Genomic DNA, 288,358 nt, shown 5'->3' with positions numbered 1-288,358 from the left:
GATGGTGCTTCGTTAGACCCTTTGACCTCCTTGGCCAGCATAGTTGTTATCCCTAAGCTGGGCAGAGATCCAGAATTAGTCTCTAATTATAGGCCTATCTCTTTACTAAACGTGGATATGAAACTCTATGCTAAAGTACTGACAAATGGACAAGGTCCTTTACTTTCCTTCCTGGTACACCCGGACCAGGTTGGTTTTATATCCGGTCGACAAACGTGTCATAATACCTGACGTACAGTTGATATCGTTCATGCAATCCACAAGCAAAAACTTCCAGCGCTGATCTTTGGATTTGATGCTGAAAAAGCTTTTGACTGGATTCAATGGCCCTATAGGGATTGGAGATCAGTTCCTTCAGGGTGTTCGAGCTTTATATGATAAACCTAGTGCAGCAGTGCTGGCCAATGGGGTTGCATCCTTTCCCTTTCTGATATCTAATGGGACCCGGCAGGGATGCCCTTTATCCCCTCTTATATTTGCCCTTTCTATTGAACCTCTAGCAGCACGTATTGGAGCTAACCCAAATATTAAAGGTATTGGAATAGGGCCTAAAGAATATAAGATTGCTCTCTACGCAGACGACGTCCTACTTACAATTTCTGACCCACTTTATTCTCTGCCCCATCTCTTTCAGGAAAATAATACTTATGGAGCCCTCTCGGGTTATAATCTGAGGTTCTTTATTTCTATGTTCCTCAAGCGACCAAGGACTCTTTAGAACGATCTTTAAATTTTCATTGGAATAGCCGACATCTTTCCTATCTAGGGATAGCCATCACCAAGACGTATTCGCAGCTATATCAAGCTAACTATCCAAAACTACTAGCTCAACACCAGAAGGATCTTGAGGAATGGGGAAGATACCACATTTCTTGGATAGGACGAATTAATACTGTTAAAATGAACCTATTACCAAGACTACTCTATTTCAAACATTGCCATTTCGAGTTTACCCCTGTATCTTTAAGGGACTCCAACACAGCATAATGTCATTCATATGGTCAAAAAAGAAACCCAGAGTAAAACGGTCAGTGATCCAAAGGCGTACTTCCGAGGGTGGACTCGGGGTCCCTAACATAAAATCTTCTTACCTAGCAGCCAGACTTTCCCAGTGCATTCTCTGAAATAGACCAGCATCTGAAAGAATTTGGGTTGAAATAGAAACAAATTACCTTAATCTCCATACTATATCCTCTCTTTTGTGGATACCCAGAAAGTCGTGTCCTAAAACAATTCTCCGTCATCCTGTAGTCTCACATACATTAGATGTGTGGGACATGGCAAACAAGAAGTTTGACCTAGCCCTGGCCCCCAGTCCTCTGATTCCATTGTTTGACTATCCTGGTTTCCGGCCAGGGTGCTGTGCTCCGTTCTTCAATTGCTGGTCGAATGGCGGAATCAGACTACTTAACGACATTACTAAAGATTCTTTTTCCCCACATTTGCGGACCTGCAAATTAAACATTCTATCCTGCATAAATCTTTTTATCAATATTTACAAATTAGACATTTTCACTCTGCGGTTTCTTCTCAATTATGTGCTAGACCTCTTTCCTCGGTGGAACACTTAGCATTTTTTAAAGCTACTAAAGGACTTATATCTACCCTATCCTCTTTACTATCCCCCTTAACTACAGGGGCTAAAGATTCTCATGAACAAGCATGGGAATCTGATCTAGGGGAAATGCTAGAGGCAGACGAATGGTCCTCAATTTATTATAGGGTGGCCTCTAGTTCTATGTGTGTGAGATTGAAGGAGAACACCTATAAACTTTTCTATAGATGGTATTACGTCCCAACTAGACTTAATAAAATGAATCCTGAGATTTCCCCACTGTGCTGGAGATGTAAAAATATGGACTGCACATTCCTTTATATATGGTGGACATGCCCAATTCTTGCTCCCTTGTGGAGGGAGGTGGCAACATTGGCCTCTGCAATCCTATCTGTTCCAATTCCTTTTAAGGCTGGCTGTTTCCTCCTGTCAATGGACATCCCCGAGATTACATGCCACCAGCACAAATTATTCACTCACATGGTCCTTGCAACCAGATTTTGTATAGCAGTGCAGTGGCAGTCCATGGGGGTCCCCAAGATAGATGAGATAATAGCTCAAATCTGGCATATTTACTCAATGGAACATATTACAAGTATCCTGAAGAACTTTTCAGCTTCATTTATAAAGGTTTGGAACCCATGGTCCTTATTTTTTAACTCCCCTCTCGCCTTTACTTAAAGTGATGGCATACTATTTAGAATATATTAGACCAGTTTAATGTATCCAATTCACTGAACTAATCGGTTGGAACTTTGGATGACATGTCGGATCGTTCCCTCCCATACCATTACCTCCCCTACTCTTTACCTTCTCCTCTCTTTGCTTTTTCTTTTTTCTTTCCTGTCTTCTTTTTCTTACTGTCATTGTCACCTTGCGTTTTAGTTTCTCTAGTGACTCCTTTTCTTTAACTGTTTTTTATAATATTAAAACAAAATGTGATAGTGATATTAATAAGTATTACCTACAAATCTTTAATTGGATCTGATATACTTTGAGTTTTGTGCCCAATTGGCTTACTAGATTATTCCATTTAGTCTTTGCCGTAAGCTGTTTGTTCACATTTTCAATGGCCTCTGTGTAGGTCATATGTGTTTTTCAGTTCTGCACATGTCCTCTCATGAATAAAACTTATATTTAAAAAAAAAAAACATTACACTGGTCCTGTATGTTGTAAAAATTTAGGGGTGCAGTGAAAATCAATGTACACTGGCCCTGTCTTGTATGCTGTAATTATTCTAGGGTGCAGTGAAACTCAATGTACACTGGCTCTGTCTTGTATGCTGTAATTATTCTAGGGTGCAGTGAAAATCAATGTACAGTACACTGGCCCTGTCTTGTATGCTGTAAAATTACAGGGGTGTTGTGGATATATAGGGGTGCTGGCATTGTCTGCAGTTGCAATGTCTAGGCCTGACCTTCACAACACTGCTGGTAGGAGCACCACCAGTCCAGTTGCTGATATTGAGATTAGGGATGTCACTGTAGAAGTACACCATGATGAGGAGGATATGGGTGTTGCTGGTGTGGCAGAGGAAGTTGATGATGAAGATTCTGATGGTGATGATGTTCGTTTGAATAAGGCACCAGTGGAGACAGTTGGCCATGGGATGTGTGTACTGTGCTAGATGCATTATGTTTTTGGTTATTACACTTTTATGATTCTGTTGTATTACCATGGCTTCCATGGCAACCGCCAACTGTATGATGTCACTTCCGGGTTCACAGTGGTTACATGACTGGAAGTGCCCTGCACAGGGAGTCTGGCATGCAGAGGTCATGGTAGAAACTCTGGAAGGGTAACAAGGATGGGGGGTAAGTTACACTTATGTTTGTTACTATAGATATGTGAATAAAAAAAATTATTGCGCTTGATGTACTGACATTATTAATTCAATTTACCCTTGGTTCATAAAATTGTGTTTGAATTCATGAATTAAAAAATGAGAAACTTGCTTAGAATAACAATAATTTACTGTGATTCAATTAAAATAATACACTTTATAGTAACAACAATTACTTTCACATATATTACTGTAACCCAGTTAAGTATTTATTGTTGTTATTAGTATACAGCGTGTATATATATATATATATATAAACAATGTATAAATAATTGTATATAGTAGCTTTATTGTCACTGCTATAAATCAGAAGAGGAGCGAGTAAAGATAAATTAACCAACCACGATGGATGGCTAAGAGAAATTTCTGGATCTGGAGCCCACGCGGAAGAGAAGGGAGCCACGGGCCGGGTAAGGAGAGCTGGTGAGCGAGGACAAGAGAAAAAAAAGGGGATTCACGAGCTGCAGGGGGAGAAGCTATAAGAGGCACCCACAGGCGGCGGTTAAAGTAGAGCCGTTGGACGCGAGTGGAGGGCAGGATCGAGAGAGCAGGGAGGAGCCGAAGTCCGTCACCGCTCAGCTGGCGGCATCCTGAGGGCTGTGAGGAAAGAGACAGCCCGTTAGAGACAGGGACGGAGATCGATCATCCCTCCTCTACGCAGCTACGCCAGAGCCGCCGGGGAGAGCAGAGATAGACGGAGCTGATCACAGTGCGGCACCGCTAAAACTGCCGGAGAGAGGGAGAGAGCTGCGGTGCTGGAGACTGGGAGGAGACGAGCAGTCACAGCGCTAAGGACGGAAAGAGGAGGACGGTATCGATGTGCTGGGGAATGAACAGTGACCCCGGGATACTGTGGTGCTGACAACGCGGCGTCTTGACGGTGCGGTAAGAGAAATAAATATTTACCGCTATAGAGAGGTGCCCAGTAATTACCACTATAAAGAGGCGTCCATATATCAAAGAAAAACCGGCTGGGGACATAGACTTTTAAAGGAGAGCTGCTATACTGCTCCAGAGGGACAAGTAGTTGTCTAACATATTATCAAAGGAGCAACTAACCTAGTAAATCCACTTATATACCTGTTAGACATCAGAGAGACAGAATGACGCATCATAATATTCCCCTCCTCCCACGTTGATGAGATCAAGAGTTGATAACTGAAAAGGAGGAGTGTCCCACAAACTGTTGCTGGAGGGTCGGGGGAGCATAGGGAGAGTATAGTATTCATCCAGTGTTAAGGAAAAAAAACACCCTAAAGCACACTCTACGCAGACTTTTGATAATATCAATATGCTACAATAAAGAAAGATATTAAGCGGCAACCTTTAAAAGATCCCTTGACTTATAAATAATCATATAAAGTTCGCTCCGCATTTAAAGGCATTTGAAGGGACTTGAGGAAGTGCTATTGGAAAGGAGAAATTATAAGAATTAATTGCTTTGCTATTTTTACTAAAGAACCTTATATTATTCAAGGACTCAGTCACTTCAGTCAAGTCAGCATAAGGAAGAACTATTAGACTCATAAAATAGACTATGGATAAATTTACATTATCTTCAGTCCAATTAAGTTCTACATGAACAAGGGGAAGATAAAGATATCCCTTGAAGTGTCAAATAAAGACCAGTTCCGAATTACAAAGAGGAGGGCTGATACTCCATTGTCCTATTTGTCCCACTGGTGGCTCAAAATCTTTAGTATATCTTACTACTATTAATACACTGATGCTGAAGTAGAGAAGAGCGACAAGTTTACCCTAAATTGCCCGGAAGGCTCCAGAAATAGTAATAGTGTAATTACAGTATAGTGATAACCGGGACTTTGTGTCACTCTCACTACACCCACCAAGAGGGAGTATTAATATTCCTGTTGAACTAAAATTGTATTGCATATGTATGAATCGAAAGTGCACTAATATATGTGGTATAGTATAATAAGAGTACCCGGGTCACTCTGGCACCTAGGGTGCCCTTTTTAGGAAGATTGTTTTTTGTATATTGCATGCAAGATATTGGTAAAGTAATGTTAAATATAGTAAATTATTTGATGCAACTGTTATGTTAACAATACATTAAAGTATTCTTTGTATTATACTTACCGTCTTTTGGGTCCTAATAAAGATAACAGTCCGGAAACTCTGGAAAACAGAAGAGACAGGTAATTAATTGCATATGTTTGTACATTTTATAATATCATAAAAGCGACAACACCAACTATATACAAGGTTTAGGCTTACTCAAGCGAGCCTTACCAAATACATACACACTAACTAATGACGAGAAGCTTGAGTGGAGGCACAGCTGTAGTATAATTACCCTTTGACATTTTAGGTGATCGAATCCAACAATCCGTCTGAAAGAAGGGTTACATTTGGAGGCACTGCTGAGATCCTGAGAGATCTCACTACTCGGGAAATAACAATGGAGAGATTTACTGGAGATGATATAAGCGCTTGGTGCTGTAGGAAAGGGAAAGATCCCAAGAAATGCTTGAGTGTAGGAGGAGATTTTACCGAATTCTCCGATGAAGAGATAATAGAAAAATTGGCAAGATTGTATGGTATAATTAAACCCCGGATAGTAGACAAGTGGATAGGAGCACTAGGGAGGATAGCAGCGGTATTAATAGAGACGGACAGAGAACTGGATGTTGAAGTGATACCTTTAGTGGTAGTGGCAAACAAAGAGATTGGAAGGAGGTGGAGTATTATGTGGCCCAATATCCAGGGTAAAGAAATGATTAGTGCACCTATAACAGTTTCTCCTCCCTGCAACCCCAATAGGGGCGAAGAGAGTGGTGAAGGAGGAGATATGGATACTCACAACATCAGTGCCAATGCAAGCAGCAATCAATTTGAAGCTGTCATGGACAGAGTGGTCACCCAACTAGAGAGGTGGCATTACGAAGGGAGTTACCGACGGTTACGGATATTCTCTGGAATCACTCCCGTACCATTGGGAGAGGAGACGTATGAGGCTTGGAAAGAAGCCGCGGTGCAACAAACCGAAGAATGGCAGTGTCCAGACCGCACTAAAAGACAAAGAGTAGTAGAAAGCCTGAGAGGGCCAGCTATGGGGATCATTCAGGCAGCCAGGCGCAGTAATCCCAATGCTAACTTGGAGACCTACTTTGAATCATTAGACTATGCTTACGGAACGCTTGAAGATGTAGGAGAGCTTACTTCTAGGTTACATCATACCCTTCAAGAATCCGGAGAAAAGTTAAGCACATTTCTAATCAGATTAGATAAACTGCTATATAAGATAGTAGATAAGGGAGGTATAGCTAAGGAAGACGTTGATAAAAACCTGATGAAACAATTACTGCGAGGCGCTTCCACTATGGATCTGGTTGCCCAGAAATTGAGATGTTCAGGGGCAAGAGAGCCTCCTCCCACCTTTAATGATTTATTGAAAGAAATAAAGCTGGATGAGGTATTGATAGATATGAGAGAGAAAGTTGTGAAAAAAGTCAAAGTGGTTCAGCCGGTAGTTGAAAGTAGCACCTTTGAAGATAAGATACTGAAGATGATGGATGAACAAAATAAAAAAAAGAACAATTTATCGCAGCACAAAACGCCTGTACTGATGTTTCCCCGCCAAGGTCTAGCGATAACACTCCAGTGAGAGGATTAGGTCGAGGGAACAGTAACTGGAACAGTAACTATGGACGAGGATGCTTTAGATGTGGGAGGACTGGACATCGGGCTTTCGAATGTAACGCAACTAGGAACACGAGCCGGAATAACCCCAGGATCCAGAGTAACAGTCAAGACAGAGAAAGTACAGGGCCGGGAAACGGTCAAGGGCGGTCTGTGGACCCCGCACAGGCCCCCTAGAAGTCGGTTATTGTGCCATGGGGAATTCTTGGTGGAGTGGGAAACTACCTGAGGGATTGATAGGACCTGCCCCGTTATTAACAGCAAATATAAATGGGTGTCCCTGTAAAATATTAGTAGACAGCGGTTCTCAAGTATCTATTATATTCGAGAATTGGTACAATAAAAACATCTCTAATGTACCCATCCAACCGTTAAGCGGTCTAGTGATATGGGGTTTAAGTGTGGAAAAATACCCATACTTAGGGTACGTACAAGTTACCCTTGAAGTTGATAAACATGCCCATAACGGAGCAAGAATGCAAGTGCCTCTCCTTGCTTTAGTGTGTCCTGAGATCCCCGAAGGAAGAGATGAGCCCCCTGTGATAATTGGGACAAACACCAGAATTTATCATATTCTCACGGAATGGCACAAGGAAGATGGCGAGGAGTGTGAAATTGCTGCAATTTATCAAGTATCATTTGATGAGAAAGAGAGTAGTAGTCCAGTTCCAGTTGGACCGACAAATAAATTTGATTCCTGTTTCCAGGGAAGTGATATTACCCGAGAAGAGAGGATTGCTCTCACAGCAGAGTTGGAAACTAGGAGCCAGGCTTTCTCCTGCGGAGAATGGGACCTTGGAATGGCAAAGGGGGTGGAACATAACATCAGATTGACAGATGAGACACCTTTCCGCGAGCGATCTCGGAGAATTGCTCCAGCTGACTTCGAGGATGTAAGACAGCACCTTAAGGGTTTACTTGAGAACCAAGTAATTATGGAGTCTAGAAGCCCTTATGCTTCACCTATAGTGGTTGCACGGAAAAAAAAATGGAACTATAAGAATGTGTATAGATTATCGGACGTTAAATCAGAGGACTGTGTCAGATCAGTACACAGTGCCAAAAGTGGATGAAGCGCTGGACTGTTTACAAGGGAGCTCGTGGTTTTCAGTACTAGATCTAAGGAGTGGCTTTTACCAAATACCTATGAGACCAGAGGATAGGGAAAAAACAGCGTTTATATGCCCTCTTGGATTTTTTGAATTTATACAGATGCCGCAGGGAGTAAAAGGAGCCCCTGCCACCTTCCAAAGGACAATGGAAAAAACTGTAGGAGACATGAATTATCGTGAGGTCATCGTGTACTTAGATGATATCATCGTTTTTGGGGCCACCTTACAAGAACACAATGATCGACTTCTCAAAGTTCAGGAAAGATTGATTGAAGCAGGATTAAAATTGTCTTTAGAGAAATGTCATCTATGCCAGTCTACAGTGAAATACCTTGGTCATATAGTTAGTAGGGAAGGCGTGGCTACGGATCCTGATAAAGTGGAGGCCGTTAAGAATTGGCCCCGTCCGGTTAAACTCAAGGATTTAAGATCTTTTCTGGGATTTTGCGGATACTACCGCCGTTTTGTTCCGAGTTATTCTAGTATTGCCAAGCCTTTGACAGATCTAACTAAGGGATATCCTCCTGCTAATAAAAAGAGAAATTCGGAACGGAGACTAGAAGGGCCAAAGTATAAACCTAGTGAACCCTTTGGAGAGCGATGGACCCCTGAGTGTGAGGCCGCTTTTGTGACACTGAAGCAGAAGCTAACTACTGCCCCTGTTTTAGCTTACATTAACCCAGAATTGCCTTATGTCCTACACATTGATGCTTCACTAGATGGGTTGGGTGCAGTTTTGTACCAGATGCATCAAGGAGAGTTGAAACCAGTGTCGTTTATTAGCCGAGGTCTTACCAGCAGTGAAAGTCGATATCCGACCCATAAATTAGAATTTCTTGCTTTGAAATGGAGCGTAGTTGATAAATTTCACGACTACCTATATGGGACAACTTTCGAAGTACATACGGATAATAATCCGTTGACGTATGTACGGACGACAGCTAAACTGGACGCAACCGGTCATCGCTGGCTAGCCGCTTTAGCATTGTATAATTTCTCCTTAAAGTACCGACCAGGTGTTAATAACATTGACGCCGATTCACTGTCTAGGATCCCAGGCCAACGGCAAGTAGGAGAGGGTGAAGGTGAAGATGCATGGGTTGAAGTGCCAGCTGGAGAAGTTAAAAGTATATGTCATAGCGTATTTGTGGATGTCATTACTGGGAGTAAACAGATAGGTGCATTGGGGATGACCCCCACAGCACTGCCCTTGTCCTACTGTTGGATCAGCCAGGTGTAATTAGAAGGTCTTCCCAAGATAAAACAGAGAGAACTTTTGCAAGAGCAACGACATGACCCTGGGATAAAGTGTTTGTTTCAGGAAGAAGTGAAGAAGACTATTTCGCCTGAATTGTGGGAGGAAGTTACCCTATTAAAAAGACAGGAGAGGAATTTGATTTTCAAGAAAGGAATCTTGTATCGCTGCATAAAGCAAAGAAATGGACAACAACGATATCAACTGGTGTTACCACGGAAGTACCGCTCTTCAGTACTACGTGCCCTGCAAGATGAACATGGTCACTTGGGATTCGAGAAAACCCTGAATTTAATAGTTGATAGATTTTATTGGCCCAACATGAGGAAAGAGATACGGAAATATTGCCAAACCTGTGGGAATTGCGTCATGCGGAAAACATTACCTGTCAGAACAGCGCCATTAGTGACATTTAAAAGCAATGGACCCATGGATCTAGTTTGTATGGATTACCTCACGTTGGAAGTAGAGCCGGGAAGAAAATGTAACATACTGATAGTAACGGACCACTTTACAAGATACGCCCAAGCGTATGTTACTCCGAATCAGAAGTCATCTACTATAGCAAACACCCTGTGGGATACATTTTTCATTCACTACGGGTTACCCAACAGGTTACATACCGATCAAGGGAGAGACTTTGAAAGCCGATTAATAAAAGAATTATGTCAAAGTTGTGGGATTGCTAAATCCAGGACTACTCCCTATCACCCGCAGGGTGATCCACAGCCTGAGAGGTTTAATCGGACTTTGTTGGACATGTTGGGGACCCTGAATCCATTGAGCAAACAACACTGGAAAAAACACATAAATCGTCTGGTCCATGCATACAATTGCACCCGTAACGAATCAACTGGGTTTTCACCATACTATCTGATGTTTGGGAGAGAGGCTAAACTCCCCATTGATGTGTGTATGGGAACCTCATCTGACGGGTGTCCTTTCAGATCACATATAAAATATGTAGAAAAATTGAGAAAGGAATTAGAGGAAGCTTACATCCTAGCTGAACAAGTTGCCAAGCGGTCAGGGGCAAAGAACAAAGTTTACTATGATCGGAAAGTTCGCGATCAAGTGCTATCTCCTGGTGATAGAGTACTATTGAAGCGATTGGGCACATCAAAGAAATTCAAAATAGCCACTCGTTGGAAAGAAGAACCATATGTAGTGATTGAAAAGTTCGAAAATTTACCTGTGTATAGGATACAGTTAGAAAATGGAACGGGTGGTGTTTTAACGCATCATAGACAAAATTTACTCCCTATAGGAAGAGAAGTACGTCTAGAGCGTCAAAATATACAGAGAAAGGAAATCAATCTAACAGGAAAAAAGACAAACAGTAGCATGCTTAAACAATTAGTACAAAATGGAGACATAGAAGACGACCAAGATACCGATAATGGAAGAAGTTGGGGATATTACTACACCGATCAAGATATTGAGCTCAAAGAAGTTGATGGAGTGAGGAATGATGAAGAGAAACCTGGGCCTTCAGGAGTTCGGGCAGAGTTCGATCAAGAAGTTGTCTATGCTTCTGACACGGATGATAGTATTTTGGGTAATGAAAACAGTAGTTTAAGGGGAGATTTGGATATTTATTCCCCCAATAGTGAGGAAGATAAAGAAAGCGAAACTATGAGTAGGCCTCAGAGACAGAGACGACCCCCGTTGATACTCACCTATGATCACCTGGGATCACCACAAACGGTTCCTAGGACCATACACCCCAATGCTATATTTACATGGCCCTATTTTGATAGTTATTATCAAGTAGTCAATGATACGCTAGAAAACAATATTTATTCGTGGTGATCAAGTTCAAATGAATTTATCATGATCACCAGGGGGAGAGTGTAACCCAGTTAAGTATTTATTGTTGTTATTAGTATACAGCGTGTATATATATATAAACAATGTATAAATAATTGTATATAGTAGCTTTATTGTCACTGCTATAAATCAGAAGAGGAGCGAGTAAAGATAAATTAACCAACCACGATGGATGGCTAAGAGAAATTTCTGGATCTGGAGCCCACGCGGAAGAGAAGGGAGCCACGGGCCGGGCAAGGAGAGCTGGTGAGCGAGGACAAGAGAAAAAAAAGGGGATTCACGAGCTGCAGGGGGAGAAGCTATAAGAGGCACCCACAGGCGGCGGTTAAAGGAGAGCCGTTGGACGCGAGTGGAGGGCAGGATTGAGAGAGCAGGGAGGAGCCGAAGTCCGTCACCGCTCAGTTGGCGGCATCCTGAGGGCTGTGAGGAAAGAGACAGCCCGTTAGAGACAGGGACGGAGATCGATCATCTCTCCTCTACGCAGCTACGCCAGAGCCGCCGGGGAGAGCAGAGATAGACGGAGCTGATCACAGTGCGGCACCGCTAAAACTGCCGGAGAGAGGGAGAGAGCTGCGGTGCTGGAGACTGGGAGGAGACGAGCAGTCACAGCGCTAAGGACGGAAAGAGGAGGACGGTATCGATGTGCTGGGGAATGAACAGTGACCCTGGGATACTGTGGTGCTGACAACGCGGCGTCTTGACGGTGCGGTAGGAGAAATAAATATTTACCGCTATAGAGAGGTGCCCAGTAATTACCACTATAAAGAGGCGTCCATATATCAAAGAAAAACTGGCTGGGGACATAGACTTTTAAAGGAGAGCTGCTATACTGCTCCAGAGGGACAAGTAGTTGTCTAACATATTATCAAAGGAGCAACTAACCTAGTAAATCCACTTAAATACCTGTTAGACATCAGAGAGACAGAATGACGCATCATAATATTCCCCTCCTCCCACGTTGATGAGATCAAGAGTTGATAACTGAAAAAGAGGAGTGTCCCACAAACTGTTGCTGGAGGGTCGGGGGAGCATAGGGAGAGTATAGTATTCATCCAGTGTTAAGGAAAAAAAACACCCTAAAGCACACTCTACGCAGACTTTTGATAATATCAATATGCTACAATAAAGAAAGATATTAAGCGGCAACCTTTAAAAGATCCCTTGACTTATAAATAATCATATAAAGTTCGCTCCGCATTTAAAGGCATTTGAAGGGACTTGAGGAAGTGCTATTGGAAAGGAGAAATTATAAGAATTAATTGCTTTGCTATTTTTACTAAAGAACCTTATATTATTCAAGGACTCAGTCACTTCAGTCAAGTCAGCATAAGGAAGAACTATTAGACTCATAAAATAGACTATAGATAAATTTACATTATCTTCAGTCCAATTAAGTTCTACATGAACAAGGGGAAGATAAAGATATCCCTTGAAGTGTCAAATAAAGACCAGTTCCGAATTACAAAGAGGAGGGCTGATACTCCATTGTCCTATTTGTCCCACTGGTGGCTCAAAATCTTTAGTATATCTTACTACTATTAATACACTGATGCTGAAGTAGAGAAGAGCGACAAGTTTACCCTAAATTGCCCGGAAGGCTCCAGAAATAGTAATAGTGTAATTACAGTATAGTGATAACCGGGACTTTGTGTCACTCTCACTACACCCACCAAGAGGGAGTATTAATATTCCTGTTGAACTAAAATTGTATTGCATATGTATGAATCGAAAGTGCACTAATATATGTGGTATAGTATAATAAGAGTACCCGGGTCACTCTGGCACCTAGGGTGCCCTTTTTAGGAAGATTGTTTTTTGTATATTGCATGCAAGATATTGGTAAAGTAATGTTAAATATAGTAAATTATTTGATGCAACTGTTATGTTAACAATACATTAAAGTATTCTTTGTATTATACTTACCGTCTTTTGGGTCCTAATAAAGATAACAGTCCGGAAACTCTGGAAAACAGAAGAGACAGGTAATTAATTGCATATGTTTGTACATTTTATAATATCATAAAAGCGACAACACCAACTATATACAAGGTTTAGGCTTACTCAAGCGAGCCTTACCAAATACATACACACTAACTAATGACGAGAAGCTTGAGTGGAGGCACAGCTGTAGTATAATTACCCTTTGACATTTTAGGTGATCGAATCCAACAATCCGTCTGAAAGAAGGGTTACATTACAAATAAATAAAAGATAAAAAATATGGCAAGATAGAGCTGGATAATAGCTGTTAGTCTTGGAACGCAGCCAGGTATATTACTATGGACTTTACACGCTAATTGCTAAATAGCAACACTGTATTTCCTTTTAGTAAAGGCAGACAAGTTCCAATAGTGGTAGTGCTACAGGTATATGCTACAGGTAGTGCTACAGGTATATGCACACGCAATGGAATGCTATAGTATATTATAGTAATTTTATGAAAAAAAGGGTAAATTGAATTCATAACGTCAGTACATCAAGCGCAATCATTTTTTTTTATTCTGTTTTTCTCTTTTTCCTTGGGGCTTTGCATAAGCTCTAAATTATCTGCAGCTGATGAATATCTGACTTTCGTATTTATGTATTGATTGTATTTTCGCCAGAATTTGATTTATTTGTGTAATGCGTATAGTCTCCAGAGTGCCCCATCCCTCCAAATACTGTATATATATATAAAACAGTACTGTGCAAAAGTTCAGGCAGGTGTGGAGGAAATGCTGCAAAGTAAGAATGCTTTCAAAAATAGAAGTGTTAATAATTTACTTTTATCAATTAACAAAATGCAAAGTGAATGAACAGAAGAGAAATCAAAATCAATTCAGTGTGTTTCCTCCTTTTGCCTTCAAAACAGCATAAATTCTAATAGGGGTACCTGTATAGTTTTTGAAGGAACTTGGCCAGGAGATTGTTCCAAACATCTAGAAGAACTGGAAACAAAAATTTGGCAGAGAGATAGAGGCGCTCCTGACGAGTGAAAACATAATACCACAGATCTTCTGCAGATGTAGGCATGCTCAAATCCTTCTGTCTTTTGATGTAATCCTAGACAGACTAGGTGAGATCTTCTTCTAACTACTGAAGATAGTTCTTAGTGATATAGGCTGTATGCTTGGAGTCAATCAGACGCCTCCCTGATGGTATTACATGATGGATAAGTACCTGCCTGCATTTCTCAGCATTGAAGCACAAATAAAGGGGCAATGTTGAGGGCCCTATACACAGTGGCCATCCAAGGACACTTAGTGCTGTAGATGAAAGACACATCATGCTTACAACCATTCAAAATGAGAAGATATTGAGTAGTAACATCAGCTCAGAACTGGCAGAAACCAGTGGTCTTAATGGAAGAAATGCTGCCAACAAGCCATACCTTTGTCTTGCAAACAAGGCCAAGTGACTCAACTATGCATGAAAACATAGGAACTAGGGTGTCGAAAAATGGCAGCAGGAGCTCTGTACTGATGAGTAAAAATTTTAAATATTTGGCTGTAACCAGGGCTGGAGAGCGGTACAATAATTAATGTCTGCAGGCAACAGTGAAGCATGGTGGAGGTTCCTTGCAAGGTTGGTGCTGCATTTTAGCAAATAGAGTAGGGCATTTGGTCAGGATTAATGGTGTCCTCAATGGTCAGAAATACAGGCAGGTACTTATCCATCATGCAGTACCATCAAGGAGGCGTCTGATTGGCTCCAAATGTATTCTGCAGCAGGACAATGACCCCAAACATACAGCCAATGTCATTAAGAACTATCTTCATCATAAAGAAGAACAAAGAGTCCTTAATGTGATGATTTGGCCCCTACAGAGATCTGATTTCAACAACACCGAGTCTGTCTGGGATTATATGAAGAGACAAAAAGCAAGCCTACATCCACAGAAGATCAGTGGTTAGTTCTCAAAGATGTTTGGAACAACCTCCTGGCCAAGTTCCTTCAAAAACTGTCGAAGTGCACCTTGAATAATTTATACTGTTTTGAAGGCAAAGGGTGGTCACACTAAATAATGATTTGATTTAGATTTCTCTTCTATTCATTCACTTTGCAATTTGTAAATTGATAAAATATATACAATTAATACTTCTCATTTTGAAAGCATTCTTACTTGGCAGCATTTTTTCAACGCATGACTAAAATGGTGAATATATTGTTAAGTGGAGCCGCTCTCTCAAATATAACTCACCAGTATAGGTTTCTTCAAATGCAATATGCAAACTATTTTATTAAACGGGGCGCTCTGATAGACACAAAGGGATGTCCATCTAAATTTAAAAACCTTGTGGTAATGTACTGTATTTTGATTATTTAGGGATTCTTTATATGAGTATATCAATTTATTTTATAGCGTTTATTTATAAGGTGGTACAATTGGTACATACATATCATGCAGGATAAATTAGGGAAATAGAACAGTCAACCAAGGAAAATAGTTACAACAAGTAATATTCTGGATGGTTTTAAAAAAAAGAGCCAGGTTAAACAGACACTCAAACCATTAAACAAATGGGGGTTGAACTCAAAAATATGAAGTCCAGGGGTCCCATGTTTTACAAAGAGACAGAAAGGTGTTATGCATAGTACTTGACATAAATTTTCATCCTGTACACATGCCAGATCCTGGAGAGGTTGGTCTGCAGAGAGGGGGCGGAGGGTTGTTTCTAGCTCACTGCAATCTGGCAAGTGGCTTCTGAAAAATATGATGGATCAAATTAATTTGCTAACAAGAGGCCCCAGGAATCTCAAGGGCAGAAAATAACATATAGGAAAAAAGGGACACCAGTACCCATAAGGGAGCTAATCAAGTTTACAATTTCCCCCAGAATGGGCAGAATTTAGGACAATCCACCATATATGATTAAATGTACCTTCCAAAGTAAATTTTCTATATCAGCCTGTGGGTATACTACTGTACAGTTTATTTTATGGATGGAAACATAGTATCTAAAGAGTAATTTGTATATATTCTCTTTAATACAAACACAAAAGTAGCCTACAAATCTCTTCCCAATCATCTGCCTCTTAACACCCCCCTTCCCTAGTTGTATTCGAAAGGCAGATTAGTGAGGGTCCTTGAGATTAGATGTAGTCTGTAGGTCAGTATAGATAATGGACGCAATAGATGCTTGTTGCAGGCAAAAAGATTCATAAGTGGAAAGGAGTCTAGCCAATAATTTGTGCTTAAGAACAGCATGGACATGTCAAAAATAGAGAAACTGGAATAAATATTTATGAGGGATGTTACATTTGTCATGTAATTCAGAGAACAAGGGGAAGGAAGGACCTTCAGTAATGTTATTTAAAACTCTAACACCCTTTAGTTTTCAGGGCTTGTAGGAAATAAAGGAGAGACTTGGAGGAAAGCCTGATTTATTATACAACAGGATAATGGGGCTAGGAGTGGAAGCTAAGCCATAAATGGGGTTAACAAAATTAAAAATTGCAAGAGTGTTAAATGACCAGATGTAGAATAGAAGAATTGGGTCTATGGCTTTGAGGAACCCATATGAGAGAGTACTATCCAAGAGAGTCAGCTTCAATCGCAGACCAGACCCTGTCCAAAGTAGGGCAGTTCCATAACAAGTAGTAGCATTTGAAATTAGGAATTCCAAGGCCCCTATCCTGACATGGTATCTGAAGAATCTGTAATTGGAAGCTAGGATGCTCCCCAGACCAAATATATTGTTGGGTAACAGTGTTTCAAACATTTCAACACATGGGGAGGGACATGGACTGGGATGGTTTGATGAGCATTTTCTTCCCCTTGAGCCTGAAGCATCTCCCGTTAGCACCATTCAGGTCTTTCGAGCAAATGAGATAAACGACCAAAGGGCCATTTATGAGAAAGTGGATAGTAGTGTGTGATAAAGGAATTTGTCAGAGGGAGGAATTGTCAGAGACATTTGGACCCCTTATATTGGGACTGAATGCTTATAGGGTAAAGCTTGGTGTATTAATGTACTTCTGGGTGCTGGAATCATATATTCTGAACAGTGTATAAAAGTGTTCATCTCTCCCTGCACCTGTTTCTTACTAATTATGCTTTCTGTACATGACTTGCCAAAAAGGACCTTGTTCCATCATTTGAGGGCTGAGAATGGTGGATAGTGCTTTATTACTAACCCGTGGCCCCTAAGTGACTGCCCAAGGGTCTTTCCATGCTCATAATTAAGAATAAGTATCGTATTTGGATGACAGTAATAAAGATGGATTGTGTTCTCTGTCATGGAGCCATTTCTGATACAATATGTATTGTATACGATATAAACTGTGAGCCCTGTAACCCAAATTGTCTCACTGAGCCTGCATGCTCCCTGGCATCCATCTGGGCCTAGATACGAATAAACCACATATGTTTATTTTTTATCTGATCCTGGCATATCTCATTTAATATATTGCTACATTTGTTTTTTCTTGCCCAGTTGGACACCACCACTGCCTGCACAAGACACCACGGCCACTGGGTCCTCCAGAAACTAAACAGCACTGTAAGGTGAGAACTTTTCTGCCTTCCCTTTCTGTGGCATAACGATACGGCATGCCTGTCCCATGTATGCAGTGCTTGCTACAAAAAGAACCTCGTACCTGAGGTAAGGAACAGACGACAAAGCATATCCTTCTGTGTTTTTTATTTATATATAAATAATACTTATTTTTCTAGGACTAACATCTAACACCATTCTTTCCAAAAATCACTGCTATTTTTTTATTATTGTAAAACTCAAATTTGTGCATATATTGCTTTATCCTTATTTTCAGGTTCTAACCTTGTGTTTTTTCCATCAATTAATAATATAAATGGTATAAATTGTATAACTTGCAGTGTAAACTTAACTCTGTTCCCGTACCAGGGACGAGAGAGTAAACTTTTCATATCAGTATTTATAAGAACCCAGGTGAAATAAATATATTGGTGTGACTTTTTCATGCCCAAGGTATGACGAAGGTGTGAAGAAAACTGTGAGGCTGTTACTAATGGCAGGTATTGTAAGGACTTGATAGTAAATAAATCTGTGTGAACTTTCTTGTCAAAGAAATTATAAAAGCTTGAGGGGAAAAAGGGTCCTGTACTCTGTCAGACGTGATGCTTGTGGGTATACTTAACTGTATTGAAATAATTGATTCATCTCCTTGCTGTGGCAGGAGACTCCGTTGCTTGTGAGAGACAGTTTTTGAGATTTGTGTACACAAGTGGTAAGGCAAATGAGGCACAATCAGTCCACAAAGAGGTAATCCCTCTGAGTACACTGGCTAGTGTTATGTGTTGTAAGCATGGTGAAAGTGCGGTCAGACATTTGAAAGAATGGAATAAGAAAACACAGAATTATCTAACATTGGGGCAGATGTTTTAACCTGGAGAAGGCATAAGGAAGTGATAAACCAGTGATATGTGCAAGGTGATAAACGCACCAGCCAATCAGCTCCAATATGTAAATTAACAGTTAGGATCTGATTGGCTGCTGCCTTTATCACCTTGCACATATCACTGGTTTATCATTTCCTTATGCCTTCTCCAGGGTAATACATCTGCCCCATTTTATCTTACAGGTACCTTTGATGCAAATGTTTTAAATAATTTAGGAAATAAGTTGAAAAGTTGTAATGAATGGAAATCTTATTATTTATGGGTAGCTGAAGCACTTTTTGTCACCTCCAAACACCCTTCGCCTTATGTAGCAAAATCTATTGTCTTGAAAACAGACAGATGAGGAAATTGGAGAAAGGGAGGAGGCATTATACCCCTACTTGCATCAGATTATCCAGAACCCACAGAGTTAAGAGACACTGGCAATAGACACTTTCTAGATTATTGCCTCTGCACCTTCCTCTATAAATAGAGCAGAGGGTGAAAGGTCCATAGAAACGCCCCCAAGTTGCTGCTGCCATTTTTTCCCTCTTTGATAACACTACACTACAGGAATCTTTAGTTCATTTTCAGTCACCAGATTCTTCTGGTGCATGGACACTGGACTACATTGTAACACCTTTAGGCAGAGGTAGAGGTCAACGCATGATACCGCAGACCTTTACCTCTGCAGATCCTGGTATGTTGCATCCAACCCTATACCCGGTCAGGCTTATTACAGCCCCTCCAGCTGGGCATGCAGGGCCGGCTGTTACATACTCAATGCATGTTTCCTGGATGGCATCAGACCTTAGAGCCCTGGCAGAAAAGATGCTGGATCCCAGGAAGGATCCCAAAGCTGCTTGGGATCATTTAATTCTAACTAAGAATATTCACAAGCCCACATATAGAGATGTTTTACAATTATTACTTGCCATGTTTAACCCCAATGATTACACATTCCTGATGCAGCAATTAAAATGGATGCTAATGCCGATGAGCTTAATAGTGATCAGCTAGTTGCCAAATGGTTAGAACTAGAAACAGCATTCAACAAAACATTCCCTGTCATAATTGATTGGGCAAAAATGATGGGAATTGCCCAGGAACCAAAAGAATAAGTTGCAGATTACACTGCCAAATTCTTTAAAACTGTACAGTGTCACAGTGACATTTCTGATATACAAGGAAAGCCAGATCTGGCACCGTTATTGATCACTTTATATGTAGAAGGATTGAAAAGACCCATACAATCCAGACTCAAAACCCTGTACCCCTGATTGGAAAACCAAAACCCTTGCTAATATCATCGAATGCTGTAGACATCACAAAAACAATTTAGTTGAAAAAGATACAAACAGGCAGCAGAAGTTAATGAATGTACAGATCAAAGCAGCTGAGCAGATGTCTCAGCCAGCTCACAGGACATTCTCCAGTGGGAGGGGGCAAGCTCCCCAGAGAACTGCAGTGTGTTACAACTGTCATGAAAAAAGAACACTTGTCATACGATTGCAAGAGACCCCCCATGCAAGGGAGACTAAACACCTCTGACAATCACAGGGATTTTAAACAGTGTCCCAGGACTAGAGATTGACATGAGGTCAATGCTCTGGTGTATCCAGTGTTAGCTGCAGATAAACATGATCCCATAGTTAGTCATGAAAAAAGCTAAATACCTTGCTTGATAGACACCTGAGCTTTTGTTTCATTAATAGCAGGTAGCCAAGATGTTCCTAACTCTGACAAAACTGTTACTGCAGTAGGAATATCAGACAGTCCCGTTGAAATGGTGCTGTCAGAGCCCTTAACTGTCAAGCTAAATCCTCTTACAAACACACACTCTTTTTTGTTGTCCACTAGTGCCCCTGTCAGTTTCCTTAGTCGTGATCTCCTCGCAAAACGTAGGTGTTCTATCAGCTGTTCGTCTGCTGGATTCTTTCTGCATGTCCCAGAACAACACGCCGATACTGTACAAGATGCCCTGTGGCAGTATGATGACAACAGGCTTATGCCTGTTTTACAGGCACTGCCAGGCTGCCTGGCTGTCAGAAATCCCTGAGCAATTGTGGACAAAACAGTCATTGATACTAGTGATGAGCGGATTCGGTTTTACTCGGTTTTACTCGGTTTTACTCGGTTCTCAAAACGGCATCTTATTGGCTCACGGATGTCACGTGTTTTGGATAGCCAATAAGATGCCGTTTTGAGAACCGAGTAAAACCGAGTAAAACCGAGTAAAACCGAACCTCGCTCATCACTAATTGATACCACCACCAGCGCTAGGCATTCCCCATTATAACAAGCTTTTTTTCCCTGTTTTTTTATAAAGTGATGGGACATTCTGCAGGTGTGTTAACTCAATGGCATGAAAATAAACAATGCCCTGTAGCATACTACAGTGCTATTTTGGACCCGGTCACCAGGGCCTTGCCGGTTTGTTTGCAGGCAGTAGCTGCTGCTGCTGCATTAGTTCACAAATCTGCAGATATTGTCCTGAATCAACCATTGTATCTGTATGTGCCTCATGCAGTAGCGACCCTACTTACATGTAAACAAACAAAGCATGTAACCACTTCAAGGCTTGCTAAGTGGGAATTAGCTTTGCCGTCGCCCAGTAATCTCATTATCCAGTGCTGCAATACATTGAATCCTGCCACCCTTCTGCCTGTAGGGATTAGTCTTTACAGACTCAGAGAGTGGAGGGGGAAGGTGGGGGCACGCAAGACATACACGATTGCCTTGCAATTGTAGCACAGAACTTTTCTCCACATCCTGTTCTTGCTGATGAACCTATCCCTCATGCAGATTTATCATTGTTTGTGGATGGAAGCTGCCTACGACGAGAGGACGGCAGCCTTTGGTTTGCATATGCTGTATACACACAGACTGATACATTGGAGACCAGACTCTTGCCAGCTCCTTACTCAGCTCAAAGTGGTGAGCTTTTAGCTTTAACCAGAGCTTGCAAACTAGCAAAGGACATAATTGTATGAGAAATTTCTTAACATCTAATGGTGCACCTATCCACACATAAGAAGCATGTAAAAACAAGTATATGTAATGTCTGAAATATGTATAACTGATACACAAACATTGATTTATATGCAATTAAATTCCAGACCAGAGGAAATCTCCACCTGGGAGTGGGAAGGCTGCCAACCAGATGCTGATGGTTTGTGAAGCAGCAAAGAAGGCAAGCCAGTGGCACCCAGATCACTTTTACCTGCATTGGCTCAGGTCACTCATGGTCTGACCCATGCATCTAAAACGGCAATGACTAATTTAGTCAGGACCTACTGGTATGCCCCTGGATTCTCTGCATTGGCTTCTAAATTTTGTCAAGGCTGTCTAATTTGTCTCCAAAACAATCCAGGTTGAAAAGTGCCTACAATATCATCACACCTTCCTGCCACAGAGGGGCCATTTCAGGTGGTGCAAATTGATTGCATTCAGCTCCCAAAGGTAAGACAATTACAGTATGTTCTGACTTTAACAGACCTGTTTAGCAGGTGGGTGGAGCGTGGCTTGTAGCCACTGCAACAGCTAGTATTACAGCCAAGAAGATAGTGCAGGAATTAGTCTGAAGGTATGGACTCCCCCAGGTTATCTCTTGTGACCAAGGTACACATTTTACAGGAAGGGTATTCAAAGAAATGTGTGAAATTATGGGCATTAAGCAACAACTACATGTGACCTATCACCCCCAGTCAAGTGCAAAAATTGAAAGATTAAATCAGGCTGTAAAAGAATAAATTGTAAAAGTGTACCAAGCAAACTGGACTCTTGTGGCCTGGGGCCTCTCCAATTATTTTGCATTCTATTCGAACCACGCCCACTGGACCATTACGCCTTTCCCCATATGAAATTCTATTTGGGAAGTTGCCTAATCTTATGATGGTCCCAGCCCCAGACCTCTCTACAGCCCAAGATGTGACTGAGAAATATCTGATTAATATGAGTAGACAGATCGAGACAATTCACAATGCTGTCATTTCCCAACAGCATAGCAGTCCTGCAGCCTGTCATGATTTGATGCCTGGTGACTTTGTGATGATAAAAAACTTTTTACATTTCAGTTCTCTGTTAGAATGGTGGGAAGGACCATTCCAGGTGCTGTTAATGACTCAGACAGTGGTGAGAGTTGGCAAAAGGTCCACCTGGGTACACGCATCGCACTGCTTAAAGGTCCATTCAGACCAGCTCCAGAGTGAACCCGAGGACATCCTGCAGACCACCTTACCTGTGTTGCTCACAGGACCGTGACCACCAGAAAGGATACAATAAAGCCCCTGGTGAGTTGCCACCTAAGTTGAAAAGAAGCAAAGCTTCTCTACCCATGAAGTTAATGAAGATACTTTGGATCCTGTTCTCTGTCTTAACTCTTGTCATGCTGGAGACTCACATCCCTGACTATGGACATGAGATAAAAGGAAAGAATGCTATACTTGCCATCCATAAGGCCATTGCAAGAGTTAACAGTGAGACTGACTGTTGGGTGTGTACACATTTGCCAATGACAGCTGAGTCAGGGATACCCTTAATAGTCATTCCAGTAACTTGCGAAGAAGCCATGAGATTTGACTGGGTATACTGGGAAGACAATTTCTCTGTAACCAATTTTAGCGCCAGAATTAGTCCTCAGAGGAGAATAAATTCACCCCCCCTTAGCAACAGTAGCCAGAGTGGGACAGCCTGCCATTTGTGTGGTTCATAATGATTTAGCTCAAGGAACATTAGATAATGGCAGGACAAAGTCCTTACGCATAGTCAACAGACAAAAGATGGGGGACACTGAGTGTCCCTGAGGAGTCCTGGTACTGAACGGAAAGAATGGGGGAATGGGGGAAGACATGCTCATCTATCCAATAATAGAGTCCAGCGAGACTTGAGCCGTTAAGTTTAATTTTGGAATCATCACAATAAGTGCTCATCCTGCTAATTCTACCCCTCCCTACCCTAACCCTAATCCTCCCTCCACTGCAGCCTAAAAATAAACCCTCCACCCTTAGCCTAACCCTAATCATACCAAACTTCCCCAAGCCCAGCCCTAACTGGCCCCACTCCACAGTCTAAACCTCCCCAGCATACTTATGTTTGGAACCACTGCAGTTGGGATGCTGGCGTCGGGATTCTGGCAGGTGTCGACATTCTGACATATGTCGGTATTCCAGCATTCTCACTGCTGGGATACCAAATGCCGGGAGCCCCGCTATGTCCCATAAAAAAAACAAAGAAAAGTATTAGCTGTATTTGGGTGAACACAAGTTGAAGGGTCTCATAGTAGGGCAGTAGGCAGGATAAAAACTCCACACTTATCTCACCACATTCAATATAATAGGTACAAATAAACTATACTACAGTATAATAAAGGGAAATTGGATCCCATACAGAGTTTTATCCCATGCAGAGTTGTATTGGCAATAATTAAACTTCCCCTATTCAGAGCTGTTTTGCCAGCTTTAGCTTTATTCTATCTGAATGTCACTAAATTTGGTAGGAAGACTAATTAGGACATGTAAATCAGGATTCTGTAAAATAAATAAATAAATAAATATGACCTTGGGGGTAATTCAGACCTGATCGTAGCAGCAAATTTGTTAGCAGTTGGTCAAAACCATGGGGGTTATTCAGACCAAATTGCACGCTGCATTTTTTTGCAGCCATGCCACCAGGTCTGATCAATACATGCATAAGGGCAGCAATGCGCAGGCCCTTACGGAAAGAACAAAAAAAGCGCTTGCAGCGGCGAACGCAAGAAGACTGACAGGAAGAGGCCATCTGGGGCTGTCAACTCGCCATTTTCTGGGAGTGTCCTGGAAAGCATATGCGGGCCCAGCCCTTTTCAGGGATGGATCCTGACATCAGCTATAGCAAGGATCTTTGCAGCGGTGCAAATTGGTGTTTGTGCAGCCCACTGCACAGCCCATTGCACCCCCACAAATCCCTTACCCCCTCCCCTTTAGGCGACGATTACCTGGTCACAGCAGTGCAAAATATAGCCTGCATGCGACCAGGTCTTAATTAGGCCCCATGTGCACTGCAGGTGGGGCAGATATAACATGTGCATAGAGAGTTAGATTTGGTTGGGGTGTGTTCAAGCTAAAATCTAAATTGCAGTGTAAAAATAAAGCAGGCAGTATTTACTCTGCAGAGAAATAAAATAACCCACCCAAATCTAACTTTCTCTGCAAATAACAAACAGTGGGATAGGAACCCGCTGGTGGCGCAAACACTGTGCGGTTACCGTGATGAGTTGCCGCAATGGTCAAATGTCCATGAGAGAACGTTGGGAAAGTCCAGAAACTTCTTATAAGTGGTTCTCATATAGATCCAAGTCCATAAGTAATATGTAAAAAAACACAGTGGTATACAGAGATTCAATTGAGATCCCAGAGTCAATGGATAATAAAGAGGTGACTTCTTCCAGGATTCCTTATTCTGTAGTGACTTTAGGGGTGTGTTTCTATCTGTAAAGGTTCACCCTGGTGATTGAGGGAAAAGGAGGCTCCTCACATGTGTGCTTTCTTTAAAGTACCCCAGAAAAAACCTATAAAGGTTTCTTTAAAGCCTCTGAAAGTGAAGTCTCTTCCACCCGGTACAAGTGTATCACGGATAATCTTGTGCAATCTTTATAGAAACAAATGCTCACATTCGTGCTTACTTTGAAAGACGCCGTTGTTCCATATAACGGCTTCTTTTTCAGTAGGCCATCCTTCCGTCTTCATACACTTCCTGGCTTCGTATCAGGCTCGGTATTAAGCATAAACACGAAGGGATGTGTGAAGATTCATATAAATTTATTGTAAAATTACTTAAAAAGCCAATTTTGGTAATAAACCACAAACAGGAAACCAGTAAAACAGATGGAATACAGCACAGTACGACAGTGACATAAGATGTTAACCCGGGATATCTCACCGCTAAACTGGCTGGAAGAACTGGTAACAGTGGTGTTCCAAAATCTCACATACTCCACCAACGAGTTTCAACTAGTTAGTCTTTGTCAAGGTGCATGTGAGCTGTTCCATACCCTCTATTTATACCTGGTATGGTGAAGATATCCGCCCCTTCCTGGGCGGGATAATATTAAAACAATCACAACTGTTTTCTAGATAAAATGTACTTATGCTGGAGAGAGAATAAGATTGTGGTGCATTAAATTACACTGTATATAAAAGACATGTGTTTCGACATTATAAAAGATCCTGGAAATACATTTATATCCTATTTTTCGCTGTGCGTTCCAACCGTGTGGAACGCACTGTATTTCCGCTGGATTTCCGGCGGAAGCATCCATGCCATACATGGATGTTATGCTCCGCCGGAAAAGGTTGTGCGGCTTCCGTTCTCCTAGTGGACGTGCACTGAGCGGCGTGACCGGTCACGTGAAGTACCGCGTCACGCAGGTCCGCACCGCCCTGGGCGTTTAACACAGTACTTCCTGTATCATGCGTTCCACAGTAGATGGAACGCAAAGTCCGGAAATGGCAATAGTAAAATCTATATCAGTGCTGGTAATTTTAAAAAAACAGATGCAGTAAATAAATGTGAAATTCTTTAGAAGTGTGGTAACACTAGGTTAAACTTATATCTTCTGGTAAGCGGATTCCGGAGTGAAATGGATAATACAGGGACCATACAAACGTTAAATGTTACCTAACGTATATTATTTAACTAAAATTCCTGGTGGATTTTTACACCACAGGTCTACAGACCAATATATCCTCCAGAGAATAGTGTGTTATGGCACCTGTAGTGCCGGGGTGAGCATGATATTACCATAATCTACCGAAAGGATTGTGACATTGGCTATGAATTAATGGATCATATACAGACTAAAATGTAGTACATGTCATGAATGAATTAGACTAGTGTAATACACTTGGCTTTATAAACCCCATTGTTGACAAATAAATCGCAGTATAGATAGGTTAAAAATAAGGAGACCATACTAAATGGTTCCCATATTAAGATGAAGGACTTTGTGCTATTGGAGTATATTTGACTTTATACTCCTGCAAAAAATTTGGGTTCTATTCCCTTATTTTTCCCAAGATACTTTAAGCAAGAGGTTTGAGGGAATGGTTAGCGAATCACAAAAACCACTTTGTCTCAAAATCTAGGTTGAGGCCTGCTGGATGTAGAGTACCCATCTCAAAAATGCTCCGCATTTCTCTCCTCGCAAGTTCCTCCTCCATATTATTTTTCCTCCAATTCCCCTTTATGATGTGGATCCCACAGAAGGAGATCAAATCCGCGAGTTGGCACTGATGCTGATCCTTATAGTGGGCTGAAAAAACCCATGTGTGGTAACACCTTTCTTTATGTTCCGAACGTGTTCGGCCATCCGTTCTCTCAGTTTTCTACTGGTCCTTCCAATATATTGCTTCTTACATGAACAAGTAATGAGATATACCACGTGATTGCTATTGCAAGTAATGAACTGTTGAATCTGTCCAATTCTTCCATTGGAGGTAGAGGTATACTCTGTGATTTTAGAAGTGGGACTTTTACAGTTTCTGCACATGCGTGGGACCATCTATGAAAGCCCTTGGTCATGATGGTACCTGGTTTCTTTTTATCTTGTATCACACTCTTAACTAGGTGGTTCTTAAGATTATCCGCCTTCCTATATATGAATCTTGGTTCTTCCCTCAGGATTTCTTTCAACACCGGATCTCGTAGGAGAATATTCCAATGTTTCTTGATTATGGATTCCATCTGTTTGTGCTGACTGTTGTATCTAGTGATGAACGGTATGCCCATATCTTCTGAAGGATTTCCCACTTTCTTCTTAGGTTCCAAGAGATCTTTTCTATTGCTGGTAAGGTATTCCTGAAAGGGGGTTTCCAATACCCCGGCCGTGTATCCCTTGGCTTTGAATTGCTCTTTCAGTTTAGTGCCCTGCTCGTGATAATCCTCTAGTCTTGAACAATTCTTCCTAATCCGATGAAATTGACCTTTGGGTGCCGATGTTAGCCAGTTCCTATGATGATTGCTATTGGAAGGTATGAATGAATTACAATCCGTGGGTTTCGTGTAGGTACGTGTATATAGCGTCCCTCCCTCTACAAAGATCTCGAGATCCAAGAAATGTACTGATGACATACTGGTGTCGAAGGTGAGTACAATTTTTTTATTATTATTATTTAGAGTTTGGCAAAACTCCTGTAGTGAAGAATCCGTGCCACGCCATACAAAGAAAATATCGTCTATATACCGAACCCAGGTAACCAGGTTCGCCCCTTCGCCACCCCAGGTGTCCACGACTTCCTGTTCCCATTTGGCCATGAACAAATTGGCGTAGCTTGGGGCGAACCTGGTACCCATAGCCATCCCATTTATTTGCAGGTAGTAGGATTGGTTATGAAAGAAAAAATTGTTCTTCAAGATCAGTTCTATTCCTTCTAAGATAAAATCTCGAACTGAGTTTAAATGGGTTTCCTTTGATGCAAAGTATGATACCGAGTCCAAATCGTCTGCATGGTTAATGATGGTATACAGTGATGAAACATCTGCAGTTACTAGATGGTAATCTGATCTCCACTCCAAGATTTCTAATTTTCTAATTAGGTCTGTGGAGTCTTTAAGGTAGGATGGTGTTTTTATGACCAACGGCTGTAATAGATGGTCTATGAACTGTGATAAGTTTGACATTAAGGATTCAGTTCCAGCTACTATGGGTTTTCCAGGTGGTTTTTCCATGTTCTAGTGTACCTTCGGTAGAATGTAAAACACCGTTATCGAAGGATTCTGAATAAGCATGTACTTGTAATTCTTCTCTGTAATCGTATCAAGATGTTTATACTTGTCCAAAAAGGTGGTGAGTTTCTTCCTTATCTGCTCGGAGGGGTTCCCTCTTAGCCTCTTATATGTCTGTTCATCTCCTAACTGCCTCATAACCTCTTCTTCATAATCCTTCAAATTCAAGATGACAATACCACCCCCCTTGTCAGCAGGCTTTATTATGATCGTGGATTGCTCTTTGAGGTTCTTCAACGCCTCCCTTTCCTTCTTATTTAAGTTTCTGAATCCGTTCTTCCAAGGAATCTACTGTTCCAGATCTTCTTTGACGGCTTTTTCGAAGGTCTCTACGAAGCAGCCTTTTTTGTGAGCTGGATAGAAGATGGACTACGGTTTGAAAATGTTGTGTTCTCCCTCTTCTTGTGTAGGTTGTTCTTCAAAAAATTTCTTGAGGGTTAGTTTACGTATGAACCTCTGCAGATGTACATACACCTCAAAACTGTCCATTCTTGATGATGGGGCAAATTTAAGACCTCTGGATAAAACCCTTTCCTCCTCTTCCGAAAGTTTGTAATTACTTAAGTTGAAAATCCTGACAAACCCTTGATCTTTTTTCTCATGATTCTCTACATCTGTCTGGAGATTACCATTATCCCCATTGTTTTTCTTCTTTTTCTTCTTTTACTTCTTCCTCCTCCTCAAAGGTGGGTCCCCCGCCTTCCCTTCTTTCTTCCCGCCACGTCTCCCTCTTTTGGTTTTCGGGGCGGATTTTATCCTAAAAAAACTTCCCCCTCGCCATGTTCTTTGTGGTGGTAAGTGGTCCTATTTTGGGGTCTTCACCCACCATACCTGGTATATTCCTTTGGATCACTTTTCTGATGGTGAATACTTCTCTCTCTTCTCCTGGTGTATTCCTTTGGATTCCATTCCTGATGATGAATACTTCTCTCTCCTCTCCTGGGTTGATATCTCTCCCTCCAAGATATTCTTCTTTCAGTTCGATATGAATTCCTTGATATACTGGGGGTTCTCTCTCTCCATGACCTTCTTCTTTCTCCTCTGTATGAATTTCTTTTAGGGGATGGGTATCCTCTCCCTTGTTCGGAGTTTCTCCTGGAGTTAACCCATGGTTTTCTTTTTTCTTCTTTCCTATTCCTTTATATTGATGTTTCTCATTAAACCTGACTCTATTGTCATTATTCCTTCCTGTAAATCCCTGGAGTCCAAAGAAATTTCTCTCCTTCCTGGTAATGAGGTGTTGTTTTCCCTCTTTAAAATCGGTAACATCACGTAGGTATTTCTTCTTCTTTTTCTGCATGAGTTCCTTTTCATTATATCTTACTTTCTCCACAATACCTAGTTCCATCTCTTTATAATCCGCAAGATTCTCTGGAGGATATATTGGTCTGTAGACCTGTGGGGTAAAAATCCACCAGGAATTTTAGTTAAATAATATACGTTAGGTAACATTTAACGTTTGTATGGTCCCTGTATTATCCATCTCACTCCGGAATCCGCTTACCAGAAGATATAAGTTTAACCTAGTGTTACCACACTTCTAAAGAATTTCACATTTATTTACTGCATCTGTTTTTTTTTAAATTACCAGTACTGATATAGATTTTACTATTGCCATTTCCGGACTTTGCGTTCCATCTACTGTGGAACGCATGATACAGGAAGTACTGTGTTAAACGCCCAGGGCGGTGCGGACCTGCGTGACGCGGTACTTCACGTGACCGGTCACGCCGCTCAGTGCACGTCCACGAGGAGAACGGAAGCCGCACAACCTTTTCCGGCGGGGCATAACATCCATGTATGGGATGGATGCTTCCGCCGGAAATCCGGCGGAAATACAGTGCGTTCCACACGGTTGGAAAGCACAGCGAAAAATAGGATATAAATGTATTTCCAGGATCTTTTATAATGTCGAAACACATGTCTTTTATATACAGTGTAATTTAATGCACCACAATCTTATTCTCTCTCCAGCATAAGTACATTTTATCTAGAAAACAGTTGTAATTGTTTTAATATTATCCCGCCCAGGAAGGGGCGGATATCTTCACCATACCAGGTATAAATAGAGGGTATGGAACAGCTCACATGCACCTTGACAAAGACTAACTAGTTGAAACTCGTTGGTGGAGTATGTGAGATTTTGGAACACCACTGTTACCAGTTCTTCCAGCCAGTTTAGCGGTGAGATATCCCGGGTTAACATCTTATGTCACTGTCGTACTGTGCTGTATTCCATCTGTTTTACTGGTTTACTGTTTGTGGTTTATTACCAAAATTGGCTTTTTAAGTAATTTTACAATAAATTTATATGAATCTTCACACATCCCTTCGTGTTTATGCTTAATACCGAGCCTAATACGAAGCCAGGAAGTGTATGAAGACGGAAGGATGGCCTACTGAAAAAGAAACCATTATATGGAAGAACGGCATCTTTCAAAGTAAGCACGAATGTGAGCATTTGTTTCTATAAAGATTGCACGAGATTATCCGTGATACACTTGTACCAGGTGGAAGAGACTTCACTTTCAGAGGCTTTAAAGAAACCGTTATAGTTTTTATCTGGGGTACTTTAAAGTAAGCACACATGTGAGGAGCCTCCTTTTCCCTCAATCACCAGGGTGAACCTTTACAGATAGAAACACACCCCTAAAGTCACTACAGAATAAGGAATCCTGGAAGAAGTCACCTCCTTATTATCCATTGACTCTGGGATCTCAATTGAATCTCTGTATACCACTTGTGTTTTTTTACATATTACCTTATGGACTTGGATCTATATGAGAACCACTTATAAGAAGTTTCTGGACTTTCCCAACGTTCTCTCATGGACATTTGACCATTGCGGCAACTCATCACGGTAACCGCACAGTGTTTGCGCCACCAGCGGGTTCCTATCCCACTGTTTGTTATTGTAAGTTTTCCCAGGTGTGTGTGGTGACACACTAGGGTAGAATCCCACTAAAGGCAGCAGCCAGAGTGCGCAGGAACATACCTTACATAAGTCATAGTTATTTCTCTGCAAATGTTATATCTGCTACAACTGCAGCTCACATGGGGGGTCATTCAGACCTGATTGCTGCTTGGCGTTTTTGCTCAGCAGCGATCGTGTCTGAACTACGTATGCGTATGCACCGCAATGCACAGGTGCGAGGTCCCCACAGCGACAGGGAGTGCAGGACAGAAACGGGATGGCCGAAGAAAGTGATCGCACTGGCGATCGCAAGAAGATTGACAAGAAGAGGCCATTTGTGGGTGTCAACTGACCGTTTCCTAGGAGTGTCCGGAGAAACACAGGCGTGTCCAGCCATTTGAAGGGAGGGTTCCTGATGTCAGCTCCAGGCTGGATCATAGCAGTGTAAGAGTAAGTCCTAAGCTGTGCAGAGACTACACAAACTTTTCTTGTGCAGCTCTCTGCACATGCATTTGCACCCCTGCACAGCAATTACCCCCTCCCCCTGTAGGTGGCGACTACCTGGTCGCAGCAGTGCAAAAACCACCTGCCTGCAACCAGGTCTGAATTAGGCCCATGGTTTTGCCCAACTGCTAACAAATTTGCTGCTACGATCAGGTCTGAATTACCCCTCATGTACGTTTTGTTTCATATTTCTTTTCAAGGCCCCAATCAGATGTTTGCTATTTACAAGTTTGTTATGGGTAACATCATCACTTCTAAAAACCTGCACTTCAGTAAATTTTACCTCCTACCCTCTATGTTTCTAATATTGAACGTATTAAGGGGGTAATTCCAAGTCGATCGCAGCAGGAAATCTTTTAGCAGTTGGGCAAAACCATGTGCACTGCAGGGGGGGGGGCAGATATAACATTTGCAGAGAGAGTTAGATTTGGGTGGGTTATTTTGTTTCTGTGCAGGGTAAATACTGGCTGCTTTATTTTTACACTGCAATTTAGATTGCAGATTGAACTCACCACACCCAAATCTAACTCTCTCTGTACATGTTATATCTGCCTCCCCTGCAGTGCACATGGTTTTGCCCAACTGCTAAAAAATTTCCTGCTGCGATCAACTTGGAATTACCCCCTAAAGGTAAGCGCTAATGTGTATAACCATATATTAATGCATGAAAATGAGACTATTTAAGAAGGTTGGATGAGAGTGTGTAAATGTATAAAAATATATGAAAATTATGTGTATATGTAAAATGTGTATAATAACGTATATGAAATGAATAAAAATGTATAAAATGTGTAAAATATGTATATCAGATATATTGCTATAGGACACAATTAACACAACAATGTTTAGGCTTTTTTATATGAAATTGGACTCCAGCCTGCTTGTGATTTACGACACTGTCCCTATTTTACCCTACAGTTAGCTTCTGATAATCCGGAGTAACAGTTCAGCGTTACAGGTCTTGCTGTGTAGTGCTTTTTTCGGTAAATGTATTATAGCGGCATGCATCATGCCGCTATAACACTATCTTCTTTGCCTCATTGCCGAGGTGAAGCAGGAAGGGACATAGACAAGATGTATTAACATCTTGTGTGCCGCAGCGGGGAAGCAAAAGCTCCCTCCTCCGGCGATGTCCTCCTGAGCACAGAGCGGACGCGCTGAGTCTCCTTACCGGCTGGCTCCTCTGTGCATGCGCGGAATCTTGTTACTCGTGTGAGATCCCCAGCGCAGTCTGGAGACAGCACCTGCCATAGGCAGGGACAGGTCTGTCCCTGCTGTGGTCTATGGGCATCGCCACCTGCAGCTGTCAAAATTGACAGCTGCAGGTGTCAGAACGGTCAGCGATGCTGACCGTTCATACAATGCCCTCACATATCGGCCTGATAACTTTTAGATAGCAGCGCCGATATGGACACTGTGCCCGCACCGCAGCCATCATACATGGGGAGAAGTGGTAAAGCACACATAACATGTGCCAATACCGATTCTCCCTCACATCGCCAGTTCAAACATCTACCCCTTTATATGATAGTCCGGCTGTAAGCAGGGAGATGATGCTGTCACTCCAGCTGCTTCTTCCAGCAAACCATTGGGGGAGAATACTCCATTTTCTCTCTGTAAACAGCGTGAGCTACACGCTGCAACCAAGAATCTTTCAAAGGGGTCAGCTGAATGCTGCCTCTCTCCCATTCTATTTGATAAGCATAGTCATGCAGAGTCCAACTGAGTCAGTGGTGCAGCTCTCTTATAAATCTAACCGGTTTGGTCATAACATGACTTTGTCAAAGTTTCCAAACCCGCTGTGTGCACAAATCTGGTTCTGATTGGTCCTTTAATTCCAATTATATGACTGGTTTTAGCATGCATCCATAAGGTTTTAAAAGTTAAACTTTATTTAAAAATATGTAAAATTAAATGCATAAACATGCATAAAACTTCCCAATTGGGTATACCATTATAAATATTCAAATTAGATAACATAATAAAAATGTTTTTAAAACACTCCAGTGCTTTATACTGGTTTGCATAAGCACTGAGATAATATGGAACACTGTAGGTAAATCGGTATTTTGCAGTACATCCATGCTGATAGGTCATTATGTGTACAAAATGGAACAGAAATGTAACTAGATACTAAAACATGATTATCAAACTTTAAGAAAAGAACCTAAATCAAAGTCCAAGTTAAAACCATTAGGATGTAAAACTCTTAACTAAGGGGGTAATTTAGACCTGATCTCTGGGCTGCTAACTTTGCTGTCCTGTGTTCAGATAGTCGCTGCCTCCAGGGGGAGTGTAAATTCGCCATACAAGTCTGCATTCGCATGTGTATGCCGAGCTGCAAAAATCTACTGTGTGCACTCTGTGCGCAGCCTAGGACTTACTCCTACAGTGTGATCAAAACAGGCTGATCTGGGCCGGAGCTGACGTCAGACACCCTCCCTGAAAACACTTGGGCATGCCTGCGTTTTTATGGACACTCCCTGTAAACAGTCAGTTACCACCCACAAATGGTCTCTTCCTGTCAATCACCTTGCAAATGCCCGTGCAATTGGATTTTTCACACCTTCCTGTCGCTGACATGCGATGCCCTCTGCTGTTGTCTGACGCGCGTGTGCATTGCGGTGCATACGCATGCGCAGTTTGGACCTGATCGCCCACTGTGCAAAAATGCACAGCAGCGATCAGGTCTGAATCACCCCCTAAATCCATTCAGTTTCTGCTCTAGGGATTTATTCCACAAATAATCTCCTGTCTTGTTCTACCTGATCGATTGCTACAAATTTGAACCCTTTTGGATTCTTATTATGATGAAGAGCAAAATGATCACAAACGCTGTGTGTTTTGAGACCTCTTTTTATATTATACACATGTTCATAGGTCCTTACTTTTAATTTCTTTTTTTGCAGCCTACATAGTCTTACTTTGAATTAGGTTATTTTCTTAAAGTTTTGTAATCCTGTTTTAGTATCCATTTATTTACATTTCTGTTACATTCTGTACATAATATGCCATATCAGTATAGATGTGCTGCAAAAGACAGACTTAACTACAGGGACTACCTGCTGACATTTCCTCCAATGGACAGATAAGCCATTTATCATCTTGAATTCTGTACGCATGCATTCCAGTTATTTATGGACAGATAAGCTAGATATAATCTTTTATCCTGTACGCATGATATACAGCCATTTCATGTTTTTATGTATTTTTATGTACTTTTATGTCATTTTTGTGTATTAAATATTTTATATTTTATATATACACTGCCTAGGCTATATATTGACTGCATACATGGGAATATGCTATTTCCCTAATTAAGCCTAACGCTACATAGCCAGTGATTTATCTTGATATTGTACAAAAAAAACAGTACACACTATGTCTGCTCTTCTTCTTTTTCAACATGTATTAAGCGTCAAATGAGCATCGCCTGAATTTAGCTTCTCTGGTTTTTCAGATAAGTTTTCTAACTGGTTTTAATATACCCACCATTGATACCTTCATTTATACTCACCTTGTTTTATAATTCACACTCTCGGGCGCTTATTTTCACCAATTCCTCCAAATCCTTATGTGTGCATGCCAAGCACATTTGTATGTATTATAAGCTGCCACTCATTTAATAGTTTGAGAAGTGTTTTTATTGTATATTTATATTTTATCTATACAAAAGGTTATTCTAAATTTAAGGTATAGAAAACACATAGCCGCACCTAAGCGCCGTAGACTTTACTTTTATATTAACTACAATGTTGTATACAATATTATCTCAGTTCTTATCCATACCAGTTTAAAGTGGGTTTCAATGTGTAGATAGACAGGGCCAAATATAATAGTCAGGGATGAACTGGCCCACAGGGGAAAGCCATGGTTGTCCCCACTGCCTGAATGTCACCTCCTTTTCTAGGGAACAGGTCCAAGACTGTGTACTTGAATTATACATTAAACATATGTTACATTATACTGCACATTGCTATGGTGTGAATCTACATTATATGATGGGTTAATACTGCCTGTGTATTCTCTGTAGGACAGTTGTATTGTCCTACTTGAAGCTGGGGAGTTGCTGTTAGTTATCCGGTACATTATCATGCATGGACTAGCAGTATTTACTATATATATTAATCAAGGGACCCAGACAGTGTACTCTAATGGTTGAACAAGCCTCTATGGTGACTGGCCACACCCCTAATCATGGGCCCCTATCACTGCATTTTCCCAGTGGGCACGTCAAGGCCAAGACACTAGTAATAGGGTCCAAGTTTAGTGTGCGGGACAAACACACCTTTTTTTTTTAAATGTTTTTATTGACAGGTAAGATCAAAAATAGTCACTACATGCATACAGTACAAATATACAGAGCAAAAACAAGATGTTCTTATAGTATATTACATCAGTTAAGGAAAATAACCTCCAATAAATAAGAGGCAGGAGCAAATACAGAAGAATATGCAAGAGCTGGAGAATACACAGTATATATAAATCACAGCTTTGGATATGTGATGTTGCATCCCATAGCCAAAGTGAATTCAGAACGGAGCACCAGAGTCTAGGACTTCCAAATTATACCATTTAGTAGAGGGGAAGCATTTCCCTAGGGCCTCTTTAAGTAGTGGGAATAAAGTGTGAACATATGGGATCCATGTGTCAAAATGTTTTCCTGTCAACTTTTCTTTGTGAAGCGTAGTATTAGTCCAATCTAAATTAAACAAATATGAGATTCTAGGGTGTAATAGTGAAATTGGAATGGATTCTGAGGAAATCCACTGGGAGACTATTGGGTTTTTTTTTTGCAGCCTAAGCCAACTTGACAAGTAGAGTGCCATTCCCTCTAGTTAATGTACTAAGATGAGATTTAGGGTAGATGCCCCAAAATGACAAGGTTTTCTCAATAGTGAACTGAATTTTCAAATCGTTTGTAATATAGAGTTGGAGTGGTCACCACAGGTCCTGCACCTTTGGGCAGGACTATAAGCAATGAACGATGTCAGCTTCCGGTGAACTACATTTAAAACAATTAGAATTAAGGGCATCCCCAATGAAGAACTTCAGTTTAGGTGTGAAATAGGCCCTATGCAATATTTTCTGGTGCATCTCTGTATATGAGGTCGATACCAGTATTTTATCCAAAGTCATATTAGCATCTAGAATGGACTTCAGCGTGAGATCTGGAAACTCCAGTTGCCATTAGAACAAACCTACAGCACCAGAGTCCATTTTAAGTAGAGATCATGAGTGGGTGTGCATGAAAGCAGTGTAGAGGTGACCATCCGAACCATGTCACAGTGTTCCATCTAAGGTCTTAGTCTTATCAGTCTCAGTCAGAGTAGACATAACTCTTTGTACATAACTACTCACTTGCAAGAAGGGGAATAGGGGGATCACCAAGGATGGAAATTGTTCCATTATTTGTGAATGTGTGAGCAGTACTAAATTCTCATTGCGCAAGAATTAGTGGACATACTTAAGGCCTCCTTTATACCAATTATGAAATACCTGAGAAGTATTATGCAGTTCAAAGTTGGGATTACCCCAAAGGGGTAAAAATAGAGAGGTCTGTCATGACAGATTCATTTTAGAATGCACCATCCTCCATGTCATACAGGTAGATGATAATAGGACATTATCATTTATAGAATCAGGTATGGAGTTTGGTGTAGTGTGCAATAGGGACACTAGGTTCCAGTTTGGTGCGAAAGTTTGATATAATTATAGATTAGCGTAAACATTGCGTCCATTAATCCAGTCCAAAGCAATTCTATAAATTGCTGCCAGTGTGTAAGTGTGCAGGCACGGTAAATTTAGGCCACCCAGGGTTCCGGGCTGTTGCATTTTAAATAATGAAACCCTTGGCCGTTTACCTACCCAAATAAATTTGGTCAATGCTTTATTTAGTTGGGCGAATGTACTGTTAGGCGGGATTATAAGGAGCATTTGCAACATATATAAAAAACGTGGAAAACTAATCATTTTATATAAATGGCAGCAGCCAGTGTACATCAAAGGAGATGAGCCCATTTAGAAAAATCTGTGTAGGTCCTGGTAAGTACAGTAGTGTGGAAAAATTTAAGGTATATAACTTGGAGGGATGATTAGGGATTTTAATACCTAGGTATGTGATAAAATCATCAAGTGCCCAGTGAAATGGAATTGAGGTCCCCCAACCCAATTTCGCAGAGGAAAAGAAGGCCCGGGCTTCAGTCTTGGAATGGTTCATTTTAAACCCAGACACTAATTCAAAGGAATCTAAAATGGAGATTAGATGTGACAGTGCAGCATGGGGGTTACTAAAATAGAGCAGGATATCATCAGCGAATGCAGAGAATTTAAGATCCAAATGGGCCAGTTTAATGCCATGCCATCTATATTCTTTCAGGAACTGCCGAAAGAGGGGGTCCAAAACCAAGTTGAACAGGAGCCGGGATATGGGGCAACCCTGTCTAGTGCCTCCATGTAGTTTAAATTAACAGGTGTTATGGGCATTAATTGTCAAAAAAGATGTTGCTATAAGGTGTGAAATACATGTAAGAAGTCAGGGCCAAATACCTGATGCTGAATGATTTTTACCTAGATGAGCCCAGGAGACCCTATGAAAGGCCTTATCAGCATCACAGCTGAGGACTATGTTTCCCGTATCCAGGGAACTGTGTGTTTTGATCATGGCTGCCAATATTGAGCGGATATTGTGAACTGAATGTCTCTTACATAGAAAACCTGTCTGGGCAGGATGTAGTAATTTAGGCAGAACCAACTAAAGTCAGGAAGCAATACATTTTGTAAAGATCTTGAAATCCTGGTTCAAAAGGGAGATTGGTCTATGTGAGGATACCAAAGTGGGGTCCTTATTTGGTTTGGGGAGGACAATTACACTAGCTGTATTAAAATCAGGTGGGGCCGGGTGACCTATAAGAATAAAATTATAGAGTTTGAAAAGGTGTTCTCTTATATGTGGGGACAGAATTTTATAGTACATTGCAGAGAGGCCATCTGGACCTGGGGTTGTCCCATTGGGTAAAGATCTAATAACTGCCTCCAGCTCTGCATCTGTGATGGGAGAGCTAAGAGCTTATCTGTCATCTGCAGAAAGGGTAGGAAGACCTGCATGAGCAAAAAAATCCAAACCCTTTGTGGGTCGATCAGGGGGTGCAGTATATAAAATTTCAAAAAATTCAAGAACAACATCACTAATTGCATCCTGAGTCAATGTCAATGTACCCTGGGTACACCTTCTTGCACATTTGAAAGTGTGAGTTTGTCACACAACTCAGCAAATGCAATAGGGTGTGAGTTTTCAGACAGAAACGTAACTTGTGTCCGACTTCTCATGAGAATTCACACCAGGGGGCATATGATTTCTTAGACCAAGGGAATGCAAGTTGGACAGTTTAATAGACAGTCACCCATTGGCACCCAAAAGTTGTATTATGTGTATGTCACAGCCCCGATAAAAGTCCCAGATTGGCCATTGTGACCTTTTAAGTTTGTGAAGGAGCCTGGGAAGTAGAGGATTGTTTAGTGTTAGTGAGAGTTGTTTGTGGTGATTTTTTGGATAGAGATGTCTTTCAGACAGAGCACCAGGGGATAGGAGAGCCATTAGGAGGAGGCAGACATGGATTGGGCATAAACTGTACCGGGAAGAGTCCCAGTAGGGTGCACTGTGGGACCACCTCTCAGCCAGGTGAGCACTTAATGAATGACAGGATGACATGCAGCTGGAGGGTGTGCTACAGGGCTGAACAGCATTATGTGATAGGAGGTCAGCGATAGTGAGAAGTGTTGGTACAGGCAGATATTGGCAGCAGTCAGCCAGCCGGAAGGGCTAAGGGACCAGGCTGACTGATAACCTGCTGCTGGTGGAGATGAGGAGGCTGCACAGTACAGTGTACTTACAGTCAGTCAGCAGCCAGCTGTGCTTAGAGGCCAGGCTTACTAGTGAGGTGTCTGGCAGGTGGAGCTGACTTAGTTGAGAGGGGCTGACATGGAAGCTACAGGGGCATAAGGTAGGAAGTACCTCTGATGCTTATGCTGGTGATCGTGGCTGCAGACTGCTGCTCACTGTCAGGCAGATGTCTGCCTGTGAAAGAGTGAGTAAGAAGCAGCTCCGGGCTGGGATCATTAACACCAGTGGTTCCTTCTGTCTTTGCTCATTACTTCCAGGTGTAGGATGGGGGAATAGGGCTGTGTGCCCCCTCACCAATGCTTGCAAGACACAGGGAATTCAGTTTGAGCCTGGACTAGTTCAGCTTCCTCTCTTTCAGCCCTGACTCCTCCACAAGATGCCCAGCCTGCCCCCAGATATTCTACAGCTCCTACCTTCTCACTTTCCGTGCTTGTGCTAGACAGAGGGGGGGATGTATTGTGTGACCGGTGGACAGGAGAATGCCAGTCAGCATACCAACACTGGAAATATGAAGTTCCTCAGCTGTGTCTCTGATACAATATATGGGGTTGGGGGTGTCTCTGCCAACTGCCAATCCAATGTGTCTCTACCCACCACTCCAACTGTGTCTCTGCCTCCCTAAACCCCATATATTTCTCTGCCCCCGTACCCCATGTGTGCCTTGGCACCTGAACCCCATGTATGTATCTGCCCCCACTTTATATGTGCCTCTGACCCCCCAACTATATATGTTTTTCTACCCCAACCCCATATTTATCTCTGCCTTCCCACCCCAAGTGTGCCTCTGCCACCTATGTCAGCTGTGTGTCTGTGACCTTGTTTGCATTTGCTCATCCCCTTCTATACTTCAGTCTTCTTTCCCATATGTGCCTCTGCTCAGTCTCCCATCTACAACTTTGCCACATTCTCCACCATGGTTTTTGTCCCCTCTTTTATGCACTTCTGATACTGCTCCCTTTGCCATCTGTAACTCTATTACTGTCTCCATTTACCCCTACCCAACTTTATTTGTGCCTTTGTCCTTTTACCCATCTGTAGCTCTTCTACCTTATATATAGCATATATATGAGAAAACCATAAAAATGTTTACTTAAAGGGTTTTTCTTATTATACTGTATGTTTTTCAATAGGAAAGATATGAATATGGGGGATATTCTTATCTTTCCTATTGAAATGCATATAATAAGAAAACACCCATTTTTTAATGCATAGCATTGCCTGGAACATGCCACTGTTGCCAAATATGGACTTCTGGTTCTGGGTACTTCCATTCTTTTTAATAAAGTTTTTACCTATAAAAGGAATAACCAAAGAAAAAAAGAACCATTCTTGAAAAAGAATCATATGTGAAGCGCGTTAGAGCATTGGAGCCCAACAGAAGTAAAACCAGGAGCAGAACAAACAGCGTCACTTACACGAAACACCGCCGGTGTCTGATGTCACAGGAAGTGAGTGCGTGGACTTTCGTCCATGTCCAAACCGCAACCAGGATTTTCCAGCAGCGGGAGGCAGGTAAAACGGACCCCTCTGAAAATTGTTAGGGCAAGTCAGGGACAGCACCCTTGCAGGGTAAACTGACTGAAATTACGTGCACTGTCATAGCTCTGTGGCATCACCAGCTCCAAAATTTAATCCAAAGAGGCTGTAAACATTTTTACGGTTTTCTCATATATATATATATATATATATAAAAATATATATGATTTTCACTTAATTTTTTCCCACTGCATCTTCCTCCCTCCGTTTATTTTATTTTGGTAGTTTTTTTTGTTTAATATTTAATATATTTATATTTTAAATACACACACCAGCACTTGGTTTCAGCCCCCGGGCTGCAATCCTTATAATCTGCAATTTACTACAAAGCAGCTCTGTCCATAACAGTAAGCGCAGTATGCTATCTCCCCCCCCCCCCATTCTCACATAACATTAATTACGTTAGCAATTGCAACCATTACATAACAGATTCATGACACAAACATTTCAGTGATTTTTACTGTCATACCTACAGTAAAACACACTGATGTGTAAAGTCATATTGTGTTTAAAAAAAGGTCACCTGAAAAATTACTTTAAAAAAACATGCTTACATTGTACTGTTTATATGGAATGCACCTGTCATAAAGCATGGATATCTTGAAGACATGCATTTTTAGGTGGCTTTAGTTACTAAGAACAGTATTTTTGTAGTGTACTGTACAAATATGTTTACCTTACTTCTTTTTTTCCCCTTTTTTGCTGTTCAGGTCCTTCTCGTGTTCATTTCCAAGTGTCGCTATCTACATCACCGACACCTGTGGTCCCACCCAGATATATTATTCTTCGGAGGAGGATGATGTCACATTCATCCTCACTCCTGAGGAGCCCCCAGCCCACCAACACAGCAGCAGTAACCACAGCAGCCACCACTCAGACCATCACTCCATGTATAAGAGCTAGCATCCTCTCTCCACATCTTTAGGTAACATCAGATATCATTCATGGACCGTCAAACATGGCAAATAAATGCCATCAGCCACCCGGATGGCCAGTGAAATGAACAAAGAGTCTGGTGCTTTGAGCTCACACAGGATGTCTGTGAGCAAACACAGGCCATACAGGAGAAGTCTTTTGCATTTATCAGCCTGCCAATGGAGCTGGTGGCCCAGAGGCCATTAGGGAAGCTCCTTCCATGTCAACGGGCAGCTCCCAAGCCACCAGTCCCCAAACAGTGTCACCAGTAACTCCCTGAGACAATTTGTATGTAGGCATTTCCACCTCACAGTATATATTTTTATGTTGTTTGTTGTTTTTATGTTTATGTTAATGATTGTTTAATTTCTTATATAGTAAACTGTTAAAAAATGTGTCTGTTTCTTTATAAGTAAGTTAAGTTCTTAGTGTAAATTACTATAACATTTTTGGTAATTTTTTTATTGTAGATGTAGGTACACTTTTTTGGGGGTACATTAATGTAAATGGGCTTTTTAACCCTTACATGTAAGTATACTATATAAGGGATACATTACAGTTAATGGTTTTGTTTAGAGATGTGCGACGGGCACTTTTCATGTTTTGGTTTTGGATCTGGATCCCCACTCATATTTTGGATCTAGATGGGTTTCGCCAAAACCACCCTTTCAGGTTTTGGTTTTGCTTTTGGATCTGGATGATTTTTGGAAAAAAAAACCCTCGTAAAAACAGCTAAAATCACAGAAATTGGGGGTAATTTTATTTATTTATTAACTGTTTCTTATATAGCGCAGTATATTCAGTTGCACTAATTTTGTGTATTTCCGTTGTGTAATTTTGCTCCTACGGTAATTCCGTTGTGTAATTTTGATCCTACGGTACTATTAACCTCAATAACATTAATTTCCACTCATTTCCAGTCTATTCTGAACACCTCACACCTCACAATATTGTTTTTAGGCCAAATGGTTGCACAGAGGTAGCTGGATGACTTTGCTAAGCGACACAAGTGTGCGGCACAAACACCTGGTCCATCTACGAGTGGCACTGCAGTGTCAGACAGGATGTCACTTTTAAAAGTGAACAAATAGGCCTAGCATTTTCTTGCCAGTTCATGTAGTGAATGGAATATTGCCAATTTTACGTTTCTCATCAGATAATTTCTTTTTTTTTTTATTATTAATTTTTGCTTCTTGGATTTTACACGCCTTCTATGACATTGGGCATCGGCCTTAGCAGACGACATTGATGGAATTGCATCGTCAATGTTATGACTGGTGGCAGCAGCAGCTTCAGCACTAGTACCAGGAACTGGAAGTGGTTCCTGATCTTCCACTATTTTTTCCTCCAAGTTGTTGTTCTCCATTTCCCAGGACAGCACCCCTTTATTATTACAGCACACAGAAGAGTGCCCCTTTATTTTCACAGTGCCCCTGTATTCTTACAGCATACAGGACCAGTGTAATATTATTTTAACAGCAGCAGCACACCTTAATATATACAACATACAGGGCCAGTGTAATGTTATTTAGACATCAGCACCCCTATTTTTCACAGCATACAGGAACAATGTGCTTCTAATTTTTAACTGCACCCAAACTTTTATAGCAGACAGGGCCAGTGTAATGTTATTAAGACATCAGAATCCCTATATTTCGCAGCATACAGGAACAGCGAGCCTTTAATTTTTTAACTGCACCCACATTTTTATAGCAGACAGGGCCAGTGTAATGTTATTAAGACATCAGCAGCACCTCTATATTTCACAGCATACAAGAACAGTGTGCTTTTAATTTGTAAGAATTGCACCCAGATTTTTTTTATAGCAGTACATGTGTGTTGCTGTCCTGGCTGTCACAGTGCACCTGCCCCCTGTACAACACAGTGACAGCCAGGACAGCAACACACATGTACTGCTGCTGCACCCGGCAGTAACACCAGTGACAGCCAGGACAGCAGAGACAGCCAGGACAGCCCCCCTAACACAGCACAGATACATCACAGTGAATGCAGAACACCCCAACAGAACACACACTAACTCCATGCCACCACTGACAGAGAGAGACAGAGGTCTGCCTCCCTCACTCTCCAAGTCTGGAATGAAAATGGCGGCGACTTGCGGCTGTTTATATGGGATCCAAAGCCTGCGAGAATCCGACAGTGGGATGGTGACATTTTGCCTCGTTCTGGTTTCCTAGTCTGGTGGGAAAATCCAAGCCAGACTCAGATCCAGGCTCGGGACGTGATGTTCGGTTGGGTTAGGTTCTCAGGGAACCGAACCTGCTCTTCCCTAGTTTTGTTTAATGGGTTTTTAACACCTGCATGATGTAGGTACACTAATTTTAGGGGTTAAATTATTATTATTATTATTATTATTTGGGCAGTACGGATGGTGTAATGGTTAGCATTACTGCCTCACAGCACTGAGGCCATGGGTTCGATTCCCACCATGGCCCAACTGTGTGAAGTTTGTATATTCTCCCCGTACTTGCATGGGTTTCCTCCCACTATCCAAAAATAAACTGGTAGGTTAATTGGAGCCCAACAAAAATGTGTGTGTGTGTGTACATGTGGTAGGGAATATAGAGTGCAAGCTCCACTGGGGCAGGGACTGATGTGAATGGCCAAATATTCTCTGGAAAGCGCTGAGGAATATATGTGTGCGCTTTATAAATAACTGGTAATAAATAAAATAAATAATAATAAATTATTGTAAATGGGTTTTTACACTTTTATATTTTGATATGTCTAGTTATTATATTTGGCCTTAAACAGTATATTAAAAATATCAAAGTGTCACATACAACGCAACTATCTGAACCAACTCTATTTTTAGCAATTTTTATTGTAAGTTTTTAGGTGCGGGTTTTAAACATTAAACACCCTATTACATTGGTTGAGTTGTTTGTACAAAATGGAAAAACATCTGGATGCAAGTTTGGTCTGTGCGTGTTGTGGAGTGTAAGAAATATGTGAGTTTGCTTGGTCTGGCACCCTATTACAATTTCTAAAAATGTAAACATTTTCTAAAAACGTTTTGCGGTTAACTCGTACAGTTCTTGAATTTAGACCCTGTTACATTTGGCCCACAGTGTCTACATAGACAGTCAATAGGTCAAGCCCAGATGGTTGACATGCATTAGGTCAACAGGGTCAAAAGGTCAACAGTGTTAAAAGGTCAAAAGGTAAAAGGTAGACAGTGCCTAAGGTTTTCAAGTTCAAAAGATCACCAGGTTCAAAAAGTCAACATGACAATGGTCAACGATAGTTTTTGTGGGTTTTCACATATTTTTAAACTTTTACTTGATTTACTGTACCACCCACGTGGACTATGATTGGAAAAGTAACCTGTGCTGAGCCAGCAATAGTGGAGCAAGGTACTTTGGTCAAAGTGTGGTGACTGAAGTGAGCCCGAGAGGGTATAAGTTTCCAATAAATGTGGTTACATATGATGAAACAGAGAAAATGACACTTGAAAAACTTTTGTCAACCTTTTTTGTGTTGACAATTCTTCTGTCTACCTTTTCTATGTTGACCTTTTGATCCTTTTTGACCCTATCAACATAATGCATGTCGACCATATGGGGTTCACCTACCAACTGTATGATTCCTGTAGATCTTCTGTACCACATATGTAGAAAGTACTGGGGTGTTTTAAAACCATTTTTAACATTATTTATTATTTTATCCAATTTGGATATTTACAGTATGATGGTAAAACCTTAGTGAAGTGTTCTAAACCCATCTATATTCTTGGGATTAAGGACTAATCAGAAAGAACCATAGCTTTGAATATTTGTGCAGCCAGAGGGTTTGGAGTCGTTGACAAAGTCATTCTATGACGAAACCAGTTGGACCTATTAGAGAGCTGCACCACTGACTTTGTTGAACCCTGTTTGACTCCACTTATCACACAGAATGGGAGATGGGCAGCACACAGCTTACACCCCTACAAGATTCTGGGCTGCAGTCTGAAGCTCATGCTGTTTACTGAGTATTCTCTACCGGGCACAATGTATGACTGAAAGGAGCCATTGGAGTTATGGCACCAGTTCTCTGCTTGCAGCCGGACCATCATGTGGAGAGCTCTACATAGTAAGACCTGTGAAGATGAACTGATTCTCCATATTTTCAGAAGCTGGCCAAAGGGTAATGTCCCACATCACAAGCAGGCTGGAGCCCAATTTTAATTTAAAAGGGCCTAAACAATGTTGTTTAATTGTGTTATATATAGAGATGAGCGGGTTCGGTTTCTCTGAATCCGAACCCGCCAGAACTTCATGTTTTTTTTCACGGGTCCGAGCGACTCGGATCTTCCCGCCTTGCTCGGTTAACCCGAGCGCGCCCGAACGTCATCATGACGTTGTCGGATTCTCGCGAGGCTCGGATTCTATCGCGAGACTCGGATTCTATATAAGGAGCCGCGCGTCGCCGCCATTTTCACACGTGCATTGAGATTGATAGGGAGAGGACGTGGCTGGCTTCCTCTCCGTTTAGAATTAGAATAGATTAGAGAGACACTTGATTTACTAATTTTGGGGAGCATTAGGAGTACTCAGTAGTGTACAGTGCAGAGTTTTGCTGATAGTGACCAGTGACCAGTGACCACCACTTTTATTTATAATCCGTTCTCTGCCTGAAAAAAGCGATACACAGCACACAGTGACTCAGTCACATACCATATCTGTGTGCACTGCTCAGGCTCAGGCCAGTGTGCTGCATCATCTATTATCTATATATAATATTATATATATCTGTCTGACTGCTCAGCTCACACAGCTTATAATTGTGGGGGAGACTGGGGAGCACTACTGCAGTGCCAGTTATAGGTTATAGCAGGAGCCAGGAGTACATAATATATTATATAGTGAGTGACCACCAGACACACAGTGCAGTTTATTTAATATATCCGTTCTCTGCCTGAAAAAAGCGATACACACAGTGACTCAGTCAGTCACATACCATATCTGTGTGCACTGCTCAGGCTCAGGCCAGTGTGCTGCATCATCTATATATATTATATATCTGTCTGACTGCTCAGCTCACACAGCTTAGAATTGTGGGGGAGACTGGGGAGCACTACTGCAGTGCCAGTTATAGGTTATAGCAGGAGCCAGGAGTACATAATATTATATTAAAATTAAACAGTGCACACTTTTGCTGCAGGAGTGCCACTGCCAGTGTGACTAGTGACCAGTGACCTGACCACCAGTATATAATATTAGTAGTATACTATCTCTTTATCAACCAGTCTATATTAGCAGCAGACACAGTACAGTGCGGTAGTTCACGGCTGTGGCTACCTCTGTGTCGGCACTCGGCAGCCCGTCCATAATTGTATATACCACCTAACCGTGTTTTTTTTTTCTTTTATACATACATACTAGTTACGAGTATACTATCTCTTTATCAACCAGTCTATATTAGCAGCAGACACAGTACAGTGCGGTAGTTCACGGCTGTGGCTACCTCTTTGTCGGCACTCGGCAGCCCGTCCATAATTGTATATACCACCTAACCGTGGTTTTTTTTCTTTCTTTATACATACATACTAGTTACGAGTATACTATCTCTTTATCAACCAGTCTATATATTAGCAGCAGACACAGTACAGTGCGGTAGTTCACGGCTGTGGCTACCTCTGTGTCGGCACTCGGCAGCCCGTCCATAATTGTATATACCACCTAACCGTGGTTTTTTTTTCTTTCTTTATACATACATACTAGTTACGAGTATACTATCTCTTTATCAACCAGTCTATATCTTAACAGCAGACACAGTACAGTGCGGTAGTTCACGGCTGTGGCTACCTCTGTGTCGGCACTCGGCAGCCCGTCCATAATTGTATATACCACCTAACCGTGGTTTTTTTTTCTTTCTTTATACATACATACATACTAGTTACGAGTATACTATCTCTTTATCAACCAGTCTATATATTAGCAGCAGACACAGTACAGTGCGGTAGTTCACGGCTGTGGCTACCTCTGTGTCGGCACTCGGCAGCCCGTCCATAATTGTATACTAGTATCCAATCCATCCATCTCCATTGTTTACCTGAGGTGCCTTTTAGTTGTGCCTATTAAAATATGGAGAACAAAAATGTTGAGGTTCCAAAATTAGGGAAAGATCAAGATCCACTTCCACCTCGTGCTGAAGCTGCTGCCACTAGTCATGGCCGAGACGATGAAATGCCAGCAACGTCGTCTGCCAAGGCCGATGCCCAATGGCATAGTACAGAGCATGTCAAAACCAAAACACCAAATATCAGTAAAAAAAGGACTCCAAAACCTAAAATAAAATTGTCGGAGGAGAAGCGTAAACTTGCCAATATGCCATTTACCACACGGAGTGGCAAGGAACGGCTGAGGCCCTGGCCTATGTTCATGGCTAGTGGTTCAGCTTCACATGAGGATGGAAGCACTCAGCCTCTCGCTAGAAAACTGAAAAGACTCAAGCTAGCAAAAGCACCGCAAAGAACTGTGCGTTCTTTGAAATCCCAAATCCACAAGGAGAGTCCAATTGTGTCGGTTGCGATGCCTGACCTTCCCAACACTGGACGTGAAGAGCATGCGCCTTCCACCATTTGCACGCCCCCTGCAAGTGCTGGAAGGAGCACCCGCAGTCCAGTTCCTGATAGTCAGATTGAAGATGTCAGTGTTGAAGTACACTAGGATGAGGAGGATATGGGTGTTGCTGGTGCTGGGGAGGAAATTGACCAGGAGGATTCTGATGGTGAGGTGGTTTGTTTAAGTCAGGCACCCGGGGAGACACCTGTTGTCCGTGGGAGGAATATGGCCGTTGACATGCCAGGTGAAAATACCAAAAAAAATCAGCTCTTCGGTGTGGAGGTATTTCACCAGAAATGCGGACAACAGGTGTCAAGCCGTGTGTTCCCTTTGTCAAGCTGTAATAAGTAGGGGTAAGGACGTTAACCACCTCGGAACATCCTCCCTTATACGTCACCTGCAGCGCATTCATAATAAGTCAGTGACAAGTTCAAAAACTTTGGGTGACAGCGGAAGCAGTCCACTGACCAGTAAATCCCTTCCTCTTGTAACCAAGCTCACGCAAACCACCCCACCAACTCCCTCAGTGTCAATTTCCTCCTTCCCCAGGAATGCCAATAGTCCTGCAGGCCATGTCACTGGCAATTCTGACGAGTCCTCTCCTGCCTGGGATTCCTCCGATGCATCCTTGCGTGTAACGCCTACTGCTGCTGGCGCTGCTGTTGTTGCCGCTGGGAGTCGATGGTCATCCCAGAGGGGAAGTCGTAAGCCCACTTGTACTACTTCCAGTAAGCAATTGACTGTTCAACAGTCCTTTGCGAGGAAGATGAAATATCACAGCAGTCATCCTACTGCAAAGCGGATAACTGAGGCCTTGGCATCCTGGGTGGTGAGAAATGTGTTTCCGGTATCCATCATTACTGCAGAGCCAACTAGAGACTTGTTGGAGGTACTGTGTCCCCGGTACCAAATACCATCTAGGTTCCATTTCTCTAGGCAGGCGATACCGAAAATGTACACAGACCTCAGAAAAAGAGTCACCAGTGTCCTAAAAAATGCAGCTGTACCCAATGTCCACTTAACCACGGACATGTGGACAAGTGGAGCAGGGCAGGGTCAGGACTATATGACTGTGACAGCCCACTGGGTAGATGTATGGACTCCCGCCGCAAGAACAGCAGCGGCGGCACCAGTAGCAGCATCTCGCAAACGCCAACTCTTTCCTAGGCAGGCTACGCTTTGTATCACCGCTTTCCAGAATACGCACACAGCTGAAAACCTCTTACGGCAACTGAGGAAGATCATCGCGGAATGGCTTACCCCAATTGGACTCTCCTGTGGATTTGTGGCATCGGACAACGCCAGCAATATTGTGTGTGCATTAAATCTGGGCCAATTCCAGCACGTCCCATGTTTTGCACATACCTTGAATTTGGTGGTGCAGAATTTTTTAAAAAACGACAGGGGCGTGCAAGAGATGCTGTCGGTGGCCAGAAGAATTGCGGGACACTTTCGGCGTACAGGCACCACGTACAGAAAACTGGAGCACCACCAAAAACTACTGAACCTGCCCTGCCATCATCTGAAGCAAGAAGTGGTAACGAGGTGGAATTCAACCCTCTATATGCTTCAGAGGTTGGAGGAGCAGCAAAAGGCCATTCAAGCCTATACAATTGAGCACGATATAGTAGGTGGAATGCACCTGTCTCAAGTGCAGTGGAGAATGATTTCAACGTTGTGCAAGGTTCTGATGCCCTTTGAACTTGCCACACGTGAAGTCAGTTCAGACACTGCCAGCCTGAGTCAGGTCATTCCCCTCATCAGGCTTTTGCAGAAGAAGCTGGAGGCATTGAAGAAGGAGCTAAAAGGGAGCGATTCCGCTAGGCATGTGGGACTTGTGGATGCAGCCCTTAATTCGCTTAACAAGGATTCACGGGTGGTCAATCTGTTGAAATCAGAGCACTACATTTTGGCCACCGTGCTCGATCCTAGATTTAAAGCCTACCTTGGATCTCTATTTCCGGCAGACACAGGTCTGCTGGGGTTGAAAGACCTGCTGGTGACAAAATTGTCAAGTCAAGCGGAACGCGACCTGTCAACATCTCCTCCTTCACATTCTCCCGCAACTGGGGGTGCGAGGAAAAGGCTCAGAATTCCGAGCCCACCCGCTGGCGGTGATGCAGGGCAGTCTGGAGCGACTGCTGATGCTGACATCTGGTCCAGACTGAAGGACCTGACAACGATTACGGACATGTCGTCTACTGTCACTGCATATGATTCTCTCAACATTGATAGAATGGTGGAGGATTATATGAGTGACCGCATCCAAGTAGGCACGTCACACAGTCCGTACTTATACTGGCAGGAAAAAGAGGCAATTTGGAGGCCCTTGCACAAACTGGCTTTATTCTACCTAAGTTGCCCTCCCACAAGTGTGTACTCCGAAAGAGTGTTTAGTGCCGCCGCTCACCTTGTCAGCAATCGGCGTACGAGGTTACATCCAGAAAATGTGGAGAAGATGATGTTCATTAAAATGAATTATAATCAATTCCTCCGGAGACATTGACCAGCAGCAATTGCCTCCACAAAGTACACAGGGAGCTGAGATGGTGGATTCCAGTGGGGACGAATTGATAATCTGTGAGGAGGGGGATGTACACGGTGATATATCGGAGGGTGAAGATGAGGTGGACATCTTGCCTCTGTAGAGCCAGTTTGTGCAAGGAGAGATTAATTGCTTCTTTTTTGGGGGGGGGTCCAAACCAACCCGTCATATCAGTCACAGTCGTGTGGCAGACCCTGTCACTGAAATGATGGGTTGGTTAAAGTGTGCATGTCCTGTTTTGTTTATACAACATAAGGGTGGGTGGGAGGGCCCAAGGACAATTCCATCTTGCACCTCTTTTTTCTTTTCTTTTTCTTTGCATCATGTGCTGATTGGGGAGGGTTTTTTGGAAGGGACATCCTGCGTGACACTGCAGTGCCACTCCTAGATGGGCCCGGTGTTTGTGTCGGCCACTAGGGTCGCTTATCTTACTCACACAGCGACCTCGGTGCAAATTTTAGGACTAAAAATAATATTGTGAGGTGTGAGGTATTCAGAATAGACTGAAAATGAGTGTAAATGATGGTTTTTGAGGTTAATAATACTTTGGGATCAAAATGACCCCCAAATTCTATGATTTAAGCTGTTTTTTAGTGTTTTTGGAAAAAAACACCCGAATCCAAAACACACCCGAATCCGACAAAAAAAATTCGGTGAGGTTTTGCCAAAACGCGTTCGAACCCAAAACACGGCCGCGGAACCGAACCCAAAACCAAAACACAAAACCCGAAAAATTTCAGGCGCTCATCTCTAGTTATATAGCAGTGCATCTATTTTACATATTTTGCACATTTTATACCTATCATATACATTATTATACACACTAGTTACCAGCACATCAAAATAACAGAGCTGCAAGAAGCTGGTGCTCTGCCATGTTGAGATAGACAGCTTAAATTAGTTAACAAAATAGTATGTAAATTAAGTTCTCACACTCTTTGAGCATTAGTTACTGTATCAGTGTCAATTACTGTTTTATGTGACTTTCGTTGTTCGCGGTAATACATATACACAGTAGCATGTGTGCAAGGAAAAAATTTTTCGCTTACCTTTTCCAGGAATCAAATCTGGGATCATGGGCATGGCGGCCAAACAAGTTACCGCTTTTCCACAGAAAATATACTTTTGTCAGGGCACAATTTCTCCACTGAATTCATACCATAGGCAGCCTACCCAACCATTTGGGATACTTTTAATTTCACAGGCAGCTTAAATAAGTTAACTAAACAGTATGTAATTGAAGGGCTTATACTTTATAAGCATCAATCACAGTATGAGCGCAAGGTTGGACTGGCCCACAGAGGTACAGGGGAAACTACCGGTGGGCCCCACTGCCTGGGGGCACATTGCCTGCTCTAAGGATCAGGTTCTAGACTGTGCACTTGAATTATACATTATACATATGTTACCTTATACTGGACTATGGTGTATTTTCTACAGTGCATTGCTGTTACAAATCTGGTACATTATCATGCACACAGCAGCTGAATTTACTGTATATATTTATGAAGGGGCCCAGACTTGCACTCTCTAATGGTTAGTCAAACCAATGAGATGGCAGGACACACCTCCGAAGCAGACTGGCCACACCCCTAAACATGGGCCCCTACCACTGCATTCCACTGGTGGGCCCTACATGCCCCAGCATCAATTATTGTGTTACTGTTAGTGACTTCACTATTCACAGTATTATACAGTAGATACACAGCAGGCAGTGTAACGTTCAGTGCAGTTAGGCAAAGGTATTCCTGCACATGTATTCCTGCGGAGGACAGCATAACAAAACACTACAGTATGTACTGTAAATGAAGAGTTCATGCCATTTTGGTTGGGGGAAGGGATCTAGAGAGAGGTGTCTTGCTTTTTCTTTTTAACTTTGCTGCGCACAGTAATGTAAGGGATTGTGACTCATACTGCATACAGTGTAACCAGTAACTGCTTATACACTACTGATGGTATGTCGATAATGCAAGCTAATCTTTTTCCGTGTTCATATTTCTAGTGAATGTTCTGGCCTTAAATATGTAAATGTGTAAAAAAATAAATAAACAATGTGTAAAGAACTAAAAAAAAAAAATCACTCTGTTTCGGGGAATTGAAAATGGGCATGGTGGCCTGTTAATCTACCACTCGCCCACAGCTTTTTCCCTTTTCTACATTATGCATTTGAACGGCTCATGCCAGCTTTGGTTGGGGTAAGAAACCCAGAGGTCCTTTGCAATTGGGTTTGTGAGTATCCAGCCTCCATATACAGTATAAGATATATGGCTTTGTACAGATTTGCACTAGTACTGAGGTTTTCTAATGTATGAAACATGTTTTGAATGTTTATCTTGTGACATCATTTTGGATGACATAGTGGTCTGAGGTTAATCCATGAGCCATCTGACCCTCCAAGTTTTTCACAGGGTCAGATCTTGCAATATGTAACTGAATGCTGACAGGTGACATTTTCAAGTGATCAAAGTTCCTTATCTGGGCCACCTCAACACATCTTACATGATTGACATGCATACACACACACACACACACACACACACACACACACACACACACACACACACACACACAATTTGTTATTACTCTTTTTGTTTCTTTTAAAAGAAGGAGGATGTTGATGTTAGGTTGTCAGGAACTGGTGCAGAATCCGGAATTCGGGATCTGGTACCAAGTGGTTGACGTTACCCAGAACAGAGGCGCGGAGTCTAACACGCCGGAAGGTTTTCACCAGGGAACCCCGCAAGGGGATATGGGCTTCGCGGCTACCGACGTGCAGGTCGCGGCCCCCTGTCTGGGTCACTTGATACCTGAACTTGACTAGAGTTATGGTAGAGGTGTTGTATATGATCAGCCGCAGGGATACACAGGAACAAACAGGAACTGGAGAAGGTGGCAGGGTGCACACGGCCTGATGGTACACTGGGGCTGTGGAGATGGAACAGCATCAGGCACTCCAGGGGTGACACAGGAGGTAGCGGCACACGGACGGACTGGGGTGCAGACACTTGGAGACAGGGTAACGGCAGTCGGCAGACTAAAGTCATCAGCAAGATGTTAAAGCTGGAATTCAATACTGGAACAAGGCAATACCCACTGGACAGATGAACAGAGAGCAGAACACCACATGGAGTAGCTGTAACTGGCAAAGCTTCTTGGGATTGAGAGGCTTAAAAGAACAGGCTGGACCAATCAGTTGTGAGCACCAGACATGCCCCCAGTAATTGATACAACATGCAGCTGCAGTGCAGACTGAGCAGGCTGACAAGCTGAATAGTAGTTTTCAGGTAACGAGCTGTAATTACAGAATCCAGACACCTGTGAAGTCAGTTGCTGAGTGCAGAAGCAAAGGCACTGGGAGACAACTATGCAGGAGCTAGCTGTGACCTGTAGTTCCACAAACTGAAGCAAAGGTAATTATAACAATAACAAAACATGAGTGCTCAGGATTGTAACATAGGTAAGTTATGCTGCTGGTTGATTGATACTTCCTGATGTCCCCTGCTTTTTTCTCCAGCAGAAGTCACCCCATGGACATTTTGTAAGTTGTCCTTTTGTTAGTATTTTCACAGTAAAGATGTGTTTTGCCGAGTTTCACATTCTGTAATTTTTTGGTGATCCAGTGTCATCTACAGATGCTTCCTTTGACTACTGATAACTTGTCTCCTTTCATGGACTACTGTATATTATTATTATTATTAAGCTGCAAGGACTTTACATTTTATTTTTCTTATCTAGTACTTTCTGTCCAATAAAGTATCTTACAAAAATAATACACCATGAAGATTTTCTTTTATCTACACTTGATCATTTTTAGAAGTCTATATCTCTTAATGTCATGGCAAAGACAACATCAAGACTCAATGACAGCTATGCATTAACATCCTTTATTTGACTACTACTACTTTAGTTCCATTCACTGTATCACCAGCGGCTTATTGCCTTACTACCATTATTAATAACTATTAGGATTCTGTTTTCATACTAATAGCCATGCACTATACAGTACCTACGCAGGCTGTGTGACAACATTACCTATATCTGCCAGAGAACCTCATCTAATTCCATATTGGGTGTAAAACACCGGATCTTGACATTTTTACAGACAAACATTAGGTACACATGCAGTCAGGATTGGAGTGGCCCACAGGGGTTACCACTGGTGGGCCCTGCTGCCTGGGGCCCCACCCCCTCCTCTAGTTATCATGTTCCAAACTGTACTGTTACTAATGTAGTACATTATCATTCATGCACTACAGTATTTACTGTACACAGTATATTTATCTAGGGGATCAACACTTGCAAAATGGTTATGCAAACCAATATGGTGGCTGGGCACCCCCCTCTAGAGACTGGCCACACCCCTAAACATGGCCCCTTACCACTGTATTCCCCTGGTGGGCCCTACATGCCCCAGTCTGACACTGCATGCAGTGTCTTATTTTAAATTCCTAAATTAAGTAATCTGAAAATATCACCTAATCAACATTCAGGAGGACAAACTGCAACCCTAATCCTAATGGGAAGTGTTTTAAAGGAAAAAAAAATCCTTTCATAATTTTTATATTTTTTTTTAATACCACCTGTTTTCTGTTTAGTTAATTTACTGTTATTTGGTATAAACTTTTTAATGTTGCATATACAGTAATGCTGTGTGCTTTTATCTTGTAAACTGTATATGAAGGTCAGTTCCCTAACCCTTTCAGCACTATTGATATGTATTTTAATGTATTATTGTTTGGGGACACAGCTGTTCAATAGTTGTTAGAATTCAATGTTAGGATTCACCAGTGCCATAACTGGGGGGGGGGGCTAGGGGGGCATGTGACCCGGGCGCGGGACTGGATAGGGTGCTGGGATCCATCTGCGTCTGATACAGCAGAGAAGGAAGTGGAGTCACATGGGATTTGTAGTCATGTCTGTTACTGGTTACACTTGGAGCTGTAACAAAGAGACTACAAATCCCATGATGCATTTCACACTGCAGAGAGATGGGTGCCGCTGGAGCTGCAGTAGTCAGCTATCCTGAGCGGCAAGCCGCCCGCCGTGTGACTTACTGCTGAGCTTTCTCCAGCCCCATGCAGCCCTACATTCAGCCCTAATGCTGAGTCGCTGACAACAGCAGTGATTGATCAAAGCAGACCAGCACCCTTCATCTCCGTCTGATTAGTGAGAGGACTGGAGAGGTAAAACACACAGGCACACACACTCCCTCACACTGACTGGTGTTAACCCCTGCAGCTCATTTAAAGTAGTTTATTTAAGCTTATATATATTGCCTAAATATATCATGCTGAGACTGTTTATTTATACCACTGTGACAGCTACAGATTTTATATATATATATATATATATATATATTTAAAATGTGTGCGTGTGTATGTATATATATATATATATATATATATATACATATACATACTGTGTGTGTGTGTGTATATATATATATATATATATATATATATATATATATATCACTGTGTGTGTTTTTTACTGGGGTCTGCCTGTCTGAGGGTTATTATGAAGCATATTCTCTCTCCCGCTCCTTTCTTCCATATCTCTCCCCCTATCCTCTGTTAATGAGTGGTATTGCTGTGCTTAGTAATGAGAACAAGGTTGCACTGGGTGGCATAGTTTTGAATTTTGTCGGTCTTTTTTATTCTATTTTATTGTATTTTTTATCTATTTTTTTATTATTTTATTTATTTATTCATTATTATTTATTATTTTTTTATTTAATTTTTTCATATATATTTTTTTGGAGGGAGGGTGGGGGGGCTAAATTGCTGCCCCGGACGCCATAAATCCTAGTTTCGGCTGTAGGAGTCACCTGTCATAATGGTTGGCAGGTGAATTGTAAGACAGGGTTAAATGCTGGAGTAATTACTGCAGGGTAGACAATCTAGCAAGGGAGTAGTTAACAGAATAATCACTGGATACATAGGGGGTCATTCCGAGTTGTTCGCTTGCTAGCAGATTTTAGCAGCATTGCACACACTAGGCCGCCGCTCTCGGGGAGTGTATCTTAGCTTAGCAGAATTGCGAATGAAAGATTAGCAGAATTGCGAATAGAAAATTCTTAGCAGTTTCTGAGTAGCTCGAGACTTACAGCTACACTGCGATCAGCTCAGCCCGTTTCATTCCTGGTTTGACATCACAAACATGCCCTGCGTTTGGCCAGCCACTCCCCTGTTTCTCCAGACACTCCCGCATTTTTCCTGGCACGCCTGCGTTTTTCCGCACTCTCCCAGAAAATGGTCAGTTTCCGCCCAGAAACACCCACTTCCTGTCAATCACATTCCGATCACGTCAACGATGAAAATTCTTTGTTTGGACGTGAGTAAATCTACTAAGTTTTGTGCTAAAATACTTAGCGCATGTGCACTGCGTACCATGCGCATGCGCATTTTTGCCTTAATCGCTCCGTTGCAAAAATCGGCAACGAGCGAACAACTCGGAATGACCGCCATAGTTTCCTGGCTCTGGAACAGAATAGCTGTACCAAAGACGTGATGAGAGTTCAATAATGCTGCACAGAACTAAAACACAGGTGACTGCAGCTGGGGAATTAGTGCCCAGATCTGAATTAGAATATGGATTAAAGACAATATCCCCTGCTCTGAATAATGACCCTCCACAGGAATGATTAAGTTTGTGATGACTTTATTAACTGCAGGATCTATTTCCAAGTAGTGATCCTTCATAACATGGCAAAAGCAAATAAAGCACAAAAGTCAAATGAACGCTTGCAGAGGTTTATAACTTGAGAATCCACAGAGCATAGTTTAAGTCCACAGTGACCAAATAAATGCAGTGTTCTCAGCATAAAGGGAGTACTTGAAAAAATCCACAAGAAATAGGTAAAGTTCGCAATACTTAACTAACATAGTCCTTGAAACATGATCAGGCAAAGACAGGAAGGCATTGACCGGCAACCAAGACTGTCAGTATAAACTAGAGCTTGGACTCAAAGAACCAGGCAATCCAGATAGTTCTTGGCAGGAAATAATTATAATCATACAACCAGCGTGGGAGATCTACACTGGCTTGTTTATTACAGCCACACTAACCAATGAAAAAAGCTAGGCTGGGAGTGTTAACTCTTATTACAAACCCTGTGCACCGCCAGAGCTGCATGTACACAGAGAGCCTAAAGAACAGAAAACACAGGAAGACACAGATGTATCAACTGACACGTGGTGCATACTGAACAGAATCATAACAGTACCCCCCTCCCCTTTAGGGTTGACTCCGGACACCCAAACAGGACTAAGGAGAACAAAAAATCAAATCAATCTCTCGCAAAAATAAAAACACATTCAAGATTTCCGACGATGCTTCTTCTTACGAGGACCAATTAGGTTTTACCACTGAAGCATAAGGACATTGGTGGTCATTCTGAGTTGATTGCTAGCTGCATTCATTCTCTGTGCATTGGTGAGGCAAAAAACATCACTTCTGCATATGCAGCGCAATGTGCACGCGCATCATACAAGTGCTACAAACGATATAGTTTCACACAAGGTCTAGCGAAGCTTTTCAGTCGCACTGCTGGCCGCAGAGTAATTGACAGGAATAGGGCATTTCTGGGTGTCAACTGACCATTTTCAGGGAGTGTTCGGAAAAATGCAGGCATGACTGGGCGAACGCAGGGCATGTTCGTGACGTCAAAACAGCAACTGAACAGTCTGAAGTGATCGCAAGTGCTGAGTAGGTATTGAGCTACTCTAAAACTGCACACAAAAAAAGTTTTCCGCCGCTCTGCGATCCTTTTGCTTGCACTTCTGCTAAGCTAAAATACACTCCCAGTGGGAGGTGGCATAGCGTTGCTCGGCTGCTAAAAACTGCTAGCAAGCGATCAACTTAGAATGAGGGCCATTGTCATAACTTATAGGTGACTCCAGTAAAAAAGCTTCTTCAGCTACTGAGTCAGAATACGAATTGGAGTCAAAGTCACAAGGCAAAATGACAGCTTTCTGAGCAGATGATGGGTTCCAATGACAAGAATGTACTTGGTTTGTTGTTTTGGAGAAGATTAAGAAAGGCTGTAGTTTTTGTGAGATGGAGAATTATTACTGCACTGGTTCCTCAAAGGTGTTCCAACTTCATTAATAGGTGGTTCTTTGGCAGACAAGGCAGGACTCCCAGCACACTCAGAAAAATCTATTTCAGGACCAATAAATCTTTTAATAACAGCATTGCTGAAGGCTTCCAAGTCTTGAAGAACAGGATTATTGGAAGATATGAGTTGTTTAAGCCATTCCAGAGCATTCCCCTTAAAGGCCATGCACAAGAATATAATTTTCTCAGCATCAGAGGAGAGAATTGGACCCATTTCCTGAGCTTAAAGCAACAGATCTAGAAATTGTTCCAACCGCCCATTAACGGTAATAAGGTCTAAGTCTTCGTCAGGATCAACAGACTGAGAGTCTTTAGCTGGACCAACAGATTGGACTTTCTTTTCAGGCTTGACAGAAGGAAGACCTTTCTTAGGACCAACATTACATGTAGCCCCTACATGGAACTGACAAACTTTAAGGTTCTTCCCAGGAACTGGTAGGGCAGGAGATTTCTCCTTAGAATCAGCAAGACATGAAGACTCATTAACAGGAACAATTAGATTACCTTTATGGACCAGTACAGGCAGACTTTGACTGGAAATCGATACAACAGATTCTGAATCTTCAGATGACTCTGAACAGTCTGATTTTGGGGTGAATCTTTGTTGTACTGCTTTAATGAAGGCAGGAAGATCAGTGAGTAATGGATCTTTGGATTTGATAAAGGGCTTGGCCCAGTCCAAAGCTTTCCCTGTGAAGGTTCTGAGGAAATAATTAACTGCATTGGCAGGAGTGATGCTGATTGATGAATCTGATTCAATGTAGAAGAGATACTGATGAGCCTGGCACGAAATTGAGCAAAATCTCCTTCAAAGACAATATTCCCTGGAGTATTAAAGTGGAGAACTTTCTTGGAACTGGAACTAACAGATGTGACAGGATAGTGTTTGGAGTAATTTTGGATAACGTCTGAGAAAGCTGTGTTCAAACTGGAAATCAACTCTGAGGCACAATATTTAATACTAGAACTTGAATCAGGCGCCCTTTCTAGGGCTGTAGAATCAGATTACCCTCCATCGGCTTCAAAACTGGACATGGAAACTGGAACCCCTCCTGGGGCTTCAGGGTTTGATGAGCCTTTTGCTGACATTCCATCAACTACCCCTTCTGGAATCTGTACATTGGTCTCCCCTCTTGGGCAAGAGCCATCAACTAAGACAGACATCGGCATGACTCTGGACAAGACAGGCATTGGCACAACTTCAGGCAAAGCAGACACCTCTCAGACCTCTGGCAAGGCAGACACCTCTCAGACCTCTGGCAAGGCAGCCACCTTTCGGACCTCTGGCAAGGCAGCCACTTTTCGGACCTTGGCAAGGCAGCCACCTCTAGGACCTCTGGCAAGGCAGGCTCCTCACAGACCTCTGATAAGGCAGACTCCTCACAGACCTCTGACAGACTTGGATGACTGGGAGACCCTGAAAGACAAAACAACATTTGGACTGACCATGTACATGGCGGTCCTCAATTGCCTGATAGTAGGGGTGACAATGTCCTCATGTCATGAGGCAAGGGCAGGCAGAACCTCAGGCCCACATGCCAGGGCTTACAGAACCTCAGGCCCAGATTCCAGGGCAGAAAGAACCTCAGGCCCGGAGGCCAGGGCAGAAAGAACCTCAGGCCTGGAGGCCAGGGCATAAAGAACCTCAGGCCTAGAGGCCAGGGCAGACAGAACCTCAGGCCCAGAGGCCAGGTCAGACAGAACCTCAGGCCCAGAGCGCAGGGCAGACAACCTCAGGCCCAGAGGCCAGGGCAGACAGAACCTCAGGCCCAGAGGCCAGGGCAGACAGAACCTCAGACCCAGAGGCCAGGGCAGACAGAACCTCAGGCCCAGAGGCCAGGGCAGACAGAACCCCAGGCCCAGAGGCCAGGGCAGACAGAACCCCAGGCCCAGAGGCCAGGGCAGACAGAACCCCAGGCCCAGAGGCCAGGGCAGACAGAACCCCAGGCCCAGAGGCCAGGGCAGACAGAACCCCAGGCCCAGAGGCCAGGGCAGACAGAACCCCAGGCCCAGAGGCCAGGGCAGACAGAACCCCAGGCCCAGAGGCCAGGGCAGACAGAACCCCAGGCCCAGAGGCCAGGGCAGACAGAACCCCAGGCCCAGAGGCCAGGGCAGACAGAACCCCAGGCCCAGAGGCCAGGGCAGACAGAACCCCAGGCCCAGAGGCCAGGGCAGACAGAACCCCAGGCCCAGAGGCCAGGGCAGACAGAATCCCAGGCTTAGAGGCCAGGGCAGACAGAACCCCAGGCCCAGAGGCCAGGGCAGACAGAACCCCAGGCCCAGAGGCCAGGGCAGACAGAACCCCAGGCCCAGAGGCCAGGGCAGACAGAACCCCAGGCCCAGAGGCCAGGGCAGACAGAACCCCAGGCCCAGAGGCCAGGGCAGACAGAACCCCAGGCCCAGAGGCCAGGGCAGACAGAACCCCAGGCCCAGAGGCCAGGGCAGACAGATCCCAAGGCCCAGAGGCCAGGGCAGACAGATCCCCAGGCCCAGAGGCCAGGGCAGACAGATCCCCAGGCCCAGAGGCCAGGGCAGACAGATCCCCAGGCCCAGAGGCCAGGGCAGACAGATCCCCAGGCCCAGAGGCCAGGGCAGACAGATCCCCAGGCCCAGAGGCCAGGGCAGACAGATCCCCAGGCCCAGAGGCCAGGGCAGACAGAACCTCAGGCCCAGAGGCCAGGGCAGACAGAACCTCAGGCCCAGAGGCCAGGGCAACCAGGACCCCTAATGGGGCTTCTATCACACAAGTCCCCTCCTGGGGCTTTGGCACACGAGTCCCCTCCTGGGGCTTTGGCACACGAGTCCCCTCCTGGGGCTTTGGCACACGAGTCCCCTCCTGGGGCTTTGGCGAGTCCCCTCTTGGAACACACTCACTCATAACTCCTCCTGGGGCACAGCCACCGGAAACCCCTCCTGGGGCACAGCCACCCGAGACCCCTCCTGGGGCACAGCTGCCTTAGACCCCTCCTGGGGCACAGCCACCCGAGACTCCTCCTGGGGCACAGCCACCCAATACCCCTCCTGGGGCACAGCCACCTGGGACCCCTCCTGGGGCACAGCCACCTGGGACCCCTCCTGGGGCACAGCCACCTGAGACCCCTCCTGGGGCACAGCCACCTGAGACCCCTCCTGGGCACAGGCAGTGAATACCCCACCATTGATGAGAGACTTAACCATCTCCTGTTGGTTCCCAAATTTCAATTTAGGGCCCCTCATCACAGAACAATCGTAAATACAAGTTTTCTTTTGGGCAACCTTATTAGAAGTAATAGAGTCTGGAAGAACATAGAGTGATTTATCAGTTTGAACCCTGGAATGCTGAAGTTTATCACTGTTTCTGGACTTGCATAATGAACAGTTTTTAATCAGGTGTTCAGCACTCCCACAATAGAGACAGAGGCCATTCTCCATACGCCGCTGGTGTTCGGCTTCAGAGAGTCTGGGTCGCAGGTAACACCAAAATCTCCCTTCACTCTAATCTGACCAGGAAAGTTCAGTAGTGGGAGAACAGGAGTCTGTAGTCACCGTGGTCTCTGAAACTTGAGAAAGCTTTAAAAATGTCCAGAAAACTCCCCAAAATTTCTGGTATCAATTGGGTTACACCAGTAAAAATTTTTTGTAACTGTTCAATTTTCATGAACAATATACTCAATCACTCATGATTCACTCCCCTGTGGGACTGAGAGGACCTGGAACAGTTGCAAGAAGATATAACAAGAAAATTGTCCTCACCCCGCTGATTATGGCAAGGATTAACTTAATCTAGGACACTTTGAGAGGTTGGAATACTCTGCTGCTGCAGCACATCCACACGAGAAGACATTCCTAGAAAGGTCTGTAACAGAAGTGTCTGTATACTCTCAAAGTTCTGCAGCTTTCTCAGTAGACCCGGAACTGGATCTGCAACTTGAGATCTGGACTGGACTTGAAAAGACAGGGTCCATTCTGAGCATACTACTACAGTAATGTGGGTCCAGTTCTAATGTTAGAATTCAATGTTAGGATTCACCAGCCATAATGGTTGGCAGGTAAATTGGCAGGTAAATTGTAAGACAGCATTAAATGCTGGAGTAATTACTGCAGGGTAGACAATCTAGCAAAGGATTAGTTAACAGAATAATCACTGGATACAGAGTGAACTGGTTCTGGAACAGAATAGCTGGGAAAAATCAGAATTATGATATGCAGGCTATGAATGTGTAGCTGTACCAAAGACGTAATGAGAGTTCAATAATGCTGCACAGAACTAAAACATAGATGACTGCAGCTGGGGAATTAGTGCCCAGATCTGAATTAGAATATGGATGAAGCAAAAAAGTAAAGACGATATCCACTGCTCTGAATAATGACTCTCCACAGGAATGATGAAGTTTGTGATGACTTTATTAACTGCAGGATCTATTTCCAAGTAGTGATCCTTCATAATATGGCAAAAGCAAATAAAGCACAAAAGTCAAATAAACGCATGCAGAGGTTAATAACTTGAGAATCCACAGAGCATAGTTTAAGTCCACAGTAACCAAATAATGCAGTGTTCTCAGCATAAAGGGAGTACTTGAAAAAATCCACAAGGCATAGGTAAAGTTCACAATACAAGTTGAGTATCCCTTATCCAAAATTCAAAATCCCACATTATTGGGTCCCCTAATGAGATAATGACATATATTTTATATATTATGTGTATATATATATATATATATATATATATATATATATATGTGTGTGTGTCATTATCTCAGTAGGGGAACCAAAAATGTGGGATTTTGAATTTTGGATAAGGGATACTCAACCTGTACTTAACTAATGTAGTCCTTGAAACATGATCAGGCAAAGACAGGAAGGCATTGACCAGCAATCTAGACTTTTAGTATGAACTAGAGCTTGGACTCAAAGAACCAGGCAATCCAGGTAGTTCTTGGCAGAAAGTAATTCTAATCATATAACTGGCATGGGAGATCTACACTGGCTGGTTTATAACAGCCACACTAACCAATGAAAAAAGCCAGGCTGTGAGTGTTAACTCTAATTACAAACCCTGTGCACCTGCAGAGCTGCATGTACACAGAGAGCCTAAGTAACAGAAAACACAGGAAGACACAGATGGAACAACTGACACCAGGTGCATACTGAACAGAATCATAACGATAGTATTAAAGAAGAGTCATTTATAAATACAACAATACCAAGTCATCAAAGATCAAGTAAAAAATGGCTACATATTGCAATTCCCAGGTTATGGCTAGGGAATTATTAGTAAAATATTCTCCACAGGTGGGAGTGAAGTTTTAATTGAAGTTTTTATTTGGAAACTGTATTAACCATTTCACTAGCACAGTTACAAGTAATGTGACTATAGCCAGATAGATTTCAATGACAAAGCATTCAATATGACTGTGACCTCCAGCTTCATCAACCCATTTTTGTAAGATTAAATCAATTCTTCACATGTTGGTAATGTTATAATGAGTATAAATGTTCATAGGGAAGGGGTACAAGACACCCACTAGGCATATTTTCTTTCACTAAAATATTAAATGCGTTTTAAGATGTACTTAAAATAAAAAAATTGCAAATTTGTTATAACATTTAAAAAATCATTCAGTTTAGTTTTTTGCAGCATAATTATGTGATGTTTTTATTATGATACTTTGAATAAAAATAATAAAATATTGATAATGTGTATGGTTTACAATAATTACAATAGCAAGAAAATAAAGATATAATATTTTATGAATATATCACAGAAAAATATTTTTCTAGAATATGTACATACAGTATAAATGTTTATTTACATTCTTGTTTCTTATAATTATTTCTCCAAGGAAACTGACTACACTAGAGAGCAATTCACTTGTGAATTAAGAATCTTCTTTAAATATGTGGAAACATAACAGGGTATTTTTCTTTTACCTGTTAAAGTAGGTAACGACAGAATTTTTATTTTGTTGCATGAGAGTTTAACAGTATTTACAGTAAGTATTCCAAGCACCATAAAACATCGTGAGGGTTTTATTCAAACTCTGACATACTTCAAGCACATACATACTGCACCCTTCTTCTTCTATTTGATGTTTATTTTTAATTGTAAAGCATATTGTTACTGTAGAATCGTTTATTTTATTGTTTCTTCAATTTACAGTATGCTGTTTAAGTTACACTTGTTAACATATTATAGGTGTCTGGTGCTGCTTTTCAAATGATGCATCTCTTGCCATTCATAATGGCATGGTTTGTATCAAACCCAAAGTTACCTGCTTATCTCATAATGTAACATCTGTATTTTCTAATGTGGCCTATGGTATAAATTGTTCTCTCATACCTGTTGTCTGTGTGGGGTTTGTGTATCCCTATCCTATACTCTTCCTCCTGCCTTTTGTCTAAAACATTAACTTATAATTATTGAACCTTGTAAAAAGTTTCAAGAATGTAAGATCTCTTACTAGAGTTAAATCTAACATTGTTCTTAAAAGTAATGATAAAAATGCAAACAGTTATACATCCAGTATTACTTTACCTTTTAAAGACATGAATCGACATACTGTACTTCTAAAGAATTAAAGAGTGGAAGTGAAAAGTACTATAAAAACATTGTAATAAAAGCTTAATAATGGTGATATGGACCATTACTAGGGGACTCCATAAATAAGGTTTTAAAATTAACTTTTAATTGTATTTATTAAAATATTCAACCAGGATAAACAACAAATAGATGTATACATGAAACAAATATTGAAATAATCTCAGGACAGATTTCCTGAGCAAATAGATGTAGGATGCACAGTATAGTCCCTTATATGGCTATAATAATTAGACAGAATGCTTAGTAGCATGTGTGAACTACTGTACTAGTACATCTATCCCTACCCAAAGGTAAGTGGTGAACTGGTGGAAAAGCAAAATATAGTTGGTATATAGAATGATTACCGCAGTACTGTAAATGAGAAATTATTATTATTATTATTATTATTATCCTTTATTTATATGGCACCACAAGGATTCCACAGCACCCAATTTCAGAGTAAATAAACAAATAATAAAAACAGGAAAACCGCAACGTACAGTTGAAGACAAAATAGGACAAATACAGGGTAAATAAACATAGCTACATCAGCAGATAACACTGGAATATGTATCAGTTGGCAGAAGACTGCTGGATTTGGTGCAGTTGAAGATTATTAAAGTAAGGGAAAAGGATAAGCACATGAGGGAAGTAGGCCCTACTTGTGAGAGCTTACATTCTAAAGGGGAGGGGTAGACAGACAGGGGTGACACAGACGGGGTACATAGAGAACATGGGACAGAGGGTTAGGATGAGATTTGGCTGGGTTTGGTGAAGAAGTGGGTCTTGAGAGCCCATTTCAAGTTTTGTAGAGAGGTGGAGAGTCTGAGGGGGATAGGTAGGGAATTCCAGAGAAATGGAGCAGCATGTGAAAAATCTTGGAGGTAGGAGTGGGAGGAAGTAATCAGTAGGCAGGAGAGTCAACGTGCATTAGCAGAGCGAAGAGGATGGGTGGGAGCGTAAAGGGAGATAAGGTCAGAGATGTAGATGGGAAAGGAGTGGGTGAGAGCTTTGTAAGTGTGTTAGACACTTGAAATGGATTCTGAAAGGGAAGGGGAGCCAGTGAAGGTCTTGTAAGAAAGGAGAGGTGGACGTAATACGTTTGGTGAGGAAAAGGAGCTGGGCAGCAGCATTGAGGATAGATTGGAGTGGAGAGAGGTATTTGTCAGGAATGCCAGTCAGGAGGAGATTACAGTAGTCCAGTCTGGAGATGACCAGTGAGTGGATAAGAGTCTTAGTAGCATCCTGGGTCAGAAAGGGTCTGATCCTCAAAATATTTTTAGATGAAAACAGCAGGTTTGTGAGAGGTGCTGAATGTGTGGTTTGAAGGAGAGAGAGGAGTCAAGGATTACTCCAATACATGTCTATGTACTGAGACAGAATTATATAAATCAACATTAATACAACTAAATTATGTCTACAGAAGTTGCAGACACAAAATTAAAATTCCAAATACAGTATAGCTATTTATTAGATACAAAAGGAGATCCTTTCTTAAATTCTTAATATTATTGATAGTATATATGGAAACAAAGATTGTCTGACTCTTAGCGCACCACATACAATATTATTAAGTTTAAAATGCAGAATCTTGGAATGAACTTCTGTATAGGGTGATTGTGTGCTGAAAAAAAGTAAAGCAAAATTGACTGTAGGTGTAAATATAAATACAATTCTATAAATAACACTTGTAAATATTAATGATGTCATGAGGAAGTGAATACTTGTAAAATGTCTAAGATAATAAAGAATTTTAATTTTATCGTAATATGTGTTACATGATAAGCATAAAGTAGGTATTTAAATTGTCTTAATTTGTGTAATGATGAAAGGGATACTAAATTTTAAAATAATAATGCACAATTCTGGAGTAGGAAAGATGGGATTTATGGTAGATTTTATTCACTAATGGTGCAAGGTTGGGGACTATTCTTAAAAACAACAAAATCTATGATTTGTTTGGCAAACTATTTTGTCACCTATTGTAATCTAAATTGAAACTTTCTTGATTGAGATTATGTGGTTAATCAATAATAGTAAAAACTTGTATATTTATTATAATCTTCAGAGGTATTCTTTATTTAAAATATTTAAAATAGATTTATAATTTACTCTGACATGCGGGGGGATGCCCAGCACGGGGCTAGTGCGCCCAGCATGTCAGGCCCTACCCACCCCGCACAAGTACGCAGGTAGTGAGTTACTTGTCAACTTGTCTACTTGCCGCTGTGCGATGCTTTTGTAGTTGACAAGTAGCTCTCTACCTGCGCAGCTCCTGCACACTGGCAGGGCACTACTTGTCGCATCCCAGGTTGCAGCGGCTGCGTGTGATGTCACACAGCCGCCGCAGCCCGCCCCCCACACAGTCCTGGCATGCTTGCATTGCACGGACCGCGCCCCCCAAAACGGAGGCCAAACATCAATGACACGCCCGCTCCCGCCTAGCGAAAGCCTCTGCCTGTCAATCAGGCAGAGGCGATCGCTGGGCAGAGATGCCGATCGTATCTCTGGCATGCACATGCGCACTGTGGCGCATGCGCAGTTCATACCTGATCGCCCGCTGTGCGAAAACGCACAGCAGCGATAAGGTCTGAATTAGCCCCTTTATCACTTCTGCATTTTAGTATTAAATTTATCCACCACTATTTATATTGTTTTTTATTTTATTTTCCATTATTCTTTTTATAGCTGATTAATGTGCATCTGTATTTTGCATGTAATTTTTACAATGAATATTAATGTTTAATTATCTATTGGATATTTGCTTATAGCTTTGCTGGGATCTTTAGAAACTGCATCGATAAACTGTAAAAAAGCAGCAAATAATGACAAGCTGCGTAAATTGAGCAGTAATTATGATTCAAGAGGTATAGTCTTTCAATGAAACTACAGATAAAAGATGGTTGCAAACTCCCCACAGTCTAAGCAAAACATGATTATGGAGCTTTGATCATCTTAGAATATTTTGAAGATTTCAGAAAATACAAAAATACAGGAGAATGGAAAGGTGACAATTTTAGTGCCATAGGTAGACACTATGCAAGTTTCATCTACAGTACCTGGAGCTTGAAGATCTTCGGTGATCACCAAGTTCATGTGAACATATGGTAAAGGTGGACTGCTATAGGTTGCAGATTATGGGGTCATTCCGAGTTGATCGCAGGCTGCAACTTTTTGTAGCCCGTGCAATCAGATAGTTGCTGCCTTTGGGGGAGTGTAATTAGCTGTGCAAGTGTGCGAACGCTTGTGCAGGGGAGCTGTACAAAAACATTTTGTGCTGTTTCTGAGTAGCTCTGAACTTACTCCACTGCAATCACTTCAGGTCCCAGAATTGACAACAGACACACAGTAACATACTGTAGTAACATAGTATCTAAGGTTGAAAAAAGACAATTTGTCCATCAAGTGCAACCTATTTGTGGTCTCCAATGCAGGATTATTTTGGTCTAAATTTTGTCTGATGCTGATGTCAGCCGTTGTATTTTATTCCCTTTTCATAGTAACTATAGTGCACGACTACGCACCATAACCCTGGATATCCTTATCCATTAGTAATTTATCTAACCCATTCTTAAAGGTGTTGACCAAGTTCACCATTACAACTCCCTCAGGCAGGGAATTCCAAACACGTATTGTCCTTACTGTGAAAAAAACCTTTACGCTGCATTGTGCAGAATCTCTTCTCCTCTAACCTAAGCAAGTGTCCACGTGTCCTTTGTGCTGATCTTACCGAAAACAGGTCCTGTGCAAGCTCTGTGTATTGTCCCCTTATATATTTGTAGATGTTGATCATATCCCCTCTTAGTCTCCTCTTTTCCAGTGTAAACATGCCTAGCCTTGCAAGCCTTTCCGCGTATTCCAGCATCTACATGCCCTTAATTAGTTTGGTCGCCCACCTCTGAATCTTTTCTAGCTCCAGAATATACTTTATGTAGTATGGTGCCCAAAACTGCACACAGTATTCAAGATGTGGCCTCACTAGTGATTTATATAATGGGAGTATAACACTCTCATCCCTTGCATCAATTCCACGTTTTATGCATGCTAATATCTTATTAGCCTTCTTTGCTGCAATCCTACTTTGTGTACTGCTGCTTAGTTTGCTATCTATGTGAACACCTAAGTCCTTTTTCAGTACAGAATCCCCTAATGTTACCCCATTTAGTATGTAGGTGTAATTTTTGTTCTTGCTAACACAGTGCATTACCTTACACTTGTCTGTATTGAAGCGCATTCTCCATTTGGCTGTCCATGCTTCTAATTTAACTAAGTCATTCTGAAGAGATTCAGCATCACCCTCCATATTTATAACTTTACACAATTTGGTATTGTCTGCAAAAATTGACACCATACTATCTAGACCCTCTGTTAGGTCGTTAATGAAAATGTTGAACAAAAGTGGTCCTAGTACAGACCCTTGTGGCACACCACTTAGCACTTCAGTCCAATTTGAAAATGATCCAAAATGCGCTGCTCCCTATTATCTAACCAATTTTTGACCCAAGTGCATATTGTGCTCCCTAGCCCTATTTCTTGTAGCTTATAGATAAGTCGCAGATAAGATACAGCAATGGCCTACTGTACTGTACAACTATATACTGTTGGTCACCAAAATTATGCACTGTACTACTGTATATACTGCTCACAAAAATGCAGCACAGATATGGAATGGATACTTGCAGTGACACAGAGCTACAAGATACAGCAATGGCCTACTGTACTGTACAACTATATACTGTTGGTCACCAAAATGCTGCACTGTACTACTATATATACTGCTCACAAAAATGCAGCACAGATATGGAATGGATACTTGCAGTGACATAGAGCTGCAAGATACAGCAATGGCCTGCTGTACTGTACAACTATGGGGGTAATTCCAAGTTGATCGCAGCCGGAATTCTGTTAGCAATTGGGCAAAACCATGTGCACTGCAGAGGAGGCAGATATAACATGTGCAGAGAGAGTTAGATTTGGGTGTGGTGTGTTCAATCTGCAATCTTATTTGCAGTGTAAAATAAAGCAGCCAGTATTTACCCTGCACAGAAATAAAATAACCCACCTAAATCTAACTCTCTTTGCACATTTTATATCTGCCACATCTGCAGTGGGTTTTCCCACCTGCTAAAAAATTTCCTGCTGCGATCTACTTGGAATTACCGCCTATATACTGTTGGTCACCAAAATGCTGCACTGTACTACTATATATATTGCTCAGAAAAAATGCAGCACAGATATGGAATGGATATTTGCAGTGATACGGAGCTGCAAGATACAGCAATGGCCTACTCTACTGTACAACTATATACTGTTGGTCACCAAAATACAGCACACTGAGTACAGATATTTGCAGCACACTGAACACAGATATGGAGCTTTTCAGGCAGAGAACGTAGATATTTGCAGCACACTGAGCACAGATATTTGCAGCACACTGAGCACAGATATTTGCAGCACACTGAGCACAGATATAGAGCTTTTCAGGCAGAGAACGTAGCCACGTCCTCTCTGTTCAATCTCCAATGCACGAGTGAAAACGGCAGAGACGCGCGGCTCTTTATATAGAATACGAATCTCGCAAGAATCTGACAGCGGGATGATGACGTTCGGCCGCGTTCGGGTTAACCGAGCAAGGTGGGAAGATCCGAGGCTGCCTCGGACCCGTGTAAAATAGGTGAAGTTCGGGGGGGTTCAGAACTCGACGAACCGAACCCGCTCATCTCTAGTCAAAAGCTTTGGCAAAGTCTAAAAAGATTACATCCACCTCCTTACCCTGATCAAGGTTCGCAGTTACTGTTTCATAAAAGCCAAGAAGGTTGGTTTGACATGATCTGTCCTTCAAAAATCCATGTTGATTCCTTTTAATGACCTTATTGACTTTAAGGAACTTCTTAATACTATCCCTTAGAATACCTTCCAATACTTTCCCCACTATTGATGTAAGACTAACTGGTCTATAGTCACCCGGTTCAGCTTTACTTTTTTTTTTGAATATTGGCACTACTTCCTCTATATGCCAGTCTTTGGGAACCATACCTGATATAACTGAATCTTTAAAGATCAGAAATAGCTCCAATAGAACACATGGGTGAATTCCATCGGGATTCGGTGACTTATTAATCTTTACATTTTTTAATTGGTCACAGACTACCTCTTCACTGAAATAAGCAATCAGTGGGACACCCACCCTGCAAATGCTTGGACACGCTTGCGTATTCCTCTCCACTCCCAGAAAATGGTCAGTTGCTACCCCTTCCTGCTGTCAGTCACCTTGCTGCAATCGAAATCTTTGTTAGAACAATCGCTGCATGGCGTTCCCCTTCACCGGGCAGCGACGCACCTGTGCATTGCGGCTGCAGTGCATGCGCATTCCAGACCCGATCACATGGCTGAGAAAAACTGCAGCATGCGACCGGGTTGGAGTGACCCCCATGTCATTCTCACAACCACCTGCCTAAAAGAAAAAACACCACAACATGACCCATTACAGATATATACATTAATATTGCACTACAAATGCCATACTACCAAAACTGCAACCTCACCCTTAAAATATTCAACTTCTAAGTTTGGATTGACAAAATTTCTGTTGGCTTCAAAGCTAGAACATATTAATATTTGGGAAAAACATTTGTGTGTTTCTCCTATAATTCTTTTTTCATTATTTTCATTTCTCTACATCTTTTTAAAAAAAACACAAAAAAACCTGCAAATTATCTCATTATGGACATTACCTTTTAGATGTCAGCAACTGTATTAAAATGAAAACACTACCAGCGGTGCAATTATGCGGGTACGCTTGGGTATGAAGTACCCTTAAGAATTTGGAAGTGGGTATGCAGTACCACCTGCCACACACTTTGCCATTACCACAATTATAATGTGTCACAAAGCAACAATACCATGGTGCTTGGCAGCATGACGGCTTCTCCCAATTTGTCAGGGTTACTGGGAGTGTGACAGTGGCTGTATTTTCCTGTTATAATGGAGACATTACTGCATATTGTTATTAAATTGGGGGCATTATATATTTTTGTTATACTGGAGGTATCACTATATACAATGCTCAAAAAAATAAAGGGAACACTTAAATAACACATCCTAGAACTGAATGAATGAAATATTCTTATTAAATACTTTGTTCTTTACATAGTTGAATGTGCTGATAACAAAATCACAAAAAAATATCAATGGAAATCAAATTTATTAACCCATGGAGGTCTGGATTTGGAGTCACACTCAAATTAAAGTGGAAAAACGCACTACAGGTTGATCCAACTTTGATGTAATGTCCTTAAAACAAGTCAAAATGAGGCTCAGTAGTGTGTGTGGCCTCCACGTGCCTGTACGACCTCCCTACAACGCCTTGGCATGCTACTGATGAAGTGGCAGATGGTCTCCTGAGGGATCTCCTCCCAGACCTGGACTAAAGCATCCGCCAACTCCTGGACAGTCTGTGGTGCAACGTGGCGTTGGTGGATGGAGCGAGACATGATGTCCCAGATGTGCTTAATTGGATTCAGGTCTGGAGAACGGGTGGGCTAGTCCATAGCATCAATGCCTTCGTCTTGCAGGAACTGCTGACACACTCCAGCCACATGAGGTCTAGCATTGTCTTGCATTAGGAGGAACCCAGGGCCAACCGCACCAGCATATGGTCTAACAAGGGGTCTGAGGATCTCATCTCGGTACCTAATGGCAGTCAGGCTACCCCTGGTGAGCAAATGGAGGGCTGTGTGGCCCCCCAAAGAAATGCCACCCCACACCATTACTGACCCACTGCCAAACCGGTCATGCTGGAGGATGTTGCAGGCAGCAGAACGTTCTCCTTGGTGTCTCTAGACTCTGTCACGTCTGTCACATGTGCTCAGTGAGAACCTGCTTTCATCTGTGAAGAGCACAGGGCGCCAGTGGCGAATTTGCCAATCTTGGTGTTCTCTGGCAAATGCCAAACATCCTGCATGTGTTACGTTCCTGATGCTCAGAACTAGAGAGATGTTGCTAAGAGAGTCCAGAGCACCAGGACGTGATGCTGAAATAAGGGATGGTACGGGAATAGCCCCTAGCACCCTACCTCCATTGTTTTACCCGTGTGGTCAGTTCACACCTGAGTGACTATGGTTTCTTGGGCCCACGGCAGCCGCGTTTGAAGGGCGGATTAGGTCTGCCCAACTCCGATGCCTCCAGGTCTTAGAGTGAGACAAGGCGTGAAGCGAGACAGGATAATAACAAGGGGACCTCTAACTAAAGCAGACAGAAAGCTAGGGGCTACTAACAACCCTAAAACTAAATATATGTGTGGCACGCCACCAAAGGAAAAGAACAACAAAAGATACCACTGTCCACACCCCCACACGGCACCGCCGCGTACTGGGGAGGACAGTGTAAAGCGGAAACCTCCGCAAAAACCACCAATACAAAATTAACACAAGGACTAAGCGGCCTAGGCCGCAACACACTGGGCAGAAGCCGCTACTCGCGAAACCGGGAGATGACTGCAACAGGTTCACTTGGACAGGAAGGATTCCCAGGACCGGCTTCAGAACTCCAGGACCCAGGAGCACAGGGAGCAGGATCGACCAGATACAGCTGACCAGGAACAGACGTTGCAAGGCAGGAACAGAATACAGGAAGCTATCACCGGCGAGGCTGCAGTGTGCTGGCTCCCATAAAAAGACCCTGCTGGCCAATGACAGGATGGCCAGCAAGACCAGCCCCCAGACCCTAATTACTAGTTGCCGTGCAGCTGCCCTGCTGCATGAGCAACTAATCATTCTTATCTGGCAATGGGGAACGCGGTCCGCCAATGGCGTCCCCGTTGCTATGGACCCAGCGGCTGAGGACGCCCGACATCCTAGCGTTGCCAGGGACCCGGCGGCTCCAGTACGCACGGCGTCCTGGCGTTGCTAGGTGCTGGGCGGGCAGGGAGGGAGGTGCGGCGGCTGTGAGCGGCGCTCGGAAGCAGACCGAGCGGCGCCGCGGACCGCGGCACCTAACAGTACCCCCCCCACTTGAGGAGGGGTTAAAGAACCCCTAAAGCCGGGTTTCTGAGGAAATTCCTGAAAGAATAATCTCTTAAGTTTAGGGGCATGTAAATTGTTATCCAGGACCCCAGACCTTTCTTCCGGGCCATAGCCTTTCCAGTGAACCAAAAAATAAAGCCGGCCCCGAGAGACTTTGGAATCTAAAACCTTCTCCACCAAGAACTCTTGTTGCCCCTGAATTCCACCGGAGGTCTACCCTGGGGAGTCTTCAGAGGGAATCTCCTGGAAGAAAAATACTGCTTCAGAAGGGAACAGTGAAAAGTATTGATTTAGGCAAGCGTAGCCGAAAAGCAACTGGGTTGACCTTCTTAACGATAAGGAACGGTCCAATAAATTTGGGTCCCAATCTAGCCGAGGGTTGTCGGAGCTTGATGTTGCGGGTTGACAACCACACCTTATCTCCCACCTTTAAAAGTGCATGGGCGTCAGAACCTATCAGAAATTTTTTTTTCTCGGAAGGCAGCCTTCTTAAGGGCAAGGTGCACCTTTTTCCAAATCACTCTGAGACGGGAAGTTAAGGTCAACGAGGAGACTGGAAAATGAGGGTAAAAAGAATTGGCACTAGGATGAAAGCCCAAGACCGAAAAGAATGGGGACTCCTTGGTGGAAGAATGACAAGAGTTATTATAGGCAAACTCGGCCAAAGGAAGAAATTCAGACCAATCATTCTGAAGTTTGACCGAATATAGCTGTAAATACTGTTTTAACGACTGATTAACACTTTTAGTTTGTCCGTTAGACTGTGGATGGTACTCAGATGTTAAAGAGAGTTTCATATTTAATGAGGCACAAAAACGTTTCCAGAAACGGGCGATGAATTGCGGTCCCCGATCAGATACAATATCCCTGGGTAAACCATGGAGCCTGAACACATGGCGGAGGAACAAAACTGCCAACCCTTGAGCAGAGGGTAATCGGGGGAGAGCAATAAAGTGGGCCATCTTACTAAAATGGTCTACTACCACCCAAATGACTCGAAATCCAGCTGAGAGAGGAAGGTCCACCACGAAATCCATGGATATATGTGACCATGGCCTGAGAGGAACGGCTAGAGGCATGAGTTGCCCGACTGGCAACGATCGAGATACCTTTTACTGAGCACAAACCTGACAGGAACGGACAAATTCCCTTACATCTTTAGAAATATTAGGCCACCACACTGAGCGAGAGATTAACTCCAAGGTCTTAGTGATACCCGGATGACCAGAAGCCTTATTATCATGAAACTCAGCTAGAACAGTGCCTCTCAGAAATTCAGGGATGAAGAGACGATCTGCAGGAGTGACTTTGGGAGCCTGCTGCTGAAGCTGGACTAGCTGTGTAAATAAATCCTGTGTGAGGCCAGCCCAGATGACAGACGCTGGGACTACGGGGGTAGTAGCCGGGTGGTTATTGTGAACCGGAAGAAAACAACGTGACAGGGCATCGGCTTTTGTATTCTTGGAACCGGGCCTGAAAGTGATAATAAACCTGAAACGAGTAAAAAACAGCGCCCAACGTGCCTGTCGAGCATTAAGCCGTTTAGCTGACTCAATATACTGCAGGTTCTTGTGGTCAGTAAACACCGTATTGGTATGCCTTGCTCCTTCCAGCCAGTGCCTCCACTCCTCGAAAGCCCATTTAACTGCCAACAATTCTCGATTACCAACATCATAGTTGGATTCTGCGGAGGAGAATTTTCTGGACATGAAGGCACATGGGTGTAATTCCTGAGACTCCGGGTCTTCCTGAGAAAGGATTGCCCCCACTCCAACCTCTGAGGCATCTACCTCGACAATAAAGGGGAGATCCGGGTTAGGGTGTCTGAGTACTGGAGCTGAGACAAAGGCGTGCTTTAAGGCCAGGAAGGCAGACTTGGCTTCAGGCGACCAATTGGAAGGGTCCGCTCCTTTTTTAGTCAATGCTACTATAGGAGCAACCAAATCTGAGAAGGTATGAATAAAATGCCTATAGTAATTTGCAAACCCTAAAAAGCGCTGAATTGCTTTTAAGTTCGTGGGTTGTGCCCAATTTAGGATGGCCTGGAGTTTTTTTGGTTCCATGAAAAACCCCTTAGGAGAAATAATATACCCCAGGAAGGACACTTCTGTGATGTGGAAATCACATTTCTCCAGTTTGGCGTACAAATGATTTTCCCGTGACTTCTGAAGGACCAGTCGCACATGGGTAATATGTTGTTCAAAAGACTCAGAGTAAATCAAAATGTCATCTAAATAAACGACCACGAACTTTCCTAGAAAGTCGCGAAGGACGTCGTTAATGAGATCTTGAAATACAGCAGGAGCATTAGACAGCCCAAACGGCATCACCAGGTATTCATAATGTCCCGACTGTGTGCTGAAAGCCGTCTTCCACTCATCCCCAGATTTTATTCGGATGAGATTGTAAGCCCCTCTAAGATCGATCTTGGAAAAGATAACGGCAGTCCGGAGCTGATCAAATAGTACTGAAATCAGTGGCAAAGGGTAGGTGTTTTTAACAGAAATTTTATTCAGAGCCCGATAATCAATACATGGTCTGAGCGACCCATTTTTTTTCTCAACAAAAAAGAACCCTGCACTCAATGAAGATTTCAAGGGCCTAATGAAGCCTTTTTTTAGGCTCTCCTGTACATAATCATTAATTGCCGTAGTTTCCGGCCCAGACAGGGCATATAGTCTCCCTTTAGGCAAAGAGGCACCGGGAACTAAGTCAATAGCGCAGTCGTAGGACCGATGAGGAGGCAGAATATCCGCATTATCCTTGGAGAAAACATCGGCAAAGTCCTGATATTCCAAAGGAATAAGTTCTGGGGTGACTGCAGCAACCCGGACTGGACGGGAAATCATGGCCGGATTAACAATGGGGCGGATGGAGCTGCAGCTCCAAGCCCCCCATTGAAAATAGGCCCACAGAGTGCAGTGCAGGCAGTGGCCAGTGCTGACAGAAAAAAAAAAAACATTTCCTGTCAGCACATACAGCAGCTCACTCACTCTCCTCCGGCTGCCCATTCACCCCCACCCCAAACTGGTCAGCCAGTGTTCCGACCGCTTCTTGTCACAAGGGGGCGGGGCTTCAGACGAGCAAGGGGCGGGGTTTCGGACGGGCAAGGGGGCGGGGCCACGCAAATAGTTCCGAGACAGCAGCCTCCTGTCAAGACTCTTGCATGAGGCATGTTAATGTTGGGAAGCTGCAGCAGGAGTGGTATGCTGCAGCAAAAGCAATTATGTTTTGATGTGCGAGGGGGCGGGGCTTCGGATGGGTATGGGGACGGAGCCTCTGAGATATCTCCGAGGCTCCGCCCCCGAACCGATCCGAAGCTCCGCCCACTTGTCCATCAAAACGGAAATGTTTTTGCTGCAGCATACCACTCCTGCTGCAGCTTCCCAACAATAACATGCCTCATGCAAGAGGGAAGGATCTGTGCAGGAGGCTGCTGCAGTGCTGTCTTTTAGGAGAGCTGGGTCCCTGGATGTCAGAGCTGAGGGGGCATGCAAAACCATGTGAGTAGCAGCCCACACCAGGCCCTGAGGTCTCCTATGTAAGTGGTGTCTATGTCAGTAAGTCTTGGGGGTGGGGGGGGATGATTTGTGTGTGTGTGTGTGTGTCGCTAAGTAAGTAGTGTCTGTCAGTAAGTAGTGTCTGTCAGTAAGTAGTGTCGGTGTCAGTGTGTGTTTCAGTAAGGGGTTCACTACGATATGCTGGCGGTCGGGCTCCCGGCGACCAGCATACCGGCGCCGGGAGCCCGACCGCCAGCTTACCGACAGTGTGGCGAGCGCAAATGAGCCCCTTGCGGGCTCGCTGCGCTCGCCACACTACGGGCACGGTGGCGCTTCGCGCGCCACACTATTTTATTCTCCCTCCAGGGGGGTCGTGGACCCCCACGAAGGAGAATAAGTGTCGGTATGCCGGCTGTCGGGATCCCGGCACCGGTATACTGTGCGCCGGGATCCCGTCAGTCGGCATACTGAAGACCACACGTCAGTAAGTAGTGTCAGTAAGTTTTGCATTGTGTCTGTGTCAGTAAGTTTTGCATTGTGTGTGTGTGTCTAAGTTTTGTGTTGTGTCGTGTGTGTCAATATGTTTTGCATTGTGTGTGTGTTAGTCAGTCCTGCAAGTGTGGCGTACCATTAAGAATGTGTCCGCCAGTACGCCATACCCTCGCCACACTGTAAAACACCACCACTAAGCTCCTAGATCTTACTCGGAGGCGCCGCCAGCACCTTCTTCCTTTTCCAGGAAAAGGACTGCTGGGAGCATGAAGGTGATGTCATCACCCTCCCGCACCTGGCAGACAGACAGAGAAAAAGTGACGATGGGGGCCGGGCCAGCGGTGTGTGGGTGGTATTCAGTATACCAGTTGTTGGGATCCTGGCGCACAGTATACCGGCGCCGGAATCCCGACAACCGGCATACCGACACATTTTCTCCCTCTTGGGGGTCCACGAACACCCTGGAGAGAGGATAGCGTGGCGCTTAGGCGCGCCACTGTGCCCGCAGTGAGCCCGCAAGGGGCTCATTTGTGCTCGCCCTGCTGTCGGGAAGCCAGCAGTCTGGATCCCGGCGCCGATATGCTGGCCGCCGGCAGCTCATACTACACCCCGGTGAGTAACTCTAATGGTCGGGACCCCTCCTCACAAGTACAATGAGGCGACACTCCCGAGTTTTGCTGATGCAGTAAGATTTATTGATCCAGAATCTTACTAAATAAATCTTACTGCACCAGCAAGACTCGGGAGTGCAGCCTCATTGTACTCTGTCCACAGCTTGAAAAACCGAAGGAGGGCACTGGAGCAAAAATTCACATTATAACAGGATGAGTGCTGGCTACACAGCTTACATATATTTTTTATTCTATAACAAGTGTCACATCCTGCTGTCCTTGTCTCTGTAGTCCGCAGGGACAGGCGGTGTCTGTGCCATGGATTCACATAATATATAACCACTCCACCTAGTGTCACATGGTCACATCCCTTAATGACATGTGACCACGCCCACAGCGCGCAGGCACTGTGTGCACCACTGGTGTCAGTAAGTAGTGTTTGTGTCAGTACATTTTGCATGGTGTCTGTGTCAGTAAGTTTTGTGTGTGTCAGTAAGTAGTGTCTGTCAGTAGGTTTTGTACTGTGTGTGTCAGTAAGTAGTGTCTGTCAGTAAGTGGTGGGTGTCTGTGTCAGTAATACCCCTTTCACATCGCAAAAATAACCTGGTGTAGACTGGGTATATTGCTGGGTCGACACGTTCCGATGTGTGTTGTGAAAGGGGTCATGGGCGAATTCTGGATTGCCTGACCTGGTAATTCAACCCGGGAATAAAGAAGGGTTATTCCCGGGTTAAATACCAGGTCCGGTGCAGTGTGAATGGGTCACCCAGGTCGATGCAACCCGGGACCCGTTCACTGCATAGGGATGATCTCATCTCCCAGCGCTGCTTCCGCACCTGGTGCCAACTCCATATCCGCCCACAGATGGCAACCCGAACCGGCAAATTGCCGGGTCAGGTTGGTGGTGTGTAGGGTCAAATGCCAGGTCCCACCCAGGAATGGACCCATTTCCAATTCTCGGGTGGTACCCGGCATTGTGATGTGAGAGCGGTGTAAGTATTGTGTTGTGTGTGTGTCAGTAAGTAGTGTCTGTGTCAGTAAGTTTATCTGTGTTGTGCGTGTGTGTCAGTCAGTAATATCTATCAGTAAGTGGTGTCTGATACGGTAAGTTTTGTGTTGTGAGTGTGTGTGTTAGTAAATATTGTCTGTCAGTAAGTGGTGATTGTGTTTTGTGTGTGTGTGTGTGTGTGTGTGTGTGTCAGTAAGTAGTGTCTGTCAGTAAGTGTTGATTGTGTCACTCACATGGCATAGGCCACACACCCTAATTAGACCACACCCACACTGATCACACCCCCACATCACTAGTCACACCACCGCAGCGCTTGACACATCTCCTGCCGAGGCACACAATAGGCCCTTCCTAAATTTCAGCTCCAGGCCCATATGGACCTTAATCTGGCACTGCGGGAAATACATTCCTTAACACAAAAGGGACCCCATCGGGAAATCTCCCCAGACCGCCAATCTATGGTGGGATTATGAAAGGCAAGCCAGGGGTGACCCAAAACTACGGGGACAGCCGGACAATGGGTAAGGTAAAATTTGATTTTCTCCGAATGTAGGGCCCCCACTGTCAGTTGTACTGGAGGTGTGCGGTGAGTGATTACCCCATTAGAAAGTGGACCACCATCCAAGCCGTCCATGGTGATACGTTTATCCAAAGGTATCTGTGGAACGCCCAAAGCCTGAGCCCAACCAAGATCCATGAAATTTCCCGCAGCTCCACTGTCGATGAAGGCCGACACCAATGAACTGAGACTACCAAAGGAAATTTTTACAGGAACTAATAAAGAATCAGTAGAGGAGATCAATTGCAGACCCAAGTGAACCCCCTCACAATTCACTTGGTCAGAGCGTTTCCCTGCTTATTCGGGCAATTACGCGCAATATGTCCCTTGCCACCACAATACAAGCAAAGACCAGAATTTAGCCTTCTGGTTCTTTCCTCTGGGGACAGCCGGGAGAGACCCATTTGCATGGGCTCCTCGACGTCCTCAGGGAAAGTATACACACATGGACTAGGCCTGAAACTAGCTCCTCTTTCAGCCCTCCGCTCCCGGAGACGACGATCAATTTTAATAGCAAGCTCCATGAGTTTGTCTAAAGTCTCTGGAGCGGGGTACTGAAGGAGACTGTCTTTAATAACTTCAGACAAACCGAGGCGAAACTGACTGCGCAGGGCCGGGTCATTCCAGCCAGTCGTTCGACCAACGGCGAAACTCGGTACAATACGCCTCTGCTGGATTTTTCCCTTGTTTAAGTGCATGCAGGTGGCTCTCAGCCGACGCTTCTCTATCAGGGTCATCGTACAAAAGGCCTAGAGACTTAAAAAAGGCATCTACAGATAGCAAGGCAACATCATCGGCTTTTAGCCCAAAAGCCCAGGTTTGCGGATCGCCTTGTAGTAAAGACATCACAATCCCGACCCGTTGAGACTCAGTACCAGAGGATCTGGGCCTTAAACGAAAATAAAACTTACAAGCTTCCTTGAAATTAAAAAAATCCTTACGGTTACCTGAAAAACGGTCAGGAAGGTGCATCTTTGGTTCTGGAATCATACTCGGGGAGGCTCGCAAAAGATCTTCCTGCGATCTCACCCGAAGAGTAAGATCCTGAACCATCTGAGTTAGTTCCTGAATCTGGTTGGCCAAAAGCTGGCTGGGATTCGGTCCTAATACTGCCGGATTCATGAGGCCGAATTTCAAGGCCCACCAAAAACAAATAACTCTTTATATTATTCTTTTTTTTTGGGGGGGGGGAGCGGTGATAATGTTACGTTCCTGATGCTCAGAACTAGAGAGATGTTGCGTAGAGAGTCCAGAGCACCAGGACGTGATGCTGAAATAAGGGATGGTACGGAAATAGCCCCTAGCACCCTACCTCCATTGTTTTACCCGTGTGGTCAGTTCACACCTGAGTGACTATGGTTTCTTGGGCCCACGGCAGCCGCGTTTGAAGGGCGGATTAGGTCTGCCCAACTCCGATGCCCCCAGGTCTTAGAGTGAGACAAGGCGTGAACCGAGACAGGATAATAACAAGGGGACCTCTAACTAAAGCAGACAGAAAGCTAGGGGCTACTAACTACCCTAAAACTAAATATATGTGTGGCACGCCGCCAAAGGAAAAGAACAACAAAAGATACCACTGTCCACACCCCCACACGGCACCGCCGCGTACCGGGGAGGACAGTGAAAAGCGGAAACCTCCGCAAAAACCACCAATACAAAATTAACACAAGGACTAAGCGGCCTAGGCCGCAACACGCGGCAGAAGCCGCTACTCACGAAACCGGGAGAGTATCCCAGCAAGCGAGAACCCCCAGATGACTGCAACAGGTTCACTTGGACAGGAAGTATTCCCAGGACCGGCTTCAGAACTCCAGGACTCAGGAGCACAGGGAGCAGGATCGACCAGATACAGCTGACCAGGAACAGACGTTGCAAGGCAGGAACAGCATACAGGAAGCTATCACCGGCGAGGCTGCAGTGTGCTGGCTCCCATAAAAAGACCCTGCTGGCCAATGACAGGAGGGCCAGCAAGACCAGCCCCCAGACCCTAATTACTAGTTGCCGTGCAGCTGCCCTGCTGCACGAGCAACTAATCATTCTTATCTGGCAACGGGGAACGCGGTCCGCCAATGGCGTCCCCGTTGCTATGGACCCAGCGGCTGAGGACGCCCGGCGTCCTAGCGTTGCCAGGGACCCGGCGGCTCCAGTACGTACGGCGTCCTGGTGTTGCTAGGCGCCGGGCCGGCAGGGAGGGAGGTGCGGCGGCCGTGAGCGTCGCTCGGAAGCAGACCGAGCGGCGCCGCGGCACCCAACAGCATGGTGTTGGGCTGTAAGCACAACTCTCACCTGTGGATGTAGGGACCTCATACCACCCTCATGGAGTCTGTTTCTGATCGTTTGAGTAGACACATGCACATTTCTGGCTTGCTGGAGGTCACTTTGCAGGGCTCTGGCAGTGCTCCTCCTGTTCCTTCTTGCACAAAGGCGGAGGTAGCGGTCCTGCTGCTGTATTGTTGCCATCCTACGGCCTCCCCCACGTCTCCTGATGTATTGGCCTGTATCCTGGTAGCGCCTACATGCTCTGGACACTATGCTGACAGTCACAGAAAACCTTCTTGCCACAGCTCGCATTGATGTGCCATCCTGGATGAGCTGCACTACCTGAGCCACTTGTGTGGGTTGTAGACTCCGTCTCATACTACCACTAGAGTGAAAGCACCACCAGCTTTCAAAAGTGACCAAAACATCAGCCAGAAAGCATAGGAGATGAGAAGTGGTCTGTGGTCACCACCTGCAGATCAACTCCTTTATTGGGGATGTCTTGCTAATTGCCTATAATTTCCACCTGTTGTCTATTCCATTTGCACAACAGCATGTGAAATTGATTGTCAATTAGTGTTGCTTCCTAAGTGGACAGTTTGATTTCACAGAAGTGTGATTGACTTGGAGTTACATTGTGTTGTTTAAGTGTTCCCTTTATTTTCTTGAGCAGTGTATTTCTATTATACTGGAGGAATCACTTTATATTTTTATTATACTGGAGGCATTACTATATATTTTTAGCCTTGCCTCCAGGTTTAAAAAAAAGGGTCTGTCGTGTGGCCACGCCGCTAGTGTCATGTAGCCACTCCCACTAGCATCATGGGGCCATGCCCCCTCACAACACAGTACAAAGAATGCTAAATCATTCAATGTAATTTAAAAAAAATAAACTCCCTAGAATAGGATTTTCCATTAGGAGACATTTTAGAGCCAAAGAAGGATTAGCAACTTTAGCTCAGAGCATAGCACACTGCTTTTATTTTAAAAGTACTATGGCCCTCATTCCGAGTTGATCGCTCGTTATTTTTCATCGCATCGCAGTGAAATTTCGCTTAGTGCGCATGCGCAATAGTCGCACTGCGACTGCGCCAAGTTACTTTGCTATGAAGATAGTTTTTTTACTCACGGCTTTTTCTTCGCTCCGGCGATCGTAGTGTGATTGACAGGAAATGGGTGTTACTGGGCGGAAACACGGCGTTTTAGGGGCGTGTGGATGAAAACGCTACCGTTTCCGGAAAAAACGCAGGAGTGGCCGGAGAAACGGGGGAGTGTCTGAGCGAACGCTGGGTGTGTTTCTGACGTCAATCCAGGAACGACAAGCACTGAACTGATCGCACAGGCAGAGTAAGTGTGGAGCTACTCTAAAACTGCTAAGTAGTTCGTGATCGCAATAATGCGAATACATCGGTCGCAATTTTAGGATGCTAAGATACACTCCCAGTAGGCGTAGGCTTAGCGTGTGTAACTCTGCTAAATTCGCCTTGCGACCGATCAACTCGGAATGAGGGCCTATATACTGTAGTATATCTCATGTTAATACCATAATAAATGAATTACTACTTTTCCAAAGTCAGCTAGATAAATAAAAGAAACACATTTTTTAAGACCCTGACTGTGAAGATGCAGATATTTATGTTGTTTTGCCATATACAGGATTAAAGACTTTAACCTCATCAAAGATCTAAAAATCAAAGTTTATGCTGCAACTTTACAATATATTTTATAGAAACTGTTGTCAGGTGTTAACGTGATAACTGTTGTATGTGAAAAAAGCATAAATGCTACTTTAATACAAAATATTGAAGAAAAAACTGAGGCCCTTTGGGTCACCATAGAAACTGGGGAGAAGGACACTATTTGCATTGGGGTGATCTATAGACCACCAGGCCAGGGGCTGGATTTGGACAGGAACCTATTGTTGAACATCACTAATATGACTTTAAAGGGAGAAGTCATAATCATGGGAGACTTTAATTTACCTGATGTAAATTTGGAGGGATCTTTTGCAAATTCAGCTACAAGTGGCAAATTTCTATATTCCTTACAGGGAGCATCTCTCAAGCAATTGGTGAGGGAGCCCACTCGCAAAGACTCAATATTAGATTTAATTCTACAAATGGTGACAGGATATCCAACATATATGTGGGTGAGCACCTGGGATCCAGTGATCATCAAGCAATATGGTTTAGTATAAAGGTGGTCATTCCGAGTTGATCGCAGCCAGTAACTTTTAGCTGCTGCTGCGATCAACAGTCCACGCCTATGGGGGAGTGTATTTTAGCTTAGCAGTGCTGCGATCGCTTGTGCAGCCCTGCTAAGCTAAAAAAAAATCAACCAGAAGAAGAGTAGCCCTGGACATACTTACCCTGTGCGATGGATCCAGCGCTGATGGGCCCGGCTTTGACATCACTCCTCCACCCTCCGTTGTCCTGGACACACCTGCGTTTCACTCACCACTCCACAAAAATGCTCTCCAACGGTCCGGTGACGCCCCTCCATGCCTCCTTCCTGTCAATCTTCTTAGTGGTCGCCACTGCGACCGCTCCCATCAGAAGCTGCGACGTAACCCACCAACCCCTGTCACTGGGCAATGTTGCACATGTCCCGTGCGCCCACCACGCATGCGCATTCCGCACCCATTCGCACAACAGCGAAAAAACGCAGCATGCGAATGGGTCAGAATGACCCCCAAAGACAGGGTCCAACTCCTGTCACACAAAAACAAAGGCGATGGATTTTAGAAAGGCTGACTTTGCAAAAATGGGGAGATGCTTAAGTGATTCATTGGCGGACTGGAGAAACTTGGAAGGAGTGCCGGAGAGGTGGGAAAAACTGAAAAGTGCAATACTAAGTGCAACAGACCTTTGTATCAAATTCTATGTTTCTATGTTGCCTATGTACATCATGTTAAAGAGACATTGAACCATAGAATAACAAAGTACATTATTAAATAAAATCATAGGCTCCAAGCATAAAATGAAAAAAATATATTGCAACAACGTTGTTAAGAATAAGAAGAAATTTATAAATTGTAGGTAATATGGTAAATAAATCTTACATTTACTGTAATTGTACACATAGAAGGGCCAAAATTCTAGGAATATAACAAAATATGTATAAAAACAATGGATTGACAAGATTGGGGATAAAAAATGTGGTGCAAGTTTTTTTTGTAACAAAGGTGATTATACAGTTATAGCTAAGCAAGATAAAAGTAGAATGTATCAAGCCTCGAAAGTAATAAAGTGAAGAGTGATAAACTGCCAGCCAACCAGCTCCTGTAATTTTTCAAACACAGCCTGTAACATGGCAGTTAAGAGATGATTGGCTGGTACTTTATCACTCTCCACTTTATCACTTTTCAAGGCTTAGTACATCTCCCGCCTAAGCCTGATAAAATAAAAGAAGAAGATGACATATACACATCTGTGATAGAGGACCTAAATTTCATGATGAAATGTTTCTGTTCAATTTTTGAGAAGATTTAACTTTCAAGCTGCATGTTTTTATTAAGATACCATTTTCTACACTATTCCATAATATGAAATGATTCAGAGAAAATTATATATAGGAGGGTATCCAGTTGATAGATAGACAGTGTCTAGTTAGACAGTCAATAGATAGGCACAATATGTTAAACAGACATTAGGTCGACAGGGTCAAAAGTTCAACATGGTCAAAAGATCGACATGAAAATGGTCGACATAAATAAAGATAGACACATTTTGTAAAAAAAATTTGCCTGTTTTTGGACTATTTCATACCTTCTCTATCCATGTCGGCATAGAGCTGGCTATAAACCTTGTGGTAAGTGCAGCGAGCCGAGCCCGAAGCGTGGTGAGCGAAGCGAGTCCTGCGAGGGTATGACTTAATACAATTTGGGTTCCCAAATGACAAAACTATCCACACAAACAAAAAAAATGCAAAAAACATGGTGTCTACCTTTTTTGTGTCAACCATTTTCATGTCGACCTTTTGACCCTGTCAATCTTTTGACTCTGTTGACCTTTTGTACTGTCTACCTTTTTTCATGTCGGCCTTTTGACCCTGTCGACCTAATGTCTGTCTAACATATGGTGTCTATCTATTGACTGTCTAGCTAGACACTGTCTATCTATCAACCCACACCCGTAAAGGAGTTGAAGATTAATGAAATAATAGAAGGCAAAATTCTTGAGCATTAAAGAAAATATGTATATACTGTATATATGGCCACTGCGCCATTTCCCCTGGAGATTTACGCATGTTCAATAGAGTCTGTGCTCCTCTAGTACTCAGACTCTATTGATCTGATGGGCACTGGCTACAGAAGGGAGGGGGGGCAGATGGATCAGGTTGCACACAGACCTCCTCTTCTGTCAATACACCCCTGAAATGAAGGTTGTTCTTCTAGGTCCTGATAATACCTATAGGTCCTGATAATAATACTACTTACACATTAAATACAATACAATAGATGAAAGCTAATTAAGAAAAGGTATAGTAGTTCACAGAAACCATACATTCTAGGCAGCAGCTGAGAATGTAAAGGCCCATACACACTGGGCGATTTTGAGCTGAAAGCAGCTCACTTTTGGCGTTTTGAGCTGAAAGCAGCTCCAAACCGCCCAGTGTGTATGCCCAAACGATGAGCGGTGAGCACTGATGCGCGCTCCCGTTTCATCGGCAGCGGCCACCGTTCATCTACTGGTACAGATGAACGGCGGGGGGGGGGGGGCGGCTTTCCATAGTGTCCTGCTATGGAAAGCCGCACACACCCGCTGACATCGCTGGGCAGTGGGGAAAAGCGCTCTGTGTGTATGCCCAAACGATGAGCGGTGAGCACTGATGCGCACTCCCGCTTCATCGCCAGTGGCCACCGTTCATCTACTGGTACAGATGAACGGAGGGGTGAGCGGCTTTCCATAGTGCCCTGCTATGGAAAGCCGCTCACACCCGCTGACATCGCTGGCAGTGGGGAAAAGCGCTAAGTGTGTATGCCCAAACGATGAGCGGTGAGCACTGATGCGCGCTCCCGCTTCATCGCCAGTGGCCACCGTTCATCTACTGGTACAGATGAATGCCGGGGTGAGCGGCTTTCCATAGTGTCCTGCTATAGAAAGCCGCTCACACCCGCTGACATCGCTGGGCAGTGGGGAAAAGCGCTCAATGTGTATGCACTGAGCGCTTTTCAGCCCAGCAATTCAGCCATCATCGCTGTGCATGCACGCTGGGCAAAAACACACAGTGTGTATGCACCTTTAATTACATTTTGGAATACATAAAACATGGATAATTGTATGTGATGACATACAGTATTACTATAGACTGTCATATAGTATTATTATTTTATAAATCAGTAACTAGACAACATATTGTATATGGAGTACAGACTTTGGAAATCTTATTTTAATAAAGTCATTATAAAATTATATTTACTTTTGAAAAGAGAAATATCAAGGTGACCTATTTAAATGTTTGTCTAATTAACTTTTTGTACTAAGGCTCCCACAGACAGACAGGAGTTATCAGTTGCCAATGAAGATTGAAGGTTTCATCATCAGCATAGGAGCTCATAGAGATAAGCAACATAGCAGAATTGAAGAATTTTCCAGAAATCTAATTTTGCAGCAGAACAGCCATTTAAAGAGGTACAATGTTTAGTTGATACAATCTTATAAATATTTTGCTTTTGTATTCCATTCAATGTCAGTCTGTTGTATATGTTGATAGTACAGATTCTGCGTGTCCCAAAATGTATATTTTATAAATAGAGCTGATGGTACTGATCTGTGGTGAGGTTAGGTTAGATTAGTATATATACGGCTAAATTCAACTGAAAAACATACAAAATTTAATGCCATGATACAGTTTGAGACAGTAAATATGTGAACAGTTTTGAAAAATTAAAGTAACACACCTCTTGAAAGAGATACTGGGCTAAGTTAACCTGGGAAATTGCAGTTTTTTGCGAGTAGAAAGGCGCCGCTCTGATGGAAAAAAATGCCCCCTGCAAATTTTTTAATACATCGCAGATCGCTATCCACTCGCAGATACTTACGTAAATCCTGGAACATTGAAGAATTTGCTGTCTGAGCAAATGTGAGTAGGTCTGAGGCTGCCATTAATCTGCGACTTAAACAGACTGGAAGTGGTCTGGAAGATACAGCCTGTTCATTGTGGCTGCAACTATTTGCACCAGCGACTAGTCAAGTCAGCGGATGCATTGAGTGTGTCCAGGTGTCAGGGTTGAATCAGATGATGCAGTTCCACTGACACTGTCGGACATTCTGAGCAACCACTCTGAATATTACATTTAAAATAAGGCAAGTTGGCTGATGCATTTGTATTACAAATGAATACAAATACTGTGCATATATTAAAATGTATCAAAATGAATAAAAGAATGCAGACCTGTTTGAAGGAAATATGTTTTACTCAAACACTTAATCTTTTTTTATAGATAATTTTAATCTGTTATCATTGATAATATGATATGGTATTAACAGAATAATGTGATCCAAATAGTTACAAAAGGCATTTCTGGACAGTGACAGGGGAGGGGCAGCAAGAGTCAGTGATCATTTTGGAGCATGCGAGTGTCAGGGATTTTGTCAGAAGATGCAGTTTCCTTTGACACAGGCAGCCAAATACCACTGAACATTCTGAGCAATGAAAGAGTTCCTCAGAAGATTGATGGTGCACCTTTGGCCCTCATTCCGAGTTGTTCGCTCGTTGCCGATTTTCGCTATATTGCGATTAGTCACTTACTGCGCATGCGCAAGGTTCGCAGAGCGCATGCACTTAGTTATATTACACAAAAGTTAGGTATTTTACTCACGGCATAACAAGGATTTTTCATCGTTCTGGTGATCGTACTGTGATTGACAGGAAGTGGGTGTTTCTGGGCGGAAACTTGCCGTTTTCTGGGCATGTGCGAAAAAACGCTGGCGTTTCTGGGAAAAACGCGGGAGTGTCTGAAGAAACGGGGGAGTGTCTGAGCGAACGCTGGGTGTGTTTGTGACGTCAAACCAGGAATGAAACTGACTGAACTGATCGCAATGGCTGAGTAAGTCTCGAGCTACTCAGAAACTGCTAAGAAATTTCTATTCGCAATTCTGCTAATCTTTCGATCGCAATTCTGCTAAGCTAAGATACACTCCCAGAGGGCGGCGGCTTAGCATGTTCAATGCTGCAAAAAGCAGCTAGCGAGCGAACAACTCGGAATGAGGGCCTTTGTGTGCAGCACAGTGCATTAGAGCTGCAGCTAATGGGTGTGTCAATAGACATCCCGATGGCTACAGCATTAGCATAACCTTGCAGCAGTGGCTGCAAGTAAGGTGGCAGCTGCTACTGCTCAGTGACCACCTCTGTATCAGGCCCGGTTATACGGGTGCCATCATCATGCACCTCTATTGTGTAATATTCCCTGTCAGGGGCCTGGAAGCAGCAGCTGCAGTCTGCACTGCAATGAATGAAGAAAGCAGAAATATGTGAGCCATGGCCAGGACTCAGGGGAGCTCTGGATTCAGAAAGACATGCAAAGTTGACAAAAATAATATAGGGCATCAAGAGAGCATGGACGCATAGAAGGGTTGGGATCAATATATTACAGAAAATATGGGGTGAAATTATTAACGAAATATGTGTCAAAACTAAGTAAGTAATGGTAGCACAGACTATATTGATAAATATACTAAAAGGAACATTATATGTATTATTATACTAATGGGAGACATTGATAGAGGAAGCAGACAGTGTACATCAAAAAGTATAAAGCTTTACCGGGGATACCTACATCCCAATTGTGCACTAACCCTTTTTTTCTTTTTGTCATAATTTTTCCCCCAGATTTCTTTTTCAATTTATAGCTTTTATAGCTATTTTTAATTAACACTTTACATGGTTGGGTTTCATTAAATGAATTTTCCTGAAAAAACAAACCCCCCCCCAAAAAAAAATAAGTTATAACAAATATTTGTTATATTTTTTGTTATTTAGGTAGTATACTTAATAAAAACCATTATTATTATTATTATTATTATTATTATTATTATTATTATCATCATTATCAACATATTTTACACTCATCTATGGTATAAACAGGCATTTCCTAAATTCTCTTTGTGCCAATTATTATAGAAAAAACCAATGGATGTTAGACTAAATAAATAAATGTCCAATGCATATATATCTAAATTTAACAAGAGAAGTGACATTTGTATATAAGTATTGAAACTTACCGTAATTCTTGCATCTGTGGTACAAACTATTTTAAATTGATCTACAGTAACCCTTCCTTCAGCACCTAGAACCTCCAAAGAACTGAAATACAGTACTATAAAATACACTGTAACCTTAGCATCCACCATCAGCGTATAAATTACTCAAGTGTATACAGTAAGTCAAGGAATTGGTGAGTGCTATTGCACTTTCATTTATTTTTATTATGCAGACAGTGTACACCATTGAGTCAGTCTCAGCACAAATTTGAACATTGGATCTTATACATTTGTACTGAGATTTATTTCAAAAAGATTGGAAGAGTACTAGAACCACCCCATTTTACCATTCTCCTGGTGTGCTCTTCTTTCCCCAATCTGACACTGTCTCCAGTATGAAGGCTTTTCAACTTTTAATAAAGCTGCCTCTTCAGTGAGACCTGACCTAGAATGTATTACAACCACAATATGTGTTATGGGCATCCTCTTTACTCAAAACACACCAAGTATAGTTAAAGAACTGGCGTATCTATAATGGATACAAGGTGTGTGGTGCACACGGGCCCCTGGGTCCTGGGGGGCTCAGACACCATACACCCTGCACCCATTTAATTATAGTCACCTCTCCGGGGCCCAGTGCTTGCTGGAGATTGGCAAAAATCATTCAGAAAAATGGCGTTGATTCATGCATGCGCAATAGAGATATCTCCTGGAACACAGCGCGGGCACCATGTCCCCAGAGACCTGTGCGGGCACAGTAGACTGCACATGTGCCCTCTCCTCTCTTAAAGCACCTGTGCGCTAAAGTAACAGTCTTTAATTACAGGCAATAAAACTCTACAGGTACAAGTGAGTGAAGGTAGGCTTATATCTAGCAGAAGAGTATTACCAATATAACTGCACTGCTATCCTGATTACAATGAATTAAAGTATGCCCCCACCTCAGTCCCAACATGATCATCTCTATTTAAAAACAGATAATGTGAAACAGATGGACTGGGGCCACAATTCGTCCCTGGCATCCGTGATGGCACGCAGGTGCTTGATATGGGGTTGCACGCACCTGGCAGAGGGGACACATGTGCGCAACAAGTAAGGGGCGTGGACTTTTCTTAAAAAACACACTATGGGTGGGGGCACGTGAACAAGGTGCATGGGGTGTGCCATGGTACAGGGAGACGGCCTAACCAGAGAGTTGGATCAGCCCACAAGGCCATTGGCCCTTCTAGCATATGCCAGATGTGCCAGATGGGCAGTCCGGTCCTTAGGTGAAATTATACCGACAGTATATATGCACTATCTTGTCATATTAAAATATTTGTAATCTTTAAACAAAATAAATAATATTTTATAACTAACAAAACCATATTAGTACTATTAGAATGTGTGTGTGTGTGTGTGTGTGTGTGTGTGTGTGTGTGTGTGTGTGTGTGTGTGTGTGTGCTTATAGAAGTGTGTGTGATGATAGCAAAATGTGCAGTGAGGTACCAGACCCAGATTTACACACAATAGATGAGCAAAAGAGTTCATGTGGGCATTATACACAGGTGTAGCTATATACTGCTTTAAATTGGTGAGTTTTAATTAGATATGTTCAGAAAATCTAGGCAGGGGAGGTGCTGCCCCACTTGCCATATACTTTTTACACCAGAGTTTTGACTATAAAAATTATTCAAATAATACAAAAAAGATATTTCTAATATATTCTTTGTATTTTTCCTATTCTTTATAAAGTCAAAACTCTGGCGTATACATTAGTATGACAGAAAAGGCTCTGCCTTACTTCACCGCACGTCACTGGTTGATACAGTAGGATTCTTAGCTTGGTGACTAGGACCCATAATGTATCAAAATCTTTAATTATGAACATTAGCAAAACTTAAAATGAAAAATTATGCCATCATCATGTTCACTTATGCGAATTGTGACTACGTTTACAAATAATAAACGCACACAAAGGGGGGGTGGTAAAGGGTACATATGGATAAGATGAAGTACATATATAAAATTGGAGACAGACACACACAAAGGCCCAGATTTATCAAGCCTTGAAGAGTGATAAATTGCAGTGATTAAGTACCAGACAACCAGCTCCTAACTGTCATTTTTCAAACACAGCCTGTAACATGGAAGTTAGAAGCTGATTGATTGGTTGGTACTTGATCACCGTGCAATTTATCACTCTCCAAGGCTTGATAAATCTGGGCTAAATTGAGAAACAGAGGTGATAGAGACAGTCAGACAGAAGGGGGGATGCAGACAGTAAAAAAATGAGACAATGAGGTTAGAAAGAGGATGAGGGAAGATGCCCAAAAACCGTAGACCCAGAGGTATGTGATGTCAAGATGGTTTTAGGAGCAGTGCAGGTGCAGTGTGCACATGAAGATGCTGTGCCTCCCATGTATACAGAGTGACTGCATACTGCTAGTTTTGAAGAGGAATGACAATGATGACTCCGGTGCCCCAAAACTAGTAATAGATGGGTGTGCTACTAGAATCTGCATCAGAGTCTGGCATCCTAATTTAACTGTAAGTATAAAGTATTCTAGAAAAGAGTGTTGTGGAAAACTGCTTTAATATCTATATATTAATAGCAGAAGGACAACTTTTGTGAGTGATATAATCCTATGATGTCGTTGTCTGAACAGGGCACACAATATACCAGATTAAAGGCATTGGTCTGTAGATTTGCAGAAAAACATTGGTGTTGTACTGTAATTGGTTGCTTAATTTTGGAGTTAGGTGGCAAAACGTCTGCCTGCCATTTACAATGCATCACCATTGTGCTCTGGAAAATGTGACAGTTGGTCAACTCTCCATGTGCACATGCTGGGTGACCTGGAGCATGTGACCTGCTGGTGGTCTGGAAAGTGTGACAGTTATTTGTAGCCACCCACTGCAGAAAGGGATAATGATTCAATTAGATAAGACATGTGATCCTATACCCCACTAAGGGAGAAGTTGTCAGGTTACAACAGACTTATTGCAACCACTCCATAGTGTTACTGAGCTACTTGTTTAGAGTTATACAATGAAATAAGACTAGCAATTGTGTTAGTCAAGCTCAATAGGCACATTTTTACATGTACTTCTGTGCACAAGAAATAGTGGTTATATTTCAGATGGATAATAAACAATTTTATTATTTAAAAGGTTCTGTAAATGTAGAATCCAAAATCTGCAACATACTGTCTGGCCGTTTGTGGTACTGTATTTAATGTTGACATTCAGAAAGTCAGAACCAGAATGTCGACATGGTTTGAATGTCGACATGGTCGTAATGTCAACACCGTGCATTTCAACAGTTGGCATATCATTTTAACAGTGTTAAAGCCCTAACCTTAAAACCTAAATCTAACTATACAATTACTGTCAGCTTTGTTACTGTTGACATTCAAAAAAGTCAACATACAGATGCAGTGGCATGTACGAGCCACACCTGGCTGTCACCCGCCGAGGGGGTGACACCAAAATGCCGGCTCCTGCTCACTGACAGGGGCTGGGTGCTGCACTTTAACCTTACATGCAGCACCTTGCTCCTGTCACCTTGTAGGAGCCGTCACTGCACCCATAGCACCCCCCGGGGCAGCCCGTATCTCCCAAACCCCTGGAATGCCAAAAACGGGAGTTTGGGTCACGAGGTCTTGCCCACTACAGCTAAGCCACACCTCTCCCATGAGGCCACACAACCCATTTTGCGGCTAAGCATACAGGGGTTCATAATGGGCAGTGATGCCCCTGTACAGATGTGTCCTGCTATAGTATATTCCTGTAGTGTATGCAGGCTTGGACTGGCCCACAGGGGTACAGGGAAAACCACCGGGGGGCCCTACTACCTGGGGGCCCACCTTCTGCTCTAAGAATCAGGTTCAGACTGTGCACTTGAATTATACATATGTTACCTTATACTGGACTACGGTGTATTTTCTACAGTGCATTGCTGTTATTAATCTGTTATTAATCTGGTACATTATCATGCATGCAGCAGCTGAATTTACTGTATTTATTTATGAAGGGGCCCAAAACGTTGCACTCTCTAATGGTTAGACCAATGAGGTGACAGGCCACACCCCCTCAGCAGACTGGCCACACCCCTAGCATGGGCCCATACCACTGCATTTCCCTGGTGGGCCCTACATGCCCCAGTCCGACACTGAGTGTATGCATCATTGCACGAGTCTCCAGACATTCACAGTTGTGTGCGTACACTTTCACCTTTTATTTCTTCACAGCTCTGGGAGAATATGGGTGCGAAGAAGCACTATCTGCCATGGCATGGAGTACCCAGGATGTGTATGCATTGCAGGTGTGAAACATCACAACTTTTAACTGGACACATCTGTAATAAACATGTTGACATTATGCCCATGTAGACATTGTGAATGTTGACATGCTCACTGCCTAAATTTCAACCATGTTGACATTGTGAATGTTGAAATTCAGACCATGTTGACTTTCAGGTGTCGACATAGTGACTGGAGTCATGTTATTGCAACAAACTTTGCACAAAGGGAACTTTTGAGAACAAAATGCAAGTCAGCCTATATTAATTTACATTGCGCACATAGAACTAAATGCACATATTCACCATATTCTGAATTCTACAACACACCCTTGCACCAGCCCTGGGCCTGGTACAAACATCTGAAAACAAGCATACAGATGGAGCCTCCCTTGTCTTTGCCTGCCTAGTCGCAGACGTGCACTCCCGACATGACTAGGTGATCCGTCCGCCTAGTCACACCGGGTGTGCACAGAGATGCTCCCATTCAGAGCATCTCTGTCCGGGCACGAGAGTCTCTGACCAGGCTCGCAGGCGGAGATGCTCTCCATTCAAGTGAATGGGGCATGTCTCTGTCACAGGCACACGCGCTCAGTCAGAATTGGAGACGCCGAATCCTAGACACGCCTAGGTGGGTGTGCTTAGGCACAGACGTAGCCATGAATAGCGTGGCTCAATCTGTACAGTAGGTATTCATATGTAATTCCCTCTACACACCCTTGACATGCATTGTTAAACTTAGCCTACATGGAAATACCCCATTACCACAAAGTTTTGTTCCTTCGTCAAAATAATCTGTTTGATTGCACCACCCATAGTTGGTGACAGTTGGTGACGGAACATTTGCAGTATAAAAACATGCAAGATACTGTACATCAACAAAATTGATTTTCATTAAACTCTTCATCAGCCTATACAAGTTTTAATATCTTTTACTGTACATAAAAAAATAGAGTAAAGAAAAAGGGTTTAATAATAATAATAATAATAATAATAATGTAACAGAATCTAAACACGAGGGATAAGTTAAAACAAATTACATGTTTTACATTATATTTATAACTGTTAGCAAAAAAGAAACCTTAAATCACTATATTCATGCTGCTTTAAGTTTTTAGACAAAAGTTATAAAGCTTTGACAAAGATCTTTCTGATAGAGAATAAATTGACTGTTTTTGCCTGGAACAGAAAAGTTTTGGGAGAAAATATAAATTATTCTCTATGCCTAAATTGCTTTTTAGTTCAGTTATAAAGCCCTGTTTCTTGCCAGGAACATACAGCTTTTGCAGAGAAATAAATCTACTGTTCCTGATCAGTACCACAGTGTTCAAAGCAATAAATTATTTTCTCTTTCTGCATTATATCTTATTGGGTATGAAATCATAGCCTCTGATTGGAATGCATGTTTTCAAAGAGGATCAAAGGCACAATTCTGATACAGTATGACTGGATTTATTTTTTAGTTTCAAAGTCTTGCATAGTAAATACAGCGTGAATTCAGCCGGGTTTTCTTTCTTATAAAGTGATGGTCTCTCTATGAAACCCTTTACTAGGTCCCTGTCTTAGAGCCATTTAGCTTGTTTTTTTTAGTAGGGTTCTTTTACAGTTCATCAGTGGCTTGGTTTGGATAGACCTGAAGTCCACTACCCACCAGATCATGGCGCATTAATCCCTTTCTCTCCATGATGTGTCAAAGACAGAAAATGGACTTACCATTCTATACTCCATTCAGCTCAAACAAACATTGGTTATATTGAGATCATTTACCATTAATGAAAAGTAACATTTTTAACTGTATGATGAATATAGAACTGGTCATTAGGTTACTTAAAATGGTAATATTTTCAAGTTGATGTGGCAGTTGCAACTTAATTTACTGTATGACATTTGGACAAGGCAATAACAAAACAAAGCATTATATTATTTAACATTGTCTATATAAGTAACACCTGCTGACTATGAACCTTTGATATATTTACTTTTAATGCACCCGCTACGCTTTCATTCTTATATTTCTCTTTCCGTATACGTTGCTTGAACACTAATATATATTATTTGTTCCTGGCAGTTATAGGCACATTTGAAGGAATGTAAAAAATCTAAGTATTTAAATAATATTGAGTGTGCACAATATTTGTGTTTATTGCTTTCTAGACTTTTATTCACATTTTCTAAGTAGTATGTATTAAGCATGCGCTAAATTATTTATTATTTTGCATGATATTGTGATCTTCTTTAAAGAGTTTGTTCAACTTTTTTTTAAATAGAAATTAAGAATATGAACTTCTGTTTGCTAGTAGATAGAAAGCCAGTAGGAAAACATAATTGACTGTGCAGTGGGGTCTTTTGTGAATTGATAACAAACAGTACCAGATAAAGCAGCATTTTTTTCTTGACTGATGGCACAAAAATGTGAGTTAAGGGCAAAATTATTTAAGTAAACAATACGAACTAGATTGATTAACTTTGTAACTTTCTGTTTTCTATAGAGATGTGCAGCGTGCACTTTTCGTGTTTTGTGTTTTGGTTTTTTATCTGGATCCTCGCTCGTGTTTTGGATCTGGATTGGTTTTGCCAAAACCACCCTTTTGGGTTTTGGTTTTGGATCTGGAGGATTTTTGAAAAAAACACAAAAAAAGCTAAAATCACAGAATTTGGGGGCAATTTTGATCCTACTGTATTATTAACCTCAATAACATTATTTCCAGTCTATTCTGAACACCTCACAATATTGTTTTTAGGCCAAAAGGTTGCACCGAGGTAGCTGGATAACTTTGCTAAGCAACACAAGTGTGTGGCACAAACAGGTGTAGTACTGCTGACTGGCGGTCAGGAGACCGCCGGTCAGCTTACCGACGCCGGGATCCCGGCGGGGAGGAGCGAGTGCAGCAAGCCCCTTGCGGGCTCGCTGCGCTCGCCATGCTGCGGGCTCGGTGGCGACCTGAGGTCGCCACGGGTTCTATTCCCACTCTATGGGTGTCGTGGACACCCACGAGTGGAAATAGTCCCTGTTGGTCGGCATGCTGACCGTCGGGATAGTGAGCCGTCGGGCTGGTGGAGGAGGTCATGTGACTGTCGGTCAGCTGACCGGCGGTCACATGAATACCACCCACACAAACACCAGTCCCATCTAGGAGAGGCACTGCAGTGTCAGACAGGATGGCTGATAAAAAAAATAGGCCACAAACAGCACATGATGCAAAGAAAAAAAGAGGTGCACCGAGGTTGCTGGATGGCTAAGCTAAGTAACACAAGTGTGTGGTACAAACACCTGGACCATCTAGGAGTGGCACTGCAGTGGCAGACAGGATGGCACTTTTAAAAGTGAAAACATAGGCAAAGGTCATAGCCTTTTCTTGCCACTTCATGTAGTGAATGGCATATTGCCAATTTTACGTTTCTCATCAGATAATTTATTTTTTTTCTGATTATTCATTTTTGCTTCTTGGATTTTACACGCCCTCTATGACATTGGGCATCGGCCTTAGCAGACGACGTTGATGGAATTGCATCGTCAATGTCATGACTGGTGGTAGCAGCAGCTTCAGCACTAGTACTAGGACCTGGAAGTGGTTCCTGATCTTCCACTATTTTTTCCTCCAAGTTGTTGTTCTCCATTTCACAGGACAGCACCCCTTTATTATTACAGCACACAGAAGAGTGCCCCTTTATTTTCACAGCGCCCCTGTATTCTTACAGCATACAGTAGCAGTGTGCTTTTTATTTTTAACTGCACCCAAACTTTTATAGCAGACAGGGCCAGTGTAATGTTTCTAAGACATCAGCGCCCCTATATTTCACAGCATACAGGAACAGTGTGCTTTTAATATGTAAGAACTGCACCCTAATTTTTATTGCAGACAGGGCCAGTGTAATGTTATTAAGAGATCAGCAGCACCCCTATATTTCACAGCATACAGGAACAGTGTGCTTTTAATTTGTAAGAACCGCACCCACATTTTTATAGCAAACAGGGCCAGTGTAATGTTATTAAGACATCAACACCTGTATATTTCACAGTGCCCTGCCCCCTGTACAACACAGTGACAGCCAGGACAGCAACACACATGTACAGCTGCAGCACCCGACAGTAACACCAGTGAGAGCCAGGACAGCAGGGACAGCCAGGACAGCACCCCTAACACAGAACATATACACCACAGTGACCGCAGCAGCACCCCAACAGAGCACACACTAACCCCATGCCACCACCCACAGGGAGACAGGTCTGTCTCCCTCACTCTCCAAGTCCGAAGTGAAAATGGCGGCGACGCGCAGCTGTTTATATGGGATCCAAAGCCCGCAAAAATCCGACAGTGGGATGATGATGTTTTGCCTCATTCTGGTTTCCGAGTCTGGTGGAAAAACCCGAGCCGGATTCGGATCTGGGCTCAGGATGTGATGTTTGGTAGGGTTCAGTTCTCAGAGAACCGAACCCGCTCATCCCTAGTTTTATAACTTTCTTTTATTTAGGGCCCTATTCATAGTTGTTAGCAAACCAAAAAAGCACACTAATGTACAAAACCATGCTGCATTGCAGGTGGGGCAGATGTAACATGTGCAGAGAGATTTAGATTTGGGTGGGGTGTGTTTAAACTGAAATCTAAATTGCAGTGTAATGATCAAGCAGCCAGTATTTACCATGCACAGAAACAATATAACCCACCCAAATCTAACTCTCTCTGCACATGTTACATCTGCCCCACCTGCACTGCAACATGATTTTGCCCAATAGTTAACTTTTTTGGTTTGCTAACAACTCTGAATAATCCCCTTAGTCAAAAGACCATATTCTGCAAATGTGCTGTCTTATTTTGTATTATTTGCCTATGATATCTGATAGCCACCATTGTATCAGTCAATTCTGTTAATATTGTTACTATCTCTTAGCTTCACAAATTAGTTTTCTTTTCTTATTTGTGCACTGGAATGTATGATTGGTATGCAAACATTCAGTTTCATATTTTGTTTTTAAATATCTAACTGTCTCAATCTTCTTGTAATTATTGAAAACTGGGTATTCATATAGTGATATGCACATTAGTCACACATCTAGGACCAATGTACAAGTAGAATGTTTTTGATATGCACTAAATACAGCCACTTTCAGACTGTAATCTCTCATAGCTTCTGAAGGAAAATTGTTAGTGCACCTTTTCACACCTTACTATATCTATTGCTTCTACAGTTCTAATTTGTTAGACTGAAGAAGATGCATTCAGAAAATAAAACAGTTACTGAGTTCCTGCTTCTTGGATTTAAAAACCATCACAGCTTACAATTTGTTATTTTTGTTTTAATTCTCACCATTTACATTTTTACATTGTCTGGAAATCTTTTGATCATTTTCTTAGTGGCAATCAATGTCCGTCTTCAAACTCCAATGTACTTTCTCCTAAGCAATCTATCCTTATCTGAAGTAGTTTTTACTACAAATATTGTACCAAATATGTTACAGAATTTGCTTTTAGGAGATGGTTTCATATCACTCCCAGGATGCTTAACGCAATACTACTTTTTTAGCTCTACTGCCACAACAGAATGTTTTCTCCTTGGAATTATGTCTTATGACCGATACATGGCTATATGCAACCCATTACATTATGCTTCACATATCAACTTTCAAGTTTGTTGCAAAATAGTTATGTGGGCATGGTTATCTGGCTTTATTATATCGATGGTAACCCTTATTTGGGGAATTTGCTATTTGGGGAACATTTTTGTGGCCCTAATGTGATAGATAATTTCTTCTGTGATCTTACTCCTCTTATAGAACTATCATGTTCAGACACAACGGTAATAGAAATTGAATCATTTATATTTGCATCCATAGTGACGTTACTACCATTTGTATTTATTTTTACAACATACATAATAATCATTTACAATATTTTCAAGATCCCCTCATCAGTTGGTAGAAAGAAAGCTTTCTCCTCTTGTAGCTCTCATCTTGTAGTTGTATCAACTTATTATGGAACTCTCATCACCATGTATGTGGCACCATCTCGAAAGCAAATATTTAACATAAGCAAAGCACTGTCATTACTTTATACTATTGTTACCCCTTTGTTAAATCCAATAGTCTACTGCCTTTGAAATAAGGAGATACACAATGCACTAAACATGGTTTTAAAGAATATATAACTATTGCACACAAATAAACATCATTCTTTTACCTAAAAATAGTCACTTTGTTTAATTATATATCTAAATGAAATTAGAGATGTTCCAAAAATACTATGAGTTGGGCACCAAAGTATGTGTTATCTGTGAAATGTTGCACTCTTGGGGGAGGGGGGGGGGGGGGGGCATTCATTTGTTTGAAATGTCAGTTGGGTGTCTTTTTTTCCCTATCTAATATACAGGAAAAAACAGACACCCAACCGACTTTTAAAACAATTGAATTCCCCCCATTAAGTGGTGAATGAAACAAAAATTTGAATATATTGTACACTAGACTTCCAACACTAACAATTTACTGATTCAATAATATAACAAATTGGAAACTGGTGTCATAAGATCAAAATAAACATACTATATAAATATTCCCCATTTGTTTAGTCTACATGATCATAGACATGTGTATCAGTATCGATTTTATAATGCTTTATTTATTGCAATAATAAAATATGATGCATCATTTGGATAAACCTTATTACCTGCATTGCTTATTGCTTCCTATTAATCAATACAGTAATTTAACTCTGCACACCATTCAGATATGGTCAGTGCTATTTTTCATCAGGAACCAACAGGAACTCAGTTCCTGAACTTCTCATTAAATATGACATAGGTGGTTATTCAGAGATGAACGCAGCCAGATCTGCGTTCACCTCTGCACATGCAGTTATATTGAGGATGAATGGGAACTAAGGTTGACATCTGGCAGCGCAGCCATTTTTTGTGGAGTGGCTGCATGTGAAGAATGGTCCAGACCCGTACCTCAATGCCGTGTCGCTGCCCCGCGAACGCCTGCCCCTGTCAATCACAGTGCCGCCACATCCTTCACGGATGCGGCCACAATGTGTATGTCTGCTCAGCCATGATGTGCCACCGGCAAACTGCACTGCAGGCCGCAGGAGGGTCTGAATGAACCCCCTAACCAGGAATTGGGTTCCTGAACCTCTCCTGGGCCAAAATGTATTTTCCATAAGTTTTATTTTTAAGTTCATTTTGTATTTGAACTTATTTTTCCAGAAAAATAGTACAGGATATGGTTATAAACTTTAGCCTACATTTAAAGATAAGATGGTCTGCTAGTGCTTGTGAACTTTAGCACAAATTACTTTCACTGTTCCCATTCACTCCTATATGTACATTAATGTTTATCTTTGTATCATGTGGTGTGAAGTATGTGAATATATTTTGGGATTCATTTCTGCATTTCATTAAACTTCTTGTTATTTTGCTTTAAATAAGTGTTTCAGTTTTTACATTTTGCCATTTTTTCTACGTATATTTAATTTGCTAAGAATATTGCCATAACAGTTGGTGTTTCTATGAACAGTTATCAAATCTGTACCTCTCCCTGATAAGGACAAGGAACTAATCCTAAACCTAATCCATGGCCATGTAATATAAGAAATTTTACCTTCTTATGCTTTCTATCCTATGAAAAAAAGTCTTGTTGAATCTGAGAGATTTACAGATTCTGATTAGTGGGACCTGTTTGTTGTCTGGTAAGATTCAAATGCAAAAGTACAGTAGCTAGTATAATGAAATATTGAACATGACCAGATTCATAAATAAAATGAATGTCAATTTTAAAAATTAAAGATTTATACAGTATCTACATGACTAAAGACTACTTTTGAAATTCTATATTGTTACTATGGGCGGTATTCAATTTTTTTCACACCCTTCCACGCCTGATCTGTTTCTGCTGACAGACGTGGTATAATCATTTCAGCTCACTACCTCCCCGGGGTAGCGAGGGCTCCCAACCCTTTCCGCAACTAAACCAGATTACTATGGGCGCGGTATGTGTGATGACAGGATCTCTTTAGAAAGAAGATTGGGCGTGATATATCATTTGTATACCACCCTATATGTTTATTTACATCTGCATATTTTGTTTTGACTCATGTGTCTCATATGGGGATGGAGATTGCAGCCTAGAGGTTATTTAAGGGGATGTTAGTCTGAATACTCCTTGATTCTTTGGGCGTCATTCCGACCTTATCGCACGCTAGGATTTTTTGCTGCGCTGTGATCAGGTCACTACTGCGCATGTGTATGCACCGCAATGCGCAGGCGCATCGTAGGGGTACAAAGCGGATCGTTGCTGATCGATGGATTTAATGAAGAATTCATTTGTACAGCTGATCGCAAGGAGATTGACAGGAAGAGGGCATTTGTGGGAGTGGTTGGAAAATGCAGGCATGTTCAAGCGTTTGCAGGGTAGGTGTCTGATGTCAATTCCGTACAAGAACAGGCTGAAGTGATCGCAGCAGCTGAGCAAGTTCTGAGCTACTCAGAAACTGCACAAAACTTTTTTGTAGTGCTCGGCTGCACATTATTATTATTATTATTATTATTATTACCAGTTATTTATATAGCACACACATATTCCGCAGCGCTTTACAGAGAATATTTGGCTATTCACATCGGTCCCTGCCCCAGTGGAGCTTACAATCTATATTTCCTACCACATGTACACACGCACACATTCATACTAGGGTTATTTTTTGTTGGGATCCAATTAACCTTCCAGTATATTGTGGGAGGAAACCGGAGTACCCGGAGGAAACCCACGCAAGTACGGGGAGAATATACAAACTCCGCACAGGTAGAACCATGGTGGGAATTGAACCCATGACGTCAGTGATGTGAGGCAGTAATGCTAACCATTACACGGATGCTGTAATGGATCGCACACTTGCAAATCAAACATACACTCCCCTATAGGTGGCGACTATCTGTTCACAGCACTGCAAAAAATAGCTAGCGAGCGATCAACTTGGAATGACCGCCTTTGACAGCCAGAATATGTATAGTTCAGATAGAATTAGACTGTGTTTTGTGGTTTTCTGATTGGTTGTTTATTTTTGTATTTTGCTATAAGATACCTGTTTCAGGGAGATAAATAGTTAAGTGGAGTTGATATATATTTTGGAATATATCTGTCACTGAGAGATACTACCTTCCTACCAGATGCAGTGTTAATGATCTATTAAGTAGAGCCGAAAAAACTTTGTGATATAAACACCGGGCAATGAGACAATGATTAATGGTTATAGAATATCTGGAAGATATGCCAGGTCAGAAGTGGATCTATAATAAAATGACAAGGGGGGGGCACCATGACAGGGGAAGAGTGGTGATGGTTATTTTGCATGTGCAGAAGGGGCATGTGCTCCCAGAAAGTTGGGTGCAGTCTCTTAGCATGGGACATGACCTCGCAACAAGTGGTGTGGCCTCAAAAGAAAAGCCATATCTTTATTATGGAGAGAGGTTGATGCCTTGGAGAGGCAGAGGGTGACAGGATAGAGAGAGTGAAGGGAAGATAGTGATGCTGTGGAGAGGCAGAGGGTGAGGCAGTAGGTGACACAAGAGATAGTGCGAGACAGAGAGGCAGTTGGTGACAAGGAGAGGCAGAGGGTGCCAGGAGAGGGTAACAGTGAGAGGCAGTGGTTAATGTCAGGAAACTGGTTACAGGGGGAGGCAGTTGTTGATTTCAGGAAATGTGTGACAGGGGGAGGAAGTGGGCTACACCTGGGGGAGGCAGTGGGTTACATAAAGGATGATGGGTAGAGAAAGTGGGTAATAGGGACAGGGTGATTGGAGAAAAAGGGTGATAAGGAGATAGTGGAAGATGGAGAGGCAATGTCGGGTCTAGTCAGGGGTGACATGAAGATAACGGGTGACTGGGGAGGCAATATATGACAGCTGTGTGCCCTTCAGCCAGGGGCAGTTTGGGAGCTCGGGTGATCAGTGCAGCAGCAGTTTCCCTGTACCCACTGCAGACAGGTTGCTGTGCTGCCACTGACAGGCAAGGGAAGAGGTAATAAGAACTGCTCCCTTTCTATTCCACTGATATACCCGTATCTCTTCCCTGTCCTTCTGCCCCCTCTACAAAGGGTATAGATAACCCCATGATGGCCACCAAGAGCCCTGAAGAGGGTGGGGCCACTGTAGAGTCTGCATTTTGCCAAGAAGCATCAGAGAAGAGAAGCTGTGGTGGGGAGTGTTGTCTGCTACCCAAGCTCTTGCTGACTGTCTCTGTTGTGTCCACAGTGCTGCCCTCCATCCTGCCTGTATCTGCATCATCAGTGAGAATTTGACTGTTTGCTAAGGAGGGATCACCTCCTCGATCTGCCACTGGCTTCCCTGAACTAACATCTCTGCCCTGGGTCACAGTGTCCCCGTCCCTCTCTGTGCAGTGAGCTTAGTGGGGTGGGACTGGTGACATCATTGAGAGTCCAGGCTGCTGGGTGCAGGGAAGCACTGCACCCACTGCACCCAGCAGTGCATTAGCAGCAGCAGCTGTATGCTCCTCTTTCCTGCTTAATGCACATGGTGCTGCCTGTTTTAGGGGGGGTTGCAGACCCAGGCTTCTCCAATAAGCCTGGTACCAGGTAAAGAATACCTGCCCCCCCCCCCTTTTGGCACCTGTAAAATAAATGAAATAAAATCCCTAAACAATGGGGGGCATGTGCCTTTGTGACCCTCCTCCTAAATTGAACTATGTGCCAGGATGTTAGATGTTCAGTATGAATGCAGTGTGGTTTATGATGAGGAGGAGTAGAAAGCTCATGGATCCAGCTCAGTTTCTAAACAGCAGCACTTTTGACTGCTTCCCCTTTCAGACGGTGGACTTGCTTGCATGATCATGTGATTATACTGCTGTTGCATTAGGAGTTTAGAACCCGGTACATTCTCAGCTGTTCTCCTTGGACCCAATATTGTGCTGGACTTAGGAACCAGTGGCATTCTCTTACCTCCAGTCATGGTGTCAGCCAGGAGAGAAGACTAATCATCAGCACGGATATAGGTACCACATCCTTCCAGCCATCCTACACACTGATTGACTGAATTGTGCCCACTGAATACATTTTTACATTTTTAGAAATAAGTTTGGAACACAGTCTTCACTTGCACCAAAGAACTCATGTTATTGCTTACCCACTAAGCTTGGCTACTAACCTTGATATACTGCATACCTACTGTATACCTATATACTGCATATTTAAATTGTGTTTTGAGGTGCATCAAGTGCAGCTACACTAATACTAGGGCATGTTTGGAAACTAGTCTGCTATGACCAACCATAAGTTATCTGTTAAAGAATTCTCATATTGAACATTATAACTGAGTGTTTTGTGCCCATACTAATTAAGGACTATGTTTAACAATATCAATTTACTGAGACTTTTTTTTAATAATCTGCTACTGTTTCAATTCAGGAAACTATTATTTTACATTGCTTCTCAATTTTAATTTATACTTGTTAGGAATGATCTTTGGACATGAAAGTTTTTTGTACATGTGGATCTTAATAAATTGAATTATTTTATTTTCTATTTGCAGTCTAGTTAATTCTTCATTTTCCACAAAGGAGGATACAGAGGCAATGTTAATGTATTTCAAGTGGTCACTTGATTCTAAAGATACAGTACTAATACTAGAAAGAATTTGAATAGGGCATGGGCAACATTTGCACAAGTGATACAACACTTATTTTGTCCTAAAATTGATTGGATAAAAACAATAACATCACACCAAAATCCTAATGAAAATTTTACTCTCATTTTACAATTTTATTCCATTCACGTAGTGGTTTTCCAGACATATCTGACATGTCTGAATTGCAACCTCTCATAGATAAAGTATTGTGGAAGGACTGAGACCACCAACTAAAATTGCAAAGAATCATGAGACTAATGTGGAAATAAATAAAGAAAACACTCTACCAAGATTGTACAAATGCAGCTCAGGGCTGTCAAAACCACTTGCAATGCCCTAATAGGGTGTGGCCCTCTGAGAGCCAGAAATGCAATGAAAGTGTTTTTATTTATTTTTTGCAATTGTCAAAGGTCGGGACAATTTACTTGGAACTACCTCCTGTGCTGGCTCTTCAACCTCACTCTCCCTATCCTCCTTTCTCCTCCTGCTCCTCCTACTACTTCTATACTCCTACATCTAAATGCATAATAAACAACATGAACAAAGACGAGACAAACACAGAAAATAAAACATACACCAACACTAACACTACACTCCTCACAAAACAAAGGCACACACAAAGAAACACTGAAGACTGAAAAAAATTACTGCAACCAAAAAATTAGATAAACTGAATGAAAACAAGACTACACAGAAAATAAAAAAACAATGTTCAGATTTTTCAAAATCATTCACCAAACTGCTTACCAAAATCACCCCTCCTAACACTAGTTATCATCAATCACCTCACTAATTCAGACCTGGTCGCTGCAGCGGCAGCGAACGCAGGCTGAAGTACTGTGCTGTGTGCACATGCACAAAGGCATCTCAGTGCTGTGATTGCCTCTGCCTGATTGACAATGGAGTGTTTTGATTTGTGAAACAATATGTCTGCACTGAGGAAATTGAGAAACAAAAGTGCTAAGAATAGAATAATGAAGTGAAGTGTGAACTTGTAAACTATTAATGACTACACCCTTATGCAAGAGCTATTGAAGACCGGGATATATGCCTTGCTCAGCTTCTGACTGTAAAGGGGGGTACACACGGAGAGATCCGTACTTAAAATCTAAGCAATCTTGCTAGATTGCTTAGATTTTAAGCACGGATCTGCCGTGTGTATGCCCTCCAGCGATAGCGATGCACGGCCCCGCGCATCGCTATCGCCGATGCTAGATTGAGCTGCATGCAGGCTCAATCTAGCGGGTCGCTCACTTCACCGTTGTGTGAAGTGAGCGGCCCCCCCGTCGGCTTTCCCCCTCGCTCAGCACATCGCGCTGTGCTGAGCGGGGTGAGAGATGTGTGCTGAGCGGTCTGTGTTAAGATCGCTCAGCACACATCTCTCCCGTGAGTACCCCCCTTTAGAGGTACTGCGGCAATTTGGGTGGAGTTCTGTTTGGTTTTAATGCAACCTTTGACTCAAAAGAAGACATGATACCTACATCTTTAATGGATGTGGTCCATAGTTTTCTGGGAAGTTGGAACAGCATATTTTGAACTTCAGGGTCTAATCTGAAGGGGTGTGACTGGTGTGAATAGTAAATCCTTAGCTCATGGTTCACTGTTTTGGGTATCTGCAAGAAAACTTCATCAGAAGTGCAGAAAACAGTACCATGCAGCATTATTCAAATTGCCGTTAATGGGTTTCCGGTATAGTATGTGAATATATTACTTTGCTGAGGCTGCTAGCAATGATCAAACCACCATGTAAAAGAATTTATCTGTATATTTTACTTTATTATTTTTGGTACATTGAATAATCATATAGATACTCATCCATTTTCTCTTAAAAACAACTGCTAGTAATTATATGTTATGCACTTTTTTCACATTTGCACTTTATCTTATCTTCTTAGTGTCTGGTGATATACTTACTTTGCACTGCTATACAGCATCATGGTGACTTTCACTATGCCACCCACTTACATTTCTCTCAGCCTGGTGCCGGTATCTCACTCTCTCATTACCCACCCTATACCTTGTGGCAAGATGTGTGAACAGCAGAGGTGACTTAACTTTGAGGTACAAGCACTTGAAAATATTTTTTGTTGATTTGTATTACACTACGTTTCAGTGCATATGCAGTGGCTAGCAATTATTAATCACTTTCTTCAAATGAATGTCAATTAATTAAAAATACATTTAACAAAATAAATGACCTGAAACGCAGGCTTTGGGGATACCCATCACCACATCAAGCAATCACATATATCCCACAACCAGGAGAGTCTCGTAGGAAATTTAAAAAAAGACATTACCTGTGATCAAATTACTGTCAGACCCCCAAGGAGGGTGAGGTGTATTATCCTTCTACATTGCCAGCTGAAGTGTGGATATCCGAGATATGGCACAAATTGATATGGCAATAACCTTTGAATGTCATCTCCAAGATTTAAGTGCAAAGCAAACTAGTAACAGGTTTTTTGGTTACATACATATGCATATGTTGCATCTCAAAACATAAATGCTGACTTCAAAATGGCATCAATGTACTTTTATCATTTTAACATTATGTTATGAAGAAACTTAAACAAGTACAGTTTTTTTATGGGTTTTTGCCAGATACTTTCTTAACATTTGCAGTTAAAATCCCAAGACACTTCAAAATGGTGAACTGGTAGTTACTGTGGATAGTAGCAGATCGAGATCACAGTTATTGGTTACTTTATATTGTGAAACAATATGAAGCAATACTCAGTCACAGCAATTTATTTTATCTGCTTATGCTGTTAATGTACAGGGTAGTTTAATCATTTTCAGCTAGCTTTCAGTTAATTATGCACCTTAATGTTCTTATATACAGATGAAGCCATGCTAATCATGGCTCCGTCTGTGCCTGAGCGTGCCTATCGCCGGGTCCGGGGCGCGTGCACATCCGTGATGCACATGCACCCCATTCACTAGAATGGGAGCGTCTCAGTGCGCTCCCGGCGTCTCTAGGCGGTTGGATCACCTAGTCACACTGGGAGCACTCGTTTGCGACAGAGCAGTCTCAGATGAGCGTGGCTCCATCTGTATATTGTGGCAAAGAGGGTACTTTGACACATTTTGATGTTCAGAACAGAACTAATTTCCTAGGACAAGGGGAAAACAGGGTTAAGAATCCTGATGATTCTTACAGCAAAGGTTGTACACACAGCTGTGTTACCTGAGTTTGATTGATTTGGTGTGCGTAAAGGTATAAAGGATTGTAGGATCCAGTGGGGGGGGGGGGTTCTGATGCTGACTGGCAGCCAGATGATATTTAGGGCTGGTGGGAGATAGCTTGTATCAGGAAACCATTTAATGTGAACAAATGTGCTGTCATATCATTTGTAAGGAATAAAGAAGCCACCTGACAAAGCAGCCCAGAGGGAAGAGTACTTCCTTTGTGAGCAGACCTTGACAATAGTAATTTAGCAAATACCAACTTAGAACCCTCTTTTCCTTCCATAAGTCTTTCTAACTAAATATTAATTTACTACCAGTGCAATAAGGATAAGACCACACACCTTTTACGACAAAAAGTGGAATCCGTTCCAAAAGATCTTAGAACTGTTGATAAATTTAAGATTTACCCTGAATTAATTAATCTGTACATTATGATTATACAGTGTCTGTACTTTGAGAGTATACAGTGTTTAATTATGTATTAGTGTTAATAGCTATAAGACTAAAGAAGCTGGAAAACAACTATTATAATACATTTTGAGATTTTTTTTCTAAGGATAGCCATTGTGATTTATTAAACTAGGGGTAAAAAGTTGTAGCATAGGCCTGTTACAGTGGCTTGGGAAATTCAAGGGGATAATTATTATTTAATTATAAGTGCTACTGAAGCAGTCCTGTCAAACCGAACTATCTTCCCATCTCTATCACAGTCATTATACCCTATAATACAGTGAGTGTTAAATGTCTGGTCTGGTTATTGGAACCGTGTTTGTTTGTGGGAACTTCACCACTTGCTCTATTTCATGGATAAAGAGGTGTCTCCCCTGTTATACAGTTAAAGTACATTCTATAGTTAAAACTGTTTGAAAAAAATTGCATACTCTACCGGCATTATAGTTATCTTTGTAATCATATAATTCCACTGACATCTAATAGCGTCAAGGAAGATTGTCATATTGTTCAGAAAGCTATGCAGTAAGCAGGAATGAGTGCAGCTGACCTTGATCAAGCAGATGTTGAGCTGGATCTCCTGGGTTCCAGTAATGCAATCTAATATTTTGTAATTTTGATTTACAGTAATTTTATATTTCAGTTTTGGATTTAATTAGACTAAATTCCAATTAATTTCAATTTGATAATTACACAATTTTCATATATAGAAAGGATTCACCTATAAAGATTAGATATAGTATAGAGAGTAGAATAAAAAAATTAAAAATATGTAGTGCTTTTTATTTATTTTGTCTGAAAAACATCTGTAAGTGCTATTACTGTATGATCTGAAAAAGTAAGAAATACAAATATTTTTAAAATATCGAGTCCCAGTTCTAAATTAGTCTGAAATTTAAATCACTCATGCAACAACTTAAATTTGCACAGACAGCAGTTTTAATACCTACAGTCAGCATTCTTTCAAAATTTCAGAATGACCTCAGTAATTTGTATGTAATAGTGATAATTTACATAATTTGACAGCAGATTTGCATAGATTTAAAGCCTCACCTTTGTACGTGCACAGAAATCAAATATGATGGGATTGATTAGCCCTTGTTCTTATTAAAGTGATTTAAAGAACAAAAAAGTAAAATTAAAATAAATGTAGTCCCATATAGTTATCTGTTCCTGCAATAATAAAACTGTCAATCATTAGTTACAATTTGACAATGTTATCTCTTCCCTGTCCTTCTGCCCCCTCTACAAAGGGTATAGATAACCCCATGATGGCCACCAAGAGCCCTGAAGAGGGTGGGGCCACTGTAGAGTCTGCATTTTGCCAAGAAGCATCAGAGAAGAGAAGCTGTGGTGGGGAGTGTTGTCTGCTACTCAAGCTCTTGCTGACTGTCTCTGTTGTGTCCACAGTGCTGCCCTCCATCCTGCCTGTATCTGCATCATCAGTGAGAATTTGACTGTTTGCTAAGGAGGGATCACCTCCTGGATCTGCCACTGGCTTCCCTGAACTAACATCTCTGCCCTGGGTCACAGTGTCCCCGTCCCTCTCTGTGCAGTGAGCTTAGTGGGGTGGGACTGGTGACATCATTGAGAGTCCAGGCTGCTGGGTGCAGGGAAGCACTGCACCCACTGCACCCAGCAGTGCATTAGCAGCAGCAGCTGTATGCTCCTCTTTCCTGCTTAATGCACATGGTGCTGCCTGTTTTAGGGGGGGTTGCAGACCCAGGCTTCTCCAATAAGCCTGGTACCAGGTAAAGAATACCTGCCCCCCCCCCTTTTGGCACCTGTAAAATAAATGAAATAAAATCCCTAAACAATGGGGGGCATGTGCCTTTGTGACCCTCCTCCTAAATTGAACTATGTGCCAGGATGTTAGATGTTCAGTATGAATGCAGTGTGGTTTATGATGAGGAGGAGTAGAAAGCTCATGGATCCAGCTCAGTTTCTAAACAGCAGCACTTTTGACTGCTTCCCCTTTCAGACGGTGGACTTGCTTGCATGATCATGTGATTATACTGCTGTTGCATTAGGAGTTTAGAACCCGGTACATTCTCAGCTGTTCTCCTTGGACCCAATATTGTGCTGGACTTAGGAACCAGTGGCATTCTCTTACCTCCAGTCATGGTGTCAGCCAGGAGAGAAGACTAATCATCAGCACGGATATAGGTACCACATCCTTCCAGCCATCCTACACACTGATTGACTGAATTGTGCCCACTGAATACATTTTTACATTTTTAGAAATAAGTTTGGAACACAGTCTTCACTTGCACCAAAGAACTCATGTTATTGCTTACCCACTAAGCTTGGCTACTAACCTTGATATACTGCATACCTACTGTATACCTATATACTGCATATTTAAATTGTGTTTTGAGGTGCATCAAGTGCAGCTACACTAATACTAGGGCATGTTTGGAAACTAGTCTGCTATGACCAACCATAAGTTATCTGTTAAAGAATTCTCATATTGAACATTATAACTGAGTGTTTTGTGCCCATACTAATTAAGGACTATGTTTAACAATATCAATTTACTGAGACTTTTTTTTAATAATCTGCTACTGTTTCAATTCAGGAAACTATTATTTTACATTGCTTCTCAATTTTAATTTATACTTGTTAGGAATGATCTTTGGACATGAAAGTTTTTTGTACATGTGGATCTTAATAAATTGAATTATTTTATTTTCTATTTGCAGTCTAGTTAATTCTTCATTTTCCACAAAGGAGGATACAGAGGCAATGTTAATGTATTTCAAGTGGTCACTTGATTCTAAAGATACAGTACTAATACTAGAAAGAATTTGAATAGGGCATGGGCAACATTTGCACAAGTGATACAACACTTATTTTGTCCTAAAATTGATTGGATAAAAACAATAACATCACACCAAAATCCTAATGAAAATTTTACTCTCATTTTACAATTTTATTCCATTCACGTAGTGGTTTTCCAGACATATCTGACATGTCTGAATTGCAACCTCTCATAGATAAAGTATTGTGGAAGGACTGAGACCACCAACTAAAATTGCAAAGAATCATGAGACTAATGTGGAAATAAATAAAGAAAACACTCTACCAAGATTGTACAAATGCAGCTCAGGGCTGTCAAAACCACTTGCAATGCCCTAATAGGGTGTGGCCCTCTGAGAGCCAGAAATGCAATGAAAGTGTTTTTATTTATTTTTTGCAATTGTCAAAGGTCGGGACAATTTACTTGGAACTACCTCCTGTGCTGGCTCTTCAACCTCACTCTCCCTATCCTCCTTTCTCCTCCTGCTCCTCCTACTACTTCTATACTCCTACATCTAAATGCATAATAAACAACATGAACAAAGACGAGACAAACACAGAAAATAAAACATACACCAACACTAACACTACACTCCTCACAAAACAAAGGCACACACAAAGAAACACTGAAGACTGAAAAAAATTACTGCAACCAAAAAATTAGATAAACTGAATGAAAACAAGACTACACTGAAAATAAAAAAACAATGTTCAGATTTTTCAAAATCATTCACCAAACTGCTTACCAAAATCACCCCTCCTAACACTAGTTATCATCAATCACCTCACTAATTCAGACCTGGTCGCTGCAGCGGCAGCGAACGCAGGCTGAAGTACTGTGCTGTGTGCACATGCACAAAGGCATCTCAGTGCTGTGATTGCCTCTGCCTGATTGACAATGGAGTGTTTTGATTTGTGAAACAATATGTCTGCACTGTGGAAATTGAGAAACAAAAGTGCTAAGAATAGAATAATGAAGTGAAGTGTGAACTTGTAAACTATTAATGACTACACCCTTATGCAAGAGCTATTGAAGACCGGGATATATGCCTTGCTCAGCTTCTGACTGTAAAGGGGGGTACACACGGAGAGATCCGTACTTAAAATCTAAGCAATCTTGCTAGATTGCTTAGATTTTAAGCACGGATCTGCCGTGTGTATGCCCTCCAGCGATAGCGATGCACGGCCCCGCGCATCGCTATCGCCGATGCTAGATTGAGCTGCATGCAGGCTCAATCTAGCGGGTCGCTCACTTCACCGTTGTGTGAAGTGAGCGGCCCCCCCGTCGGCTTTCCCCCTCGCTCAGCACATCGCGCTGTGCTGAGCGGGGTGAGAGATGTGTGCTGAGCGGTCTGTGTTAAGATCGCTCAGCACACATCTCTCCCGTGAGTACCCCCCTTTAGAGGTACTGCGGCAATTTGGGTGGAGTTCTGTTTGGTTTTAATGCAACCTTTGACTCAAAAGAAGACATGATACCTACATCTTTAATGGATGTGGTCCATAGTTTTCTGGGAAGTTGGAACAGCATATTTTGAACTTCAGGGTCTAATCTGAAGGGGTGTGACTGGTGTGAATAGTAAATCCTTAGCTCATGGTTCACTGTTTTGGGTATCTGCAAGAAAACTTCATCAGAAGTGCAGAAAACAGTACCATGCAGCATTATTCAAATTGCCGTTAATGGGTTTCCGGTATAGTATGTGAATATATTACTTTGCTGAGGCTGCTAGCAATGATCAAACCACCATGTAAAAGAATTTATCTGTATATTTTACTTTATTATTTTTGGTACATTGAATAATCATATAGATACTCATCCATTTTCTCTTAAAAACAACTGCTAGTAATTATATGTTATGCACTTTTTTCACATTTGCACTTTATCTTATCTTCTTAGTGTCTGGTGATATACTTACTTTGCACTGCTATACAGCATCATGGTGACTTTCACTATGCCACCCACTTACATTTCTCTCAGCCTGGTGCCGGTATCTCACTCTCTCATTACCCACCCTATACCTTGTGGCAAGATGTGTGAACAGCAGAGGTGACATAACTTTGAGGTACAAGCACTTGAAAATATTTTTTGTTGATTTGTATTACACTACGTTTCAGTGCATATGCAGTGGCTAGCAATTATTAATCACTTTCTTCAAATGAATGTCAATTAATTAAAAATACATTTAACAAAATAAATGACCTGAAACGCAGGCTTTGGGGATACCCATCACCACATCAAGCAATCACATATATCCCACAACCAGGAGAGTCTCGTAGGAAATTTAAAAAAAGACATTACCTGTGATCAAATTACTGTCAGACCCCCAAGGAGGGTGAGGTGTATTATCCTTCTACATTGCCAGCTGAAGTGTGGATATCCGAGATATGGCACAAATTGATATGGCAATAACCTTTGAATGTCATCTCCAAGATTTAAGTGCAAAGCAAACTAGTAACAGGTTTTTTGGTTACATACATATGCATATGTTGCATCTCAAAACATAAATGCTGACTTCAAAATGGCATCAATGTACTTTTATCATTTTAACATTATGTTATGAAGAAACTTAAACAAGTACAGTTTTTTTATGGGTTTTTGCCAGATACTTTCTTAACATTTGCAGTTAAAATCCCAAGACACTTCAAAATGGTGAACTGGTAGTTACTGTGGATAGTAGCAGATCGAGATCACAGTTATTGGTTACTTTATATTGTGAAACAATATGAAGCAATACTCAGTCACAGCAATTTATTTTATCTGCTTATGCTGTTAATGTACAGGGTAGTTTAATCATTTTCAGCTAGCTTTCAGTTAATTATGCACCTTAATGTTCTTATATACAGATGAAGCCATGCTAATCATGGCTCCGTCTGTGCCTGAGCGTGCCTATCGCCGGGTCCGGGGCGCGTGCACATCCGTGATGCACATGCACCCCATTCACTAGAATGGGAGCGGCTCAGTGCGCTCCCGGCGTCTCTAGGCGGTTGGATCACCTAGTCACACTGGGAGCACTCGTTTGCGACAGAGCAGTCTCAGATGAGCGTGGCTCCATCTGTATATTGTGGCAAAGAGGGTACTTTGACACATTTTGATGTTCAGAACAGAACTAATTTCCTAGGACAAGGGGAAAACAGGGTTAAGAATCCTGATGATTCTTACAGCAAAGGTTGTACACACAGCTGTGTTACCTGAGTTTGATTGATTTGGTGTGCGTAAAGGTATAAAGGATTGTAGGATCCAGTGGGGGGGGGGGGGGTTCTGATGCTGACTGGCAGCCAGATGATATTTAGGGCTGGTGGGAGATAGCTTGTATCAGGAAACCATTTAATGTGAACAAATGTGCTGTCATATCATTTGTAAGGAATAAAGAAGCCACCTGACAAAGCAGCCCAGAGGGAAGAGTACTTCCTTTGTGAGCAGACCTTGACAATAGTAATTTAGCAAATACCAACTTAGAACCCTCTTTTCCTTCCATAAGTCTTTCTAACTAAATATTAATTTACTACCAGTGCAATAAGGATAAGACCACACACCTTTTACGACAAAAAGTGGAATCCGTTCCAAAAGATCTTAGAACTGTTGTTAAATTTAAGATTTACCCTGAATTAATTAATCTGTACATTATGATTATACAGTGTCTGTACTTTGAGAGTATACAGTGTTTAATTATGTATTAGTGTTAATAGCTATAAGACTAAAGAAGCTGGAAAACAACTATTATAATACATTTTGAGATTTTTTTTCTAAGGATAGCCATTGTGATTTATTAAACTAGGGGTAAAAAGTTGTAGCATAGGCCTGTTACAGTGGCTTGGGAAATTCAAGGGGATAATTATTATTTAATTATAAGTGCTACTGAAGCAGTCCTGTCAAACCGAACTATCTTCCCATCTCTATCACAGTCATTATACCCTATAATACAGTGAGTGTTAAATGTCTGGTCTGGTTATTGGAACCGTGTTTGTTTGTGGGAACTTCACCACTTGCTCTATTTCATGGATAAAGAGGTGTCTCCCCTGTTATACAGTTAAAGTACATTCTATAGTTAAAACTGTTTGAAAAAAATTGCATACTCTACCGGCATTATAGTTATCTTTGTAATCATATAATTCCACTGACATCTAATAGCGTCAAGGAAGATTGTCATATTGTTCAGAAAGCTATGCAGTAAGCAGGAATGAGTGCAGCTGACCTTGATCAAGCAGATGTTGAGCTGGATCTCCTGGGTTCCAGTAATGCAATCTAATATTTTGTAATTTTGATTTACAGTAATTTTATATTTCAGTTTTGGATTTAATTAGACTAAATTCCAATTAATTTCAATTTGATAATTACACAATTCTCATATATAGAAAGGATTCACCTATAAAGATTAGATATAGTATAGAGAGTAGAATAAAAAAATTAAAAATATGTAGTGCTTTTTATTTATTTTGTCTGAAAAACATCTGTAAGTGCTATTACTGTATGATCTGAAAAAGTAAGAAATACAAATATTTTTAAAATATCGAGTCCCAGTTCTAAATTAGTCTGAAATTTAAATCACTCATGCAACAACTTAAATTTGCACAGACAGCAGTTTTAATACCTACAGTCAGCATTCTTTCAAAATTTCAGAATGACCTCAGTAATTTGTATGTAATAGTGATAATTTACATAATTTGACAGCAGATTTGCATAGATTTAAAGCCTCACCTTTGTACGTGCACAGAAATCAAATATGATGGGATTGATTAGCCCTTGTTCTTATTAAAGTGATTTAAAGAACAAAAAAGTAAAATTAAAATAAATGTAGTCCCATATAGTTATCTGTTCCTGCAATAATAAAACTGTCAATCATTAGTTACAATTTGACAATGTTATTTTTTTTCTTTTTGTACAAACAGTACTGAACAGCTTATTAAAAGGACAGGTATAATTATTTAAAAAAAAAAAACATTAAAAATGTAACAATGTGCATACACACTGTGGCAATCATTGGAAATTTTAGGCATTTAATGGAATTTTAAAAGGATTCATATATCTGGGTGTACTGTATGTGTGTGTTTGTGTGGTACTTTGGGAGTCCAGGTGGCATACACAAAACTATACGGTATATTAGCATGCTACTAATTTTAACAATTTTATATTTAAAACTACTGCTCAAATTTTGGACCAAATATTGCACATTTGAACAAAGACTACAAAGATATCATTTACATATCTTGTAAAATTAGACCCAGATTTTTCAAGCCTTGGAGAGTGATAAATAGCACTGTGATAAAGTACCAGCCAACCAGCTCCTGTCATTTTCCAAAAACAGCCTGTGATATGGAAGTTAGGAGCTGATTGGTTGGTACTTTATCACCATGCTTTTAATCACTCTCCAAGGCTTAATAAATGGGGGCCTTTGTATGTATCAATTAGTATGTAAAACATATCAGTCATAAAACAAAATTATTTTACATGTTGTAGGGCAAAATATGAAGTGTCTTTTATAAATAGCATTGGAGTTACTGGTAGAAAGGTCGTAATGGTTGCTTTAGTAGTATATTTTAATTTGTACCATATAAACATGTTGATTCATCACTAATCACTACACTTTTGTTTGCTAATGTATGGGTCATGTTATAGTATTGTGAAAAAATAGATACACCACTATAACTAACAATTGCTTTCAAATGTTAATAGATTATAATATTAAGCTTTAAGGATATCTATAAGTCAACACCATAAAACAGGTGAATATAACTATGCAAGCATACAGTATGATACTCCTAAAAATGAATAGTGTTCATACAGCAAAGTGTTGCTGAAATAGATACATTTTATAAGTTTATGTATGAAGAGGTAATCCACTTGCTATCATGCAGACATTCACATTATGTATTCCACTTATGTAATCCACTTGCTATCATGCAGACATTCACATCATATTACATAGTTTATTATTAGGCAATAAAATTATAATTTTCAAGAATGGTTACTGACTGTGAAGAAATATAGATGTTTGTACAGTAATAGCAACATGGGATTTTTTCTTCAATATGCTTAGTCCCCTGATTTGCATTTTCAGATATTGGTAGTATTCCCAAAATTTGGAGAGCCTGCTTAAAAAGGTTAATATTCCTGACTTTCTCACAGAACTGCTATTTTCACCTTTATTAAATTGTTTAGCAGAGATCTCATAGCAATACTATGAAGAAACATTTGACTATTAATATTTTACATTAGTTTTTCTTTTTGGTTATTGCAACCTTCTAGATGACAGTTTCTGGAAAAATACACCTGTATCCAGAATTGCCAAAACCCACAGTATTTTAGCTATCTACAATATTTCTGTGTCTGCACCAATTACTTATTGTTGTGCACTATAGAAACTGTATGAATAATGATGGCAGGCAATACAAACAACACCCCTGTTCCATTTGTACATAAACATGTACTGCTAACACCCATGATGCTTCATGGTTTATGCTTTAACATTCGGAACGCTGATGGGACATTTTTGTCCCATTTCAAAATGTAAACACCTGTTTCCTAATTATTTTTGAGAGAACGTGGGGTTTCTGAATTTTAATATTTCTTGGGATAGTCCAATTTGAATAAAAAAAAAATAGTCACCCTCGAAGGCATAGTTTCCAAAGAAAAAAACTAGAAATACCTAAAGCCGCCGATGGGTCATTGGAAGGCATATATGCCTCTCAATCTTCTGGACCTACATGTACAAAGCTAACACATTACTTTATTTAATATAAATTTTACTTTTTTTTTTTTTTCCAATCAAACCCTGGAACCAAATAATTATATTCTTCTGGTTACAACACTTTATTCTTAGCTGCAATTGATAGTTAAGACAACAGATGAATATTCTCCCATGAATACACGTCCATTTCCTTTAGACAATATTTATAAATGGAAAACTCTGCATGACATTGCAACAAATTGACTTTAAGTAACATAGCATTTCATAAAGAAGTGCATTACATTGAAAAATGTCTTACCAATTATACAGTATATAATTTGAAATGCTGCAGTCACTGTGTCCATCTAAGCGGCTGTGCTGTCACTGGGTCTATCAAAGGGGCTATGCTGTCACTGTGTCCATCTAACGGGCTGTGCTGCTCTCACAGTGTCCATATAAGGGGCTGTGCTGTCATTGTGTCCCTCTAAGTGACTGTGCTGTCACTGTGTCCATCTAAGTGGCTGTGCTGTCACTGTGTCCATCTAAGTGGCTGTGTACTGCTGTGTCCATTCACAAGCTATGTTCAGTCTCTTTAGTCTAATTTCATCACAGAGGTGCTGCACTAACTCCGCAGGCCTCACCCATTATGTTCACAGTGTGACTACGTCACTCCATATATGTCAGCAAAAAGATTTAAAAAAAAAGTTAAACTAAAAATTGCGCTTCAGTACACTGTAGTACCCTAGTGCACATGGGTAAAAGCAGTCTTACTCCGTGCAGTGTGAGCCTAGCTGTCAGGTTAAAAAAAAAATTTTTTAAATGTTTTTGTATTTTTTTTGTGGCAAATTGGTCTGCCTTGACACAGTGTGAACCGAGCTGCTAGTTAAAAAATTATAAAAAAATATATTGTATATTTTGTTTGCACTAGTGATGTGCACCGGACATTTTTCGGGTTTTGTGTTTTGGTTTTGGATTCGGTTCCGCGGCCGTGTTTTGGATTTGGACGCGTTTTGGCAAAACCTCCCTGAAAATTTTTTGTCGGATTCGGGTGTGTTTTGGATTCGGGTGTTTTTTTACAAAAAACCCTCAAAAACAGCTTAAATCATAGAATATGAGGGTCATTTTGATCCCATAGTATTATTAACCTCAATAACCATAATTTCAACTCATTTCCAGTCTATTCTGAACACCTCACACCTCACAATATTATTTTTAGTCCTAAAATTTGCACCGAGGTCGCTGGATGACTAAGCTAAGCGACCCAAGTGGCCGACACAAACACCTGGCCCATCAAGGAGTGGCACTGCAGTGTCAGACAGGATGGCAGATTTAAAAAATAGTCCCCAAACAGCACATGATGCAAAGAAAAAAAGAGGTGCACCAAGGTCGCTGGATGGCTAAGCTAAGCGACCCAAGTGGCCGACACTAACACCTGGCCCATCTAGGAGTGGCACTGCAGTTTTCTAGCGAGAGGATGAGTGCTTCCATCCTCATGTGAATCTGAACCACTAGCCATGAACATAGGCCAAGGCCACAGCCGTTCCTTTCCACTCCGTGTCGTAAATGGCATATTGTCAAGTTTACGCTTCTCATCAGACGCTTTTAATTTTGATTTTTGGGTCATTTTACTGAACTTTTGTTTTTTTGGATTTTACATGCTCTCTACTATGACATTGGGCATCGGCCTTGGCAGACGACGTTGATGGCATTTCATCGTCTCGGCCATGACTAGTGGCAGCAGCTTCAGCAAGAGGTGGAAGTGGATCTTGATCTTTCCCTATTTTACCCTCCACATTTTTGGTCGCCATTTTTTAATGTGTGGAATTATATGCCAGTAACATATCAATAGCAATGTCCTACTGTACCGTATTGCTATATATTATTTAGTGGTGGTCATCAAAATTATGCACTGTCCTCCTACTATATATACTGCGCACAACTTAAATGCACCACAGGTATGGATGGATAGTATACTTGACGACACAGAGGTAGGTAGAACAGTGGACTACTGTACCGTACTGCTATATATTATATTCTGGTGGTCAGCACAATTATGCACTGTCCTCCTACTACATATACTGTGCACAACTTAAATGCACTACAGGTATGGATGGATAGTATACTTGACGACACAGAGGTAGGTAGAGCAGTGGACTACTGTACCGTACTGCTATATATTATATACTGGTGGTCAGCAAAATTATGCACTGTCCTCCTATTATATATACTGCGCACAACCTAAATTCACCACAGGAATGGATGAATAGTATACTTGATGACACAGAGGTAGGTAGAGCAGTGGACTACTGTACCGTACTGCTATATATTATATACTGGTGGTCAGCAAAATTATGCACTGTCCTCCTACTATATATACTGCGCACAACTTAAATGCACCACAGGTATGGATGGATAGTATACTTGACGACACAGAGGTAGGTAGAGCAGTGGACTACTGTACCGTACTGCTATATACTATATAATAGTGGTCAGCAAAATTCTGCACTGTCCTCCTACTATATATACTGCACACAACTAAAATGCAGCACAGGTATGGATGGATAGTATACTTGACGACACAGAGGTAGGTAGAGCAGTGGACTACTGTACCGTACTGATATAATACTGGTGGTCACTAGTCAGCAAAATTCTGCACTGTCCTCCTACTATATACTACAATGCAGCACAGATATGGAGATGTTTTTCAGGCAGAGATCATAGATATTTTCAGCACACTAAGCACAGATATTTGCAAGCACACTGAGCACAGATATTTGCAGCACACTGAGCACAGATATTTGCAGCACGCTGAACACAACTAAGAGAACGCTGCACGTCCTCTCCCTATCATCTCCAATGCGCGAGTGAAAATGGCGGCGACGCGCGGCTCCTTATATAGAATACAAATCTCGCAAGAATACGACAGCGGGATGATGACGTTCGGGCGCGCTCGGGTTAACCGAACAAGGCGGGAGGATCCGAGTCTGCCTCGGAACCGTGTAAAATGGGTGAAGTTTGGGTGGGTTCGGATTCCGAGGAACCGAACCCGCTCATCACTAGTTTGCACTGTTCAGCACACTGCAACACAGTATACTGTACCACACTGCGAATTTGTTTAAGGACAATTCCATCTTGAACCAATTTTCATTTCTGCCACTGCTGTGTGGCAATGTTTCTTAGATGTGCTAAAAACTGCTGTGTGTTTGTCCTGCTGCTGTATCTCGTAGCAACCAGCCAGCTCACAGTAAAAAAATTGAAAACCAAAACCGAATCCGAAACCAAAACCATGTGACGAATTAGAACCAAAACCAGCAAAAATTGTCCAGCGCACATCTCTTATATGAGGTTTACTAGCACTACTACAACAGGCCCACTAACAGCATAATTCCCCTACCTCAGCATTTTATTGTATATAGAGTTACTGAGAAATATGGAAGCTCGGTGGAACCAGGATTCCTGTTTCCACCATATACTTACAGTCCACAGTAATTATTTATCCAATATATAGGTCATCTGTGGGACATTAAATAACACAGCATGTCATATTAGTTCCTATTGCACGATTCTGGGACAAGTAAGTCAATGACTAGTATAACAAGGGCACATTAAACAGATTATTTTTAATGGGCCCTTATCTGTGGCTTGTTAGGAGCCGCGGTCCGCGGCGCCGCTCGGTCTGCTTCCAAGCGACGCTCACGGCCGCCGCACCTCCCTTCCTGCCCGCCCGGCACATAGCAACGCCAGGACGCCGTGCGCGCGTAGCCGCCGGGTCCCTGGTAACGCCAGGACGCCATGCGCGCATAGCCGCCGGGTCCCTGGCAACGCTGGGACGCCGTGCACGCGTAGCCGCCGGACCCTTAGCAACGGGGACGCCACAGACGAACCGCGTTCCCCGTTGCTTCCTATCAATCAATACACCTGTTAGCTCTGGTCGTGCAGCAGGGCAGCTGCACGACATTACTAATTAAGCTTCGCTGCAGCTATTGGAGGGCTCCCTGTTATATTCTCCCTCACTACCTGGCACAGACGCCGGTGATAGCTTCCTGTATGCTGTTCCTGCCTTGTAACATCTGTTCCTGGTCAGCTGTATCTGGTCGATCCTGCTCCCTGTGCTCCTGAGTCCAGGAGTTCTGAAGCCGGTCCTGGGAATCCTTCCTGTTCAAGTGAACCTGTTGCAGTCATCTGGGGGTTCTCGTTTGTTGGGGTTCTCTCCCGGTTTCGTGAGTAGCGGCTTCTGCCGCGTGTTGCGGCCTAGGCCGCTTAGTCCTTTTGGTACTTTTTTGTATTGGTGGTTTTTGCGGAGGTTTCCGCTTTTCACTGTCCTCCCCGGAACTTGGCGGTGCCGTGTGAGGGAGTGGACAGTGATATCTTTTGTTGTTCTTTTCCTTTGGCGGCGTGCCGCACATATATTTAGTTTTAGGGTAGTTAGTAGCCCCTAGCTTCTGTTTGCTTTAGTTAGAGGTCCCCTTGTTATTATCCTGTCTCGGTTCACGCTTTGTCTCACTCTAAGACCTGGGGGCATCGGTGTTGGGTAGACCTAATCCGCCCTTCAAACGCGGCTGCCGTGGGCCCAAGAAACCATAGTCACTCAGGCATGAACTGACCACACGGGTAAAACAACGGAGGTAGGGTGCTAGGGGCTATTCCCGTTCCCTCCCTATTTCAGCGTCACGTCCTGGTGCTCTGGACTCACTTCGCAACATCTTTCTAGTTCTGAGCATCAGGAAGGTAACATTATCACCGGCCCAAAAATACACCAAAAAAAAAAAAGTTATTTGTATTTGGTGGGCTTTGAAATTCGGCCTCATGAATCCAGCAGTATTAGGACCGAATCCCAGCCAGCTTTTGGCCAACCAGATTCAGGAACTAACTCAGATGGTTTAGGATCTTACTCTTCGGGTGAGATCGCAGGAAGATCTTTTGCGAGCCTCCCCGAGTATGATTCCAGAACCAAAGATGCATCTACCTGACCGTTTTTCGGGTAACCAAAAGGATTTTTTTAATTTCAAGGAAGCTTGTAAGCTTTTTTTTCGTTTAAGGCTCCGATCCTCTGGTACTGAGTCTCAACGGGTCGGTATTGTGATGTCAAGGCGATCCACAAACCTGGGCTTTTGGGCTAAAAGCCGATGATGTTGCCTTGCTATCTGTAGATGCCTTTTTTAAGTCCTTAGGCCTTTTGTATGATGACCCTGATAGAGAAGCATCGGCTGAAAGCCACCTGCGTGCACTTAAGCAAGGGAAAAATCCAGCAGAGGCGTATTGTACCGAGTTTCGCCGTTGGTCGAACGACTGTGGCTGGAATGACCCGGCCCTGCGCAGTCAGTTTCGCCTCGGTTTGTCTGAAGTTATTAAAGACAGTCTCATTCAGTACCCCGCTCCAGAGACTCTAGACAAACTCATGGAGCTTGCTATGAAAATTGATAGTCGTCTCCGGGAGCGGAGGGCTGAAAGAGGAGCTAGTTTCAGGCCTAGTCCATGTGTGTATACTTTCCCTGAGGACGTCGAGGAGCCCATGCAAATGGGTCTCTCCCGGTTGTCCCCAGAGGAAAGAACCAGAAGGCTAAATTCTGGTCTTTGCTTGTATTGTGGTGGCAAGGGACATATCGCACGTAATTGCCCGAATACGCAGGGAAACGCTCTGACCAAGTGAATAGTGAGGGGGTTCACTTGGGTCTGCAGTTAATCTCCTCTAATGATTCCTTATTAGTTCCTGTAAAAATTTCCTTTGGTAGCCTCAGTTCGTTGGTGTCGGCCTTCGTCGACAGTGGAGCTGCGGGAAATTTCATGGATCTTGGTTGGGCTCAGGCTTTGGGCGTTCCACAGATACCTATGGATAAATGTATCACCATGCACGGCTTGGATGGTGGTCCGCTTTCTAACGGGGTAATCACTCACCGCACACCTCCAGTACAACTGACAGTGGGGGCCCTACATTCAGAGAAAATCGAATTTTACCTTACCCATTGTCCGGCTGTCCCCGTAGTTCTGGGTCACCCCTGGCTTGCCTTTCATAATCCCACCATAGATTGGCAGTCTGGGGAGATTTCCCAATGGGGTCCCTTTTGTGTTAAGGAATGTATTTCCCGTCCAGTCCGGGTTGCGGCAGTCCCCCCAGAACTTATTCCTTTGGAATATCAGGACTTTGCCGACGTTTTCTCCAAGGGTAATGCGGATATTCTGCCTCCTCATTGGTCCTATGACTGCGCTATTGACTTAGTACCCGGTGCCTCTTTACCTAAGGGGAGACTATATGCCCTGTCTGGGCCGGAAACTACGGCAATGAATGATTATGTTCCAGAGAGCCTAAAAAAAGGCTTCATTAGGCCCTCAAAATCTCCATTGAGTGCAGGGTTCTTTTTTGTTGAGAAAAAAGATGGGTCGCTCAGACCATATATTGATTTTCGGGCTTTGAATAGAATCTCTGTTAAAAACACCTACCCCTTGCCACTTATTTCAGTACTATTTGATCAGCTCCGGACTGCCGTTATCTTTTCCAAGAACGATCTTAGAGGGGCTTACAATCTCATCCGAATTAAATCTGGGGATGAGTGGAAGACGGCTTTCAGCACACAGTCGGGACATTATGAATACCTGGTGATGCCGTTTGGGCTGTCAAATGCTCCTGCTGTATTTCAAGATCTCATTAACGACGTCCTTCGCGACTTTCTAGGAAAGTTTGTGGTCGTTTATTTAGATGACATTTTGATTTACTCCGAGTCTTTAGAACAACATATTACCCATGTGCGACTGGTCCTTCAGAAGTTACGGGAAAATTATTTATACGCCAAACTGGAGAAATGTGATTTCCACATCACAGAAGTGTCCTTCCTGGGGTATATTATTTCTCCTAAGGGGTTTTTTATGGAACCAAAAAAACTCCAGGCCATCCAAAATGGGGCACAACCCACGAACTTAAAAGCAATTCAGCGCTTTTTAGGGTTTGCAAATTACTATAGGCGTTTTATTCATACCTTCTCTGATTTGGTTGCTCCTATAGTAGCATTGACTAAAAAAGGAGCGGACCCTTCCAATTGGTCGCCTGAAGCCAAGTCTGCCTTTCTGGCCTTAAAGCAGGCCTTTGTCTCAGCTCCAGTGCTCAGACACCCTAACCCGGAGCTCCCCTTTATTGTCGAGGTAGATGCCTCAGAGGTTGGAGTGGGGGCTATCCTTTCTCAGGAAGACCCGGAGTCTCAGGAATTAAACCCATGTGCCTTCATGTCCAGGAAATTCTCCTCCGCAGAATCCAACTATGAAGTTGGTAATCGAGAATTGTTGGCAGTTAAATGGGCTTTCGAGGAGTGGAGGCATTGGCTGGAAGGAGCTAGGCATACCATTACGGTGTTTACTGACCACAAGAACCTGCAGTATATTGAGTCAGCTAAACGGCCTAATGCTCGACAGGCATGTTGGGCATTGTTTTTTACTCATTTCAGGTTTATTATCACCTTCAGGCCCGGTTCCAAGAATACAAAAGCCGATGCCCTGTCACGTTGTTTTCTTCCGGTTCACAACAACCACCCGGCTACTACGCCCATAGTTCCATCGTCTGTCATCCAGGCTGGCCTCACACAGGATTTATTTACACAGCTAGTCCAGCTTCAGCAGCAGGCTCCCAAGTCACTCCTGCAGATCGTCTCTTCGTCCCTGAATTTCTGAGAGGCACTGTTCTAGCTGAGTTTCATGTTAATAAGGTTTCTGGTCATCCGGGTATCACTAAGACCTTGGAGTTAATCTCTCGCTCAATGTGGTGGCCTAATCTTTCTAAAGATGTAAGGGAATTTGTCCGTTCCTGTCAGGTTTGTGCTCAGTACAAGGTATCTCGATCGTTGCCGGTCGGGCAACTCATACCTTTAGCCATTCCTCTCAGGCCATGGTCACATATATCCATGGATTTCGTGGTGGACCTTCCTCTTTCAGCTGGATTTCGAGTCATTTGGGTGGTAGTAGACCATTTTAGTAAGATGGCCCACTTCATTGCTCTCCCCCGATTACCCTCTGCTAAAGGGTTGGCAGTTTTGTTTCTCCACCATGTGTTCAGGCTCCATGGTTTACCCAGGGATATTGTCTCTGATCGGGGACCGCAATTCATCGCCCGTTTCTGGAAACGTTTTTGTGCCTCATTAAATATGAAACTCTCTTTAACATCTGGGTACCATCCACAGTCTAACGGACAAACTGAACGTGTTAATCAGTCTTTAAATCAGTATTTACGGCTATATTCGGCCAAACTTCAGAATGATTGATGATTGGTCTGAATTTCTTCCTTTGGCCGAGTTTGCCTATAATAACTCTTGTCATTCTTCCACCAAGGAGTCCCCATTCTTTTCGGTCTTGGGCTTTCATCCTAGAGCCAATTCTTTTTACCCTCATTTTCCAGTCTCCTCGTTGACCTTAACTTCCCGTCTCAGAATGATTTGGAAAAAGGTGCACCTTGCCCTTAAGAAGGCTGCCTTCCGAGAAAAACATTTTTCTGATAGGTTCCGACGCCCATGCACTTTTAAGGTGGGAGATAAGGTGTGGTTGTCAACCCGCAACATCAAGCTCCGACAACCCTCGGCTAGATTGGGACCCACATTTATTGCACCGTTCCTTATCATTAAGAAGGTCAACCCAGTTGCTTTTCGGCTACGCTTGCCTAAATCACTCAAAATTGGCAATACTTTTCACTGTTCCCTTCTGAAGCAGTATTTTTCTTCCAGGAGATTCCCTCGGAAGACTTCCCAGGGTAGACCTCCGGTGGATGTTCAGGGGCAACAAGAGTTCTTGGTAGAGAAGGTTTTAGATTCCAAAGTTTCTCGGGCCGGCTTTATTTTTTGGTTCACTGGAAAGGCTATGGCCCGGAAGAAAGGTCTTGGGTCCTGGATAAGGATCTACATGCCCCTAAACTTAAGAGATTATTCTTTCAGGAATTTCCTCAGAAACCCGGCTTTAGGGGTACTTTAACCCCTCCTCAAGAAGAGGGGTACTGTTAGGTGCCATCGTCCGCGGCGCCGCTCGGTCTGCTTCCGAGCGATGCTCACGGCCGCCGCACCTCCCTTCCTGCCCGCCCGGCGCCTAGCAATGCCAGGATGCCGTGCGCGCTGAGCCGCCGGATCCCTGGCAACGCCAGGACGCCGTGCGCGCTGAGCCGCCGGGTCCCTGGCAACGCTGAGACGCCGTGCGCACGTAGCCGCCGGACCCTTAGCAACGGGGACGCCACAGACGAACTGTGTTCCCCGTTGCTTCCTATCAATCAATACACCTGTTAGCTCTGGTCGTGCAGCAGGGCAGCTGCACGACATTACTAATTAAGCTTCGCTGCAGCTATTGGAGGGCTCCCTGTTATATTCTCCCTCACTACCTGGCACAAACGCCGGTGATAGCTTCCTGTATGCTGTTCCTGCCTTGTAACGTCTGTTCCTGGTCAGCTGTATCTGGTCGATCCTGCTCCCTGTGCTCCTGAGTCCTGGAGTTCTGAAGCCGGTCCTGGGAATCCTTCCTGTTCAAGTGAACCTGTTGCAGTCATCTGGGGGTTCTCGTTTGTTGGGGTTCTCTCCCGGTTTCGTGAGTAGCGGCTTCTGCCGCGTGTTGCGGCCTAGGCCGCTTAGTCCTTTTGGTACTTTTTTGTATTGGTGGTTTTTGCGGAGGTTTCTGCTTTTCACTGTCCTCCCCGGAACTCGGCGGTGCCGTGTGAGGGAGTGGACAGTGATATCTTTTGTTGTTCTTTTCCTTTGGCGGCGTGCTGCACATATATTTAGTTTCAGGGTAGTTAGTAGCCCCTAGCTTCTGTTTGCTTTAGTTAGAGGTCCCCTTGTTATTATCCTGTCTCGGTTCACGCTTTGTCTCACTCTAAGACCTGGGGGCATCGGTGTTGGGCAGACCTAATCCGCCCTTCAAACGCGGCTGCCGTGGGCCCAAGAAACCATAGTCACTCAGGCGTGAACTGACCACATGGGTAAAACAATGGAGGTAGGGTGCTAGGGGCTATTCCCGTTCCCTCCCTATTTCAGCGTCACGTCCTGGTGCTCTGGACTCACTTCGCAACATCTTTCTAGTTCTGAGCATTAGGAACGTAACATGGCTTCCCTGGTGTGCTATTAATGCCACATTTCAACATTAGTATTAAAAGTTGAGTTGATGAAATTATTATCTGGTTATTCAAAATACAAACTTTTATGATAATTTGTTAGCTCAGCACCACTTAACTGTTGCACTTCATGGGCTATATATTTTTTCTTACAGTATACAGGGACAAAATTATGGTGGGAAGTAAGATTATTCATGCACAATTCTGATTTATGGGACAATATAGCAAAAATAAAAATATCTTTATTTTCTTATAGAAAAGTAAATGATTAAAAATAAATCAGATTTTTTTTATAAAATGAAATTGATACCCATAAGACTAATAAAGTAAATGGTAAACTGAATTTTTTTTTTACAAATTTGTCTCAATTAATTCCATATATGTATAAACCTGTTTAAAATTATAGAACTAAACCTTAAACCATAAAAATAGACATCATTATAAACATATGCTGAAGGAAATCCTACCTAGAAAAATATACTGTATATTTTGTTTTATCATTATTAGTAATATATTAAAATGGGAAATTACTGGAGGAAACATTTACTCTAAGTTTATTTAAAAATGAACCACATGATGGCAGCAGAACACAAGAAGATGCACCTCATGCAAAGACTACATGAATTACACAGTAAAGTAATATAACAAAAAGGATTCCTGTTCTATTTCTATATCTTTCAGCATGGATGAACATGGGTTAGTAGCAACAATATTTTTTTCTGCCCAAAGGGATATTTAAAGGGAATTACCTGATGACAACCTGATACTTAAGAGCCTTGTACTGTAGCTATAACAGACACCTGTACAGTCTCATAAGAATTACTAACTTTACTAACTATTGTGCCCTGTTGACAGATTAAGTTTTAGTTTTCCCAAGATATTATATTTTTAATGTTCATTTAGCAATTCAACAGTGACAGTGTAATAGCGAGATGATCTCAATGAAATGCTTTGATTACTTTCAACTTAAGGCCTGATGTAGACTTTTTTTGTTCAGCATATGTTCAGTAATTTTGTATAATACAGGTTGAGTCTCCCTTATCCAAAATGCTTGGGACCAGAGGTACTTTGGATATCGGATTTTTCCGTATTTTGGAATAATTGCATACCATAGTGAGATATCATGGTGATGGGACCTAAATCTAAGCACAGAATGCATTTATGTTACATATACACCTTATACACCCAGCCTGAAGGTCATTTTAGCCAATATTTTTTTAAAACTTTGTGCATTAAACAAAGTGTGTCTACATTCACACAATTCATTTATGTTTCATATACACCTTATACACACAGCCTGAAGGTCATTTAATACAATATTTTTAATAACTTTGTGTATTAAACAAAGTTTGTGTACATTGAGCCATCAAAAAACAAAGGTTTCACTATCTCACTCTCACTCAAAAAAGTCCGTATTTCGGAATATTCCGTATTTCGGAATATATGGATATGGGATACTCAACCTGTATTATAATTTTATATATTATATAATTTATATATTTTAATTTTATATAAGTTTGTATTGTATTTCTATTTAGACTAAGACGTATCTTACACTTAAAACTTATTCAAAAAACAATAGGAGCACAGGAAAATAAAATAAATGTGAAATATAAAAGCTTCAAACTTGCTTGCATTTATTTTTTTGCAATCAGTCATAAAGATACTGGGCCTAATTCATGTTTGTATACACATGCCTACACAGGGGCAATTTTTCAGGCTACGATCTTGCAAATCATTGCAATTGTAGCTGCTGCCCTGAAAAGAATATAGGGGCTGATTCAGACCTGATCACTGGGCTGCAGACTTTGCTGTCCTGCGTTCGGATAGGGGATGTGTTAATTTGCTGTGCAAATGTGCGATCCCATGTGTACACCAGCTGCAAAAATACACTTTGTGCAGTCTGTGCGCAGCCCAGGACTTACTCCAACAGTGCAATGTGAAGAGGCTGATTGTTGCCGGAGCTGACGTCGGACACTCTCCCTGAAAATGCTTGTGCACACCTACGTTTTTCCAAACAAACTTTGTAAACACTCAGTTGCCACCCACAAACCCAAATTGGATTTTTCGCACCAACCCGTTGCTGACCGGCGATGCCCGTTGTTGGTGTCCGATGCGCATGCGCATTGCGGTGCATACGCATGCGCAGTTAGGACCTGATCGCCCGCTGTGCGAAAATGCAAAGCAGCAATCAGGTCTGAATCACCCCCATAGACTCTCAACAGAGCCATCGCAAAGTCTTCAGCAAATGCTTACACATACGCAGCATCGTCACAGTAATAAGGAACATCGACTCCTTAAGTGAGACTATTGCCACACAGACCGGGTGCTGCAGTAGCGACCCTCGTGCCATGTTTGTAAATGTACATGATTGCAGCTAAAGGCAGATACATACCTTGAAAACGGACATGACACACCTTTATTTTTGCCACCACTCCCCCGTTACCGTCCTCAAACAGTCCCTTCCTGTCAATTACTCTGTGATGAAATTTTCACTGTGAGCAGCATTGCAAAGGTACTTTGGTGCATGTGCAGTGTAATCGCAGCACATGCGCAGTCTGACGATAATCACTCCGTTGCATGAACACCGGCACTGCATACGTACAAACATGAATTAGGCCTACTGTGCAGAATCACACCACGCTCTGTAACATTCATCTTTAGAGTGGTTACCAGTTATCACATGTAGTCAAACAATAATCATACAAGTAGTGTACTATAATGTGAATTCATTCAGTGTAAAAAAATAATATTTCTCATCATACAGATGTAACCATGCTCATCTTTGCTGCAATAAGACATGATGCAACACGGCTTGCTGCATGGCCTGCCAGACTGCGACTATTACGACTAGTCACAGCCTGCTATTGTTCCATTAATTCCTGCTGCTACTGAGATCCAAATAAAGTTGTAAAATATACAAATGCTAGTTTAAGCATTTTCCATGTGCACTGTATAAGTATAAGGTGGAATGTGTGTCGGGTTCAGAGTTTGAGTTATGTACTGGACTATGGATGGGACCAATGGGTAGGACTGGTTAGAACTGGAGTAAATGAAGATAGGTGGTCTGATAGCTTCCTTGTTCATTGCCACCAACTGGATCTCAGAGAACCAATCCCCCCCGGACTTCACGTCACGAGCCTGGATTCGAGTCAGGCTCGGATTTTCCATAACGATGCAAAACGTCATCATCCTGCTGTCGGATTCTCGCGGGGTTTGGATTCCATATAAGGAGCTGCGTATCCCTGCCCTTTTCACTTCGGCACTGGATAGTGTAGAGAGAGGATGTGTCTCTGTCCTCAGTGTCCGCAAAATGTAGAGTCTTGTGCTGCATCTGTCCAGTCACAGTGGTTGTGTCCTCTGCTGCCATATGCCCAGTGCTGCTGTATAAGTCCAGTCCAGTGGTGCTGTGTTGTGCTACATCAGTCCAGTGGTGGTGTCTTGTGCTGCATCAGTCCAGTCACAGTGGTGGTGTCCTCTGCTGCCATATGTCCAGTGCTGCTGTATAAGTCCAGTCCAGTGGTGCTGTGTTGTGCTACATCAGTCCAGTGGTGGTGTCTTGTGCTACATCAGTCCAGTCACAGTGGTGGTGTCCTCTGCTGCCATATGTCTAGTGCTGCTGTAAAAGTCCAGTCCAGTGGTGCTGTGTTGTGCTGCATCAGTGCAGTGGTGGTGTTTTGTGCTGCATCAGTCCAGCCACAGTGGTGGTGTGCTCTGCTGCCATATGTCCAGCTGTGTAAGTCCAGCTGTATAAGTCCAGTTCATTGCAGTGGTGCTTTGTTGTCTGCATCAGTCCAGTGGTGGTGTTCCTGTGCTGCTGTATATGTCCAATAGTACTGCCGTGTATGTCCATTGATACTGCCGTATATGTCCAGCGGTACTGCCGTATAAATCCAGTGATCCTGCCATATAATTCCAGTGGTACTGGCGTATAAGTCCAGTCCAGTGATACTGCCGTATATGTCCATTGATACTGCCGTATATGTCCAGCGGTACTGCCGTATAAATCCAGTGATCCTGCCGTATAATTCCAGTGGAACTGGTGTATAAGTCATGGCCAGTGATGCTGCCGTATATGTCCATTGATACTGCCGTATATGTCCAGCGGTACTGCCGTATAAATCCACTGATCCTGCCGTATAATTACAGTAATCCTGCCGTATAATTCCAGTGGTACTGGCGTATAAGTCTAGTGGTCCTGCCATATAATTCCAGTGGTACTGGTGTGCAAGTCCAGTCCAGTGATACTGCCGTATACGTCCAATGATACAGCCGTAAATGTCCATTGATACTGCCGTATATGTCCAGCAGTACTGCCGTATGAATCCAGTGATCCTGTCATATTATTCTAGTGATCCTGCTGTATAATTCCAGTGGTACTGGCGTATAAGTCAAGTGATCCTGCCAGATAAATTAAGTGGTACTGGCGTATAAGTCCAGTCCAATGATACTGCCGCATGTGTCCAGTGATACTGCTGTATATCTCCATTGCTACTGCTGTATATGTCCAGCGGTACTGCCGTATAAATCCAGTGATCCTGCCATATTATTCCATATAAGTCCATATAATTCTGTATAAATCCAGTCCAGTGGTGCTGCCATATAAGTTCAGTGGTGCTGTCCTGTGCTGAATATTATTTACTCCAAATAAAGAGGCAATTAATATTTAATCCAAATAATTTTTACAGGGCTTGCCCTGTGTGGTGTAGAGGTACACTCTCCTGTACCGCATATTGTTGTATAACGCCAGAAAAATAATGGAGAACAAACATTTGGAGGATAACATAGGGAAAGATCAAGAACCATTTCCTCCTAGTGCTGAAGGTGCTGCCACTAGTCATGACATAGATGATGAAATCCCATCAACGTCATCTGCCAAGGCCGATGCCCAATGTGATAGCAGAGGGCATGTAAAATCTGAAAAGCCAACATTCAGTAAAAAGACCCCAAAAAAGAAATTTAAATGGTCTGAGGAGAAACGTAAACTTGCCGATATGCCATTAACGACACAGAGTGGCAAGGAATGGCTAAGGCCCTGGCCTATGTTCATGACTAATGGTTCAGCTTCACATGATGATGGAAGCCCTCATCCTCCTGCTAGAAAAATTATAAGAGTTAAGCTTGAAAAAACACAGAAAAGAACTGTGCATTCTAAGATGGAATGTTAAGCTGGAAAAAACACAGAAAAGAACTGTGCATTCTAAGATGGAATCACAAATCCCCAAGGAGAGTCCAAGTGTGTCGGCGGTTGCGATTCCTCACCTTCCCAACACAGGACGGGAAGAGTTGGATCCTTCCACCATTTTCCCGCCCCCCTGCAAGTGCTGGAAGGAGCACCCACAGTCAAGTTTCTGATATTCAAATTGAAGATGTCACTGTTGAAGTACACCAGGATGAGTATATGGGTGTTGCTGGCACTGAGAAGGAAGTTGACGATGAGGATTCTGATGGTAATGTGGTTTGTTTAAATCAGGCACCGGGGGAGACACCTGTTGTCCGTGGGATGAAGAAGCCCATTGTGATGCCTGGGCAAATTACCAAAAAAGCCACCTCTTCGATGTGTAATTATTTCTCCACAAATCCGGACAACAGGTGTCAAGCCGTGTGTTGCCTCTGTCAATCTGTAATAAGTAGGGGTAAGGATGTTAACCACCTAGGAACATTGCCCCTTATATGTCACCTGCTGCGCATTCATAAGAAGTCAGTGTCAAGTTGTGAAACTTTGGGTAAGAGCGTAAGCATTCCACTGACACCTAAATCCCTACTTCCTCTTGTGCCCAAGCTCCTGCAAGCCACACCACCAACTTCCTTAATGTCAACTTCCTCCTCAGTCAGGAACGTCAGTAGTCCTGCAGGCCATGTCACAGGCAAGACCGAGGAGTCCTCTCCTAACCGGGATTCTTCCGAAGGATCCTTGAGTGGTACGCCTGCTCTTGCTGCTGCTGCTATTGTTGCTGCTGGGAGTCGATCATCATCCCAGAGGGGAAGTCGGAAGACCACTTGTACTACATCCAGTAAGCAATTGACTGTCCAACAGTCCTTTGTGAGGAAGATGAAATATGACAGCAGTCATCCTTTTGCAAAGCGAATAACTGAGACCTTGGCAGCTATATTGGTGTTAGACGTGCGCCTGGTATCCACCATTAGTTCAGTGGGACTTAGAGAATTGTTTGAGGTACTGTGTCCTCTGTATCAAATCACATCTAGGTTCCACTTCACTAGGCAGGTGATACCGAGAATGTACAGAGACGTCAGAAAGAGTGTCCTCAGTGTCCTAAAAATGCAGTTGTACCCACTGTCCACTTAACCACGGACATGTGGACAAGTGGAACAGGGCAGATTAAGGACTATATGACTGTGACATTCCACCGGTAACTCCCGCAGTAACAAAAGCAGCGGCACCAGTAGCAGCTTCTCGCAAACGCCAACTCATTCCAAGGCAGGCTACGCTATGTATCACCACTTTCAGTAAGAGGCACACCGCTGACAACCTCTTACGGAAACTAAGGGACATCATTGCACAATGGCTTACCCCAATTAGACTCTCCTGGGAATTTGTGATATCGGACAATGCCACCAATATTGTGTGTGCATTACATCTGGGCAAATTCCAGCACATCCCTTGTTTTGCACATACAATTAATTTGGTGGTGCAGAATTTTTTGAAAAATGACAGGGGCATGCAAGAGATGCTGTCGGTGGCCTGAAAAATTGCGGGTCACTTTTGGCATTCAGCCACCATGTGCCAAAGTGAGGAGCGCCATCAAACACTCCTGAACCTGCCCTGCCATCACCTGAAGCAAGAGGTGGTAATAAGGTGGAATTCAACACTCTATATGCTTCAGAGGATGGAGGAGCAGCAAAAGGCCCTTCACGCCTATACATCCACCTACAATATAGGCAAAGGAGGGGGAATGCACCCGACTAAAGTGCAATGGAGAATGATTTCCGTCTTCTGAAAGGTTCTCCAACCCTTCGAACTTGCCACATATGAGTCAGTTCAGACAATGCCAGCTTGAGTCAGGTCATTCCCCTCATCAGGATTATGCAGAAGCAGCTGGAGAAATTGAAGGATTAGCTAAGACAGAGCGATTGGAGCCCTTCATTCGCTTTGACAGGATTCAAGGGTGGTCAATCTGTTGAAATCAGAGCACTACATTTTGACACTGTGCTCGATCCTAGGTTTAAAGCCTATGTTGTATCTCTCTTTCCGGTAGACAGAAGTCTGCAGAGGTTCAAAGACCTGCTGGTGAGAAAATTGTCAACTCAAGCGGAACATGACCCGTAAACAGCTCCTCCTTCATTTTCTCCCACAACTGGGGCTGCAAGGAAACGGATAAGATTTCCTAGCCCACCCACTGGCGGTGATGCAGGGCAGTCAGGAGCGAGTGCTGACATCTGGTCCAGACTGAAGGACCTGCCAACGATTACTGATATGACTACTGTCACTGCACATGATTCTGTCAGCATTGAAAGAATGGTGGAGTAAAAATTGAGTGACAGCATCCAAGTAGGCATGTCAGACAGTCCGTACATATACTGGCAGGAAAAAGAGGCAATTTGGATGCCCTTTGCACAAACTGGCTTTAGTTTACCTAAATTCCCCCCCTTCCAGTGTGTACTCCGAAAGAGTGTTTAGTGCAGCCGGTAACCTTGTCAGCGATCGGCATAGGAGGTTACTTCCACAAAATGTAGAGAAGATGATGTTCATCAAAATTAATTATAAATTCCTCTGGGAAGACCTTGACTTGCAATTGCCTCCAGAAAGTACACAGGGACCTGTGATAGTAGATTCCAGTGGCGACGCTTTAATACTCTGTGAGGAGGAGGATGTACACAGTGAAAGGGGTGTGGAATTGGAGGATGAGGTCGACATCTTGCATCTATAGAGCAAGTTTGTGCGAGGAGAGATTGATTGCTTCTTTTTTGGTGGGGGCCCAAACCAGCCAGTCATTTCAGCCACAGTCATGTGGCAGACCTTGTAATTGAAATGATTGGTTTGTTAAAGTGTGCATGTCCTGTTTATATAACATAAGGGTGGGTGGGAGTACCCAAGGACAATTCCATCTTGCATCTCTTTTTCTTCTTTGCATCATGTGCTGTTTGGAGCCTAGTTTTTTTTGAAGTGCCACCCTGTTTGCCACTGCAGTGCCACTCCTAGATGGGCCAGGTGTTTGTTCCCCACACTTGTGTCACTTAGCTTAGTCATACAGCCACCTCTTGGCCTAAAAACAATATTGTGAGGTGTGAGGTGTTCAGAATAGACTGGAAATGAGTGGAAATGAATGTTATTGAGGTTAATAATACCATAAAAAGGGTGGTTTTGGCAAAATCAATCCAAATCCAAAACCCGAGCAGGGAATTAGAACCAAAACCAAAACACGAAAAGTGCCCGCCGCACATCTTTAGCCTGAAGGGGCTGGTATGTTACCCTGCAATGGTAGCAGGGACTAGCTGAAGCTTTGAACACAGATGAAAGATGAGTGCTCACTGTAGGTTATGTGTGTCAGTGACACACAGTTATGTGCACAACTGGTGAACTTAATAATGGACACTAGAATGTATGTGCACACTGAGGGTTGTGAATTGTATTGCACCCTGGTTTATACAGATGGGTCTTCGCTTATCCTTGTCGTGATGTGTTTGCATATGCAAACGCATCACCACAGCAAGCATTCACAGCCTGAAGCAAATAGTTGCAGGTACAAATCATGATGCATTCTCTATGGGGCGAATGTGTGTATGCAGCAAACATGCCCATTCGTGGGCACACTTATACCAATCCCATTGCTGCAAGTAGCTGCAACTGTGGTAAACCATGAAGATGTGCACATCAGTATATGCACTTTGCAGTCTGCAAAAGGTTCTACATGCTGATATTAAGTGTACGGTCTACAGGCTGTGAATGGTGCTTTACACTGGTATTAGATGTGCGCTATGCAGGTCATGAATGGTACTGCACATTAGTATTAGATGTTCAATTTGCACACTGTGAATGTTACTGCATGCTAGTATTGGATGTGCACTCTGTAGGCTGTGAATGATAAGGCAGATATTTAGCAAATGCACTCTGCAGGCTGAATGGTAAAGCATGCTGTTGTTTGGAATGGTGCTGATCACTGTGCAGACTGCAGAAAGCAACTGGAAGCTTCGGCACAAGAAAGGAGCCAGAGAACTCAGTAACACTGGTGTGCACAATGGAATGTGCACCAGACAGCAATATCCAGGAATCAGGAAACAGAGCTGCTGATATTGTAGCCAGGAAGCTAAGTTACAAGTTCTATTGATTACTGGCAACGGGTAGGTGCAACTGAGAGGTTTAAATAGGGTGCTCAGATCACTCATTGGTGGCTCAAGTCATGTGAAAACTATCTCCTAGACAAATGGACAAACCAAGTCAGCTGATCAAACAAATATGGTGAATATATGCTGCACCAGATTAAGTAGAAACGCTAAGACTCTGATACTAACTTGAGACAGCATGTTTATATTTACTGTACTGAAAAGCAGAAACATACCAGCTTATGATATGACAGCACTGAGTGCAGTAAGAGGGACTCAGAGCCCATTGTGTGACAATGTGCAATATACTGTATGCAGTGTCTAATTTACTTATCTAAGCACTATGCAGATCCTCTGGCTGGTCATGTACTCCACTATCAACAAAACATTGGTCCAACATCAACTGTGAAATAAGTTGAAGAGCAATACAGCACACACCAGTTGTACAAACAAATTAACTATTTTTTTCACATTTTAGGGTTAATTACTGACACCTCACTCAGACTCAGTCCTTATTTATGTGAAGTTGTGAAAAAATGCAGTGTGGTACAGCGCACACCAGTTGTACCAACTAATGAACAATTTTTTAAAACTTTTTTGCAAAAGACTAACAACTCACTGTGGACTCCGCGCTTATTTATGTGAAATTGTGAACAATGCAGTGCGGTACAGCATGCACCAGCTGTACAAAAAATATATAAGCACTGGACTGCAGTTGTACTGTGTGCAGTGACAAAAAAATATAACACCTACAGTAGGGTGTGACACTTAGGGTTATGCAGCTGCACTTAATATATGATCATTAAGTTCCTACACTATAATACATAATAAACAATGACGTACTAACTGTATGTGCTGTACTCTAGCTTGACCAGTATTAACAAACCTAAGGAGCCTGAGGGGACTGGAGTGGACAGATAGGTTATCTCAGAATGGGAGTGGATGGGCGCAATGGACAGATAGGTCAGGTCAGTCACTGGAGTTGATAGACACAGTGGTAAGATGTCAGGTAAGCTCAGCACTGGAGTGGATGGACAGAAAAATCAAGTCAGCTCTGAAACTGGAGTAGATAGAAACAGTGGACAGAAAGGTCAGATCAGATCCACACTGGAGTGGATGGAACACAGTGTGGAGTCAGCAGAACAGGCAGTCAGAGCACACAGCTCTCTAGCGGTCCTATGTGAAATGACGCCTGAATCGCCGCCACAGGCACTTATATCACATCCAAAAGCCACAAGATCTTACTCCGGGATGATGACATTTTGCCTCATTTGAATTCCCTCTGATCCCAAAAGTTTAGAAGGGCACGGTTCTCTGAGAACAAAGCCCATTCATCTCTAACCATAACGGTATCTAACCTGTGTAAAATAAGTCCTGGCATAGAATAGGTTAGCCTTATGATCTTTACTGGCCAGCTCTTGCATCATTGCACATAAAAGTGGTTGCCAAGAGGTATATGCATGAGAATCCAGTGTGGTTGAGAGTGAATTCAAATAAACACAGTAAAAAAGGCTTGTTTATAGTACAAATTAGTTTTGAATGGAAAGCCATCAAAGTTTGCAAACTGCTGCATAGTTGGACTTAATTCAAGGTTGAATGCAAATGTATTAGCAAAATCATAGTTGCAAAGTGAACCCAAATCTGCACACCAAAAACAAACTACACACACACAGAATCTGCATTTACTTTTTCTATACTTTAAGGTTGTCTATCTGAAACTATGCGTATGCATCGACCTGGACCCAGGACCATGCTCCCACTACAAGCCCCTGTTACATGCCCAAATTTGTAACCCACAGACACTCCTCCGCCATGCCTTTTTAACGTTTAGTTGAGGGGGTGTTATTATGTGCAAGTCTGCTGCATAATTTAGCAGCTGTGATTTTTGCTCTATTCCTTATGCAATTTTAGCGTCAGACATGTGCCATGTAAATTTTGTGCATGCAAGGTGTATCGATTATTGGAAAAAATGAAGAACTCATGTCGATCTTTTTGCATGTCGACCTTGTTCATGTCAACCTAATGGTCATGTTGACCTATTTCTAGTGTCGACCTATTCACTGTCGACCAATGGTTGCATTTGCGCTCAACCTTGAATTAGGTCCAGTTGTCTATTATGTGGCCATTGTAAACCACATACACAACAGATCTTTAGCCTTTTTCTCCGGTATCCGGGCTCTGGGTCGACACAACTTAGGTCGACAATCACTAGGTCGACACCCATTGGTCGACAGTGAATAGGTCGACACTAGAAATAGGTCAACATGACCATTAGGTTGACATGAACAAGGTCGACATGCAAAAAGATCGACATGAGTTCTTCATTTTTTTAAACTTTTTAAAACTTTTTCATACCTTACGACCCATGTGGACTACGATTGGGAATGGTAAACTTGCCCAAAAGCCATGCAAGGGACACAGTGCACTAACTGGGGTTCCCGGTCACTTTACGAAGAAAATGACATAAAAAAATGAAAACCTCACATCAACCTTTTTTCATGTCGACCTTGTTTGTGTCGATCTAATGGCCATGTTGACCTATTTCTAGTGTTGACCTAGCCCCTGTCAACCAATAGGTGTTGATCGAATGGGTGTCGACCTAAACACTGTCAACCCTGAGTCCCATACCCTTTTTCTTCATAGAGAATTAACTTACCTGCCTTGCTTACGACTCCCCTCACTAAAGAGTTGAAACACTGGTCCTGGTGCAATATCCATTGTTCAATGCACCATGAAATCATTGGCCAAATGTCATGTAACTTTGAAAAATATTTTTATTTATCTGTACTTATGTGCCACATGCCAAGCTACCTAAGCAAATTACTTCACTACAGTAAACCATTCCTTGAACTTTTGTCATATGGTAAACAGCCATACTGTTATACTCAATATGACAGTAAAGTTACAAATGGTAGGTTTTGCATCATCTTTAAGTCAATGTTGGTCACCTGCTGTTTGGGATGGCCAAACCCAGTAGTTCCTAAGTATCAGTAGACAGGGTTTTGAGACTCACCTTCAATGCTTATCAGTTTTGCTTGAAACAAGCTTGAATTTAGATATTTTTGGCCACTAGTCATCCAAATTTTGGGGTTAAGTTACATTTTCTGCTTGTTTGTACAATCTTGTAGTATGTGTTTCATTTCAATTCAGCCTTATTAGACCTTATCTGGTTATATCTGCAAAGGCATGAAGCTGAACTAACACAGCAACTAACTATACAAATGACGGAAGCAGAAATGACATGTGGGTTCCAGGGAGCTGGAAAGCATGGATGCTTGTATTATTCAGCAGTCTCTGCACTTCAGCATTGCGAGGCACCTTCCACCACCAATAGTAGCCAGTGGCGGACGGAAGCGGAAATGACATGTGTGTTCCACAGAGCTGGAACACACTGATGTTTTTATGATTCTGCCTGTTTTAAAGTTTTAAACTGAGGTATTTTTATCACTTAATTAATTAATTAATAGTGGCACTGTGAATGCTGTATGGATCTATAGGATTGTTATGGATGTATTTAAAATGTTTACTGGGTTTATTCCTAATCTGAACAGTCTGAGCCAATCACAACAGACCATGGGGTTTAAATACCCCAGTATCCTAATCCACCACACACCTTGATAAAGGCTCATCACGCATTGGTGACTTTGGGACAGACTGTAGCAGACCAAGGAGTCAGTGGGAGTGACCAGGATCTGTCGAGCCAGTGGTGAGATGGTGCTGATATCCCGAGAGGTACCGATACAAAAATCACATATGTGCTTAAGGGTTGACATCACTAGTCACCCCACGAGTTTTGGTACGCACACTTGCCCCAATAATTTGGTGGATTTTTGTATTATAGTGGAATCAAAGTTGTTTTTATGTAGGAAATAAAACTGTACTTTACCATATATATCCCTCCATCTTTGTTTATTTTGGAGGGAAATAAGTGGAACAGGGATTTTGGTGAAAACATCTCCCACTTCTGTGCTCTGTGGTTATCTTAATACTGGATTCTATAAGAGAGTAGCAGACCTTGCTTGACCTGGCTATACAATAACACACTATCAAAAAATAGCAGAATAAGCTCAATGACACCCTAACAAGATTTAAATAAACATGATTTTGTAAAAAAATTAAAAAAGATATCGAGAATGTGTTCATATAAAGTTGTTGTTGATGTAATATGGCACAGCAGTGATTTTAAACTATGTAACCACACTAGAAATTTTAAAACATTTGGTTTATCATACCTTACAGAAAGCATGTGTCATTATCGCGTCCTCATTGGCAGGATATTTGTTTTGTCATTTCCATAAGTCTGTCCACTTGATTTATATAGTAAGATATAAAATGTAAACTAAACTATTAGGGGTATATTTACTAAAGCTTTTAAAAATGAAAAGAGGTGATATTGCCCATAGCAACCAATCAGATTCTGTCTATAATTTCTCTATTGCATTACAAAAAAGGATAGACAGAATCTGATTGATTGCTACGGGAAACATCACCTCCTCATTTTTAGAAGCTTTAGTAAATATACCTCTGGTTTTAAAGATTGGGAAGGAATAGTGCTGAAGCTGTGAGGCAGTTGTTGGGCTACTGAGATCATGTTATAAATAACTACTGGTCCTCAGACCTTTTTGCTTCAGTAGCCTATGCACACTGAGAAAAAACAACAACAGTGAATATACAGTGCATCCGGAAAGTATTCACAGTGCTTCACTTTTTCCACATTTTGTTATGTTACAGCCTTATTCCAAAATGGAATAAATTCATTTTTTACCTCAAAATTCTACACACAATACCCCATAATGACAATGTGTAAAAAGTTTTCTTTAAGATTTTTGCAAATGTATTAAAAATAGAAAACTAAGAAATCACATGTACATAAGTATTCACAGCCTTTGCACCCTTTGCAGCATTACAGCATCAAGTCTTTTTGAATATGGTGCCACAAGCTTGGAACACCTATCTTTGGGCAGTTTCGCCCATTGCTCTTTGCAGCACCACTCAAGCTCCATCAGGTTGAATGGTAAGCGTCGGTGCACAGCCATTTTCAGATCACTCCAGAGATGTTCAATTGGATTCAAGTCTGGGCTCTGGCTGGGCCACTCAAGGACATTCACAGAGTTGTCTTGAAGCTACTTGATATCTTGGCTGTGTGCTTAGTGTTGTTGTCCTGCTGAAAGATGAACCGTCGCCCCAGTCTGAGGTCAAGAGCGCTCTGGAGCAGGTTTTTAACCTAGATGTCTATGTACATTGCTGCATTCATCTTTCCCTCTATCCTGACTAGTCTCCCAGTTCCTGCCACTGAAAACATCCCACAGCATGATGCTGCCACCACCATGCTTCACTGTAGGGATGGTATTGGCCTGGTGATGAGCGGTGCCTGGTTTCCTCCAAACATAATGCCTGGCACTCACGTCAAAGAGTTCAATCTTTGTCTAATCAGACAAGAGAATTTTGTTTCTCATGGTTTGAGAGTCCTTCAGGTGTGTCACAACTGAGGGCCTGAGCTGACGGGAGGCAGCCTCAGTTGTAGGGGCTGAGATGTACCGGAACCTGGGAGGTTGTATCAGACCCCTGGACATGTAAGTAACATGAAGAATAACCGCCCGAAGGCGTGACCACGACAACTTGAATAAAAGTCAATGAGGTTTATTTATGACAAACTCCATGCATCACAGTAGCAGTAAAAGAAACATAAAATCAGGGTTTGACAACCAAAGCACTGACGCCTTCCTTGCTCAGGCACAGTGTATTTATACCTGCAGCAAGGAAGGGATTGGCTAGGCAATTATGCAGATTAACAATACTGACAACAGATTGGAGGAAATGATCAGCTGACAGAATCCAAGATGGCTGCGCCCATGCAGACACTTGGAGGGAAGTTTGGTTTGTAATCCATGTGGTAATGAAAACAGTAATGGCGGCGCCGGCCACTGGAGACAGGAGACGCCAGGCAGACAAGTGCACATCCAACCACGCGGACACAGCGGAGGCCGCGGCTGACGTAATCCACTCTGACACTCTGCATGCAGAAGCTCAGGGACGGCGGCGGAGGCCGCGGGAGACGCCATGCCAGATGTATTATGGCGTTACTGTGACAGCGTCTCAGAGAGACAGGAGAGGATGCAGGAATGTGAACATTAGGATAACAGATGGGATCCGGTGCTGGAGCGCTGAGCCAGCCTTAGGAGGCATCTGATGGGTAAGAAATGGCGTCCAGATACCCGGATCGTGACAGCACCCCCCCCTTTAGGAGTGGCCCCAGGACACTTCTTTGGCTTTTGAGGAAACTTGGAATGGAATCTCCGGACCAAGGCAGGAGCATGGACATCAGAAGCATTGGTCCATGAACGTTCCTCAGGGCCGTAACCCTTCCAGTCAATAAGATATTGTAGTTGACCGTAACGGTGACGTGAGTCCAGGATCTTAGCCACTTCATACTCAACGCCTCGTTGAGTTTGGACTTTCGGAGTTGGAGGAAGTGAGGAATGAAACCGATTTAAGATCAGCGGTTTCAACAGGAAAACATGGAATGTCCTGGGTATTTTTAAGAAGGGAGGCAACTGGAGTCTGTAAGCAACAGGATTGATGACTTGTTCAATCTTGAAAGGACCGATATAGCGAGGTGCAAACTTCATACTGGGAACTCTTAACCTCAAATTCTTCGTGGATAACCATACCCGATCACCCACCTTGAGAGCAGGAACTGCTCGACGCTTCCTATCCGCAAACTTCTTGTACCTGAACGATGCCTTGAGCAGAGCTGATCGTACGCTCTTCAAGATATTGGCAAACTGATGCAAGGTGATATCCACTGCGGGAACAGAAGTTGCTGGAAGCGGTTGGAACTCAGGGACTTTAGGGTGGAATCCAAAGTTAGTGAAGAATGGTGTTGAAGCAGATGAAGAATGATACTGGTTGTTATGACAGAACTCGGCCCAGGGAAGTAATTGAACCCAGTCATCTTGAGAGGAGGACACATAGATGCGGAGGAAGGCCTCCAAGTCCTGATTCACCCTCTCGGTTTGACCATTGGTCTGAGGATGGTAAGCCGTGGAAAACTTTAGCTTGACTTGGAGGACTTGACATAAACTTCGCCAGAATTTGGCTGTGAATTGAACTCCTCGATCTGAGATAATTTCTTCAGGAAGACCGTGGAGTCAGAAGATCTCTTGTATGAATACTTGAGCCAACTTGGAAGCTGACGGAAGACCGGTGAGAGGAATGAAGTGTGCCATCTTGGTGAACCGGTCAACTACCACCCAGATGTTATTGAACTTGTTGCACATGGGTAAATCTGTAATAAAATCCATTGACAAATGGGTCCAAGGTCGACGGGGAACAGATAGTGGAACCAGTTGCCCCGCAGGCGACTGGCGGGATACCTTATGTTGAGCACACTTTGGGCAAGATGCAATAAACTCCAAGACGTCCTTTTTCAGAGTTGGCCACCAATAGGACCTAGAGATAAACTCCAGGATTTTTTGGATACTTGTATGTCCGGCAAAACGGGAAGCATGGGCCCAATGCATGAGCTTCTTCCTTAGCATCGGTTTCACAAAACTTTCCCTGATGGGGGCGTAGAGTCCATCCCTACCGTGGAGAATGCCAGCGGATTTATAATAGGATGCTTGTCTGAAGACTCTGACTCATTTTCTTGCTCCCATGAGCGGGAAAGGGCATCGGCCTTGCGATTCTGAGAGCCCGGACAGAACTGGAGTTTAAAGTCGAACCTGGAAAAGAAAAGTGCCCATCTGGCCTGACGAGGGTTGAGACATTGTGCGCCTTTCAGATATAAAAGGTTCTTGTGGTCTGTAAGTATGGTGATTGAATGAGAAGCTCCCTCCAACAGATACCTCCACTCTTCTAGAGCGAGCTTGATGGCTAGCAACTCCTGGTCGCCAATGGCATAGTTGCGCTCAGCTGGGGAGAACTTCCGGGAGAAGAAACTGCAAGGGTGTAAATGGCCATCTTTAGCCCTCTGAGATAACACCGCTCCTACTCCAACGGAGGAGGCATCCACCTCTAAGATGAAAGGAGAGTCGATGTCAGGCTGTTTCAGAACAGGCGCAGAGATGAACCTTTGTTTTAACAGATGAAATGCTTGCATGGCTTCTTCAGACCACTTGGACGGGTTAGCACCCTTCTTAGTGAAAGCAGTAATAGGCGCCACAATGGTGGAAAAGTCTCGTATAAACTTTCGGTAATAGTTGGCGAACCCTAAGAACCTCTGGACCCCTTTGAGGGTTAAGGGTACCGGCCAATTTTGGATTGCTTGTAGTTTCTCAGTATCCATCTCTAGTCCGGAACCGGACACAATGTACCCTAGAAACGGAATGGACTTGACTTCAAAGACGCATTTCTCTAATTTGCAATAGAGATGATTGACACGGAGACGGGACAGAACCTCTTTAACCCAAAAACGATGTTCCTCTAAATCGTTGGCAAAAATGAGGATATCGTCTAGATAGACCACGACATGACGGTATAGAATGTCTCTGAAGATCTCATTGACAAAATGCTGGAAGACAGCTGGAGCATTGCTCAATCCGAAGGGCATGACGAGGTACTCATAATGTCCGTCACGGGTGTTAAAGGCGGTCTTCCACTCGTCACCCTCACGGATCCGGATGAGATTGTATGCACCTCTCAAGTCCAGCTTTGTAAAGATGGTAGCTCCGCTAACTCTGTCAAAGAGCTCAGTAATCAGGGGTAAAGGATAACGGTTCTTGATGGTAATGTCGTTCAAACCTCTGTAGTCGATGCACGGCCGCAGACCACCATCTTTCTTCTTTACAAAAAAGAAGCCTGCGCCGGCTGGAGAAGAAGGTCGAATGAACCCCTTTGCTAGGTTCTCTTTAATGTATTCCTCCATAGAATGCGTCTCAGGCAGAGACAACAGATAAGTTCGGCCTCGAGGTGGAACCTTCCCTGGAACAAGATCAATCGGGCAGTCCCATTCTCTATGAGGAGGAAGGATATCAGCAGAAGCTTTACTGAACACATCCGTGAAATCTTGATATGGAGGAGGTGGAACATCAGACGACCTGGGGGAGGAAGAACAGACAGGCAATACTTTAAACAAACATGTCTCAGCACAGGAGGAACCCCATGCCAGGATTTGCGTAGTCGTCCAATCAATTGTAGGATTGTGAAGACGGAGCCATGGAAGGCCCAGGACCACAGGGTGTGTGGCTCTTGGAATCACTAAAAAAGAAATAAGTTCGGAATGAAGAACTCCCACTCTCAGACGCACTGGTAGAGTCCTTAAAGAAATAACTGCATCAAAAATTTTGCTGCCATCCACGGCAGTTAAAGAAATGGACGAAGGAAGTCTCTCGGTGGGTAGGGACCACCGTTTAACATAGGCTTCGGTAATAAAGTTCCCAGCTGCTCCGGAATCAAGGAGGGCAATGACGTTCCGATAACGTTGAGCAACTTGAAGCGAGACTGGGAGATTACAATCTTGAGGAGATGGAGAGGAGATCATTACTCCTAGCCGGCCCTCTCCTTGGCGAGCTAGGATTTGGAGTTTCCCGGACGTTTGGGACAGGCATTAATGGTGTGAGACGGAGCCGCACAATAAAGACAGAGAGACTCGGAGAGACGTCTTCGGCGCTCAGCAGGAGTTAAACGGGAACGGCCAATTTGCATGGGCTCATCTTTAGTTGGTGACAGTTGGCGAGGAGGAGGAGCAGAAGATTTTGGAGCAGATGATCTTCCACGCTCAGTTGCTCTCTCTCTGAAACGTAAATCAACTTTCGTGCAGAGTGAGAATAGCTCATCTAACTTAGAGGGTAAGTCTCTGGTAGCTAACTCATCTTTAATACGCTCAGATAAGCCATGCCAGAATGCAGCATACAGGGCCTCGTCGTTCCAGACCAGTTCGGACGCCAGGATCTGGAACTGTATCAGATATTGTCCTACAGTACGTGACCCCTGGCGTAAACGGAGAATCTCGGATGAAGCTGAGGTTACCCGGCCAGGCTCGTCGAAGATGCGCCTGAATGTTGACACGAATGCAGTGTAAGAAGATAGCAGGGTGTCGGACCTCTCCCATAACGGTGATGCCCAATCAAGGGCTGAGCCACTGAGAAGAGAAATAATGTAGGCAATTTTTGTACGGTCACTGGGAAAATTGCCAGGTTGTAGCTCAAACTGAATCTCACACTGGTTGAGAAATCCCCTGCAGAATCTTGGAGATCCGTCAAATTTTGCTGGCGTTGGAAGATGAAGACGTGGAGCAGAAATGGGTAAGGTGGGTGGGGTTATAGCTGGAGTCACTGTGGTTGACGCACCAGACGCGCCTGATCCACGGAGAGTTGTCTGAATCCCATCCAGCCGAGTAGAGAGATCCTGGAGACAGCGGATGATGTGGCCCTGTGCAGCCTCCTGATGTTCTAGTCGGGCTGCCAGTTCTTGCATCGGCCTGGCTGCTTGATCCTGGTCTCCGGCTGGATTCATTAGGTCAGTGCTTACTGTCACAACTGAGGGCCTGAGCTGACGGGAGGCAGCCTCAGTTGTAGGGGCTGAGATGTACCGGAACCTGGGAGGTTGTATCAGACCCCTGGACATGTAAGTAACATGAAGAATAACCGCCCGAAGGCGTGACCACGACAACTTGAATAAAAGTCAATGAGGTTTATTTATGACAAACTCCATGCATCACAGTAGCAGTAAAAGAAACATAAAATCAGCAGAGAAATAATACAGTTCCTGGGTACTACAGGGTGGCAGGGGCCACAGAGCTCTGGTAGTATGAGACAGTTCTTATTATCTGCGAGTTGGAAAGTCCTTACCAGGCCCGACTGTAGCAATGAAGAAAGCCCAGGATCGTACCAGCTGGTGTTCCAGGGAAAGCTGGACTGCTATAAATAAAATAGCTGTTGTGGGTTCTGGTTGGAACCAGACAGATGTTGGCACGGAGTGGATACTGGCTGGAACCAGTTAAATAATAAATGAAGCTTGAGAGCGATGCAATATGAATGAAATGTAGAGCTTGAGAGCGGAGAAATAATAATACCGGTGGAGAGTGGTAAACTGTAGAAAGGACACCGGCCCTTTAAGAGAAGCTGTACTCTGCTGGAAGCTGGGCTGGAAGCAGGTAATGTTGTGGCTGGAAACAGATGAATCCAAAATGGATCGGAGAGTCAGGCTACACCGCAGGTGGAATGCTGGTGCGGGTCTCTATGGTGGAAGTCTTGAGACAGGAGCTGGAACCTGGAAGACAATCACAGGAAAGAGACAAACAGGAACTAGGTTTGACAACCAAAGCACTGACGCCTTCCTTGCTCAGGCACAGTGTATTTATACCTGCAGCAAGGAAGGGATTGGCTAGGCAATTATGCAGAGTAACAATACTGACAACAGATTGGAGGAAATGATCAGCTGACAGAATCCAAGATGGCTGCGCCCATGCAGACACTTGGAGGGAAGTTTGGTTTGTAATCCATGTGGTAATGAAAACAGTAATGGCGGCGCCGGCCACTGGAGACAGGAGACGCCAGGCAGACAAGTGCACATCCAACCACGCGGACACAGCGGAGGCCGCGGCTGACGTAATCCACTCTGACACTCTGCATGCAGAAGCTCAGGGACGGCGGCGGAGGCCGCGGGAGACGTCATGCCAGATGTATTATGGCGTTACTGTGACAGCGTCTCAGAGAGACAGGAGAGGATGCAGGAATGTGAACATTAGGATAACAGATGGGATCCGGTGCTGGAGCGCTGAGCCAGCCTTAGGAGGCATCTGATGAGTAAGAAATGGCGTCCAGATACCCGGATCGTGACAAGGTGTATTTTGGCAAATTCCAGGCGTGCTGCCATGTGCTTTTTACTAAGGAGTGGCTTCCGTTTGGCGACTCTACCATACAGGCCTGATTGGTAGATTGCTTCAGAGATGGTTGTCCTCCTGGAAGGTTCTCATCTCTCCACAGAGGAATTATGTAGCTCTGACAGAGTTACCATCGGGTTCTTGGTCACCTCCCAGACTAGGGCCCTTCTTCCCCAATCGCTCAGTTTAGATGGCCAGCCAGCTCTAGGAAGAGTTCTAGTGGTTCCAAACTTTTTACATTTACGGATAAAGGAGGCCACTGTGCTCATTGGAACCTTCAAAGCAGCAAATATTTTTCTGTACCCTTCTCCAGATCCTGTCTCGGAGGTCTACACACAATTCCTTTGACTTCATGCTTGGTTTATACACAGACATGCACTGTCAAGTATGGGACTTTATATAGAAAGGTGTGTGCCTTTCCAAATCACGTCCAATTGACTGAATTTACCACAGGTGGACTCCAATTAGGCTGTAGGAACATCTCAAGGATGATCAGTGGAAACAGGATGTACCTAAGCTCAATTTTGAGCTCCATGGCAAATGCTGTGAATACTTATGTACAAGTGATTTCTTAGTTTTTTATTTTTAATACATTTGCAAAAATCTAAAAAAAACTTTTTACACATTGTTATTAGGAGGTATTGTGTGTACAATTTTGAGGTAAAAAAATGAATTTATTCTATTTTGGAATAAGGCTGTAACATAACAAAATGCGGAAAAAGTGAAGCGCTGTGAATATTTTCCGGATGCACTGTATATTCACTGTTGTTGCTGTTTTTTTCTCAGTGTGCATAGGCTACTGAAGCAAAAAGGTCTGAGGACCAGTAGTTATTTGTAACATGATCTCAGTAGCCCAACAACTGCCTCACAGCTTCAGCACTATTCCTTCCCAATCTTTACAACCAGAGGTATATTTACTATTGATGAGCGGGTTCGGATCCTCGGAATCCGACCCGCCCGAACTTCACCTTTTTTTTACACGGGTCCGAGCAACTCGGATCCTCCCGCCTTGCTCGGTTAACCCGAGCGCGCCTGAACGTCATCATCCCGCTGTCGGATTCTCGCGAGACTCGGATTCTATATAAGGAGCCGCGCGTCGCCGCCATTTTCACACGTGCATTGAGATTGATAGGGAGAGGACGTGGCTGGCGTCCTCTCCGAGTCCGTTGTATTATATTAGAACTTAGTTAGTTATAATTGTGGGGAGGATTGGGGACGGGGAGCAGCTATTAGGGAGTACAGTGCAGGGTTTTGAGTTTAATCCGTTGTTTCTCTGCCTGAAAAAAAACGCTCCACCATATTTGTGCTCACTCAGTGTGCTGCACTGCAGCATGATATATCTGTGCTGAGTGCACTGCTCACACTGCCTAATTGTGGGGACTGGGGAGCAGTTATAGCAGGAGTACAGTGCACAGTTTTGCTGACAGTGACCACCAGTCCAGTATACGTTTGTCTGCCTGAAAAACACTGTGGTGTTTTTTTTTTTCTTTCTTCATGCTAGTTTGTTTAGCAGTCTGCTGACACTGCAGCGTCCACCAGGTCCATTATACTGTATATTATATATATAATTAAGCACTAAGCAGCAGTACGGTAGGCCACGGCTGTACCTACCTCTGTGTCGACTCGTCACTCGTCGTCCATAAGTATAAGTAATACTATCCATCCATCTACATTGTATACCTGTGGTGTTTTTTTTTTTCTTTCTTCATACTAGTTTAGCAGTCTGCTGCTGACACTGTCCACCAGGTCCGTTATACAGTATATTATATTTATATATAAGCACTAAGCAGCAGTACGGTAGGCCACGGCTGTACCTACCTCTGTGTCGTCACTCGTCCATAAGTATAAGTAATACTATACTATCCATCCATCTACATTGTATACCTGTGGTGTTTTTTTTTTCTTTCTTCATACTAGTTTAGCAGTCTGCTGACACTGTCCACCAGGTCCGTTATACACACAGTATATTATATTTATATATAAGCACTAAGCAGCAGTACGGTAGGCCACGGCTGTACCTACCTCTGTGTCATCAGTGCACTCGTTGTCCATAAGTATAAGTAACACTATACTATCCATCCATCTACATTGTATACCTGTGGTGGTTTTTTTTTCTTTCTTCATACTAGTTTAGCAGTCTGCTGACACTGTCCACCAGGTCCGTTATACAGTATATTATATTTATATATAAGCACTAAGCAGCAGTACGGTAGGCCACGGCTGTACCTACCTCTGTGTCGTCAGTGCACTCGTCGTCCATAAGTATAAGTAATACTATACTATCCATCCATCTACATTGTATACCTGTGGTGTTTTTTTTTTCTTTCTTCATACTAGTTTAGCAGTCTGCTGACACTGTCCACCAGGTCCGTTATACAGTATATTATATTTATATATAAGCACTAAGCAGCAGTACGGTAGGCCACGGCTGTACCTACCTCTGTGTCGTCAGTGCACTCATCGTCCATAAGTATAAGTAATACTATACTATCCATCCATCTACATTGTATACCTGTGGTGTTTTTTTTTTCTTTCTTCATACTAGTTTAGCAGTCTGCTGACACTGTCCACCAGGTCCGTTATACAGTATATTATATTTATATATAAGCACTAAGCAGCAGTACGGTAGGCCACGGCTGTACCTACCTCTGTGTCGTCACTCGTCGTCCATAAGTATAAGTAATACTATACTATCCATCCATCTACATTGTATACCTGTGGTGTTTTTTTTTTCTTTCTTCATACTAGTTTAGCAGTCTGCTGCTGACACTGTCCACCAGGTCCGTTATACAGTATATTATATTTATATATAAGCACTAAGCAGCAGTACGGTAGGCCACGGCTGTACCTACCTCTGTGTCGTCACTCGTCATCCATAAGTATAAGTAATACTATACTATCCATCCATCTACATTGTATACCTGTGGTGGCTTTTAGTTGTGCGCAAAATATGGAGAACAAAAATGTGGAGGTTAAAAAAATAGGGAAAGATCAAGATCCACTTCCACCTCGTGCTGAAGCTGCTGCCACTAGTCATGGCCGAGACGATGAAATGCCATCAACGTCGTCTGCCAAGGCCGATGCCCAATGTCATAGTACAGAGCATGTAAAATCCAAAACACAAAAGATCAGTAAAAAAATGACCCAAAAATCAAAATTAAAAGCGTCTGAGGAGAAGCGTAAACTTGCCAATATGCCATTAACGACACGGAGTGGCAAGGAACGGCTGAGGCCCTGGCCTATGTTCATGGCTAGTGGTTCAGCTTCACATGAGGATGGAAGCACTCATCCTCTCGCTAGAAAAAAGAAAAGACTTGCGGCAAAAGCACAGCAAAGAACTGTGCGTTCTTCGAAATCACAAATCCCAAAGGAGAGTCCAATTGTGTCGGTTGCGATGCCTGACCTTCCCAACACTGGACGGGAAGAGCTTGCGCCTTCCACCATTTGCACGCCCCCTGCAAGTGTTGAAAGGAGCACCCGCAGTCCAGTTCCTGATAGTGAAATTGAAGATGTCAGTGTTGAAGTACACCAGGATGAGGATATGGGTGTTGCTAGCGCTGGGGAGGAAATTGACAAGGAGGATTCTGATGGTGAGGTGGTTTGTTTAAGTCAGGCACCCGGGGAGACACCTGTTGTCCGTGGGAGGAATATGGCCATTGACATGCCTGGTGAAAATACCAAAAAAATCAGCTCTTCAGTGTGGAAGTATTTCAACAGAAATGCGGACAACAGGTGTCAAGCCGTGTGTTGCCTTTGTCAAGCTGTAATAAGTAGGGGTAAGGACGTTAACCACCTCGGAACATCCTCCCTTATACGTCACCTGCAGCGCATTCATAATAAGTCAGTGACAAGTTCAAAAACTTTGGGCGACAGCGGAAGCAGTCCACTGACCAGTAAATCCCTTCCTCTTGTAACCAAGCTCGCGCAAACCACACCACCAACTCCCTCAGTGTCAATTTCCTCCTTACCCAGGAAAGCCAATAGTCCTGCAGGCCATGTCACTGGCAAGTCTGACGAGTCCTCTCCTGCCTGGGATTCCTCTGATGCATCCTTGAGTGTAACGCCTACTGCTGCTGGCGCTGCTGTTGTTGCTGCTGGGAGTCGATCGTCATCCCAGAGGGGAAGTCGGAAGACCACTTGTACTACTTCCAGTAAGCAATTGACTGTCCAACAGTCCTTTGCGAGGAAGATGAAATATCACAGCAGTCATCCTGTTGCAAAGCGGATAACTGAGGCCTTGACAACTATGTTGGTGTTAGACGTGCGTCCGGTATCCGCCGTTAGTTCACAGGGAACTAGACAATTTCTTGAGGTAGTGTGCCCCCGTTACCAAATACCATCTAGGTTCCACTTCTCTAGGCAGGCGATACCGAGAATGTACACGGACGTCAGAAAAAGACTCACCAGTGTCCTAAAAAATGCAGTTGTACCCAATGTCCACTTAACCACGGACATGTGGACAAATGGAGCAGGGCAGACTCAGGACTACATGACTGTGACAGCCCACTGGGTAGATGTATTGCCTCCCGCTGCAAGAACAGCAGCGGCAGCACCAGTAGCAGCATCTCGCAAACGCCAACTCGTTCCTAGGCAGGCTACACTTTGTATCACCGCTTTCCAGAATAGGCACACAGCTGAAAACCTCTTACGGCAACTGAGGAAGATCATCGCAGAATGGCTTACCCCAATTGGACTCTCCTGGGGATTTGTGACATCGGACAATGCCAGCAATATTGTGAGTGCATTACATCTGGGCAAATTCCAGCACGTCCCATGTTTTGCACATACCTTGAATTTGGTGGTGCAGAATTATTTAAAAAACGACAGGGGCGTGCAAGAGATGCTGTCGGTGGCCAGAAGAATTGCGGGCCACTTTCGGCGTACAGGCACCGCGTACAGAAGACTGGAGCACCACCAAAAACACCTGAACCTGCCCTGCCATCATCTGAAGCAAGAGGTGGTAACGAGGTGGAATTCAACCCTCTATATGCTTCAGAGGATGGAGGCGCAGCAAAAGGCCATTCAAGCCTATACATCTTGCCATGATATAGGCAAAGGAGGTGGAATGCACCTGTCTCAAGCGCAGTGGAGAATGATTTCAACGTTGTGCAAGGTTCTGCAACCTTTTGAACTTGCCACACGTGAAGTCAGTTCAGACACTGCCAGCCTGAGTCAGGTCATTCCCCTCATCAGGCTTTTGCAGAAGAAGCTGGAGGTATTGAAGGAGGAGCTAAAACAGAGCGATTCCGCTAGGCATGTGGGACTTGTGGATTGAGCCCTTCATTCGCTTAACCAGGATTCACGTGTGGTCAATCTGTTGAAATCAGAGCACTACATTTTGGCCACCGTGCTCGATCCTAGATTTAAAACCTACCTTGGAACTCTCTTTACGGCAGACACAAGTCTGCAGAGGTTCAAAGACCTGCTGGTGACAAAATTGTCAAGTCAAGCGGAACGCGACCCATCAACATCTCCTCCTTCACATTCTCCCGCAATTGGGGGTGCGAGGAAAAGGCTATGAATTCCGAGCCCACCCGCTGGCGGTGATGCAGGGCAGTCTGGAGCGACTGCTGATGCTGACATCTGGTCCGGACTGAAGGACCTGCCAACGATTACTGACAAGTCGTCTACTGTCACTGCATATGATTCTCTCACCATTGAAAGAATGGTGGAGGATTATATGAGTGACCGCATCCAAGTAGGCACGTCAGACAGTCCGTACGTATACTGGCAGGAAAAAGAGGCAATTTGGAGGCCCTTGCACAAACTGGCTTTATTCTACCCAAGTTGCCCTCCCTCCAGTGTGTACTCCAAAAGAGTGTTTAGTGCCGCCGCTCACCTTGTCAGCAATCGGCGTACGAGGTTACTTCCAGAAAATGTGGAGAAGATGATGTTCATTAAAATGAATTATAATCAATTCCTACATTGGAGACATTCACCAGCAGCAATTGCCTCCAGAAAGTACACGAGGACCTGAGATGGTGGATTCCAGTGGGGACGAATTAATAATCTGTGAGGAGGGGGATGTACACAGTGAAAGGGATGATGAATCGGACGATGATGATGAGGTGGACATCTTGCCTCCGTAGAGCCAATTTGTGCAAGGAGAGATTGATTGCTTCTTTTTTGGTGGGGGCCCAAACCAACCAGTCATTTCAGTCACAGTCGTGTGGCAGACCCTGTCGCTGAAATGATGGGTTCGTTAAAGTGTGCATGTCCTGTTTTTACAACATAAGGGTGGGTGGGAGGGCCCAAGGACAATTCCATCTTGCACCTCTTTTTTCTTTCATTTTTCTTTGCGTCATGTGCTGTTTGTGGAGTATTTTTTTGAAGGGCCATCCTGCGTGACACTGCAGTGCCACTCCTAGATGAGCCAGGTGTTTGTGTCGGCCACTAGGGTCGCTTAGCTTAGTCACACAGCTACCTCATTGCGCCTCTTTTTTTCTTTGCGTCATGTGCTGTTTGGGGAGTATTTTTTTGAAGGGCCATCCTGCGTGACACTGCAGTGCCACTCCTAGATGGGCCAGGTGTTTGTGTCGGCCACTAGGGTCGCTTAGCTTAGCCATCCAGCGACCTCGGTGCAAATTTTAGGACTAAAAATAATATTGTGAGGTGTGAGGTGTTCAGAATAGACTGAAAATTAGTGGAAATTATGGTTATTGAGGTTAATAATACTATGGGATCAAAATGACCCCCAAATTCTATGATTTAAGCTGTTTTTTAGGGTCTTTTGAAAAAAACACCCAAATCCAAAACACACCCGAATCCGACAAAAAAAATTCGGTGAGGTTTTGCCAAAACGCGTCCGAACCCAAAACACGGCCACGGAACCGAACCCAAAACCAAAACACAAAACCCGAAAAATTTCAGGTGCACATCACTAATATTTACTAAAGCTTCTAAAAATGAGGAGGTGATGTTGCCCGTAGCAAGCAATCAGATACTGTCTATCCTTTTTTGTAATGCAATAGAGAAATGATAGACAGAATCTGATTGGTTGCTATGGCAACATCACCTCTTTTCATTTTTAAAAGCTTTAGTAAATATACCCCTAATAGTTTAGTTTACATTTTATAGCTTACTTTGCAAAAATAAAAAAAAATCTTTTTTCACATTGTCATTATGTGGTATTTATGCCATTTTGGAATGAGACTGTAACATAAAATGTGGAAAAAGTGAAGCGCTGTGAATACTTTTCAGATGCACTGGAGGTTGAATATCTAAAATTAAAAAATGTCTTAGTGGCAATGCCCCCTCAGACATAATGCTCCTTAGAGTTGGCGAATAGGAGTTTATAATTATCTCTCTTTGTAGCATTTATAACATCAACTAGTTAATTAGGCCTATCCAAAACATATATTGATTTAGTCTTTAAGGCTAGTAATTCTTCAATTAATTGTTTAGAGTTTCATGCCTGGTCAGATTGATTAATATAAATGTTGATGAATAGAATCAGTATTTGAGTTTTTTATTTGGCCAATTAAAAGTATTATCAGATTTTCATTGTTATGTTGGTGAATGTATATTTCCAGATGATCGACTGTTTAATATGGTTATTTTATGTGTGTTTCAATACTGGTAAAGTATATTACCATTTATTGAAAACTTGTTAATATGTTTAATACTTGTGTCACCAATTTGAAAAAAATTAGCAGAAACTGTAATATTTCTATTGTATTGCATGGCAAAGAATACACAATTGTACTTTTACGTTTTTTAAACTTGAGCAAGAATGCAGGGCTATAAAGGGTATTTTAATTGCAACAATAGCGCATACATTAATATAACACGTTAGTAAAAATGAGCTTTTAATAGCAAAATTAATTGATGCACTATTCAATAATGTTTGCAGTCTTTCTGCTTTCAGATAAGTAGTCCAATCTACATCAGTTCTATAAAACTAACAGCTGTAAAATTATGTACATCATTTACTGTGCAATTCTGTAATCTGTGTTATCTTAAACTTTAAATGCTACTGTAAACTTTTTAAATACACAGTTATGTAAAACATACATTTTACTTTCAGCTTATTTAGATGTTTTTCAAAACTCCAATAAATAGTTAATATATGAAATGAAAAGTGTTTATAGCAGCTTGCAAGCAAAGCAGTTTAATATAGAGGTAGAGCTCATTCATTGGCATTTATAGGCAGTATAAGACAGAATTCATTTTAGATGTACTGCCGTTTTATGTATTCTGCTGGAGCAATAAGTATAATCACATGCTTCTAGTACATGACATTTCAGCTTCATTAGTAAACTTGACATGATATTACATTTAACACAAGAAGACCTAGAAATAAAGAGATATTTTATATTAAGAAACTAGCTAAAATAACATACTGTATGACTACTGAACTTTAACTTTCTTGTATGATTGACATCAAAACATCTAACACACCTTTAATGATAATATTCTAGATTCATGTTTGAACCTTTACCTTTGAGGATATTAACAATTACAGGTATTTTCTTATAAGTCAAATTGAAGTAAAGATAAAACATTAATAAGACATTGATTGAAAATAAAGGGGGTATTCAATTAGCTCCGGCGATTTTGGAGCTATCAAATTTACCCCCATAAGTATTCAATTTTCACCCGTTTTTAAGGCATTTTCGCCATTGCCTTTTCTCTGCTTCTTTTTAGTGAAGAGGCATTGGCGAAAAATTTGTCAATCCACATGTTTTTCGCTCCTGCTGAATGTTTCTCCTAGGCGAAAAAACGGCCCTGCTATTGCATAGGGCGAATCCCCATTCACCCTAAAAAATACCGAAAAGTGCAGTTTTTTTGCCTAGGCAAAAAAACGCCACTTATTGAATATATCCATATGTAAAAATATATAGCACTTTTTCCCCTTTTAGACCAAATTTAGCTGGTCGCACCCAGTAGCCTGACTCAGGAGCTTCCGGGTATGACCCGCCTCAGGCCCCTCGGATCCACTATTTCCAACCCGGCATGTTGGTGATATAAGCGGTGATGCGGCAGGGGCGGTGCTTGGAAATCTCGTGATCTCCAAGAGCCGCCCATCCATACAGTGTGAATGGGTAAAAGGGTCACATCGACACGGCTTCGCATTTACACAGCACAGTTTGCCAAGTTGAACCCATGTTCAACCTTGCAAGCTACCCGAGTTGGAATACCAGGTCACTCGACCTGGATTATTTCAACGGACCGCTTTTACACCGCACAGCAACACAGGTTATGCATGCTAATGTTCAATAACCTGTGTTACAAGCTGGCGGTGTAAAAGGGGAATTAATTACATACAGGTTAGAGATAACAACCTAATTATTGGTATGATTCAGAGTCTTATGGAGTGGTGGCTTTGTGTGAACATTTTGCCACAGTTGTGTATTTGACTTTATTCTAATGGTGCTACAAAGCCCTTCCTTGGTGTACAGCCATATAACAAAATGTGTTTTGGCAATGTGTGCAAATAAGGATCAGACTGCTATATATGTTAGGCCAAATAATATTTGTATTTGTTTATGATGCTGTGATAAATGTATTATCATACACACTGATGATAACTTCTGCTATTATGTCAGGAAAGACTAGCTTTTTTGTTTTATCTTTTCTCTTTATTTCCTCCTTTCATACCATAGCAGAAAGGCATGGATTTCTCCCCAGAGATATGCTTGTATCAGACCAGGAATTGTGCAAGAATAAAGTGTTATTCATCACTAATGCCTCCAATGTGAGGCACATGATTTGCAAACCTACTTGGGACAAGAGAAAGTAGATTGCATGGAAAATAAACAGAATTGTATTATTAATATTTTGGACACATCACCAGCTTGGTCTCTAGCTACTATACCTGGCATTGCAGGTATTTTCTCTCTCTCTCTCTCTCTCTCTCTCTCTCTCTCTTTCCTCCTTTTAACATATTGCTACCCAGGGTTGGACTGGCCCAGAGGGGTACTGAGGAAATCACTGCTATCCGGTTATTGTATCTCTATTTGGGTGTTAAGGTTACCCACATGTATATACCATGGCTGTCTTTTTAGTTGTGCTAAGGGGTGTGTTGCCATTATCTGCATAATTCTGCCCAGGGTTGGACTGGCCCACAAGAATACAGAGTATTGTTGTTGTCCCCCCTGCCTGTGGGCCAGGTGTGGATTATTAGATTAACATTAAAAAGGTCTACAGTCAATAGGTCTACCACAAATGGTAGACATGCATTAGGTCAACAGGTTCAAAAGGTAGACAAATAGGTAGACCATTTTACTATATATTTATAGTATATAGGGTCAGTACTTTCCAGGTACAAGGGCCTAAAAATCTCTAGGGCTCCCCTGGTGGATGAGACACCCTAGACGACTGAAGCAGAATAGGCTGGGTTCCTACAAAATTTAAAATGGAAAAAACAATTATATTTAAATTATAGTTTGCAACTGAGGCTGATGACGTGGCACCTGTCTAGCCTATTAAGTTGGACTTTGAAAACATATAGATACTCCACATACAGTCAGCTAAGTAAACTGGATGTTTTCATACACAGTTGACCTAATCTGCATGTAGTTTAGGAGTTTACAAATCACCAAATCAGATCAGATTTGAGTTTTCCCCAATGAAACAGCAGGATAGTAAGTGCAGTGTATGTATAAGCTGCAGAATATGATTTGTGGCAGTCAGCAAACCCAATGACAAAACATAGCTTAGTTAATTTACTCATAGAATTTAGGAAAGGAACTTACAGCGCACAAAATGTTAAAATTGTTTCTAAGAATACAACAGTGTTATAGTATAAAGCTTTGGAACCAAGAGCATAAAGCAAAATGTTGTCTTTGTCAACTATAAGCAAGAAAATAACTATTAAAATCCAAGTTACTTTATTTAATAAGGCTAATAACATATTCATGTTGCATACTGCACTGCATGAATGTTACAAGAGCTCTACAGGACTGTAAGATCTGTATACATTTTGAGATGCCACTTAATATTAGATGAACTTGCATTTGATGTTTTGTGGCTCCTTCATTTATTCATAAGTCCTTCCTATACATTCATGAAAATATACATAGCATTACACCATTAAATGATTTATAATGTATGTTAATATGTTCCATACAACAATTTCTATAGAGATTTTTCTAAAACAAACATGCAAGTTTTACTTTTTTTTTCTTTTAATGTCACCTCTGAGAGGTTTTTTGTGTTCTGTTCATATATCATAAAATTAGAGAAACTATAATTAAATGCACACATTTATATATTCTTATATATTTATATCAATGCAGAATGTATTTATGAGCAGAATCAAAGTTAGTAGAATTATGTTAGCATAGTTTTTAAATGATATTTTCAAAAGCATGGAGTTCTTTATATGTACATGCATATAAACTCATTGGCTATTGCAAAAATTTGTTTTGCTTTGGGTCTGTGATGTTAGGTATTGTATGAAAGTGACTACCAGCAGTGACATTTATAATACACACTTTGAGAATCACACAACTTTCACTCAGTATGCAGATTATTATTTATGTGAATGAATATTAAAACCACATTTACATAGTTTGATCTCTTCGGAGTAATGATGAGACAATAGAAACTTGAAAAAGAGGTTATATTGCTAGCATTACAAGTTACACAGATTAAAAATTGCATTACATTATACATAAAATATACACAAAACACATCTTTAGCATAAATCTTGACTAAAATGTAATTTCCTGCAATGAATACCAATGAAGTCACACTTGTTTGGTTTAAAACACATATGATTCATATGTTGAAATTCTTAAAATTTATTTCAGATGTTGTACACTTTTTTTTTTTAGGAAAAATATACATACATTTACCAAACATCTGTAAAATGTTAGACTCCTTTTCTTTATGTTGATATGTAAAGTGATGTACGCCCAAGAATAAAAGATTTTTTTTTTTCATTTGTAGCTCACAAAATTGAGCAGCCAGCCAAGAATAAATAAAAAAGACATTTAAAGACAAAGGATTATACAATTTGTTATGGGAATTGAAAGTGACGGGCAGTGAGCTAATCTGGCTGATTTCAAATGGTACAAAAAAAGTGAACAGTCTAAACTAATTCTGATTTTGAGAGTGTGCCAATAGTGAAAGGTGAAAAGTAATAATTTAATGATTGTCCTTTTTTTATGACTTAGTCAGCATAGAGCTTTGTGCCAGAAACAGGACACACTAGCTGAATTATATAAACTGCCAGAAAACCCCTAAAGAAAATATGCAGTAATTGGATCCAGAAGAGTGGCTTAATATTCAGGCTTCATCAAGACTGTTTATTTTGGATCACCCCAAGCATTGTTTAAAGATGACTTAAAGATAGTATAGTTTGTAAGTATAAAATTAAAAATATAACATTCAACTGTACATATACTATGGCTTAGCCTCGACATACACTAGAATCATATTAAACAAATAATAATCATCAACATACTGAGAGCCACTAGAGTATGTTACTGTATTATTAAAAAGTTACCAAACATTAAAACTATTTTAAAATAATTAAAAACTGGTGCACAACAATATTAAACTTGACCAGGTAAAAGTGCATATTGTGGTTGCCATGAACCATGCTACCATATCTGCTTGACTTCTAACTGCATGCACTTATTGGGCCTAATGCTGAGTTTCTAAATGTAGAATATCCACTAGAAATTCTCTCTTTAAGCACTATAAGTAAGTCAAGGAGGAATAGGTTAAAAAGTAGTGATGAGCGGGTTCGGTTTCTCGGAAACCGAACCCCCCCGAACTTCACCCTTTTTACACGGGTCCGAGCCATACTCGGATTCTCCCGTATGGCTCGGGTAACCCGAGCGCGCCCGAACGTCATCATCCCGCTGTCGGATTCTCGCGAGATTCGGATTCTATATAAGCAGCCGCGCGTCGCCGCCATTTTCACTCGTGCATTGGAAATGTTAGGGAGAGGATGTGGCTGGTGTCCTCTCCGTTTATGTTGATGCATTGCAAATATTTTGTGCTTGCTTATTACTTAATTGTGGGGACTGGGGAGCAGCTGTATATAGGAGGAGTACAGTGCAGAGTTTTGCTGACCAGTGACCACCAGTATAAAATATATAGCATTACGGTACAGAAGGCCACTGCTGTACCTACCTCTGTGTCATCATTAAGTATACTATCCATCTACATTCTATACCTGTGGTGCAGTTTAGTTTTGCAGTTTGCTGACACAGTGACCACCAGTATACTATATATAGCAGTACGGTACGGAAGGCTACTGCTGTACCTACCTCTGTGTCGTCATTAAGTATACTATCCATCTACATTCTATACCTGTGGTGCATTTTAGTTTTGCAGTTTGCTGACACAGTGACCACCAGTAAATATAGCAGTACGGTACGGAAGGCCACTGCTGTACCTACCTCTGTGTCGTCATTAAGTATACTATACATCTACATTCTATACCTGTGGTGCATTTTAGTTTTGCAGTTTGCTGACACAGTGACCACCAGTATATATAGCAGTACGGTATGGAAGGCCACTGCTGTACCTACCTCTGTGTCGTCAAGTATACTATCCATCCATACCTGTGGTGCATTTCAGTTTTGCACAGTTTGCTGACCACCAGTGTATAACATATAGCATTACGGTACAGTAGGCCACTGCTCTACCTACCTCTGTGTCGTCAAGTATACTAGCTTAGTCACACAGCGACCTTGGTGCGCCTCTTTTTTTTTGCATCATGTGCTGTTTGGGGACTATTTTTTTGAAGTACCATCCTGCCTGACACTGCAGTGCCACTCCTAGATGGGTCAGGTGTTTGTGTTGGCCACTTGTGTCGCTTATCTTAGTCACACAGCGACCTTGGTGCGCCTCTTTTTTTCTTTGCATTATGTGCTGTTTGGGGACAATTTTTTTGAAGTGCCATCCTGCCTGACACTGCAGTGCTACTCCGAGATGGGCCAGGTGTTTGTGTCGGCCACTTGTGTCACTTAGCTTAGCCATCCAGCGACCTCGGTGCAAATTTTAGGACTAAAAATAATATTGTGAGGTGTGAGGTGTTCAGAATAGACTGGAAATTAGTGGAAATTATGGTTATTGTGGTTAATAATACTATGGGATCAAAATGACCCCCAAATTCTATGATTTAAGCTGTTTTTTAGGGTTTTTTGAAAAAAAAAACACCCAAATCCAAAACACACCCGAATCCGACAAAAAAATTTCGGTGAGGTTTTGCCAAAACGCGTCCCAATCCAAAACACGGCCGCGGAACCGAATCCAAAACCAAAACACAAAACCCGAAAAATGTCCGGTACACATCACTATTAAAAAGCAGCAGGTGCCAAAAACAATATTCAGCATATTAATTAATAAACACGTGCAACTAAAATCAAATATGACTATAATAGTGCAGTAGTGTTAGTATTAAATAAAAAAATAAAATAACTAATTTAAAAATTTCTAAATTGTAATTGTAATAATGCATCATATCGTAGGTACAGATTTGAACAGGAACTGTGTGTACCTGAATGTACAGTATGTGGCTAACATTAACAGTGGACAGTAAATATGAGCGACAAACTAAAGGAGACAAATTTCATTCAAGAAGTTAGTCATGCAGTGTCACAGTAAAAGATACTATCACTGGAACCACAATTAAGCATCAGGGGAATTTACTGCAATATAAACTTTAAACAATTTATATTGCAATTTAGGGAGAAGCACAGTTAGATATTTGCTGTGAGTCTGATGTAGTAGCATGTACTTGTAGCAATGCTTAATAAAAGTATACTTTAATATATCCATGAAATTAATTTGCACTGTTTCGTAAGATACTGTATGTCATTAGATAACTGGTATAAGTTAAAGATGGGTGCAGATCCCTGTGTTTTGTTTTTGGTTCTAAATCATAGTCATGTTTTGGTTTGGATTTGGGATTTTTTTTCTTCGTACAGAGGTGATCTACAAAGCACCAGATCAGGAAAACTGGACAGGTACATATTGCTTGCATCCGTAAAATAGCTTTAAAAGGAGAGGTACAGTAATAATCATGGGACATTTTAATCTGCCTGGTTTAAAGTGAGAGGGGTCTTTTTCAACTTCCAGTAGACGCAGGGACTTTCTGAATTCCTTGCTGGTAGCATCCCTCAAGCAATTGGTGAGGGAGCCCACTTGCAAAGATGCAATATTAGACTTAAAACATACAAATGGTGACAGAATATCTTACATAAATGTGGGTGAAAACTTAGAGTAGAATCCAATGACCATCAAGCAGCATGGTTTAGTATAAAGACAGAGACTGACTCATACCACAAAAAAACAAAGGTGTTCAATTTTAGGAAGGCTGATTTTGTAGAGATGGGAAATTGTGTGATTCTTTTGCAGAGTGGAGGAACTTGAAAGGAGTGCAGGAGAGGAAGGAAAAATTAAAAAGTGCAAAACTAAAAGCAACAGCCGTTTGTATCAAAAGGGATAGGAAAAGCACAATGAAAAGGAACCCAGTGCGGCTTGCAAAAGAAGTAGCAAGTACTGTATTGTGAAAGCAAAAAAGATATCCTTTAGGAAATACAGTATAAGCAGACTCAGAATAATGAAGACATAAGAATTACTGTATATCTAGTTAGACAGAAGGAGGCTAAGAAGGTTATCAGATGTGCAAAGGCAAAAGCTGAAGATAAATTTGTAGACAAAGGTTGCAAAACTTGTTAAGGTATATACGTGAAAGGAGAAAAACAAAAGAAGGAATATTAACACTAATGATAGAGAGTGAGAGGTAAATTTACTAAGCGAAACAAGTGGGCGGTACAAACACCAGGCCCATCTAGGAGTGGCACTGCAGTGGCAGACAGGATGTCAGTTTTAAAAACTAGGCCCCAGAGGGCACATAATACAAAGAAAAAAAAGTGGTGCAAGATGGAATTGTCCTTGGACCCTCACCACCCACCATTATGTTGTTTAAACAGGACATGCACAGTATAATAAACCCATCATTTCAGTGACAGGTAGATCCCCTGGAAAGAGCTCACCAAGGTCTCCGAATCATAGCAAGCTACAAACATACCACCTCCATATTTGATGACTTTTCACATTATGAGAAGAGGCAAGAGGAAGAGGACAGTGACAAGAAGGTGATTAAAAATTAGAGAGGCACATGCAATCAGGAACAACATACAGGCGTTTACCTCCACTCCTATCTTGGTGTAGAACAGAAAGGACTTTAATCTAGCAAATGTATAATTACCACATTACTGGACAGACTGAAAAACTAGGGGCCAAGGCCTCCAAATTAGTACCCCCTTCTCCATTTTCAGGGATTATGATAATCTTGGATTTAATGCTGGGATACAAATAAACTGTTTTATACCACAAGATCAAGATTGGATATTTTCCCCTTCACGGAGTCTGGAGACTTATTTTGTGAAAATCTTGTGGGGTTCTGTTTTTCCATTTTTTTAATTGCATTTTTATTTACATATGTTGTGGCATATGCCTTATTTTCATTTTTCACAGCTCCCAGTTACACGCATGTGAGCATACCTGTGTGTTTCAGTTACATGCATGTGAGCATACCTGTGTGTCTTGTTTATTTTATTCATATTTTATTTTTAAATAACACAGCTCCTTAGATGTTTTAGCAGCCCCTCATGAACCCCCACAGCAGCCCCAGAGTTGAGTTCAGGTGGGTTCAGTACAGTACTAAGCAGGACTGTGCAGTGAATTTTTTGTTATTCAGCCCCTGCGCTAGTGGGTAAGTTGAGTTCGGGTGAGTTTGGTATAGTACTAAACAGAACTGTGCAGTGAGTTTTTTGTTATTCAGCCCCTGCCCTAGTGGAGCTTACCACTCTACAGTCCAAACTCATTTCATACTACAAGTAGGACTATGGGAGGAAGTAATGCTAACCTCTGTGCCCACAGCTTGCCTCAGCCTGACAAGCCACACAGCTTCCTGGCAGTAAGCTACCATAAGACTCCATACTGGGCCCTTATTCAGTAACTGTTTGTGCATCACAGGAGCTCCTGGCCCATCTATTGCTGCAGTGTAATAGAAAGCTGAGATTTCATTTTGCAATGCAAGATCACTGAAACTCCATTCTAACACTGCGAGGTCTTGCGATAACCCTACGCAGACCTTACATTGTACAATTATTAAGGAGAAAACATTTACAAAATAAAGAAAAAGAACCCTGTACAACATTGCATCTTGTAAATAAATAATACCAAAATGTGGAACATTAATAAATCAAAATTAAGGATGACTAATTGGAGCCATTAATTTGAGTCCCTAACATGAAATAATTGAGAATAACCTCTCTCTAATGCAGGGTACACAGTGCACAATAGAAGATATATCAACTAGAGATGAGCGGGTTCAGACAGGGCACCCCTGGAATTATATGGAAGACATATAGACATAGGTGTGTTTGGAAAATTTAGTTTTCTACGACAGTTGCCAGAGAAAATGAAGTAGGAGATGTTTCCATGTCACGTTCTGCTGGATTATGATTCAGTCTCTTACATAGAAACATAGAATTTGATGGCAGATAAGAACCACCTGGCCCATCTAGTCTGCCCTTTTCTTTTTACCATATTTTTAGCTCAATCCTTATTTGATCCTTATTTCTTTGTAAGTGTAACCCCACGTTACTTTTGGCGTGCCTCCACCCAAGCATACACCCCCAGGCTTGCTTGGGAAAGCCTTATTCTGATAGAATAGGGGTGTTAAATATAGTATATGTAGCGGTTCAGGAATGAAAAGGGTATAATGATATTGATGCCTCACCTGTTTTCACTATCACTTCTTTATCGGGTCTTCTTCTCTTTTCCAGGGCTTTCCAGATAATAAAGACCGAGTACTCAGTGTACGCTATAACAGGTAAGTCATTTATTTTAGTAGATTATTAATTGTTTTTCTCTATTTCAGGTATATCTTTCCTCTCAGATGGTATTCTAGTACCTCCCCTACTTACAACTTTACAATATGAAATGACACATTAGTAAACGCATGCACTACAAAAAATTACCTCCCACAGTCTATTTGACTATGGCCCCGGGGTTTTTGTTGTATCAAAATTACCAGATTACCTTACCATTGGTACCAATATACATTCATATTTGAGTATGAGTTAATATGATAATTGATCACAATCGTTAACCCTTTGGGTCGGTCAGTATTGAGTCAGTCAACTGTGGAAGGTGCTCCTGCAATAAATTCTGAAGTGTTATATACTAAGGGGATATGCGATGGGCAATCTTCTTCCCCGTTGTCACTTTCCTCAGCCTATAAGGGTATCTTTTCCGAGAGTGGTACCCTATAAACCCACCTTTTAGGAAGGAGGGCTGCGGCCTCTTGTAATATTCCTCCAGTGCAATATTTACGATGGGGTACTATAATTTGATATTTACCTTTCTAGGTAACCGAATACGGTAATTGTAGTCTTATCGATCCGATATAGATATACTTATAGCCGATAGTGTATACAATTGAACGGTATTTATAGGAAAAATGATATTAATTCATCTAAACTACTTTCCTCTCATCAATTTCCTTTTGAAGGCTCCACAGGCAGTTATATTACCCCGTTGCCCATTAGTGTAGTTTACCTGCAATCTAGTTCCTCTCTCTCTCGGTAGCTATATGATGATTAGTTCAATACTTGGTATGTACTATCCGAGATCCGACATAGGATTCGTCGCTATCCCTCAGTCTCTCATCCCAACAGCAATCTTATCGGTATCAAATCCCTATACTCCTCTAGTGATTCCAAGCGTGACACTGGGATACTTTATAAAGGTCTTTAGCCATCGTATGACTACTCCTTTTTAGTGCCTCTAACTGTGTGAGTATATACAACATTAATAATTGGCAAACCAATTATATTTGATTGTCCTCATCAATTAGTCTTGTAATATCTTTTCATTCTAAGAGTCACTTACTTAGAAGTTAGGTGTCGTTTTATTTGTAAGTTAATACCCTTCCCCATCTGGTATTGGGAGGGTTAATTAATAATTCACCAACCTTTTGGGAGTATCTCCCTGTACTAGCTCCTCCCGATATCGGCTAGTCTCTTCCTCAGCCTCTCTATAAGCAGGGCTGGTCAGGAGGGCGTTGAGTAATGGAGTCCAGTCACCATGACAGAGACGCTTTCGTCCCGCCCAGGCCGCTTCCGTCACGAACCAGCTCGCTCCCTCCTCCTCTCCGTAGCCAGACACTGGGTGGAGAGAATCGTAGGGCCGGAGAGTGTCACAAGGACAGCGGTGCTGTGTTTATCTTGCCTGACGGATGGAGCTCCATAGGGATCCGGACAGCTTCCTTCACTCAGGTTAGTGTCCTTTCTTCCTCCGTAGCGTCTCTTCGATAACTCACTCTCCGTCGTCAGGCTCTATCTCCAGCCTCCTCTCAACTGTCTTTCTCCGTTTTTTCCTCTTCCTCGTGCCGGCCTCTCAACCGTTTGTTTTCCTCGTGCAGCCCCCCCTGGCCTTGCAGCGCGCGGGGCTCTGGAAGCTTCCAGCCTCCCTGTTCTTTTCTTAGACATACCAATCTTATATACAATGGTTTATCCCCATATAATACATATATATATATATATATCAAAACAGGCTACTATAATAGTGTACAATATTATACCTATACCTAATATTTCACATGAGTGATTACTTCAGTATGGACATCAATTCCTACCTAACTACTATAAAGGGTTACATTCTCCCCCTGGGGAGTTCACAGTTTAACCTTAACTGACACTGTAACTTCCCACTAATTCTGTTGCTAGAACTCATTCTAACCATTCTATGTTATTTCCTCTTCTTTATATAACACTTCCATAGTATGGCCAAGTCCACATAATACCCGGATGAATGACTAATGGGACTTCGGAGGGTACTCCCAATTGATCATATGTTAATATCCTCGGCGGTCTGCGCTTCCGTTGTGGTCTAGAATTTTCATCTATCTCATTTTCCATTATATAGGAAGAGTATTCATTAGAGTCATCCTGATCGTGAGAATTTGAAGCTCCTCCTGTATTCCACCATTCATCTTCTCCCTCTTGAGGTGAACTATGCTCCTCTATTCTAGGTTCCTGTCGTAATGTTTGTCTATCCTCATGAGAGTCACTTGAATTTCTCTTTCCACCTTCCAACATCTCAGTGTTTTCCTCACAGTAATAATATCCATTTCCATATTCTAATGTATCCCTGTCCTCGAGATCCTTATGCTCCCCCGACTCTTCAATAGTACTTATATTTTTTTCTTTGCTGGCACAAGACTTACTATCATCCTCTTTCACTTCCTCCCATCTAACATCTTGAGATACTGGTAATAGATGTTGTCTATGATAAGTAAGGACTGACCCTGTCCCATTCTCTGGAACTAATTGATATACCGGGATATTAGGCAATTGTTTTAAGACTATATACAACTCAGTTTTCCATCTATTGGCCAATTTTTGTTTCCTTGAACGTCCAAGATCTCGAATTAGTACTTTATCTCCAGGGTTTAACAGATGATGTTTCACTTGTCGGTCATGCCGGACTTTATTTTTCATTCCCATCTTCTGGGATTCTACCTGAGCTAAAGCATAGGCCTCCTTTAATTGCTGACGTAATCGGCTGACATACTGAGAATGCGAAGATGTCAAATAATCAGCCTGTTTAGTTTTTAAACAGACATCGATAGGCAATCGAGCCTCTCTCCCGAACATCAGGAAATAGGGTGAGTACCCCGTAGACTCATTGCGAGTACAGTTATAGGCGTGTACTAAATGAGCCACATATCGATTCCACTGTGGTTTACTACGACTGTTTAATGTTCCTAACATATTTAACAATGTGCGATTGAACCGCTCCGGCTGGGGATCTCCTTGTGGATGGTATGGAGTAGTTCGAGATTTCTTTATACCGCAGCATTCACACAACTCCTTGATCAGTTTGCTTTCAAAGTCTCTACCTTGATCTGAGTGTATTCGAGATGGAAGCCCATAGTGTATAAAGAACTTTTCCCATAACGTATTGGCCACGGTTACCGCTCGCTGATTGCGGGTTACATATGCTTGCGCATAGCGGGTGAAATGATCCGTGACAATCAAGATGTTACTATCTTTCCCTTTCGGTCCTTCAAACGACAAGAAATCTATACACACTAAATCCAGGGGACCGGAACTAGTTAGATTGATCAAAGGCGCCACCCCAGGCTTGGGTAGGGTCTTCCTCATTATACAATTCCCACATGTCCTGCAGAAGTGATCAATCTCTTTGTTCATGGACGGCCAATAAAACCGATCCGTAATTAACCCTTGTGTTTTCTCATAACCCAGATGTCCGTGGTTGTTATGTAAGGCTTCCATCACTAACTGTCTATATTTATTCGGTAATACCAGTTGTAAACGGTATCTTCCATCCACCATCCGGGTACGTCGATACAGAACCCCTTGTTGTAGTCTCAGTTTGGGGCGTTGCCTCAACAATATTTTAGAGGCATTAGTAAGGTTCAATTTCAATTTACTTTCATCTGTACTATTAAGGATCTGTATTACAGGATATATGACCCGGTCCTCTCTTTGATCCGATGCCATCTGTTGTGTTCCGACTCTGTTCATACCTTCCAAATCAATCTGGTTTAGCCCACAATATAGGGATGGTATGACTTGTTCAGAGACCCCTAAGGATGAAACAAGAGCTGTTTCTGAACGTTGTCCTACCTGAATTTGATGACACAATCCTCGTACATCAGCCGCTGGGACTTCTATCCATTCATCTGTTGTCTCAATCTCCGTATGGTGTGATAATCTTGACAGAGCATCAGCATCTTTATGTGTTACTCCCGGCCTGTATTTGATGGTGAAATCGTAAATAGACAATGCAGCCAACCAACGATGTCCCGTAGCATCCAGTCTTGCTGTTGTCTGAATATAGGTAAGAGGATTGTTGTCGGTTTGTACTGTAAAAGGTACCCCATATAAATAGTCGTGGAATTTTTCCACAATGGCCCATTTAAGTGCTAAGAATTCCATCTTATGTACGGGGTATTTTCTTTCACTTTGGGATAGTCCTCGACTTATATATGATACCGGTCTTAAATGATTATTCTGCAATTGATATAATACTCCCCCTAGGCCCTCCAAAGAGGCATCTACATGGACCTCATAAGGGAGCTCAGGGTTAGCATAGGCTAATACAGGAGCATGGGTCAAACAATGTTTTAGTTGTAGAAACGCCTCTTCACATTTTGTGTCCCATCTTTCTCCAAACGGATCCTGAATTCGGTGATACTGCAATTTATTATGGGCACTATTCGGCCTTTTATTATTATAAGGGGGATATCCTTTGGTAAGTTCTGTTAATGGTCTTGCAATTCGAGAATAATGTTTCACAAACTTCCTGTAATACCCACAAAATCCTAAAAACGATCGGAGGTCTTTCAAGTTCATAGGCTGTGGCCACTTCTGTACAGCTTCAAGTTTGGCAGGGTCGGTGGCAATACCTTCCCTACTGACGACATGACCAAGATATTTCACAGTATGTTGGCAAAATTTACACTTGTTTACTGACAATTTTAATCCTCTAGCCCTTAGTCGGTCTAGCACCTTAATTAATCTTTCGTTGTGTTCTTCTATGCTTTTGCCAAACACAATAATGTCATCTAAGTAAACAAGTACCTCTCGGTAGCACATGTCGCCCACTGTTTTTTCCATGGTTCTCTGAAATGTAGCAGGTGCCCCCTTAACCCCTTGTGGCATTTTAAGAAATTCGTAGAAGCCAATAGGACAGATGAAAGCAGTCTTTTGTTGATCTTGGGCATTCATGGGGATTTGATAATATCCACACCTAAGATCTAGTATTGAGAACCATTGACTGCCCTGAAGACAGTCGAGGGCTTCATCTACTCGGGGTACGGTGTATTGGTCAGGGATTGTGCGATTATTCAATGTCCTGTAGTCTATACATAGACGTATTTCTCCATTTTTCTTTCGAGCTACGACTATTGGGGAAGCATACTGGCTTTCGGAGTCAGCGATCACCTTGTTTTCCAATAGGTGTCTAAGATGTTGTCGCACGTCCTCAAAGTCAGCTGGAGCAAGTCTTCGTGATCTCTCTCTAAATGGTGTATCATCGGTCAGTCTAATATGATGTTCCACTCCGGTCGCTGTTCCCAAATCCCAATCCCCAAGGGAAAATGCATCCGCTCGGCGGTGTAGTTGAACCAATAGTAGTGTCTTTATTTCCATGGAGACATTACTGTCTTGAAAGCAAGGTTCCAAATTAAGAATGGCTTGAGGACATCCACTTTCACTTCCAATAGGACTTGAAGGAGTGTTTAGGATAGTTTCAACTCGACTACACATACCTCGATCATTCTTGTCCTTAATCAGATGGCTTTCCTCCTGAAACTCTTTATCTTGTTTGTCACACCATTTGATTAAGTTTTTATACATATTCGTGTTAGTTCCTATAATGACTGGTAAGTCCCCATTATCTCCCGGGGAATCCGGGCATACCAAAGCTACTAGGGGTACGGTATCATTGGGAACATGCAGTCCAGGCTCAAAAGAGATATTAGCGATTATGTATCTCAAATAGGGATACTTTTGTTCGCTCAGTCCCCAGATGGTAAGCCCGTTTAGGGGCTGTATAGGAACATCACTTAAGTGAGATCTATACCATGACTCGAAAACTATAGAGATTTGAGAACCGCTGTCCATCAATACACTACAATCGTGTCCATTTAGTATGGCTTTAATCCTGGGGGCCCGTCCCATTAAATTTTCAGGAAGGTCAGACCACTGGTAACTCCCCATAGCTTTAACATTTATTGTGGGGGAGTCTGTGAGGGGACCACAGTACTCCCGTTGGAGTTTTCCAATTGTTCCTCCCTTCTACGAGCATTGGATCGATTTCCTCTATTATTTGGCTCAATCAGATGACATTCAAAGGAACGATGGCCAATTTGACCACACCGATAGCAGGTGATGGGAGACTGATTCCGCCTTGTCATTCCTCTTCCCATGCCGGTGGGCATATACGGTTGCCTTTGTCTATCAGTTTGTAATGCTATTAACTGATCTATTTTTTTATTCTGTTCTTCCAATAAACTCAATAGTCTGTCGTCTATAGAAGAATGAGGGGGAGTAGGAGCAGGCACTACCAATTTCACTTTCTTGATGGTTTTCTCTCTGTTCTCGATCTGAACCTCTTCTAATTTTACCTCCTTCACTAGCTCACTTAATGTAGGTGCTTGTCCCCCTCTCATGGTACATCGTAGCCTTTGAGCGACGGGGTTAGTGGTCAGGGCGCCCTTAAGCACTTGACGTATTCGCCTCTCATCCACTTCGCTCTTCTCCATTCCTCCTTTTTCCACCAATTTATAAATCACTTTATCCACTCTATATATATAGTCGGTGAGAGTTTCTCCATGCTCTTGGAAAGTGTGATTCATGCGTGCTAATAATTCACAGACATCTTCTAAAGTCCCGTACGAAAAATCTAAAGCTTCAAAATATTCTCTAAGGGTAGCCTGAGGGTTACTCCTTCTAGTAGCTTGGATCACTCCCATTGCCGGTCCTCGTAGGCTCTCCACTACTCGTTGTCTTTTTATGGCATCTGTACACGGCCACTCTTCTGAATGCTGGATAGCCGCTTCTTTCCATACTTCATAGGACTCCTCCCCCGCTGGCACCGGTACTATTCCTGAGAACATTCTCAGCCGTCGATAGCCCCCTTCATAGTGCCATCTTTCCAGTTGGTTTACTACTTTATCCATTACTGCTTCAGTAGAGGATCCTTCATTGTTTGGTTTACTGATACCTGCCATTACTCGAGTTACAGAGTCTCCCTGAGGAGCATCATAAGCCGATGTAGTAATGGGCCACAATAACTGTACTCGCCTCCCAGGTGCACACTTTAGCATAATCATCTTAGGGAAAAGTTCGGGTTCTAATGAAGTCTTATTAGTTATAAGTAGTGTCGAAGGGTCTCCTTTTTCTCCTCTTCTTTTATCCACTATAACCGGTTGATAAATTCCATATAATCCAGATAATTCAGACAACACTTCTCCGTCTGAGATGGATGAGAAATTACCTATCAACCCTATACTGCAATCTATATCCACCTCCTTCTCTCTGCACCATTGGAACACCTCATCTCCTGATATACTCTCCATCTTTTTAGGAATTCCCGAGATTTAGAATCTCAGCAGTGCCTCCACTTGTAACCCCACGTTACTTTTGGCGTGCCTCCACCCAAGCATACACCCCCAGGCTTGCTTGGGAAAGCCTTATTCTGATAGAATAGGGGTGTTAAATATAGTATATGTAGCGGTTCAGGAATGAAAAGGGTATAATGATATTGATGCCTCACCTGTTTTCACTATCACTTCTTTATCGGGTCTTCTTCTCTTTTCCAGGGCTTTCCAGATAATAAAGACCGAGTACTCAGTATACGCTATAACAGGTAAGTCATTTATTTTAGTAGATTATTAATTGTTTTTCTCTATTTCAGGTATATCTTTCCTCTCAGATGGTATTCTAGTACCTCCCCTACTTACAACTTTACAATATGAAATGACACATTAGTAAACGCATGCACTACAAAAAATTACCTCCCACAGTCTATTTGACTATGGCCCCGGGGTTTTTGTTGTATCAAAATTACCAGATTACCTTACCATTGGTACCAATATACATTCATATTTGAGTATGAGTTAATATGATAATTGATCACAATCGTTAACCCTTTGGGTCGGTCAGTATTGAGTCAGTCAACTGTGGAAGGTGCTCCTGCAATAAATTCTGAAGTGTTATATACTAAGGGGATATGCGATGGGCAATCTTCTTCCCCGTTGTCACTTTCCTCAGCCTATAAGGGTATCTTTTCCGAGAGTGGTACCCTATAAACCCACCTTTTAGGAAGGAGGGCTGCGGCCTCTTGTAATATTCCTCCAGTGCAATATTTACGATGGGGTACTATAATTTGATATTTACCTTTCTAGGTAACCGAATACGGTAATTGTAGTCTTATCGATCCGATATAGATATACTTATAGCCGATAGTGTATACAATTGAACGGTATTTATAGGAAAAATGATATTAATTCATCTAAACTACTTTCCTCTCATCAATTTCCTTTTGAAGGCTCCACAGGCAGTTATATTACCCCGTTGCCCATTAGTGTAGTTTAGCTGCAATCTAGTTCCTCTCTCTCTCGGTAGCTATATGATGATTAGTTCAATACTTGGTATGTACTATCCGAGATCCGACATAGGATTCGTCGCTATCCCTCAGTCTCTCATCCCAACAGCAATCTTATCGGTATCAAATCCCTATACTCCTCTAGTGATTCCAAGCGTGACACTGGGATACTTTATAAAGGTCTTTAGCCATCGTATGACTACTCCTTTTTAGTGCCTCTAACTGTGTGAGTATATACAACATTAATAATTGGCAAACCAATTATATTTGATTGTCCTCATCAATTAGTCTTGTAATATCTTTTCATTCTAAGAGTCACTTACTTAGAAGTTAGGTGTCGTTTTATTTGTAAGTTAATACCCTTCCCCATCTGGTATTGGGAGGGTTAATTAATAATTCACCAACCTTTTGGGAGTATCTCCCTGTACTAGCTCCTCCCGATATCGGCTAGTCTCTTCCTCAGCCTCTCTATAAGCAGGGCTGGTCAGGAGGGCGTTGAGTAATGGAGTCCAGTCACCATGACAGAGACGCTTTCGTCCCGCCCAGGCCGCTTCCGTCACGAACCAGCTCGCTCCCTCCTCCTCTCCGTAGCCAGACACTGGGTGGAGAGAATCGTAGGGCCGGAGAGTGTCACAAGGACAGCGGTGCTGTGTTTATCTTGCCTGACGGATGGGGCTCCATAGGGATCCGGACAGCTTCCTTCACTCAGGTTAGTGTCCTTTCTTCCTCCGTAGCGTCTCTTCGATAACTCACTCTCCGTCGTCAGGCTCTATCTCCAGCCTCCTCTCAACTGTCTTTCTCCGTTTTTTCCTCTTCCTCGTGCCGGCCTCTCAACCGTTTGTTTTCCTCGTGCAGCCCCCCCTGGCCTTGCAGCGCGCGGGGCTCTGGAAGCTTCCAGCCTCCCTGTTCTTTTCTTAGACATACCAATCTTATATACAATGGTTTATCCCCATATAATACATATATATATATATATATCAAAACAGGCTACTATAATAGTGTACAATATTATACCTATACCTAATATTTCACATGAGTGATTACTTCAGTATGGACATCAATTCCTACCTAACTACTATAAAGGGTTACATAAGGATATCCTTATGTCTATCCCATGCATGTTTAAATTGCTTTACTGTCTTAGCCTCTACCACCTTTTATGGGAGGCTATTCCACTTGTCCACTACCCTTTCTGTGAAGTAATTTTTCCGCAAATTTCCCCTGAACCTCCCCTCCTCCAGTCTCAGTGCATGTCCTCGTGTCCTTTTGCTTCTCTTCATTTGGAGAATGTTTCCCTCCTGGACTTTGTTAGTAACTTTAAAATATAGCAAGGGTTTTATCATGTCCCCACTTCCCTTTCTCTGCTCCAAACTATACATATTGAGATTTTTTTAGTCTTTCTGGGTATGTTTTATGATGTAGGCCATGCACCATTTTAGTTGCCCTTCTCTGTACAGTCTCTAATGTATTCATATCATTTTGAAGATATGGCCTCCAGAATTAAACACAGTATTCAAGATGAGGCCGTACCAATGACCTATACAGTGGTATTATTACTTCTTTCTTTCTGCTGCTAATTCCTCTCCCAATGCAGCCAAGCATCTGACTAGCCTTCCTCATTGCTTTGTTACATTGATTACCTGCCTTTAAGTCACCTAAAATAGTGACTCCTAGATTCCTTTCCTCATCAGTAGTTTCCAGTATAGTGCAATTAATACTATATTTAGCCTTTGGATTTTTGAGACCCAAGTGCATGACTTTACATTTTTTGGCATTAAACTGTAATTGCCACACTCTTGACCATTCTTCTAGTCTACCTAGATCATCGATAATTTGTTTTACCCCACCTGGTATGTCTACCCTGTTGCATAGTTTTGTGTCATCTGTAAAAAGGCATACTTTCCCTTTAATGCCATTTGCAATGTCACCAATAAAGATATTAAAAAGCACTGGTCCAAGTACAGATCCCTTTGGGTATTCCACTGGTAACATTTCCCTCCTGTGAATGCACTCCATTTAACACAACTCTCTGTTTTCTATCATGCAACCAAGATCTTATCCATTGAATAAACCTAGTATCCAATCCCAAGCTTCCAAGTTTATTTAGCAGTCTGCTCCACCTTTATCCATAACTTTAGTCACACAGTCAAAAAAGTCAATAACATTTGTTTGACATTATCTCCCCCCAGTGAATCCATGCTGTTTGGGATCCTGTAAATTGCTGGATTTGAGATAATCTACAACTCTTTCTTTTAAGAGTGTTTAAATCAATTTTCCTACTGATGATGTAAGACTCACTGGTCTGTAGTTGTTTGCCTCTTCCTTGCTTCCACTTTTGTGCAGTAGGACTAAGTTCACTCTTTTCAAGTCCTCTGGAATTACTCCTGTAGCTAACTGAATTTGGCCACAAATGTGGTCTCTCCCCATTTTATCAGAGTTGTATGTTTATTGGAAAACACTTCGTCAAACTTGTAATTTCCATTTCCACCTATGCTGCTATATGTTTTCACAAAGTCACGTGACTGCAGCACTGACTAGAGTGAATGGCATACAGAGCCCAGGACACATAACTATTGTGGGAATATGATAATTATAGATCAGAATACAGCATTGTGGTTGCTGGGACAACACTTAATATGTAGAGATTACTTAATAGGCTCCCAAGGGTTATGTGATCTGTGGTTACACCTCCTGACCAAAATATATGCAACATACTAGATGTTACCTTGGAAATAAATCATTATTCATGTTTGAATGTGTTTCTAAAACAAACCTGTATAGTTAGAAGGATAATATTAATAGGTCTGCCTCCATGTAAATAACTATGTACTTTATAATATGCACAAGATAATTGAATAAAAATTGTAACCTGTTACTAATTAGCAGCAATATTAGGATAGATATAAATATGTGCATTAGAACAGTTTACAGTCATCTTGAAAAAGCTGCTGGCACTAAGCAGCAAAATGAGTTGGTGTACAGTACCTTCATATGACCACCCTTTGGACCGTGACATTTACCTGCAGAACCTGAACCAGCTTCCAAGACCAACAAACAGAAATATCAACTTGTTATGAACCCTTTCCATCTACTAATTGCCTGGAGCATTATTTCACCATTACCACACAGAATTGAGGACTTTGCACATCCAAGGCTTGATGCCACGAAAGGACTTTTTTCCTCTAGTAGCTATCATAATTGCTCTATTTCAGAATAAACTAGATATAATCTATGGTCCAACTAACGATACTTAATCCAGCCATATTATCATCAGAAGCTACCATAGGAACAGGCTCTGGCCAGTACTCATACATTTTATTTTCTGTCACTGATTACTGTCATGGGTGAAATATTTGCATAATCAGATTTCATATGACAGTTTAATTGTTTTGAATTTAATTTTTTATATTAAACATTTCATTATTGTCTCTATCTTAGTGTAGTTTAATTTATCCTACATGGTAATATAACGTGTTATCACTACTTTACACTTTTGTGTACCTTTTTTTCTTTTATTGTTATCTACAGGGGTCTGTCTAACACCAACCAATTAGCTGTTTAGGTCAAATGCACCACATCAGTGCCTGTAAATATACCTAGATTGGTATTTTCTATCCGCATATACTGCTGCACCTTTGTATTATGCCCACATGTACCCCCCGGTTCATATATTTGTATGAAAATTTGGCTCTGATACTAGTCAGTGCCTTCCCAGCTACTTACATCATTGCATGTCACTGGTAGATGTAGCTCATCAAGATTTTAGTAGAACTGTTGACACTGTCCCACATCTCAGACTATTAAATAAACTCAAAAGCTTTGGATTGGCTTTGCATATGAAATGAATCAGCCCAGTGGTGTATCCTAGTTGCATCACATTGTGACTAAGATGCATTTTAGGCAGAAAAACACAAAAAAAGTCTGACGCTAGCATGGTGTCACGGGACCTGGTGTGTCAAGAAGGGCTATTTGGCATGACTATAGTAATACTGTATGAAGACGTATGTGTACAGTTTAAAAGACCGTCCTGTTTAGACCACCAAAACAAAACACTGCGTAAACTAGATCTTTGGTCAAAAAAGTCTGAAATCACATTACTGTCACTACCCTCATACACAATATATACTGTAGATAGATACCATTTGTTAAAAACAATTGTAAGTGCAGCTCACTTTCAGCAATAATATACAGGAGGAGCCTACATTGTATATTGATTGCTAGTGTCTGACACTCACAGACACACAGATTAATGGCCCGATTTATCAAGCCTTAGAGAGTGATAAATTGCACGGGGATAAAGTACCAACCAACGAGCTCCTAACTCTCATTTTTCAAACACATAAAAAGGTGTATAACAACTGCTCTATGTATGTGTTCCAAAGCTGATCAGTTTATTAAAGGTATACTGTTTAAAATAAATAATGAGCGCTATAAATTTCTTATGTGTGTAAGTAATTCTAAAATATATATTTATAAAAGTGGCACCTGTAAAGAAAAAATATTAATATTTTATGTTTACACCTCCTCATTGGAGTTTTATGGGATGACGAAATCACAATATTGCAATTGTGTATGCCCTACCTTCTAGCCAGTCCATACAATGGCAGGAGAAACGATGTCAGCACTACTAAGTGGTCAGTCAGGAGTGCTGACATCGTTTCCACTGCCGATGTACGGACTGGCTAGAGGGTAGGGACAGTTAGGGCATACACAGTTGCAATACTGTGAATCCGGAATGGACTATGCTCATCCCATATAACTCCAATAAGGAGATGTAAACATAAAATATTAATATTTTTTCTTTATAGGTCCCACTTTTATAAATATATATTTTAGAATCACTTACACACATAAGAAAGTTATAGCATTTGTTATTTATTTGACACATTTTTCAAACACAGTAATAACTTGAAACGTTTTCTAATGGTGACTATTATAGCACAGCAGCAGTCCAAAACCTTCTCCATGCACTCTCCTATCTAAAATGGCACCTGAAATCACGAGGGAGAGACTTACATGCAATCCAAAATAAGTGAGGACCAAATTTGGCAGGAGGTACCGAGACATTATTGGTTTGAACCTCATCATTCTGGTCTGTTGAATTTCTCCAATTCCGAACTGCTCAACTCTAATCTATCTATCTATCTATCTATCTATCTATCTATCTATCTATCTATCTATCCTTTTTCAGAAAGGAATAGGTATTGTTCTTGGTCTTTGCCCATTTTAAACAGACACGCTCATTTCAAGCATTTAAAGACTCTTGGTTACATTTCAGTGAATGTTACCACCTCATTTATTAGGTTATAGCTGTTTTATAGCAGTTTTCTAAGAATGATGGACAGTAATTAAAACTTAGCTGGTAATAACCTCCTCACTCTTGACATTTCTTCAGGGTTTTTGTTCACCATTATCTACATATAGATTAAAAATTGTAATTGGTCCAGGAAAGGGTAAGAGAAATAAGCCCAGTACATTTGCTCATGACTGACATGCTGGGATTTTATTTAATTTGAGAAAATTGAGTTGAACCACAGAACACCAGTAAAGTTGAATTTGCTTGACTGATATAAAAAGGATGAAAACATTTCTAAAATGTAAAAACTCAGGTTACAAATTGTGTATGGTAGGTGAAAGGAAACAAACATTACATTTAAGATAGAGTTAGAGCTAATGTGTACATGAAAAGTAGTTCAAACCTATTCTTGCTGTATTAGTCCTGGGTAAATCTGAAGGAAGTGTTAGTTGTGAATGATGTATTTTAATAGATCAATATGATACACACATATTACCTAACTACTATTCACATCTAAGTAATCACCAGTATATTTATTTGTTTTCTTTGTTTTCCAATGCATGATCGTATACATTCCTTAAATGTTCTATAGATAGGCTTAAATTAACATATTTTAAGTTGTATCAGCAAATAAGAGCACAGAAGCACACAAAGGCCCTCATTCCGAGTTGTTCGCTCGCTAGCTGCTTTTAGCAGCATTACAAACGCTAGGCCGCCGCCCTCTGGGAGTGTATCTTAGCTTAGCAGAATAGCGAACGAAAGTTTAGCAGAACTGCTACTAAATAATTCCCTGCAGTTTCTGAGTAACTCCAGACCTACTCCTAGACTGCGATCACCTCAGTCCGTTTAGTTCCTGGTTTGTCGTCACAAACACGCCCTGCGTTCGGCCAGCCACGCCCCCGTTTCTCCAGCCTCTCCTGCGTTTTTACCGGGCACGCCTGCGTTTTTTAGCACACTTCCTGAAAATGGCCAGTTTCCGCCCAGAAACACCCATTTCCTGTCAATCACACTACGAACACTCGAGCGATGAAAAAACGTAGCTCGAGTTTGTGTAAATCTACAAAGTTTTGTGTGAAAGTACTTAGCGCATGCGCGCTGCGTACCATGCGCATGTGCTTTTTTGCCGTTTTTTCACTTGATTGCTGCACTGCGAAAATTGGCAGCGAGCGAACAACTCGGAATGACCACCAAAAGCTGTACCAATAGAAAGGAAAATGTTTTAAAAAATATATTTTGAAATGTGAGTTTTATGTAATCTAGATAAACTTCTATGCTAAATATTACGTACTGTAAAGTGAAATAGGGGGTCACAGGGGCACGTGCTCCCATCCCCCTCCCCTTCATTTATTTTTAAATTTAATTTAACAAACAACTCCTGGGAACTGATGCTTTCACATTTAGGAAATCATTACATTACTGTCCAGCAATGGCCCACTTAAGTAAATACTGTGGCCACATAGATGGTTGCATCTTTTAATAATGTGACTTTCCCTACAAAGCTCCTGTAAACTGCAGCAGTCCTACCTTAGGATCCTGGATGGGCCTCATCATTCACTGGCACTTTGTTAGTGTTAGAGCCCACCTATGACAAAGATCCTGTTGGTGAAAAGATAATTTAGAGTGGGTAAACAAGTGAGGTGTGTGTATGCCAGGTATGTTCAATAGTTAAAAGGTCAACAATGACAATGTCAACATTCCTAGTGTTGACAACACAAAGGGCAATGTGTTGATATTCTCAGAATTAGAGTTGCGCTGTGGGTATAAGGGTTCAGGTTAGGCTGCGGTGGGGAGGTTAGGGTTAGGCAGCAGTAGAGGAGGTTACAGTTAGGCACTAGAGGGAGTATTAGAAATAGGAATTAGAGATAGGGATAGGGGTGAGATACTAACTGAAATGCTAGAGGATCACAGCTCTGACCCAGAAGTATCAGTCACATGACCGTTAGGACACAGAAGCTGAGCTGGAGCTGATGCAGTCATCTAGAGCAGATAAGTCACCTCTGGGCCACCAAGGGCTATATGTTTACATTCTAACATGTTGACATTTTATCACTGTCTTCATGTTGGATGTCATCATAGTCAATGTTGACATCATGCCTAGATTGACAATTCTTATGTCAAAATGATTAATGTCTGCATATCATTACAAAATAGGGGTTTGTGAGGACTGCGCTTTTACCTGGTGATATATAGTGAGTAGCTGCTATGGAGAAAAAATAAGGTTGCCACAGACCTTCGTTGTACTAATGCAGAAAATATATTACTCCCAGCGCTTGCTCGATCTCACACATACAGCTCGAAATTGTTGAATTAATTTTTGTTTTATTTATAAATATGTAGATAAATAATGAATAAATAAATGATTAAATGCTAAATAGGTATAACATATATGTTAATTATATAACAGTTAAAATTCAAAAAAATTCTAAATACCGGTATACACATATGACAGACAAAGACAAATAGTGAAAAAGACAAAAACTCAGGGTTTTGGTGAATAGAAAAAGGTACCAGATGGAAAGAATACAGATGATTATAGAGATGGGTAGATACGCTAGTGTGCGTTTTACTCTATCCACCGATATACATATGTATAGTTTATTTGTTGATGTGTGAGGTAGTTCTAAGAATACCAGATTGAGTTATGAACAAAAAAGTAAAGGTCCTGGGGAATGTAACAATATTGTTACAGTGTCTCCGTCCAAATGGGGTTTCTGTGCAGGTGGATACAATGTCTCAGTTTATGTCGTTACTCACAGTCTTCGTAGTCAGAACGGTGCTGTATCTGCACTCGTCCAGGTGACCCTCTGTGTCCTGTTGGATGCCGCTGCTCGTAGCGTGCTGGGGGTGCTCGCCCGCACTCATCCAGGCGGTCTCCTATATTCAGCTCGAAGGCTCTTTTTTGACGGCGTGGGAGCGGGGGCTGACCCGGGGTACGGAGTAGCATTGATGTCTGCCGGAAGACTGAATGGAGCTTGTGCCGCGGGAGGACAGTATCTAAGTCCGGACCCGGCCACGGGTCAGTGGACCGAAAAATTGCGACCCACTCTCGACGTTCAGCCACTGCATGACACTACTAGATGGGCCAGGTGGTTGTGTTGCTTAGCTTATGCCTACAGCAACCTCGGTGCACCTTTTTTTCTTCTTTGCATCATGTGCTGTTTGGGGACTATTTTTTTAAAGTGCCATCCTGTCTGACACGTTCATATATGTCCAGTGGTACTGCCATTTAATTCCAGTGATTTGGACATATAATTCCAGGGATTTGGACAAATTATTCCAGTGATTTTGCAGTATTATTACAGTGATTTTGCAGTTTAATTCCAGTGATTTTGCCATTTAATTCCATTGATTTGGATGTATAATTCCAGTGATTTGGACATATAATTACAGTAATTTGGACGTATAATTCCAGTGATTTTGCCATGTAATTCCAGTGATTTTGCAGTATTATTATTTATTACAATGATTTTGCAGTAATAATTCCAGTGATTTTGCCATTTAATTCAAGTTATTTGGCCGTATAATTCCAGTGATTTGGCCGTATAATTCTAGTGATTTTGTCATATAATTCCAGTGATTTTGCCATTTAATTCCAGTGATTTGGACGTATAATTCCAGTGATTTTGCCATTTAATTGCAGTGATACTGCCGTATAATTCCAGTAATCCTGCCGTATAATTACAGTGGTAATGGCGTATAATTACAGTGATCCTGCTGTATAAATCCAGTGATCATTCAGTATAATTTCAGTGATCCTGCCGTATAATTACAGTGGTACTGGCGTATAAGTCCAGTCCAGTGATACTGCCGTATATTTATATATATATATATATATATATATACATACAAAGAATCCCGGCACTCCTCATGCAATCTGTTTAAGGTGCTGCGGTGCCCTCCCAGAGATAAATACCTCAGTGTATACAATGGAGAATGAGGGCGGCACTCACGCAGACTGTTGCAGGTGTAGAAAAATATGGATCAATAAAACTGATTTTTCTACACCTGCAACAGTCTGCGTGAGTGCCGCCCTCATTCTCCATTGTATATATATATATATATACCCTGTTGCAAAACCGATTACTGAGGCCATAATAACTAGGCTGGTGTTAGACGTGCGTCTGGTATCCACCATAAGTGCAGTGGGAGTGCAGTGCCAACTCTAAATGAGACAGGTGTTTGTGCTGCACACTTGTGTCGCTTAGCTTAGTCATACAGCTACCTCATTGCCTTCTTTTATTTTTTGGCATGATGTGCTGTTTGGGGACTATTTTTTTAATGTGCCGTCCTGTCTAACACTTCCGTATATGGCCAGTGGTACTGCCTTTTAATTCCAGTGATTTGGACGTATAATTCCAGTGATTTTGCAGTATAATTCCAGTGATTTTGCAGTATAATTCCAGTGATTTTGCCATTTAATTCCAGTGATTTGATTGTATAATTCCAGTGATTTGGACGTATAATTACAGTGATTTTGCTGTATAATTCCAGTGATTTTTCCATTTAATTCCAGTGATTTTGCCATTTAATGCCAGTGATTTGGACATATAATTCCAGTGAGAATTGTTTGTGTTGCTTGGCTTGGTCATACAGCAACCTCATTGCACCTCTTCTACATCTTTGCATGAGGTGCTGTTTGGGGCCTAGTTTTTGAAAAGTGCCATCCTGTCTGACACTGCATTGCCACTCCTAGATGGGCCAGGTGTTTGTGCTGCACACTTGTGTCACTTGGCTTAGTCATACAGCAACCTTGGTGCACCTCTTTTTCTTCTTTGCATCATGTGCTGTTTGGGGACTAGTTTTTGAATAGTGCCATCTTGTCTGCAACTGCAGTGCCACTTCTAGATGGACCAGGTGTTTGTACCGCACACTTGTGTCTTTTAGCTTGGTCATACAGCCACTTTGGTGCAACTTTTAGGCCTAAAAACAATATTGTGAGGTGTTCAGAATAGACTGGAAATGAGTGGAAATTAATGCGATTGAGGTTAATAATACCGTAGGAGCAAAATGACCCCCAAATTCTGTGATTTTAGCTGTTTTTACGTTTTTTTCAAAAATCATCCAGATCTAAAACCAAAACACAAAAGGGTGATTTTGGCAAAACCAAGCCAAAACCAAAACATGAAAGTGGAATCAGAGCCAAAACCAAAACACAAACCACGAAAAGTGCAAGTCGCACATCTCTATATATCAGCCAAGTGATCTGTTTAGAAATTTGCAGTAATTTATTGTGTAAGCTAAACAAACCAATAATACTTTTGCCTCTATCTGTGCCTTGTTCTGCTCTTTCTGCATCAATCTATATCAACTTCTGCATTTTATTATTTATTTATTTATTTATGATTTATTAACAGTTTCATATATAGCTCAGCTTATGCCATTTTACAACTGGAGAAACAGTAATAGAAGAAAAGTGGGTAAAACAGACAGACATAGAGTTAGGTAGGCCCTGCTGGCAAGCTCACAATCTATGGGGAAATTGGCATTAATACACAAGGATAGATGCCACCTCCCAACTCCATTCACAATTCCATACCAACTTCACTCACCTCTGCTCTACTGATCCACTCCCCCCACCACCACCACCAGCAGCAGCAGCAGCAGCAGCAGCCAGAGAGTATCAGTCTGATACTGCAACACAGGTTTTCTCAGCAGTACCATTAGGGAACAGTACAGATCCTTTATAAGGCATATGGGAACCTCTCTGCAGGGTGACTCGGTAGCTGTTCAGCTTCTCTTATAGTGACTGCAGCACTGCCTACTTCTGGGCCTCACTGTGTGGGCAATAGACATAGAAGCTCAGGGCGAGCAGGGACGTGCGGTGAGCTAAATAGTGCAGAAGTCATTGGCTAGCACCAGAACCAGATTTACTAGCAATTTATGAGCCAAAGGGTACATCTGGGCATTAAACACAGGTTCAGCAGTATAAACTCCTGGAAAGTTGGTGAGGTTTGATCAGAAATGTATGGAAAAGATAGACAGGGGAGGCACTGCCTCACCTGTTATAGATTTTTTACTCCAGAGTTTTGACTATAAAAATTATTAGAATAATGCAAACAAAATATTTAAAACATTTTATCTTTGCATTTTTCATATATTTTATAGAGATGAGCGGGTTCGGTTTTACTCGGTTTTACTCTGATTTACTCGGTTCTCAAAACGGCATCTTATTGGCTCACGGATGTCACGTATTTTGGATATCCAATAAGAAAAATCCGGATAAAACCGAACTGGCGTTAATTCTGGTGTTATATCCGAACCCACTCATCTCTAATATTTTATACTGTCAAAACTCTGGCGTAAATGTTAGTCTGACAGAAAAGACCCTGCCTCACCTGCCTCACCCCACCGCACGTCACTGATGGCGAGGTAGGGTTTGTGTGCTAACTACAGGCAGGTGCTAGGCCCCCTAGGAAAACTGGGCCCCATGCACCTGCCTGTACCACCATGTCTCTAATTTGACTCTGAAGGGAGGATGTAAGACATGAACACCTCTTTACCCTCTATGATATTGTGAGCACGACTCCTATTACTTGCATTATTGAAAACTACCATGGGAATATACATGCCAGCAAGGCATAGCTGTACCCTTTCCTCCCCAACATCCCCCCCCCAAAAAAAATGTACACAGGCCAGCCCAATATCTCAACAGCACTGAGTGTGATGTTTTTCTTAACACGTCCTTTATTTAGCCCACTCTCTTATGCATATATACATTTTAATATACAATTATAGGATCAGGCATGTGAAATTAAATAAACTACTGATATTAATTGCTTATTTAATTTTAATAGAATGTATTATTATTGTTCTTCTTATTATTATTATTTATTCCATTTTGACAATTTTATAAAAATAGCAAATAACTTGCCTTTAATCAAATAGTCCTAAATTTGTCATGTGAAAAAGAGTTGCCATCATAACTCCAATATAATGATACCTTTTACTGGCATTTAATGTTACCCTACTGCTGAAATGTCATGTCCATACAGTGCCTTTCTTTCCTGTAGCTCTTTCTGGTAAAATGCAATCTGTAAAAAGCCACAAAGGTCAACTAGCAATATCCTAGGGATCACTTGGTTTTTAAACCAACATAATATGAGTTGTTTGAACTGTGTTGATATACAAAATCCACACTGACACATATTTAAAACCCCAACAATAAGGTTCGCTCTCCTTGTGGGTCAATGCTTCAGTCAATGTCTGCACATTCTCTGTGTTATACTTTTATCCACGACATTTATGCTTGCATACAGCACAATGACAACATGTGGCATTTTTCATTTGTTTGTGCTTACAGTTAATTTGTAAATCAAATAATAAATCCTATATTTTCTCTATAAATAATTTTTCATCTATATATAGAAAATATTGTGAGTACAATATCTAATAATTTACCTGTTGAATTAATTAGGGCCACCGTTTGCATGCCCCAGTACTAGAATGGTGCATGGCCATGCCCGATCAGAAAATATTCTCTAAGAAAGTAATACAAGCTGCCATGAGGTGACAGTGCACATCAAGGGGGCTGTTTCTCCTCCTCCATGGTTGGTTTAGGTAATTAGTATTTTGTCCTACATATAGAGTTCTTCTTTCCTATATCTGTCTAATTAGTATTCGCCCTCAGCACCTCTGGATTTAACTTAGGAAAGAGACATTTCACGATATGCCTTCCTCTAGTCTACTAATTTATTATTTTGTTTCAGACTTTGACACCTACAGTATAGCAAATATGTGACCTTTCACAACTCCTATCATGTTTCCGAGGGTGCATTCTAAAGGGCATACAATGGATACACTCTTATGATGCTTTACACTATGTATATATAAAACTGAAGAATGGTGTGGAGAGTGCACCCTCTGGAATAGCAATGCCACACTGTGCGACTTTATGGAAATTTTGATACAAAGTCCTTTCCTGGTATACAATTGTGCCTCTAAGTGTGCAAGGACTGAGATGCCAACTTTCAGCATCCATACACAATGTAATAATGATTGGTGCATGTTTAGACACATAATCGGTCACACCATCAAAACTTACACCAGTGCTAAAGTAGGTGCAGTTTTTCCATCCAAGTGTGGACTCCTATGTGATTAGTTGAGCGTCTGTGTATGCAATAACTTTCAGCAACACACCTGTGGCACTCCCATAACAAGCCCAAAATAGGGGGCATTTCCACGCATGTACTAAGACTAGTGCATGTGAGCACGCATGAATGGCTATTACATTTTTTATATACTTCTCTATGCATGCATCTGAAATCTTGAAACAGCAACTGCGACTCTGCATGGATATAATCGGGATGCATTTGCAATGATACTATACCCCTTTTACACTCGCACTCCTGGGTCACTCCCAGGATGCTTCCCGGGATGCGTCCCAGGATGCCTTCCCGGGACTGACCCCTTTCACACTGCACTAAGACCTGGGATCGACCCGGGACAGCCCCATTTACACTGATCCCGGGATATCCCTGCAAATGCATATGCATGTCATTAGAAATGGCCTTTTCTGGCTCACATAGATGAGGTCACACTAGTCAACAAAGGGAGGGGTGGTGCCTGCTCACACCATTGCTGCAGTCATGGCCGACGGAGTACCAGTGTGTATGCCTGAGCTCATGATTCTTTCTGCTTTGCAGATGTTTCATACAGCCACTGACAGCATGATGCAGCTTGTCACACTGTGCAGTATACTGCACATATATTTTATGAGGAGGAGGAGGGCGCAATTTATGCTGGATAGGGCTGCTAGTCGCTGCCAATATTTGCGCAGGAGGAGAGCCCTCATATCATCCAGGATGAGTACCATCCTGAGCGTGAGTATGGGCCCTAACCGCTCATTTTGGTCCAGAGATCGCCGGCACGGAGAAGCCTTTATGAGGACCGTGGAAGCTTACCAGAATGAGGAGTGGATGGCTAACTTCCGTGTGTCTCGTGCAACCTTTAACTACATCCTGGAATTACTTACCCCAGCACTTGACATGCAGACCACCAGGCTTAGGAGACCCATCGAGGCACGCAGGAAATTAGCTATTGCATTGTGGTGGTATGCTACCCCAGGAGAGTACCGCTCAGTCTCATGCTTGTTCGGTGTTGCGATCTCCACCTGCTGTGTCATAGTCCACCAGGTGACTAAAGCAATTGTATCTACCTTATACAAGCGCTTCATATCTCTACCACAAGGACAGCGCTTACAGGATACCATCAAAGGATTTGTGAAGCGAGGCTATCCGCAGTGTGGAGGAGCGATTGATGGAACACACATCCCCATTATTGCCCCACGTGACAACCATGCTGACTATTTTAATAGGAAGGGCTGGCACTCCATCATATTACAGGCTGTTGTGGACCACAAATATTGGTAAGTGTTTATTTTTGGGGTGGTGGGATGAGTTGCATGTGTGAGTTTTACATTCTAACTTTTTTCAATTTTACTGTTCTTTAGTTTCCTAGATGTGTTTATTGGCTGGCCAGGCCGATCTCATGACCCCCGAGTTCTTGCCAATTCTGACCTGTACAACATCGTAGAGGAGAAGCAGGGAGGCTGGCTGTACCCCAAAGAGTGTGCAAAGATTGTGAATGGGGTGGAGATCCCTGTCCCCTGGATTATGAAAGGCTACACCCAACAGGTCCAGTTAACCCCAGAGCAACAAACCTATACTCACACCCTGAGTTCAGCAAGGATGGTGGTTGAGAACGCCTTTGGCAGGTTAAAAGGAAGATGGCGTTGTTTGATGAAGCGCAATGATGTGGACCTAGAGAATATGCCTAATGTAGTAGCTGTGTGCTGTATACTGCACAACATCTGTGTACTGAAAAATGAGCTATTCCTTCCTGAGTGGACTGTGCAGGACCCTGAGGTTATAAACCCACATGTGGAAGGTGCTTTGTTTGGGACTGCCTCAAACTCCGCTGCAGAACAAATACGCCACACTATTACGTCCAACCTTGCAGCACTGGTACAATAGTGTTTAAGAATCAGCACAACATGTTTGGTGAATTACGTTTTTTTTATTTTGTATTCCACCTTTGATCTTTGGTTTCAATATTTATGATTTTCCAAAAAAACCACATTGCCACAAACTTTGTATATATGCAGAAACAATGTAGAAAACACTGAAAACATAGTCTACTGTTACGCACAAATGGGAATGTTATGCATAGATTTGCAAACAAGTTTTGATTGGCATAAAAAAAAAAACACTGGTAGGCTTGTAGATACAACACCATAAACCACAGTGTCCCTGCAGTATATTATTACTGTGTAAAAAATAAATAAAAAGTGCTTTAATGTAGACACTATACAAAACAGAACATAGAAAAAAAATTAAAGAAGGCACAAACAGTTGTGCATAAACAATGACCACACTGTGGTTATTTAACAACAAATAACAACAATAAGAAATTCACTGTGTTTCACGGCAAATTGTGCAATACAGTAAACTCTGTGCTTTGCGCACTAGATGGTGCAGTATTTGGGGCATAGTATGGGCCAGGATTAAATGATGAAAAACCCTGCTCAGGGTATTGTGAGTTGTGGTGTTGGATTGGTGCTCTTGAGGTATTGGTCATACGCTCATAGAACGCCATGTTCATTTGGTGCAATTCCCTGTGGCGGTCATACTGCTCTCTACTCATGCGTTCCTGCATTGTCATGACTTAGGAAAGAAATGCATCATGCATTTGGCGTTCTGCCTCTAGAAACCTGTCGAGCCTTGCATCCTCCTGTGCGGACATTGTAGCGTCCATCTCTTGGAGTTGCTCGACAAGGACATTTGACATGGCTTTAGCCACTTGCTCCGCTCTGTTCAGTTTCTTCCTTCTAGGCGGTATGGTGTAAACTATGAAGAGAAGAAATACAAAATGAGCGTATATAAAAATAGCAGCGTTAGCAAACATGTGTTTGTGGCATTAATCCACCTACACACTAGCTACTCTGCAACATTGAACTATTTATAAAAATGCAAAGCCCCCCTGGGTGGGGGCAGAAATTGCAAAGCGTGCCACCGTGCCAGCAGCGTGCTGAGCGCAGTGATCCTGCAAGGGGCTCATTTGCGCTCGCCACGCTGCCGCCACACTGGCCACTCATACTACACACATAACCGGATGATTAACAATTGTGGATTTGTGCTATGAGTGTTATTTTCTAAACATGTACTTACTGTTTTTCTGTAAAGTTGGGGTGACGGTGACGGCACTTTGTACAGTACCACTGTCACTGGTCTGAGCTTCCACGACGTCTTCAATGGTTGCAGTTATGCTGTCATCGTTTCTGGATGTGTTTATGGACAGCTGGGAGGATGTGTCGCTGTCCTCAGGTGTGTCGTCAATTAACAACGGGGATGATGGACAGACGTCACTGCTTGTCTGTGTCTCTTCTGGAGTGCCTTCTGTAGCAGTGTACTGTGAACTGGAAGACAGACTCACCGGACTGCATATAGCTGTGTTTCCAAAGATATTGGCACAGATGTCATAGTACTGCCAGTCGATACGGCCAACACCGCTCTTTTTCCTGTTGTTGTCATGCACCTTCAGAAACTGCTTTTTAAGAGTTTTCATTTTGTTTAACACTTGCTGCTGTGTGCGGATGATTCCCCTGGCTTCCAGCATCTTGGAGATGTTTTTATAAATCACTGCATCTTTAACTGTGCCTGTGATCTGCCTCATTATTTCCTCCTCTCCCCTAATGCTCAGCAACTCTCTAACCTCCTGGTCTGTCCAGGTCGCCATGCTGCCTTCCTCACACGCATCAAGGACGCTCCCCAGGGCTCTGAAAGATGACATCATCTTTTCTGAGCCCATGAAAGCTCCAATCGGAGGCCTTTTAACAGTCCCGGGTAGTGAATCCCGGGACGGGCCCTTTCACACTACCCAGCTTCCCGGGACGGTATCGGGACCAACCCTGGTCAAGACCAGGGTTGAAATCCCGGGATGCTCGACCCGGGAAATTGTCCCTGTACCCTTTCACACTGACAAAAATCCCGGGATGATGCGCGTTCACGTGCAATATCCCGGGATTTTCATGCGAGTGTAAAAGGGGTATTAGAAGCATGTGCAGTAGCCAAAATAGTTCTTCTACAGCATGTCTGAGAACAGCAGTGTATACATCTCTGAATAAGCCCATCAGTGTGATGCCATTTAAAAAAAATGTAGCACATCTTCAGAGTCATGGACACCACCCAATATTTATGACTCAAAATGTTATACTACTGTAAGTCATTTCTCAATTTAGAAAATTACTGACATACTGTAAGTGATAAAATAATGGTGGTGCACATATACATTAGAGTAGTACTTGGAACACATTATTAGTAGTACTTGAAACACAACTTGGAACACAACTCATATTCCAACTTAAAGCAAAATGCATTTGAGACATTCATTGATATTCAACAGTTCCTAAGGAAATTGACAATGAAGAAGTATTTTATTAGAAGCCCATTGACCAAATGCATTCATACTACAAGGACTATTATATGCACACAGATCTAAGATCCCATTTGCATTTATTCAAAACATATGGAAGGACCATTCATAGAAATAAACTAGTTATTATAAAATATCTTGAAGTAATGAATTTATGCCAAAACTGCATAATTTACTAGAGACACTAAGTAGATTGTTTAATGTTGGTAGTGGGATTGTGCATACGCATGCTCCTGCTAAGATACGCTGTGGTGCGTGTTATAGCCTGCGATGTGTATGCATTGTGGGCAAAGATGCAAAAGGACACATTTATAGTATATCTCATTGTACATTTGCTTGGTGTGGTTACAGTTAAGTTTAACTACTGTATAGCAGCTTTAAACCTGTCCTGGTGTCAAACACAATTAAAAAAATATTATTTAAATGTAATGATTTAAAAAAACTTGTATTTTTTTTTAAATAAGCAAAAAAGTTGTTTTATTTTAGCAATTCTTTGCTTTTTATAAAATAGTTCATTTGATGGAACTTTGTCATAACAGTGTGATACAGTAAGATCCACAGCTCATGATTGTGATAAAGGGGGGTCATTCCGAGTTGTTCGCTCGTTGCCGATTTTTGCTATGCTGCGATTTGTTGCTGCATGCGCATGGTATGTAGCACGCATGCGCTAAGTTATTTAACACAAAACTTAGTAGATTTGCTGGTGTTCGTACAACGCTTTTCAGTCGCACTGCTGTTCTGTAAATGATTGACAGGAAAGGGGCGTTTCTGGGCGGCAACTCAGCGTTTTCACGGCGTTGGCTCAAAAACGCAGGTGTGTCAGGGAAAAACGCGGAGTGTCTGGAGAAACAGGGGAGTGGCTGGCCGAACGCAGGGCGTGTTTGTGACGTCAAACCAGGAACGAAACGGACTGAGCTGATCGCAATCTGTGAGTAGGTCTGGAGCTACTCAGAAACTGCACAGAATTATTTAGTAGCAATTCTGCTAATCTTTCATTCGCAATTCTGCTATGCTAAGATACACTCCCAGAGGGTAGCGGCCTAGCGTGTGCAATGCTGCTTAAAGCAGCTAGCGAGCGAACAACTCGGAATGAGGGCCAAGGTGCAGCTCCCCACCTCATAGGGCACTCTCTGTATTACAAGTGGGACATTAATCCTCAGCTGGCTGAGTGCCTGTCCTGTAAATTTCAAGACTCAATGGTGACACTCCCCCCAGGGCCATAACTAGGTGTGTGAGGAAGGGTCACCGCACATAGCGCTGCAGGGTAGGGGGCACTGTTGGTGGCACTTGTCAATTATCTCTTTTAATTACTTTCACTTGCAGCTTACCCCCTTTTTGAAGGCCTGTATCTCCTGATCGTCTCCAACCCTGATCCTTCTGTCGCTAATACCTACTGTATACAACATTCATTCCTTAACTCAACTTGAGATTTTTTGCTATTCAGTCACAATGTCCTTTATTACATTTAAATATGGTGACATACCTGGGATTTGAACCCATCTATTCATTGATCTCTCTGCCCTTTCATATCTTAGCTAGAGAATTCTAACTATTTGAAGCTTACCTTGTACTTTGTGAAGGGGTGATCAGCATTGTGACTGAGCAGATGTATGTAGTGTGTGGCTGCAAGAGATTGAATGTGTGGCTACACACAGTATAGATCTGCTCAATTGCAATGCTGATTATTTTTTTTAAATATACCAGTAGCTTCACATAGTGTTCATAGTTTTTATGTAGGATCAAATAGCTAACTGAGTAGGGTGTTTGATTAGAATTCAACTGGTTATATGTTTGAATCCTGGGTATGGATATATTGAAATGTGTTATTTAAAAAAGGGCATTTTAACTGAAAAACAACAAGCTCTCAAGTTAATTGCATGAATGTGGTATAAATAGTATTTGTGTCCAAATCCATTTTCTTGCAGTGGTCTATATGTGTGTCTTATTTACATATAATATAATATATTATATTATAGAGTATAATACAGTATGTATTAAATGTGGGAAGGGGCATCATAGCATGGGCTTTCTCTGGGATCAATCTTGTTATGTTCCTTCCCCACAAGGCATGTGTCTTATGTTCCTCTTGTAAAAATGGGGGGAGGGTGGGGGCACCTATTCTCTCTCTGGCACAGGGCAACAAAATTTCTAGTTATGGCTCTTGACTACCCCCTACCCTTTCCCAGATCCCAATGCCCTAGACAGCAGTATAGAGCTGCCTAATGGTGCAGCCGGCCCTACATCCATGTCAAGTTCATTTATTCCAGACATATTGAAGACAAAACTGTTCTCTAAGCAGGTGTTATGGATGAGTACCTGGAACTCAGGGGAATATGAATATGCTACAACTGGGAAGTTCCAGTACTCACAGGTAAAGCTGTAGCTAGAATTGATGATTGCAGCAACTCATGCTCTACCCCTGACTCCGTTACCCCTCTTAGTGGTCGGATGGTGCCTGTGGGGCTAGGGTTCTTCTGCCCACAGCAGCCGCGTCGAATTATGTCCGCCCAAACTCTGATGCTCCCAGTCTTATTAAGTGACAAGGCACCATCCGAGACTACGAGTGAGTAAGGGGGAAACTAACTAACCCTGCAAAACAAATGCATGATTGATAATGAGACCAACAATGGTTTAAGATGTTATAAGAAAATAAACAGTGAGAGCAACAATGCTCAGAGATGTTAAAGATATAAATATAAACAAAGAACTGTTATCGTGGATACTCCACGAAAACATGTACACCGGCTGGCAAGATCTGGTCAAGAGTTGATCAGTCACAGTCTCCAGGTTACAGCACAACACAGGCATGATCTCCAATGAGCTGACAGGTTCACACAGAAGTCAGAACTATCACCGGCATCTTTGGAGTGACCAGGAAGAGAATATAAATGGTGCTGCACCAATCACAGAAGAAAACTCCTTAATTGCAAATATCATGCAGCTGTCCTGCTGTACGTCCTTGTACACAGCTGGGTACTTAGTTACACAGCAACGGGGAATGCTGTCTGCCTCCAGCGTCCCCATTGCTAGGGTTCTGGTGGCTCAAAGCACCCGGCGTCTGCCTGTTGCTAGGCACCGGGTGGGGACCAGGAGACTTTGCGCCCGGTGTCTGCGTGTTGCTAGGCGCTGGGCGGGGACCAGAAAACCTTGCGCCCGGCGTCCATCTGTTGCTAGGTGCGGGCGGGGGTCAGCGGGAGGTGTGGCATCCCAGCTCTATGGCAATGGCCGGGACATATGCCTCCCATCGCTAACAGTAGCCCCCCCCTTGAAGAGTGGTTAAGATACCCCTAGATCCAGGCTTCAGGCGATATTTCTTAAAAAATCCTTTCTTTAATTCAGGAGCATGAAGGAACTTACCAGGCACCCAAATTCTCTCTTCAGGACCGTAGTCTTTCCAATGAACTAAAAAAATGTACTTGACCCTGTACAAACTTGGAGTCCAGAATTTTCTCAACAACAAATTCTTGATGTCCTTAAATCAAGACTGGAGAAGGTCTCCTGAAACACTCTTACTTTAAATTTCTTAGAAACAAATGACAATTTAAATAGAGAACAATGGAAGGTATTATTGATTCTCAAAGACCTGGGTAATTGCAGACGAAAAGCAACAGAATTGATTTTCTGGATGATTTGAAATGGTCCAATGTAACGGGGACCCAATTTTTGAGATTTCTGGCGGAACTTGATGTTTTGGGCAGATAACCATACCATGTCTCCTACTTTAAAAGAACAAGGTTTCCAAAATCTGTCAGCAAATTTCTTAGACCGGACTGCAGCATCCTCCAAGGCTTGATGTACTTTCCTCCAAATACTCCTAAGGCGAGACACAGAAGAACAAGAAGAAGAACTAGACAGTCGTGATGGAGTGAAAGTATTGAATTTAGGATGAACAAAGGAAACACAGAAGAAAGGAGACATGGACGTTGAAGAATGTTCAGAATTATTATTCGCAAACTCTGCAAAGGGTAGACAGTCAACCCAATCATCCTGGTATTAAGAGATATAACATCGTAGATATTGCTCCAAAGATTGAATAACCCGTTCTCTCTGGCCATTGGACTTTGGGTGATATCCTGACGAGAAACTGATATTGATTCCTAGTTCCGCACAGAAAGATCTCCAGAAACGGGCTATGAATTGAAAGCCTCTATCCGAGACAATGTCTTGTGGTAGGCCATGAATACGGAATATGTGCTGAATGAATAAAGAAGCAAGATCCTTAGCATTAGGCAATTTAGACAGAGGAATGAAATGAGCCATTTTGCTGAAACAGTCAACAACCACCCAGATGACCGAACATTTGGAAGCTCTTGGGAAATCTACAATAAAATCCATTGACAAATGGGTCCAGGGCTTGGAGGGTACAGACAGAGGAAGTAATTTTGCAGAAGGAAGAACACGAGGAGACTTGTTTTTTGGCACAGACATGACAGGCCCTAACAAAATCTTGAATGTCTGCCTTAATAGTTGGCCACCATACAGAGCGTGAGAGAAGATGTATAGCCTTATTAACCCCTGGATGTCCTGAAGTCTTGTTGTCATGGAACTCAGATAACACAGCTGATCTGAGTTTCTCTGGAACAAACAGGAGTCCTGAAGGAGTATCAGATGGGGCCTGCATCTGTGCTGACTGGACATGAGAGACAAGATTCATGGATAGACCAGCAAGGATATACCCTGGGGAAACAATCGGCTCCAAATGCTTAGAGACTTCATGAAAAGACAAAAAACTTTGGGATGAAGTGTCAGCTTTGATGTTTTTAGAACCGATCCTATATGTAATAATGAAATTGAACCTGGCAAAAAACAGTGCCCATCTGGCTTGTCGAGAATTTAATCTTTTAGCCGATTCAAGGTAGACTCAATTTTGTGGTCTGTGAAAATGGTTATTGTATGCCTTGCTCCCTTCAGCCAGTGTCTCCATTCTTCCAAAGCACATTTGAGTGCTAGAAGCTCTCGATTCCCTACATCATAGTTGACTTCAGCAGGAGAAAATTTTCGAGAGAAAAAGGCACAGGGATGGAGTTTATGACTCAGTGGATCCTCTTGCGAAAGGATAGCTCCAACGTCTACTTCGGAGGTATCCACTTCTACAATGAAAGGTAGATTTGGATCGGGATGCCGAAGAACAGGAGCAGAGATAAATGATTTTTTGAGGTCCTCAAAAGCCTTTACCGCCTGTGGTGGCCAATGAGCAGGATCTGCAGCTTTCTCGGCCAGGCTCACAATTGGAGAAACAATTGAGGGAAAATAATCATTGAATCTTCTGTAATAGTTTGCAAAAACAAAGAAATGTTGAGTAGCTTTTAGATTGGAAGAACGGACCCATTCCACAATTGCCTGAAGTTTCTTAGGATCCATAAAAAAACCCTTGGAGGTGATGATGTATCCTAGGAAGGCCACCTTCTCAACCTCAAATTCACATTTTTCCAATTTTGCATACAGATGATCCTCCCTTAGATTGGTGAGGACAACTTTTACATGAGCTCGATGTTCTTTAAGAGAGGCAGAGTAGATCAGAATATCATTGAGATAGACAATCACAAATTTTCCAAGAAAATCCTGAAGAAAATCATTTATGAGATAATGGAAGACGGCAGGAGCATTGGAGCAGGGCCGGCTCGAGGCATGTTCGACTCGAGCGGCCGCGCAGGGCGCCACCCTTAAAGGGCGCCGCGCGCTGGTGCCGCCATGTCGGAGCCTGGAGTCGGCCCTGATCTCCCCTGCTGTCCTCCCGCTGTGTGCGCCGCCGCTGTGTGCGCTATGCGGCGCCGGCATCTGATGTCAGACACCGGCGCCGCACAGCGCGCACAGACAGCGGCAGACAGCACTGACAGTGGCCGCAGCGGCGCGCACAGCAGCACTCCCCCTCCCTCGGCACAGCAGGTACTGGGGGCATATGTGGCACTGTGGGGGGCATTTATCTGGCACTGTGGGGGGCATTTATCTGGCACTGTGAGGGGCATTCATTTATCTGGCACTGTGGGGGGCATTCATTTATCTGCCACTGTGGGGGGGGCATTTATCTGTGCACTGTGAGGGGGCATTAATGTATCTGGCACTGTGGGGGCATTTCTGGCACTGTGGGGTCATGTATCTATCTGGGACTGTGGGGGCATATCTGGCACTGGGGGGACATTAATGTATCTGGCACTGTGGGGGACATTTATCTGGCACTGTGGGGGGCATTTATCTGGCACTGTGGGGGGGCATTCATTTATCTGGCACTGTGGGGGTCATTAATGTATCTGGCACTGTGGGGGGGGCATTTATCTGGCACTATGGGGGCATTTATCTGTGCACTGTGAGGGGGCATTAATGTATCTGGCACTGTGGGGGCATTTCTAGCACTGTGGGGTCATGTATCTATCTGGGTCTGTGGGGGCATATCTGGCACTGGGGGGAGCATTAATGTATCTGGCACTGTGGGGGACATTTATCTGACACTGTGGGGGGCATTTATCTGGCACTGTGGGGGGGCATTCATTTATCTGGCACTGTGGGGGGGCATTAATGTATCTGGCACTGTGGGGGGGACATTTATCTGGCACTGTGGGGGCATTTATCTGTGCACTGTGAGGGGGCATTAATGTATCTGGCACTGTGGGGGCATTTCTAGCACTGTGGGGTCATGTATCTATCTGGGTCTGTGGGGGCATATCTGGCACTGGGGGGAGCATTAATGTATCTGGCACTGTGGGGGACATTTATCTGACACTGTGGGGGGCATTTATCTGGCACTGTGGGGGGGCATTCATTTATCTGGCACTGTGGGGGTCATTAATGTATCTGGCACTGTGGGGGGGGCATTTATCTGGCACTATGGGGGCATTTATCTGTGCACTGTGAGGGGGCATTAATGTATCTGGCACTGTGGGGGCATTTCTAGCACTGTGGGGTCATGTATCTATCTGGGTCTATGGGGGCATATCTGGCACTGGGGGGAGGGCATTGATGTATCTGGCACTGTGGCGGCATTTATCTGGCACTGTGAGGGGGCATTAATGTATCTGGCACTGTGGGGGCATTTATCTGGCACTGTGAGGGGGCATTAATGTATCTGGCACTGTGGGGTCATTTATCTATCTGGGACTGTGGGGGCATATCTGGCACTGTGGGGGGCATTTATATATCTGGCACTGTGGGGGGTATTTATGTATCTGGCACTGTGGGGGGCATTTATGTATCTGGCACTGTGGGGGGCATTTATGTATCTGGCACTGTGGGGGGCATTTATGTATCTGGCACTGTGGGGGCAATTATGTTTCTCGCACTGCTGGGGGGCATGTCATGTGCATTTGGCACTGCTGGGGGGGCATGTCATGTGCATTTGGCACTGCTGGGGGGCATGTCATGTGCATCTGGCACTGCTGGGGGAGCATGTCATGTGCATTTGGCACTGCTGGGGGGCATGTCATGTGCATCTGGTACGGCTGGGGGGCATGTCGTGTCTAGCTGGCACGGCTGGGGGGCATATCATGTAGTGTTCCCATGTCTCAGTGCAATACCTGGCGCAAAGTGTCTAACATGCTCTGCCTGCCGCAAAGTGTCTAACGTGCTCTGCCTGGCACAAAGTGTCTTAACGTGCTCTAACTGTCACAGTGTGTATAGGAGGTTCTACCTGGTGCAATGTGTATTAGCTGCACTACTGTGTGGTGTAATGCGAATTGCCACTATTATGTGGCCGCGCCCCTTCCCCACGAAGCAACGGCCCTAAATTTTTGATGCGCGCCTTCGGCGCGCAAGGTCCATGATTTTGAATGGAGCAACAAGCATTACAGTATGTACAGAATTTTGCCCTTCTAACTTAAATATGTGCCCTCCCAAATGCAAAATGTGCCCTCCCCGTGATCAGCACCCCTGCCCTAAAAAAATCCTAGAGTGAACACTATCATGTGTATCTGGCACTGCTGGGGGGCATATCATGTGTAGCTGGCACTGCAGCAGGGCATGTCCTGTCAATCTGGCACTGCTGGGGGGTATATCATGTCTATCTGGCACTGCTGGGGGGCATGTCGTGTAGCTGGCACTGCTGGGGGCATGTCATGTGTAGCTGGCACTGCTGCGGGGCATGTCATGTCTATCTGGCACTGCACTACTGTAGACATTATGTGTAGCTGGCACTATACTGGAGACATTGTGTGTAAGGAACACTACTGTAGTTGTTATGTGTAATGCTGCTAATTGTGTGCGTAGAGGGGGTGTGAAAATATATTTATTTATTTATAGTGTGATATGAAGTTGAGGCCCCGCCCACTTTTTCAGAGGCCACGGCCACTTTTCCAGGAGCGAGTATGGGAGCGGGTGCTTTTACATTTTCTCGCACAGGGTGCTAGTAGGCCTGGAGCCGGCCCTGCGTTGGAGAGTCCAAAAGGTATAACCAAGTACTCATACTGACCCGAATGAGTATTGAATGCAGTCTTCCATTCATCTCCCTGCCGGATCCGAATGAAATTATATGCCCCTCGTAAACTGATCTATTGTAGCTATTCTGAGCTGATCAAATAAGACAGTGATCAGGGGTAATGGGTATGAATTTTTGATTGTAATCTTATTCTGTCCCCTGTAGTCAATACAAGGCCGTAAAGAGCCATCCTTTTTTTGAAATAGAGTAATTTTTATTTAAAATAAGTTGCCATAGACAGATATTGCATGAGATATATGACATCAAGTACAGTACATAGTCATACTACAGCATTATGTAACAGATACAGAACATAGGCCCTCATTCCGAGTCGTTCGCACGGTAATTTTCTTCGCATCGCAGCCTTTTTTCTGCTTAGTACGCATGCGCAATGTTCGCACTGCGACTGCGCCAAGTAATTTTGCTATGAAGATAGTTTTTTTACTCACGGCTTTTTCTTCGCTCCGGCGATCGTAGTGTGATTGACAGGAAATGGGTGTTACTGGGCGGAAACACAGCGTTTTATGGGCGTGTGGATAAAAACGCTACCGTTTCCGGAAAAAACGCGGGAGTGGCTGGAGAAACGGAGGAGTGTCTGGGCGAACGCTGGGTGTGTTTGTGACGTCAAACCAGGAACGACAAGCAGTGAACTGATCGCAGATGCCGAGTAAGTCTGAAGCTACTCTGAAACTGCTAAGTAGTTTGTAATCGCAATATTGCGAATACATCGTTCGCAATTTTAAGAAGTTAAGATTCACTCCCAGTAGGCGGCGGCTTAGCGTGTGTAACTCTGCTAAAATCGCCTTGCGAGCGAACAACTCGGAATGAGGGCCATAATCATCAGATAGCTGTATATAAAAAACACAATACAATATGTAGAAGTAGCAAAATCTGTAAGCATTTTATGAGACAACATGAACAAGTTTTTTAACATTTTCTCCCATTTACCTTGCATTTGCAAGTATCTAGCAATGCTAAATAAAAAAATAAAAAAAACACAAAAAAAAATAAAAAGGAAAAAAAAGAGGGGAAAGGAAAATAAAACCATCACCAAAGGAAGGAGAAGAAGAAATAGTGAACGTGAAGCAGCATAACATGTATAAAGTACACAAGGTTCGACATCAACCCAGGACACTGGTTATGAGAAAATCACAATGCCCGCTATAGTGCAAGATCAGGGGAGGAATACGAGGACTCTTGCCAAGGGGACCAAATTTTCTCAAATTTAGAAATAGCATTGTTTTTCATATATATGTATCGGTCCTTAAGAATAGTATAATTCACCCGGGTCTTAAAAGCAGATATCGAAGGACAGGTAGGGGCCATCTATAGTCTCGCAATGCACACCTTGGCCAAGGCACATAAATTGTGAGCATATAGACCCTCCCACTTAGACATTGAATCAAGGCCTCCCATTCCCAAACGACAAAACCTCGGAGTAAGCAGACTTCCATGTATCCCTGTCCGCTCTAGAACCGACCTGATGCCAGACCAAAATATCCGCAGCGATGGACAGTCCCACACGAGGTGCCAAAAAGAACCCCCAGTAATCCCACAATTAGGGCAAACATCCAAGTGGCCAGCCCCAAACCTAGCCAGTCTGACTGACGTCATGTAATTTCTATGTATAAGAAAGAGCTGTATCTGTTGAAATCTAGGGGACTTAGTTTCCAAACTCGGGTATTCCAGGGCCAGTTCCCAGTCTTCTGCATCTATGGGGCCCAGATCACCCTCCCACCTCTCGCGGAGTTGAGAAAGTGGGTCAGAGTGAAGTGTAGTTAGGAGGTATGAGTAGGTGAAAGAAATTGCCTTAACTCAACCCAGTTTACTTACAAAGGTCTTAATGGGAAATGGGAGGATCACAGGGGGCGAACTCTTAAAATGAGACTGTAGGGCATGCTGAAGTTGTAGGTATCTATAAAAGTATGAGTTGGGTATATGAAACTCATACCTCAATTGCTGGAAAATTTTTAAAATGCCATCACTATACAGTTTGGGACATGGAGACAATTGAATAAGAAGCCCAAACCTCTCTACCTTCTAAGGTTTTCAATTCAGGGAGCCAAGCAGAGTACCAGAGGGGAGTATCCGGGTCCAGGCTGTCAAAACCAAGAAGGACTCTAAGGACGCGCCAAATCTTTGCAGCCTGAAAGACAATGGGAGGTGAAACCCGAGACATATGCCCACTCGGAAGGACCTGTGTGGGAGAGAGGCCTGGAAAGTAACATTGGAGAAACACCCAATGTAGTGAGCCCACATCACTACCCTGTACCCAGGTACTAATGTGTGACAGTTGAGCGGCATAGTAATACAATTGAAAATTAGGCAAAGCCAATCCACCATCAACTTTTTGTCTGGTGAGAGAATTCAACTGTATTCTAGGTCTTCTATTGGCCCAAACCAAAGACAATAAAATGCTATTCAATTTCCTAAAGAATGTCGGGAAAATGTATACCAGAGATTGCAAAATAATATACAAAATTTTTGGTAGCAAAATCATTTTGATGAGGCTAACTCTACCAGTCACCGTTAATGGGAGTTTACACTAAGATTTTGATTTACTTGTAATCTGATGCATGAGTGGGTCAAGGTTTAAAGGTATGAAGTCAGAGGGATTATTCGTAATATGGATACCTAGGTATTTAAACTGATTTGTCCAACAAAGAGGCAAAGACATTTTTGGAATCTTGGGAGGGGGGCCAATGACAGGCATAATAAACAAATTAGTCCAGTTGATATGAAGGCCAGAGACATTGCCAAAGTCCTCCATGACCTGTAATAGAACAGTCATAGATGTGGCATAGTCATGTAAAAACAACAACAGATCGTCAGCATAAAGGGCAATCTTGTCCATCCGAGGGCCAGTAGCAATACCTACAATGTCAGGATGTGATCATATTAAACAAGCAAAAGGCTTGATAGCTATGGAAAACAGTGTGGGGGAGATGGGGCATCCCTGTCTGTTGCCCCGGGACAGTTTAATAGAGGAGGAAATATATCCATTTACTGAGATCCTGGCACTTGGACTTTGGTATAGCAGTTTAATCCATTGTATATAGTTAGGGACGAAGCCCATACATCTCATGACTTCCCACAGATACGACCACTCAACGCTGTCAAAAGCCTTGGCCACGTCCAACAAGACCACGACCGAGTCAGAGGGAAAGTAGTGCAGGCATTGCAGTATGGTATACAATCTGCGCAAGTTGATAGATGAGGACATACCAGGCATAAAGCCGGATTGATCCTGATGAATTATAGAGGAGATAACCGTGTTAAGCTGAATCGCTAACATTTTTGCCAGGATCTTAGCTTCGGTCGGAATGAGAGAGATTGGCCTGTAGGAATCTAAGAGCCTGGGGTCCTTATCAGGTTTCAGCAGGAGTATAATAATAGCCTCAGACATGGAGGGGAGAAGTTGATTGCTAGCGAATAAATCCAAAAATAAAGAATATATCCTGGGACCAAAAAAATCTATGTGTTGTTTGTATAGTTCATTAGGTAGTCCATCAGAACCCGGGGATTTACCATTGGGAGACATACCCAGTGCAGCAGTCACCTCATCCAATATAATAGAAGCGTCTAAGAAGGCACAAGCCTCAGGGGAGCGTTTGGGGAGGGATATACACTCCATATATTGACGGAGGTCAGTGTTGGAGTAAGCCAGCCGAGACTGATACACATTCTCATAGTAGGAGAGAAACAGCTGCGCAATATCAGGCGTAGTGTCAACAGTAGTGCCGTCAGGACCACACACTTGTGTAATGACATTCCCAGGTCGGTCATAATAAACTAAATGAGCCAAGAAGCTGCCAGGTCTATCAGCTTGCAAGTATAAATTAGTGGCTCGAAATAAAAGAGAACGTGAGTTGGCATTAGCAAGATGGGTTAACCACACCGACTGAGCCACCAACCAGCGTGTCTAAAGAGCAGGGGTGCCGTTTGCCAAGTATTGAATCTCCAATTCCCTAAAGTCTGATTCAAGGGTTTTCTCTTTTTCTCTATTAGACACTTTATGGGCAGCTTTCTGTCCAATCAGTGTGCCTGGTAGAAAAGCTTTGAATGAATCCCAAACTACAGATACAGGGGCCGTACCTACAATATCTGCAAAGTATCTCTCCCACTTAGATTCCAGGTCTGAACAGCCACCCAACTGGACCAGCCAAAAGAGTGTAATTTCCAATAGGACTGTCCCCTCTGTTACTCCACATTAAGTGACATTATTATTGGTGAATGATCAGAGACACCTCTAGCCTCGTAGTGAACATACAACATTTTTGGCAACAGGGCAGGGGAAACCAGGATCAGGTCAATTCTAGAGAAGGAGCTATGCGTGCTAGAAAAACAAGAAAATTGCAGAAGCGTAGGAAATCGAGTCCTCCAGACATCCACCCACTGTAGACTACACACGAAATCAGCAAATTTATTCGGGCCCTTGCTTACCCCGGGTGCAGGAGGAGACTTCCACCTATGCAGAGAGACATTGAGAACATTATTGAAATCCCCTAAACAGATAACGGGGGTGGAAGGATAGAGGCAATAAATGAGGCGGCCTTTACAAAACTTCATAAGAGAACGGAGGAGGCACATAAACAGACAAAAGAAAAAAGGGCTGGGAACTCAGTTTACATTCAATAAATACATATCTACCATACGGGTCAGTGGCAACTGTAAGTAACTCAAATTGCACAGTCTTTTTAATCAAAACCGACACCCCATGAGAGAAGGAGTGGTGGAGTGGAAAGCCCACCCCACCAAGGATCTGCAGAGCGACAGCAGTCTGGTTCCATCTAAATGGGTCTCACTCAAGCAAACTATGTCCGGGCCATATTTCTCAATCATTTTAAGCACTAGGGAATGTTTTATTTTACTGTTAACACCGCGGACATTCCAAGCCAAAAGTTTCAGGTCTGGCATCGCACATGTGAAAGTATCTGCCCCATAACGGATAGATGCAATATATAAGGGGTACGCCGACCCGCAATATATAAGGGGTACGCCGACCCATCAGCAAAAGCAGCCAGAAATACGGGGGCTTTAGTTTGGTGAACACAGGGTCAACAGTACCCGGGAGAGACCTAACATAAAACATCCCCAGAGAGGAACGGAGTTCAACCACTCGATGTCCGCGTTCCCCGGGCTGTAGGCCTGGCCAATTATTACAGAATACCTGCACGTCACAGTCAGAAATACCGAAATAAGAAAAATATCAAACTAAAGAAAGAAAGAAAAACCACACTAACACAGATATAACCCGCATAACAACCCCCACCCTGTATACCTCCCCACACTTTGGCATACTTGTATCCCTAACAACTCTCAAAACCCTTAAGATCTATCTTCCCAAGAGAAACCTATACGGAAATGTAAATATCACTAAACACTGAAGCCCGGAACCACCAGAGCAACGGGGGCTCCACAGACTTATACTTGCATATCCTAGGTATAGAAGTTTGGAAATAGCAATGCTGGAGGTCAATCTGGAGACAGCTGATGGGCACCCGGAGCATATCTGTCCAGCCAGGCAGCAGCCTCTCTAGGAGAATTAAAGTATTTGGTTTCCCCGTCCGCTACCACACGAAGCCTGGTCGGGAATAGCATACTCAGATTCAAGTCCCAGAGACAGCTACTTGAGCCAAGATTCCAGAAAGTCCTCAGGGGTTGACCCTTCCTCTTTCTCAGGCAGGCCAACAAATCGCACATTATTTCTACGTAGGTGTCCCTCCATATCCAGGATCTTAATTTGCAGCGACGAGACCTGCTGGGACACTGTGGAAACGGTTTGTTTCAGAGGGCCACAAAGATCCTCCAGGTTGGAGACCAGCGTCTCGACCTCTCCCACTCTCTCGCGGATACACTGGACATCCTGTCTCAATAAAGAAAGATCGCATTGCACCTTCTCCATTTTGTCGGATAAACGTTGTTCGCTCCTCGCAATAGCCTCCAGAACCTGTTGAATGGAAGGGTCAGGAGGGGACGCAGAAGAACCTGAGGTGGCCCCAGATGGGGGGTCAGGATTAGTGGAGGGGGAAGATTTAGGAGATGACTGCGCGGCTGGCTGGTAGACTGATGTGCGTATTTCTCCAATTTAGCAGCAGCTGTGCGCTGGCCGTACTTCACCATGGTAACCAAAGGTGAACCAGCAATCAGACAGATAAGGGAGTGCAGGCACAATCACAAAATACAGGCACCACAGGCTCAGGGGAAACTCAGGTCCCAATTATTCAGTGTCAACAAAAGGCAGCAAAGTTCCAAATATTCAGTGTCAAGAAAGGCAGTAAAGTTCCAAATACTCAATAAAAGGATAGGCAGCAAAATCCCAGCTACATATAATCAGGAAAGCCAGTCAATAATTGAAGTGCATGAGATGATATCAGGGCAAGCTCACCCATCCAAGCAGCCTTCCCAGGATTACAATGCTGTGCAGTGCTGAACTATTAAGGAAGCTGCTTTCAAGATGGCCACTGGACCCACAGCACTCTCCCCCCTCTAATGCAGAGATGCAGACCTCGAGCTTTGGGGACTCTGGATGGCCAGGTGAGGGTGCACAAAGGCTTCAGGGGGTCACTCCACATCCCAGGGACCCGATGGCTCTGACCTCCACCGCAGATGCACCACCGCGGTAACCCGGGACCATGCGGCTGGAAGCAGGAAATCGAGGCCGGGGATCCAGTGCCAGGCTAGACCTCAGCTCTGGGCGGCAGCCGCCGCAGCCAGATATCCAGCCAGGAAGGCAGCAGGGGACGCCTGCCACAGCCCAGAGGGATAGGGGGCTAAATGCAACGCAGTGCAGCCTCAGGCAGAGCCATCCTTTTTACCGACAAAGAAAAAACAGGCTCCTACCAGGGATTTAGAAGGCCTGATGAAGCCTTTTTCTAAAGTCTCCCGGATATATTCCTCCATAGCTTTCGTCTCGGGCAAAGACAGAGTGTAAAGACGGCCCTTGGGGAGTCTAGCTTCAGGTATGAGATTGATTGCACAATCATAAGATTGGTGATATGACAGATATTCAGCTTGTTGTTTGGAGAAAACGTCCGTAAAAGATATGTACTGGGACAGGAAGTGCTGAGCGAACAGGCATGGTCAGGCATTTGATCACACATTCCGTGCCCCAAGAAACCAGATCTCCAGTACTCCAGTTGAATACTGGATTATGAATTTTAACCGAAGGCAGGCCCAGAACAATTGGAGTTAGGGGACAATGTACCAGAAAAAAAGATAACTCTTCACAATGGAACATTCCGACAAAAAACTGGAGGACTGGAGTTTGGGTACTGACCCGACCATTTTGAATAGGACTACCATCCAATCCACAAACGAAAATTGTCGAGCAAAGAGTTTCTGTAGGAATTCCTCTGGCAAGAGCAAATTCCAAGCACATAAAATTTCTGGCAGCCCCGGACTCAACAAAAGCAGTAACTTCACTAGGACCAGAAGTGGTTGTTATCCTAATGGGTAACAACAATGAATTATTTACAGAGATTGAACAGAGACCCAAAAAGACTCTCCCAAAACTACTTTGGTCTACTAGTTTCCCGCCTTCTGTGGTAAAATGTTCGCCAGATGTCCCTTGGTCCCACAATAGAGACACAGTCCAAGAGTGCGATGTCTCGCCTTCTCCTGAGGCATTAAACGGAAAGCCCCAATTTGCATGGGTTCCTCCATATCCCCTACAACCTCTGGCACCATCCAATGAGACGTAGGTGAGGGGACCTCCTTCTCCATTCTTCGTTCCCGAATCCGCCTATCTACTTGTGAACCAACTCCTCATCACTCTTTGTGCTCAACAGGTATGATTCGTGGAACTACACATCCCAGCAAGTTGTACTGCATTTGCTGATGATCTCAAATGAATATCTTGATTGAATAGTTTAGGTATGATTCGTGGAACTGCACATCCCAGCAAGTTGTACTGCATTTGCAGATGATCTCAAATGAATATCTTGATTGAATAGTTTAGGTATGATTCGTGGAACTGCACATCCCAGCAAGTTGTACTGAATTTGCTGATGATCTCAAATGAATATCTTGATTGAATAGTCTAGGTATATTGAAAAAGCGAGTTTTTTTTTCTTTGTATGTTTTTCTCTTTGTAAAGATATAGTTGGCTGCCTTATTGGTATGTAATGTCTGTTTTTCTAAGCTAATTTATGGCCTTAGCTTAAAGGGGGATTGTATTGGGTGGAGTTTGCAATCATTGCATTCACATGGCTATTGTTCCTATTTAAAGTCTAGTATATGGTTGGATAGCCATCGGCTGGTAGTGCTTCCATAGAAGTATTGGTCATAGGAGGTTTTACCGGAAAGAGAGATAATGGGCAACCATAGTGTTATACTGTTTAAAAATGTAATACATCACACAAACAATTAAAATGAATCATAAAATACACAAACCACACAATGATGGTACAGACATTCACTATTAGGGCTGACACCCTGGGCAACAGTGATAAAAATGGCTGATTACCGGCTAGAAGTAAGAACTGGCTCACGTCAGTTCTAAAAGCATGAATGACATGGAGTAAATCACCAGGCTGCAGCAAGGGATTCCCCAGTCCCAGGACTTCTTCACACACCGGCTCAGTTCACAATCGTCGTTCCCATTCAGGTAGTCAGTCCAAAAGAGCACCTACGCGTTACGACCCTCCTCGGGTCTTTCTCAAGGTCCGCTCAAATGAGCTTGAAATACAGCTTGCAACTTTCCCAGAAGTTCACAAACTGTTTATGGTCTCCAGAAAACCTATCTGGGAGGTTTAGCTTAGGCTCCCTGGGAGCGGATAATGAGACAGTCTGGGTTCAACGAGTTTCCTCCTGAGTGTCCACTTGAAGAATAAGATCCCGTAGCTGCTGGGTCAAACCCTGGATCTGGCCCACCAGAATCTGAGCCAGACTTTGTGTTGGTTCCATCAGGAGACAAACGACCAATGGAGCTACGGTTTTTTGGCTGGTGGTACTGTTATGGATGAGTACCTGGAACTCAGGGGAGTATGCAACACCTGGGAAGTCCCAGTACTCACAGGTAAAGCTGCAGCTAGAATTGATGTCTGCAGCAACTCATGCTCTACCCCTGACTCCATTACCCCTCTAAGTGGTCGGATGGTGCCTGCGGTGCTAGTGTTCTTCGGCCCACGGCAGCCGCGTTTGAATGGGTAAATTAGGTCCACCCAAACTCCGATGCCCCCAGGTCTTAAGTGACAAGGCACAACCTGAGACTGCGAGTGAGTAATGGGGAACCTAACTAACCCTGCAACATCAATGCACGTGTGATAATGAGACCAACAATGGTCTTAGATGTTATAAGCAAATAAACAGTGAGAGCAACAATGCTCAGAGATGTTAAAGATATAAATATAAACAAAGAACTATATGAACAGTAGTTACGTTGATGCACTCCTTCTGTTACTTGTATATAATAATTTGTTCTTAATAGTAGTTCACTCAGCAATAGCTCATGTAGTGATTTTTAGACCACAGATTTCTCTATGGATGTCAGCTCGTTTCTTATATACCACTTGGTAGGTGGTTTTAGGTAATCTGTGGAAACAATAGGGAGGGAACAAGCACCTAATAGCGTAGTAATTTCAAATAACAGATTAACAATGTATATAATGTAGAGATGAGCGCCTGAAATTTTTCGGGTTTTGTGTTTTGGTTTTGGGTTCGGTTCCGCGGCCGTGTTTTGGGTTCGAACGCGTTTTGGCAAAACCTCACCGAATTATTTTTGTCGGATTCGGGTGTGTTTTGGATTCGGGTGTTTTTTTCCAAAAACACTAAAAAACAGCTTAAATCATAGAATTTGGGGGTCATTTTGATCCCAAAGTATTATTAACCTCAAAAACCATAATTTACACTCATTTTCAGTCTATTCTGAATACCTCACACCTCACAATATTATTTTTAGTCCTAAAATTTGCACCGAGGTCGCTGTGTGAGTAAGATAAGCGACCCTAGTGGCCGACACAAACACCGGGCCCATCTAGGAGTGGCACTGCAGTGTCACGCAGGATGTCCCTTCCAAAAAACCCTCCCCAAACAGCACATGACGCAAAGAAAAAAAGAGGCGCAATGAGGTAGCTGTGTGAGTAAGATTAGCGACCCTAGTGGCCGACACAAACACCGGGCCCATCTAGGAGTGGCACTGCAGTGTCACGCAGGATGGCCCTTCCAAAAAACCCTCCCCAAACAGCACATGACGCAAAGAAAAAAAGAGGCGCAATGAGGTAGCTGTGTGAGTAAGATTAGCGACCCTAGTGGCCGACACAAACACCGGGCCCATCTAGGAGTGGCACTGCAGTGTCACGCAGGATAGCCCTTCCAAAAAACCCTCCCCAAACAGCACATGACGCAAAGAAAAAAAGAGGCGCAATGAGGTAGCTGACTGTGTGAGTAAGATTAGCGACCCTAGTGGCCGACACAAACACCGGGCCCATCTAGGAGTGGCACTGCAGTGTCACGCAGGATGTCCCTTCCAAAAAACCCTCCCCAAACAGCACATGACGCAAAGAAAAAAAGAGGCGCAATGAGGTAGCTGTGTGAGTAAGATTAGCGACCCTAGTGGCCGACACAAACACCGGGCCCATCTAGGAGTGGCACTGCAGTGTCACGCAGGATGTCCCTTCCAAAAAACCCTCCCCAATCAGCACATGATGCAAAGAAAAAGAAAAGAAAAAAGAGGTGCAAGATGGAATTATCCTTGGGCCCTCCCACCCACCCTTATGTTGTATAAACAAAACAGGACATGCACACTTTAACCAACCCATCATTTCAGTGACAGGGTCTGCCACACGACTGTGACTGATATGACGGGTTGGTTTGGACCCCCCCCAAAAAAGAAGCAATTAATCTCTCCTTGCACAAACTGGCTCTACAGAGGCAAGATGTCCACCTCATCTTCACCCTCCGATATATCACCGTGTACATCCCCCTCCTCACAGATTATCAATTCGTCCCCACTGGAATCCACCATCTCAGCTCCCTGTGTACTTTGTGGAGGCAATTGCTGCTGGTCAATGTCTCCGCGGAGGAATTGATTATAATTCATTTTAATGAACATCATCTTCTCCACATTTTCTGGATGTAACCTCGTACGCCGATTGCTGACAAGGTGAGCGGCGGCACTAAACACTCTTTCGGAGTACACACTTGTGGGAGGGCAACTTAGGTAGAATAAAGCCAGTTTGTGCAAGGGCCTCCAAATTGCCTCTTTTTCCTGCCAGTATAAGTACGGACTGTGTGACGTGCCTACTTGGATGCGGTCACTCATATAATCCTCCACCATTCTATCAATGTTGAGAGAATCATATGCAGTGACAGTAGACGACATGTCCGTAATCGTTGGCAGGTCCTTCAGTCCGGACCAGATGTCAGCATCAGCAGTCGCTCCAGACTGCCCTGCATCACCGCCAGCGGGTGGGCTCGGAATTCTGAGCCTTTTCCTCGCACCCCCAGTTGCGGGAGAATGTGAAGGAGGAGATGTTGACAGGTCGCGTTCCGCTTGACTTGACAATTTTGTCACCAGCAGGTCTTTCAACCCCAGCAGACCTGTGTCTGCCGGAAAGAGAGATCCAAGGTAGGCTTTAAATCTAGGATCGAGCACGGTGGCCAAAATGTAGTGCTCTGATTTCAACAGATTGACCACCCGTGAATCCTTGTTAAGCGAATTAAGGGCTGCATCCACAAGTCCCACATGCCTAGCGGAATCGCTCCGTGTTAGCTCCTTCTTCAATGCCTCCAGCTTCTTCTGCAAAAGCCTGATGAGGGGAATGACCTGACTCAGGCTGGCAGTGTCTGAACTGACTTCACGTGTGGCAAGTTCAAAGGGCATCAGAACCTTGCACAACGTTGAAATCATTCTCCACTGCACTTGAGACAGGTGCATTCCATCTCCTATATCGTGCTCAATTGTATAGGCTTGAATGGCCTTTTGCTGCTCCTCCAACCTCTGAAGCATATAGAGGGTTGAATTCCACCTCGTTACCACTTCTTGCTTCAGATGATGGCAGGGCAGGTTCAGTAGTTTTTGGTGGTGCTCCAGTCTTCTGTACGTGGTGCCTGTACGCCGAAAGTGTCCCGCAATTTTTCTGGCCACCGACAGCATCTCTTGCACGCCCCTGTCGTTTTTTAAAAAATTCTGCACCACCAAATTCAAGGTATGTGCAAAACATGGGACGTGCTGGAATTTGCCCATATTTAATGCACACACAATATTGCTGGCGTTGTCCGATGCCACAAATCCACAGGAGAGTCCAATTGGGGTAAGCCATTCCGCGATGATCTTCCTCAGTTGCCGTAAGAGGTTTTCAGCTGTGTGCGTATTCTGGAAAGCGGTGATACAAAGCGTAGCCTGCCTAGGAAAGAGTTGGCGTTTGCGAGATGCTGCTACTGGTGCCGCCGCTGCTGTTCTTGCGGCGGGAGTCCATACATCTACCCAGTGGGCTGTCACAGTCATATAGTCCTGACCCTGCCCTGCTCCACTTGTCCACATGTCCGTGGTTAAGTGGACATTGGGTACAACTGCATTTTTTAGGAGACTGGTGAGTCTTTTTCTGACGTCCGTGTACATTCTCGGTATCGCCTGCCTAGAGAAGTGGAACCTAGATGGTATTTGGTAACGGGGGCACACTGCCTCAATAAATTGTCTAGTTCCCTGTGAACTAACGGCGGATACCGGAGGACTCGTCAGACTTGCCAGTGACATGGCCTGCAGGACTATTGGCATTCCTGGGGAAGGAGGAAATTGACACTGAGGGAGTTGGTGGGGTGGTTTGCGTGAGCTTGGTTACAAGAGGAAGGGATTTACTGGTCAGTGGACTGCTTCCGCTGTCACCCAAAGTTTTTGAACTTGTCACTGACTTATTATGAATGCGCTGCAGGTGACGTATAAGGGAGGATGTTCCGAGGTGGTTAACGTCCTTACCCCTACTTATTACAGCTTGACAAAGGGAACACACGGCTTGACACCTGTTGTCCGCATTTCTGGTGAAATACCTCCACACCGAAGAGCTGATTTTTTTGGTATTTTCACCTGGCATGTCAACGGCCATATTCCTCCCACGGACAACAGGTGTCTCCCCGGGTGCCTGACTTAAACAAACCACCTCACCATCAGAATCCTCCTGGTCAATTTCCTCCCCAGCGCCAGCAACACCCATATCCTCCTCATCCTGGTGTACTTCAACACTGACATCTTCAATCTGACTATCAGGAACTGGACTGCGGGTGCTCCTTCCAGCACTTGCAGGGGGCATGCAAATAGTGGAAGGCGCATGCTCTTCACGTCCAGTGTTGGGAAGGTCAGGCATCGCAAACGACACAATTGGACTCTCCTTGTGGATTTGGGATTTCAAAGAACGCACAGTTCTTTGCGGTGCTTTTGCCAGCTTGAGTCTTTTCAGTTTTCTAGCGAGAGGCTGAGTGCTTCCATCCTCATGTGAAGCTGAACCACTAGCCATGAACATAGGCCAGGGCCTCAGCCGTTCCTTGCCACTCCGTGTGGTAAATGGCATATTGGCAAGTTTACGCTTCTCCTCCGACAATTTTATTTTAGGTTTTGGAGTCCTTTTTTTTCTGATATTTGGTGTTTTGGATTTGACATGCTCTGTACTATGACATTGGGCATCGGCCTTGGCAGACGACGTTGCTGGCATTTCATCGTCTCGACCATGACTAGTGGCAGCAGCTTCAGCACGAGGTGGAAGTGGATCTTGATCTTTCCCTAATTTTGGAACCTCAACTTTTTTGTTCTCCATATTTTATAGGCAGAACTAAAAGGCACCTCAGGTAAACAATGGAGATGGATGGATTGGATACTAGTATACAATTATGGACGGACTGCCACGGTTAGGTGGTATAAAAAAACCACGGTTAGGTGGTATATATTATAATAATAATACAATTATGGATGGACGGACTGCCTGCCGACTGCCGACACAGAGGTAGCCACAGCCGTGAACTACCGCACTGTACACTGGTTGATAAAGAGATAGTAGTATACTCGTAACAACTAGTATGACACTATGACGACGGTATAAAGAATGAAAAAAAAACCACGGTTAGGTGGTATATATTATAATAATAATACAATTATGGATGGACGGACTGCCTGCCGACTGCCGACACAGAGGTAGCCACAGCCGTGAACTACCGCACTGTACACTGGTTGATAAAGAGATAGTAGTATACTCGTAACAACTAGTATGACACTATGACGACGGTATAAAGAATGAAAAAAAAACCACGGTTAGGTGGTATATATTATAATAATAATACAATTATGGATGGACGGACTGCCTGCCGACTGCCGACACAGAGGTAGCCACAGCCGTGAACTACCGCACTGTACACTGGTTGATAAAGAGATAGTAGTATACTCGTAACAACTAGTATGACACTATGACGACGGTATAAAGAATGAAAAAAAAACCACGGTTAGGTGGTATATATTATAATAATAATACAATTATGGATGGACGGACTGCCTGCCGACTGCCGACACAGAGGTAGCCACAGCCGTGAACTACCGCACTGTACACTGGTTGATAAAGAGATAGTAGTATACTCGTAACAACTAGTATGACACTATGACGACGGTATAAAGAATGGAAAAAAAACCACGGTTAGGTGGTATATATTATAATAATAATACAATTATGGATGGACGGACTGCCTGCCGACTGCCGACACAGAGGTAGCCACAGCCGTGAACTACCGCACTGTACACTGGTTGATAAAGAGATAGTAGTATACTCGTAACAACTAGTATGACACTATGACGACGGTATAAAGAATGAAAAAAAAACCACGGTTAGGTGGTATATATTATAATAATAATACAATTATGGATGGACGGACTGCCTGCCGACTGCCGACACAGAGGTAGCCACAGCCGTGAACTACCGCACTGTACACTGGTTGATAAAGAGATAGTAGTATACTCGTAACAACTAGTATGACACTATGACGACGGTATAAAGAATGCAAAAAAAACCACAGTTAGGTGGTATATATTATAATAATAATACAATTATGGATGGACGGACTGCCTGCCGACTGCCGACACAGAGGTAGCCACAGCCGTGAACTACCGCACTGTACACTGGTTGATAAAGAGATAGTAGTATACTCGTAACAACTAGTATGACACTATGACGGTATAAAGAATGAAAAAAAAACCACGGTTAGGTGGTATATATTATAATAATAATACAATTATGGATGGACGGACTGCCTGCCGACTGCCGACACAGAGGTAGCCACAGCCGTGAACTACCGCACTGTACACTGGTTGATAAAGAGATAGTAGTATACTCGTAACAATTAGGATGACACTATGACGGTATAAAGAATGAAAAAAAAACCACGGTTAGGTGGTAGGTATATAATAATAAATAATACAATTCTGGTCGGACGGACTGCCTGCCGTGTGCCGACACAGAGGTAGCCACAGCCGTGAACTACCGCACTGTACACTGGTTGATAAAGAGATAGTAGTATACTCGTAACAATTAGGATGACACTATGACGGTATAAAGAATGAAAAAAAAACCACGGTTAGGTGGTAGGTATATAATAATAAATAATACAATTCTGGTCGGACGGACTGCCTGCCGTGTGCCGACACAGAGGTAGCCACAGCCGTGAACTACCGCACTGTACACTGGTTGATAAAGAGATAGTAGTATACTCGTAACAATTAGGATGACACTATGACGGTATAAAGAATGAAAAAAAAAACCACGGTTAGGTGGTAGGTATATAATAATAAATAATACAATTCTGGTCGGACGGACTGCCTGCCGTGTGCCGACACAGAGGTAGCCACAGCCGTGAACTACCGCACTGTACACTGGTTGATAAAGAGATAGTAGTATACTCGTAACAATTAGGATGACACTATGACGGTATAAAGAATGAAAAAAAAACCACGGTTAGGTGGTAGGTATATAATAATAAATAATACAATTCTGGTCGGACGGACTGCCTGCCGTGTGCCGACACAGAGGTAGCCACAGCCGTGAACTACCGCACTGTACACTGGTTGATAAAGAGATAGTAGTATACTCGTAACAATTAGGATGACACTATGACGGTATAAAGAATGAAAAAAAAACCACGGTTAGGTGGTAGGTATATAATAATAAATAATACAATTCTGGTCGGACGGACTGCCTGCCGTGTGCCGACACAGAGGTAGCCACAGCCGTGAACTACCGCACTGTACTGTGTCTGCTGCTAATATAGACTGGTTGATATTTAAAGAGATATTAGTAGTATACAACAATACTATACTGGTGGTCAGGCACTGGTCACCACTCCTGCAGCAAAAGTGTGCACTGTTAATTAATATAATTGTACTCCTGGCTCCTGCTAACAACCTGCAGTGCTCCCCAGTCTCCCCCACAATTAATTATAAGCTTTTAATTTATACATTGATGACTGTGCAGCACACTGGGCTGAGCTGAGTGCACACAGACTGAGTCACACTGTGTGACTGACTGTGCTGTGTATCGTTTTTTTTTTCAGGCAGAGAACGGATATAGCAGAGAGAAGTGAACGGATATATTATATTAAATAAAAGTTAACTAGCAACTGCACTGGTCACTGACTGTGGTAAACTAACTCTGTCTGCGACTCTGCACAATCTCTCTCTATCTAATCTATCTATCTCTATTCTAATGGAGAGGACGCCAGACACGTCCTCTCCCTATCAATCTCAATGCACGAGTGAAAATGGCGGCGACGCGCGGCTCCTTATATAGAATCCGAGTCTCGCGATAGAATCCGAGCCTCGCGAGAATCCGACAGCGTCATGATGACGTTCGGGCGCGCTCGGGTTAACCGAGCAAGGCGGGAAGATCCGAGTCGCTCGGACCCGTGGAAAAAAAAGTGAAGTTCGTGCGGGTTCGGATTCAAAGAAACCGAACCCGCTCATCTCTAATATAATGTAGATGGTACCCATACCAGATTTTGGTATATATAACAGCCTGTAGTCAGATCATTAATGAAGCAGCTCCCGAGACGTGTATTAACTCTCAAAGAGAAACAGAAAACATAGAAATAGTGTAAAACAGTTACGGTGGGGTGGTTAGCAGGGTAATGCTTATCTGTGCACCTTGAAGCGATAGTAATATTGCATGTAACAACAGAGGGCCTTGTAGTTTCCTCTTATAGCAAAAACGTCCGGCAACAATTCTGGATCTCCAAGACAGAGAAAGGACTATATAGTGTAGTATTGTTTGTCACCAAATGGCACACCAAGCACAACACTTATGCCTTTACCTTGAAACAATAGTAATCCTGCATGTAATAGAAACAGACCTTGTAATTTCCTCTTATGGCAGAACCTTCCGGCAACAATTCTAGGTCTCTTTGTCTGCCCGGCGTCAGTTACATATCAGCAGTAAAGTGTTTCCTTTTTTTCATTTTTGTTTCTTGCAAAAACTTCCCTGTTTGGACTACTTAAATCTGTAAAATAATATCTATTCTACATTAGGTTTACAGTCATTTTTACATCTATGTTTTAAATTTTACAGTATGTACTGGAAGAGGGGTTTTGCAAATATAGATATAATGTATGGCATAGTGACTTTGACATTGTTTGTTCCTTTCTATATACAACACAATATATCCTTTAACCACTGAGTTTTCATAGCATTTAATGATATTGTAACAGTACTATCACAATAAAGTATATCCCAGAGGAGATAATGAAATATACTATACATTTTTATAGCCAAAACTTTGGAGTAAAAAGTATATGGCAGGTGAGGCAGTACCTTCCCTGCCTATCTTTTCCGCACATCTCTGGTCAAATCTCACCAAATTTCCTGGAGTTTATACTGCTGCACCTGTGTATAATGCCCACATGAACCCTTGGGCTCATATATTGTGTGTACATCTGGCTCTGGTACTAGCCAGTGCCTCCTGAGCCATTTACCTCACTGCATGTGCCCAGTAAACACAATGGTTTACGTACATCTATGATGTTTGTGGGATGGCGCATGAGCAGGACCTAGTTCTGAGCATATGCAGAATGGGTCCTAGGTCCCTGAATGTAGTGCCCCCAAAGACACAGGTTGGCTCCAGACTCAAGCCATTTGATGGAGGGAAGGGGTGGTGATACACAGCTTTCTACAAAACAGTGGCATGCTCTATTTACTATTCATGATTCTTCTTATAAATTTATATATACAAGATTTTTAATGAAAAAATGTTTCTTACCTGTTTTAAGGCAGGTACTAAAACAGTTTTCTTCTATATTTAATATTTTAAAAAACCAGTAATGATCTAGCCATATAAAATAAAATGTCTTTAAGGGAAAATCTGTTTGCCTGTTCTGTGTTTTTGGCCTCATTTAAAAGGTTTGTTGCTGCTCTCTATGTAGGGATATTATTTTAAGGTTGAAAATTATTGGAGGAATTATAACTATTTATTAAATGCAATAAAGTGAAGGTGTATAAGTCTCATCACTTTGAATACAAGGAGGAAAAAGAGAAAAAATGTTATGGACACATAAAGTATATGCCGAGTAATCTAAATTGAGTGCTATGGTTTAAGATGCATGGGAATGCAACCGGAAAAACATTTTGGCATGGGCAGATCAGGAGAGAAGGGGTCACCAAACTAATATTTTGGCTAGGTCCCTATGGTGTCTTAGGGACTGATTCAGAGATATAATGAATTTAGGGCCTAATTCAGTAAGGATAGCAAATTCTGCTAATTTGCAGAATTTGCTATACTTCAGATCGAATGGTGGGGGGGGGGTGCCCATCACAGGGCAAGGATGCCCAGCATGATGCCTGCTGCCTCCCCCTTTTCAACAAGCAGAAATAGAGGAAGCCTCCAGCCGGCGCAGTTTGGCTGGAAATGGAGCGTTCCCCCCCCCCCCTTCCCCCGCCCCGCCTCTGCCTGATTGACTAGCAGAGGCGATCACATTCTCTGTGGCCTACCCGCAGAAAATGCGAGTGCACACGCAGGATGGGCACTGCGCATGCGCCCGCATCTTTTTCTCAATAATTCCGTTGGATCGCACACTGCGATCCAACCTGAATTAGGTCCATTGTATGTAAACAACACAATGGTTTACGTACATCTATGATGTTTGTGGGATGGCGCATGAGCAGAGTCTAGTTCTGAGGATATGCAGAATGGGTCTGGGTCCTTGAATTTAGTGCCCCCAAAGACACAGGTTGGCTCCAGGCTCAAGCCATTTAATGGAGGAAAGGGGTGGTGATATACAGCCTTCTACAAAACAGTGGCATGTTGCCACAGTTTGTAGGTGTGCTGAGGCCAGGTCCTACATTTTCAGATGTAGGCTTCCTGGCAGCAGCAGCATTAACAGCCAGCCATCCTCAGTAACCTGAGGGTTACTCAGATTCACAGAGTTCACACAAGTGATCTGATGCTGCTTCCTCAGATGCAGCAACGGATCACAGAAGTACCCAGGAGGCCTCTATTAACAGTTATTGCCTCCTCCAGAATTAGCACAATTTAGCAGTATTGACTGCTGCACTGCGACTGTTTCTGAATCATCCCCTTTATTCAGCTCTTTTTATACTTCAATATCAAACCGATAGTTACTTTAATCTAGAGATGAGCGGGTTCGGTTCTCCGAGATCCGAACCCCCCCGAACTTCACCTATTTTACACAGTTCCGAGGCAGCCTCAGATCTTCCCGCCTTGCTCGGTTAACCTGAACACACCCAAACGTCATCATCCCGCTATCGGATTCAGATTCGTATTCTATATAAAGAGCCGCGCGCCGCCGCCATTTTCACTCGTGCATTGGAGTTTGAACGGAGAGGACGTGGCTGTGTTCTCTCCCTGAAAAGCTCCGTAATCTGTGCTCAGTGTGCTAAACATATCTGTGCTCAGTGTGCTGCAAATATCTGTGCTCAGTGTGCTGAAAATATCTACGTTCTCTGCCTGAAAACGCTCCATATCTGCGCTCAGTGTGCTGCAAATTTCTGTGCTCAGTGTGCTGCATTTTGGTGACCAGCAGTATACATATACTACAGTACAGTAGGCCATTGCTATATCTTGCAGCTCTGTGTCAAGTATACTATCTCTGTGCTGCATTATTGTGAGCATTATATAGTAGGACAGTGCAGCATTATGGTGACCAGCAGTATACATATAGTATAGTACAGTAGGCCATTGCTGTATCTTACAGCTCTGTGTCAAGTATACTATCTCTGTGCTGCATTATTGTGAGCATTATATAGTAGGACAGTGCAGCATTTTGGTGACCAGCAGTATACATGTATAGTACAGTACAGTAGGCCATTGCTATATCTTGCAGCTCTGTGTCAAGTATACTATCTCTGTGCTGCATTATTGTGAGCAGTATATAGTAGGACAGTGCAGCATTTTGGTGACCAGCAGTATACATATATAGTACAGTAAAGTAAGCCATTGCTGTATCTTGCAGCTCTGTGTCAAGTATACTATCTCTGTGCTGCATTATTGTGAGCAGTATATAGTAGGACAGTGCAGAATTTTGGTGACCAGCAGTATACATATATAGTACAGTACAGTAGGCCATTGCTGTATCTTACAGCTCTGTGTCAAGTATACTATCTCTGTGCGGTATTATTGTGAGCAGTATATAGTAGGAAAGTGCAGCATTTTGGTGACCAGCAGTACACATATATAGTACATAACAGTAGGCCATTGTTGTATCTTGCAGCTGTGTGTCAAGTATACTGTCTCTGTGCTGCATTATTGTGAGCAGTATATAGTAGGACAGTGCAGCATTTTGGTGACCAGCAGTATACATATATAGTAAAGTATTGTAGGCCATTGCTATTGATATATTACTGGCATATAATTCCACACATAAAAAAATGGAGAACAAAAATGTGGAGGGTAAAATAGGGAAAGATCAAGATCCACTTCCACGTCGTGCTGAAGCTGCTGCTGCCACTAGTCATGGCAGAGACAATGAAATGCCATCAACGTCGTCTGCCAAGGCCGATGCCCAATGTCATAGTAGAGATCATGTAAAATCCAAAAAAACAAAAGTTCAGTAAAATGACCCAAAAATCTAAATTAAAAGCTTCTGAGGAGAAGCGTAAACTTGCCAATATGCCATTTACGACACGGAGTGGCAAGGAACGGCTGAGGCCCTGGCCTTTGTTCATGGCTAGTGGTTCAGATTCACATGAGGATGGAAGCACTCATCCTCCCGCTAAAAAAATTAAAAGACTTAAGCTGGCAAAAGCACAGCAAAGAACTGTGCGTTCTTCTAAATCACAAATCCCCAAGGAGAGTCCAATTGTGTCGGTTGCGATGCTTGACCTTCCCAACACTGGACGGGAAGAGGTGGCGCCTTCCACCATTTGCACGCCCCCTGCAAGTGCTGGAAGGAGCACACACAGTCCAGTTCCTGATAGTCAAATTGAAGATGTCACTGTTGAAGTACACCAGGATGAGGATATGGGTGTTGCTGGCGCTGAGGAGGAAATTGACAAGGAGGATTCTGATGGTGAGGTGGTTTGTTTAAGTCAGGCACCCGGGGAGACACCTGTTGTCCGTGGGATGAATTTGGCCAAATACATGCCTGGTCAAATTACAAAAAAAAACACCTCTTCGGTGTGGAATTATTTTAACAGAAATGCGGACAACAGCTGTCAAGCCGTGTGTTGCCTTTGTCAAGCTGTAATAAGTAGGGGTAAGGACGTTAACCACCTAGGAACATCCTCCCTTATACGTTACCTGGAATACATTCATCAGAAGTCATTGACAAGTTCAAAAACTTTTGGTGACACTGGAAGCAGTCCACTGACAACTAAATCCCTTCCTCTTGTACCCAAGCTCCTGCAAACCACACCACCTACTCCCTCAGTGTCAATTTCCTCCTTAGACAGGAACGCCAATAGTCCTGCAGGCCATGTCACTGGCAAGTCTGACGAGTCCTCTCCTAACTGGGATTCCTCCGATGGATCCTTGAGTGTAACGCCTACTGCTGCTGGTGCTGCTGTTGTTGCTGCTGGGAGTCGATTTTCATCCCAGAGGGGAAGTTGGATGACCACTTGTACTACTTCCAGTAATAAATTGAGTATCCAACAGTCCTTAGCGAGGAAGATGAAATATCACAGCAGTCATCCTGCTGCAAAGCGGATAACTCAGGCCTTGGAAGCTGTGTTGGTGTTAAACGTGTGTCCGGTATCCACCGTTAATTCACAGGGAATTAGAGAATTGCTCGAGGTACTGTGTCTCAGGTACCAAATACCATCTAGGTTCCACTTCTCTAGGCAGGTGATACCGAGAATGTACACAGACGTCAGAAAAAGAGTCACCAGTGTCCTTAAAAATTCAGTTGTACCAAATGTCTACTTAACCACGAACATGTGGACAAGTGGAGCAGGTCAGACTCAATACTATATGACTGTGACAGCCACTGGTTAGATGTATTGCTTCCCGCAGCAAGAACAGCAGCGGCGGCACCAGTAGCAGCATCTTGCAAACGCCAACTCATTCCTAGGCAGGCTGCGCTTTGTATCACAGCTTTCCATAAGAGGCACACAGCTGACAACCTCTTACGGAAACTGAGGAACATCATCGCAGAATGGCTAACCCCAATTGGACTCTCCTGGGGATTTGAGACATCGGACAACGCCACCAATATTGTGCGTGCATTACATGTGAGCAAATTCCAGCACGTCCCCTGTTTTGCACATACATTGAATTTGGTGGTGCAGAATTTTAAAAACGACTGGGGTGTGTGATGCTGTCGGTCCGAAGAATTGCGTGCCACTTTCGGCATTCAGCCACCGCGTGCCGAAGACTGGAGCACCAGCAAACACTCCTGAACCTGCCCCGCCATCATCTGAAGCAAGAGGTGGTAACGAGGTGGAATTCAACCCTCTATATGCTTCAGAGGATGGAGGAGCAGCAAAAGGCCATTCAAGCCTATACATCTGCCCACGATATAGGCAAAGGAAGGGGAATGCACCTGACTCAAGCACAGTGGAGAATGATTTCAACGTTGTGCAAGGTTCTGCAACCCTTTGAACTTGCCACACGTGAAGTCAGTTCAGACACTGCCAGCCTGAGTCAGGTCATTCCCCTCATCAGGCTTTTGCAGAAGCAGCTAGAGAGATTGAAGGAGGAGCTAAAATGGAGCGATTCCGCTAGGCATGTGGGACTTGTGGATGGAGCCCTTAATTTGCTTAACCAGGATTCATGGGTGGTCAATCTGTTGAAATCAGAGCACTACATTTTGGCCACGTGCTCGATCCTAGGTTTAAAGCCTATGTTGTATCTCTCTTTCCGGCAGACACAAGTCTGCACATGTTCAAAGACCTGCAGGTGAGACACTTGTCAAGTCAAGCGGAACGTGACCCGTCAACAGCTCCTCCTTCACATTCTCCCGCAACTGAGGCGGCGAGGAGAAGGCTAAGAATTCTGAGCCCACCCGCTGGTGGTGATGCAGGGCAGTCTGGAGCGAGTGCGAGCGACATCTGGTCCGGACTGAAGGACCTGCCAACGATTACTGACATGTCGTCTACTGTCACTGCATATGATTCTGTCACCATTGAAAGAATGGTGGAGGATTATATGAGTGACCGCATCCAAGTAGGCACGTCAGACAGTGGTGGAGGATTATATGAGTGACCGCATCCAAGTAGGCACGTCAGACAGTCCGTAAGTATACTGGCAGCAAAAAGAGGCAATTTTCCTAAGTTGCCCCCCCCCCTCCAGTGTGTACTCCGAAAGAGTGTTTAGTGCAGCCGGTCACCTTGTCAGCAATCGTCGTACGAGTTACTTCCACAAAATGTGGAGAAGATGATGTTCATAAAAATGAATTATAATCAATTCCTCCGTGGAGACATTCACCAGCAATTGCCTCCAGAAAGTACACAGGGACCTGAGATGGTGGATTCCAGTGGGGACGAATTAATACTCTGTGAGGAGGGGGTTGTACACAGTGAAAGGGGTGATGATTTGGACGATGAGGAGGAGATGGACATCTTGCCTTTGTAGAGCCAGTTTGTGCAAGGAGAGATTGATTGCTTCTTTTTTGGTGGGGTCCTAAACCAACCAGTCATTTCAGCCATATTCGTGTGGCAGACCCTGTGGCTGAAATGATGGGTTTGTTAAAGTGTGGATGTCCTGTTTATACAACATAAGGGTGGGTGGGAGGGCCCTAGGACAATTCCCTCTTGCAGCTCTTTTTTTTTAATTTATCTCTGCATCATGTGATGTTTGGGGCTAATTTTTTTAAGTGTCATCCTGTCTGACACTGCAGTGCCACTCTTAGATGGGCCAGGTGTTTGTGCCGGCCACTTGGGTCGCTTAGCTTAGTCATCCAGTGACCTCGATGCAAATTTTAGGACTAAAAATAATATTGTGAGGTGTGAGGTGTTCAGAATAGACTGGAAATGAGTGGAAATTATGGTGATTGAGGTTAATAATACTATTGGATCAAAATGACCCCCAAATTCTATGATTTAAGCTGTTTTTGATGGGTTTTTAAAAGAAAACACCCGAATCTAAAACACACCCGAATCCGACAAAAAAATTTCAGGGAGGTTTTACCAAAACGCGTCCGAATCCAAAACACGTGCGTGGAACCGAATCCAAAACCAAAACACAAAACCCGAAAAATTTCCGGTGCACATCTCTACTTTAATCACACTATATGGTCTTTGTTACGTGGAATAGATATGGGAGGTCATTCCGAGTTGTTCGCTCGCAAGGCGATTTTAGCAGTATTGCACACGCTAAGCCGCCGCCTACTGGGAGTGAATCTTAGCTTGTTAAAATTGCGAACGATGTATTCGCAATATTGCGATTACATACTTCTTAGCAGTTTCAGAGTAGCTTCAGACTTACTCGGCATCTGCGATCAGTTCAGTGCTTGTCGTTCCTGGTTTGACGTCACAAACACACCCAGCGTTCGCCCAGACACTCCTCCGTTTCTCCAGCCACTCCCGCGTTTTTTCCGGAAACGGTAGCGTTTTTTCCCACACGCCCTTAAAACGGCCTGTTTCCGCCCAGTAACACCCATTTCCTGTCAATCACATTACGATCGCCTGAGCGAAGAAAAAGCCGTGAGTAAAAATCCTAACTTCATAGCAAATTTACTTGGCGCAGTCGCAGTGCGGACATTGCGCATGCGCACTAAGCAGAAAATCGCTGCGATGCGATGAAATTTACCGAGCGAACAACTCGGAATGACCCCCATGGTACATACAATAGGTCAGGAATGTTTGTAAAAGTAAAATAATTTCTACCTCCAATTTCTTTGCTTACCTTTGCACCTGCCTTCATTGTTCTTAATTTGTATCTCCTTACATTGAAAAATGTCTTTAAATAAAGATATTAAAAAATGTATATCAATTCATATATCAATTGTAAATCAATTCAATTAACCAGCCAATTAATATGTATCAAATATATTGTAAGTGTTCAAGAGTACTTATGCTGGTGAATGAAGTCGCAGAATTCCCTAACTGATTAAAGTTACTAGTAGATACAGTATGTATATCTGACAAAATCTCTGCTTTAAAAGAAGCACAAATTTTTGCTAGAGAATGCTGGAATCCATTTCCACAAATATAATCTATTTATAAAGCATGATTATCAATGGAAAGGTTCAGTTTTAACTAGAGATGAGCGGGTTCGGTTCTCAGAGAACCGAACCCCCCCGGACTTCACGTCACGAGCCCGGATACGAGTCAGGCTCGGGTTTTCCTGACTGACTCGGAAACCAGAACGAGGCAAAATGTCATCATCCCGCTGTTGGATTCTCGCTGGGTTTGGGTTCCATATAAGGAGCCGTGCGTCCCCGCCATTTTCAGTCCGGCATTAGAGTGTAGAGAGAGGACGTGTCTCCGTCCTCAGTGTCCTCAGTGGTAGTGTCTTGTGCTGCATCTGCCCAGTCATAGTGGTTGTGTCCTCTGCTGCCATATGTCCAGTGCTGCTGTATAAGTCCAGTCCAGTGGTGCTGTGTTGTGCTGCATCAGTTCAGTGGTGGTGTCTTGTGCTGCGTCAGTCCAGTCACAGTGGTGGTGTCCTCTGCTGCCATATGTCCAGTGCTGCTGTATAAGTCCAGTCCATTGCAGTGGTGCTGTGTTGTCCTGCATCAGTCCAGTGGTGCTGTCCCTGTGCTGTTATATATGTCCAGTGGTACTGCCGTATATATCCATTGATACTGCCATATATGTCCAGTGGTACTGCCGTATAAATCCAGTGATCCTGCCATATAATTACAGTGGTACTGGCGTATAAGTCCAGTGATCCTGCTGTATAATTCCAGTGGTACTGGTGTATAGGTCCAGTCCGGTGATACTGCCGTATATGTCCAGTGATACCACAGTATATGTCCATTGATTTTACCGTATATGTCAAGCAGTACTGTAGTATAAATCCAGTGATCCTGCCGTATAAATCCAGTGATCCTGCCATATAATTCCTGTGGTACTGGCGTATAAGTCCAGTGATCCTGCCGTATAACTCCAGTGATACTGGCGTATAAGTCCAGTCCAGTGATACTGCCATATATGTCCAGTGATCCTGCCATATATGTACATTGATACGGCTGTATACTGTATGTCCAGTGGTACTGCCGTATAAATCCAGTGATCCTGACGTATAATTCTAGTGATCCTGTCTTATAATTCCAGTGGTACTGGCGTATAAGGCAAGTGATCCTGCCATATACTTCCAGTGGTACTGGCGTATAAGTCCAGTCCAGTGATACTGCCGTATATGTCCAGTGATACTGCCGTATATGTCCATTGATACTGCAGTATATGTCCAGCGGTACTGCCGTATAAATCCAGTGATCTTGACATATAATTCCAGTGATCCTGTCGTATAATTCCAGTGGTACTGGCATATATGTCCAGTGATTCTGCCATATATGTTCAGTGATACTGCCGTATATATCCATTGATACTGCCGTATATGTCTAGCAGTACTGCCATAAAAAATCCAGTGATCCTACTGTATAATTCCAGTTGTACTGGCGTATAAGTCCAGTGATCCTGCCAGATAAATCCAGTGATTCTGGTGTATAAATCCAGTCTAGTGATACTGCCGCATGTGTCCAGTGATACTGCCGTATATGTCCATTGCTACTACCGTATATGTCCAGCGGTACTGCTGTATAAATCCAGTGATCCTTCCGTATAATTCCAGTGATCCTGCCGTATAATTCCAGTGGAACTGACGTTTAACTCCAGTGATCCTGCCGTATCATTCCAGTGGTACTGGCGTATATGTCCAGTCCAGTGATACTGCCGTATATGTCCAGCGGTATTGCCGTATAAATCCAGTAATCCTGCTGTATAATTCCAGTGATCCTGAAATATAATTCCATTGATACTGCCGTATATGACCAGTGGTACTGCCGTATATGTATAATGATACTGGCATATAATTCTAGTGATGCTGCCGTATATATATATATATAGACCCTGTTGCAAAGCGGATTACTGAGGCCATAACAACTATGCTGGTGTTAGACGTGTGTCTGGTATCTGCCATTAGTGCATTGGGACTGCAGTGCCACTCCTAGATGGGCCAGGTGTTTGTGCCACTCACTTTTGTCACTTAGCTAAGTCATCCAGCTATCTCATTGCACCTCTTTTACTTCTATTTTTTTAAGTGACATCCTGTCTACCACTGCAGTTCCACTCCTAAAAAGGCCAGGTGTTTGTGCTGCACACTTGTGTCGCTTAGCTTATTCATACCGCTACCTCATTGCACCTTTTTACTTCTTTGCATGACGTGCTGATTGGGGACTATTTTTTTAAGTGCCATCTTGTCTGCCACTGCAGTGCCACTCCTAGATGGGCCAGGTGTTTGTGCTTCACACTTGTATGTTAATCATATAGCTACCTAATTGCACCTCTTTTACTTCTTTGCCTGATTTGCTGTTTGGGGACTAGTTTTTTAAGTGCCATCCTGTCTGCCATTGCAGTGCCACTCCTAGATGGGCCAGGTGTTTGTGCTGCACACTTGTGTCGCTTAGCTTAGCCATCCAGCTATCTCATTGCACCTCTTTTTCTTCTTTGCATCATGTGCTGTTTGGAGCCTATTTTTAACTCTGCCATCCTGTCTGCCACTGCAGTGCCACTCCTAGATGGTCCAGGTGTTTGTGCCAGCCACTTGTGTCACTTATCTTAGTCATCCAGCCACCTCAGTGCAACCTTTTAAATTAAAAACAATATTGTGAGGTGTACAGAATAGACTGAAAATGAGTGGAAATGAATGTTATTGAGGTTAATAATACCATAGGATCAAAATGACCCCCAAAGTCTGTGACTTTAGCTGTGTTTATGTTTTTTTTTAAATCATCTAGATCCAAAACCAAAGCACGAAAGGCTGGTTTTGGCAAAACCAATCCAGATCCAAAACATGAGCATGGAACCAGAACCAAAACATAAAACACATCTCTAGTTTTAACTGTGCACATGGCAAATGCATGAAAAAATATATGGTCAAGGCACATTATTATGATCAACTCATACATTTAACATTGGCAGGGCACAGCCGATGAAGTATGTCACGTGTTGCATATTGGCTTGGTGGGTATACAGTATAAGGTGTGCGATAGGCCATCTGTTCACATATAACTCGTTGCTGTCATTGGTAAAAGTGGCTGTACATCCAAGTTGCAAAAAGGGATGATTATCAGCTTTCTGGCCAATGGTGGCAGTATTTCTGAAACAGCACAATTTGCGAACTGTTTGCGTACTGCTGTGGTGAAGGTGTATCGTGACTAGACAAATGGTACCACTGCAAACAACCGATGAAGAAACTTTAGAGCACCACATGCCATTGATGTGAGAGGTGAACATCGGCTACGAAGGTGCATGAGGGCCGACCGACACGCTACAGTGGAGCTAGTTACCATCAAAATGAACCTGGGGGCTACCAAATATGTCTAAAATGACAGTTCAGCCCAATTTGCTGCTATCCATGCTGCACATGGCGGTTACTCTGGCTATTAGCTGGTGGTCATAATAATGTGACTCAGCCATGTATAATAAGAAGTTTAAACCTATATTAACAATTAGAGTGTGTACTGTCATGTTGTTATGATTTGTGGAAAGTACCTGGGTAGACTGGTGTGGAGACTGGGTTGACTGACGGTGACAAATAGGGCAGTCTTCTGGATGAATAACCTTGGATCTTCTAGACAATAACCCCAGCCACCTGGGTGTGAGACTTGTAGAGTTCACCAGCAGGTCTTCTTGCCTATAAGAGCTGCTTTTCCCTTAAGGCTTTATGTGCCTACTGGTAATGGGATGCCAACCAGGACTAATGGGATGCCAACCAGGACCAGGACTAATGGGATGCCAACCAGGACTAAGCCACCGGTGACAGTACGAGCTTACCCCCAAGATGACCAGAGTTATCTGTCGGTATAAAAGACAAAGACAAGAAGAGAAAGACTGGGAACAGGAATGGGTATGAGGTCAGACTAACAGAGCTGAGACAATGTACAAAGATGAAGGTGGGCAAGGAGAGACACTGTAATGAAATGAGGCTGTGGTAATAGAGGTAAATGTGGTGGTTATATATGAAGCAGCTTAATGCAAATAATAAAAATAATGGACAGTAGCAGAAAAACCAAAGAGGAAGACAAGACAAACAAAAATACTGTGTGGAAGAATCCACTCTTTCCCACGGTGCTAGGCAGACAGGATCCAGACAGGACTGGGTCTAGCAAAGATTCTCTAGCTTACAGGGCTGGCAGTTACTCACAAGAAGCAGGAACTATAACCAGCATTTTTAGAGTGACCAGGAAGGAAATATACAGTAAATGGTGCTGCACCACTCACCTGCTTAGTAAAGATAATGATAAACTTCATGCAGCTGTGCTGCTGCACGACCCACACATATACTAATCACCTGGCAACAGGGAACGCCATCTGCCTCTGGCATCCCCGGTGCCAGGTATCTGGCGGTTCCCACCTTGCAGAGTGCACGACTCCAGCCTTTTGCTAGGCACCAGGCAGGGAATAGGAACTAGATGCGTTTCCTGGTCAATTATTAAACTCAATAACATTAATTTCCAGTTCCCCCCTCTAGTAGTGCTGCTTACACACACAAAATATTTTTTTAAAAACCCACAATACTAACCTGCCCTGCTTCTGCTTCTGGACCGCAGCCTCCGTCTGGCGCCTGCTCCTCGCAGCTATGGGAGATACGTCATAGTGCACAGCCACACACACTGCCTGTTCCGGAAGCCAGAGCTCAGGAGTGAGCTCCGGCTTCCGGCTGTGCTTAGGGGGAAAGATCCAGTGCCCGCTGCTAACACAGTCTCAGCAGGCAACCAGTATTTCCCTAGATTAGGTGAGCTGGAGGAGGAGGAACTTCGTTCCGTCTCCAAATGGAACTGATGGAACATAGTTCCACCCCCTTCTGGCTCACTTTAACCTCTGGGGAGGACACAGAGCACAAGTCAGCACGGACATGTCAAGGCAGTACACTCTCTAATATCAGAGTGAAGATGGCACCAATGCATGTGGACTTATATAGAATCCAAAACCCATGAGAATCCAACAGCGGAATGATGACGTTTTCCCCCGCTTTCAAATCTGAGGCAGGGATCTCAATGTGCAGGTAGGTTCAGTTCTCCAAGAACCGAACCCGCTCATCTCTACTTTCAATCCTTTACTTTGTGAAATCCCTTGGAATATTTGAAAGTTTCTATCATATCCCCCCTTTCCCTTCTCTCCTGCAAACTATAAATGTTAAGATCTTTAGTCTTTCTGGCTAAGTTTTGTGACACCTTTTTGTTGTCCTTATTTGTATGTATGTTCTCTAATCTTTGTCCAAAACTGCAGCAAGACGTGGCATTGCAACAAAGCGCATGCATCTTTGGAAAGCGCACCGCCACCATCCCTTTCATATGCTAGTATTCGTGGGTGCATGCATCCGCATGCATCCGCAATTGCCACTGCAGAAATCCACCTGTAACTACGGGTAGCAGGAGATTATGATCTGGCTACCCATACCCATATGCTGCTGCTAAGACTCCCTCCATGCATATGGCAGCGGAAGCATCCTAGTCCTACTGCCTGCAAACACACTGCAATATTAAGCATATAGTAGCAGGTGCATTCGCATTGCAGCAAAGATGTAAGAAGACACATGTGTTTTTATATCCTTCTGGAGATATGATCTGGACACAGTATTCCAGATGAGGATACACCTTTTCAGTGGCATTATTATGTGATTTTCCTGCTAATCATTCCTCTCTCTATGCAACCAAGCATCACACTTGCCATTCTCATTGCTTTGTTGCTTTGCTTTCCTGCCTTTAAGTCAGTTAAAATACTGTAGTGACTCCTAAATCCCTTTCCTCTTCAGTAGTTTCCATTATAGGAGGTCATTCCGACCCAATCGCAGCATGCTTTTGTTCGCACAGCTGCCACGAGTTTGGCATGATCTCCCACCAGTAAATCCATGCAGTTTAAGATCCTGTATGTTGTTTGATTTAAATTTTCTTTTACTAGTGTTTCTATTACTTTCCTTACTACTGATGTAAGGCTTACTGGTCTGTAGTCACTTGCTTCTTCCTTGCTTCCGCTTTTGTTCAATGGTATTACAATAACTCTTTTTCAGTCCTCTGGAATTATACCTGTAGCTAATGACATGAATAATAATTATGTTAATGGTGCTACCAGCACATCTTTTAGCTCCTATCGTATCCTTGTATGTATCCCATCTGGCCCCATTGATTTATCCACCTTCAGTTTTGACGGTTCTATAGAACCTTCTCCTCATTAAATGTATTTTCATCTACCTTATCTTTGCAACTTAACTCTGGTCTCTTCCCCTCTCCATCTGTACTGAATACCAAGCAAAAATAATTATTTGGATGATCTGCTATTGCCTTGTATCCCTCCATGAAATTCTCAATCTCTGTCTTAAGTCTTATTATTCCTCCATTTGATCTTCTCTTTTCACTTATACAGTATACTTAAAAAAAGTTTTTGCATTTATCTACTGACTAGACAATTACCTGCTCAGCATCATCCTTTGCATTCCTGATCACCGTTTTAGCCTCCTTCCATCTGGCAAGATACTGTACACCTCTTTTTCGTTATTATTTTGAGTCTGCTTATATTTCTTAAAGACCATCTTTTTTTATTTCACACTAGTTGATACAGTACACCTTTTGGGATCCACACTGGCTTCCTTTTTCTGGTACTTTTCCTAATCCATTTAATACAAAGGTCTGTTGCTTTTAGTATTGCATCTTTAGCTTTTTCGCACCTCTCTTGCACTCCTTTCAAGTTCCTCTATTTCACCAATGAAATGTTTAAACATCTCCCCATTTTTGCAAATTCCAACTTCCTAAAATCCAACACCATTGTTTTTGTGTGACATGAGTTGGATCCTGTGTAAAACATACTGCTTGATGGTCACTGGATCCTAGGTTCTCACCAACAAATATGTGTGATATCCTGTCACCATTTATCTGTATTAAATCTAAAATTGCGTCTTTGTGAGTGGGTTCCCTCTGCAAATGCTTGACTGATGCACCCTGTAAGGAATTTGGAAAGTTGCCACTTGTAGTTGAACTTGCAAAAGACTCCTCCAAATTTTCAACAGGTAGATTTAAGTCTCCCATTATTATGACTTTTCCCTTTAAAGCTGTTTTAGTGATATCCAGCAATCAATTCCTGTACAATTCATGCCCCTGGCCTGGTGGTCTATAGATCACTCCAGTGCAAATAGCGTCCTTCTTCCCCATTTCTGTTGTCAGCAAAAGGGCCTCAGTTTTTTCTTCAATATTTTTAATAAAAGTAGCATTTATGTTTTTTTTTACATATATTGCTCCTCCGATTCTTCTCATTCTATCCTTTCTAAATAAATATATAGCTACACTATATGGTCAAAAGTATTTGGCCATACTTAGTAATTATTGAATTCAGGTGTTGCAATCAGACACATTGCCACAGGTGTATAAAATCAAGCACCATTTCAATTGCAAACATTTGCGATACAAAATGGGTTGATTTGAAGGGCTCAGTGACTTCAAGTGTGGTACTTTGATAGGATTCCACCTTTGCAATAAGATGGTTTATGAAATTTCATCCCTGCTGGATATTCCATGGTCAACTGTAGGTGCTATTATTAGAAAGTGGAAGTATTTAGGAACAACAGCAACTCACCCATGAAGCAGAAGACCATGTAAAATCACAGAGTGGGGTTAAAGCTAAAGCGCATGGTGCATAAAAGTTGTTCACACTTTGCTAATTGCATAACTACAGAGTTCCAAACTTCCATTGGTATTAATGTAAACACAAAAACTGTGCGGTGGGAGCTTGATGGAATGGGATTCCATGGGCGAGCATCTGTATGAAAGCCTCACTTCACCAAGTCCAATGCCAACCATTGGATGGAGTGGTATAAAGCACACTGATACTGGATTGTGAAGCAGTGGAAACATGTGCTGTGGAGTGAGAAATCACACTTCTTTATTTGATGGTCAGATGGGTGAATCTGGGTTTGGCGGATGCCAGGAGAACTTTACCTTCCTGACTGCATTATGCCAAATGTGGAGTTTGTTGGAGGAGAGATAATTGTACAGAATTGTTTTTCAGGGTTGGGGCTAGGCCACTAATCTCCAGTGAAGGTCAATATTAATGCTTCAGCATACTGTACTAAGATATTTTAAACAATGCTATGCTTCCAACATTGTGGCAACAATTTGAGGAAGGACCTTTTCTATTACAAATTGATTATACCCTTGTACAAAAAGCAACTAGTATAAATGCATGGTTTGATGAGTTTGATGTGGAAGAACTTGACTGGTCTGGCACACACAGAGAACTGACCTCAACTGCATCAAGCATCTTTGGGATGAATTGGAATGGATATTGCGAGCCATCCTACTCATCCAACATCAGTGCCTGACCTCATAAATGCTCTACAGAATGAATGGGCACAAATTCCACTGGAAACACTCCAAAATCTTGTGGAAAGCCTTCCAAGAGCGTAGCTACAAGGGGAGACTTCACATTAAAGTACATGTATTTGAATACAATGTCATTACAGTTCCTGTTGGTGTAATGGTCAGGTATCCGAATACTTTTGCCCATATAAAATTATGTTTCAGCCATGGTTATTGCACCATGACTCTGTACTAGCCACAATATCAAATTAATCCCTTGTCTCTATTGCAATTATCTCTTCAATTTTGTCTCCTAAGATCCTAGCATTTATAGTTTTAAGAATTATTTTTGTGCATCTGTTATTCCTAGCCATGTTCAGACAGTACATAACAAAATGTCAAGTCTAAATTGAAATTACCTGTTTGTTGATGTTGTTCAATGTTTGTTTGGAGGGGTTGTTTTGCTATTTTTACTATGGCTGCACCTCATTAAATCTAAAGAAATAGTAAATCTGTTTAAGACAGGTTATACCTGACCATAAATTGGCAAATGTTCAATGGAGATAATTACCACTGTGTTTGAGTAAGCACCAGGCAGAAATGCAGTGAGCAGAATGGGAGTTAACTTTTCATAGTTCAAAAACACAGAGGATATGCATGAGGTGCAGAGTAGATTTTGCAGCATGCAAAATTAATTTCATACGTTGGTGGCATTAATGCAGTCTATTTGTAGTAGTGCTGGTTTGTAGTATCTTTCCCTTCAGTTTACTGTCACTTTAACGCCGGTATAACACTAATATTATGACTAATATAACACTTTTATGTCAGCACTTATATGTAAGCATTACAGTGCTTATCCATTTAATACCATCAGGGAGGCATCTGATTGGCTCCAAATTTATTCTGCAGCAGGACAAGGACCCCAAACATACAGCCAATGTCATTAAGAACTATCTTCAGTGTAATGAAGAAGGAGTCCTGGAAGTGATGATATACAGTAGCCCCAACAGAGCTCTTATCTCAACATTGAGTCTGTCTGGGATTACATGAAGAAACCAAAGGATTTGAGTAAGCCTACCTACACAGAAGATCTATGATTAATTCTCCAAGATGTTTGGAACAACCTCCCTTCCGAGTTCCTTCAAAAACTGTGTGCAAGTGTACCTAGAAGATCTTATGCTGTTTTGAAGGCACAGGGTGGTCACACCAAATATTGATTTGATTTAAATTTCTCTTGTGTTCATTCACTTTGCATTTTGTTAATTGATGAAAATAAACTAATAATACTTCTATTTTTGAAAGCATTCTTACTTTGCAGCATTTTTAGACACCTGCATAAAACTTTTGCACAGTACTGTTTGTGTTTGGCCATATATGAATTCCAGCGTGAGCTGCTCTGGTACAATGTTGGAAGCAACCCCTCTTTTTTACTATGCAATTCTGGTTTGTGCACTTTTTTTTCTTTATTGCCTGTGTTTTCTAGAGATGAGCGGGTTCGGTTTCTCTGAATCCGAACCCGCCAGAACTTCATGTTTTTTTTCACGGGTCCGAGCGACTCGGATCTTCCCGCCTTGCTCGGTTAACCCGAGCGCGCCCGAACGTCATCATGACGCTGTCGGATTCTCGCGAGGCTCGGATTCTATCGCGAGACTCGGATTCTATATAAGGAGCCCGCGTCGCCGCCATTTTCACACGTGCATTGAGATTGATAGGGAGAGGACGTGGCTGGCGTCCTCTCCGTTTAGAATTAGAATAGATTAGAGAGACACTTGATTTACTAATTTTGGGGAGCATTAGGAGTACTCAGTAGTGTACAGTGCAGAGTTTTGCTGATAGTGACCAGTGACCACCACTTTTATTTATAATCCGTTCTCTGCCTGAAAAAAGCGATACACAGCACACAGTGACTCAGTCACATACCATATCTGTGTGCACTGCTCAGGCTCAGGCCAGTGTGCTGCATCATCTATTATCTATATATAATATTATATATATCTGTCTGACTGCTCAGCTCACACAGCTTATAATTGTGGGGGAGACTGGGGAGCACTACTGCAGTGCCAGTTATAGGTTATAGCAGGAGCCAGGAGTACATAATATATTATATAGTGAGTGACCACCAGACACACAGTGCAGTTTATTTAATATATCCGTTCTCTGCCTGAAAAAAGCGATACACACAGTGACTCAGTCAGTCACATACCATATCTGTGTGCACTGCTCAGGCTCAGGCCAGTGTGCTGCATCATCTATATATATATTATATATCTGTCTGACTGCTCAGCTCACACAGCTTATAATTGTGGGGGAGACTGGGGAGCACTACTGCAGTGCCAGTTATAGGTTATAGCAGGAGCCAGGAGTACATAATATTATATTAAAATTAAACAGTGCACACTTTTGCTGCAGGAGTGCCACTGCCAGTGTGACTAGTGACCAGTGACCTGACCACCAGTATATAATATTAGTAGTATACTATCTCTTTATCAACCAGTCTATATTAGCAGCAGACACAGTACAGTGCGGTAGTTCACGGCTGTGGCTACCTCTGTGTCGGCACTCGGCAGCCCGTCCATAATTGTATATACCACCTAACCGTGGTTTTTTTTTCTTTCTTTATACATACATACTAGTTACGAGTATACTATCTCTTTATCAACCAGTCTATATATTAGCAGCAGACACAGTACAGTGCGGTAGTTCACGGCTGTGGCTACCTCTGTGTCGGCACTCGGCAGCCCGTCCATAATTGTATATACCACCTAACCGTGGTTTTTTTTTCTTTCTTTATACATACATACTAGTTACGAGTATACTATCTCTTTATCAACCAGTCTATATATTAGCAGCAGACACAGTACAGTGCGGTAGTTCACGGCTGTGGCTACCTCTGTGTCGGCACTCGGCAGCCCGTCCATAATTGTATATACCACCTAACCGTGTTTTTTTTTTCTTTCTTTATACATACATACTAGTTACGAGTATACTATCTCTTTATCAACCAGTCTATATATTAGCAGCAGACACAGTACAGTGCGGTAGTTCACGGCTGTGGCTACCTCTGTGTCGGCACTCGGCAGCCCGTCCATAATTGTATATACCACCTAACCGTGGTTTTTTTTTCTTTCTTTATACATACATACTAGTTACGAGTATACTATCTCTTTATCAACCAGTCTATATATTAGCAGCAGACACAGTACAGTGCGGTAGTTCACGGCTGTGGCTACCTCTGTGTCGGCACTCGGCAGCCCGTCCATAATTGTATATACCACCTAACCGTGGTTTTTTTTTCTTTCTTTATACATACATACTAGTTACGAGTATACTATCTCTTTATCAACCAGTCTATATATTAGCAGCAGACACAGTACAGTGCGGTAGTTCACGGCTGTGGCTACCTCTGTGTCGGCACTCGGCAGCCCGTCCATAATTGTATACTAGTATCCAATCCATCCATCTCCATTGTTTACCTGAGGTGCCTTTTAGTTGTGCCTATTAAAATATGGAGAACAAAAATGTTGAGGTTCCAAAATTAGGGAAAGATCAAGATCCACTTCCACCTCGTGCTGAAGCTGCTGCCACTAGTCATGGCCGAGACGATGAAATGCCAGCAACGTCGTCTGCCAAGGCCGATGCCCAATGTCATAGTACAGAGCATGTCAAATCCAAAACACCAAATATCAGTAAAAAGCCTCTTTTTTTCTTTGCGTCATGTGCTGTTTGGGGAGGGTTTTTTGGAAGGGCCATCCTGCGTGACACTGCAGTGCCACTCCTAGATGGGCCCGGTGTTTGTGTCGGCCACTAGGGTCGCTAATCTTACTCACACAGCTACCTCATTGCGCCTCTTTTTTTCTTTGCGTCATGTGCTGTTTGGGGAGGGTTTTTTGGAAGGGACATCCTGCGTGACACTGCAGTGCCACTCCTAGATGGGCCCGGTGTTTGTGTCGGCCACTAGGGTCGCTAATCTTACTCACACAGCTACCTCATTGCGCCTCTTTTTTTCTTTGCGTCATGTGCTGTTTGGGGAGGGTTTTTTGGAAGGGCCATCCTGCGTGACACTGCAGTGCCACTCCTAGATGGGCCCGGTGTTTGTGTCGGCCACTAGGGTCGCTAATCTTACTCACACAGCTACCTCATTGCGCCTTTTTTTTTCTTTGCGTCATGTGCTGTTTGGGGAGGGTTTTTTGGAAGGGCCATCCTGCGTGACACTGCAGTGCCACTCCTAGATGGGCCCGGTGTTTGTGTCGGCCACTAGGGTCGCTAATCTTACTCACACAGCTACCTCATTGCGCCTCTTTTTTTCTTTGCGTCATGTGCTGTTTGGGGAGGGTTTTTTGGAAGGGACATCCTGCGTGACACTGCAGTGCCACTCCTAGATGGGCCCGGTGTTTGTGTCGGCCACTAGGGTCGCTAATCTTACTCACACAGCTACCTCATTGCGCCTCTTTTTTTCTTTGCGTCATGTGCTGTTTGGGGAGGGTTTTTTGGAAGGGACATCCTGCGTGACACTGCAGTGCCACTCCTAGATGGGCCCGGTGTTTGTGTCGGCCACTAGGGTCGCTTATCTTACTCACACAGCGACCTCGGTGCAAATTTTAGGACTAAAAATAATATTGTGAGGTGTGAGGTATTCAGAATAGACTGAAAATGAGTGTAAATTATGGTTTTTGAGGTTAATAATACTTTGGGATCAAAATGACCCCCAAATTCTATGATTTAAGCTGTTTTTTAGTGTTTTTTGAAAAAAACACCCGAATCCAAAACACACCCGAATCCGACAAAAAAAATTCGGTGAGGTTTTGCCAAAACGCGTTCGAACCCAAAACACGGCCGCGGAACCGAACCCAAAACCAAAACACAAAACCCGAAAAATTTCAGGCGCTCATCTCTAGTGTTTTCTCCATGTTTTGCATTTTTCTCCCAAGCAATTTAACCATACATCTCTACCTTATGTGCCCTCCCTCATTTTTTTTCTGTACCCCTACCTTGAAAAAATTCAATAAACATTAATGAAGTGAAAAAAATACCTACAGTATGTCTTTATATTTGGAAATAATGTGTGGCATGTGTTGATGTACATAATTATATAGGCACAATACATCAGATGACTCAAACTACTGAAGGAACAGTCCATTTAATTAACCACTAGCAGTGGTTTATTGATCGATAGTAGGAACAGCCATACTCACTGTTAAATGTACACTGATGATGGAGTGGAGTTTGAGTAGAGTGGGGTTTCATACAACTCACCATTTGGTGAGTATATGCTGCAAATGGATAGCGGTGCAGGAATGCTGGAACAGTTTTATAGCCAGTAACGACCACATCTATCGTAGGAGATAAGTAGGAGACTTATTTTCCCACTATGTCACTTTATACAGTTTTACACAGTCTCAAGATGGCTCCGTCACATGTTTAGTAAAGATCTTGGTGGCCATCTTGGGATATAGCATGACGCCTCCCTGTAAAACATTTATCTCTATAATTTTGCTAATAGCATAAAAAAATTCCAATTGCTGCAACAAATCTCTCCTTTTTACACCACAGAGCATGTGGTATACATTTGCAATGCATACTGTACCTTCTTTGCTGAATATCAGAACAAAGGTCTAAAGATGCAGCTATACATACCATTTAGGTATGTCTTTATTGATATCTAAAATTATGTTTAAATTAAAAATTTTGAAAGCTAAAAATGTATTTATATTCATGCTAAAGTGTTATGCAGAATGATGATTGTGACGAGAGATGCTAACAAGCTCCAACTGTTAATTGGAAAGTAAACAGACATTAAATGAGCTCATAACTCACAGAAATATTAGTCGCAGATGGCTATATATTTTTTAAAATATCAAAAAGTCTCCAATCAAAACATCTGATCCATTTTTAGACACTATTTTTTACTTAATGGCCAAAAAATAAGAATGAGACACATTAAAAGAGCAATCATCTGTACCACAGTTCTAATTATTAGTGAAGCAGAACATATTGGAAGTAGTGATTGCAAAGTAGATTTAAAGTACAAAGGAAGATGGAAAAAAAATAACAGATATTAACCTCACAAATGAATGAGAATTTCTTGCAGTGGATTTTTTTTTTTTTTTTAATTCAAGAACTGTATTTCAAAAATTGCAAATTGCTCTTCCTGTAAACATATGGTATCAGTATACAATTCATATTAGATGCAGATAGCATATTTTGGAGATGAAACATAGTATGATTTGCTGATGAAAAACAAATCTTAGTTATAAAATCATAGTGGCAAAAACACCTCAAATCCTGAGTTCATAGCAAAGTAACATACCATTCAAAGATTTCAGCATACATTATTGTAACACACAACTTATGGCAACAGCTTTTTGTCATCAACATGTGTATTAGGTTCTAAAAAGACTGACTGAGGAAGCCACCAATAGGACATACAGGTGGAAAAACTCATTTTAAACTGTCTTTGGATACTAGTGGGTCTATCAATACGTGCCTAACCTCTCTGCATTATCTGTGGAACTCTCTATGGATCTCCGGATGTGGCTCTTTCAAAGGAATAAGCTACCAGAGTCGGGAGTGAAGAGATCAACAATCACTGCATTACAGAGGAAGGACGTGGTAACTTACTTTTAATATAATAGCATGGCCATGTTGAATAACTAACTAATGGTGTGTACACACGGTGAGATTTTTTCTTACGATTTTGACTATATAGACAAAATCGTAAGAAAAATTAGTGCAGATCGCAAGGTGAAAGTCCCGCGCGGTTGGCATCGCAAGAATAGATAGACTGTGCAGGCAAGTCTATTTTGACTATCTCTATAGAAGAGATAGTCAAAATTGACACTTAGCCAAAATCGCACATAGTCAGTATCGCAAGCACATAATGAGTGTGCTTGCAATACTGTGTGCCGACCTAGCCCCTGTCGCATAGTGAGAATCGAGCATGCTCTAATAATTTGTTTCTGCTTGAATAGAACTGCAGATCTATTAACAATCTAACAATATTACACTGTTTTTGATAGCTTGATAGTATTTGAAAATTTCAAAGTGGCTCCTGGAAAACTGAGGACATACAGTAATAACAACTTTTCTACACAGACGGGTCTGGGATCATTGTTGTTAAAGATTTTTACTTGCTAATGGAAGATAGGGATTAATTGTGATGTAAAATTATAATGGGACAGGTGCTTTTTTTGGCTTACAGTGACCAATAGGTACACATATATGATGCACAAATGAATGCAGTGCTAAGATAATTCTAACTGGTTGCTGCAAAATGGAAAACATATAGTAACAACATATATGTGGAATTTTATGAGATTTGTCATTGTAAATTCATGCTCTGCTGGTATGATATTTTTTATACTTTTAACCGAAAAAAATAATAATAATTTATACAGCTTGCCAGCGCTTTCTATTTTGTTGCTTTTTCAGGTTCTAAAAATACCTGTGACCTCAGCACAAAATTGTAGTTGCTCATAGCAAGTATGCTGTATGAAGTCATAAGAAATTCTAATAAAAATTTAAATTATTTTTAATCATAGCCATACAGTGTGATTTTGAATTTTGGATAAGGGATACTCAACCTGTATTAATGTCCAAGTCACAAAACAAATCATCTAGAAATTAATTTTAATATTAAATAAGTTATTATAATAAAAAAGGTTATTGTCAATTTTAAATATGACCTGGAACCCCTATTGCCATAGCCTATAGATTACAAAATTATTTTGCTAAATGTAGTAGACCTTTTAAAAATTCCTCTGCTGGAATGTTATGTTCATTATTAAATCAAACATTTGAATACTCTTCTTTGTTTAATTTACTGCTTTACTTTTATTTTATTTTTATCTCACATGTTGAACTTAAAAACTCGTAAGCAATAAAATGTAGTGCTATGAAGATTGTTTTGTGATTTCTATATTACTGAAACATTTGTATGTAGTTTAATAGTATTCCACTAGGTGTCCTTCTTGGTCTTCAGCAATATCTGCGAGTCAGATCTAACTTTTCTTTTCATGCAAGGGCTCATTCATCATGTTGAGTTCTTCTGTTTTTTTCACAGACAATGATGGGAAACCAGTCTTTTCAGGAGAGCCACTTTGTTGTTTACACAAAAGAGTTTGGCTGTTAACACATGTAAGGTAATGGGATCCCCTACAGGCTCCTAACAGGGCCTAACGCATGAATTTGGCTGATGGATTACCCACACCATTCATCTAAATTATGTCACAGTCAATAAGTAATCTGTTTAATCTGCCTACATGAAGTGGTTGGTTTGTCACTTTTTTAGCACTCTTCTGCTTACAGTTTCTGGAAGTGGATCGGATGACTAGTCATGTACAGCAATTAATTGCTCCACAATACACTTAATTTATGGACTCTTTATTAAGTAGCAATAGAGATAATGAATAGCTATCTTATCCTACTGAGGAGCTGTTAAGTAAAACTCGCAAATTGAGTGCTTATCACTAGTAACTGTTCTTTTCTCCTATGTTTTAACACTGAGCTGCCTGACACAAACAGTTTAGGTACAATAGTATAGAAATATAGCCCTTGATATGTTTAGACAGAAAAGCATCTGGTTTTTAATGCAAATAAAATGAAGCGAGTGACAAAGCATGACATCTATTAGGGAATGATAGGAGTGTGCAAAAACACAATACTTACCCCCCAAAAAAATAAAAAATAAAAAATACTACAGATACTGTAAGTGAAGCTATGGTTGATTTCCATGTGAACTGCATTTTGCAGTGTAGGGATACAACAGTGTAGGGATACAACCTTTATATATTCATTTTACATCTCTTGTCCATGGAATGGCCGCTTTATAGTAATTTAAAATTCTTTTTCTGAAACTTTTTGTCTTGAAAGTGACAGTTAAAATATTCTATTATGTGTATGTTTACAATTGGATGGTATAACAAATTATTACAAAATACAAAATCTGAAATTAATACTAATGAACTTGATCAGTTGCACCTGAATTTTTATTAGCAGTTCTGGAATTGAATTGGTTTTCCCACTGCTAAGTGGTTAATACATATAGATCACTTTGTTATTTATTATTATTATTATTATTATTATTATCTATTTATAGGGTGCCACAAAATTCTGAAGAGCCATGCACAGCAGTAGTATGAACAGGTTAACATACTCTTTATATAAATTATGCCAAAATACAAGTAGAAATACAGTACCAAAAATAACTGCAATGTTATTGACAAGTAGTGATGCAAGCAGGGTAATATAAAGCAAATAGAATTTTGAAAAAAAGGTCATCAGAGGTGGCCACAGGAAGGCAACAAACAAAGGTAGGGTCGGTAACAAGGAGCTAGATTTTTCATGCATCAGCGTTTGCAAGCTGCCAATTGCCAGTTGTTATGACCCCAAATTCTATTACGACAATAATATTAAATGCAAATCCAGGAATGTTTTGAATTTACTAGTATTGCTATTTATCATTTTGAGGTCAAAACCAGTGATAATTGGCAGCATATAAAAGCTTTATAAATCTAGCCCAAAGGGAGAAGAGCTTACCTTCTAACAGTATGAGGTTGTAGTGAAAAAGTAAGGCAGGTGTGAAGAAAAAATGATAGGGAGGATTCTGTGCATAACACTCAAGGCCAAAGTCCAGCAGAGACATAATGTAGGTAAAAATATGTCAGACAGTCTAAGACATTTTACTTATATCTAAAATATTCTGAATGGGCAGCTTAAAAAATGAAGACATTTAAAAGTTACTGCAATGGCAGTTTAAGCTCTGATTAAGTTCACCAACATAATTTTCTAAAATATATACAGTATGTATATTTGTTGAATTCAAAAACTGTAGATTATACCATGTGCGTACATATAGTATAATATTTATTTGTTCACTACTCTTATGTTCTTAGAAAAGGTACTGTACTGGATCCAGTTTGTAATACCAGCTGATAGGTTGCCTGCTGTCAATATACCGACAGCGAAATCCCGTCTGACGTAATACCGACAAGGAGACAGCAAATCCCCTTGCCACAGGTTCTATTCCCACTTGGTTAGTGGAGTGGACCCACCTACTGAGTGGGATTTACGGGTGGGTGTCGGCATTCTAGCCATAGGTAAAATGCCGGCTGTCAGGATTCCGTCATCAGTCTCCTGAGTGCCGGGATCCAGACAGCCAGTATTTTGACTACATCCCACTGTACTGTACCTTTGTATTGTGTACAGTATTTTAAAAGAAAGTTTTGAGGGCATTGGTAATTATTATTTATTATTATTTATTTATTACCAGTTATTTATATAGCGCACACATATTCCGCAGCGCTGTACAGAGAATATTTGCCCATTCACATCAGTCCCTGCCCCAGTGAAGCTTACAATCTATATTCCCTACCACATGTACACGCACACGCATTCACACTAGGGTTAATTTTTTTGTTGGGAGCCAATTAACCTACCAGAATATTTTTGGATTGTGGGAGGAAACCGGAGTACCCGGAGGAAATCCACGCAAGTACGGGGAGAATATACAAACTCCACACAGTTAGGGCCACGGTGGGAATCGAACCCATGACCTCAGTGCTGTGAGGATGTAATGCTAACCATTACACCATCCGTACTAACTGCCCTATTACATTTCCAGATATAAAATATGTTGCCTTTAATAAACACTGCAAACATGGTAAATGGAAGCAAACAAATAACAATGATTTTAAATTAAAGCTATGGGTTCCTAATTGGAAACTACTGAGTTCCATGGCCCATGTACCTCCATACCATTTGACAACTTCATCACACACCTACACAGAGTTCTCAACCACACACATTAACCGTGTTATGCACTAACAACAAAGCTGCACCGATCTACTTGAACAATACTTTATTTATCCTTGGTAGATGGTAAATGTACTGTAAGATATGAGGTCATCCTCAGAGCTACCTATGCTTATGCACCGTAGCAGTCTTACAGGAAGTGGTGTAAAATATGTACTGTATCTCCAGAACAGCGTTAACCTACATACTGTACATATAGTCTTACATACTGGAAGACAATTACTATATTCAGAACTTTGAAAGTTTGTTTTTATCTCTGGGAAAAAGTCTCTTATTTTTTAATTATGGGCCTCATTTTGCATTTGATGCATAAAAATGTGGTACTTTACAGTAGGTCCAACACAGCTTAAAAGCAGTACAGATGTACAGTAGCCATGCTCATCCAGCCCATGGTACGGCTGCACGGGCATAACCTGTCATGCTAAAGAGCGGGCGCGACTTAGTACATGGAGCTGTGACATAGTATGCTGCCCACGTGCGCCTATGGGCGCGTGTACATAGATGCGCATGACTATTCCAATTGCAGGCAAACTTGCGTATATACAGTAGCAAACAGCAGGCTAGATGAGCGTGGCTACATCTGTATATCTACATCAGGCATAATAAGTCTCCACAATAGCATAGAGATATGTCTTTACTTAGTAATAAATACAAAATTCGCAATACTCTATTCATACACAATGTAGCATAGTGAAGTATCATACACTCAAGACAAAATAGTGTCATGCCTGTTAATAGTAAATGGCAAAGCTGCATTTCCCATACTAAATTCTGTAAAATACAAACACTGCTACAGCCATCATTTACTGATGCAAATGGAAATCTTTCTTGCAGTAGTCCAAATAGAAATGATAAATACTGTATAAACTCCAAGTAGACTGTCACAACTTGATATGATACAGTATATTCACAACATGATTGAATGAATGAATCATCTGGTAGTGTTATTGCACAGGCTACAGTAGGTAGTGCTGCTGGTGTCATTGCCCTGTGTCTCCTCTCCAGGTGTAAGGGGCTACCAAGAGTAAAATATGAGCTGAAATTTAAATATGGACATATTTTGGTACACATGCACAGTATTGTGTACATCTAAACCTCACAAATAGATTTACATGTTTATCTAAATAAGGCCCGTTATTCTTAGTCTTGGTTATGTCATACAGTTTGCCTAAATTCAGGAGATTTTTGTCTGGCATTGGATGACAATGTGCTCTTTTTATGTAACTTTTCACTCATCACAATTATAATTATTTGTGCAGTCCCACAAAATTTGTAGTGTGGACAGCAACATACAGATACAAATTAAGGATAAAAAAGATGTACAAATACAAGCATGTACAGTATGAGTTTCACAGGTACAATAACAAAAAGCACAAAGCAAGTATAGATTTCACAAATACAAATCTCAGTATAGCATGAAATGTAAGTTAAAAATTAGATACACAAATAGGGGGCAGAAATGAGCTGACATGATGTAGCGAAGGCTGCTCTTGAGTTTACAACTTGCAAAGGTCTTAATGGCAGGTGTAAAATAACAGGATTTTAATACCTACCGGTAAATTCTTTTCTCCTAGTCCGTACAGGATGCTGGGGTCCATTTCATGACCATGGGGTATAGATGGCTCTGCAGGAGCCATGGGCACTTTAAGACTTTTCAAGGGTGTGTACTGGCTCCTCCCTCTATGCCCATCCTCCAGTCCTCAGTTATAGGAACTGTGCCCAGGGAGACGGACATTTCGAGGAAAGGATTTAGCTTTATACTAATGGTGAGATTCATACCAGCTCACACCTCGACCATGCCGCACAACATGGCATTCAACATAACACATGCCAACAGGCATGAACCATTTACAGCAACATGCTGAAAACAAATGTAACACACTTGTGTAACTAACTGAACAAAACTGCAGGTAAAGTACGCACTGGGTCGGGCGCCCAGTATCCTCTACGGACTAGAAGAAAAGGATTTACCAGTAGGTATTAAAATCCTATGTCCTAGAGGATGCTGGTGTCCATTTCATGACCATGGGGTTTATACCAAAGCTCCAGTACGGGCGGGAGAGTGCGGATGACCCTGTAGCACTGATTGACCAAACTTGAGATCCTCATCGGCCAAAGTGGCAAACTTATAAAATTTTGCAAAAGTGTTTGACCCTGACCAAGTAGCTGCTCAGCAAAGTTGCAATGCCGAGACCCCCCGGGCAGCCGCCCAGGATGAGCCCACCTTCCTAGTAGAATGGGCCTTCACCTATGTAGGTAACGGCAATCCAGCCATAGAATGAGTGTGCTGAATCGTTCCTCTGATCCAGCGCGCAATAGTCTGCTTAGAAGCTGGACACCCAATCTTGCTGGGAGCATACAGGACAAACAGAGCCTCTGTTTTCCGTAACCAAGCTGTTCTTGCGACATGAATCTTCAAAGCTCTAACCACATCTAGAGACTGTGACTCAGTGAAAGTGTCAGTAGCTACTGGCACCGCAATAGGTTGGTTTATGTGGAAGGACGAAACCACGTTTGGAAGAAATTGTTGACGAGTTCTTAACTCTGCCCTATCTTCATGGAAGATCAGGTAAGGGCTCTTGTGAGACAAGGCCCCCAACTCAGACACCCGCCTTGCGGATGCCAAGGCCAAAAGCATCACCACTTTCCAAGTGAGAAAACTTCAATTCTATATCCTGCAGAGGTTAAAACCAATCTGAATGAAGGATCTGCAACACAACATTAAGGTCCCATGGTGCCACTGGAGGCACAAATGGAGGCTGCATATGCAGAACCCCTTTCACGAACGTCTGAACTTCTGGAAAGGAGGCCAATTGTTTTTGAAAGAAAACTGATAAGAAATCTGGACCTTGATTGACCCCAATCTAAGGCCCGCATCAACACCAGCCTACAGAAAATGGAGAAAACGTCCCAACTCAAACTCTTCCGTAGGAGCCTTCTTGGATTCACACCAAGACACATATTTTCTCCAAATACGGTGGTAATGTTTAGACGTTACTCCTTTCCTGGCCTGAATAAGAGTTGGGATGACTTCCTTGGGAATACACTTTCGGGCTAAGATCGGGCGCTCAACAGCCATGCTGTCAAACGTAGCCGCGGCAAGTCTTGATACACACATAGCCCCTGCTGTAGTAGGTCCTCTCAAGGAGGAAGAGGCCGAGGATCTTCTATGAGCAACTCCTGAAGATCTGGATACCAAGCCCTCCTTGGCCAGTCTGGGGCAATGAAGATTGCTCAAACTCTTGTTCTTCTTATTATTTTGAGAACTTTTGGAATCAGTGGAAGTGGAGGGAAAACATATACCGACCGAAACTCCCACTGGGACACCAGTGCATCCACTGCTATTGCTTGAGGGTCTCTCGACCTGGAACAATATCTCTGAAGCTTCTTGTGTAATCGATGCCAGCATGTCTACTTGAGGAACTAACCAAAGACTTGTCACCTCTGTGAACACTTCTTGGTGGAGGCCCCACTCTCCTGTATGGAGATCGTGTCTGCTGAGGAAGTCTGCTTCCCAGTTGTCCACTTCCGGAATGAAAATTGCTGACAGAGCTCTTACATGTCTTTCTACCCAGAGGAGAATCCTTGTCACCTCTGCCATTGCCGCTCTGCTTTTCATTCCGCCTTGCCTGTTTATGTACGTGACTGCTGTTACATTGTCCGACTGGATCTGCACAGGATGATCTTGAAGAAGATGTACCGCTTGTAGAAGGCCGTTGTAAATGGCTCTCAATTCCAGAACGTTTATGTGAAGGCAGGCTTCCAGACTTGACCATTTTCCTTGGAAGCCTTCCCTCTGTGTGACAGCTCCCCAGCCTCGGAGACTTGCATCTGTGGTTATTAGGACCCAGTCGTGAATCCCAAACCTGCGTCCCTCTAGTAGGTGAGAACTGTGTAGCCACCACAGGAGCGAAATCCTGGCTTTGGGGGACAGGATTATTCCGGTGCATGTGTAGGTGGGATCCGGACCACTTGTCCAACAGGTCTCACTGGAATACTCTGGAATGAAATCGGACAAACTGTATGGCCTCGTAGGCCGCTACCATTTTCCCCAACAACCGAATGCATTGATGGATCGACACACTTGTTTGTTTCAATATTTGTTTGACCATTTTCTGGATTTCCAGAGCCTTTTCCACTGGAAGAATTACTCTCCGTACTTCTGTGTCCAGAATCATCCCTTAAAAGGACAATCTTGTTGTCGGTTCCAACTGCGACTTTGGAAAATTCATGATCCAACCGTGTTGTTGGAGTATTGACAGGGAGAGTGCGATGTTCTGCACCAACTGTTCCCTGGATCTCGCTTTTATCAGGAGATCATCCAGATAAGGATTATATTGAATCCTTTTTTACGAAGGAGGACCATCTTCTCCTCCATCACCTTGGTGAATACCCTCGGTGCCGCGGAGTCCGAACGGCAACGTCTGGAACTGGTAATGGCAATCCTGTACTGCGAATCTCAGATAAGCTTGGTGAGGAGGATAAATGGGAACATGCAAGTAAGCATCCTTTATGTCTACTGACACCATGAAGTCCCCCTCCTCCAGAATGGAAATCACTACCATCAGGGATTCCATCTTGAACTTGAACCTTTTCAGGTAGAGATTCAGATTTTTCAGGTTTAAAATCGGTCTGACCGAGCTGTCTGGCTTCGGAACTACGAAGAGGCTTGAATAAAAACCTTCTCCTTGCTGTGACAAGGGTACCAGGACAATGACCTGATCCTGACATAATTTTTGAATTGCATTTGTTACTGCCTCTCTTTCTGGAAGAGAAGCTGGCAAGGTCGATTTGAAAAATCGGCATGGGGGGACGTCCTGAAACTCTAGTTTGTACCCATGGGACCCTATTTGTAAGACCCATGGGTCCAGGCCAGATTGAATCCAGATTTGACTGAAAAGTTTCAGATGTGCTCCTACCCGAGCGGACTCCCGCAAGGGAGCCCCAGCGTCATGCTGCAGATTTGGCAGAAGCAGGGGTGGACTTCTGCTCCTGCGATCCGGGAGACGCTGCGGATTTCTTTCCTTTCCCCATTCCCCTACCTGCAAAAAAGGGGGAACCTTTGGCATTTTTGTATTTGTTGGTCAAAAGGACTACATGTGAGAGTGATGTGTCTTTTTTGCCGGTGTAGAAGCATAAGGCAAGAATGTCAACTTACCTGCGGTAGCCGCCAAGATTAACGCATCCAGCCCCTCACCAAACAAGGCCTCACCTTTATACGGGAGAGCCTCCATATTTCTTTTGGAATCTACATCAGCATTCCACTGGCAAATCCACAACGCCCTCCGAGCCGATACTGCCATGGTAGTGGTTCTTGATCCCAAGACACCAATATATTTCATGGTTTCTAGTACGTACGCAGCAGCGTCTTTGATATGACCTAACGTTAGGAGTATCTCATCTCCATCTATTGTGTCAATGTCTAATGACAAGTTTTCTGACCACTTCTCAATAGCACTACTCACCCACGCACAGACAATGGTAGGCCTGAGTAGTGTCCCATTGGCCACATCAATAGATCACCTCACTCACTTGCTCCTGTTGGCTCCTTAAGTGAAGCCATTCCAGGTGCAGGGAGAAACACCTTTTCTCTTTTATGACAGGGCCCTGTCTAAAATGCGGGGTGACTCTCACCTTTTGGAAAAAGGTAAGCTGCCTGAATTCCTTTTGGGAATCTGAAATTTCTTTTCCTGTTAAATCAGACTCCCTCCAAGAGACTGTTCCTGAGGTGGAGGGAAAATTACATTACTTCTTTACTAAAGTAAACCCACTCCTTGTGGTAAAAGAGGGGCTTCGTAACTTCTAACACCGCCTTTATAGCTAAAACATGTTTTGAATGCCTTTTTGCTAATTTAGGACCTATTCCCCTGGAATCACTAGTGCCGACACAGGAAACAGAGTCCGTGTCGGTATCAGTTTGTACTACTTGCAAATTTGTATGTGACCCAGAGGGGTCCCTGTAAATGAAAGGCAGAACTATTAAAATTCACATCTTCAACAGATTATATTCAGTTTTCTGTATGAGATTCAGTAGTGATTCACACTATCATGTAACCTTTCACCCAGTCAGGCTCTTGGTGTCATATTACACCTCTGTGTCTCTAACATGTCTTCCACAGAGGAAGAGATTCCCTGCCACAGACATGTCACACACGTGCAGAACCACACCACAGACACTCCGGGATTTATAGGGGACATACCCACAGTAAAGTCTGTCAGAGGGACACAGATATGATTTGCCAGTTCACAACCCAGCGCCAGTAACACAATGTCTGTGAACACAAAATGCCCACTGACATGCAGCGATTTTATAATGCTAATCACACAATTACATAGCACCAAATTCACTGTGGCCCCCCCTGTTTTGCACCCTGATACTTGTTCAGTAGTGGAGGAGGACCAGCGTTGTCTCTGCAGCCTGAGGAGAGAGAGAAAATGGTGGTGAGCAGTGTGCTGGCTGACTGAGGAGGAAGCTCCACTCTTCAATGGTGTTACTCCTCAGCTTTTATGAGATATTTTTTTATACTGGCGGGGGGTAGGACTGTGCCTCAGCAACTTATGCCCCTTATTTATGCCAGTTTCCATAGGTTTCATGCTGCCCAGTGTGCCCCACCCCCCTCGCCATGCACCCTGCAGTGCCTGTGTATGTGTGGGCAACATGGTACCTTTAGCCATCACTTTCTTGATTGAAGATCTGTCTTCTAATGCTCACCTATCTTCTGACTTCTGGCTCTGTGAGGGGGTGATGGCATGCTGTGGGAGTGATCATCTAGGCACAGCTAGCGTTCAGTTCCCTTCAGGAGCTAATGGTGTCCTGTCAGCCAGAAGCAGAGCCATGAAACTCTTTAGGAAGTTGGTTCCTACTTCTGCCCCCTCAGTCCCACGAAGCAGGGAGACTGTTGCCAGCAGTTCTCCCTGAAAATAAAAAACCTAACATAAGTCTTTTCAGAGAAACTCAGTAGAGCTCCTCTGAAGTGCATCCAGTCTGCCTGGGCACATTTCTAAAACTGAGGTCTGGAGGAGGGGCATAGAGGGAGTAGCCAGTTCACACCCTTGAAAAGTCTTAAAGTGCCCATGGCTTCTGCGGAACCATCTATACCCTATGGTCATGAAATGGACCCCAGCATCCTCTAGGACATATGAGAAATAGAGGTTGTAATCTTGAGTAAATTTGAGAGATATAAGATGGGTGTTGAGGTACTCCTTAAAAGAGTTTAGGTTTCTGGACAATGCTAATGGATGTGGAGAGGACTTGGATAGATAGGGAGCTGCATGGGTGAAGTCTTGGGGATGTTATGAGAAACCATGATGATAGGGGAGGATTGACACTGGCAGGAGACAGAGAGGAGCAGCAGAGCAGGCCTGATGAATTTGGTACATGCTGAAAGTGGAGACTTTTAGTCCCCTTTTGTTTTGTTTTTATTAATTTTATAGCAAGTGACTTCACCCCTGCTAACTGTTATAGTGGGTATTCCGGATCCCCCACTTATATTAAAGTTTTTTCCATTCTGCTCCACCCAACTCTGGCGGGCATTTTACATTGATCCATAGGGTGTTCTTGCCTTATTGTTTGTTTTTTTAATAATCTTTGAAAACATAAAGAAAACACTTTTTCATCAAAATATCTTTGGATCCATATTTAAAGATACCTTTATATGCGGAAAGAACTCTTCCAACACGTGAGTGGGGTACGCTGTACCTATATGAATATTTGCTACAACATTAGAAAAGATACCTTTATATGTATTGTAACAGCTTTTATGTGAGATTTGGTACGCTCCATTTAATCTTTTGATCGGTGGTGAGACCCTATCCTCTCTTCTTTCAAGTATAACCACACATCAGGGCTCTATTTCTTGAAGTCACGAAACAGATTTTAAGAAAATATTACACACAGGACTTTTGTTGTGTTTCTCATTCTTTGTACATGTGCTGTGGAAATTTGGACTAAAGGGTGCCCTAAGGATGCTCTTGTGAAGATCCAACCGTATTGTACACCTCATAATTTTTTTATTATTATCCATAAGTGCATTGTCCAGTACTTTATCTGTGTCACCTTTGATCAATCCCTTTCCCTTGGTTTTATTTATCTGATGAATTTGAAGTTTATGATATCCAACTTGAGCTCAAGAGAGTGAAGAGATTTGTGGGGAAGTCCAGTGGAGGAGGAATAGTGGGAGAGGAAGAATAGTCTCACTGCTGCATTCATGAAGGGGTTAGAGAGCAAAGTTGAGAGATAGAAGAACAGTATCTCAAGCTTAACATAATGAATGAACTGACCAGTGTTTTGGTTACTGAGTGAGAAAGGAACATATTTTGGGTGCTGTAATGAGAAAGTCATATAATTTTGACAGGGACTGGATGTGTGGCTTGAAAAAGGAGTCAGTCATGATACCAAGTTAGTAAGCTTGGTGAACAGGGGAGAGCAAGATATTGATAACCATGAGATATATGGATGGAGGAGTTATGTCTTGATATATTGAGGGTTTAGACCATTGGTGGCCAGCACTGGGCCATTCAGGAAAATAGGGATGATGGCTAAGCCATGTGTCATGGAGCTGCAGCTATGTTAGGTACCCTCTATGCTAGGGGAAAAAAACATTGCCCCACTCCATGACATCAATGGTGGAGAACCACTGGACCTACACTATTGATGGCAAAACCATTGACCATCAGTGACAAGTCATTGATGGTTGCTATTCATCATTGGTCATTGGTCATTCATATTGCACATATCTAATTGTAAAGCACAATGAAATATGCTGCACTATATAAGAAACTGTAAATTTATAAATATCTATGTAAGTGCACTACTCCTATCAATCTACATGTGAAAGTAGCCATCAACACTATCAGCATACATATGCACCAGCTATAAACTGGTGCAATAGAACAATATTTAATCAGACAGATCTCTGTGCATGCTCAACTTAGTACAACTTAGTACAACTCTCAATGCTCAACTCGGATGTGTACAACTCTGACATATCTGTAATTGCTTAAACATATCAAACTCCATTTGTAAAATTTGCATGCAACTCTGAATTTTTCCCAATAAAGTCAGAATTCAACATTAAGTTTGACATTGTAATGAGACATTAAGGTGAAATCTGCAGAGAGGTGCAGTAGTTGGTCAAGATAAGAAGGAAAACATTGGTGTGATATCTCTGTGGAGGTGCCATTGGAGGCCAAAAGAGTATATGAGTTATTTTGGTGACTGTGTGTTACTTGTCTGAGTGTGATGGAGTATGATCAAAAATGGCAGCACTGGGGGCCAGATTCAAAGGTGGATGCTGTTGTGACATTGCCTACGTGCAGCCAAATCGGCCAGCCCATACGTCCAAGATGCTATGCACATATTTTCTGATGGTTACTGCACAAATACACAAATCGAAATTGCACGCAGATATATGCAATTTCAGTGAGCATTTATGGGGTGTAATATGCAGGGGTGGCTAGCTACTGTAGATGTGGGTTTGTTGAGGTCAGACAAAGGTGAATTGATACAGGGACCAAGTTCAGATGGGGATTATGTGCCTCCATGGGGCTGATGCGATTCCATGGGGCTGATGCAAATCAATCTCTGATGGTGTGAATGATGGTGGGATCAATGGTGCATCTGAATAAGTACAACAGTGTATTAGGGACATAGCTAGGGGACGCCTCAGTAGGATGACCATTGGCCGCGTTACTAGCATAAAGATGTAGTCGCAACTGTGTCCACCTGAATAAGGCCCCAGGTGTGTGAGTTAACTAGAATTGTGTTGATGTATTTAAATACAACTAGTTGCTGACTCGTGGGGGGCAGGTGGGATGGTATGGGAAACCTGTGGAAGCTGATGCCGGAGCAACAAAGCAATGGAGATTACTGTACATCTGATGAATAGAGCTGTGGTGGGAGAGAATGCAGTACTACTCCTTGGATTCAAGTTGTTTCTTGCAGGCAGAGTTGTAATCTGTCTATAAGTCTATGCAGTATATCATAATACAATAGTCACAGTTTCAATATAACTCCAACAAAGATCCAATAATTCCAATGGATTGTCACGCCGCCGCTCCGTCCGCCTTACTTACCTCTCCGGGCGCGCTGGTCCTCTCTGCGGCCGTCCTCGCTGGCGGCTCCCGGTGCTCGGTCCGGCGGGTGACGTCATCAGGCACTTCCCACCAACCAGACGGTGGTGGGAAGTATAAATTCAGGTGCCAGGCCCTGCATCAGTGCCTGAGTATCATCAGTTCCCCAGAGTGGTGATCGCCAGTCCTCCGTGTCTCCAAGTACCTCCGTGCCTCAAAGCACCTCCTTGCTCCAAGCACCTCTGTGCCTCAAGCACCTCCGCGCCTCCAAGCACCTCCGTGCCTCCAAGTACCTCCGTGCCTCCAAGAACCTCCGTGCCTCCAAGCACCCCCGTGCCTCAATCACCTCCATGCCTCCAGCACCTTCGTGCCTCCAAGCACCTCCGTGCCTCCAGCACCTCAGTGCCGCCAAGCACTTCTGTATCTCCTAGCACAGTCAGTGCCTTCCGCGTCCTGTACCTCTAATTTACCGTGCGTCCAGCAAACACAGGCTTCCGCACCGTGCATTCCAGTCACGGTTACTACTCTCAATCTTCCTGTTCTCCAGCCACGTTCATTATCATCTGTCTGCAGAGGATTCATCAGCCCTTTCAAGTTCTTGTTTTTTAGGAGATCTTCAATATCCAACACGTGCCTCCTGCCTGCTGTCCGAATCCTATATGAGGAAAATCTACATTCGGCCATCTCTGTTGCAGCCCAGTTGCGGTTCCTCTTCCCGATCTTCGGAAGATACCCCAAGTCCACAACAATCCCAAACCAGGTCAGTGATAGTGATCGGAACACGGAATCAAGTGCTATCCAGAATCTGGCTTCCCGAGTACAAAGTCAGGAAGCGGCACAAGGTCAGGTGATGCAGTACCTCCAGGAGTTGTCCGGGCATCTGGATCAGATTCAAGCGTCCCTAGCCTCGGTAATTCCAGCACCAGTTCCCGTAGCCGCACCAGTTGCCGCTTCCAGCAATGTTCAGCCATCGGCCAGTGCCACTCCGCGCCTTCAACTGCCTACTCCGTCCCGTTATAATTGGAATCCTAAAAATTGTCGTGGTTTTTTAAACCAATGCGAGGTACATTTCGAGCTACTTGCACATAACTTTCCTACAGACCGGTCCAAGGTGGCATAGATTATTTCTCTGCTGGAAGGATGTGCCTTGGATTGGGTGTCTCCATTATGGGAACGTTCTGATTCACTGGTTTCCAATTACCCCGAATTTATCATGTCTTTTCGAAGAATTTTTGACCACCCGGCAGGAATACCTTGGCCTCTTCTGACTTGCTCCGCATCCGTCAAGGCTCCCGATCCATTGGTCAGTATGTGGTTCATTTTCAAACCATTGCCTCTGAACTTCGCTGGAATAATGAGGCTCTGAGAGCTGCTTTCTGGAACGGTCTCTCTGATCGCCTGAAGGACAAGTTGGTCACTCGGAAGCTTCCGGATTCTTTAGAGGAATTGATCTCTCTCTGCGTCAAGGTAGATCTCCGGATGTAGGAACGTGGAGGTGAACGTAGTCGATCGGATCGTTCTAGGTTCCGGCTTCCCCCTGCAAGGCAAGCGGTGGTCCCAAGTCCGGACGAACCCATGCAGATTAACCGATCCCAATTGTCTCCAGAAGAGCGACAGCGTCGTCATGAGGGTAAACTCTGTCTGTACTGCGGAGCTGCAGGTCACTTCATCAAGTCCTGCAAATCCCGTCCGGGAAACGGGCAGGCCTAGCTTGTTTTCCGGAGGAGTCAAGTTGGGGGTTACAACCAAATCTTCTCCGACTTCGGACTGTTTGCTCCCTGTATCGTTAACCACCAACTCTACTTCCAAGTCTTTTGAAGCCCTGTTGGACTCCGGGGCTGCGGGGAATTTTGTTTCTTCTCTCTGTGTCCAAAGCCTGAATTTGGAAGTACGGCCCATCTAGCGGCCTATTTCTTTGACAGCTATCAATGGTACTAGGATATCCAAGGGTATCATACCAGGGCGCACGGTCCCAGTTAAACTACAGGTCAGGGCTCTACATCAAGAATATTTGGAGTTCCTGGTGATTCCGGAAATGCATCACGATCTGGTTCTCGGAATGCCTTGGCTCAAAATTCACAATCCCCATATCGTTTGGAAGACCGCACAGATTCGGTTTTGGAATTCTTTATGTCACGCTATCTCACCCCTGTCTGTCCGCTTCGTGTTTCTACTAAGGCGGAGGAAGAACTTATCCCGGAGGCGTATCAAGAGTTCAAGGATGTGTTCTCGGAACAGGCGGCTGACCAGTTACCACCCCATAGGCCTTGGGACTGCCCCATTGACCTCATACCAGGGAAAATGCCGCCCCGGGGTCGCATTTATCCTCTGTCCCTTCCAGAGACACAAGCTATGTCAGACTATATCAAGTCCAATCTTCACAAGGGATTAATTTGCCCCTCTTTCTCCCCGGCTGGAGTGGGCTAAGACCATGTATCGACTACCGCGGCCTAAACGATATTACCATCAAAAATAAATACCCCTTGCCCCTAATCACAGAGCTATTTGATAGAGTTCGTGGTGCCCACGTTTTTTCCAAGCTCGATTTGAGGGGGGGCTATAACCTTATACGCATCAGAGAGGGAGATGAATGGAAGACCGCCTTCAATACCCGGGATGGGCATTATGAGAATCTGGTGATGCCGTTCGGTCTTAGCAATGCTCCTGCTATCTTCCAGGGATTCGTCAACAAAATCTTCCGAGACATGTTATACCTAAGTGTCGTGGTATATTTGGATGACATACTGATTTTTTCCAAAGATCTTGCGGAACACAGGACACAGGTCAAAGAGGTACTCCGCCGTTTACGTGAGAATCATCTCTTTGCCAAGATCTCCAAGTGTACCTTCGAAGTAACATCAATACCGTTCCTCGGTTATATCATCTCGGGGACGGAGCTTCGCATGGACCCGGAGAAACTTTCCGCCATTCGGGACTGGGCACAGCCACTCTCCTTGAAAGCAATACAAAGATTCCTGGGTTTTGCGAACTATTATAGAAAATTCACTAGAAGTTTCTCCACCATTGTTGCGCGCATTACCGCCTTGACGAGAAAGGGTTCCAACCCGGGTTTGTGGCCTCCCGAAGCCATAGAGGCTTTTTCCCACTTGAAATCAGCTTTTAAGTCCGCTCCAGTACTCCAACAACCAAATTTCGAGGAACCTTTCTTCCTAGAAGTTAACGCATCCTCGGTCGGAGTTGGGGCCGTTCTCTCTCAGTGCTCCTCAGATAAGAGATTACATCCGTGTGGCTTCCACTCTCGTAAATTCTCTCCGGCCGAACGAAATTACACTATTGGAGACCAGGAACTCTTGGCAATTAAATCTGCCTTGGAAGAGTGGAGATATCTCTTAGAAGGGGCCAAACATGTGATTACCATTTACACTGATCACAAAAATTTGTTGTATATCAAAACCGCACAGTGCTTGAATCCTCGCCAAGCTAGATGGGCACTCTTCTTCACTCAATTTTCTTTTGTTATCAAGTACCGAGCTGGGACTTTCAATACTAAAGCGGATGCACCGTCCCGTTCACAAACTCCCACAGATGAGGAGGATTCTTTTGAGCAGAGTTTAATTCTGAATCCAATTTCTTTCTCCGCTGCCTCAAATACTCCAGGTCCTCCCCCTGGAAGAATGTCCGTACCAGCTAAATTCCGGCCGAGAATACTACAGTGGGCCCATATCTCCAAGTTTTCCGGTCATCCCGGCGCCCAGAAGATGTACAAGTTTCTGCAAAGATCTTACTGGTGGGACTTCATGAGGAAGGATGTACAGGATTATGTTAATTCTTGTCCACAGTGTACACAGCATAAATCTCCTCGCCTGCCTCCTGCTGGGTTGCTTCGTCCTCTGTCCATTCCTATGAAACCCTGGACTCACATTTCCATGGACTTCGTCACCGACTTGCCCTGTTCCAAAGGTTACAACACTGTCTGGGTGATCGTCGACCGTTTTTCGAAGATGACGCACTTCGTTCCATTGACTGGTCTGCCGACAGCTCCTAAATTAGCTCTAATATTTGTCCGAGAACATTTTCGGTTGCATGGGTTGCCTCTATAAATAGTTTCTGATCGAGGGGTACAGTTCACCGCAAGGTTTTGGAAAGCTCTCTGCTCGGCCTTACAAATTAAACTTAAGTTTTCGTCCGCTTATCACCCCCAAACTAATGGGCAAACGGAACGAGTCAATCAAGATTTGGAGACTTTCCTCCGCCTGTATCTCTCCCCTTCACAGGACAACTGGGTAGAGTTATTGCCTTGGGCAGAGTTTGCACATAACCATTCATTTCATTCCTCCGCTGGCGAATCTCCATTCTTCATCAACTATGGTTTCCACCCACGAGTTCCGGAATTACCAATTCTTCCAACAGGAGAGGTTCCAGCAGTGACTTCCACTCTACCACACTTCAGACAAATTTGGAGTAAGGTTCATGCTAGTCTTAAAAAGGTTTCTGTCCGATACAAGTTCTTCGCGGACAAGAAACGGCGAGCTGCTCCTCAATACAAGGTTGGTGACAGGGTATGGCTCTCCACACGTAACCTCCGGCTAAAGGTACCCACCACGAAGTTCGCCACAAGATTCATCGGTCCATACCCTGTGCTACAAATCCTGAATCCTGAGGTCTGCAAGTTGGGATTACCTTCTCATCTACGCATACCGAATGCCTTTCATGTTTCTCTCCTTCGTCCTCTCATCCTTAATCGTTTTCATTCTAAGCCCTCAAGCCCCACTTCGGTAGAAACTGAAACTGGGACAGACTTCGAGATCAAAAATTTTCTGGATTCTCATTATCTTCATAAGAACCTGCAATATCTGGTAGAATGGAAAGGTTACGGTCCTGAGGAGAGAAGTTGGATAGGAGCTTCTGAGGTCTCAGCTCCCCGACTAATCTGGATCTTCCATGCCAAGCACCCTACGAAACCTGGGAAGTGTCCAGGGGCAACCCCTAGAGGAGGGGGTATTGTCATGCCGCCGCCCCGTCCGCCTTACTTACCTCTCCGGGCGCGCTGGTCCTCTCTGCGGCCGTCCTCGCTGGTGGCTCCCGGCAGACAGTGGTGGGAAGTATATATTCAGGTGCCAGGCCCTGCATCAGTGCCTGAGTATTCAGGCGCCAGGCCCTGCATCAGTGCCTGAGTATCATCAGTTCCCCAGAGTGGTGATCGCCAGTCCTCCATGCCTCCAGCACCTCCGTGCCTCCAAGCACCTCTGTGCCTCAAGCACATCCGTGCCTCCAGCAACTCTGTGCCTCCAAGCACCTCCGTGCCTCAAGCACCTCCATGCCTCCAAGCACCTCCGTGCTCCAAGCACCTCCGTGCCTCAAGCACCTCCCCGCCTCCAAGCACCTCCGCGCCTCCAAGCACCTCCGTGCCTCCAAGTACCTCCGTGCCTCCAAGCACCTCCGTGCCTCCAAGCACCCCCGTGCCTCAAGCACCTCCGTGCCTCCAGCACCTCCGTGCCTCCAAGCACCTCTGTGCCTCCAGCACCTCAGTGCCGCCAAGCACTTCTGTATCTCCTAGCACAGTCAGTGCCTTCCACGTCCTGTACCTCTAATTTACCGTGCGTCCAGCAAACACAGGCTTCCACACCGTGCATTCCAGTCACGGTTACTACTCTCAATCTTCCTGTTCTCCAGCCACGTTCATTATCATCTGTCTGCAGAGGATTCATCAGCCCTTTTAAGTTCTTGTATTTCAGGAGATCTTCAATATCCAACACGTGCCTCCTGCCTGCTGTCCAAATCCTGTATGAGGAAAACCTACATTCGGCCATCTCTGTTGCGGCCTAGTTGCGGTTCCTATTCCCGATCTTCGGAAGATACCCCGAGTCCACAACAATCCCAAACCAGGTCAGTGATATGGATATGGTCCCATGTAAATAGCAACAATCTCTGGTGCTTTCAAGATTATGCAATAGAGAGTGCAATAAATTGAAAGTTGTATATGGAAAAATACCTGATATCAAGCATCAAATTGTAATCAATCGTAAACCAACTATCAGATACACAGAAACCCACCTCAGTCAAGATACCAAAAAAACTGTATTCCACTATTGTGGGCAATGTGTAGGTTACTAAACCACTTGTACTGTACAATAAGCGAAAAACCTATCACTGAAATAATTTTCAACACTTCCAAGCAAATTCACAAGATGAAACAAAACATGACATGGCATACAAAGGGAGTCATTAACATGCTCACATGCCCATGCAGCTTGCAATATATAGGGTGGACAATTAGATTATTTGAGATTAACCAAACCAAATATTTCATAACATAATAATTGGTTATGATTAACAAAGTTTGTCACACCACCCCAAATAACACCATCAACAGGAGATCAGGGGCCTAATTCAGACCTGATCACAGACATGCGTGGGGACGCCCAGCACAGGACTAGTCCACCCTGCATGTCTGGCCCTCCCACCGCTGCACAGGTACAAAACCAGCGCACATCAGCAATGCTTTTGTACCTGAGGAGCAGCTCCCTGCCAGAGCAGCTCATGCGCGCTGGCTGGGAGCTACTCGTCGCTCTCCAGGTTGCAGCCGCTGCGTGTGACGTCACAAAGCTGCTGCAGCCCGCCTCTGACACAATCCTGGACTGCGCCCCCAAAATGGCGGCCAAATGGCTCCAGCCCGTCCCCTCCCACCCAGCGAACACCTCTGCCTATCAATCAGACAGAGGCGACCGCAGGGTGAGATGGCCATCGGCTCTCTGGCATGCGACGGTGCATGCGCAGTTCAGACCTGATCGCCCGCTGTGCGAAAACACACAGCAGCTATCAGGTCTGAATTAGGCTCCATATCACTCTAATTTGCAACAATAAATTCAGTTACACTAAATTGGTATATTATTATTATTATTACATTTTTATTTATAGGGCGCCACAAGTGTTTCGCAGCGCCGTACAAAGGGATTACACAAAAAGAATCAACAAAGAAGACTTGAGATGGATTTTCACGCTAAAACCTAAATGCCTGAATATAGATTAGATTAAAACCTGTAATCATATGTAATCAACCTGTTAACATAACACACTGTTGTTACCCACCTAACCATACAAACACAAAATAATTAGAGATGTGCGGCGGACACCTTTCGGCTTTTGTGTTTTGGTTTTGGATCTTCACTGCACCCTAGAATAATTACAGCATACAAGACAGGGCCGGTGTACATAGATTTTCACTGCACGCTAGAATTATTACAACATACAGGGCAAGTGTAATGTTATTTGAACAGCAACACCCCTATATTTTACAGCATACAAGAGCAGTGTGCTTTTAATTTTTAACAACTGCACCTCTAAATTTTTACAACATACAAGGCCAGCACCACCCCTATATTTTAAAGCATACAGCAGTGTGCATTTAATTTTTAACAACTACACCCCTGAATTTTTACAACATACAGGGCCAGCCGCACCCCTATATTGTAAAGCATACAGGAGCAGTGTGCTTTTCATTTTTAACAACTGCACCCCTGAATTTGTATAACATACAGGGCCAGTGTAATGTTATTTGAACAGCAACACCCCTATATTTTACAGCATACAGCAGTGTGCTTTTTATTTTTAACTGCACCCCTGACTTTTTACAACATTCAGGGCCAGCAGCACCCCTATCAACAGCGGGATGAAGACGTTTTGCCTCATTCTGTTTCCGAGCCTGGCGGAAAGTCCCGAGCCGGACTCGGATCTGGGCTCAGGATGTGATTTTGGAGGGGAATTCGGTTCTCTGAGAACCAAACCCGCTCATCTCTAAAAATAACTATTACAAAATCATAAAGACAAATACAATCCTAACACATAATGACAAACCACATACACTACAATCAACAAAAATGCACATAACTATGAGGTACATTATACAGTTTATTTTGCTATGTCATGAATCATACCGACCATGACACATTTGGATACAAATATAGTACGATAAATTTCTTAACAAACAAACTCCCCACCACCATGATACACGGTTCCACACAAAAGGTACTCAAATAAACCCACATTTGATAACACTAGAAATCATACACTGAATGGCCAATTTATTATGACATGGGGTAGGTTCAGTATGATTTGCCAAGGCACAGAATGCCAGCAGTCAGAATACCAACACCAGCATCCCGATAGTGACAATCCAAACAGGGGTGAGGTAAGAGTTTTCCCCCTGTCCCCTAACCCTCCCTTCCAGCAGCCTAACCCTAACCTACTCCATTAGTGCCTGACCATGACCTCCCCCCCGGTGGGGCCTAAACATAACCCCCCTAATCCCCCTGCCATGCAGCATAACCCTAACCCTCCCCCTTAGTGCTTAAACCTAACCTCATCACTGTGGTGCCTAACCCTAACCACCCTTGCATGGGCTACAGAAGCGGAATGCCTGTTTATACACCATTTCTGTCTGCAACAAACAGAGTGAAATCACTCCAGTTTATTCAGGAACACAGGAATTGGAGAGTAAGTGATTGGAAATGGGTCATGTGGTCTGACAAATGACATTTTCAGTTAAACCATGTAGATAGTAGGGTGAGGGCATAGAGACAATAGCATGAAAGCATGGATACGTTTTACATCATCATGACTCTTCGGGCTGGCAGAGGAAATATAATGGTATGGATCATTATTTCATGGGAATATACATTATGGGTCCTTTGATTCATGTGGACAGTTAGTAGAATCCATGCTTATATGAATTCAAGTAATAGTGTATTTGTTGTAAATGATGTATGTATGCAGGTGTTATTATTGCAGGGTAATATAGGCACACACCAGCGGATGACTCAACTTATGAACAGCCTAGTTACTTAACCACTGGTGTTGGTTTATTGATAGATAGCAAGTACAGCCATACTTAATTTACATGTACACTTTACTTGTGGTGATTGAGTGGAGCTTCAGCAGATTGGTGTTTCATTCAGCTGACCAGCTGATGAGTGTATACTACAAATGGGTAGCAGTGCAGGGATGTAGGAACAGCTTTATAACAGATGTTGAATAAAATTTCATAGAAGCTAAGTAGGAGACTCTATCTCCCACCTGTCGCAGAGCTGGTACATTTTGTCCCCAGAGTAATATCAGGAACTCCTTGGGTGACAGCACTATGATGCAGGAATTGTGGTGGGTTAATATAGGACTTACTCATAAGTTAAGTTGACTCTTATGATGCAGGAATAACACAGGAATACTGGAGGATTATTATAACTGGAACAGTTGGACAAGCGAATCAGATCGTCTGGAACTGGAAAATTGGAACAACTGTGGACTGAACTGGGCTACACCGGATAACTGGAGCTGTTGAGGACTTGAACCAGACTGTGCCGGATAACTGGAATAGCTGAGTACTGAACCGGACTGCACTGCATAACTGGAACAGCTGACTACTGAACCGGACTGCACTGAATAACTGGAACAGCTGAATACTAAACCGTACTGTGCCATATAACTGGAACAGTTGATTATTGAACTGGGTTGGGACTAGACTAGCTTCTAAGCCAGACTGGACTGGCAAAGTATAGAACCATGCTGGGACCTGACTAGCTTCTTGAAAGACTGGACTGGTGGAGTAAAGAACCAGACTGGAACTGGACTAGCTTCTTGGACAGACTGGACTGGCGGAGTACAGAACCAGGCTTGAACCAGACTAGTTTTTTAGCTAGACTGGATTAGTGAAATACAGAGCTGGACTGTGACAATATCAGCTTCTTTCCAGACTGGAACAGTGGAGTACAGAACCAGACTGGGACAGGACTAGCTTTTTGCCAGACTGGACTGGCAAAGTACATAACCTGGCTGGGACTGGACTAGCTTCTTGCCAGGCTGGACTGGTGGAGTACAGAACCAGGCTGGCTATGTCTCTTATACTGAACACTGGTTTCACTGGATGGACTCTGGTGATTGTTTGGAACCACTAGTACACTGAATGGCAGGTACTGGATAGTAGACACACTTGTATTGACAGAGTACACTAAAGACCAATGGTAGAATGTAGCAAGCACCACTGATAGCAACCGGAGATACACATGAGCTGGTACCAGGGACGTGCGGTGAGCTAAATGGCTCAGGAGGCTCTGGCTAGCACCAGAACCACATTTAAATGCAATATATGAGCCAAAGGGTACATGTGGGCATTTTACACAGGTGCAGCAGTATAAACTTCTGGAAATTTTGTGAGTTTTGACCTAAGAAGTGCATAAAAGGTCAGCAGGTGAGGCACTGCCTCACCTGCCATATACTTTTTACTCTAGAGTTTTGGCTATACAAATAATTAAAATAATGCAAAGAAGATATTTCAAACATATTCATTGCATTTTTCATAGACTTTATACAATCAAAACTCTGGTACAAACATTAGTATGACAGGGAAGGCTCTGCCTCACCTGCCTCACCCTACCGCATGTCACTGGCTGGTACACAGAAACTGGTTTCAGGCTACTGGAACCTGAAGCCTAAGTATGTGGCTTGTAGCTATGTAGTTCAGGCACCTTGTTAGTGGACAGGTACAGACTTATATCCCCCTTGCAAGGCTACCATTGGTGGCACAGGGTACGTGACTTACTGCAGCTCCGTGGATGGTCAGCTCCGATCAGATGACCTGCAGCAAGATGGTGGTGTCAACATATAGGATCCAGTGGGAGCTTCATATGTGGCAGGAAAAATTACTGGAACAGCAGTGAAGAAGCAGCAGTGTGCCTGAGCATCTGACAGTGACCCGTAGCCAGAGTGTTGAGCGTGTAAAAGTGTGGCTCCCAGCTGTTGGTACTTGACACCACCATGTTACTGTATATAGAAAAAACAAGATGGCCCCTGCACATGCTCAGTAGAGATCTCAGCAGCCAACTTGGGATAGGGCATGAAAAGTCCCTGGTGGACAGGAAGACTGGAGTTTGCAAAGTTTGCACTTCTTTTTTAACAGTAAAAGTGTTAAAGGTGGCCAAACATATTACTAACCTGGTAGTCATAATAATTTGTCCACTCAGTGTACATTCCATTGTACTCTGATTCCAATAAATAAAATGGGAGTATCTTTGGCCCTCAGCTGTCTTTAAAGGGTTATATGCGAACATTGGGCCTAATTCAGACCTGATCGTAGCAGCAAATTTGTTAGCAGATGGGCAAAACCATGGGGGTCATCATGTCCTGATCGCTCACTGCAGTTCTTTGCACCACAGCGATCAGGTCAGAACTGCGCATGCGCTGGAGCATGGCTGAAAGCTGACAGCTGTCTTTGCCTAGCAATCACCTCTGCCTGACTGACAGGCAGAGGCGGTCGCTCTGTGGGAGGGGGCGGCACAGCAGCCGTTTTCTGGCTGCAGTCCGGCCAATGCAGGTGTGGCCGGACTGTGCGGGGGTGCAGGCCACAGTGGCTGCCCGATGTCACACGCAGCCGCTGTGCCCCGGGAAGCGAAGAGTAGCTCCCAGCCAGCACGCAAAAGCTGCAGTGGCCGGGAGCTACTCCTGAAGTGCAAAAGCATCGCCGCTGTGCGATGCTTTTGCACTTCTGCGATGGGGCAGGGACTGACATGCGAGGCGGGCTAGCCCTGTGCTGGGCGTCCCCCCACATGTCTGTGTTCCTGATCGTAGCACAGCTACGATCAAGTCGGAATCACCCCCTTTGTGCACTACGGGGAGGGGGGGGGGGGGGGGCAGATATATAATTTGCAGAGAGAGTTAGATTTGGGTGGGTTATATTGTTTCTATGCAGGGTAAATACTGCCTACTTTATTTTTACACTGCAATTTAGATTTCAGTTTAAACACACCCCACCCAAATCTAACTCTCTCTGCACATGTTATATCTGCCCCTCCTGCAGTGCACATGGGTGGTCATTCCGAGTTGTTCGCTCGTTGCCATTTTTCGCAACGCAGCAATTAGGTGGAAATTGCGCATGGTACGCAGCATGCATGCGCTTAGTTATTTAACACAAAATTTTGTAGATTTACACAAGCTCGAGTGACGTTTTTTCAACGCTCGAGTGATCGTAGTGTGATTGACAGGAAGTGGGTGTTTCTGGGTGGCAACATGACGATTTCAGGGAGTGTGCTAAGAAATGCAGGCGTGCCAGATAGAAACGCAGGAGTGGCTGGAGTAACGGGGGAGTGGCTGGCCGAACGCAGGGCGTGATTGTGACGTCAAACCAGTAACTAAACAGACAGAGGTGATCGCAATCTAGCAGTAGGTCTGGAGCTACTCAGAAACTGCAAGGAATTATTTATTCGCAATTCTGCTAATCTTTAGTTCGCTATTCTGCTAAGCTAAGATACACTCCCAGAGGGCGGCAGCCTAGCGTTTGCAATGTTGCTAAAAGCAGCTAGCGAGCGAACAACTCGGAATGAGGGCCATGGTTTTGCTCATTAGCTAACAAATTTGCTGCTACGATCAGGTCTGAATTAGGCCCATTGTCCCATACTCAAATTTGTGCATAGCCAGGAGTCAGAATCATCAGTCAATACAATACTCACTCTCCACATTAGCATGATATCCTTGACTTCATTTACTGTATGTACAGAGCCAGGTCTCGCAATTTTGACATACATGACACTAAAGCAATGTAAGTCAAAATAGTATAACACTTACCCTTCCTTAGATACATAATCCTTTATCAGAGCAGTTTGACTTGACTAGGGCTTTTTACCATAAAAAAACAATACAGAAATGATGTAACTTCTGCTGTCACATCACTACAACCACAAGAGTGACCCCACTTAACCTTGCGGTTAGCCGCAGACCGCAAAGTTCCCATCATAGGCAAGAATGGAGCTGTGCTAAGCCGTATTTTAGCTCGAGCGTTCTGCCTGATTGACAGGCCAGGAGCGCACAGCCAATCAGGAGAGCGCTATGACATGGTACTCCCTGATTGGCTGCTGGGACATCTAGTGACAGGTGTCACGGCATTCGGGGAAAGGGAAACCATGTGTAAACATGGATCCCCTATAGTTCGTTTGGAGCAGGTTTTCGGTTTGTTATTTTATTAAGCCTGGGTTGCCTACTGGAACGAAGTGGACCAAACTTTACCGGATAATGGGGTAATTCCAAGTTGAACGCAGCAGGAAATTTTTTAGCAGTTGGGCAAAACCATGTGCACTGCAGGGGGGGGGGGCAGATGTAACATTTGCAGAGAGAGTTAGATTGGGGTGGGTTATTTTGTTTCTGTGCAGGGTAAATACTGGCTGTTTTATTTTTAAACTGCAATTTAGATTGCAGATTGAACTCACCACACCCAAATCTATCTCTCTCTGCACATATTACATCTGTCCCCCCCTGCAGTGGACATGGTTTTGCCCAACTGCTAAAAAATTTCCTGCTGTGATCAACTTGGAATTACCCCCAATAGGTGAGTATTTTTTTCCCGCAGGTACCCCTATTGGATTCTACTGGAGAACGGGACGTGATTGGGCAGCGTGGGATGTAGGTAAGTATGTATGAGTGTGTAAGTGTGTTTAAATAAATTTTTACTTTTCACGGTGTGTGTGTGTGTCTTGTTTTTATTTGGGTATTTATTTTGTTGTAGAACTATAGGTACCAGCGACCTGTTATTTCCCTGCATGCTGGTACTTGTGGTTCCCCAAGTGCCAGCAAGTGGGGGAGGCTTGCTGGGACTTATAGTTCTAAAACAAAAGACAATATTCTTTTTTTTACACTGGAAAAGGCTATCAGCCCCCCATCCACCGCCCAGGGATGGGGGCGACAGCCTCAGGCTTCACCCCTGGCCCTTGGGTGCCTGAAAGGGGGGGACCCCTTGATTTAAGGGGTCACCACCATTCCAGGGAACCTCAGCCAGGGGTGACTAGTTGGGGGGTAATGCTACGGCCACAGGGACCAAAAGAAATGTGTCCCCCGGCTGTGGTATTATCTTCTCAGCTAGTGGAGCCCAGTGCTGGTTTTGAAAATACGGGGGACCCCTACATCTTTTGTCCCCCATTTTTTTGGAACCAGGGCCGGCCCAAGAGTCTGGTACTGGTTGTCTAAATACTGGGGAACCCCAGTCAATTTTCCCCCGGTATTTAACCAACCAAGACCGGCTCAAAGAGCCTGAGACTGGTTATGCTTAGGAGGGGGGACCCCACGCAATTTTATCCCAAATTTTAACTCTTTTAATACTGTACACAATGAAGCCCTGCACGGATCTCACTCATATGGCTGGGCTTCATTGTGTTATGTTCGGCAATGTTTTACTCATCACTCCTATAAAACACTGCCTGACAATACGAATAGCATCGACATCGGAAAATATAAAAAATGAAAACTCGGCAGCTTAGACTGAAAATTACCTCAAAAAGTTGCAGAAAAATACGTCCGATAAAATTTGAGATCAAACTCCCACCTAATCGGCAGAAACACGAATCTTAGTAAATATACCCCTTGGTGTCTGTTGTTTTTTTATCATACGCAATCACACCCAGAGTGTTAACACATACTCCCCAATCTAAGGGTCTAATTCAGACCTGATCGCAGCAGAATTTTTTCCTCTTATGGGCAAAACCATGTGCACTGCAGGTGAGGCAGATATAACATGTGCAGAGAGAGTTAGATTTGGGTGGGGTGTGTTCAAAATGAAATAAACTGAAGTGTAAAAATAAAGCAGCCCGTATTTAACCTGCACAGAAACAATATAACCCACCGAAATCTAACCCTCTCTGCACATGTTATATCTGCTCCCCCCCCCCCGCAGTGCACACATGGTTTTGCCCATCAGCTAACAAATTTGCTGCTGCGATCAGATCTGAAATAGACACATGGTTTTGCCCATTAGAAAATGATTTTGCTGCTGCGATCAGGTCTGAATTAGGCCCTAAGAAGACATACAAGCACACTCCCTAGGATTGTGCAGTGCTGTACCTCTTTCCTCTGTGGAAAAGAGGAAGAGACAGAGAGTGTGGGAGGGAGAGATAGAGGAGGGGAGATGGTTTGCAGAGGAAGAGAGACAGATGTTAAAGAGGGGGAGTAGATGGTAAGGGGTGGAGTGTGTGGTGGGGGTGGGGGGTTGGGTCGTGTTGTCAACACCAGGCACATCAACTAATAAAATGATACTGCAAAAACAATTATCAATCAGAATAGATTTTACTTCATAAAGTAAAACAAAGAAAAAAATAGATAAGGTAAGGTAGGGGCAGGTAAGATAGATAAGGTAAGGTAGGGGCAAGCTGGGGGGTGGATCATTTCATAAATGAATGTCATGTTTAGTAAACAGGGTGTAAGCTGTCAATGCAATTCTCACTTAGAAACATAGAATTTGATGGCAGATAAGAACCACTTTGCCCATCTAGTCTGCCCCTTTATTTTTTTACCATATTTTTTTTATCTCAAATCTTATTTGATCCTCATTTCTTTGTAAGGATATCCTTATGTCTATCCCATGCATGTTTAAATTGTTCTACTGACTTAGCCTCCACCACCTCTGATGGGAGGCTATTCCACTTGTCCATTACCCTTTCTGTGAAGTCATTTTTCCTCATATTTTCTCTGAACCTTCCCCCTCCAGTCTCAGTGCATTTTCCTGTGTCCTATTGCTTCTCTTCATTTGGAGAATGTTCTCCTTCTGGACTTTGTTAAAACCTTTAATATATTTGAAAGTTCCTATCATGTCCCCCCTTTCCCTTCTCTGCTCCAAACTATACATATTGAGATTTCTTAGTCTTTCTGGGTATGTTTTGTGATGTAGGTCATGCACCATTTTAGTTGCCCTTCTTTGTACAGTCTCTAGTGTATTAATATCCTTTCGAAGATATGGTCACCAGAATTGAACACAGTATTCTAGATGAGGCCGTACCAATGACCTATACTGTGGCATTAATACTTCATTCTTTCTGCTGCTGATTCCTCTCCCAAGCATCTGACTAGCCTTCCTCATTGATTTGTTACATTGCTTATTGCCTTTAAGTCACCTGAAATAGTGACTCCTAGATCCCTTTCCTCCTCAGTAGTTTCCAGTCTAGTACCATTAATACTATATTTAACTTTGGATTTTTGAGATCCAAGTGCATGATTTTTATTTTTATGGCAATAAACTGTAATTGCCACACTCTTGACCATTCCTCTAGTCTACCTAGATCGTCAATCATTTGTTTAACCCCACCTGGTGTGTCTACCCTGTTGCATACCTTTGTGTCATCTGCAAAAAGGCATACTTTCCCTTTAATGCCATTTGCAATGTCACCAATAAAGATATTAAAAAGCACTGGTCAAAGTACTGATCCCTGGGGTACTCCACTGGTAACATATCCCTCCTGTGAATGCACTCCGTTTACCACAACTCCCTGTATTCTATCCTGCAACCAAGATCTTATCCATTCAATAAACCTTGTATCCAATCCCAAGTTTTCAAGTTTATTTAGCAGTCTGCAATGTGGAACAGTGTCAAAAGCCTTACAAAAGTCTAGATAAGCTATATCCACGGCTCCACCTTTATCCATCACTTTAGTCATACAGTCAAAAAAGTCAATAAGATTTGCTTGACATGATCTCTCCCCCCTCCTCCCCAGTGAATCCATGCTGTTTGGGAGCCTGTAACTTGCTGGATTTGAGGTAGTCTACAATTCTTTGTTTTAAGAGTGTTTCCATCAATTTCCCTACTACTGATGTAAGACTCACTGGTCTGTAGTTGTTTGCCTCTTCCTTCCACTTTTGTGCAGTGGGACTATGTTCGCTCTATTCCAGTCCTCTGGAATTACTCCTGTAGCTAATGACTGGTTGAATAATTATGTCAAAGGTGCTACCAGTACCTCTTTAAGTTCTTTTAGTATCCTTGGATGTATCCCATCTGGCCCTATAGATTTGTCCACTTTGAGCTTTGAGAGTTCTGTTAGGACCTTTTCCTCTTTAAATGTACTTGTTTAATTTTCCATAATATCCCTTAAACTTTACTGTGGCCCCTTCCCCTCTTTTTCAGTAGTGAATAATGAGCAAAAATAATTATTAAGATGATCTGCTATTACATTGTTTCCCTCAACAAGAATCCCAGTCTCTGTATTTAGTTTTATTATTCCTCCTTTTGTTTTTCTCCTTTTCGCTTATATACTTTAAAAAAAAGTCTTGTGTTTTTCCTAACATTTTTGATAAAAAGGTCTGTTGCCTTTAATATTGCACTTTTTAATGTTTCCCACCTCTCCTGCACTGCTTCCAAGTTCCTCCACTCTGCCAAAGAATCACTTACATTTTCCCATCCCTACAAAATCAGCCTTCCTAAAATCCAACACCTTTGTTTTGGTATGAGTCAGTCTCTGTCTTTATGCGGAAACATACTGCTTGATGATCACTGGATCCCAGGTTTTCACCCACTTTTATGTCTGATATTCTTTCTCCAGTTGTAAGCATTAGGTCTAATATTGCGTCTTTCTGAGTGTGCTCCCTCACCAATTGATGGAGGGATGCTCCCTGAAGGGAATTTAAAATGTCCCTACTTCTAGTGGAACTAGCAACAGACACCTCCCAGTGTACATCAGGAAGAGTAAAGTTTCCCATGATTATTACCTCTTCTTTTTAATGCCATTTTAGTTATGTCCTGCAATAGGTTCTTGAAAAGTTCCTCTTCCTGACCTGGTGGCCTGTACTGTATATAACGCCATTACGAAAAATAGTCTTCTCCCATGTTTCTATGGTCATCCAAAGGGCCTCCGTTTTTTCTCCAATAACTTGTATTAAGGTAGTATTTATATATTTTTTTACATACATTGCTACCCCTCCTCTGCTTTTTCCAATTCTGACCATCCTAAATAAAGTTTATCCTGGTATATCTATGTCCCAGTCATGATTTTCATTGCACCATGACTCTGTAATTGCCACAATATCTAGATCATCCCTTGTCATTGTTGGACTTAGTTCTGGGATTTTATTTTCTAAGCTTCTAACATTTGCACGCATGCCTTTCAGAGTTTTGTTTGTGCTTTTTCTGTTCCTAGCTATGTTTTTCTCTCTGCCTATGATTATTTGGTTTTGATCTAAATTATCCTTTGTTGTTGTGGATATGATTCCTATGCCATTTGCCTGCAGAAACAATATCTCTGTGTTGGGGTAGCAGATTGCTTTATCCCTATTTGGTTCACTTCCCCCCACTGTTAGTTTAAATAGTTCTTGATGAAGCATCCAAACTGTTCAGTTAGTATTCTCATTCCCCTTGAAGATGGGTGCAGGCCGTCACTTTTGTATTAGCTCCTATCTTGCCAGATGGTGTGACTATGGCCTATAAATCCAAATCTATCCTCAGTGCACCATGTCCTTAGCCAAACATTAAAGATGCAATGAATTCTGTCTTCCCCTCTGTGTACTGGCAATATTTCTGAAAAAGTTACAGTGGTTGCTACCTGCTTAGGAGCAGGCCCTACCTTCCTAAATTCATCTTTTACGGCAATGAGTTCAGCATTTGCCAGGTAATTTGTCCCTATGTGGACAATTACATCCACCTCCCCATCTTTTCTTGCTACCTTCACATATCTCATACTGTTATCATAATATTAAAGTAGAGGTTAATGAGACGAGAGAGTGGGTATATCAGTGCTCCACCCAGCTAAACAGCAGCTCCAAACCTTTCCTCAGTATGACCTTATGAAGAAAACATAAATTAGATTTGTCTTATACTCATTTTCTAAAAGGTCATGTAGATTTAAAGAACACAATGTAAAAAAGGCTGCCATATAAAGTGAATTACAAAGACTTTAGAATCTTTATGTGCACTCCATTGTGAGTTTGCATGCCATCACAGCGCCATAACTAGACATTTCGGTGCCTTGTGCCAAAAACAATTGGTGCCCCCCCACTCCATATTCAAAATTGGTACAGTGTATAGGGGCATGCCTTCAGAGGAAGTGGTGTGGTCACAAAATAATACCAATTCATATTAAATTGCACAGTAATCTCCATTACTCAAATTACTTCACGCAGTAGTGCCCCTCATGCACATTACACCAGGAAGAGCTCCTCATGCACATTACTACAGAAAAAGCCCCCTTTTTACAATTACGCCAGGCAAAGCCCCCTTTTTATACATAATGCCAGACAGAGACCCCTTTTTGCACATTACGCCAGAGCCCCCTTTTTACACAATACGGCAAGCAGAGCCCCCTTTTTACATACTATGGCAGGCAGAGTCTCCCTTTGACACATTACGCAGCAGAGTCCCTTTTGACAAATTATGATAGGCAGAGTCCCCTTTTGACACATTACGGCAGCAGAGTCCACTTTTTACACATTATGGCAGCAGAGTCCATATTTTACAAAGGATAGAGAGAGAGATAGTGTTATACTTACCTTGGACCAGCCAGAAGTCCTCTGGTAGAGACATATTCCCTCCCAGAACAAGGAAGGGGGTAGAGATGAGGGGTAGCCAGGATGTAAGGCAAATGAACTGCAGCCCTGCCTGGCTACCTATGTGAGAAGAGGTAGCCAGGCGGTGTACTATACCTGAGGTAACCGGTGACGGCGTGTGGGTGGCTGGGAAGACCCCATAGTGTGGAGGTGTGGTCAGGTCGGTGTTGACAGTGGCCCTGCACCCACAGTGCATATGTGCTGTGTGCCAGGCACCACTGGCACACTGCTAGTTATGGCCCTGTGCCATCATGTCTCCTAGGTGCTTTAAGCCATTTAGGGCTGTGCATTTCCTAAGATAATTGAAAGAAGGTTGCCAGTTATATTGTCCAATTTATAGAAGCAGAAACAATGTATATGAAATACTCTGCCAGGTGAGCCAATTTATTATTAAAAAGGCACTTTATATGTAAATAATGAGTGTTATACTGTAGGACTCAAAAGACATTTACATTTCTGATATAGAAACATAGAGACATAGAATTTGATTGCAGATAAGAACCACTTGGCCCATCTAGTCTGTCTATGTACATACACACACTTACACACTAGGTTTAATTTTTGTTGGATGTGACAGTTAATTCACTTTGGGTTGTATAGCACACTTATATAACATATTAATCACATTGTTTAGGATAAGATAACGTTTACTAGGTTTTATGTTTATACTATAGGTCTGCTCAGTGCATTCTAACTTATTACAAAATTGTAGGGAATTGGCATGGTAGGTTGGAGCCAATGATAATAATGGGGCAGATGTATTAAACCTGGAAAATTTATAAAGCAATGATAAGTGGAAGGTGATAACGCAGCAGCCAATCATCTACTAACTGTCATTTTTCCAACCCGTAATGATTGGCTGGTGCATTATCACCTTCTACTTAACACTGCTTTATCACTTCTCAAGGCTTAATACAGTACATCTGCCCCAGTGTCCCTTATCTACAGATGTAGTAAATGGTTAGACAAGATATTCTGACAAGCAGGTAAACTCATGGTCAAGCAAGTGGCTTGCTCTCCATTCATCAACGAGATGAAATTGCCGGGGAAAGTAAAGAACCATGTATAAAAAGAGCTAATGTTACTAAATGTAAGGGGGTAGAGTTAAGCTGCATACACACTGGGTGTTTTTGCCAGCGTGTATGCACAGTGATGATCACTGACATTGCTGGGCTGAAGATCGCTCAGTGCATACACACTGAGCGATTTTTCCTCCCTGCCCAGTGATTGCAGCGGGAGTGAACGGCTTTCCATAGCAGGACGCTATGGAAAGCTGTCCACCCCGCCGTTCATCAGCGCTCATCGCTCATTGCTGTGGCATACACACAGCTCAAAACAACAAAAGTGAGCTGCTTTCAGCTGAAAGTCTCCCAGTGTGTATGGGCCTTTAGGCTGCAGGAGTGGAGGGTTAGGATTAGGCTTTGGGGATCGAGGGTTAGGGTTAGGCCAGGGCCGTTTCTAGACAATTTGGCTCTCAGAGGGAACAGTAAAAAATGCACCCCCCACCATAGACATAAAAAATATGATTTTGACCTCACTAAAATGAGTATGGCCTCGCAGGGAAAGACTACCTTACACCCCAGTTTTTGACCCTGTTACAACAGACCTCGGCCAACACAGGAATAAAAAAAAATCCACCATATTAAGCCACACACAGTAATGCCCCTTGTACCATATTATGCCCCCTGCACCATATTGTGCCATACACTGCAATGCCAGTAATACATCATGCCCTACAGAAAAGCTTCTAATTACTTTTAAATTACCTGCTCAGTGCCAGGGGTTTCACGTTTGCTAGGTGTCATACTCGTTGCCAGGGGTTTCATGCGCTGGGTGTCATGCTTGTTGCCAGGGGTTTCAGGCACTAGGTGTCATGCTCGTTGCCAGGGGTTTCATGCCCTAGATGTCATGCTCATTGCCAGGGGTATCATGCGCTGGGTGTCATGCTTGTTGTCAGGAGTGTCATGAGCTGGGTTTCATGCTCGTTGCCAGGGGTTTCATGCTCTGGGATCCATGCTCATTGCCAAGGGGAATACTCACTGCCAAGGGGAATGCTCAATGCCAAGGGATTTGCTGGTGGGCGCTAGCCCGCCAGCACTGATATCACTCTCCCACTCCTTCCTAGTACACCGTTCTGGGTGGTGGAGTTTAGTGGAATGACGCGGTTTTGTCATGACATCACGAGACAACCGCATCATTCGATGAAACTCCTCCCCCTGAGTGGAGTACACAGGAAGAGGAGGGAGGAGGGGGACCAGCAAGGGGACAAAGTGCTGCAGCAGTCAACCCCGAGCGGTTGCATGGCTCACCTGCCGGAAGAAACAGCACTGGTTTAGGCTGTGGGGGGAGAGGGTTAGGGGATTGCACCTCTTATGGGATAATGGCAGCGGGAGTGCCAGGTTGGTTGGCATTATAACTGCCGGCATCCCAAACCCAACCCTTTTAAAACCATATTCATTATATAACTGTAACTTGAATATGTTTTATAAAAAGCTAAAATGACAAACCTTGTGTTAGTGTCCAAATATATATGGACCTAGAGGTATTGTCATCATTATTAGTTATCTGTCACAAGTTGCCTTCAGTAACTTGTGACACCTCACCACTGTATTATTTCTCAAAAAAGTCTAACATTAACTATTATCTAATTGTTAGCTAATGTACTCTGCTGCTGAAAGCAGGGAAACTCATTCTGAGTACTCAGACTGTAACTTTAAGCAGTTCTTTTTTCCTCACTGGCAGCTGTAGACTCCTTTATTTTTCACAGCTCACTGCAGCTCAGGAATGTGACTGATGAATTTAGATGCATATTATTCCACCCAAAGTTTTTTAACAGTAAATTAGCTATACATCCTCATTTACAAATAAGGAAAGGTTATTGTTAAATTGTCATGTTTTCTGAAGTTTGAGCTGAACAACAAAACATCACTGCCTACATTCTTCAGCTAAATATTGTGACAAATACTGTACAAGTAAGGAAGCTACAATGTGTAAACAATTCCCTGGAATCGGTAAACTTTTTAATATCAATGAAATCAATAAATATTTATTGTCACTGGGGGTGATGGTGGGTATTTTATTTCAATGATGACACATGGTATTGTGAAATTCCATGATTTCTAATAACCATTTCAATGCCAGAGTTAATATATACTGCGGACGCAAGGCACATCTTATTACCATATATGATAATAGTGCACTGAACATCGCAGCACTATGTCCCTTAAGAGAAAGCAAGTACACACACATGGTATACTGAGGTCCAACGCTCAGATATATATATATATATATATATTTAATATTAAAAGTTATGCATACAAAATAACATATGTACAGTATATCATTCAGTACAACATAAATAAATATTAGATAGGGTTACAGTGTTACAGTTACATAATAATCAGTTACAGCCAACATATGCCACCCTGTCCCATAGAACTTTCCTCCATACATTCTTCTCAGCAACAGCAACTAACTAATTATGCCTTAGAAAAAGGCATTTTACAAACAGTGGGAGTTAACAGATTGTTAATTTCGGTCTCCTTCCTTTTGTCCAGGAAAAGGAGGTTTCTCATTCATTGTGTGTTATTGGTCAGTTCATATGCAAGCAATGTCCAGTTTCAAGATGCAGTTATAGGGGTTAACCACTTGTTTTCTGCACACATGCTTTCTTTGTTCTCATAGAATGTGACTTTATATTCATACATTTGGTCATAACTAATCGTTGCAATGTGCTACAATTTACCCATAGCTATCAAATTAATCCACACATTCTCCTGACCATTTTGACACTAATCATGATATAATTAACTTGTTACATCCCAATAATACATACTGTATATATCTGGTTTTACACTCTATTATAATTACACAATATAATGTCTGGTGCTGGATATGTTTTGTCTATGTATAATTTATGTGTTGTTTGAAATATGTGCCTGTGTGTGTCTTTACGGCGTTTCTCAGTGATTGCGGCTTTTACCGTGTATACATCCACCACACTGCAACATGCACGCCGTGCGACTCTATGCATGATGTATGGTAAAGAAACATGGTGCATCCATATACGCCAATTGCGTCCTTACGCCACCACCGAGAAGCGCCAATCTGTGTGTGGTTTGTATGTCTAATTTTTCTGACTTCGACAGTATGGGTAGTGCCCCAATGGGACTCTCTATGCAGTGGGGCACACTGTGGGGGTTTATGAGTACCCAGAACTCCCCCCATGCCCCCCTGATGAGCTGAGGGTTTTATTTTTGTGGACAGTGGCAGGTGAGTAGCTTTTAGTGACTGCCGCTGGATCGGAGCCACTGCGTGTAGCTCCTCAGATAGGTTCCTCACTGCATGCAGCTCAACACTACGGCAAATCACAGCAGATGACAGTGAGCTGCGAGCACTTGGCGATGACAGGAGGGCGGCAGTAACTAGGGAGTGGCTGTCACTCGGATAAGAGCAAAGGAAGCGATGGGCATACTTGTCTGCACTGACTTTTAGAGCTTCAGACACTTTGCTGCACTGTTATACAGTCAGTCATGAGAAGCCTTCCATCTCCAGCTGTACATACATGCATAAATATATGTGTGTGAGTAGACATTATATATATATATATATATATATATATATATGTTGACATCACTACATCTGCATGTCCATGGCAAAAGATGCCAAGAGAATCAGAGCCAGAAATAAACCTCATGGGGCCCTAAGCAAGATATCAGTTTGGGGCCCCTCTCCCTCTCCCTAAACTGCATGCAATTTCACGCACATTTGGCCTAATACAGACCCGATCGCAGCAGAAAATTTGTTAGCTAATGGGCAAAACCATGTGCATTGCAGGGGGGGGGCAGATATAACATGTGCTGAGAGAGTTAGATTTGGGTGGGTTATATTGTTTCTGTGCAGGGTAAATACTGGCTGCTTTATTTTTACACTGCAATTTAGATTTCAGTTTAAACACACCCCACCCAAATCCCACCCAAATCTAACTCTTACTGACACCCCTTACTGATATGTACTCCTCTTATTGACATGGACTCCCCTTACTGACTCAAACTCTTGTTACTGACATGGACTCCCCTTTCTGACAGAGACACTGACACACTTTACTGACACACACACTAGTTACTGACAGATATCCCTTACTGACAAAGACACCACCCCCACCCTGACACACATACTTACTAACAGGCCACCCACTGACACTCCACCAAACCCCTCACAGCAAGCCCTTTCACATTTGGAGCGGGTGAAAGTTGGTGTCAAATTATTAAGCTGCTAGTGTACAGAACCTCACTGTCAATTCTTGGATCCTCTCTGAGAGCTCCAGTTCCACCTATTCCTCATCTTCCTCCACACTGTGGTCTGCAGTATTAATTAGATGCCCAGTTCGGTGTTATTGTCACATCGATCATCAGCCCTGCCGAGATTTTAAACTACTGACGTCTCTGGAAGCCTTGTCCACCCAGTGACGCTAAGTCTGGCAGCTACTTTCCAGCCCCATCCCATTCTACTTCATCCTATATTCCTAGCGGCGGGCTACCTATCACCTCCCTGCCTACCCATGGACAGTCAGGAGAGGAAGTGGGGCAGTGGGAGTACATAGATACCAAAAAACACCCAGCAGTGGACACTCAACTGGGTACAATGCATTGACCGGCAGCGTCTACCTCTGTTATCTATGTGACTGATGGCTGATGAGGTGGGGCTTTAGTTAAGTCCGGCAATTGCCAAACTTTATATAGGTACAAGTGTCACTGGGCAGCATCCATTATGCCCCCTTGGCCTGCCTCTATCAGGGCCGAATTTCGCGTGGAACCCGCTGGACCATAGGCCTGGTATATCCGGCCCTGACAAGAATCAGTGGAGATAGAAGTGCTATCCATACACAGCCGTGTGCACCTTGCTATTCCAGTTGGTATATAGTATGTAAATATATATATATATATAGATATACCAAAAAGACGGCACTCACTGGTCTTTTACAGAATCAATAGACAGCGTCCTCATATCAACGTTTCGAGTTTATTTCAACCCGTCATCAGGATACACATAACAAACAATAATGACACAAACATACCTTATATACCCCTCCATACTGCCAAACGAGTGCGCGCCAAACCAAGCTCCCAGCTGAATAATTAGTGTGATTAACACAGTCAGTATGTTCACACCCCTCACGGAAGTCCAACGTGGAAACAACGTCGCGTCAGGTTGCCTTGGCAACCTGTAACAACACACGGGCCATGAAGTATGACTCACACCAATCGCGGTGCAGGTCATGATGTATATCAACGGGGAACCAATCAGTGGACACATCACCTCCCACACACTAAACTAACTGGCCTCCGCAAACCGTTCCCATAGTAACTAGACAAACGCTGGTTGTGTACGCCAGGCAGCACATACGGTATCCGTAAACACTCGTTTGGCAACATAGATTCACAATACCACCAACAAATCTATAATAATCAAAAAACACAAAAGTATATAATCAACACAGAATAAAGTGCTAAGTGCATAAAGAACAGTCATCAGAGACATTCAAGTACAATTTATAAAGGCATCCCATGGTATCACAGCAATCAAAACATATCTATATTTATCTAAATACCAGATCTCAAATAAAACCAAGCAACAAGTTTCATATAATAGCATAGGGTTACTGATATCACCAATACATATTATAGGTAAGATGATCATTAAGGCCCCTAGGTTTCACAGTATCTAGTACCTGTATCCATTTAGTCTCAATCTGTAAAAGCCTCTTGTGTCGGTCACCACCCCTTGGGCTCTCTGGCACATGATCAATAATGATATACTTAAGGCTTGCAAGCGAATGGTTGTTCTCAACAAAGTGCCTTGCCACCGGTTGTTCAGATGGCTTACCATTTAATGCCGCTCTAATTGACGACCTGTGCAGGGTCATCCGCTCTCTAAAGGTACGTATAGTTTTACCTATATAACAAGAGCCACAAGGACACTTAATCATGTATACCACAAAACTGGATGTACACGTGACTGCTGATCTGATCATATATTTTCTACCACTATGTGGATGGTAGAAATGCTTACTAGCGATCATAAAACGACATGTTGTACACCCAGAACATTTATAACAACCCCCACTCTTAATCTGTACTCGAGGGTCATAATGCATCTGTTCAGTAATGTCTGGGTGTACCACCCAGTCACGAATATTCTTACCCCTCTTAAGACATGACATCACCTGCAAGGGTCTAAACACTTTAGCATCTCTGTCACCCTGTACTATAGGCCACAGGGTCCTAACTGATCTCTCTACAATAGAATGTGAGGTATTAAACCTCCTCACCCAATGCAATTTGTTCAAATTCTGTTTCTTATTTGTTTGATTCAAAAGAGACTCTCTAGTAAGCAGATCTACTTTGCACCTAGTCTCAGAAAGCACATTACTGGGGTAGCCACGTTCAATAAATTTATCTGTCATCCTCTCAAGATCACGTGATAACATCTGCTCATCACTAGTAATCCTCTTAACTCGCAATAATTGTGAGAAGGGCAAGCTCTTTTTCATGGCAACTGGGTGGTGGCTATTGTAGGACAACAACGTATTCCTATCAGTAGGTTTGGAAAAAATTGAGGTGGTCAGCATCCCTTCCTCAACTGTAATATTTACATCCAAATATGAGATATTATCCAAACTACAGGTATACGTATACTTAATGGGACAATCACGCTTATTAAGAGTGTCAACCAATTCCACAAAACTACCATGATCACCTCTCCAGAATAGTATAATATCGTCAATATATCTATAGTAAAACAAAATTCTGTCCCTAACATCTCTATTGAAAAAACATTCTCTTTCTATTTTGAACATATATGCATTCGCATAGGCTGGTGCGACATGAGAACCCATCGCACAGCCTTTGCGTTGTAGATAATATCCACCATTATGATAAAAATAGTTGTTATGTAACACAAAATGAAGAAGAGAAATCAAGAACTCCAAATCAGGACCATTAAATTCTGCATCACCACTCAATAATTCCCTGACTGCTTGGATACCATCATCATGTGGAATGTTAGTATATAAGCTGGTGATATCAAGCGTACACATCCACGTGTTATCAGGTATATTACCAAGTTCCTTAAGTTTAACCAACAAGGATGTAGTGTCCTTCAGGTAAGTGCTCTGAGATTGTACAGCTGGCTGAATATAATAGTCCAGATACTCAGAGATCCTACTACACAGTGATTCCCTTGCAGAAATTATAGGGCGGCCAGGTGGCCTATCCAGATTCTTATGGATCTTGGGCAGACTATATAAAAGTGGTACTCTAGGACAATCTACTTTAAGAAAAAGGGAGGTATCCTCATCAATGACTGCATTCTTCACTGCGTCATCTAATAAAGTGTCCAGTGCCAATTTATAATCACTAGTAGGGTCACACATCAATTTCTGGTAAGTACTTATATCCGATAACTGCCTATCAATCTCATCACAGTAATCGGTTACATTTTGAACTACTACTCCTCCACCTTTATCGGCAGCACGGAATACCACGTCCTTGTAGTTCCCCAGATCCTTCAATGCCTTATATTCTGTAGCTGTTAAATTGGACCTACATAGTGATTGTTTTCTCGACTGTTCAACAACTTGGCAGTCCAATGCTTTCATAAAAGCCATAATAGACAAATTCCTGGAGGTAGGATCAAAAGTGGATTTTCTCCTAAAACTCTTCACTGTCTGAGCAACACCCCTATCGTCATTCCTGTCTCCAAAAAATTCTCTAAGTTTGAGCTGCCGATGCAGATGGGACTGGTCAATTTTCCAATGCAAATCATTAAAGGGTACTGTGGGTACAAACCCCAAGCCTTTATTCAATACCTTGATTTCCATATCAGTTAACACTCTGGAGGACAAATTGGCACTGGACACTTTATTAGATGACGCAGTGAAGAATGCAGTCATTGATGAGGATACCTCCCTTTTTCTTAAAGTAGATTGTCCTAGAGTACCACTTTTATATAGTCTGCCCAAGATCCATAAGAATCTGGATAGGCCACCTGGCCGCCCTATAATTTCTGCAAGGGAATCACTGTGTAGTAGGATCTCTGAGTATCTGGACTATTATATTCAGCCAGCTGTACAATCTCAGAGCACTTACCTGAAGGACACTACATCCTTGTTGGTTAAACTTAAGGAACTTGGTAATATACCTGATAACACGTGGATGTGTACGCTTGATATCACCAGCTTATATACTAACATTCCACATGATGATGGTATCCAAGCAGTCAGGGAATTATTGAGTGGTGATGCAGAATTTAATGGTCCTGATTTGGAGTTCTTGATTTCTCTTCTTCATTTTGTGTTACATAACAACTATTTTTATCATAATGGTGGATATTATCTACAACGCAAAGGCTGTGCGATGGGTTCTCATGTCGCACCAGCCTATGCGAATGCATATATGTTCAAAATAGAAAGAGAATGTTTTTTCAATAGAGATGTTAGGGACAGAATTTTGTTTTACTATAGATATATTGACGATATTATACTATTCTGGAGAGGTGATCATGGTAGTTTTGTGGAATTGGTTGACACTCTTAATAAGCGTGATTGTCCCATTAAGTATACGTATACCTGTAGTTTGGATAATATCTCATATTTGGATGTAAATATTACAGTTGAGGAAGGGATGCTGACCACCTCAATTTTTTCCAAACCTACTGATAGGAATACGTTGTTGTCCTACAATAGCCACCACCCAGTTGCCATGAAAAAGAGCTTGCCCTTCTCACAATTATTGCGAGTTAAGAGGATTACTAGTGATGAGCAGATGTTATCACGTGATCTTGAGAGGATGACAGATAAATTTATTGAACGTGGCTACCCCAGTAATGTGCTTTCTGAGACTAGGTGCAAAGTAGATCTGCTTACTAGAGAGTCTCTTTTGAATCAAACAAATAAGAAACAGAATTTGAACAAATTGCATTGGGTGAGGAGGTTTAATACCTCACATTCTATTGTAGAGAGATCAGTTAGGACCCTGTGGCCTATAGTACAGGGTGACAGAGATGCTAAAGTGTTTAGACCCTTGCAGGTGATGTCATGTCTTAAGAGGGGTAAGAATATTCGTGACTGGGTGGTACACCCAGACATTACTGAACAGATGCATTATGACCCTCGAGTACAGATTAAGAGTGGGGGTTGTTATAAATGTTCTGGGTGTACAACATGTCGTTTTATGATCGCTAGTAAGCATTTCTACCATCCACATAGTGGTAGAAAATATATGATCAGATCAGCAGTCACGTGTACATCCAGTT

At 42.8% G+C, this 288,358-nt stretch overlaps 1 protein-coding gene, 1 long non-coding RNA gene and 1 pseudogene across 2 annotated transcripts; all 3 read left to right on the top strand.

The window, feature by feature from the left end:
• Positions 1-5,821: 5,821 nt before the first annotated feature.
• Positions 5,822-7,027, top strand: LOC134951768 (paraneoplastic antigen Ma1-like). The gene has a single exon (XM_063938661.1). It carries the CDS (start codon positions 5,822-5,824, stop codon positions 7,025-7,027), a length of 1,206 nt encoding a protein of 401 aa, XP_063794731.1.
• A 47,533-nt stretch (positions 7,028-54,560) lies between these two features.
• On the top strand, positions 54,561-177,142 carry LOC134888187 (uncharacterized). Its single transcript, XR_010171119.1, has 4 exons — positions 54,561-54,656; positions 88,863-89,009; positions 169,522-169,568; positions 177,093-177,142. It is a non-coding gene; the product is annotated as an uncharacterized LOC134888187 (long non-coding RNA).
• LOC134932058 (olfactory receptor 10A7-like) lies at positions 101,075-101,958 on the top strand (annotated as a pseudogene).
• Positions 177,143-288,358: the final 111,216 nt, after the last annotated feature.

This window comes from Pseudophryne corroboree, chromosome 1 (assembly GCF_028390025.1).
Source record: "Pseudophryne corroboree isolate aPseCor3 chromosome 1, aPseCor3.hap2, whole genome shotgun sequence".
NCBI classification, from domain to species: domain Eukaryota; kingdom Metazoa; phylum Chordata; class Amphibia; order Anura; family Myobatrachidae; genus Pseudophryne; species Pseudophryne corroboree.
Note: the sequence above shows the minus strand (reverse complement) of the source record. Positions and strands in the feature narration are given on the sequence as shown.

Excerpts from the sequence above, each read along its gene's own strand:
- LOC134951768 (XM_063938661.1), top strand. The coding sequence starts at position 5,822 with ATGGAGAGATTTACTGGAGATGATATAAGCGCTTGGTGCTGTAGGAAA.